This window comes from Plasmodium gonderi (genome assembly GCF_002157705.1).
Source record: "Plasmodium gonderi DNA, contig: Chr14, whole genome shotgun sequence".
Taxonomy (NCBI): Eukaryota; Apicomplexa; class Aconoidasida; order Haemosporida; family Plasmodiidae; genus Plasmodium; species Plasmodium gonderi.
This window is the reverse complement of record NW_021628939.1, coordinates 1653449-1941806: the sequence shown is the minus strand read 5'-3', so window position 1 is coordinate 1941806 and position 288358 is coordinate 1653449. Positions and strand designations below refer to the sequence as shown.

At 28.7% G+C, this 288358-nt stretch overlaps 52 protein-coding genes across 52 annotated transcripts; 26 read left to right on the top strand and 26 right to left on the bottom strand.

Moving 5' to 3' along the window:
• Positions 1–983: 983 nt before the first annotated feature.
• On the bottom strand, positions 984–3689 carry PGO_144170 (polyadenylate-binding protein; the record flags this gene model as incomplete). Its single annotated transcript, XM_028690407.1, has 1 exon — positions 984–3689. One exon carries the CDS (start codon positions 3687–3689, stop codon positions 984–986), a length of 2706 nt encoding a protein of 901 aa, XP_028546208.1.
• Positions 3690–9931: 6242 nt separating this feature from the next.
• On the bottom strand, positions 9932–13247 carry PGO_144160 (hypothetical protein, conserved; the record flags this gene model as incomplete). The annotated part of the gene is made up of 5 exons (XM_028690406.1): positions 9932–9995; positions 10195–10241; positions 10437–10544; positions 10766–10936; positions 11133–13247. 5 exons carry the CDS (start codon positions 13245–13247, stop codon positions 9932–9934), a joined length of 2505 nt encoding a protein of 834 aa, XP_028546207.1.
• Positions 13248–17291: 4044 nt separating this feature from the next.
• On the top strand, positions 17292–18610 carry PGO_144150 (hypothetical protein, conserved; the record flags this gene model as incomplete). The annotated part of the gene is made up of 4 exons (XM_028690405.1): positions 17292–17411; positions 17686–17851; positions 18112–18294; positions 18504–18610. The coding sequence occupies 4 exons, from the start codon at positions 17292–17294 to the stop codon at positions 18608–18610; spliced, it is 576 nt and encodes a 191-aa protein (XP_028546206.1).
• A 1277-nt stretch (positions 18611–19887) lies between these two features.
• On the bottom strand, positions 19888–21216 carry PGO_144140 (GTP cyclohydrolase I; the record flags this gene model as incomplete). Its single annotated transcript, XM_028690404.1, has 1 exon — positions 19888–21216. The coding sequence occupies one exon, from the start codon at positions 21214–21216 to the stop codon at positions 19888–19890; it is 1329 nt and encodes a 442-aa protein (XP_028546205.1).
• Positions 21217–22697: 1481 nt separating this feature from the next.
• On the top strand, positions 22698–23390 carry PGO_144130 (50S ribosomal protein L24; the record flags this gene model as incomplete). Its single annotated transcript, XM_028690403.1, has 1 exon — positions 22698–23390. The coding sequence occupies one exon, from the start codon at positions 22698–22700 to the stop codon at positions 23388–23390; it is 693 nt and encodes a 230-aa protein (XP_028546204.1).
• A 998-nt stretch (positions 23391–24388) lies between these two features.
• On the bottom strand, positions 24389–25381 carry PGO_144120 (mitochondrial carrier protein; the record flags this gene model as incomplete). Its single annotated transcript, XM_028690402.1, has 1 exon — positions 24389–25381. One exon carries the CDS (start codon positions 25379–25381, stop codon positions 24389–24391), a length of 993 nt encoding a protein of 330 aa, XP_028546203.1.
• Positions 25382–27766: 2385 nt separating this feature from the next.
• Positions 27767–28818, bottom strand: PGO_144110 (hypothetical protein, conserved; the record flags this gene model as incomplete). Its single annotated transcript, XM_028690401.1, has 2 exons — positions 27767–27886; positions 28117–28818. 2 exons carry the CDS (start codon positions 28816–28818, stop codon positions 27767–27769), a joined length of 822 nt encoding a protein of 273 aa, XP_028546202.1.
• Positions 28819–30874: 2056 nt separating this feature from the next.
• On the top strand, positions 30875–36001 carry PGO_144100 (hypothetical protein, conserved; the record flags this gene model as incomplete). The annotated part of the gene is made up of 2 exons (XM_028690400.1): positions 30875–31374; positions 31699–36001. The coding sequence occupies 2 exons, from the start codon at positions 30875–30877 to the stop codon at positions 35999–36001; spliced, it is 4803 nt and encodes a 1600-aa protein (XP_028546201.1).
• A 2449-nt stretch (positions 36002–38450) lies between these two features.
• Positions 38451–53086, top strand: PGO_144090 (hypothetical protein, conserved; the record flags this gene model as incomplete). The annotated part of the gene is made up of 4 exons (XM_028690399.1): positions 38451–52085; positions 52350–52464; positions 52680–52759; positions 53042–53086. The coding sequence occupies 4 exons, from the start codon at positions 38451–38453 to the stop codon at positions 53084–53086; spliced, it is 13875 nt and encodes a 4624-aa protein (XP_028546200.1).
• A 162-nt stretch (positions 53087–53248) lies between these two features.
• PGO_144080 (phospholipid-transporting ATPase) lies at positions 53249–59160 on the bottom strand (the record flags this gene model as incomplete). The annotated part of the gene is made up of 6 exons (XM_028690398.1): positions 53249–53462; positions 53649–53773; positions 53958–54140; positions 54318–54671; positions 54854–55156; positions 55351–59160. 6 exons carry the CDS (start codon positions 59158–59160, stop codon positions 53249–53251), a joined length of 4989 nt encoding a protein of 1662 aa, XP_028546199.1.
• Positions 59161–61455: 2295 nt separating this feature from the next.
• Positions 61456–65295, top strand: PGO_144070 (DNA gyrase subunit A; the record flags this gene model as incomplete). Its single annotated transcript, XM_028690397.1, has 1 exon — positions 61456–65295. One exon carries the CDS (start codon positions 61456–61458, stop codon positions 65293–65295), a length of 3840 nt encoding a protein of 1279 aa, XP_028546198.1.
• A 1404-nt stretch (positions 65296–66699) lies between these two features.
• PGO_144060 (nucleus export protein BRR6) lies at positions 66700–68136 on the bottom strand (the record flags this gene model as incomplete). The annotated part of the gene is made up of 1 exon (XM_028690396.1): positions 66700–68136. The coding sequence occupies one exon, from the start codon at positions 68134–68136 to the stop codon at positions 66700–66702; it is 1437 nt and encodes a 478-aa protein (XP_028546197.1).
• Positions 68137–72192: 4056 nt separating this feature from the next.
• Positions 72193–74395, top strand: PGO_144050 (CAMP-dependent protein kinase regulatory subunit; the record flags this gene model as incomplete). The annotated part of the gene is made up of 3 exons (XM_028690395.1): positions 72193–72218; positions 72928–73235; positions 73398–74395. The coding sequence occupies 3 exons, from the start codon at positions 72193–72195 to the stop codon at positions 74393–74395; spliced, it is 1332 nt and encodes a 443-aa protein (XP_028546196.1).
• A 2270-nt stretch (positions 74396–76665) lies between these two features.
• Positions 76666–77867, top strand: PGO_144040 (hypothetical protein, conserved; the record flags this gene model as incomplete). The annotated part of the gene is made up of 4 exons (XM_028690394.1): positions 76666–76788; positions 76952–76994; positions 77334–77521; positions 77826–77867. 4 exons carry the CDS (start codon positions 76666–76668, stop codon positions 77865–77867), a joined length of 396 nt encoding a protein of 131 aa, XP_028546195.1.
• Positions 77868–78372: 505 nt separating this feature from the next.
• Positions 78373–79761, bottom strand: PGO_144030 (hypothetical protein, conserved; the record flags this gene model as incomplete). The annotated part of the gene is made up of 1 exon (XM_028690393.1): positions 78373–79761. One exon carries the CDS (start codon positions 79759–79761, stop codon positions 78373–78375), a length of 1389 nt encoding a protein of 462 aa, XP_028546194.1.
• A 1349-nt stretch (positions 79762–81110) lies between these two features.
• PGO_144020 (hypothetical protein, conserved) lies at positions 81111–83182 on the top strand (the record flags this gene model as incomplete). The annotated part of the gene is made up of 6 exons (XM_028690392.1): positions 81111–81236; positions 81431–81496; positions 81774–81858; positions 82148–82350; positions 82628–82741; positions 83042–83182. 6 exons carry the CDS (start codon positions 81111–81113, stop codon positions 83180–83182), a joined length of 735 nt encoding a protein of 244 aa, XP_028546193.1.
• A 1688-nt stretch (positions 83183–84870) lies between these two features.
• PGO_144010 (glideosome-associated protein 45) lies at positions 84871–85434 on the bottom strand (the record flags this gene model as incomplete). Its single annotated transcript, XM_028690391.1, has 1 exon — positions 84871–85434. One exon carries the CDS (start codon positions 85432–85434, stop codon positions 84871–84873), a length of 564 nt encoding a protein of 187 aa, XP_028546192.1.
• An 8260-nt stretch (positions 85435–93694) lies between these two features.
• Positions 93695–102979, bottom strand: PGO_144000 (transcription factor with AP2 domain(s); the record flags this gene model as incomplete). Its single annotated transcript, XM_028690390.1, has 1 exon — positions 93695–102979. One exon carries the CDS (start codon positions 102977–102979, stop codon positions 93695–93697), a length of 9285 nt encoding a protein of 3094 aa, XP_028546191.1.
• Positions 102980–116014: 13035 nt separating this feature from the next.
• PGO_143990 (hypothetical protein, conserved) lies at positions 116015–119164 on the top strand (the record flags this gene model as incomplete). The annotated part of the gene is made up of 7 exons (XM_028690389.1): positions 116015–116159; positions 117123–117221; positions 117554–117639; positions 117806–117882; positions 118024–118075; positions 118204–118270; positions 118911–119164. The coding sequence occupies 7 exons, from the start codon at positions 116015–116017 to the stop codon at positions 119162–119164; spliced, it is 780 nt and encodes a 259-aa protein (XP_028546190.1).
• Positions 119165–120293: 1129 nt separating this feature from the next.
• PGO_143980 (transcription factor with AP2 domain(s)) lies at positions 120294–129347 on the bottom strand (the record flags this gene model as incomplete). Its single annotated transcript, XM_028690388.1, has 1 exon — positions 120294–129347. One exon carries the CDS (start codon positions 129345–129347, stop codon positions 120294–120296), a length of 9054 nt encoding a protein of 3017 aa, XP_028546189.1.
• A 7978-nt stretch (positions 129348–137325) lies between these two features.
• Positions 137326–139815, top strand: PGO_143970 (endoplasmin; the record flags this gene model as incomplete). The annotated part of the gene is made up of 1 exon (XM_028690387.1): positions 137326–139815. The coding sequence occupies one exon, from the start codon at positions 137326–137328 to the stop codon at positions 139813–139815; it is 2490 nt and encodes an 829-aa protein (XP_028546188.1).
• Positions 139816–143284: 3469 nt separating this feature from the next.
• Positions 143285–144811, top strand: PGO_143960 (hypothetical protein, conserved; the record flags this gene model as incomplete). Its single annotated transcript, XM_028690386.1, has 1 exon — positions 143285–144811. One exon carries the CDS (start codon positions 143285–143287, stop codon positions 144809–144811), a length of 1527 nt encoding a protein of 508 aa, XP_028546187.1.
• A 939-nt stretch (positions 144812–145750) lies between these two features.
• PGO_143950 (hypothetical protein, conserved) lies at positions 145751–147268 on the top strand (the record flags this gene model as incomplete). The annotated part of the gene is made up of 1 exon (XM_028690385.1): positions 145751–147268. The coding sequence occupies one exon, from the start codon at positions 145751–145753 to the stop codon at positions 147266–147268; it is 1518 nt and encodes a 505-aa protein (XP_028546186.1).
• Positions 147269–149830: 2562 nt separating this feature from the next.
• PGO_143940 (hypothetical protein, conserved) lies at positions 149831–152362 on the top strand (the record flags this gene model as incomplete). Its single annotated transcript, XM_028690384.1, has 1 exon — positions 149831–152362. One exon carries the CDS (start codon positions 149831–149833, stop codon positions 152360–152362), a length of 2532 nt encoding a protein of 843 aa, XP_028546185.1.
• An 821-nt stretch (positions 152363–153183) lies between these two features.
• Positions 153184–155415, bottom strand: PGO_143930 (hypothetical protein, conserved; the record flags this gene model as incomplete). Its single annotated transcript, XM_028690383.1, has 1 exon — positions 153184–155415. The coding sequence occupies one exon, from the start codon at positions 155413–155415 to the stop codon at positions 153184–153186; it is 2232 nt and encodes a 743-aa protein (XP_028546184.1).
• A 1474-nt stretch (positions 155416–156889) lies between these two features.
• Positions 156890–159385, bottom strand: PGO_143920 (FbpA domain protein; the record flags this gene model as incomplete). Its single annotated transcript, XM_028690382.1, has 1 exon — positions 156890–159385. The coding sequence occupies one exon, from the start codon at positions 159383–159385 to the stop codon at positions 156890–156892; it is 2496 nt and encodes an 831-aa protein (XP_028546183.1).
• A 989-nt stretch (positions 159386–160374) lies between these two features.
• PGO_143910 (hypothetical protein, conserved) lies at positions 160375–161754 on the bottom strand (the record flags this gene model as incomplete). The annotated part of the gene is made up of 1 exon (XM_028690381.1): positions 160375–161754. One exon carries the CDS (start codon positions 161752–161754, stop codon positions 160375–160377), a length of 1380 nt encoding a protein of 459 aa, XP_028546182.1.
• An 853-nt stretch (positions 161755–162607) lies between these two features.
• Positions 162608–165181, bottom strand: PGO_143900 (hypothetical protein, conserved; the record flags this gene model as incomplete). Its single annotated transcript, XM_028690380.1, has 1 exon — positions 162608–165181. One exon carries the CDS (start codon positions 165179–165181, stop codon positions 162608–162610), a length of 2574 nt encoding a protein of 857 aa, XP_028546181.1.
• A 1811-nt stretch (positions 165182–166992) lies between these two features.
• PGO_143890 (inner membrane complex protein 1h) lies at positions 166993–168603 on the bottom strand (the record flags this gene model as incomplete). The annotated part of the gene is made up of 1 exon (XM_028690379.1): positions 166993–168603. One exon carries the CDS (start codon positions 168601–168603, stop codon positions 166993–166995), a length of 1611 nt encoding a protein of 536 aa, XP_028546180.1.
• A 3354-nt stretch (positions 168604–171957) lies between these two features.
• PGO_143880 (hypothetical protein, conserved) lies at positions 171958–176823 on the top strand (the record flags this gene model as incomplete). Its single annotated transcript, XM_028690378.1, has 9 exons — positions 171958–172179; positions 172818–172911; positions 173114–173193; positions 173474–174152; positions 174704–174779; positions 175045–175178; positions 175363–175436; positions 175763–175833; positions 176103–176823. The coding sequence occupies 9 exons, from the start codon at positions 171958–171960 to the stop codon at positions 176821–176823; spliced, it is 2151 nt and encodes a 716-aa protein (XP_028546179.1).
• Positions 176824–177167: 344 nt separating this feature from the next.
• On the bottom strand, positions 177168–178146 carry PGO_143870 (hypothetical protein, conserved; the record flags this gene model as incomplete). Its single annotated transcript, XM_028690377.1, has 4 exons — positions 177168–177249; positions 177467–177567; positions 177784–177899; positions 178119–178146. 4 exons carry the CDS (start codon positions 178144–178146, stop codon positions 177168–177170), a joined length of 327 nt encoding a protein of 108 aa, XP_028546178.1.
• Positions 178147–179050: 904 nt separating this feature from the next.
• On the bottom strand, positions 179051–181568 carry PGO_143860 (hypothetical protein, conserved; the record flags this gene model as incomplete). The annotated part of the gene is made up of 9 exons (XM_028690376.1): positions 179051–179128; positions 179341–179412; positions 179695–179762; positions 180023–180120; positions 180307–180488; positions 180676–180713; positions 180831–180870; positions 181024–181109; positions 181466–181568. 9 exons carry the CDS (start codon positions 181566–181568, stop codon positions 179051–179053), a joined length of 765 nt encoding a protein of 254 aa, XP_028546177.1.
• Positions 181569–185841: 4273 nt separating this feature from the next.
• Positions 185842–191985, top strand: PGO_143850 (histone-lysine N-methyltransferase, H3 lysine-4 specific; the record flags this gene model as incomplete). Its single annotated transcript, XM_028690375.1, has 1 exon — positions 185842–191985. One exon carries the CDS (start codon positions 185842–185844, stop codon positions 191983–191985), a length of 6144 nt encoding a protein of 2047 aa, XP_028546176.1.
• Positions 191986–199183: 7198 nt separating this feature from the next.
• Positions 199184–200005, top strand: PGO_143840 (heterochromatin protein 1; the record flags this gene model as incomplete). The annotated part of the gene is made up of 1 exon (XM_028690374.1): positions 199184–200005. The coding sequence occupies one exon, from the start codon at positions 199184–199186 to the stop codon at positions 200003–200005; it is 822 nt and encodes a 273-aa protein (XP_028546175.1).
• A 3074-nt stretch (positions 200006–203079) lies between these two features.
• PGO_143830 (unspecified product) lies at positions 203080–204369 on the top strand (the record flags this gene model as incomplete). Its single annotated transcript, XM_028690373.1, has 1 exon — positions 203080–204369. One exon carries the CDS (start codon positions 203080–203082, stop codon positions 204367–204369), a length of 1290 nt encoding a protein of 429 aa, XP_028546174.1.
• A 1926-nt stretch (positions 204370–206295) lies between these two features.
• Positions 206296–208300, top strand: PGO_143820 (hypothetical protein, conserved; the record flags this gene model as incomplete). Its single annotated transcript, XM_028690372.1, has 4 exons — positions 206296–206361; positions 206618–206733; positions 207299–207394; positions 208024–208300. The coding sequence occupies 4 exons, from the start codon at positions 206296–206298 to the stop codon at positions 208298–208300; spliced, it is 555 nt and encodes a 184-aa protein (XP_028546173.1).
• Positions 208301–210400: 2100 nt separating this feature from the next.
• PGO_143810 (hypothetical protein, conserved) lies at positions 210401–212343 on the bottom strand (the record flags this gene model as incomplete). The annotated part of the gene is made up of 4 exons (XM_028690371.1): positions 210401–210586; positions 210936–211185; positions 211480–211831; positions 212106–212343. 4 exons carry the CDS (start codon positions 212341–212343, stop codon positions 210401–210403), a joined length of 1026 nt encoding a protein of 341 aa, XP_028546172.1.
• Positions 212344–213398: 1055 nt separating this feature from the next.
• Positions 213399–214391, top strand: PGO_143800 (ribosome biogenesis protein TSR3; the record flags this gene model as incomplete). Its single annotated transcript, XM_028690370.1, has 1 exon — positions 213399–214391. One exon carries the CDS (start codon positions 213399–213401, stop codon positions 214389–214391), a length of 993 nt encoding a protein of 330 aa, XP_028546171.1.
• A 334-nt stretch (positions 214392–214725) lies between these two features.
• PGO_143790 (debranching enzyme-associated ribonuclease) lies at positions 214726–216297 on the bottom strand (the record flags this gene model as incomplete). Its single annotated transcript, XM_028690369.1, has 1 exon — positions 214726–216297. The coding sequence occupies one exon, from the start codon at positions 216295–216297 to the stop codon at positions 214726–214728; it is 1572 nt and encodes a 523-aa protein (XP_028546170.1).
• Positions 216298–217039: 742 nt separating this feature from the next.
• On the bottom strand, positions 217040–226262 carry PGO_143780 (hypothetical protein, conserved; the record flags this gene model as incomplete). The annotated part of the gene is made up of 5 exons (XM_028690368.1): positions 217040–217084; positions 217233–217336; positions 217498–217849; positions 218030–225563; positions 225994–226262. The coding sequence occupies 5 exons, from the start codon at positions 226260–226262 to the stop codon at positions 217040–217042; spliced, it is 8304 nt and encodes a 2767-aa protein (XP_028546169.1).
• Positions 226263–227421: 1159 nt separating this feature from the next.
• On the top strand, positions 227422–234333 carry PGO_143770 (hypothetical protein, conserved; the record flags this gene model as incomplete). Its single annotated transcript, XM_028690367.1, has 2 exons — positions 227422–229237; positions 229358–234333. 2 exons carry the CDS (start codon positions 227422–227424, stop codon positions 234331–234333), a joined length of 6792 nt encoding a protein of 2263 aa, XP_028546168.1.
• Positions 234334–235055: 722 nt separating this feature from the next.
• On the bottom strand, positions 235056–236963 carry PGO_143760 (pre-mRNA splicing factor PRP17; the record flags this gene model as incomplete). Its single annotated transcript, XM_028690366.1, has 1 exon — positions 235056–236963. One exon carries the CDS (start codon positions 236961–236963, stop codon positions 235056–235058), a length of 1908 nt encoding a protein of 635 aa, XP_028546167.1.
• A 2712-nt stretch (positions 236964–239675) lies between these two features.
• PGO_143750 (hypothetical protein, conserved) lies at positions 239676–241268 on the top strand (the record flags this gene model as incomplete). The annotated part of the gene is made up of 1 exon (XM_028690365.1): positions 239676–241268. One exon carries the CDS (start codon positions 239676–239678, stop codon positions 241266–241268), a length of 1593 nt encoding a protein of 530 aa, XP_028546166.1.
• A 1619-nt stretch (positions 241269–242887) lies between these two features.
• Positions 242888–243571, bottom strand: PGO_143740 (D-ribulose-5-phosphate 3-epimerase; the record flags this gene model as incomplete). Its single annotated transcript, XM_028690364.1, has 1 exon — positions 242888–243571. One exon carries the CDS (start codon positions 243569–243571, stop codon positions 242888–242890), a length of 684 nt encoding a protein of 227 aa, XP_028546165.1.
• Positions 243572–244909: 1338 nt separating this feature from the next.
• PGO_143730 (conserved Plasmodium protein, unknown function) lies at positions 244910–245071 on the bottom strand (the record flags this gene model as incomplete). Its single annotated transcript, XM_028690363.1, has 1 exon — positions 244910–245071. The coding sequence occupies one exon, from the start codon at positions 245069–245071 to the stop codon at positions 244910–244912; it is 162 nt and encodes a 53-aa protein (XP_028546164.1).
• A 2090-nt stretch (positions 245072–247161) lies between these two features.
• On the top strand, positions 247162–247737 carry PGO_143720 (raf kinase inhibitor; the record flags this gene model as incomplete). The annotated part of the gene is made up of 1 exon (XM_028690362.1): positions 247162–247737. The coding sequence occupies one exon, from the start codon at positions 247162–247164 to the stop codon at positions 247735–247737; it is 576 nt and encodes a 191-aa protein (XP_028546163.1).
• A 1925-nt stretch (positions 247738–249662) lies between these two features.
• Positions 249663–255900, top strand: PGO_143710 (aminophospholipid-transporting P-ATPase; the record flags this gene model as incomplete). The annotated part of the gene is made up of 4 exons (XM_028690361.1): positions 249663–249712; positions 250896–255291; positions 255488–255559; positions 255808–255900. 4 exons carry the CDS (start codon positions 249663–249665, stop codon positions 255898–255900), a joined length of 4611 nt encoding a protein of 1536 aa, XP_028546162.1.
• A 1327-nt stretch (positions 255901–257227) lies between these two features.
• Positions 257228–262990, bottom strand: PGO_143700 (clathrin heavy chain; the record flags this gene model as incomplete). Its single annotated transcript, XM_028690360.1, has 1 exon — positions 257228–262990. The coding sequence occupies one exon, from the start codon at positions 262988–262990 to the stop codon at positions 257228–257230; it is 5763 nt and encodes a 1920-aa protein (XP_028546161.1).
• A 2662-nt stretch (positions 262991–265652) lies between these two features.
• PGO_143690 (formin 2) lies at positions 265653–273806 on the bottom strand (the record flags this gene model as incomplete). Its single annotated transcript, XM_028690359.1, has 1 exon — positions 265653–273806. One exon carries the CDS (start codon positions 273804–273806, stop codon positions 265653–265655), a length of 8154 nt encoding a protein of 2717 aa, XP_028546160.1.
• Positions 273807–278817: 5011 nt separating this feature from the next.
• PGO_143680 (hypothetical protein, conserved) lies at positions 278818–281145 on the top strand (the record flags this gene model as incomplete). Its single annotated transcript, XM_028690358.1, has 1 exon — positions 278818–281145. The coding sequence occupies one exon, from the start codon at positions 278818–278820 to the stop codon at positions 281143–281145; it is 2328 nt and encodes a 775-aa protein (XP_028546159.1).
• A 1455-nt stretch (positions 281146–282600) lies between these two features.
• Positions 282601–284972, top strand: PGO_143670 (hypothetical protein, conserved; the record flags this gene model as incomplete). The annotated part of the gene is made up of 8 exons (XM_028690357.1): positions 282601–282775; positions 283014–283239; positions 283390–283432; positions 283544–283600; positions 283817–283865; positions 284149–284208; positions 284336–284404; positions 284599–284972. 8 exons carry the CDS (start codon positions 282601–282603, stop codon positions 284970–284972), a joined length of 1053 nt encoding a protein of 350 aa, XP_028546158.1.
• Positions 284973–286058: 1086 nt separating this feature from the next.
• Positions 286059–287636, top strand: PGO_143660 (hypothetical protein, conserved; the record flags this gene model as incomplete). Its single annotated transcript, XM_028690356.1, has 1 exon — positions 286059–287636. One exon carries the CDS (start codon positions 286059–286061, stop codon positions 287634–287636), a length of 1578 nt encoding a protein of 525 aa, XP_028546157.1.
• Positions 287637–288358: the final 722 nt, after the last annotated feature.

Sequence of the window (288358 nt, the reverse complement as noted above, 5' to 3'; positions counted from 1 at the left end):
CTTTTCTCATTGCAACATTGAAATTTAAGAAAAAATGAGGAGGAAAATTATTCCATCTAGTTGTCAATGGTGTATGGATGGAATGTAAAAAATAACCTTATGTGTATAACCTACGGAATAATACTTTTTTTAACAAATGCATATATATAGCATGCTTCATCACAACCTCTTCCCTTCCATCCTCTTATCACTATATTAATATCACTTTTATCGATTTGTGCATAAATGTGTCATTTTTAAAATTAGTTCTTTCATGCGAAGTAGTATAAAACAGAAAAAAAAGACATTTTATAATGTAATTATATGAATAATATTTCCTTTTCTTTCCGTATGTGCTATAGAGACCTTTCTCCTTTTACTTCCGCATTTCAGTCTTCACAAAAGATAATTAATTTGGCTCATTTAGAATGTTTTTAAATTTTTTTTTTTTTTTCTCATTTTAGTATAATGAAAACAAGTTCATAAAATTTCTCTCAATGTTTTGCTACTTTTGCCTTTTTGTGTACAAAAAAAAAAAAAAAAAAAAAAAAAAAAAAAAAAAAAAAAATTCTTTTACAATGTTTTCACATGAATTCTCTCAATTATTAATACAAAAATACATGTGGAGGGTGTGTGTGTGTGTGGTACGAATAAGCATAAAATATGTGCACACATTATGCGTAAAGCTTATTTCTTGAATATTTCAGCAAGGGTAATAATGTTATGTATAATTAGGTGATATATATAAAACATACATGTAACGTGCTTACATTTTTTTTTTTTTTAGTTGAAAATGTTTCTGCGCAGTTGAGAAGTTTGAATTAATTGTTGAGCTTTACACATATGTCGCGGAACCACCGCATAAACCACATGTGGCTCAAAAAAAAAAAAAAAAGGGACAATCGGGAAATACATACATGGGTAAGCACATACATGCATATATATATATATATACTTACCTACATTTATGTACGATTCATGATATACATGCACTTGTGTATACTCTACTTGGCCTTCTGCAACACCACAAGGGCCTCGTCGATTTTCTTCTTTAACTGTTCTTCATTTTCCAACAATATAAGGAGCTCCGAATTGTCCATCTCTAGCATCATTCCAGTAATTTTTCCAGCTAAGGTTGGATGGTAATTCGCAACAAGGGGAAATAAATTTTCACCCAAAACTTGTTTTTGCATGGAGGGAGGAGCAGAGGCTAATGCAGCAGCTGTTAGGGTCGAATTGTTGTTAAAATTTACGTTCATATTATTAATTGGATTTACTTTGTTTGCATTTTTATTTGGAATTTCCATGCGATTTCTAGCTTGAGAAGTAAATTTAAAATTTCCATTTGCTGGTACCTGTTGCTGTATTTGTTGTGCTGACTTCGTCTGTTGTTGCTGCTGTTGTTGTTGCTGTTGTTGTTGCTGTTGCTGCTGAGGTGGAGATGGACCCTGGAGATTCATCTGATTGGTTTGACCTGTATTCTGTTTACCCACCATGTTCATTGGCATCTGCTTCTGATTTGGTATATTACCCATATTACCTCCTCCCATATTTCTATTACCTCTACTGTTCATATTTCTCATGTTATTATTTAATAATTGATTATTTCCTGCCTGTTGCTGTAATACCTGATTGTTATTATGTTGTCCTGGAGCATTCAAATTCGGTTGTTGTGGATTTGTCTGACCTAATGCATTTGGATATTGATGAGCTGGGTGCAACTGTGGATTTGGTTTATTCTGATTCATATTATTATTCATCATATTACTACCTCCTTGTGCATATAATCTCATTTGATTCATTTGACCTCTCATATTTGCGTTAAAATTTAGCTGTTGTTGTGCTGCTTGTTGATGAACAACTTGCTGTTGTGCTGCTTGCTGATGTCTCCATGATATCAGGTTGTTTTGATTGAATGGAGTTATAACCGGTCTTCCATAATTTAATGTATTTTGATTAAATTGCAATTGTGGGGATTGAGGTGATGGATATTGCATTGGTGAATTTAATGCTGTATTCATATGGTGTCTGATTGGATGCATACGGAATCTTTGTTGTAATCTAGATAATCGTTGTTCTCTTTTTTCAGCTAAACCAACGTAAAGTGGTTTTCCATTAATTATTTTTAAATGCATTTCTGTAACAGCTTTATTTGCTTCTTCTTGTAACGCAAAACATACAAAACCGAATCCTTTACTTTGTTCTTTATCATCTCTCATTACTTTTGCAGATGTAATAGTACCATAGGGATCAAATAATTCTTTCAAAGTTTGATCATCAATAGCATCATCCAAATTTTTAATATATAAATTTACTCCTTGGTGTTTATTCTTATTTTCCATATTTAAATTATCAAATTTAGCTTTTAAAATAGCATGTCTTCTTGCTCTTGATTGATGAGGACCTACATATAAAATGTTTGGACTATCAGCATTTTCTAATGCACCAGTTTCCTTTTTGTTATTCCCACTAGTGTTTTTATTTGTAGTTCCAGCAGCATTAGTTCCATTGTTACTTTCTGTTCCATCCTCTTTTACATTAGCAGCACCACCCTCACTTGTCAATGACCCGGATGAAACTCCTGCACCTGTTGTTCCATTGTTTTTTTCATTACATTCTTTATCATTATTTTCGTTTCCTTTCCCTGATTCAGCTGTTTTCCCATTACTTGTCGTTCCCTTTTCATTTGCATCTCTAATTTCCCCAGATTCAGTGTTCTTATTATCATCACCTTTCTGATCATTTGATCCTTTGTTATTTTCATTTACGTTGGAATTCGAATCAACATTTCCATTTCCTGAACCATTAACTTCTCGCGGGGCAGCAGAGTTATTTCCTGTATTGCTACTATTGCTTGTTGATCCATTTCCACCACCACTAGTGCTATTTTCCATTTCTTCCTTTTTTGCATCATAGGTTGGATCGATTTGCCCATCATCTGTTATTTTTTTTCCGTTCAAATTTTCCATTGCATTCTTTGCACTCTCAGAATCTGCATAATTAATAAAACAAAATTTTCTATTTTTATTGTCTGTCTTGACAATCATGGAGGTTATTTCCCCAAAAGGACTGAAAAGCAATTTCAAATGTGCTTCTGTAACTGTTTCTGGAAAATTTTTCACATACAAATTTGTGAACTTTGTATCGTTCGTAGCTCTTTCTGATTTTTTAATAAAATGGCCAACATACACATTTTTTGAACCTAACTGTATTCCATTCACTTTTTCGATAGCTTCTTTTGCACTTTCTTCATCTTCATAATGAACAAAACCATAGCTCTTACTTTTTCCGAATTCATCTGTTGCAACTTTACATGAAAGAATATTTCCAAACATGCTAAATGTGTCAAATAGTGCTTTGTTATCTATTGATTTGTCTAAATTTTTAACAAAAATATTCCCTGCACCACTTTTTCTTAATGATGGATCTCTATGACTCCACATAAGTCGTGCTGGTTGTCCTTTAATATTTGTATAGTTTAATGTATCCAATGCTCTTTCTGCATCTGCCAAATTGTGGTAATTCACATATGCATATCCAAGTGATTTTCTTGTTACACTGTCACGACATACTCTTATCGATGATACATGTCCAACTGTGTTAAATATTTCATATAAAACTGCCTCAGTTACATCTTCATTTAAATCTCCCACATACAGGGATGCCGTAGAAAAACTAGGGTGCATTATGTTCGTCCCCGTGGCAAGCATTTTTTTTTTTTTTTTTTTTTTTTTTTCTATTAACTTATAATTATCAACTAGGAATGGTATCTGAATAGATTCTTTTTTTCGATAAAGATGTATATTTCGTGTAAAGTATTTTCTTTCCCTTACAAGTGAGATTTTTCTTTTTTTTTTTTTTCTTTTTTTGTGTGTGCTGAAAAAGCAGTGGGAAATAAATAAAATTTATCGAACTTTTCGTTCTTCTAATTATTTTTATTGCTTTCCTTGAATTTGTTTTCTTTTCTCTATGAACAAAATACTTATCTGTCTTTGATTCTTGTCTCTTCCGTTATGTAATGCCTTTTAATATTTACTACTTCGCTCTAATGTCCTCTTGAAAAAAAAAAAAAAAAAAAAAAAAAAAACACAATCCTAGAGGGAAGATGCAACAATGGGGATAACAATAATATGCTTAGGATTATTCTTGTGTAAGAGACAATTCACTTGGTTTCGTTTCATGCATTTAGATGCACGTGTACACGTATATACAAAAATATTTACGTATGTTTATATGTGCCTTTATACATGTTTCAAGTGAATGTGCCACGTTGATGCACCTCGATTGTGTATTTTTTTAAAAAATGCACTGCGTATGAAACAGCTTTGCACAAAAAAATGTAAAACAAAATAAAATGCGGCAAAATGAGGTATAATAAAATGGCACGTATGAAATATATGTAGCAATAAAATCTAGCAATAAATGTGTGTTCTCGTGAACACCTAGGGTGTATTTGAGACTTAACGGGAATGATATGCACAGCGAACAACAACGCCCACTTAAATTAATGAATTGGAATATATGTAAAAATGCAAATATAGCTTATTAATTAGAATTTAAAAAAAAAAAAAAAAAAAAAAAAAAAAAAACTGAGAACAGAGAACAGAGAACAGAAAATAGAATATTGATGAATGAATAATAAAATAGTGCAAGTAATAAAAGGTGGTGTACAACTCAGATTCAAAAGAGGAGTCTTCGTTCTTGTGAAAACGGAGAATAAATAAATAAATAAATACATATATATATATATATATATATGCGACTGTGTGAAACGCGCTGGAGAATTGAATAAGGGGCGTTTAGGGTTCAAAACAGAATATGTACTACTTGCGCGGGCAAAGGTAAATGAAAATACATTTCTCAATTTTCCTACAGAAGTGTATTTTATACATACATTGGGAGGGTACACATGAGATAGGGGAATATAATTTCTTGATTAAAAATCACAAAATGTGTCTCAGTTGTGTGTGTGAATATGTTTGTGCCTAAGCCGTACACGGTCAATATGAAGAAAAATGGGGATAAGAAATATATCATGTAATTAAAAAAAAGGGAACACAAAGGATAACACTTGTGTTATAAAAGCATGATGATGCATAAATTTATTACAAGTATATATTCTGGATATACACAATATTTTACAGTACAACCAAATGAACTACTTTTCATTATTTCGCTTATATTCCCACGTTAAATAGATAATTTTTCCTGTTTCAGCAACTGTGCATTTTCAAACATATGAGGAAATTTGTGTTTTCATAAACTGTGTTTGTCTTCTAAGATGAGTATTCAAAGTAAAAAAATAAAATATATCTATGGGATCGCAAAAAAAAAAAAAAAAAATGCATGAAACTAAATTGGTTTTCTTTTTGGAGATCTCTATGCGGTATCTACGTGTAATATGGTGGTGTACACATATGTATATATTTGCATATATTTGCATATATTTGCATATATTTTCATGTATTTTCATGTATTTTCATGTATTTTCATGTATTTTCATGTATTTTCATGTATTTTCATATATTTTCATGTATTTTCATGTATTTATATATATGTATATATATATGCAGATCGTACATATGTATACACGTTTTATAAATGTGGTATGGTTATAACTAGTGAAAAGTTGCTTTTCTTTAAAATATGCACGCGTCAAAAAAGGTATCAGCACAAATGCCCTTTTGCAATCATGTGTATATACTATGCATATACATATATATATTCATGCACATATATATGTTTACGTAACTAGGTATTAATATATTTAAGTTCTTTCACTGTCATCAGTGTTATGGTTCACTTTTTCGATTCATGCATGTGCCATTAACTTTGTACTGACGTTGGTTTGGTTTTGGTAAATATATTTCATATAAACAAGGGGGCTTTAAAAACGCATAAAAAAGTAATAGAATATTTTAAAAACTATTTGACCAGTGTTATTTATTATATATAATAATTTGATTCTTTTTGTTCGATTCCGCGTACGCGTGGTCACGTGTTCTTATATATATATATATATATATATATATATATATGTATATTCTTATTTGTGCATTTATAAGAATTAGCCCTCTTTTATGTATTCTTAAGCTTATTTTTCTTAGGCATTCCTTTTTCCAGCGTAGCCTTGCGCATTCTCATAACAAGTACGTAAGGATGTAATTTCGTGTGGATGTGATTGCGTACGAGTGTAACTCCGTGTGCATGTATTGGAATATGAATAATGTGACTCCTATGAATGTAATTGCGTATTCACGAAAATATCATATATACATAACGTAGGGCAGGGAGGTATATATACTTTTTTCTCTTCAAAACAGCTTCAAACTTAAATGAATTTTTTTTTTTTTTTATTGTTTTTTTTTTTTTTTTTTTTTTTTTTTTTTTTTTAATTATTTTTATTATTTTCTTGTGTTTTGTTTATTCGTTTATGCTATTTTTTTTTTTTTTTATGTTATGGCTTTTATTTTAAGTTTTTTTTTTGCTTTTTATAAGTTTCAAATTTTTATAAATTTTGTTTTTTTTGTTTTTTATAAAAAAAAAAAAAAAAAATTATTTTATTATAAATTGTTTTTTATATTTTTTAGAAAAAATTTCAACTTTTTTTTTTTTTTTTTTTTTTTTTTTTTAAAAAAAAATGGATATAATTAACGGATATAAAAAAAGTACACGAGTTCTTTATTACATTCATATGAGGTATGCGTATATACATATATATATATATATGCAAATATATATATATTACATTCATAGAGGCACCTACCCCGTACTAGCAATTCAAATATCTATTCGAAGGGTAATGTAAAAATACGTGTGATGCATATTTAACATGCAGGGTTCATCAGTGAATGAGATGATGAAATGATGCATAGGGAGAAGACCCCCATAAATTCATAGCGTAGCTGTAAAGAAAGAAACAATTTCCAATTGCACTTGAGAATGTTTATCAGATGTGCATAACGTTATATGTGTAAGTGCGGTGAACACATTCATTCATGTATGTAAAAAAAAAAGAAAAAAAAGAGAAGAACAAAAGCTATGTTATCTATATATATCATCTTTTAACTAATTTTATATATATTCGCTAACCTTGCCAAAACTCTTCGACATTTTTATTTGAACATAATATATACATACAAAGGTACATGTATATATATGTATTATATGTTATATGTATACGGTATGAGATGCCTTGGCTCATCCATTCACAAAACGCTTAGTTCACTCATATACATATATATAAGAATAAATTAAAAAAAACATTTTCCCGATCTTACCGATTTTACCGACTTTACCGATTTTTCCGATTTTGCCGATTTTGCCGATTTCGCCAATTTTACCGATTTTACCGATTTTACCGATTTTGCCGATTTTGCCGATTTTACCGATTTTACCGATTTTGCCGATTTTACCGATTTTACTGATTTTGCCGATTTTACCGATTTTGCCGATTTTACCGATTTTGCCGAATTCATCATCGACCTTACTGATTTCACCCCACTCATTGAACTTTCAAAAAAATGCTATATATATATATTCTTATGGTATATTATGCGACACTTAAGCATATTGTATATAAAAATATATTCATGTATTTAAATTTTTTATCCCTACGTCCCAGTGACAAATACAAAAAAAATTAAAGTGCTACATTTTATTTCCTTTCGCATACTCGTTTTTCTATCTCTACCTAAGCCCCCTCTCTCCACCCTTTTTTGTTTTATTGTTTTCTCCCATTTTTACCACATTGGACTATGAATTTATACATGAATATATATATATATATATATATATATATATATATATATATATATATATATATACATATGCACCTTTTATTGTATGCCAGATAAAACACCCCTTGGTGGCTGAACTTTGAGAATTTTTTTTTCGAATTAGCTAAAAAGAGTTAGTTATTTATAATCTTAGATAAAAATATAATCATGACATAGAACCTTAAATGTTTACATTTAATAAAATATTTCATCATGGATTTATAATATATACAACATACATGTGTACATATATATATATATATATATATATATATGTATATATTGCTTTATTCCTCCATTTCTGAACAAGCCGTTTAAGTATAATTTGCTATTAGCAAAATTTGTTTCGCATAACCTTCCTCTACCCAAATTTATAAAAAAAAGAGCTTAATAACTTTTTTTTTTTTTTTTTTTTTTTTTATTCATATGCGAATATTTCTACAAGTTATAATTTAACACGCACATTCATACAGACTCGAATGCATCATATGATAAATATGTTTTAAGTTGTTCCATTTGTGGTTCCTTTGACCTGCACCCATATGCTATATTTTATGTGTTTATGGGGAGAATCATCTATATATGACAACAATACAAGTGAATGTAAGATCCACTTGTCCTCTTCATATTCTGTATAACCAACAGGGGATGAAGAATCCACGTGTGTAAGGCTGCTAATAAGAAATGGTATCAAAATAGGATCGACAAGCTTTGGGTTCTTATTCTATTGTCAATGTGACAAACGTTTTACACTTTTGCCTCATAATGCCATTTCATTTTTTTTTTTTTTTTTTTTTTTTTTTTACTGCTGTACATATTCATTAGAAACGTCAAAAAAGTATAAGATTAAAATAAAATGAAATAATAATAAGGAAACTCAGAATCCCCAAGTGTAAAGCAAAAGTAGCAGAATACAGCAATGGTTCTGTGTGTTTTTATGCTTGTATACGTGTTTGTGGAGGTGATATATTACCCACAGTGTTTTATGTCTTTTCCATCTCATATGATCAAATAAGAAATGTTTAACTGTACGTTTGATCGGACTATAGCAAGTATTCTCCAATTTGAAATAGCATTTTTTCTGATTAAATGAGTATATAACAATATCAAAGGAATGGGCTGCACATAAGATATGTAAATATCTTTGAGTGTGCTCGTTACTATGTCTCCATTACTACATAATTTCTGGTTAATAAAAAAAAAAAAAAGAAACAAATTGTGTATAACGGGTACCACTTTTGATGTTATAAGTCCAATATATATGGTGCATGTTAAAAGGGAGGCGCAGATGCGTATGCAGTATAAATGCAATACACATTTTATAACTCCTTCACTAGTAGGTTGTTATTTTGAACGGATAAAATAGTATATATGTATAACCCAACTATTTTGAAATACTATTATTCGTTTAAAGATATAATTGTAAGAAAAAAAAAAAAAAAAAAATTGCACTTCTTTATAATTATGTTAATATAAAAAAAAAAAAAAAAAAAAAAAAAAAAAAAAAAAAAAAAAAAAAAAAAAAAAAAAAAAAAAAGAAAAAAAAAAAAAAAAAAATAAAAAAAAAAAAAAAAAAAAAAATGCACTTCTTTATAATTATGTTAAAATAAAAAAAAAAAAAAAAAAAAAAAAAAAAAAGAGGGAGAAAAAAGTAAAAAACAAACATATAGGGGTATTTAAACCAAAAAACATACAAAATAACAAATGACACAAAATATGGATGCATAAATAAAATTTTACTTGCATCCCATGTTCTAACTTAAGAACTTTTCTGTTCTTCAATAAACAATGGAAAAAAAAAAAAAAAAAAAAAAAAACGAGGCGTGACCATGAACAGGGTCAAGCAGAGGGAAGGGAAAATTTTTTTTTTTTTTTTTTTTCTTTTTTCTACTCTTCTTATTGTTGATTGAACAAAACAAAGCCATATGAGATCACACAAAAATATGTAAAATGGTATACACACACAATTGTGAAAAATCTAATATGAATATAAAAACAGCATCATCTACGTATATACACCATTGAATGACATAAAAAACTCCACTTTGCTTTGAAATATTTATGTACGCTCTTATTCCTCCAGGGAAGACTCAAATATATGCACAAAAAAAAAAAAAAAAAAAAAAAAAAAAAAAAAATCATTGAAGCTTCAAAAGTAAAAATTATGTAAAATGTCAATAAAAGCTTTCGTGGCTGTTGTGAATGTTTCTTGAGTAAGCATTTGGGATTTGTTGTACCCTGAAAAAAATGAAATAAAAAAAAAATGAGATGGGATAGGATGGGATGAAATAAAGTCAAATAAAACAAAAAAAAGCACTGCACGAGTCAACATAACCCACTGTGTGATAGTGGACGAGAAGATGTAGTGCGAACTTATCTTCAAATACATCCATGGAATGTAAGAATTAAATTCACAAAATGAAATAATTAGAATTACCTAATAGTCGAACGCTCACTTTCTCGCATGTATATATATCTGTTGATCTGCAGCAGTGGGAAAAAAAAAAAAAAAAAAAAAAAAAGAGGGGAACATATATTTTTGTATAACTTTTTATATCAACTGTGTGTGTTGTACCCATTTTCCAACCAAAAAGGACTGATTTGTCTCTGCTTTAAATATCATCAAAAAGAACTATCTACAATTAACTCTATTTTTTTTTTTTTTTTTTTTTCTCTTACGTCATCCTTAAACACAAGGGAATTCTTCAGAGTATACGAATGCTTCTTGTTCATTTCGTTTAACTTCTCTACCATCCCCATAAGATTATTGGTGAAATTGTTCAGGTCCTTTGTGGAGCAAGAAAAAAAAAAAAAAAAAAAAAAAAAATATTGATATAATATAATAAAATAAAACAGTAGGTAAATGAACAACAGGGTATACTCGAAATTATATATATGTTCAATTACATATCATTCACACACACAAAGTTAATCCCATATGAGAACAATATAGTCCTCCTGTACAAAAAAAACTATCACTCCTTATCTATTGCATTTCATGATCTAACCTCTATCGTTTTAAAGTAATCTAATTTGCTGTACTCATGATAATAATCATAAAATTGGTTAAGATTTTTTTCAAACGATGACAAGCTTTCTTCCAGTTTTGTTTTCTTTGTGTTCAATATGGATTTCTGCTTTTGGAGTAATTCGTTCAGTTTACCCTCGTCGTATTCTTCCTAAATGGGGACAATAATAGGGGAAAAAAAAAAAAAAAAAAAAAAAAAAAAAAAATTGAAATGAAATGAAATGAAGTATAATTAATTGATTTATAATGACGCAATAAGTAATTACATCCTGTGTTATATCTTGAATAACGTTCAACAGGGGTGAATCCACCCCACCCCTGCCCTTCCTCCTTCCGTGTCTACATACCGATATCGAGTTGAGGAATACATCATGCATATTATTCTTCAGTTCCTCCAAGTCAGCCGCAAATACATTCAACTGGATGCTCAGAGAAAAGTAAATGGCAAGGATGACGAAAAAGAGTTTTTCCTCTGAGTGCACATTTATGTAATTATTGAGAATGTCATAATGATGCAAATTTTTTTCATTAAATGCATTGATATTTTGTGTAGAATAGGATAAATTTTTATTCTTAAGAAAATTGTGAAAATAGAAATAGTTTAAAATAGGAATGTTAGCACTAGTGGATTCAGTTATATCGTTGATGCTACTTGCAGAATTGATTTCATTTTCTTTATCTTCTGATAACATATTTTTATAATATGTATGTTCATGATCTAATGATTCAACATTTACATTTGTACACGTGTTCAAGTCATCGACAATGTACTTAGCAAAGGTCGAGATATCCATTTGACAAATTTGGAAATTGGTCTGATTATTTTGTAGAAAATTTCGGAAATTGTCTACACTTAACTGAATTTCTTCTAGCGATTTTTTAAAAATAGTCAAATGGTATACAAATGAATTATATGAATTAACTGATTCTTGATTAATTCCTACATTCAAAAACTTTCTTTGAAATTCTACATGGTTCGTGTGTTCTGCCGTGAGACTATTTTCTACTTGTGTTAAGATCTCCTTTAAATTTTGTTCAATATTTAAAAGAAAATTTAAATTATTTTCAAAATGAGTTGGTTTGTGTAAATTCGTAATTTTGTTATAAGTACTGATGATAATATTATGCAGAGTGCGAAGAACATTTTTTCGATGAGATAAATCTATCAATTTGTATTGATCCTTTAGACTTAACAAATTTTTAAAAAAAATATTATAAACGGATATAGCTTCATTGTTATACATATTGTACACTAACTCTGCCTTTTCATTGAATAATAGTTTTAAATTACATGAAATGTTATTTGCTTTTATATAAATATTGGATATATCTATTTCCTTTAATTTTATAACTTCTGACGTTCCTTTTATATCACATAAATTTTCATAGCTGGGTATTACATCAAAATATATATTTCTATTTTCATATTCAAAATATTCGATAGCTGTGTGAATTTTTTCTTTTAATGATGTGATATTTATATTAAAATTATATTTCTTACATAGTTCTATACATTTGTACACATTATCTTGGCTGTATTTCAGTCGACATATAATTTCACCTATCTTATCCACATCATATTTTTCAATTTTTATATTATCATCATTAGCTACGTCTGAATTTAAAGTAGCATATTTCAAAGCGGTGTGATAGTTACTAATGCTTATAAATATTATTTTATTTACAAGGATAAAGTTATAAAATGTACTATGACTATTTCTTATGTGTTGCAAATTTGTTTTTATCTCAGTCGATGCAGAAACTTTGGAAGGATTTTTAAAAATTTTATTTAATTCTTTTCCTTCTAGACAATTGAGTGCATTTTTAAAATGAGTATATATATTGAAGGAAAGTTTGGCTAACAAATTTCTCTTGTACTTTTTCACTATTGCTGTGTTGTAAAACATATTTTCATGATATGCCAACGAGATACATAAGAATATATAACAACTTACACAATTTATATCAGTCAATTCACAAATTTTTTCTTCATTCATATTTACAAATAAATAATTAAATATATCTACTACTTCATTTGATATTCTATTTAACATTTTTATATCATCCGAATTTTTCTTCGATTTTAATATACTCGTTGTTACAAGACCGATATTAAATATTATTAAAATGTGCTCATTTTCAAATTCATACTCTATTCTTTTATATTTCTCAAATACGTCATTTGTCCATAATAATTTCTTCTTTTCACTCAATAATTTCTTTTTCCGGAAGGTTTCAAAATAAAATAAATATTCCTTATACAAATTTAACAACGTTACACCCATATCCTTCCCCTGTTCCATAATTATTCTATCTCGAAGATTCATAAAGTTTGATATTTCTTCATCAAACTGATAATTCTGATTCTTAGTCACTTCTTTGAGATTCTTATAAATTATCTTCCCTATGGGCACATCCCCATGCAGCATCTTCAGGTGTGCGAAATCGCAAACGACCTGCATTCTGTCTATTTCTCGTGTGCCTTCAAAAGTGTCTTTCTCAGGAATGTGCAAGATGGGAGATGCTTAACCCAATAGAAGCGTGAAGTATGAGATGCTTTGCTCAATGATTGTGACAATTCAGCGTGGGAAATTTCCCTACGATTGTAGTGCTCTCCACGAATTTGAATACAACGCGAAAGTACACACTGCGATTAACTTACCGTACTTGAAAAAAAAAAAAAAAAAAAAAAAAAAAATGAAAATTCAACTGCGATTACAGTGTATAAAAAAGGGGAACACAGTAAATTACACCTTGGTCCTCAACAGTTAGTTACAAAGATGCTGAACTGTGTTTGGCTTTTCTCTTCCTGTAGAATTTGGCTTATGCAGTAGGACAGGGAACAAAAGAAAACGCGAAAACGTGAAAACATGAAAAAGCAAAAATGCCAAAACCCGAAAACGTGAAAAAAAAAAAAAATAAAAAAAACGTAAAAAATAATTTGCACGGAAAATTTTGCTCAAAACAAAGTGGAAACAACTTGCGTCCTCCTTAATTCTCACTGATGTTGGTATATTTTGTGTGCATTCCCTTCTGGGACTTTGCAAAAAATTCTTCCTTTTTACATGCTTGTTCGTTTGTTCGTTCGTTCGTTCGTTCTATGGTCCGTTTATTCACCTGTTTGTTCATTCGCTTGCTTGTTCACTCACTTGCGAATTTGTTCCTTATTTAACGCGTAAAAAATTGTAATCATCTTAAAGAGGAAAAACAAAAATGCACTTATATTTTCTAAAAAGAAGAAAAAAAAAAAAAAAAAACCAAGCAGTGGTACTCTGCAATTTTTTTTTTTTTTTTTTTTTTTTTTTTTTCTGTCCTTGTGACAATAAAGGAGCCACAGGAAAATGTATATTCAGGTGAATGCATATATATGTTGTTGTGTACACATGAACAGAACATTTTAAAATTACATCCACTCATATTACTCATGGATGTGTGTTCATATTAATGCTTTCATATTCAAACAATGTGTCAGACCTCGACAACTTGATGCAAAAACAGACTTTGATAGATCGAAAAAATGAAAAAAAAAAAAAAAAAAAAAAAAAAAAAAAAGAGCGCTTAACAGAGATTTTTTTTTTTTTTTTTTTTAAACTACAATTGGAGACTACACAGAAAATATTTGATAATTTGTTTATTTTACTATGCTTTGATATGTTTTATTGCGTTATCACTTTGAATATTTCGTGCACCCTATTTTTAGTAAGAACCACTTTTTTACTTACCTTTTCTCGTAAGATTTTTCCAAATTGAAAAATGGATGACATAAAAGGATGAAGTGGGATGTAATCTTAAAGGATGAAAAAATAGAGAGTTACAAAAATGAGATGAACAGAACTGGGATCCTTTTATAGATTTGTCCAGCTGACCATTGGGGAGACACACAGGCAAATAGTTATCCTAAGGAGACATGCAGATTGATAGACACACAGATAAACTTAATGTAAGAGCCTATTTTTTTTTTTTTTTTACCCCTCATGACGCATTAAGGACAAGTCACCCTCGAAAAACCAGTATAACAAAATATGCAATTCCCAACCAGTCTCATGATTAATCGGAATAGCTTTACATTCAATGGATGAAATATCTTACTTTTTATGAATTATTGACAATTTATATATTTTACATATGAATAATAAGAGTGCCAACCGATGGGTGTATTCCCTTTAGTTGACAAAGTTATTTTCCCTAATTTATATGAATATCTTTTGGAGGGAAAATAAACAAGACAAAACAAAGCAGGGCAAAGCAAAGCAAAGAACAAAAAGTAAAATAAACTTTCCTCAACAAAACATAAAAGCAAGCGCTATGTTTTTTCTCCCCATCGAAAGGGTCCCAAACAATTCTACAGTTAAATACCCCCAAAACGCAACCATGTACAATTTTCCATTTTTCTTCTTGTACATTAATTTGATTCGTTGATATGACTCAGTTCACAATTTCCCTGGGTTACAACAAGTATTATTGAAACATATGCACACACTGAACAAACAATGCAATATTGAAAGTAGAGGGGCAGAGAGGAGAGCTATAAATAAAGGAAAAACGAAAGTATTTATTCCTATGCATTTCATATGACATATTGTATATTTTTTGAAATTTACTACTCATATGAATATGTTTCTATACAGAATGATATAAATTAACACACATGTCTTTTTCTTCATCTTATCACTTTTAACTCATAAAATGAAGGAGAAAGCAGGGGGAGGAGAGATGGAGGAGAGAAGGAGGAGAGTACAACTTTTGCATTTTTAAGGCATTTCAGGTAATTTATAAATCACACCCAATGTTAACCTGACTCACGCGAATGTCAAAATAAATGATTTTCTTTTTTTTTTTTTTTTTTTTTAAACCTTAGAATTATATTAACGAATTTATCCATGTCCTGAATCAAAACAAGTTGCATGTGCAAAGATATGACACAAAGGAATATTTTCTTTGAACTGTTTTATTTCGAACTAAAATATTTTTTAAAAAAATTAAACAAGAAATGAAATGCTAAGAGGGAAATTATAGCTGTCAAATATTTTACACATAAATTGAACCATTTGAATATTTCTCCCCCCACCCCCCAAAGTGTAATACGAGAGATTATTTCACAAATTTTCGGCTTTTTTTTTTTTTTTTTTTTTTTAAAATAGTGAAACTTTTTAACATTTTCCAAACCAATAATGGGAATGGTAAAAAGGCGTTATAAATGCAATAGCAGAATGGTATTGTGATGACACTAAATAATAGCACATTTTTGAATGTAAATGAAAAAATATTGCAACTATTTCTGCACAATTGCACAATTGTAATATACAGAGAAATGTTCTGCGCCGAAAAAAAAAAAAAAAAATGAAACATTTGCAAATATGAATTCTGTTTTTCCATATATACTACGTACACACATCAGCATGCATACCTTTTTTAGGCGCACACGAGACTGATCTAATTGTGTTGCAAAATTGCAACCATATAAGATTTTATGAACAGTTCAGATTTTTCCTTCCTTTTTACAAAATTAACTATGCATGTTTATCATTGACTCTTGCACTGTTCTGTGTCACTTTCTTTTGCTATGGTTTACGTTTGAAAAGGCTTATTTGAGGGGAAAGGGTTCCAGAAGTTCCTCAATATTTGTATAACGTGTATGCGTAATGTCATTGAATATATGTGCGTTTATTGGTATGCATCTCCTTGACACACCTACTGGCGTGTAACTTGTGTATGTGCATGTATATATGCATGTATTATGCATGTATGTATTTTTTTTTTTTTTTTTTTTTTTTCCACAATGTCAAACGAGAGACTATCAAACATTCAATTTCTGAACTTAAAAAAAAAATATATTCAAATTTTCATAAAAAGTCTAAAAAGTGCTAAAAAACACCATTGTGCACTTTGTAAAGGGCTGGTGAAAATGGGGAGAATATTTACTTAAAAAAAAAAAAAAAAATACTCAGTTTATTTCCAATTTTTTTTTTTTTTTTTTTTTTCCGAAAATAATTCTGATTTAAAATCTTTAAAGTTTTTAAATTTTGGAGGGTTTGGAATATTGTTAAAATTTATAAGAGTATCAACAATTTCAAAGATTTTAACAAATTCAACAAATTAGCGATTTTAACAATTTCCATAGTTTCCACAGCTTCCACAGCTTTAGCAAATTTATAGTGTTAACAATTTCCCTTATTTCAAAATTTTCAACACTTTCAATGTTTCAAAAAAGTTTGTACTTTTCAACCTCACGCCACCCGCATCACATAAAAAAAACTAATTTAACTTGTAACCTTAACATGAACACATCGCGAGCATAGACACATTGGGGCCCCATGCATGCATAAATATTCATGCACGACTATTCATGTGCATACACGGGTGTTCAGGTGCATACATATTGTGACATACACGTATCCTTGTACACTTGCATTATGAACATGGTTTTATTTTCCTCGTATCTCTGTTTTTTACCGAAATTCACAAGCCTTTAAAACTTATTCAAACACCCCTAGTTAAGAAGTATAATGGATATTTTCAACTGCCAATATTGCTCAGTGTCTCCTTTCGAGTATATTTTAGATTTTATATATGGCGAAAACCTACCAAAAAAAGAGGAGAAAAAAAGTTCCAATGTGACATACGACGTAACCGCAAAAAAAATAAAATAAAATAAAACAAATAAATAGTAAAGCAAAATAATAAAACACATAATAGATAAACTTGACGAACAAGTTGGTGCACATTCCAACTCCCATTTTGATAGACATATTTACAGAAAAAAAAGAAAAAGAAAATGGAGAATATCACAGTTGTGCCATAATGGGAAAAACCATAATTTACGCATATGTCACTCTCAAAATGTGTGCAAATATATTTACATAAAAACATACGAATCTTTTGTTTGAATTTTTCAATTAGGATAGTACCAGTAATGACGTATCTCAAGTTATATCCAAAGTAGGAGATCAAATAGAAAAAAGATCAACCAATGAAATTTTACTATTATGTAGGGCTTGGGAAAATTACGTGCATCCTCGAGCCAAGGAATACTGGAAGGATTCACAGCAACTTCAAAACATTTTATGTATGAAACAGGAAAGATTCCCTTTGATGGTGCACACGAGGGAAAATGCGCACATCAGAAAATAGGCCAAATAGACAGTGCACATAATATACAATGCGAAGAAAAGATAATGGGCATAATATGCAATACAGAAGAGTGGAGGGGCATAATATGCAATGCAGAGGAGTGGATGAGCATCCCCACATTATTACACTAACCATATGCATATTTAGCAATCCCAACACTGACATAATCATCCCCGTTTTCCACTCTTTTTTCAGGCAAAATTGCAAATGGAATCACAAAAAATGACGATCCTATTTTAGGAGATGATTATGCATGTGTCTTTTGGTACGGAGATAAAAACAAAAATGATAACTGTCCTATCATATCAGTGAAAAAAGGAAATGACAATGTGGAAACAATTACTTATGTTAATAGAGTCCTCATTTTTCTTTATGCAGGTTAAGCTAACTTTTTATACAGCAATTAGGAAGTGTCGTGCTTATTGTGTCCATATCTATATGCCCATATATATACACACGCACATGCGTATATACATATATATATATATATATATATATATATATATATATATATGTGCGCAAAATTATACGCAACTGTAGCCTTGTCATATAAAGTATATTGCATGTATCGAAAACTCTTTTTGTAGATGAAGCCAGCTTTCAGGAGTTGCAAAAAAAGCCGAAGAAGGCCTTTACCATGGCATGTGGAAATATCAACTGTATCAATTTGACGCACATTTCTTTGGATGATTAGTCTTCAGACGAGTGTGAAACGACATATCATAGGTACAGCATTAACAAGGTCTCACGAAATATTTCAGTGGCAACCCTCGTGATGATTGTAATGGGAAATGGACACATCGTTAAAACAAAAAAAAAAAAAAAAAAAAAAAAAAAAAAAAAAAAAAAAAAAAAAAAAAAAAAAAAAAAAAAAAAAAAAAAAAAAAAAAAAAAAAAACGGTGTAGCACCAGAGAGGTATTACACAGTATAAAAATAGAACTACGGGAAAAATGTCATGAATGCACAATTTCTTACCCACAGAAAATTTTACATTCATAACCCTCTTACTCATCAATACATAGCCTTAAAAAGCCAAGACAAGGTTCACATACTAACGAATTATCACATAAAAAAAATCGTGCAATCAAATTATCACATATGCACCATTAACGTCGGCCAGATGGTCATTTTCCGGGTCAGGGATCTCTCCATGTTGGTCTTAAAAAATGGCATTTTGTATTTTAAATACACTCCTTTTGTTTTTTAATTCATCACTTTTTAATAAATTTAAAGAAGAGCTTTTAAAGGGCGCAATCAAAATTTTGCCTATATATATATGTATACATATATATGCAATGTTTTTTTTTTATGTAATTCGCAGTTTGATATGTATACATATTATACATATATGTTCACGCCTTGCTGTGGATCATGTATTCACACATTCGCATTCCATTCGTCCACAAGAACGTACATGTTTTTGTTACCACATTGTACATATATTTTTGTATACAATATTTTTAATGAACAATTTTTTAAATCCCTTTTTTTTTTTTTTTTTTTTTTAAATCCATGTTATTTTAAATGTGTATATATGTGTGTACAAGCGCGTATGTTGTTATTTCCCCTTTTTTCTGTTATCAAAAAAGAAAAAAATATATACATATAATTCTTAATAAAACAAGAGGTTCTTTTGCTGATTATAAAATGAAAAAATTTTAAATAACCAAAACAGTGCAGTCCTTTTTTCCAAGCGGTGGATATTTGAAGAAGGGGTGGCGAGTGTATAGAAAAGTTTGTGTAATATAGTATCTGTGTTTGTCGGTACATGCGAGTTCTTATAGGAAAATGTTCCCACATACTGTCAACGAGAAGGGCACAGAAAAAGACAAGCACAGAGAAGCTAACGAAAAGAAGCAAACACATTCACACAAACAGAGAGACAGACAGAGAAACAAACAATCGAAGAAACAGACAAGCACGTAAGGGCAAAACCAGCCTTGATCAAAAATACGCATCACACAAAATGATCAACTTTGCATGAACGCCATTTCATCTTGAACTAGCTGGTGGTCACCACGACATGGAGCTTTCAGCCCATTGGGAACGCAGTTATGTTTATCCACACACTTAACATACTTATTATTTTTTAATTCGTAATACACATTTGTGATAGTAGTTGCATCGTGTTCTTTCACCCCACGCATGTTAATGCACAAATGTTTGGCCACAATATTTACATTAATATTTTTGGGTTTCAAATATTTTTTTAAAGCATCGCAAATACTATTTGTTAAATCTTCCTGTAATTGTAATCTCCGTGAAAATACATCAATTATTCTTGAGAATTTTGATAACCCCATAATATATTTATTTGGCATATATTCAATGTTACATATACCTTCAAATGGCAATAAATGATGTTTACATAAAGAGTATATATGAATTCCTGTAATCTTAATTGAGGAATTGTTCTTATATTTTCTTTTATATAATGATTTTTTAATTATTTTCTCAATATTCATATTGTATCCATTTGTTAGGTATAAAAATGTTTCAGCAAATCTTCTACTTGTCCTCTTTAATATATCATTTGGTGGAATCTTTAATAACTGCAAAATATTGTAAATATTTTTACTTATATCCAAAATCTGTTCTTCTTTCTTTGTGCGTTCACGGGCCTTACTGTCTCTGCAACCAGTTCGACTTTGCTGCCTATCCCTCGTCACATGGTAGTTCTCATCACTGTCACTTCCATCACTGTCACTTCTACCACTGCCATCCCTACCACTTCTTTCATTTTCTCTTTTAATTATTTTCCTTTTTCGGATACTTATGGATCCATTTTGCATTTCCACGTCAGCAATAGAGAGCAAATTGTTATTATGGGAGTATTTCTCCTTGAGATTCGCATGGAGGTCACCTTGAATTTTGTTTAAACCCTCATCTTCAGAAACATCATTTGTTGTAATTGAACTGTCCCGATCGTCTATCATTCTTTTGCTCCTTTTAGAAATATGAACACCATCAGAACTCAACTTTTTATCTTGATCAACAATGTTAAACTGTTCCTGGCTTGTACAAGGAATATAATCATCCTTATTTCCGTTTAGGTTATTATAACTACGTTTATTTTCTTTAAAAATATTTTGAACCCTGAACCCTAAGTCCAAATCTCTATTTATTATATTTGTGCTCTGCTTGTATTCAAAGGCCTCTTTCTTGTTATCATTTCCATTAGCATCTATCAACTGAAAATTTTGAACCTCCTTACTTTTTCTACAACTTCTCTGTCCGAACTTATCAAGTTTATCTAGACCACTTTTCTTATTCTCAGTTAGGTCCCTTCGTTTGAGCATGATATCCAAAGGGGCTATATATGTATATATATATATATATATATATGTGTGTTTTCTTTTTGTCAACGGGTGAAGAACTGGTTATGAGACGTTAGATGAATGTCATTATAATGCACACTTACAAAATGATATAATCTAACTTCTACACTTATGAGAATAAGCTACGATAGTAAAAGATCTATATCGTATGACATAAAGGAAAGAAAAAAAAAAAAAAAAAAAAAAAAATGTAAATCTTCCAAGATTGCCTTTCTAAATAGATAAGTAGTAAAATATTTAAGCAAGGTGGATATTATCTGACAAATCTACATGCTATTAAATAGTAAATCAAAAAATAAACCATGTCACATGTTATTAAATGAAATGCATGTGAAGTTATAGAAGAGAAATTGTCTTAGATGTATTGAATCTATAACTCTAGATCTTTTTTTTTTTTTTTTTTTTTTTTTTTTTTATTTATGCCACACATAGGACCACTTTTTATTTTTTATTCCTCTTTATTTTCTCCATTCATCTTGGGTAACTATTTTTTTTTCCCCTTTTTTCTTTGACAAACATTTCTGCGAGGTTTGAAAGAATGGCTAGTCGCACCTCTTCCCAAAAGTAAAAAAAAAAAAAAAAAAAAAAAAAAAAAAAAAAAAAAAAAAAAAAAAAAAAAAAAAAAAAAAAAAAAAAAAAAAAAAAAAAGGAAAAAGGAAAAAGGAAAAAATATAGAAAAGGTACATACTAAAATATGAGGGGGGTAAATGAAAAAAAAACTGCATATCGGATTAAGCATACGATCTTAATACAAAACAGTGCAATGATATCAAAAGCGAAAACAACTGTATGTATATATTTATAACTAACGCACGACAAATCGCACCACACACTAGGAAAAGCTATTTTGGCCATTCAGAGAGACAAAAAATATGAAAAAAAATAAAAATAAAATAATTGAATGAATGAATGAATGAATAAACGTAACCAAGCTGAAGCGAACGTAACTCGGAAAAAAAGGCCTTGTAACACCCACTGGTTGACAACAGAAATACGAGGCATATACAACAGACGGAGGTGTTCATTTTATGGCTCATGTTGAGAAGTATAGCTCAGATTTGTGGGAGTGTGGTGGTGTAGGAATTTGCAAAAAAAAAAAAAAAAAAAGAGTTTCAAGTTAAAGGGGATTTTTAAAGTATTTATCGAAAAACGAAGTATATCTAAAGCACAACATAAACACATGCAAGAGAACTGAATAACAAATCACACGGTGATACATCCACCCAACGTTAGGCGTTAAAAGTAGAGAAAAAGGAGTAACTAATCTTACAGAGATGCTCGGTTAGATATTCAGTGACATAATCAGTTAGATATCCAGTTACATGATCAGTTAGATATCCAGTTACCTAATCAGTTAGATATCCAGTTACATAATCAGTTACATGTTCTGATAGATATCCAGTTTACTAGCCACTTCGGCAATAAGCAACGATCGAACCAACATGTCGCGATATGTAAAATATTTCGTTCAAGCGAAACGTCTTGACAAACGAAAAAGAAAGTATGGGCAACTAGACTTCTTAGAATTAAGCAAAGAGCTTAGCATTCCTTTTCCATTGAGAGAAAGGAACCAACCCAAACACTTAGACTTGTCTAAGTACTTAAATATTAAAGTAGGAGATTTAGTTAAAGTGTTATATGGGCCGTATAAAGACAGAGAAGGTATTGTGTTAAACATAAATCCAAAAAGAAACACACTAATTGTTGATGGATGTAACATGAAAAAATCAGCATGGAATGTTACAAATAAAAAAACAAGTTCAATTATAACGCAAGAAATGCCTATTCATATAACTAATGTCGCAATTTTAGATCCAATAAGTAAAAAACCAACTGTTGTAAAAAGAAGATATATGATGAATGGAGAATGTGTACGCATATCAAAAATATCTGGATGTGCTATGCCTGAACCTGTTAATAAAAATGCCTTGAAAGAACAAAATAATTATGAACTCTTCATTCACAAAAAAAAAACTGGACCTCCCATTAAGGACATTTATGCAGAGAGAGATTCCAAGAACTTTAATTTGTTAAAAAAAATAGCATACGAAATTAAAAAAAAAAAGTTTTATGAAATGAAAAATTTTTTTAACTCTTCTCATCAGGGTGAAAACAGCACTTCTCTGGAAGAGTAATTTCCCTGCACGCGAACATTACTGGCTTTTCCACCACCCATGTGCATTATATATACCCTCTGGATATACTTTCCTATGTACGTGCTGAAAAAAATGCATCTATCTATCAGTCTGTCTATTAGTCTATCTATCAGTCTATCTATCAGTCTATCTATTAGTCTATCTATTAGTCTATCTATCAGTCTGTCTATTAGTCTATCTATTAGTCTATCTATCAGTCTGTCTATTAGTCTATCTATTAGTCTATCTATCAGTCTGTCTATTAGTCTATCTATTAGTCTATCTATCAGTCTGTCTATTAGTCTATCTATTAGTCTATCTATCAGTCTGTCTATCAGTCTATCTATTAGTCTATCAATCTGTTCATCAATATGTTCATCAATATGTTCATCAATCTGTCCCCCAATTTATCCACCAATCTATCTAAATGCATATGGTAACAATTTCCCACATATGTCCGGCTGACCACCTCTCAAAAATTCTTTATGCTCCATTTCAATAACATAGAAACATGTTTTTGTGCAAAAAAATAAGAATTGTAAAGATACCCACACCTGTTACCCATACATGAGGATGGGGGTGGGTACGTTAAATATGGACGCCCCCAAAGTAGGTCATCTACCTGCACATATATTTGATATGTATATATATATATATATATATATATATATATATATATATGTATATATATATATGTGTGTACGTATTAATATAATCGATTTCATAAAAACTTACTAGCAATCATCAGTATTAATTACTTTTATTTGTCACTCTTTTAAAAGTTTTTATACCAAAAGTTTCAATGAACTATCGCAAATCCGAACGTGTGTTGCTTTATTGCATGGTTGGAGGTGACTAAAGGACACATCAATAAATAGAGGATAAAAGAAAAAGATGTAACTCCACATAAAATCTACAAATGCACGTACACACATGGGCATAATGATGGATAGATGATACTCCCTCCATATCTACACCCAAATGAGAAAAAACTTTTGTTAGTAATACTTATTCAAAATTTTAATCCCTGTAACCATAAATAAGGTTTGCCAGATGCATAAAATGCAACGAGGAATTACTCCTTTGTACAAATACAATATCCCTCCCTCCTTGTAAAGGTTAACAAATGATTGGGAAAATGTAAGCTTGATGTTATTATTTGCATTATTCTGCATGTACACACGAATCACATCGAATGGATTATTCCATACCGATAAGGCTCCTCCAAGGACACCACAAAGGAGCTCTTCCGTTGCATTTAAATCGTAGGAAGTATCTCTCCCTTGGTTCAATAAATGTACATCCTTTGATGCGATGGTGATGTTATCAATTTGTTCATTTTTATTTATGATTTGGTTTTGAACGATAGTTCGAGCATTTATTTTCTCGTCTGATTTAAATCCATTTTCTCTTCCTATTTTTTCATCACTTTTCCATCCTATGTGGCAATTCTCTTCCACTTTCCTCCTCTTACTTTCTATAAAAAAATTTCGAACCCACTCAGTTAAACCCTGTCTACTGGCCCAGTTGGTTCCCTGACGCAAACACATAGCACTGTTCCCTTTGTATAGAGTTGTAAATCCTGTATTTTTAAAAATATCAAAAATTTTTTCCTTATAATTAATTTTTTTATCAATACTAGCGGTTATAAAAAAGGTGCATGGAGTCATGACAAACGATTGACAAATTCCTCCAGTAGCCCCACCAATAAAACCACTTGTTGTTTTATTTACATTTAAATCATTGCAAAATCTGATCATCTGTTCTTTTGATATGAGCAAAACACCACCCTTCGACGCGCTTTCTACTAGTTTTGCATAAAAACCAGCGTAGAATTGTCCAAATCCTTTGTTATAAATATTTCCAAAAGCTTTTATTGTGTTTTCATTCCTATAAACACACATCCTCGTTTTCCATACCTCGAGAGGCATACCTAATGTCGCTGTTTCCAGACAATGTAAAATGGATCCGTTTATTATATCTTTACTCATTTTATCGTTACTCCCGTATGTTTCTATCAGAGAATATATGCACATATATATATATATGTGCATATGTATATGTAAATATTTTTTTTTTTTTTTTTTTTACTCCTTTCCCTTCCGTTTGTTGTCACCTACCACTTCAGATTCTCTTTTTCGTTGGTTCAGATAGATACATGGAATGAAGATAGAATACGTGTGGGAAATCAATCTGAGAATCACGATCTAGCCAAACCAGAAAACCAAATTGAACCCGATAAAATTTTCTTGTAGCACTAATATCGGTGATTCCATAAATAAACATCCCCACTAATCGTAACGTTAAACTGAAAAGGATAGTAAATCATATCAATCTCATTTTATCATGAACAAATTAAAAAAAATATATACAATATATAAGAAAAACATGTCTTGTAATACAATCTCTATTTGTTTATAATGTACATAATACACTTTAGTGTTGAACTGAGAAATTTTGCTCAAAAAAAAAAAAAAAAAAAAAAAAAAAAGGTATAATAGTCCTAATTTATAAAATATTTCCAAAATTCTTTCTTTTTTTCATCTTGTAAATGTGAAATCTTTCTCTTTATAATTGTTTTTTTTTTTTATTAGACCAGAAAATTCCCTATTTTTTTTTTTTTTTGAACACTCGAAATTTCCTACCTTTCTGATATGGTAACCAGTTCATTGGGATAGAAAGGTCTGGCTAATACATAAGCATGCATATATAATGTACATTGTTTATGGATACATATGCATGCGACAAACTGTTTATCATTGCCTAAGTATTCAAAATCACCCTTTTCAAACTCATGCAATAGTCCTGTGTATAACCCACCTGTGTGTAACCCACCTATGTTGAATGTTTCCGATTCGGCTTAATTAATGAGTTATGGCCTTGTCCATCGATATGATAAAAAATTTGCAGTTTCTTCCAAAAGTGTTTAAGCGACTGCGAAACCTGGTTACGTGTATATATATATATATATATATATATATATATACATTTGTGAATACATTTGTATACCTATATATATGTAAATCTATTTCATGAGCCAGTAAAAATGTGTTTGTAGGAAAGAAATTCTAATTTATTTTTTCTTCATATGAAGTTAATAAAAAAAAAAAAAAGTTTTAAAATTTTTATCTCTTTTTTTTATTTTTTTAAGGTCTATAACGCGTTTATCACTCTAAAGCAAATCCAAAAATGTTTCCACCTATCCTTTTGAAATATAACAAATCTTAGCACAAATAAAGAATGTTCATCTAAGGATCTAGTGATTTGCAAATATTGTTGCAAGATTGGTGTATAAGTTTTAAGCCTTTGGTCTGATATGGATTACCTTACGCTTGTTGACATCTTTATGTATACTGTTATTACATGTGTGTGCATGCTTTATGTGAATGTATTCTTTCCTACAACCTACAAATAATGGAGCAAAAAAAAAAAAAAAAAAAAAAAAAAAAAATGATTAAGGTCCCTTTAAATAATCGGATTCAAACATGCGTTTTTTTTTTTTTTTTTTTTTTTTTTTTTTTATTACAATGTGAAAAAATTTTAATAGTCATAACATAACTTTATTTAATTTCTCTTCTTTTTTGTATGGCAAAAATATAAGAGGAAGAAAAAAATGAAAAATAATGAGTCTTACATTTTTGCATATTTATCAGTTTTCAGTTCAACTAAACTCAAAGTCGGATTTATCCATAAATCAGGACCAAAAAATATCATCTATTTACAGAAAAATTCAATTGTAAAAATTCTGTGAAAATTGAAAAACCAATGGATACCTGAACAGTTTTTCCTACTTTTGTGAAGAAAAAAAAAAAAAAAGAAAGAACACTTCAAATGGCTAGCTCGTTCACTTGTTTTCATATTTATTTAAAGGGGTATATATATATTGACATTAATATTAACACAACATGGTCCGTTAAGCACAATAGCGGAAATATGTTCCATATAAAAATGAGTTTCATAAAGTGGCATAAAGCGAAAGGTCTAGTTAAAAGGAGTGCAAATATGTACAAAAAAACCATGAAAGAAAAAAAAAAAAAAAAAGAAAGAGAAATTGCACGATAGAAAAATGAAGCGGTTGGAAAAATGACGCGGTAGCAAAAGTAACGAGAACATATGCTGCGGAAATAATTCATAATAGGCTAATCAATGAGAGGAGACTGCATATATTTTACTGGACGTGAGAGGCACAAGGAAACAAAACGTAAAAAATTATTACTAAAATGTGAAAAACTTGCGATGAAGCAAAAAAAATTGAACGAGGTGTCTTCGGAAAAAAAAAAAAAAAAAAAAAAATAGTATAACAAGAACGATGAATATGCCACTCCTACTGAACGGACTGGATATATATATGCAATCACATCTTTTCATCTTCCCACTCAATCTGCAATGTTGTTTTTAAGTAAAATTCCCAATAGAAATGGAACCATTCCAGCAATGGATCCATTGAAAACCATGCAAAGGGCACAATGAATAGGCTTCTGATTAGTGAATTGTGACTGTAAAGGGATGGTTTTGTAGGAAACAAAAGAAATGACATATTGCACAATAATGGATATTTTTTTGTATATTTATTCATGCGTATAAATATTATACATATTGCATGGTCATACGTGTGCAGTTACTCTGCAGGTGCATGCATATACACAGAACATATATTAAAGGGACAATGATATACCATCTGTAATGGTATACATATGTGTGAGAGGAGAAAAATGGTGGGGTTTACCTTAAATATGCCTAAGATAAATAAAGTAATCAATGTTGACACAAAAACAACGATAAAGGAGGTATTGTAATCCGTATAATGAAAAAAAAATGTGTAAGCCACGTAGGAAATTAAGGGAATTAAACCAAAGATACAAAAACTTAAGAACATGAGAATTCCTTTTTTAAGTGATTCGTTTTTATCCTCGTGGGTAATGAGTAGTCCTAACTCTTCTGACATCATATGCTCTAAAAAAAAATTTTTATTTCGAAATGTAATTTCAACGAGATTTCTTGCATCCTCACTATCAAATTTATATTTGTTCATATAAATATCTACCATTTCCTGTTTTTCTTCTGATGGACAATTTTCAATTTCCCATTCTTCTCTTTTTTTTTCTGCTAACATAAAATCTCTTTGTGCAGTTGTACTCGTATATTCACTAAATCCCATTGAAATTGCATTTGCAAATAAATTACCAATACCTATGATTATAACTTGTGCAGGTGTTATTTTCGCACCTACACATCCTGACACAATTGCAAAAATTGTGATTATTCCATCCAAACTTCCAAAAATTATTGTTTTCAGGTTGTCCCTATCAAGACTATGTTGTTCTCCATGTTTGTCTAAACTATGATATGAATCATGTGCTTCTTTTGATTTTTCTACATCTTCTTCATAAAAGGCCTTTCGGGCTTCTAAAGTTTTCTTGCTCACCATCCTTTCCCGCTCGAGAAATCGTCAATAATGCCTGAGCTGGAACGGGTAAAAAATGGGTATACATATGTGTACATAAATATATATATATATATATATATATAGGTGCATGTGCAGGAGTACATGTGTATGCCACCTTAACAAGCACCACCAACTTCTCACAACATTCTTTACACACGAACTTCTGTGCACACGTTGGTAGGTGAGAAAATGATTTTCCCCATTCGTGAATATCACATTCTTTATATTTTATGATGACAAGGGAAAAAATAAAATAAATAACTTACTGTAAGGGACGTGATGAAGGGGTGTGATAAAGGTGTGTAAGAAGTGTATGCAAGTTGAACGTATAGTAAAGCATCAAGAAATTGTTACGCTCATATATTGTTTACTTGTAACGCGCGTTCTTACATTTTAGTTCTTTTCCTTTTATGATTTTATAAAATCTCTAAATGGTTAAGTTAACCTTATGTGTTCCCTTTTTTTTTTTTTTTTTTTTTTTTTTTTTGGCAATCCAATAAAATCCCTAAAATATGTATGATGCGATGAATTTATTCAAAATGAATGTGGATATACTAAGGTACTTAATTAACGGACAATCAAGGCCAATTCTTAAAGGAGACCTTTACCTGTTTTCCTGGATTTTCGGGTTTAACACACTCGAGCACAAGTGCAAGCTAATATATATATATACTTATAATGTATGTATAAACTTAACACATGATTGACAAATTTCGTCCATTACTTATTGAATTACCCCTTTTGTGCCTTTTTTTTTCGAGGCCTCACATAGGAGCTCATGAGATCTTTTTTTTTTTCCCCCCCCCCCCTTCCACTTCATGGGCAGCGCAACCTTAAGTAGGTTAAGGTGCTTAGAAATAAAATCGCATGCACAAAAATTGCAAACATGAACCATACACCCATGTGTAAGGCTTTTATATTTCAATCTGGTTAACTGTGAAAAAAAAAAAAAAAAAAAAAAGGCAGAAAATATAACATTTCTTCTGTTTTAATTTTTAGTCCATTCTAAATACTTGAGGAATGTACAAAGCATCCATATGTTGAGGTGAACATATACCTAGTGACGACTTTTTTTTTTTTTTTTTTTTTTTTTCCTCTTCCACTTTTCTCTAGAAATATGAGCTATCCGATTTGTACCATTTGGGGAATGCGTTTTTTTTTCCGAACTCCTCTGCTTCTTCTATCTGCTGCAATTGGTGTTCACTAATTTCTCTGAGTGCCTAAGGGAACTGATTAACAGGTCGCATATGGTTGCATAACCTTTAGCTTTATTATTATTATTATATTACCTTTTTTTATTGTATTACTTCGGTTTGCTGTATTACATCGGCTTGATGTATTACATCGGTTTGTTGTATTACATCGGTTTGCTGTATTACTTCGGTTTACTGTATTACTTCGGTTTACTGTATTACTTCGGTTTACTATATTACTCTGTTCTATTTTATTATTTTATTATTATTATTTTTTTTTTTTTTTTCTTTTACAATGTGTTATATAATGAACAAAGTTAAAAGGCTGAATTTACAACAAAGATATGACAAAGATACACACAGAGAATAAACATAAGCCCATCATCATATAGACACACGACACAAATGCATATCTTAGTTGAATAACTCATTTTGAAAAGCCCTTATCGGGTAAAATGTGGGGATATTATTGTTCAATTTTTTAGCACATTCATTCCCCAATTGTACAAAACGAGTTTAAAAAAAAAAAAAAAAAAAAATCCACCTAATATATGTAAACACCTCTCTTCAGTTTATTCATTTATGTTTAAACATTTTCAAGAAATATTTAGACATCAATTTCCTTGAGGAAGGAAAATTCTTAACACGTGACAAATGATAAGCTGGAAATAATGACATTCTATAGTAAGACATATGGAGGCAAGAAAAGTATGTGTGATGAGTGTTGCGTCAATTTGTAATCCTAACCACAACCTTCTCCCCTTAAAAAAAAAAAAAAAAAAAAAACACTTTCAAAGAGAAACAAAATAATCATCCATTTGAAATTCAAACATAGAAAAAAATTAATGAAAAGAGAAAAACGAGATAATTCATTTGAGAGATCCGAAAAGGTAAATGAATCAAGTAGCAGTGATCATGTGACACAGAAACATATTCCAAATGTAGAACCGGAAAATGATAGAGAAAAAAAGGAAGAAACAAAATTAATGAAAAACGAGAAAAATAATTTTATCATATTTTCTTCCCTTTTGAGATATAAAAAATATTTAACAAAAAAGGGAAATACGTATTTCGATTTCAATCAGACAAATTTAAAGTTAAATGAAAAAGAAATTCTATTTCAGAGTAGTAATTATTTCCATGTCTTTGATTTAAGATCTCTGTTCTATCCACATGTATACGTAAATGTTAATTCGCATATGAATATTAACATATCAGACTATTTAGATTATGTGAAGAAAAGTTCCTCTGTGTGTGTAACCGTGGACTCAAAGCAAAATTTGAAATGTGCCTCTAGACAGGAGTTCATTTTGGAGGCCATTCAGAACGTAGAACATATTGAAGTGTAAGCATACATACCATCATTCGTGTAGGTCTTGTGATGTTCATAGATTTTTATACACCGAACCGTGTACCATTTGTTAAATTTTGTATGCACAATTGTTTAGGCAAGTTGGAGGGTAATATCGAAATGCAATGTGTTCAATTCAGTTCGATTCGATTCGATTCTGTTCATCGGAGTTTTTTTTTTTTTTTTTTTTTTTTTTTCTGCGTTTGATGGACTTATTAAAATGTTTCATAACTAAAGTTCATTTACATCATTTTTCTCACTTCATTCACCAATCTTTGATTCTTTTTTTCTTTATTCACCATCCACCCCATATTGCAGCTTCAAAAAAGTGTGCTTTGTAAAAAAACTCATTTTAACGCTAAATCCCAAGGTTGTCAAGAGAATCGAAAAGTATGTTGACAATATACCAGAAATAAATTCGAATGATTACATTTTTGTTCAGACCAATAGAAAGAATGACATTCTTTTTGGCTATGTAAAAAATAGCAAATTTAATTTAATTTTCGAAGTTTTGAATTTTAAAAATTTTTTTAAAAAATGCTACGATGATAATGTAAGCCTAATTACACATGAAGTAAATTACAAAAGTTCGAAGGAACAAAGCTTTTTTAAAAAACCTATTGGAGGTGAAACATACCTGAAGGAACAGGTAATTCATGTGAAAAGGGAAGTTTATAAAAGGATCAATATTTGTTCTGTTTATTATTCGGATTATTACTTTTTTAAAAATTCCTTTGTTGAATTTGTTTGGAGCGACTCAGATATATTTCAAAATGAGATTCTTAATGAAAGGTTAAATGGGTATCCTAACAATACTACAACTACTCCCCCAGGGAAGGGAAAAGAAGAAGAAGAAGAAGAAGAAAAAACAAAAAAAAAACAAAAAAAAATCCTTGTCTTCACTCTCTGCCTAAAATATATCAAGAATAACCTGATCATAATGATTTTATACAATTATAATAACTCCTCGAATGAAGAAAAAAAATGCATAAATATGGATGAAGATATTCCGAATTTGAGAGAAATGGACATGTATAACAAACATTTTAACCTGAACGAGACAGATAAAAATTTATTCAAAAGAAACACTTTTTTTATATATAATTTATATGACCAATTAAAGTGTAAATTGTTGTGTCTTATCAATTTTAAAAAATTCCCAACTACTGCTTATATAACAAGTATCTATTTGACAAAATTGAAGAGATGCAAATTAGTCGATCCTAAAAGCTATTCCTTTACCATATACTGCTTATCGAATGAAGGAACTGTCTATATTTTTATGTGCAATCTTATTTTGAGGGATATTTTTTGCGAAGAAACATTTGAGTTACATGTATCAAAGTATTATCATTTTCAGTTAAATAGGAAAGGTAGTTATCACAACATAAAGGTTATTAAGTTCAGTTCTGATTATATGTTCTCCTTGAGATCGGAATGCACCGTGAGCGGCGAGTTAGACAGCCATTTGAGGGGTCACTTGAGCGACCAGCTAAGGGTTGAATCACGTCACACTGTAAACCAATGTACCCATGAAGACGTGGAAAAGAAAAACCAAATTGCACACATCGATGACAGAAACATCACAAACAAGAAAGGATATGACAACACAAGAAAGGGAAGTTGCGGAATGTATGACAAATGGAACACTGGGAACACTGTAAAGGAAGAAATTTCTCCATTCATTGAATGTGATAGACATGGCAAACCATCATTCATGAACAGAATTTTATATGATTCCACTATGGATGACGAGAGGAACAATCATAGTACGTCCCAAATGGCAAAGTACAAATACATATTTCTGTTAATAACATCAAAGTATGACTTTTTTATAATAATATTAAGGAGGAAGAAAAATGATTTGAAAATCGAATTAGTGAATTACTCTTGCACGAATAGTAACAAACCCGGAAACATCATCAGCAGTGTGCAGGTGAATAAGCACAATTTTGAGAAAGGCAGCGAAGAGAAACCCAAAGGGAAAATCCATGGTGAACACAAAAATCAGAACAAAAATAAGAGCAAAAGTCAGAGCAAAAATCAGAGCAAAAATCAGCATAGAATCAATCCCGATGTTCGATACGGCAATCGAAACTTCACATTGCTTGAACTGCTCTGCTACTACCAAAACGGAGGTGTAAAAAAATATAATTTTGTGTGCACAACTAAAAATCAACACTTTGAATTTTTTTTAGTTGAAAAGGAAAAATCAAAAGGAGAAATCCTATGCAAAAAACAATTTTTTATTCCTCTTCTCTTTCCATTTAACGAAGAAGTATTAAAAAAAAAAAAAAAAAATGCAAACGACATATTATTGTATAACACCGAAATGAGCTATTTTAACAGTATAGTTTATATATTTTACCAAGAAAAACAATATGAAAATATTGGCCTCTGCATAAATAACGAGTGCATAATTATCAACTATGTCAAATCGATCAGCAAGCTCTTCCGAAAAATGTGTTCACATTTGGCTAGCTGGAAGAGAGGAAACACCAGCACACATACACATCACAACATGACGTATGTTGTAGGGGAAACACGTGACATGAGCAACCCAGGAAGAGGCACATCCGAAAGGAGTGACGTAGGAGAGGACATGAACGAATCAAACAAACAGAACAAATCCAAAAGTGAGTTAAAAAATACAAGGGTTGCTAACCTCCAAAAAGTGGATATAAAAGTGATTGAACATCCCACAACAAGTGGTGTTTCAGAGGATGTTTCACCGGACGAGTTGTCTAACAACAGATTAGGGCGAAACTTAAACGGAAATTTATTTACCCAAAGGGATCATAAAACTCATTTTTGGGAATATAAATATATCCTTTTCGGATTTTACGATTTATTTTTAATAAATGAAAAAAGAAATAACCCAGATGAAAATGAAAAGGATAAAAAAAGAAATCTAAAGAATGTAATGAATTCATATGATGCACACAGTCATTTTAAATTCATAAATATAATAAAAGACTACGTCACATATGATACGTTCTTTAAGTATATGCTTAATTTATCACCAAAGGAAAACAAAAAAAAAATTAAAATGAATTTTTATTATTTTCTGCAAATTTTAAATTATTTTAAAAAATGTTACGTCAATGAGTATAACTCTTTTTTCCATTTAATATTTAATGAATTTTGTCAAGAAAATACACCCTCATCCTTTTCCAGCTCTATGAATAGAATCGCTTTTCAATTTTATGAGTGCATAGATATAAGAAACTATTTCTTTCTTTTATTTTCCTTTTTCATTCACATGTACAATTACTGTTTGAAGCAATATGGCCTTAGTAATGACTATTTCAGCTCACACATAACATACTTTTTAATTAACAAAAAAAACAGACGAAATAGAAAAAGGTTTAGGTATATTTATAAGATCAGTGAACACGACGAAGGACTTGCCATGTCAAGGCAAGAAAATGATTTCAAAACATCACAGGAGGAGTGCAAGGGAAAAAATCCACCTGAGGACACTGACACGTCAATGAATAACACAAAACATTTGACATCTTTGAATAATAATAATTGGGAAGGGGAAGAATCGAAAACTTTTATTCCTAAGGAAAATAACGAAAATAACCATATGGGTGACCATACGAATAAGCGGGGACCCCACCTCGAAAATGAAAGCAAAGACCTGCGAATGAAAATTCTGACTTTTCAGAAATGCTTATACTATATAAATAAAATAAAAATATATCATAAGTTAATATTTAACGATGGTGCGAAAAGTGGAAAAAGTGGAAACTCGATCTTCCCCGATGTGTATGCAAACTTGTATCTCTGTCAAACCTTGTACATTATGCTAAACACGTTGAGGATTAATAACACCAATGTGTTTGTGAATTTAAATTACAATTTGAGGAAAAACAATTTGGACTATTTTTATCTGATAATACTACTCAATTTTTATGGTCTCTTCTATATAATGATTACGTCTTACGAGAGAGTGGCAGCTGACATTACCCTTCGCAAGGACCCCTTGGAAAAAAGTCATCATTTACTTGACAGCGAAGAAGCTAGGAATTTCCCACCCAATGCCTTCATACCTGACGACGTGTGCACAGAAAAAGAGGTCTATAATGATGGAGATGAAGGAGTGCATAAAATTTTCGAGGATATTTTCAAAAAAGACAATGCAAGGGAGACGCAAAGCATAGATATAGATGCAGACACATTTGAAAGATACCATGTTTTAATATACGAATTTGTGAAAAGAAAAATGGATCATTTAAAAGATGATCATTATATCTTTGAGCGAATATTTTTTAAAATAAATTGTGTTCTTTGTGGAAAAGTATGTCTATCGAATTTGTATAATCATTATTATATATGTGAAAATAAACATGTGTTTAACAAGTGCATGACAAGTTTTTGTTGCATATACAAGAATAGTCTACTTATACCCAGCGTTTTCATATCTCATGATTTAAATAAGCAAATATTTGAAGAGAAAATCAGTACTTTACAATTTAATTTGAGAATAAAATTGGATTATACATACTTTTGTTCCTTTTGTTATTTTTTTATAACTACACAAAATAAGTTTTTTAACAAGTATTTTCTTTTTAATCAATGTCCTTTTTGCAATCATGATTTAGTCACTATGTGAAATTTCCAAATTTGCTTAATGCGAACACATTTTTGGAGGGGAAAGAAAGAAGGTGGGGGGAAGAGGACGTTACACAAATTGTGATGTGTTTAAATTTTGGTTTGTAATGGTTAGAACACATGGGATGTCCAGATTTATTTTGCATTTAGTTTTTCATTTAGTTTTTCATTAGTGTTTCATTTAGTTTTTCATTAGTGTTTCATTTAGTTTTTCATTTTTATTCATATTCTGTTTTAACTTATTTTGGTTTGTACTTTTTATTCTTTATTTTTATTTATTTTAGTTTTCTACTTATTTATTTATTTTTTTTTTTTTTTTTCTGTTACACATGCCTTGCAGATGATCACGTATCCTCCCATTTTGACGATCATCCCCTCTTGCGTTTTCCTTCACCCTCTCCTCCACCATTCGATATCGCAATAAAACACATTAGAAAAGGTACATGTTTTAATACACCTCTATCTTATTCCCTATTATGTGAAAGAATGCATTTATTTTCTTTTCATATTTTGTTACAATGCATATTTTTATCACCTTAATTTTACAAACCTAATAAGCAACCTCAACCTTTTGAGAGGTCCTTGATTTAGTTTTTTTTTTTTTTTTTTTCTTATATATGGCAAACCACCTAACGTGGTAAATAGCGTTCAAAAAATTGGAAAATTTTGTGAAGATTTATATACTAGCAACGAATACTGCATATATTGCAGAAAAGTGCTTCATCCATTCTGCATTAACACATTCTACAAATTTTACGTGTAGGCTTCGAAAAAATGTCAATCCTTGAACTGCACATGGGGAATAATAATACATTCAGAATACTATCGGGGATAGACTTTTTTTTTTTTTTTTTTTTTTTTCCTGAAAAATATCAACAAAAGAAGAAAGTTCCAAATACTATGATTAGTATAGAATTATATAATGATTTTGTTGACAAGCCATCTCCACCCCCCCTCACCATTGCGTAATATATTTTGGATTATAAAAAATTATCCCGTGTGTGTTGCATACCTTTTCGTTTATGCTCTTTGTAGAGCTCCCAAGGCGTAATAGTATCTTCTTTTGTAACTTTGAATAACACTTAGTTATGTTTTTTTTATTTCATTTTATATTATTATTTTTTATTTTATTGTATTGTATTTTATTTATTTATTTTTTTTTTTTTTTTTTGACAAACATTGTGCTACCTTTTTAACGGTCAAAAATAGCCAAATTCGCTTGTTCGGTTTGCGCGAGTTCTTTTAAAAAAAAAAAAAAAAAAAAAAAAAATCATGATTAGCTAGCAGAAGTCGACTGTTTTAATATTCATTGTTTTTGCTTTATTTTTTGCTATACACAATTTTGCAGAACGCACAATAGGGAAAATGAAAATCCTATAAACTCTACCTTCATTTGTATTTACCCACTTTTCCTCACAAATGAGAATACAAGAAAGGAAAAAGGGAAAATATCATATGTTGTGGGGGTCTCCTACTTGCATTTTTCGCCACCTTGGCATAATCTTATTGGAACTGGGAAACAACAACAAAGAGAATGAGCACCTTGAACATTTTGCAAAATTATGATTTGTATTTCCATTACTTTAATTGAGGGATATTACATATGAACCTAGGTACATATAGTACTTTATATTTTTTTTTTTTCTGAACCAGTTGAGTATAGAAGACTTGGACAAATTTCCTTCCCACTGGAAGACAATAATCAAAATTTTATGCACTTGAGTACATAATAAACATTTTTGTGGTCATATAACCCAACTTTATCAAGTCTACAGAAGAATACCCACCTTTTTATTTACATCTCACTGTGTGCATGAAGAAATAAAAATTCAAAAAAGGGTACATCAATTGGAACTAAAAGAGCACCAAAGAGGTTAGACCGGTATAATAAAAAGAAGAAAAAGCAAAAAATACCAAAAAACGCTAGAAAATAAGAAAAACATAAAAAGATATAAAAAAAAAAAAAAAAAAAAAAAAAAACTCCTCACGGCTATACAGTGCGCGAGAGAACACATAGTTTCTGCCTCTGCCAGATCCAAACCCCATTTTTAACTCTATCCAAAGAATCAGAAATATTGTTGAAAATCCTCGATGAAAGATCTGAAATGAGCTGCTGAAAAAATACGAAAAGGGAATAATTCTGGTGCATTCATTTTCAGTGAAAATAAAAACCAAAAGTATGCAGCAATGTCAAAAGTAGAGTTAAGATTAATGTCATGTATAAAAAGTAATTTCCTGAGAAAAAGAATATACAGAGTAGATGTACTTGAGGAGTATGCTTACTTAAGAAGAAAACATACGTATCGGTAAAACCGAACCTACCTACCCCCTGTACGCATACTTTTTCGAATAGGCGTGTACAAATTTGCCCATCAGCAACAAGGGAAAACTACATGGGCAGAAAGAAACCTAAAACATATTAGAAATTTTGTTAAGAGTTTAAAAACAAAATGGAAAAACCCAAGTGTGTTATTTGTGGGTCTACAAATTTTAGGATAGAAGAAGCCCAAGTAGTATGCAATGAATGTAACTATGTTAATGAAATTCAACAGGAACAATTTGAAGATGATTATGGGGAACAGGCATCAGATGATCATTTATATAAGGAATATCTTGAGAAGGATTTCTATGACATTTTAAAGAAATTATATAGAAATAATAAATTAATTGCTAAGATTAAAAATTATGTTTTTAAAGAAAATGATGAATTTTTTATGAAATATCAAAAAATTTTACTAAATTTTTTACAAATATTTGTCTCAGAACATCACTTGCCACCTTTTATATACGACGAAATGAAGAAAATATGGTTTTATTTATTAAAAGTAAATATTATGAACTCAAATGTTTATGTACCATTAGGGGATGCAAAGGATTCAATAAAACACGTTTTTGAAATTATAAGAGCACCCAAAATTAGATATATAGTGAAATGCATTATACAAAATGAAAAAATCATTGGGGAAATAAAAACGGTAATAAAAAAAATGGGACTTAGCACACTTTCCTACTTTTTTGTTATTCAAAAAAAGTTTATTAACGAAACTAGCAAGTTTATAGAATTTTTACCAAGAAAAAGCACAGTTCATAGAAGATTCGATATTAAACACTTAAATTTGTACAAAAAAACGGCCTTATTGAATAGCGAAAAAATGAATCAGAAAGATTTCTTAAAAATTAACGAAATAATACATACCATTCAAAGGTCAAAATTAAACGAACAAATGAAAGAAATCAATCAGGAAGAGCATCAGATGCTTCCCAAATCCAGTAGTAATACCTATCAAGAAGTAAACCCCATGTCTAGTAACAATTCATATGAAAATTCTACAAAGATCCATTATGTAAATCCAGCAGTAGACGAAGGAAAACATAATCATAGGAAGACAGAGTTTCGCGGGTCTATTTCACAAGAAATCATTGACCCATTACTCATGCCTGACATTTATGGCAACAGTTATGAAGATTTTGATATTTATGAAAAGGTTGATCAGGAGAGAAACCGTGACAATGGGGAAGAATTCTTCAACGTGGGCAATTTCGGTGACTATGGAGACTTAGACAACCTTGGCAACTTTGATGATTCTCCCCAATTAGATCAATTCCAAGAATCTGATAAACCCGACCAACCAGGTCAATCGAATCAACTTAACAAGGTCCCAAATCATCCAGGAGATAAAAAAGGAGAAGGAGCCACATTCACACAAGGCGCAAGGAGTTCAGGTTTAATGGACAAGAAGGGAAAAAAAAAAAAAGAAGGCAATGATTTTACAGAAGATTATAATTTTTCTCATGCCGAGAGAGTGTATCACTTCTATTCATCCTTTATAATTAATCAGTTACTAAAAAGTAAAAAATTACTTAAACCAGTTGATGCTAACATATCCAGCAATTATATGAACAGATCTACTAACCAAACGAAAATTATCGATTTGATATATCAACATGATTTCTTATATTATTTTCATGAAGAATTAAGAAAAAATTGTGATATTGAATTTCTGTCATATTATGATATATTACAAGTGTTTAAAGGCAATTATGATTATTTAATATGTCAGTCATTGGGTTTGCAAACCGGTCCATATATTCCAACCATTCAAAAAATAACATCATGTCATAAATCTTTCTCCTCCTCTTCCTCCTCCGACTCTGAGAATAAGAATAAAAATTTTCTGAACATCCCCCATAAGGAACCGCAAAATTTGAATGAAAAGCTAGAGACAGATTATGACCCAAACAACAAGGATCAATTGATTCAAATAGGAAACATTTCCAATGAAAACCGTTTTAATTTTACAAACATTTCTCAAATGAAAAACAAATTAGATGATGAATACGAAAGAGAAAATGGTTATTATTTTGAGGAGTTCAAAATGGATCGTCAACCCACTGATGGGATACTACTCGATTCTCCACCAGAAAATGTAAAAGTAAAAAATGGTTCTTCCAAAGATGTGGAGGAAAAGTCACCTTTGGATGAATCCCTTCAGGATGTATGTAGCCTAAGAGGAGAAACATCAGAATTTTTTGGCTCCAATATAGACGAAAGTATTCAAGGAAGTAGGAGGGAAAAAAAAGGGAATCAAGTGGGATACGCTAAAATGGGAGAAGTAGAAAGAAAAGGGACATATGGAGAAGGATTCGAAGAAGGAGAACAAAATTCGCTGATCGAAGTGTTAAACAATAGTGAGTTCGATAAAAGGAGAGGGGAGGGAGGAGGAGGAGCCGAAACACAGAATCGTGAGCATTCCACTGTAGATGTGGAAAAAATCTTGAAGACATACCAAAATTATGTTGAATTGAGGAAAGGAAGAAGTAAAACTGTTTTGTACAATGATAGTGATCTACTTATCAATTCCATATCTGATGACGAGAAATGCATTCCAAACAAACAGGAGGATAAAAAGGAGGGTAAACATCAAATGGGAGGATTCACAAAAGAGGAAAAAAGCGCTGCGTTATCAGATGAGATAATCTGGAGCGACAACAAAATGAATAGCGATTTGTTGGGTCATGATATCACAAATGCATGTTCGTCGTTAGCTAGCGATTTAGCACTTCCACACAACTATGTAACATCATCACTTAACAAGGATAAGGAAAATAATTTGTCCCTTTACGAAGGATTCCCCACAGAAGGGAATAAACAAGTAGACGGATTGGGAGAGAAGCTTAAAGATCATTTTAACACTAGGAGCCTCTCGAATTTGAGAAGAAAGGAAAATGAAACAAACACAGGGGTAGAAGAAGAAGAAGAAGAAGAAGGAAGAGGAAGAGAAAGAGGAAGAGAAAGAGGAAGAGGCGTGACTAGCCTGGATGAAATATACAAAAAATTGGAATATTTAAATAGGATGAAAAAGAAGAAAAATATAGAAATTCAAAAATATTATTATGATAATGGATTAATGAAAATAGAAAAAAATTGTGCCAAAATTGAAATGTTCGTAAAAAATTCTATATTGAAGCACATAAATGAGGGAAAATGTGATTCCCCAAATCGTAAAGTGTTGTACATCCCAGACAGGTATCTAATCGATTCATACATTTTTAATGATTTATATAAGAATGCACTATATATAAGTAATTTAAATAGATTTCGAACGATAAGCATAAAGTATATTTATAACGAATATGTTAACTTTTTCGTAAAGGAATATAAAGATTATTTGATAGATGATGAAACATATAAGTTTTGTTACAATTTTTCATTCGATTTGTTACTTTATGTTATATATTATTGTATGAAGAGGTTACATATTCATTGTTTGCCACACAATATGACGCAATATACAAATTCAGACAACTTTAATTTGTATAGAATTTTCAACAACGTTTCAGAATTGTTGCAAAAAATTTACAGACATGATAGTTCTTCGCTTTCATTTCCATTAAAGAATCCCATATTTTCAGAAATAAAAAAATTTTTTTTTTTAAGAAATTTAAAAAATGGTGTCCCTTTTTTATGTATACACAATTATGAGCATACAAGTAAACATTTTATACAAGAAGATACTACTGAAGAGAATCAGCAATATTTGGAAAAAAAAAATATGTATAGCATTACTTATTTTAAAAATTATAAGCATCTAAATATTGCGAACAAACTGTTAACCAACTTTACCAACTCCAAATGGGTAAAAGACTTGCAACTCTTTAATTCTAATTTAATATCCGATTTGTATTCACAAATCAACGATTTGATATACAAATTTCAGCTTCCAAATATGGTTCAAATATATTCTATGAAATTGTTACATATTGTCATATTCAAATATAGGTTTTACAAATTTCTCTTCAATGTATATTCCAATCAATATGACGACATGCACGTAGAATTGAATAAATTTTACAAATTTAAACAAATTATAAGAGATTTTAAAATATTCTACAAGAAAAGAAATAAATCCTCATTTTCACAAAATGAAATTAATAAATACATTCTATATTTAATGAAAAAAGAGTATTATATTAAAAAAAAATACTTACAAAAAAAAAAATATATAATCCCTCAAAATGGACAAATTAACTACAAAGTGTATAACAAAATCAATTATTTTTATCGACAAAAATTTATTTGCACCTTTTTTATTACCATGAAAGTGTCACTCACTGTAGAAAAAAAAAAATTCTATCATATCGCTGCTGCATGTGTTTTAATTGCATGCAAATTCTATTACCCTATGTTTTCTTCTGATTTTTTCACATTTCAAAATATGTTCATAAAAGACAAGTTTGAAAATTTCCACCACGCAAATAATTATAAGTGCCACATGCAAAATGATATGCATCTCTACAATAAATTTGACTTCCAAAGGAAATGCAAGCAGAAACAAGCGAACAAATCCTCCCAGGGAAATCTTAATGAGGAGTGGAATAAAAACAGCAAAAGGGGCTACAAAATGAACAATAATAAAGGATCCAATAACCAACGTGAAGATAGAGAAATGATGAACAAGATTATACAGAAGGAAATAAAAAGGACATTGAAAAGGATTAACAGAAAACAAAGGGAAATCAAAATGAATAAAAAAAATGATACAAAGGAGGATAACCCAAAATGTCGACTGAAAACTATTGGAAAAAAGAGAAAATCATTTGCATTGTTGAGAGAAGAGGATTCTACATTGTCTGAATCAAAAATGAAAAGAGCAAAGTGTAGCAGTGACAAGAGTAAACAAATTGTTGTTGAAGAACATCTCTTTGGGAATGGTACCGTCCAATGGGAAGAAGTACGAGAAGTTCATAACTTAACCATAAAAAAACATCTAAATGGGACAAATGCAGAAATTGGGATAGACCTCTGCAAAGTGAATGAAACAGTGCTGACAAATGACAACTCCTTATTGAACGAAAGGGAAAAGATATATAGCCATTATAATGAAATTTTTAGCGACACATCAGATGATGTAGTGTCTGTTCAATGCAACACTGAAGATAAAAAATATAGAAATGAAAATGAACTCGAAATTTTCTTGATGAAAGATTATTCTACTAATGACAAAGAAGAGTATTTTCATAATTTGATTATTTTTGATGAATCCACGTTGGATCCAAGAATTTCCAAAAAAAAAAGGACAAAATGGAAGGATCCTAATGCTACTATTACCTCCACTTCCACCTTCACCTCTGGTAGTACCCCACAAGTGATGATTAAAAAGATACATTTCAAATCGTCCAAGCAGAAACACAATTATTATTTCGTTCCCATACCCAACATTTTGAAGTTCTTTTTTAATTATAGAAAGTACTCCGATTTGGATCCCCATTTCGGTGTCAGGTTTGGATCAGATGATTACAGGAGTGAAGAGGAGAAGCATCTTGTAGAAAAGGAAGATGAAGTAAAATTAATTTCACACGTGGATTCACAAAATAACTCTTCACACATAGCTAAAAATGGAAGCATGAAAAGTGTGAAAAATAAAATTATTAACAAGGAAGAAAATGTGTGTAATAAACACAAGCATGTTAATTCGAAGAAACGAATGCCACCATGTCTGCAAGTTTTCAAGACACAAGAAAATTTTTCATGTAGAAAAAAAAATATCTGTGTAGAAAAACAAATAGATAACCTTAAATGGATATTTGTGAATCAAAACCCATATTGTTGCACTGATTTATTACATCCTCCCAGTAAGGGAATTTCACCACTTGACAAAAAGACAAAACCACAAAAAAATGTTCTTGCCAATAATTATTTCCTAAGTAACGTCCCACAAAATTTAAATCATTTCAATTTTGATTTTAACTCATTAGCTTTTTATAACACACTTCATACAGTAATGAGCAACAGAAGTTTTTCCTCGTTCTCTCATCATCCAGGTGAAAAAAATGACACAAACTGCCCACACTTAGATAAAGTTATAGAATCATCCATTCTTTATAAGGTGGGAAAAATAAAAAGAGGAAAAAACATATGTCTGCATACACATATGCATAATAAAAACACGTCCTGGAATGCCAAATCGATTGAGGAATACAACCCCAATGATACCATATGTGAAATGGAAAAAACTCGTGGTAATGTAAATGGCCTGGATGACATAGGAAGCGACGTAATAATAATAACCAACAATGAGAGAGAAAGAAATGAAGGTCAAAATGCTGGTCAAAATGAAGGGGAAAATGAACAATCAATAAAACAGGTCGATCAAATGGAGAAGGAAAAGATCGAATTTGTAAATTTTAATGATGAGATAATTGAAGAATTTACAAGAACGAACAGTAACTGGGAAAAAGAAAAGATGCTATGTAGAATATTAAAAAATCGTTTGTACTATGATAATGAAAATATTATGAATAATAAAAATAATGAATCAATAAAAATTAGACACAGACATTTACTATTTTCTAAGAGATATGAAACTATTTTTTTTCGTTATATTATTTATGAATATTACATTATGTTGCAGAATTTTTATACCTTCCAATCCTTAGCAGATATGTTAGGTGTTTTTATTACCTCTACATGGAATATTTACCATATTTTATTTTTGTATTATCAACTAAAATATGTGATTAATGAATTTTTAAAATGTTTTACACAGCTTATAAACATGTTCGATTATTTTATGGTTGTTGTGAAAGATAAAGAGTCCATAAATGCAAATCAGTTTAATTGTTTTTTTAGAAATAAATATAAAAGAAAAAATATATATGTATCATACTATATTAAAATGTTATATTTCATTTTTGAACTTATTGCTGCTTTATATGGAGTAAAATCGAAATTTCCAAATCAGTTACAACTTTACCCAGGCACATTTACTATAAATAATAACACAGTTATATATCATAGAAGAAAATATGAAAAAGCAAGGGTAATTAAAAAAAATGAAAGCATGATTCATTTAAATAACTTATTCAATTGGGGAAATTATGAATATTTGAAATACATGCTACAAAATTTGTTTAATATTAAAAATGTTAAAAGAATACTGAACAATAAGATGAGAAAAATACAAAATGAACTAAACAACATTATAAGGGAAACTTACATGCATGAAGATTACATTCATGCCTATCTTTTCCCATTCACTAAAAAAACTCTCTTTCATATAATAGTATTGAATGCAAAATTTTTTATAATCAATTTTAAAGGGACTTTAAAATTATCTAGGAAAAATTATGCCACATGTCTGAGCCAATATTACAAAAAATTCGACAGGTTCAGTATGTCTACATTGAATTCTGTAGTGACTGTTTTGTCAGTAGAACGTTCTTGGGATAGAAAAATGCACGGAGGGAAAAATTCCATAAAGGAAAATTCCTTCATTAATAAGGACTCGTATAATAATGGGAACTTCCATACCTGTGTTAACAACACCTCCATGGATGTTCATTTATCAAATGGTTGCGAAAGAAAATGTAGGAGGGATATCTTCCAAACTGTTTGCACATACCTTTCTCCAATCTTAGATCTGTACAAAAAAAAAAAATCAGTACCGTACCTATTAAGCGACAAGAATGTATTCTCTCCTATGAGAATAAAAAAAAGGAAATTTTGTTTCTTATATCATGATAAATCTGATTTGATAAACGATTGCTTAAATTTTGTTATGAAGGGAAATCATAATGTATTAAATAATACTGAATTATGTAATATTTTAAAATATAAGAAGGTTATGAATGTACAAGGACAGGCAATAAATAGATTTGCATACTCCCAACACGAAAATGGATCCCATCTTTTTCAAAATATCTATTACAATGTGGAACCAGATATAGGATTATATCACACTGTTAAACTTTTTAAATATTTTAGAAAAATGAAGAAATTTATAAAAAACGCAAATGATTTATTCCTTATATATTACGTAACTTATTGTATCAATTTAATGAAAAAAAATATTTTTTCAAAGAATAGATTATACTTCAACAATCCATTAATACAACGCCTATTTTATTCATTTACATCGAACACATTAAAAAGGTATAACAAAATGTATAAGAATTCTATATATGATCAAAATAAAATTATAAATTATATGGGATTATTTAAGTATATCCTATGTGAAAAGAACAAATTCTTGGGAAATGAGAGAGGCGTATTTCTGTCTATTAACAGATCCATTAGTGAGAGAGCTACCAATTCTAACGCAAAAAAAAAAAAAAAAAAAAAAAAAAAAAAAAAAAAAAAAATGTTCATAGAAAATTCGATTCCATTTGATGAAACTAAATTGAATACCATCTTCAGTGATGGTTGTGGGAAATCGAAATCATTATATCCCATTCAGGTGAATATGAAATTAGAACCCTGTCTTAACATTAAATGGGAACGCTTAGCGGACCTTTCAAAACTTTATACAAAATATGTCAAGAGTTATCCATACCCCATTTTTACCATGAATGAAATTCTTTTGAATAAAATCATATTTTTCAATTTGGGGAATGAAACTGTTGTTACTGACACTTGGCAAAGAATTGGAGAAGATTTAATGTTGAAGACGAGGAGTAAGGAACAGAACCCCAAAATTTTCCAAAACCAAGAAAGAAGAAAAAAACACATAGGCATGGCATCCAAAACTGTGATGAAAAAAAAACACCTGCAACAAATCGTGTACTCAGTAATGTTGGACAAATTTATCAATAACAACAAGCAACTCATTTTGATCAAAAACGCAAAAAAGTTTCACGCCAAGGTAGAAAAAAAAATCGAGAGTAAAATTAGTCTCATCCGTAACAGCAATCATAATAATGGCAGTAGTAATAATAATAGTGGCACTACTACTACTGCTGCTAATAATAATAATAATAATAGTGGCCCTTTTTTTCCACTGGAATCCCTATCAACATCATCAATATCGTGCATAGATAAGAATAAAATTAAAAAGTTCGCAAAGGAAAAGATAACAAAAGTTGCTCCTGTTGAACTACTCCCAAAGATAGTCAAATATATAGCACCAATTAAATATTACAAAAGATATACTGTACTAACATCAATGATGCCCCAAATGAATTGTAAAATAAATAATTTACCATATAATATTTTATGCAACGATGATCCTATAAAATCTTTAATTTCATACGACATTTCACCTCCCATTGACAACAAGTATGTAGCGGAGGCAGTACATTTTATCAACTTGATAAATTCAAAACTATTCATAAATTTGAAATCTCTATTTTCTACTATCCCTTTAAATGGTTACTTGATTAGCTACCTAGAGAAACGATTTGCAACCATGTATTCAAATGAGAGACACACGAAAGAGGAACTTTCTTACATCATTTATGATATACTTCTTAAAATGAATACTTCCTCTGGTAATGACTCCTCGGGGGATGACAACAGCACATATGATGTGCTTGCCATCCCAGAAGTAAGTGACAAGGCAAAGGATTATTCAAACGGGACGATTCCAAATGAAGGGAACTGGACAGATGATGAATTTTTTTACCTTTCAACAGATGTGGATTCTTATAAAAGCGATTCAGTATATACTTTACGTTTGAAAAAAAAACCCAATTATCGTAATCTTAAAAAAAACTTGAAAAAAAGTATAAATGAGTTAAATATAGCTATGGAAAAAAAAGAATCATGTGAGTTTAACAGATGTACATCTTTTTTAAGAAGCAGTCAAAATAGTGTCAGTAATAAAATAATTTTACATGAATGTTACAAAATTTTTAAGAATATATTCCTTAAACTAAGCAATTGTTTAAACTATTTCGATAAGGAGGATTTATGTGGAACTTCATTTGATAGACGTTTCTTTGAATGGCAAAACAATCTCAGCATGTATGATCCCTTTTTACTTATTCATAATAGATCCTACGATTTCGATGCAGCAGTCCTGGGATATCATGAAAAGATAACTGACACATATGTTTTACTCTGTAATAAAAGTGAAAGAAACCAAAAAATGCATAATCAGATTAACAAGTTGGTACATAATATAACAGGAAAGAGAGGAGTAGAGACCATCACAAAACACACCAATCAGAATATAGATTGTGGTACATATAACAATAATATGTTTCTAACCAAGGATATTATTAAAAAAGGGAAATTAAAAATCATCAATCGAGAAGATCAAGAAAGGGCAAGTGGAAGAAGAATAAATAAAACCGGAGAAGACCAACAACCATCAACATTACCCCCACGTGTTTCCACTCTAAAATGTCATAATTTCCAAGGAGAAGCACACATTTGCATATACAATGACAGCACGTATTTCAACTGTAATGATTCTTCCTTATCAGCTGAGATGATGAAGAATGACAAATATGAAGAGTCGTTGTTGAATTATAACCTGAACCGAAATGTACATTTTCAATTTCATTCGAATACAAATTGTTTTACATTGAGATTAAAAAATGATTATATAAAAAGAAAAAATAAAGTTATAAATTTACGAATAAAGAGAAAACAAATATATAAAATAAATTATATCCAAAATGTTGTCCGGACAAGGAGATATACATATTTTATATTTTCTGTTCTAGTGTACCCAATGAGTCATGTACCTAGGATTATGTATCTTTTTTCCATAAGATACTTCCCTTCATTATTTATTAAAACAGTAAATTATTTGAGTTATCTCAAGGTAGATAATCAGTTGTTACAATTTTTTGTTAGCTACGATGTCAATACACTTAACGAAATTTTCAAAAATTTTAAAAAACAAAAAAATTCAGAAAACATATTCCACATGTTAAGATTTAAAGGGTATTATATAAATCCTTTTTCCTTACTCGGTAGTATTTACTACTCAAATGATATACATATTTTATGCACAAATTTTAAACTCTCTTGCACAAATTATTTTAACACTCTTCACACTGTACTATCGGTAGAAAACATCAAAAGGGAACCAAAAAATTTTTACCAGGAACAGAACAAATTGACAGAAGGGGGAGGAAATCAAAGCCTATTTGTAATTTCTAAAAAAGACATAGATCAGTCACCACACGAGAGTGAGGAGAGAAACAGAGAACAAGGAAAAAAAGGAAACACAAATAGTGAAATGGCAGACAAAAGTGCATGTAAAAAAAAAAAGAAAAAAAAGTTAAATGATTCGCATAATTCGACACAAGATAATTACATGAACACGGCAATAAAATTCACAGATGACACACAGAATTATATTTCAGATGATAAAATAAATAAATTTTTCCAAAAGGAAAAAAATACACATCTTAGTTCTAGCACGAAACGTACACGTGAAATTCAAAATATCTTATATCTTGAAAATGAAATAAAAAATGAAAGTAGTAAGAAAAACAAAAAAATCCCAGAAACATTTTTAACAGATGACTACAAAGAATACTTATCTAAGGAAAATATCAACGACGATGATGTTAAAGGAAACGAAAGTTTCATCCAACGTTCTAGAAATTTTAATTCATTATCCCTCATGCCTAATGTCCTTGCATTATATCCAGAAGAAAGGGACTCAAAGAAAAGAGCAAGTTCCTCACAGTATCGTGGAGGAAGTACATTGAGACGTAATGCACCAGTTCCGTCAAAGGGTTCATTGAGTTTTCCGACTCTCCATTCTATTAACGACCCAATGACAGCTATCGAAAAAGAGGAAGACCATTTCAAATTAAAATATTACATATTTGGACAAAACGAAACGAATATAATTTCCCCCAATATAAATAATAAGCGGTATTCTCAGCGTGGGTTAGCAAGATCATTAGTATATTCAAATGAAAAGGGCGCAAGAAAAAAAACCGAGGTGGATGGTACAGACACACAAAGTATTCCCTTGTCAAATGACAGAGACACGATTAAAGATTTCATGAGCGAACAGCAGGTTCAGCATGATAGTTACTCCCTGGAAAGCCAGTGTGACGTGTATGGAAATTATCACATATCCTCGAATGATCATTTGTTTAGTACAAACAACCAAAACCACAGTCTTTTCAGCACAAGTCACAACCCAAGTATCAACCAAATGAATGTCCTCACCAGTTTGGGAACCTCCAATGACATAAATAAGATGAACAGGAACCATATTACTAACACAGGTATAAGGCATGGGGAAGGTCATAAACGAAGTAAAGCATGTAACCGAATATACAACAAGTGCTTATGGAAAAAGATGGATATAGGTGGTAGTGTGAAATTTTGTTCAAATCCGTCAGAAACGATTAACTTGTATAATATGATTATGAACTCTTTGGCCAACCAAATTTTGCTGAAAAATGATTCGATAACTTATGGAAAGTACATGAAAAAAAGCGCACTGGAATTTAATTACATCGTGTATAAAGAATTTACTATTCACACGAATTATTACTTGGAACCATACAACACAAGTGTGCTTAATGAATTCGTGTCCATTTTTTACACCAATCAGTTTAGAGATAAGTATTTAAAATGTGAAGCATGTGAAGATGGTGGGAACCATGCAGGTTCAAATGCAGAAGTGAGTACAAATGCAAAAGATGCATTAAGGATTGACCATGGTGATTATGACAGTGACATAAATTTGGCTATACTTAAAAATAACAATGAAAATAAGCCAAAAGAATTTAATGAATTTTTTTGTGTAAATAACGAACTTCTTCCAATCAGCGGAGAGAACACGGGCATGTACAGAGCGAGGGGAGAAATTGATAGTCAAACATGGAGCCAAAGTGGTAGCGGAAATATGAACCAAATTAATTACCACTATGACTCAGAGAACGCAAGGCAAGTGCCAAATAATGGCAGACACAATGATGAATACTCAGCTTTACAAACCGAATGTGAACAAGTGAATGATCTGTCAATTGTGACGGGAAAAAATGATGTAGAAGAAAATATAAGAGACACCATGTATCCATTTTTTGACGATGAAAATATTTTGGAAACCTTTCAAAAGGAAGAAAACCTCATAGATATGGTGGAAGAGAAGCAGGATAATTTGATTAACCAAGAAAAAAGTGACAGTTCGGATTTTTATTCAGAATATAATGGCAGTGATGAAGAAAATGAGACAAATTATTGCAACCAAGATACATATACAGTGTGCTCATTTTATCTACATAAGCCAGTGTATATTTTTGATGAACAATATGAGATAAAAGATATGAAACGAAAAATGCATAATGGTACGGAAAAGGATAAAAAATATATCTCTACGAAGAGCATACGCAAGGGGAAGAGAGAGATGCATGATATGGATGAATTATTTATTACATTTAACAAAAACGTAATTAAAAAGTACTTGTCCAAAAATAACAAAAAACTTAAAAAGGTTTACAAAAAATTGATAAAAAAAATGGAATATGATAAAAATGCTAAAAAAATATCCTACGCACTATATGACAAGACAAATAATTTTCTTATGCATGATTACAAGTGTTCAAAATATAAAAATGCTTGGGGAAATTTTACAAAAAATTATGTAAAAAAAAAAAAAAATTTAAACAATATTTTTAACGGAGATCATTTACTCATTAACACAGTGTCAAATGATATTTATTCTTATGATCAAGAGGTCAGAAAAATCGTGCAAGTCTATAAAAGAAAGAAAATGTTCATAAAAAGTGTAAAGCAGAAGCATATTTCGACTAAATATAAAAATTCATTTCCATGGATTGGCGATAACATGTTCGTCTGTCCAAACGACGTTAACATGTACATTATGGTATGCACATTATGCTCCTTCATCCAGTTTTTTATCCTGAGTTTTTCACTGTGAGCTCACTTCTCCACCACGACCACAGAAACTTATTCATAATCCAATACCACACACATATCATTTGTATGTTCCACCACTTGTATGTTCCACCACTTGTATGTTCCACCACTTGTATGTTCCACCATTTGTATGTTCCATCATTTATATGTTCCACCATTTGTATATCCTCGCAACTTTGCACATCTTCTACACACCCCTTATTCCCTATAGGCTGGATACAGTTCCATTTTGTTACACCAAAATACGTCCTACTTAAAAAATTTTAATTACCATTCAGCAAGTTCGTCCATCCCTTTATATTATAAAACAATGTCACGGAATTTAGGTTTGGAAAAAAAAAAAAAAAAAAAATATTCAAAAAACTTCATCATTGTGTTTTTAGCCGTTATATAATGTAAAGCATTTAAAAAAAAATTAAATGAAATAAAAATAAAAATGAAAACATAACTGACTTGATTCTAGTTGTACATATATATATATATATATATATATACAACTCTGTTTCTTCATTATGTACACGTCTCTTCTCCTCGTCTTTAGATCATTTAAGTACAATGATGTGTTTGCTCATAAAGGCCTTCAGTTCCTATATGGAATGCCCATCGAACGATTTAATTATAGTAGGAATATATACGCACACACATACCCTTTCCATCATTTATCCTTTTTTTTTCTGCATATATATATTTTTTTTTTAAAAAATGTACACAAAAACTGGTCTTTATAAATGTATGCTATACCCACTTTCTCTATCTCCTTCAACTTGTACAGTTACATGTTTATATATATATATATATATATATGCACGATGATACCGCCTCCTTGTAATCGTTTTACACTAAAATTATTTCGACACTGCTTCATCAATTTCCTCACCCTCATAATACTTCCCCATTTTACAGACTTGCAAAGAAGTGGAATATATATTCTTTCGATTTTGTCTATAGAACACAATTTTCCTTGAATCGTCGTACTTCCCTTTTTTTCTTTTCATTTTTTTTTTTTTTTTTTTTTACACTTTTTTAAATTTTTTTAAAAAAACGTTTAAAACATTTAAGTCTTCAAAATTATTACAACTTTATCACTTCTCCACGAACAATACACTTGGGTCATGCCAACTTGAAAAACTGGGATGGTGTTATGATATTTTTTACCTTCTTAATTATGAAAAATGGTAACCAGGCGAAGAGAACAATCAAAATGACTTTGTACCAAAACATAACAGACATAATTTGCATAATGTCAAAATAATTCCTCAGAATGAACATGGAAAAGATATACACAATAAAGGAGCAAATGTTGGCTGATATCATGAGCGGGTGCCTGCATCAGGAAGGGGAAAAAAAAAAAAAAAAAAAAAAATACTTATGAGGAAATGTCCATGTACACAAATATTTACTAAATCCATGGGTATACTTTTACAGTATCACCATAAGATGAAACATACAACATATGTAAGTGTTGAAGAAAAATAGGGATGGAGAATGATCTATCCCCTTGAGAACTAACCATGACTCCACTTCCAAATGAATATTCATTATTTCCAACATGATCAGTGAGGAAAAGGATATATTTATTAAATTATTATAATTATCATTAAACAATTTCAATGCACCTAACATAACAACCGTTCCCTATAAGTGATGGGGGGGGAAAAAAAAAAAAAAAAAAAAAAAAAAAAAAATGATATGATGCTTCATGTTTCAATGGAATAATATATGCTCACAGAAAGGTGCATCGGTAGGTTCCCACTACACCTCATGAGCGTATGCATATTCACTCAATCACATGTCACCATTCCTCCTATCAGTCGTGTACCTGAAATATTGATATCCATACGATAATAAAGAATGATTTTAAATCTAACTTCCGCTTGTGTTTTTTATTTTTATATATCTCCGGGTATAGGTATATTAAATTTTTTTTTATTTTCACATCCAGGAGTAAAGACAAAAATGGTGCAGTTGTGTAGTATGTCGTATAACCAATTTGAAGCCAGCCCTGATAGAGGAAAGGTAAAAGTAAAATGAGGAACAATAAATTAAAATGCAAGAATACACATGGGCCAGCGAATAGTACTCGAGTGTCATATGAGTGTTACACGCTTGATGAGCGAATATGCACATGCTAAGGTGGATATATTTAATATTACACAAAGTGTGGCATGCACTTTTTTACCTGAAAAATCGAGACAGGTATACCGAAAAAGATATAACTATAAATAAACTGCAAATACGTAAGGACGAACCCCCTGTGAATTAAAAAAGAACACAAGGAGGAAGTTTGCAGAAAGGTATTATTCCCATAATACAAAATTAACTTCTTTATGTTTTTAAACTTTGAAACAATTATGTCACTGTCATGTACAACTTGTTTTCCTTCTTTTCCCAAAACACCAATGCCGATATCTGCTGACTGTATCATGGCTACATCATTACCACCATCCCCTATACACAAAATTTTTTTTCTCTTGATGGTTTTTATTAATACAGCTATTTCTTTTTTTTCAATGGGGCTGCACCTGCAACAGACCTAAAAATGGGGCGAATGAAAAAAAATGGAGTAAGGAGAAACATTTCCAGGGAGTCACATGGGTGATCAAATTAAGTTCAAGTGTTTGTATTTTATCACATATTTGTGTATGCACAATTGTCACCACAATGGGAGCACTCATTTTTATTTTTCCATTTTTTCATCTGCTTGCAAAATCTTACCACTGCCCTTGCATTGGCTGCAAAATCAACGAACGCATTGGGTATATATTTGATACAATTTTGAATGATAATGTTGTCAAAAAAGAGGACATACGAATCTATGTTGTTTAAAATGGAATTAAATTCTCTTATTAGATTTGAAGTGCTCTTAATATTTTCATGCCTGAATATGTATATGTTGTTCTTCTTCTTTTTTATATTAGCATTCTTGCAAATGCAAATTGCCGTTTCGATTTTGTCTCCGGTCAGAACCCAAACTTTTATGCCACTATTGTATAACATCTCAATTGTCTTTCCAACTCCCTGTGAATGTGAAGTGAAAAAAAAAAAAAAAAAAAAGGCGGGGGTGGGCACATGAGGGAAGGTATACGTGATTCTTGTTTTTGTATGAACAAGCTTATTTTACGCTAGACGAGCATTTCCACTTCACAATATGAAGTAACACGCAAGGAATATGTATGCGACATTTACAAAACACTATCAGTATAGTCATATACCTCCTGCAATTTGTCCTCAACCCCTGTTATAGCTAAAACTTTAATGTTCTTCTCGACATAGTCAAGAATATTTTCCATCTGTCCCTTGACATCCTTATTCTTGTTATAGTGATTGGAAAAGTTGTGAAAGAATTGTTCCTCTATATTTAAAAATCCATGAACCAAAACTCGCAATCCCAGATTGGAGAGATGATCACTTTCTTCATAAATAAATGTTTTATATTTTTCATGGCATTTTTTTATTAAAATATTATCTGCACCTTTTATAAAGAAGTATATATTTCGATTCTTTACATTTCGAACGAATATACTCATTCGTTTAGTCTCAGATGAAAATGGGATATGCAACAAAATATCATACTCTAGTACGAGATTTTTATATTTTATTTCTATTTTGCTTGCTGTTTTCTTTTTCAAAATGAAACCACAATTGGTTGCATATTTTAGAAAGGCTAATTCATCAGGTGAAGAACATTGATAACTTACATCTGAATGAGAAAATGTTTCAGAATCTTCAGAACTGTTTGATTCAAGGTTTTTTTTATCATATGAAAAACTCATACTAGTACTATCTATATGTTTCTCCTTCTTATTGGTTTTCTTTTCATTTTTACTTTTTCGATTAACATTTAATATGTAATAAAAGTTTTTCTGAAAATCTTTTTCTTTGTGCTCTTTTTTTTTCTTTGCTTTATCCTTTTCTTTAGTGCTGTTATTGTTACTTTCTTTAGCTAAGGTTCTAATATTGTTACAAATAAGAAAAGACAAAAAGGTTTGGAATACTCGATGTTTTTTCAAATATTCCACATCCTCTACATTATCATTGTAATAATCTAACACATCAGACTTATACTTCAAAAACTCATCAACCATTTTTTCAACCTTTTTCTTTTTTTCTAAATGTGCAGAATTTTTTTTAAGTATATCATTTCTTCTATGCCATAGGATACCAGAAGCACCAGCACCAGCAGCACCACCTTCTCCTACTCCTATTCCAGTTGCTACATTTGGGTTTAGAGTTAAGCTATTTTGTTTAAAATTTTTTATATTCATATTTCTATAGCCATTTTGTGAAAATGCAGATTTTGTGGCTGTAGATTGTTCATTAAAATTTCCATAATCAAAATTTTCATAATCGAAATTTTCTTCATCAATATTCTCTTCATCATTTAGCATGTTCATGCGATCTACTGGATTGGCTACTTTACTCAAATGTCTCAAATTGGATAGGTCATTTTTATTTCTACTGTTTTCCATGTCGTGATTAAACGAAATAGGTCGACCATTTTTGTTATAAGTACTTTGTTTATTTCTTCTATCATTTTTTGTGTTATAATTCGAGGCCAAATATAAAGATGAAGCATCGACATCTTCATTTAAATCATCTAAATCATATGATAGCATATGCTTATTGAAATTTCCTTTGGCTTTATTTTCTATATTACCTTGTAACATATTTTTTTCATTTTCAGCATGAATTACATCCAAACCAATATGTATAACTTTTAGAACCATTACATTTTCTGTTAATGTACCTGTTTTATCTGTAAAAATATAATCTATGTCTCCAAAATTTTCTATAATTGAGCTATTTTTTATAATTGTCGTTTCTATTTCTTTGTCCTTTTGAATAACTAATGTGTAATAAATTTTTGCAATATTTAAATTCACACTTAATGATATCGGAATTACAGAAGAAAATAGTAAAACAAAACGGATGAAATTGAGATACCATAAATTATTCAATTTAACTGAACACATATACATGGAAAATAATGTCAATATGATAAATAAAAACAATGTGATTAAATTCAATTTCTTATCTATCATTCCTCTTTTTATTTTACTAATCTGAGTACTCATATTTACTCTTGTGTCACTTCCTGTATATATCACAAGACAGATAACATCTGAACTTGTAATTACAGAATTGAATAAAATGAAGTTATCATAACTTAGCTTTTTTCGATAGCTTACATTGTAAAAATTGAAATTGTCTTCATTATTAAATACATTACACATTCTCGTTTCATTTACATAATTTCCACTTTTATTTATTCTATCTTTTGGACCGTTATACTTTTCAACAATTCCGCTGTTTCTTTCTGCATCACTATTTCCTACTCCTCCTCGTACTACTACTGTTGTCCCTCCTTTTTCCACATCGATAAACTTCACCATTTCTTTATTCATTTGTTCCCCTCTTTTTTTGTTATTGCATGCGTACGACATGTTTTTTTCTCCCCAATTGAGATATCCCTTTTTATGTAATTTTTTTCCTCCTTCGTTTTCCATATTGTTCAGTTCGCGATCGTTTCGATGTTCATCTTGATCTTTTTCATCATTATCGTCTTCTTCTTCTTCTTCATCATCATCATCATCATCATCATCATCTTCTTCTTCATCATCATCTTCATCATCATCATCATCTTCATCATCATCATCTTCTTCTTCATCATCATCTGCCTCAGTTGCGTATGCCTTGGGCAAGGTAGAGCGCCCATCTGATTCCAAGTCCATTTTCCCATCCCTTATCATATCAAATGAATAATTCATTAATTGATTGTCGTTCAATCCAAGATTATTAGTATTTTCATCCTTCTGAAAATCTCCATATGGATTATACTTGAATATAACAAATGATCCTTCAATTTTGTAAATGTCATTTTTTGGTTGCTCTAAGATGAATAGAATATCAATAGTAAAGAAATCTTTCAATTTTTTTAAATTTTGGAATATACTGATTGGATATTTAATTTTCCAATCGGTTTCTCCATCAATTTTGTCCGTCTTTACATATGTATAATTTGCAGTTTCGTTGGATGCACTTGTATCTTTGTTTCCTTCACTTTTTTTACTTAGTGCTAATTTTTTTTTTTTTTTTTTCTTCTTCTTTTTTTTCTTCTTTTTCATTTTTTTTTTATTCATTTCCAAATCATTCAATTCTCCTGAATTATTGTTCATATCATTTTTATGATCACTTTTTTCTGATTTATCCTTTAAGAGACATTTTCCATCCTTCACAGCATTTAGAGATTTTTCATTTTCACTAAAGAGTAGATTATTGCTTGTTTCACTCAAATTGTTGTTTGATTCGTTATATCGATCTTCAATCAATTCATTGTCAATGTTTTTATCAAAATGGTAATAACTTTGATTTATTTTGCTGTACACATTGGAATTTTTATTCAATTTCATGTTTCCAAAAAATCTCTTCTCCTCAACCTTAAATGTATATTCTTCATTTTTACTTAAATTACGTAACAAAATACAATCAGCAGGGGCTCTTTGTTTGGATTTAATCAAAATTATATCCCCTACTTTTATATCTTTTGAATATATTCTTTCAAAATTCCCATTCTCCAAAAGGCTGTAATAAATTTCATTGTTATTTTCTAAATCTTTTATAAACCTCTTAAAATCATCTACTACTTCATTTATTAAACTTATAAAAATGATGAAAATCAAAGGGGCTACAAAAGTAAATACATATCCAGTGTTGAATATGGGAATAACTTGTAGAAGAGAAACACACAAATAAAATAAATTTAAAAAGTCCGCGAATTGATAAAATAAAAATAATGGGATAAATGTTATGACTGTGTATTTCGTACTTCTTATCTTATTATCACAAAAAAAATTCGGACTTGTTCTTCCATGTATATTAACATACCGTTCTCGTTTTTTATTCTTCTTATTATAAAAATGACTGAACAATTTGTAAAATGTGTACGAAAAAAAATATTTTATTTTCCCTACTTTTTTACTCAGCACAAATCGAAGCCGCTTTAATTCTTCGTCATCCACCATTTTTGGCTCTTAATATTGAAGCGGTTCTTCTGATTTGTTCTGGTAATTTTTTTGGTAATTTTTTTGGTAATTCTTTTGGTAATTCTTTTGATAATTTTTCTGCTAATTTTTTTACTGATTTGTTCTGCTGTCGCTTTTTTTTTTTTTTTTTTTTCTTTTCTGAAAAGATGCACAAATGTATATATACACTAGTACACAGTTGTGTAAGGGGTTGCATATCCTTGTATGGTAGTTCGTAACTACGAGCCCTTCTAAATAATGTAAAAATTAATATGTGATTTGATAAAGGAGAAATGTGGGTCTCGTTCTGGGATACCAATTGTGGCGAATAAGCTTTTGCTCTGTTTGTGCTTTTTGATTCTGTTTCTTCTATTCCTATTTAATATGTTATTAATTTGTTTGATTCTTTTTTGTTTATTTTTTCTCCTTGTTCTTATTCACATCCAATTTTCACCTCTCAGCTATACTATGATGAAACGTTCTAAAATATGACATGATAAAAGAACTAGACATACTATGCAAATCATGTTAAATATCTATATTTCTCAAAAGCTGTGCGTGCGTTTGTGTGTGTGTGGCAAAAGGCCTATTTTCTTACAGTGCTCATGATTTGTCAGCAGAATTAAATCCCATCGCTTGCTATTACATGTGTGTATGTCGTCCACGTGTAAACTCCCTATATATTCTCCCGTTGACAAGAACTGGTCAGATAATTTTATGTTCTCCTTTTTTCCCCTGCATAGGGGTGAATATATTTTTGGAAATGCTTACGTGGGTACTGCTAAATGGGTTCCTTAAAAATGGAATATGATTTACAAGAGCAGAGAGGTTAAGAACTAATTGTTAAAATTTTACACTTGAAAAAAAGATAAAAAATAGAGTTTATATTTCCATGCATGCGCTACTCTTTTTTTTTTTCCACATTAGTATTATATCTAGTTCGGACTTCCTCAACTGGATCAGTTAAGAAAACACTCTTCTGCCCAGAGTAATGTTATCATATACACAATTATGACAACCAAAAAAAAAAAAAAAAAAAAAAAAAGAAGCAAAAGGAAAGCAGGAGGAATATGGGAATATATATATAAAATTGTTCGTTTTAAAACACATTCGAAGCGAAGAAAAAATGTTTATACACTCCAGGATTTCTTTGCTTGTTTATATCAAAGAAGTATAAATCGGTGATAGGTCATGGTTAAAATGGTAATGACCTTTCACTCGTTCATTAATTTTAAGCATATATATTTGTAACTTTATAAAAAAATTGATATCAAAAAAAAAAAAAAAAAAAAAAAAAATGCCAAGAACTCTTTTAATTTTACAATCTTCGTAAAGTGTTAGTACGCTCGAGCGTATGTTTCAATTGAATGGGTTTTTTTCTCATTTTTTTTTACCTTATTTTTTTCTAATTTTTATTATATACATTATATGTAATGTATATTTTTTTTTTTTTTTTTTTTTTTTTTTCGAATCCCCAATGAAGAGCAAGAAGTTTCTCCCTCTAAAAACATCCGCGTTTTCACATTTTTGCCTGCGTGCAGAATGTACGTATGTGTAATTGTTCGTATTAATTGTATGCTTATCCATGTTGCATGTATAATGTATGTATTGCATTTTTATTCATGTAGTGTGTATACATATGGCATCCATCATGAGAGCAAAATTTTAAAGATCTCCAAAGGTTCTTATCTGAACTTCGATGGTAAACACAGAATATGCAGGCGTAGGATTTACTCGGCCATTTTGTCACTTTGCCATTTTGCCACTTCACATTTTGTCATTTCTCCAATTTCGACTTTTATTTATTTATTTTTTTTTTTTTTTCCCATTTCAAATGGGAGAAAAAGAAGAGAAAAAAGAGAAGAACAAAGTTTCATTATACCTTTTTTTAGGGAAAACTTTACAAACGCAAAATAAAAAAAAAATAAAAAAATTTTAAAGTTAAAGAAATGATCACATTTATCGAGAAAACTCAACTCTAGCTCCTCCCCCTTTTCATTTTGCGTACTTTTGTCTGATTTAGCCTCTGCACAAAAGGGTACATTTTTGTATATTAATTCTTTTTGTGGTTATCCTCAGCATATGTAAGGGTAGCACATATACTTATATGTTACCCATGTCAGCGTTTACTCCTCATATTCGAAAATATTTCATGGGGAATTCTTTAAATATGTACAGATCGTTTTGATAACTTAAAGCACCATAATAAGCAAATACAAACATATTTTATGCGCGGGTAAGGGAAGATAATATTTTCTCCGATCTTCCCCTCTCCTACTCGTGCCTATCACTATTATGTTGTTCATATATCCTCTATTCCTTATTCTCATTGTCGAATTATTTTTACCACACTCCAACTTGAGTTTTTTTTTTCTTGTGAGAAGTGAAAAAAAAAAGAATTCATTTTTTAACAGAATAATCCCAAAGAATAGTCCAAACCTTTTTATCAACAGTACATATGCAAGAGTAAAGAAAAATGATTTAAAAGGAAGAATTTGGACGGGGAATGAACAAAATAGTAATAATCAATGTGATGACAAGGAATATCGCCAAACTTTTTTGAGGACAAGCAAGAAGGGAAAATGTACCAGTATAAGTGGGAGCATTTTCATTTTACGTGAGAAAAAAGACAGCACCAATGAGCTTCCCAACTCAAATAAAAATTCGAACGAAAGTTCGAAGCAGAATGTTCATCTTAATGGAGAATTGTTAAGAGCACAAGAAGGAACCGTGTCAAACTTCCCACCAAACATTTTTAAAAGTAATGGACCCACTGATGAATTGAAAGAACAGGAGAATCCAAATGATCACGCGAAAAGAAAGTCAAGTCGTGGGATTGGAGATGAAAAGATGGAAAGTAATAAAGATCTTGTGGAAGAAAGCGTGAAAAGAATAAAGGGAGAATATTATGATGTGGAAATATGTGAACTACTGTCCAAAAGTTTCTTGTCTTATGCAAATTTTTTAATTTTAAATAGATGCTTGTGTGATTACAGAGATGGGTTAAAAACAGTACAGAGAAGAATAATTTGGAGTATGTATGAAATAAATAAAGGTATTGATAAAAGAAGTTATAAAAAATGTGCAAGGATTGTTGGAGAAGTTATAGGGAAATATCATCCACACGGAGATAAAAGTGTATATGATGCTTTAGTACGATTAGCTCAAAAACATCATAATAATAATTTATTAATAAACGGTTATGGAAACTTTGGATCAGTAGAATACAATGCAGCAGCCATGAGATACACAGAAGCAAGAATTTCAAATTTCTGTTATGATGTATTACTAGATGAAATAAATGATGAAAATATTGAATATGTAAGAAATTTTGATGGTAATGAAATAGAACCAAAAGTATTATGTAGCAAAATTCCACTTCTACTAATTAATGGATGTTCTGGTATTGCAGTAAGCATATTAAGTAATATCCCATGCCATAATTTAATAGATGTAATTAACTGCACCATTAGCTTCTTAGTTAATTCAAACATTACAGAAGATCAATTATCTGATATTATTAAAGGTCCCGATTTTTCTACTGGTGGAATTATTGTTAGTAAACAAAGTGAACTAAAAAATATTTACCATACAGGAAAAGGAAATATAGAAATAAGGAGCAATGTTTTTTTTGAATATATGAAGAATAATAAACTTTATACAAACCACATAAATGATTTTGCCTCATTACATTCATCAGATGTGGATAATAAGGGAAGTAAAAAATTAATAATAAAAAATTTACCTCCAAATGTTAAACCAAATGAATTAATTGAAAGTATCATAAATGTACTAAATGAGAGGAAAAATGAACATGATAATATACTCGTCAAAATACTTGATGAAAGTGAAAAGGAAGACATGAGAATTGTGCTTGAACTAAGAAAACATAGTCAGCTGGAACAAATTCAAAATTTCTTATCATTCATTTTTAGATACACACAAATGCAAATTACTTATCATTGTAATTTTGTGTGTATTGGACATAAGAACAGTTATACCCAATTTTCTTTAAAATCTTTTATTCAATTATGGTGTGAAAATCGAATAAAATTTATTAAAAAAAATCTACAAATAAAAAATCAAAACTTGCTAAAGGATCAGAACATAATAGAATTATACATTCTTATACAAAAAAAAATTGTAGAAATAATTTCCTTTTTTCAAAAAAATAAAAATATTGAAGAAATCAAAAACTTCCTCAAAAACAATTTTCAACTTAATGATTATCAAATTCAGCATATCCTCTCGATGAAAATACAAAAATTGATAAATATTAAAAATGTCGATTTTGAAACACAAAAAAATAAAATTATTGCACAAATCAGAAAAAATGAAGAACTTATTGCCAACCTAAGCAGAATTAAGGCTCTTATCATACAAGAATTAATTTATATAAAAAACAAATATGGCATAAATCATTTAACAAAACAGGTTTCTCCGCAGTCTGTTAAGTATAAGTATACCTATATAAATCACACATCTCTTACGAAAAACCAAGATTTTAGGAGGAGCAAAATTGATTCTTCATCTGTTCATCTATGGGATGTCCCAATTTCATTTCAAGAAAACAGCGAAGATATCGCATATCGATCTATTCTAAATGGAGAGAACTTATCAAAAATTAATGATTCTCACAATCCACATGAGGAGGAAAAGGAAAATAAAACTTATTTTTATACTTTACCAAATGAACAGAACCAAGGTCAAGGGGATCACGACGAGAGTGCTTCCCCCTCATATGCAGGTCACATGAAGGAGAAAAAAAATGAAAAAAAGAAGACAGAAGAAAAAGTGCACTATAGGAATACATACATAGATTCAATGCACACAAACGTCGAAGGTGTATACAACAATGATCATGTACTGATTTTAATTACCTATGGGGGGTATGTAAAGAAGATAAAGATTATCGAAAAGTTGAAAAATCACCTGAATAACACCATTAAGTTGTCTAATGTGAAATATATTTTAAAAGAAAATGAGGAAAAACTCAATGAGGGAATGCGACAAAAAATTGGAGAACAAATCAGTACATACCCAAATGATGAAACTAGTCTTATCAACATCACAGAAAATGGAGAAAATCTAGGTGAAGAAAAAATCAACAGTAGTTACAGAAGCAATAGCTATAAAATAAAAAAAAGTATTTTATGTCGAAATAGAGATAAACTACTTCTGACGGATAATCATAATAAGGCTTATATTCTTAACGTGTGTAACCTGCATCCCTCCTCCTATGATTCCAAGGGAACACCAATTAATCAAATCATTAACAGCGCAAAGAACATTACTGGGATAACGAAATTTGAAGAAGATAAAAAATACCTTATTGTTTGTAGCGAAGATGGGAAGATGAAAGTGATAAACAATGATTTATTTTTGAAGAAGAAAAAAAAAGGTATCAAACTTTTTAAAAATAAGAAAAATATACATTTCAGCTATTGCAATTTTAGTGACAATTGTATCGTGGGTACTAGGAGCGGATATATAATACAATTCCCATTGTCCAATTTTAAAATATCCAAAAAAAATTCATTGGGAAATAAATGTATAAATTTAGGGAAAAACGACAAAGTTGTGGACCTTTTGACATATAAGAGCGATGAAAATTTTTTGAAAAATTTCAAAATCATCTTTCTTTCAAAAGCAGGATATGGAAAAATGATTAATTTGGATGAGTTGAAGATACAGAAGAAAAAAGGAAAGGGTTATAAAATTATGAAATTTAAAAAGGAGAAAAATAAGATCCTCACGAATAATGACTTACCTTTATCTTCTTCTCATGATGGAATAAAAAAACGCGAAGAAATAGAAGGAACGGAAGGAATGAAAGGAATCACAGATGACAACATCGAAATGGTGCAACCATTAGGAAATGACATGAGCACAAAGAAAAAACAATGTGGGAAAAAAAATTCCGCACAAAACACAGATACGGATGAGTTTCTCGGATTTAAATTATATGATATGACAAAAAAGAAAGACAGCGATTTACTCATCATGATTACCGACCATGCTGTTCTTATTCGAAAAAATATCTCCTTATTAAAGAAAAAAAATAGGAAGCATTCATTGCAGATTTACGCCAAGTTGAGTAAGCTAAACAGACTCGTTTACTTTGATATTATGTAAGTTTGCTTCCCTGCGGCCCACACATGCGTAAGGATATACACATATATGTATATATATACATACTTATGTATGTTCGTTTGGACCCTCACTCCCTCGTGCTATCAACCGGCCGCATGAAGACATTTACACATTCGATGCCCACTTTAACATGAAGATAAATATACGCAACATTTTTCGCACCTCACTCTCTACGAAACCTTAAAGGCAAATAAACCTAACACATATTTAGGCAACAATTTTTGGACAATCTGGAATTTTTTTTTTTTTTTTTTGTGTGTGTGTGTAAAACTTATTTTTACATCATGTTATTCTGTTTGCACATTTATCGACACTTTACTAATTTTGGTTACAATACTCTATTTGTATTATAAGCCTAGTTTAGTGCTATTTTTAACTTTTTTTTTTTATAGTCCTACATATTTTTCATTCGGTATAACGAATTACATTTACAAAATGATTATCTATACGAGTTATATTTACAAAATTTTTACATATTCTTTTTTTTTTTTTTTTTTTTTTGTAAAATCCTTTTCTTCAAAAACATATTATTGATTAGAGTAAATTGTGGTAGTTTTGCCTTTTTTCGTATGTTGTGCTTATTGGAGTAATGAGTTTTTTCTTATGAAGAGTGCTATTACATTATTCAAATAGTTCATGGTGTTCAAAAATAAAAAAAATGTACATAAGGACGGGAAAGAAAAAAAATAAAATCTACGTGTGCAGCAGGTATATCATTTTGGTAAACCAAAAAAAAAATTAAAGCTTTATAAAAAAAAAAAAAAAGGCAGTAAAAGCAATAAATGAAGTAAAGGGCATTTTTTTAATTTATAAAAATTTAACAAAAAAAAAAAAAGAAGAAAATTTTTATTTTCATTTTTCCATTTTTTTTTTATTTTAATATGCATATGTGCAAACACATAAAAAAATATGTACACATAACACACAGAATGGTACAAACCAGGGTATAAAAACACATGCTTGCATAGTAACAGATGGAGATTTTTATTATGTACAATTCTTGTACATACAAACGCTTAGAGACGGATGATTGTTGCTATGAAAAAAAAAAAAAAAAAAAAACATATTTGACACCTTTTGTGCGTGTTTGACAAAGACATAAAAAGGCATATTCTAAAGGTGAAAATGAAATATGAAGCAAAGGGATATCCCTCGGAATACATACAAAGTGTGTACAAATAAGCATAAGAAGACAATATTGAGAGTATTTTCAAAAATACCAATCATTATATGTATAGGTAAAGTTTGTTTTGGGGGGTTGGACTGCATATACCCCATAAGTGTCCATGCACAAAAATAGATGGACAAATAGAAAAACATGCAGACAGAAGGTATATGCACAAATGCAACAAACTTTATGAACTAAATATGTAATCGAACCTAGATCTACTTGAAACCTGGAGTTAGATATTTTAAGAATCCCAATTTTTGGGATCCACGCTTCGTGTCATCCTTAGATGTACTATAAGCATCCGAGTAATCTTTATTTCTCGAGGTTGATTGAGTAGAAGCATTGTTCTCATTGTTGTTCATATAATGATTGAAGTAGTTGTAATTTGAAGGGGGAATGGGTCTACTAAAACTACCGTTTTGATAAAACTTATTTTGTGTGAAAGGGATATTCATCATTGGGGGATCTGCGTTATTACTTGAACTATTATAATTCACAGCTTGTGGTATGAATGGATAATAATTATAATAGGGGAAAAGTGGTATATTATTATTTGGAAGATGGTGATTATTCATATATGGATTGTATATATTATACTCGTTTGCACTTGATCTGGTTCCACCACCTCCAATAGATAAGGCATAATTACTACCAATAAAAATAAGAAGAAATATAAATGCAATTACACAAATGCTTTTCCATTCAAATTGAACAATAAATGCATTAATAATTTGTCCTAACATTTGAGCTGATAAAAAAGAAACGTCTTGATATAATTTATGATCTGTTTTCATGCATTTTAACCACTCTTCACACTTTTCATTTAATATAGGTAAATTGACTTTACCACATTTATGTGCATAATATTGTTTCTTACAAGAGTCTGATTCTTCCTTTACATTTTGTACTTGAATTGCTACCTTTTTATTTATATCTTCTCGAACGGATACGAATATAAAATATATCAAAGTTACTATTAATGATGTTATTATAATATTAAATATAACTCTTAGCCATCTTTGAATAATATCTGGGGAATACACAAAAAAATTACGAATTTTTTCACTACGACTTTCTCTGTTATTTATGGCATTATAATCTCTATATTTATTTTCATATAAAATCATATGATGGTTATTGTCATGCATAAAGGAATTATTTTCAAAATCTTTTATGTACGACAATTCAGATACATTTGTATTTTGATCTCCATAATAATTGTTCCATAGTAACTTTCTTTTTAATTTTCTCCCGCTCTTTAAATTCCCAAGAACTAGGTGCGTACTTCCATAGGGGTCTTTTCTCATAACCCCCTTCTTCCTTTTTATCAAATTCAAGCCTATATCATTATTACTGCGAATCGTGCTACGAACATTAGTGCCTATGTTACCATAAGTGTTACTGCCAACATTGCTACCAACCTTGCTGTTCATTTTATTTGTGCCTTTTTCCTTCTTTATTAACGAATGCATATTTTTGTCTCTGCGTTTTTCTGTCGCGTTGTTTGGTGAACTTCCAATCAAGAAATTTTGATAACTATTTATATCATTCGAATTGTTTTCCAGATTAATGGTGTCATTTTCTTCACTGCACGAATAATGCTTAGAGTCCTCAATTGGGATTATCGGCAGTTTGCTCTCACATATTTTCATTTTGCACCTTCCGTTTTGTATTGCTTTATTTGGACTGTTCTATTAGATTTGATTGGCTTGTGTTGTTCGATTTGGGTTGTTCGATTTGGGTTGTTCAGTTTTGATTGTTCGATTTGGATTGCTCAGTTTAGTTTATTCAGTTTTGTTCCGTTCCTTTTTCTTGTCCCTTTTTTCTACTTCTTTTCTTTTTTGTTTACTCAAAATTTAGCTTTCTTTTTCCCCTTATACGTCTCGTTTTTTATCATTCCGTTTTTTTTATATATGTGCTACACAGATTTTGCTGCTGACGATGGGAAAATATTCCTGTTTTCTTTTTTGTGTTGCGTATTGTGTATATATAAGTGTTATACCGTTCATATTATTTACCCAGGCATGTGTTATGTTATTCGGTATTTACCACTTGCTAATTGCTACTTTGTGATCGAGTCTCTTTCCTGGTTTGTCATTTTTTTGTGTTTGACTTGGATCAGAAAAAAAAAAAAAATTAGAACATTGATACATTCTTTCGCCCCTTCATAGGCGCATACATGAACGTACCAAACTAAAATGCGACTAAAGCAATTGATACTACATTCCAAACAAAAATACAATTCGCTTTATTACATGTAACCATATTTCAGCATGTTACAGCAGCTTTTTTTTATTCATAAAAAACTGCGATTAAAAAGAAAATTGGCTATGCGTGTTCTACGTGACTTTTGCATATATATATGTAATAACTTTGGGCAACTTTTAAGTATAACTTTTTTTTAATTTTTTTTTAAATGTTCCCCTGTTTCAGGTAAAATTGTGGTAGCTACTTAAAAAAAAAAAAAAAATATATATTCTCCACTCAATATGTTTACACTAATTTTTACATACATAAAACCAAATTCGTTTATTACATTCCTTTTTTTATGTAACAAGGGGATATGTTATTACGTGTATTAAAAGTTACTTATTTAATTTCCAATGTTGTATTCCTTATTATTTTTTTTATTTTATTTATTTTTTGAGGAGTTTATAGGGGTGCCCAACTTTTGTTCATCATAACACTGTGATTTGTTTTTAAATACTTTCTTTTCCTTCATTCATTACGAGATTGAGTCTTCTATGTTACCACCTTATGCAGTGTACTATTTATACATATATATATGTATATTTTTTTTCCCCTTCTTTTTATTCGACATCGACGGTAAGACTTAAAAGAAATGTAAATAAATAAATAAAAAATCATGCATTTTTTTCTTCCTCATTTCTATGTTTAACTGAAAATAGTGAGAGATGTTCATAATCAACTATTTTACGGCAAGATTTCAAAAACAGAAAGAAAAAAAAAATATATTATTTCAAATGGTTAAAGCGGAAAAGGGCGCACAAACAAAAACCTTTTATTAAAAGAGTTATCGGATGAGGTTGAAAGGAATGATCTTTGTTATGGGAAATTCATCTTGTGCATTTAAATAAAATAAAAAAAAAAAAAAAAAAGCATTTTATTTGTATGCGCAAGAAATTGCATAACACATATATATATATTATGTCAATTTTGTGCTTCAAATGCTAATTTCTCTCACCAGTAGATTACTTCTACATGGATGATTTATGCACTTAAAAGGCAAGGAATAAACAGCTATGCGTTTATTAAAAGACCCTATTTTTGTGTGTTTAAATTATATCACTTGATAAGACTTAAAGTAAAACAGGTCGTTTGTTAATTTAAACTGAGTGTTGTTGTGATTATGCAGTTAATGAACCGTTTTCAAATTAAACAAGTGTGTAGCATAAGTACAGAATGGGGGGAATGTTCGAATTGGTAAAATTTAATGTCTATATTTTTGTTTATGGCGAACATAAATTAATATACATTAAGATTGTTTATCCATGCATCTTAGAATGTACACAAATAGCTATGATATTTTCCTTGCTGACAATGCAGTTTTGTTCTTTTGAAGAAAAAAATAAGAAATAGATAAAAGGGGAATTAAAAGGTATAAGTTTTTCAAAGGCGACATGATGAATATTTTTGCTTTTTAAGCTAGAATGTATATATCACCCCCATTTTGAATTTTTTTATTTTTTTTCGCTAATTTTTGTGTGTTGTTACTTTGAAAACGTAATAACGTAGTAATGTAATAAGTGTTGCTCATTTTGTAATTCCATAAATGGAATCGTCCCCTCCAAAGGTTGTGCCTTGCTTTTTTTGCTTTATTGGGATGGGGAAGCAATTATTTTTAAATGTAAACAGTTTACAATTAAAAAAAAAATAATAATAAAAAGTATAACTCGTAGATGTTTCACTTTTTTTTTCCCCCTTTTTAATTAGCCTGTTACATTCTAAAAGGAAAATTTATATGTTACTACTTTTGAAAGATTAATTTGGCGTATCATAAGAGTCCCTTTATTTTCTTTATATCTCGTCTTGCTTTTTAAGACAAACTAATCATGTTAGTTGACCTTTTGAATTAATGTAAATCAACTGTTTGCAGTGAAATGTTGCACGATATAGTGTTGTTTGTAAAAATGCAGCATGATGCCAATCGTGGGAAGGTAATAATAATACAAACTTACACGTCATACATTTGGTTAAAAAAGTTAGTGGTGGAGGAGAAATCTTAAATAAAAGCAAAGCTTAACAAATATTTTTGAAATGATAATTCTGCTTTCCCTTTTTTCCATTTTTTTTTTTTTTTTTTTTTTTTGCTTAATCACGTTTACACACGGATGACATTTTTAAAATCGTTGTAGTATTACATAATAGCAAAAAAAAAAAAAAAAAAAAAAAGAAACAGAATAAGTCAACTGCATAAAAAAATTTGGGCAGAATTTAAGGGCATCAACCCACGTAGTGAAGTATTTATATTTTGCATACTTATTGTACAAATAAATAAAATATGAGGAAATTGCTACAGTGTAGAGAAAAGGAAAAATTTACAAAGGTTTCTTCTCAAAATACAAGAATTAGAAATAATTATTTCTATACAAAGGCATAATAATTTTAATCTCCTTTCCTCAAAATTTCATCAAACTAAACAAACTGAAAGACATTTTTTTTTATCCATTCATAAGGTGCTTTGTACACACAAATAAGGAGGGAATTTCCATCTTTTGTGTAACTTTTCCACATTTTGTGTCATATTACATATGACTACGATTTATGGACACTACTTTTCTAAGTTGCATATTCCACATGTACATAAGCGTTGTATGTACATATGCTTGTATTTACATATTTACCCTTTTTTTTTTTTTTTTTTTTTTTGCGCATGTTTGGCTTCCTGGAATCGCTAAAATTACCATGTACAGACTTGAGATTTTTTACCTATGTGTTGACGTGTGTATATAAATGTATATATACACGTAAGCTTATTTGCATATAACGCACCTACGTAGTCTTAAACGAACTTGTGTGGCATTGTGATAAGAGAATAAAAGCTTCACTTGGTGGTAATCGTTGTATCACGAAAATGAACAAAGGAAAGATATATTACCTACGTAGGAGCATGTGTACGTGTAAATGTAAATATACATACATGAACATGTATGTATACATGTATATTATATTATATTATATTATATTATATATATATATATATATATATTCATATGTGGAAACATTTACCATTGTCATTTTTTTTTTTTTCTTTTTTGATTTCTCAAAATAGAAAACAAAAGTATATACTTCATTTATCAATACCTTTTTTTTTTTTTTTTGTCCGATAGCACGAAATAAAGTGTAAATTTTTTTCTGAAACCCCCCAAAATAGCAAAATGGGCAATATGTGCACGTGGTAAGTTTCAAAAAAATTAAAGCACAAAGAGGAGAAGCAAAAAGGGGGGGAGGTGAGGGTGGCAAACAAAAAGTAACAACTCAAAATAAGAGGAAATGTAAACCCCCACCAAAATGTCGAAAGTTTCTCAACAATTAGACACTTTGACTTGAAAAATTTGCATTTTTAAAATGTAAAAAAAGGTGTGTGCGGATGTTTGAAAAATGAGAAAAATAAAGAGATGTGCAAATGAAACAGTAAAATGTTAAAGAAATGCACAAAATACGTGTACAAAGAAAATTGCAAAGAAATGTGTGGCGAAAACTGCAAAGAAATGTGTGGCGAAAACTGCAAAGAAATGTGTGGCGAAAACTGCACAGAAATGTGTGGCGAAAACTGCACAGAAATGTGTGGCGAAAACCGCACAGAAATGTGTGGCGAAAACCGCACAGAAATGTGTGGCGAAAACTGCACAGAAATGTGTGGCGAAAACCGCACAGAAATGTGTGGCAAAAATTGCAAAGAATGCTTGGCGAGATGCACAACGAAATGCATAAGAAAATGTGTAGCAAACGAGAGCAAAGAGGGAGAAGCGGAATGGCAACACATTAGCTGCATGGTCATGAGAGAATAACATATAACTGCTTATCCACAGAGAATTTAAAGTAGTGTAAATTCTCAAACAGTGCAATTTTTCAAACAGCGCAATTTCATTTTTTGCATCAATGTGAAATACATTTTTAACAAAAAAATATTTTAGCGCAGCGTACACATTTACGCATGTTTGCACACGTTACAAATTTATTGTATATGCATATGATCCACATTACATCCCACCTTCGAAATTAAAAAAAAAAAAATAATAATAAGAATAATAATAAGAATAATAATAGCAATAATAATAGCAATAATAATAAGAATAATAATAAGAATAATAATAACAATAATAATAACAATAATAATAACAATAATAACAATAATAATAATAACAATAACAGTAAAGTTATACACCGACTTTTGTACTTTAATTCTTCATTTTTAAAAGGAGACAAGGGAAGAAGGAGATTTCAGATGAACAGAATTCATCAAACATGAATGACAAAGATATACAGGAGCAATTTGAAAAATATGAAGAAAAAATAAGACGAAATAGTAAAAAAAACATTCTTAGCGATAAATCTATGGGAAGTGTTGATGAAGGGGAAAGTAATATATCCAATTCATCCTCTACAAATAAACGAGAAGATGGAAATTCACAAAATAAGTCAACGGATAATGACATCCAGAACGAAAATGAATGTTCAAAGATGAACCCCCATATCAACCTTTCCTCAAATAAGAAAAACATAATAAGTAAGTACTCTCTGTTTTTCACCTTTCCATGAATTGATCTTCATTGTGATGTTATGAGGAAGAACATCTCTTCCCCTTATGGAACCAATATGTTTTGATAATCCATTTTAAATAAGAGTTTTCTGAAATATTTTCCCTTTAACTTCCCCTTCCTGAACACAGATGATGAATTCTCCAGTGATGGTGACGAAACGGAATGCCTAAGCGAAGTAGATAAGAAAGAAATTGAAATTAAAGAACTGGATCTAGATAGATTAAGTGTCAGACAGAGCAAACGATTGTCAGTAAGTGCTGAGGCATACGGAGAATGGAACAAAAAAAAATTGAATTTTGTTCCAAAGGTTTATAAGAAAGAAGAGAGTGAGAAAGCGAAATTAAGAGAAGCGCTAAATGAATCCTTCTTATTTAACCATTTGAACAAAACAGAAATGGAAACAATTGTAGATGCATTTTTTGATGAACATGTTGAACCAAATGTAAATATAATCAACGAAGGAGATGATGGTAATTTGTTATATGTAATTGATCAAGGAGAGGTAGAAATTTACAAAACTAAAGGAAAGGAAAAAGAAATATTAACACTTTTAAAACCTACTGATGTATTTGGAGAATTAGCTCTATTATATAATTCAAAAAGAGCTGCAACTGCAAAAGCATTAACAAAATGCCATTTATGGGCATTAGACAGAGAATCATTTACATATATAATCAAGGATAACGTAGCGAAAAAAAGAAAAATGTACGAAGATGTGTTAAAGCAGATTACTATATTGAAAGACATGGATCCATATGAGCGATCTAAGGTTGCTGATTGTTTAAAAACAAAAACCTTCTTAGATGAAGAAATAATTATAAATGAAGGTGAACAAGGTGATACATTTTACATACTCATTGATGGAAATGCTTTGGCCTTAAAAAATAATACTGTCATTAAGACATATAATAAGGGCGATTATTTTGGAGAATTAGCTCTTTTGAAAAATCAACCCAGAGCTGCTACTGTAAAGGCAAAAAACACTTGCCAAGTCGTTTATCTAGACAGAAAAAGCTTTAAGAGACTTCTAGGTCCAATAGAAGAAATCTTGCATAGAAATGTGGAAAATTATAAGGCCGTACTCAAACAGCTGGGATTGGACACGGCTTGCATTGAAGGCAATTGAATTCTCCGTGGGGGTAGGGCCCGTGTACGTTGAAGCATTGTAGATGCGAATGCCGTAAGAAAAATTTTGTCTATTTTTTTGTAGTACTAGCGATGGAAGTACTAGCGGTGGCAGCAGTAGTGATGGCAGCTGTAGTTATAGTAGTGGTAGTAGCAGTGGGAGACGTAGTGCTTGTTCTAGGAACGCTGTTAGTAAAGGAATAAAACAAAGAAAAATTGAATAAGCGCTGCAAGGATGCAAATGTTGCTAAGAATTATGTCTATACTTATACCCATGCAGCATCCACACATCAACCATGAGCACTGTCTCACAGATGCGTTAATCCGCATGCCTTAACCAAACGAGGTCCCTGACTTGGTCAAGTTCAATTTGTTTAACAAGGCACATGGTAATGTATGTACCATATTTATACTTTTGTGCACCAAAATATTATATCAGCAAAGGGAGTAAATATAAACCATGCATTGATCTGCATTACAGTAACTGAACGCGCTTGCCAAGCTGTAGAAAAATAAAATAAAATAAAATAAAAGATTAATAATTTTTTTTTTTTTTTTTTTTTTTTTTTTTGCCTCTCCACCCCAAATACGTTCCCTTTTTTTATGTTAAAACGTTTATTCATTTTAAGGTTTTGTAACTTTTGCGTGGTCATGTATGAACTTGCACGTATGCATATATATTCATTTATCTAAATGTGTATGCATATGTGTAAAAGAATGACAGAACAATGTCAGAACAACTTCTCTCCACTTGTACCATTAAAAAGCTATGCCATTCCATCAGTAGACGTATAATTGATAAAAATGCTGAAACTCGTGAGTGTTCAAAATGGAATGAACAAGAAGACAATACTTCTTTTTTTTTTTGGAGTCGAATAATTAGAAAAAATTACACATTTAATAATATCTTTCACACATCAATATTGCTCATTTTTAGGTTTTCCAGTTTTTTTTTTTTTTTTTTTCATTTCACACGTTAACAAATGTCATACAATAGTGTGCTATTTTTATTTTATTTTAGTTTTATTTTTTGGGGAATCCAGCCATTTTCATATGTTGAAAACATTTTTTCCTATTCCACACATTTTCAACATCCCTCCTTTAATTATTTTCCAAATTAATAAATTCCATTTGCCCAACCTTTCTATGGGAGCGTGCAATCATGCATTAATGCAACTTTCGTGCAACCCAAACAAATGTTTTGTCATGTAAAAATTTTTGTAAGATGGAACATATATTGAATGTGAAAATAACATAAAATGGATTAATAATTGAGAAAAAAAAAAAAAAAATGTTCAAATGATGGAACAAATGAAATGTTCATATAATATCTATCAGGAAAGGAGAAAAAGTAACAATATAATAATAAAATACTACCCAGAAAGTTTCAACATGTTCATTTCCATAATTCATAACCACTTTGATATTTTCTAGTGAACAGTAAAATTTTGCTTATCCATCATTTTGATTGCATGTTTGGACATTTAAAATATAAACAAAAAAACAAACAGGGAAAGAAAAGGACAAAAAAAAAAAAAAAAAAAAAAAAAAAAAAAAAAAAAAAAAAAAAAAAAAAAAAAAAAAAAAAAGAAGTATGAAAGAATGAACGAATGAACGAATGAACGAATGAACGAATGAACGAATGAACGAATGAACGAATGAACGAATGAACGAATGAACGAATGAACGAATGAACGAATGAACGAATGAACGAATGAACGAATGAACGAATGAACGAATGAACGAATGAACGAATGAACGAATGAACGAATGAACGAATGAACAAATGAACGAATGAACGAATAAACGAACGAAAGAGTGAATGAAAAAGTCCAAAAACATTACGATGACAAGTGTCCTCTTCCATACGTCACAAAAGATGAGTTCTATTCGCTAACATGCTCCCGAAGAGTATGCACATGCATCCAAAAGGAATCTTAACGTAGAATATATCATTCCTACCACAACGGTTAAAAACACTTCAGCAAATCACCCTTCGCTCTGCATACATTTTCGGGTGTTACGCTTATTTATTTTGCGAAATTTTTATAAAGATAAAATATTATTTTTCAGACGTTCATCCCAGAAGTGTGTTGCAAAAAAAAAAAAAAAAAAAAAATCATTGCTTTGTCCAGAAATTTTTAACCTGTGGATAACTTTTTTTTCTTTTCTTTTTTAAAAGTAATAAATACGTTATTTACTTATAGAGGCGAGAACGTACTCAATTATATGAACTAAAATAAACAGAGGAAAAACAAATAAAAAGGTAAAATGATAAATTTGGTCACAAGCATACTATATTCCACATATGGAAGAAATTCAAGAAATTTTTATTTCAAAACATTTTTATTTTTTGCGAATTATTTGAATTTCGTTTGTCTTATATTAAAGAAGGTAAATTGCAAAAAACATATTACCTTTGCATATCTGTGTATATACGTGTTCAGGTGTTTTTTGATCATTTTTATGAAGTGTTATTATATAGTTATCCATATAGTATATCCCAACACACCAATACCAAAACATGATTTACTTTTTTCCAATTTTCTCCCTGCAGATATCTTGTCTATTCAACAGAGAAAACTATAGAGAACTATGCAGTAAACGAGAAAAATGAAAATACCCCTTTTTTGATTTTTATTTTTACTTTCTTCTTTTTTTTTTTTTTTGCTTCGTTGTTTATACATACATACGGAAAAGAAAGTTATACGTACTGTACCTGCGTATACTGCGATCATATGACGCGAAAAAAAAAAAAAAATAATAAAATAAAAATATAAAATAAAATACGCACATGGTAAAATATCCAATTAGGAAAATAAGAAAATACACAAAATATCTTGGATGCAAAAATTACTTTCCACACCCTAACAGTTTGAAATAATTCTCTTTCACCTCTTCTCATTACAAACGCTAAAAACACCTTTAATTCTGTGTAGGCCTGTGTAATATTAAATCAGAAAATTATAATGGACTCCAGAAAGAAAGTAAAAATTTGAACCTTTTGAATTTTGCCCGTTTTACCAACTTGGAAATTCTAAATAATTCCCTACTTGAAAAAGAAACTGAAATAAACGATCAACTATCTACCCAACTTGAGGATTCTGAGGAGGACGAATATAACTTTGTAAGTATCCTATAATCCATAGTCCCCTTTATCTAAAAATATGCACTGTGAGCAGAAGAGACGGGGTGCTGGTGGATATGTGCTTATAATAACATGCATGCCTTTACAAATGAGCCAAGGAAAAGGGGAGGTTATTTTGTTCCCATATGAACCACCACTCACACACATATATATAAGCACGCATACATAAGAACACATACATAAGGACGCATATATACAATATATATAATAATACAAATTCTGTTTTCACACTCATATCTCTGTTTTCATTTTTCTTGCTGAACCCTTAATCTGACACCATCAGGACTTCATTGACATCGTTCAACAAAACGGTTTCGAAGAATAGAAGCCTTTATCCCCACCCCCTACACACGCACATGTACAATATTTGAATATTTTTATGTACATTGTGTTCAGATTTTCTCTGCACACATTAGTGTATTTAAAACTTTGAAGAAAAATATGTTTTCTTTTCATTTTGTCCATTTTTTTTTTTTTTTTTTCGTGTATATATTATTCCATTTCAATTAACCTTATAATTCTTTGCACTTCTTCAACTTTTTCCCTGTGCCATGAGTAATATCTGCAAAATTGAAAAAATTTTAAAAAAGAGGATACAAGTGTAAAAATGAAAAGGCGTAGCACGCTCAGACATGAAAAGCATGGTGATTTATTTGTTCTTTATTCAAATGAGGGGATAGATAAATTGCCACAATTATATATATATGTGCATGTACATATATGCAGGGAAAAGGCTCGACACATGCTCGTCCGTGTTAAGGGAAATATACATGTATATGGACAATGTGATCACATGAGGAAGTGACTCCCCACACACACAAAGTCAATTATCAATTTGAATCCATATCGTTCTTAATTTTGTACCTGTTGATGTCATTTTGATTACTTTCCTGTAAGATAGATAACATAGTCTTAACTAACGCAACATTATTTTCAAAATGATTAAGAAAATGAGTTTTTCTGTTTTGTGAATAATGAAATAAATTCTGCTGCAATATATTTATATATTTTATAATTTCATTTGTTTTTCCTTTTTTCATAAAAGTTTCTTTATTTTTTAATTGTATTAAGACATTATTAATTTTGTCTTTAACCTTGAATAGCAAAGTGCAGCTTATGTTCTTGTCTTCAAAAATGTATATACCATTTAGAATTGCCTTATAAAGTAAAAATATGTAAAATGGAGGGAATTCACCTAAACGTCTTTCTTCACTAGCAAAACTGGCTTTATTCATTGTACAGAAACAATTCTTTAAACATTTTGCAAAATCATCACATAATGCAAAATTACATTGACTCTCTAAGTAAGTCATAAATACATAATTGCTAAGTGAATAGAAAAGTAGTATTTCATCATATTTTTTTCCTTCGTATAAATTAGTATGAACTGGAGATTTGAAAAATCCTGATTCGTCTGCATGTGATTCTATATCTGTTTTTGTAGTTTCGCTTGCTACACCAACATCAGCCGCGTCACCTAGTTCATTCCTTTTGAAATTATTTTCGCTTTCCTCTCCTTCCAAGACACCATGAGTCTTCTCCCATTCTCTCATGGTTCTAGCCGAATTATTTAACTTTTCAAAAAATGAACCTTCAATTTGAAAACCCTCAAAGTCAAAATGTGATATGAGATGATACAATATCAATTTTTGCACATACATAATATTGTGATTTTTTATATTACACTTATTAATGTTAAACACAAGATTAATTAAGAGGGAGTGTGATATATGCTGCAAGTTATTCTTAATAATTGAACATAGTTCATTATAAAATAAATCATCCTTAATATTTGCCTTTATATAAGAAATCATAATTCGTGTGATATTATCAGCATTTATGTTATTTAACCTACATTTCAGTACTTTTATAAATTGCATTAAAATATTTTTTCCAAAATGCAAACGACTTACAATATTTGCTATTTTTAATATTTCTTTTGTATGAAATTTATCTATATTTTTTAATATATCATTCTTTATACAATTCCATTTTATTTTATTGAAGTTTTTAGACTTATATGTGTCATTCACACATTTTACAATTAATCCTGTTGGCGTGTTTATAATACCGCCGATTGATGATCTTCTATTTCTTCCTTCATTTGGCAACAAAACGGAAAAAAAAAAACAGTTACATGCCTTTTCATTATTCCTATGATTAAAGAAAGCGTAAAAATTTCTTACACCCTTAATCTTTCCCTTATAGTTAAAGATCATTGAATGACCAATCACCTTTTTGAAATTTTGAACCAGTGAAGAAAAATGGTGTTATACGTAGTTCGTTCAAATACTGATTCAAATCAGCTGTGAAATTGATTCATACGTTCGATCAGAAAGATGCTAAAAGGAGAAGGGGGTCAGAGATTATCCTATGGAGAAAAAATTGGCGGCATAAATATGAAGAAGAAAAAACACAAATGGCAAAAGTATCTTCTTAACCCTTGCAAAATAATCGCACTAATGAATGATTAGAGCTAGCCCCAAAGAGCATACACGTATACATACATATATATATATATATATATATATATATATATATATATATTCTTATGATTTTTTTATTTGCATTTCTCAATTTTTATCTTGAACAATTCGATAAACGGCAGGCATCAAAATTATGCAAAATTTGTGAACCTGAACACAGAGGAAATAAAAATTGTAGAATAATTTTAGCACATTTTCCATGCGACACACAATCTCTGTTTTAAATGTATAAGGACACCATATCTATATTTCACATTTTTTAACATTTCGTCGAATATAGAAAAATCCGAACATATGCTCCCACGGCCAGCATTGTTGTGCTTATGCTTTGTGTTCCCATCTAGCCAAAATTATTAGCTCCTCATTTACGCATGTCTATCGAGATTTCTGAAAAAAATAAAAAAATATAATAAAATAAAAAAAAAAGTATGCACAAATAAAAAATAATAAAAATATTTAAAATAATTAAAAAAAATATAAATATTTAAAATAATAAAAAATAGTAAAAAATAATAAAAAAATAGGAAAAGCCCTTGCACAAACATACAACTTTTTGATGACATTTCATCCAGTCCGATTAACTTTTATGACACATGAAAAATTCAAACGAATCAAATATAAAGAAAGGTAAAAAAAAAAAAAAAAAAAAAATCATTTTAAGTTACCCCTAAACGTGAAAATTTTAAAAAAGAGCTGCAAGTTGGTTTGTGTATATACAATAGTTCGGGAAATAAAATAAGTGCCATGTTGCAATTTTTCTACATAACGATTTATTTTTTTTACCTTTGTGCGAAATTTCATATTTGTTAAAAAAATGAAATACAAAAAAATAAAGTAAAAAAAATGAAAATATGTTCGTAAAAAAGTACTGTGAAAAAAACTTCTAATTCCCCATGTGCTTATCCTTTCTCCCAAAATATAAAAAATTTCACAAGTGTTCTCCATTACTTGATAAATGTCTATATGTATGCACGCTTGAATACAAAAAATAATAATAGTAAAATAATAATAAAGAACATAAATCTAAATAAGAAAAAAAATATATACACATTTCACTTATACTTGGGAGGTTATATTTTAAAATGGAACAAGGTGTAGAAAAATTGTTGAACCAGATAAACGATCTGGAATCAAAGAACCGCTTAATTCACATGCAAATAGAAGAGATGAAAACTACTGAAAAGGAGTTGCAGAAAAGCGAAAAGGAGGTAATATCTTCATACGCACACATATTTCGCTTTTAAAATAAGGCAAATTGCCTTTTCCAAATATTTCTTTTTTTATTTGCCATCTCTTCGCCATAAGCGATAATATCTATTTCCCCCACGCGTCCTCTACGTTATTTAAACTATTTTATTCTATTCACTATTGTTATTTTTGTTTTCGAAATCATTACGACTAGCTAATATCAGACATAGAAAGCATCTGCAAGCAGCTGAAAAACATGGAAAAGGAAGAAATCGAATTGGTGAGACTCTAATCGGTAAAAGGGTTTTCTCAAAATTCCCCATTTTGATCATATAGATACGTGTGTACCACACATCTTTGTTCAGTTTTACACATCTCCGTGGCTATTCATTATTAAGTGTCTCACCTTTGTGTCCACATCTGCAATATCACTCGGAACCACCCAAACCTGAATCACCACATCCAAGCCATCACATCGGAACCATCACACCCGAACCATCATATCTGCACCATCATATGCACACATTACACAACACCCATATTTTACAACGAACTAGCATAATGACATATCCCGTGTTAATTTAATATGTAAAAATGTGGAAGGAACACTACATAACGAATTTGTGAAGGTTGAAATAGCAGGTTATTTTCTGAGATGCATTTTGTATCATGAGATATGTATACCTAGCAAATGTGTGTACATTTGTGAACAAGGTTTTTTTTTTTTTTTTTTTTTGTTCTTGTTGGTTTTTCTTGTGTGATTACACACTTATTCCATTGCATACATTCGTTTGAGATACAGCTTAGCTACTATTCTATCTTGAAGTAAAATGACAAATAGTAGCAAAAATCGAAAACACACGTAAGAGCTTATGGGAGTAACCACAAATAGCAAATATACCATTGTATTTTCCACCTAACATATATGCAGCTCAGAAAATCAATCAAGTTGAACATCATGAAGAAAATGATAAAAATATGAATACCAATTTAAGTAAATGTTGCGATAAGATAAAAAACTGCCTAAACAAAATAAATCATTCCACTGATGACTTAACTATGCTAAAGGATATAAAAAAGAAAAATTATCTTTTAAACAACATTTTGATAGAAGATTTATATGAAATATGTGAGGTAAAATGGAAAAAAAAAAAAGAAAAAAAATGAAGCAAACAGTTAGAGAGACTTTATATAATATCGCCAAATTTCATATCAATTATTCGGGTTATATAAAAAGATGGTGAATTATCACAAAGGTCGAACTAATATGTTCAACAGTTTTACCTATCATTAAAAAAAAAAATAACGTTTTTTTTCTGTTTTTCTTGCAATAATTTTATGATGATTCTATACCTGTGCTCATATATACCACAAAAACACCAATTGGTGCAACCGACTTCGTGCTATGTAGGACACCAAAGAACAATACCAAGAAAACTCCTTCAAAAATCAGTGCCACAAAATTGCTATAGTTGATTATAAGACACATTCCTACTTTTGTAACCCCACCCACTTAATACACATGGTTAAAAGAAACAAAATAATACCCTAACATTTTATTTGATAAAAAAAATTAGTTAATTTTTTTTTTTTTTTTTGTCCCTTTTTTATAGACATATTTGCTCACGGAAAAAATTAGAGAAAGCAATAACGACCCACATTTTAACGTAATTTGAAAATATTAAAAGTGGAAGGAAGTCATTGTGTAGCGTTAAGCGTTATGACTATTCAAAATTTCATATCAGGAAAACTTTTAAAAACAATTTGATGTTCCTATATACAGATATACGTCATTTCCATTCCTACACAATGGTTCTGATTTCAGTTTGCGAACATTGCTAGCTTTTACGGATTGAACGAAGAAGACAAGAAAGAGCAAATAGAAAACTTTGGATTGTCTGAATTAAATAAAATAATGATAAACCATTATAAGTCGAAAAAAATTAACGTTAATAGTGTTGTATAACATCATAAAATTTGTGATACATTAAGAGAAATTATATGTCTCCTGTTGATTATGGATTAAAAACAACTTTTTTATTAATTTAATTTTTTTTTTTTTTTGTTCAACCTTATAATGTGTATAGTTACATTAAAATATATGGTACTTGTTAGTATACCTATATTTGCGGAATTCAAGGAATACATGTATTTTGTGATTTACAAGGCCTACCAGGGGCCATTAATTAAAATTTGTAAAAATTCTTTGTTCATATTCAAATGTTTTATACATGTTAATTGTTAACATAAGGCAAGTTCACCTTTCGCCGTTTTTTTTTTTTTTCTTTTTTATGTTTTCTTTTGTCTTATCTTTTTTATTTGGGCTTGAAGACGTTTTGTTAACGTTTAAAGCACCAAATGTACATATAATGTATGCTTTGTACATGGGTATAAAGATATATAAGTATATTGTACTTGTGTATATCCATGCATTTGTATATACATGTGGGGTATTCTACTATTGTACGAATGCATATACAAACTGTAGATGGAAAAACAAAACATATCGTTGTGTTTATCACCCAAATTTTTTGTTTGAAACAAAAAAAAAAAAAAAATAAAATGAAATAAAATAAAACAAGAAAAATAAACACCTTGGTGTACTGAAGATTACAATAAATTTTCATTGATAAGCCACTGACAAAAAACCAATGTGGCTAAATAATTGCTTCATGTGTATGTTGTGTGAAAAGTGGAATGATGGAGTATACATGAATGTATAGAAATACACAAAATTGCAATGAAATAAAATAATAATTGTGAAAATTTAAATTATTTTCATTCACATAAATAAGTTAAACATGGGGGGAAAGCGGGAATAAGGTTGAATGTAAAGATGACATAGTGACAATTTGGTTAAGTTCTAAAAATGGGAAATAGGAAAAAAAAAAAAAAAAAAAAAATAAAAAAAAAAAAAAAAAAAGGGAAAAAAAAAAAAAAAAAAAAAAAAAAAAAAAAAAAAGTAAAATATAGGCAATATTAATAACATGAAGAAGTTTGTCAATTTCTATTTTTGTTTTGATCACTATTTTAATTATACTACAATAATAACATTAATATTGTGATGTAAAAAACATTATCAAAATTTAATTTTTTTTTTTTTTTTTCGCCCAATTTGCAGCGAACTAAATCTTTATTAGATGAAAGAGTAAAGATGTAAGCTTTGCTATATCAACAGCGGAACAAGGCAAAAATAATGTATTACAAAAAATATACGTATTACTTCACATTGAATTAAGAAATATGCATGGATGTAGAGAAACAATTAAAGATGAATATGTGTATGCGCATATGCATACATCCTACGAATAAATCTACCAAATATGCCTGCATGTATATATCCATGCACACATAGAGATATATATAAAGTTACATAAAATGTCAGAGGAAAATAATTTTAATAACTTTATTGGAAACTTTAAAAAAAGAAAAAAAAAAAAAAAATGATCATGTTGGTCGTCACATAAGCATCTTTCACAAAATCACATGCTCTGTGCCCAAAAGGGGATTCTTCACATGTGCATCAAAATGTATATCAATCAATTAGGTGTTAGAGGGTACGGATGTTACAAAAAACACACACAAAAAAGGTATGTACATATAAATTCCTAAATAGATATTCATCTAATATATGTTCTTGTGGAAATTCACCTTTCAACTTAATAATGGGGTATCAGAGAGGTCGATTTTTCTACATATTTTGCAGGCATTTTCGTCGTGACGTTCTCCTAGGTCACATCCACATCTTTTTGAAAATACTTTCGCTGTTTCGTCTAGTTTATTCATATCACATGGTGTAACCGATTTATATGTGTTATATATACTTTCTTCATGGGCTGGTTCAGTCAATTTGGTAACTTGTTGTACTATGCCAGTAGCATCTGTTGATAGGGTTAATTGTGAACCTGTTTCCAATTTATCGCTTGTGTTATCATATTTGTGTGATTCTGAATAGATATCCGAATTTGATCTGTCTAAATCATCTAAGTTTTTTTCATCAAAAGATTTATTTTCTTGAATAGGGTAATCTATATCTTCATCATTTAACTCGTCTTGTTCTGGAGGTTCCTCTTGTTGATCTTTAAGTTCTTCTACATCTTCTGGAACCTGCTCTGATTCTTCAGGAATTTCATTCTGCAATTTTTCACGTTCAGCTAATTCATCTATGTCTCTACGTTTAGGTTCCTTTGCTCTATTCTTTCTACAATAATTACCCATTGTGTAAAATTATTTTCGACTTGATTCAGTGGATGAATGCGCGTTATATAATTATTATCGTTATTGGTGGCAGTTAACAATAGTGCCAAAAAATGATGGAAATGCACGATGCGCTCGATATGGGTGAAATGTATGTGGGGGTTGCTTGTCGCAGGCTTTTCAATTGAGTTTTCTATATGCCTAATTTCTATATTTATGTATCTATCTGTGCATATATAAACCCATAAAGGCACGTTTGTGTGTGTGTAAATCTTTGCTGGTTTCTATTTACAAATATTAACAGTCTTAATTTGTCCGATTATTTATTTTGCGTAATCGATTAACATGCGTTCATGTATCAATATTAGCCGATTCTGTGTTGGATTAATTCGTAATCTTTTTGATCTTTCTTAAGGAAAGAGGAGAGGATTGAAGAGAAAAAGCAAAAAAAAAAAAAAAAAAAAAAAAAAAAAAAAGAAAAGAAAATAACAAATGATTTAATAAGTACTCTGTATTAAACAATTAGCAATTTTTTTTTTTTTTTTACTTTTTTTCTCTCTTTTTTTTTTTTTTTTTTCTTCTTTCTCTTAATGTGTGTTTTATTCTTTTGCTTAATAAGATTTAACGGATTACATTTTGTTACAAAAAAAAATAATATACGTTAAACATAAATAAATTAGTCAGTATATGTGTGAGCATTAAACACAATTGAGTCAATGTGCTAACGATAAGAAAAAAAACAAAAAAATAACAAAAAAAAACAAAAAAAAGTGAATAGAGAAAATGACGGAAAAATGTGCAAATGGTAAGGTGAGAAATTAATTAAAATAAAAGAAGGGGAAAAAAGGAAAGTCAAGGGAAACAATGGAATTTCTAAAAAAAATAAAATATGGTAAATCAAGTCAAATTAAGTAAAATTAAGCAAAATAAAACAAAATTAAGCAAAATAAAACAAAATTAAGCAAAATAAAACAAAAGTTTACAAGTGTGGCAGCACTTTTGTTAACAGGTAAGGAAAAAAAAAAAAAAAAATCAAATATCCACACCAAAAAGTATTATTATGATTTATCAGTCAAAGGCGTTTCACACACTTTTGCGTTTTTTTTTTTTTTTTTTTTTATGCACTATTTTGCAGAAAATTTCAGTGCAACATTTGATTTTATTAAAAAGTAAAAAAAAAAAAAAAAGAAAAAGGAATAAATTAAAATATAATACAAAATAAAGAAAATTTAACTGGTGAAAATGAAGTAAAACAAATAACGGTCAAAAAAAATTCTATAGCTCTTAAATTGTGACATAAAAAAAAGAAAAATAATAGGGAAATTAAGAGGACAAATGAGTGGGGAAATGAAAATTACAAGGGAAACGTTCATAAGGTTTTAACATTGCCGTGTGGTTTTATTCATGTATATATATACACACACAAGTATAATGTGTAGGGAAAATGTAATTCATCTCTACATGTGTAGTTTTTTGAATTTTTTTTTTTTTTAGCATAACAGCTAACTATAGCTAAAAAAAAAAAAAAAAATTTGTGCACACACAAGTTTTTCATACTTTTTGTAAGTTTTACCTGAGTTGTTAATATAAAAATGTAAATAGCCTTTATATATTTAAAATAAAAGGTAAATAAAAAAAATAAGAAAAAATCGCAACGTGTATTGGCTATTAACAGTGATGTGAGGCTATGAATGTTATATGTTAAAATGATCAAAAACGACTTATACAACATCTGCTATTGATTTAAAAAATTCAACCACGATGTTATAGCTATTTATATGTAGCAGTGTCGTTCCTCTGTTATAATAATTCAACAAATGTTCATGGAAAGGGTAAACTTATAAGCAAGCAAAACAACATGAAACGATTGCATGAGCTGCCGAATGATCGAACAAACGAACGAACAAGCAAATGAACAAATGAATGAACGAACATATAAACCCAAAACATATAAATAATTGTGTATGTACTTCTATGTACATTTATACTTGTGGAAACGTGAATTTAATTAAAAAAGTGTTTCCCGTACCCATACGACTACTGGAAGAATTTTGTGCGAATCAAGTTAAGAATCTGTTTTTCCTGGGTCCAGTACTAGTATGTATTGACAAGCACTATATTTTTATCATTTCTTTCTAGGAGCAAATATATACAAACTTGCTCGTATCAAAATTTCTGTAACTTTTTCAGTTAAACTATTATCCACTTTTCCCATGCGAAAAATATAATTTTTCGTTTTTACGTACAAGATATGCAAAGAAAAAAAAATAGAGACGCTCCATTTATTGCATAAAAAAATGTGCATACATTCATTTCGTTCTATTTTTGTCCATATGTACATGTGCATATAATTAATTAGCTTATCATCACTTCAGAGACTAGGTTTTACATAAAATTGAACATTCCTTTGCTTCACAATTTCGTGAGCGCATAAAACCGCAATGTAAATGAATAAATGTAAAGTGAATATGGGATACTTTTCTGATTTTAAAATTAGATCAAAGAACATTTACTGCAAGGCGAATTACAAAGAATTATAAAATATGTTACCAATTAAGAAAATTTTACTTTTTCAAAGTCATAGATGTAAACATTGTTTAAGAAGCCTATTAAAAATATCATAACACTTGTGCAATATCCTATACAAGTATAAAATGTCCCATGACTATACATGATACATGGGAATAATGTAATGCTTCATCATAAGTGAGAAAAAAAAAAAAAAAAAGGACTTCTAAACAATACACTACGTGTAATGTCTATCTGTATTATCACATAAAAAAAAAAGAAAAAGTTTCATGAGAAACGGAATTATCCTGCATAGTTTTTTTTTTTTTTTTTTCAAAGAAAAATTGATATTACATTATACGCTTATATTTTGTTATTCTATCTATTTGAGTCTGTATTAAAATTGCTTTATGTGTGAAGTGCTAATATATTATACTGTAATGTACTATGAAATGTAGCATGTTGTTCATGTCATTTGAAACCATATAGATAAAATAAGAAAAAGTACATAGCAACATAAATGGGGGAAATGCCCTTAGTAAAAATATTTCTTCATTTAAAAAAACAAAACAAAAAAAACGTCGCATATTGAAGCTTTAAAAATTTTTTTATAACACAAAATGTAATATTTAAGGAATGAAGAACGTTGATGGGTTTTAACTGAATTTTACAATAGATCTATATCCATTTCCAATATATAAACCCTTTGTTTTTTTTAAAAAAGGATAAAACATAAAAGATAAAGCGTAAAAAATAGTGTAAAAGATAAAATGTAAGATATAAAATGTACGAGATAAAATGTAAGAGATAAAATGTAAAGTTAAAATGTACATTTAAGTCGAATCCTATACAAATAGCAATAATAGCAATATTTAATCTCTTCCTATAAACGAATGATTTAACAGTTGTACATAGCTTTCTTTTTGGTACATATTCTTAATGTGTTAGGTGTACTTAAGGAAAGCTTCTTTTTTTTAAGAAGGATAGCTTATCACACAAGATAATTTTCTAAAATTGAATTAATTTATTCAAATTGAAATTTTCTAGAATTCCTTTATGTATATCACTCGATGAACTGAGAAACTTTTTAAAATTTAAAGTATGCCTATTATTGATGTGGAAAATAATTGAAGGAAAAAAAATATGCTCTTCAGATAAGGCTTTTTTGGGAATTAATGGCTGCTTCACTTTTAAGATCATTATATATGTATATTTTTTGCACGTTCGTATGTGTGTATTTTAGTTCACCATTATGAAGTGTGAGAACTGGGGGTGCTTGCTTTGTTCATGGCCTCTGATTGAAGGCAGTTCATTTAAATTGTGTATTATGAATCACCCAAACATGTATGTAATAGTGATAAAGGTAAAATTGTGGTTACGGTACTTACAATGCTTTTCCATATGACGTAATTTTAGTGCTAAATATATGAAAATTTAATAGGTACATTTATTTTATTTTTTTAAGGAGTGCATATACGAGTTAGAGTAGTAAAGGTGGAAAACATTATAATTAAATATAGATAAGAATTTAAAAATCTAGGTTACTTTACATATATGAGGATATCTAAATGAAGCAAAAAAAAAAAATGATTATTTAATTCCTGCTGTTTCGAAAATTTCAATATGTGATAATCTATTAATAAGTGGAGAAACATTTATAGGTAAAATACACAAACATATATATATATACGTGTATATATATAGTAAATATGCCTTACAAGGCACACTTGGTACATTTCTTGCTTATCTATTTAAAAAAAAATAAATTCGATTATATACTATGTATTTTATATCATTTTTGAAAATGTTTTGCATAAACATATTTGAAATTACAAATATAGTTGATATAAAGTGGTTATTTTTACACATTGGTTCTAGAAAAATAAAAGAGCTTTTCAAAATGTATCTCTATATATATTTACAATAAAGATAATAATTTCCATTATTCTTTGTACAAAAAATATTTTCAATGAAATATATCAAGATGAGCAATTTTTTATGTATAAAATGGTTTATTTTTTTTTAATATATTAATTAAAACTTGTTTTTAAGAATTACTTTTGCTCATTTTATTGCATTAGCTGTTTTTAACATTTTATTTGTGATTTAACAGTTCAGGGGTGCATTAGCAAAACGTTGCAGCACATTGGGACCGTCAAAATTTCACAGGGAGGTGTGGGTACAGGAATATTTCAACATAGCGTCATGAATCGATGTGTTCTAAATATATTTCATGATAAGTGCATAAAAAAGCTATTTAACAAAAGCAGGAAAATAAGTTTCATTCTGAACATATGTATACATGTGCGTTCATATGTTTTTTATACATATTCCAAATTTTCAAATTTTCATCATGGTTTTGATGATGTGTTAATTATGAGAATTGTTCATGTTGGAAAAATATAGAACAATAATGATTTCTTTAATTTAAAAAATGACATTCACTTTTTAAGGAAAATTGGGATATAAATAAAATATACATTTTATCTAATTTATTCAACATATTTTCTCAAATAAAAAAAAAAAAAAATCAACCACACACATATACATTTATGTGGGACTTTTTTACATTATGTGGAAATGTAAATAAGCTTTTGATTGTAGCTAATAACATGTATTCGATTGAAGGATGCATATAAAATGTGGAATAAGGAAATATACGTATGTGTGTAAAAACAAAATAAATCATGTTCAATAAAAAAATATTTAAATCTTAATTATGGGGGAGAGGTCATAAGGGGGTAGGTCGAATAAACATAACATTGTTATACACCTGCTAATGATGTGGGTGAAATGTAAATATAAAAAAAATATATATAAATGAAATAACAGATATGGTGGGATAAAAATGAGAAAATATACTAAAGAAAAAATTGAGGGATTAAATAAATAATAGCGGGAAATGTGTAAAATCAATGAAAGGTAATTAAATGTAGTGAATGTGAGTAAATGTTATAACTTATAATTAAAGATAATAATTCTTCATATAAAATTAATTGTAATTCGAGAAAATAACAGAAGAGTGTGAAAAATCCAACATAAGAATGGATAAATAACTATTTTCAATAATTGGTTATAAAAGGTATAACCCAGAAATTGAGTAAAGTAATTGTTCTCAAATGTTAAAGGGATTAAGGTGAAAATTAATGATAAAAACTTTATTTAACAGTTATGCGGAAAAGTCGTGAGAAAGGATTAAGTATAAAAACTTGTTGAGAAAATAATTGAGCATAATAAATGTATTTAATAATTGTGGGCGCTAATTGGCAGTAATTATTGAGGATAAATATCGAAGCCGTGAATAAAGTTACAAAATGAGAGCACTGTATAAAGGTCAACAATTAATGAGAACAACTGAAGACAACAACTAAAAACAGCAATTAATGAGAACAACTGAAGACAACAACTAAAAACAGCAATTAATGAGAACAACCAAAGAAAACAACTAAAAACAACAACTAAAAACAGAAACTAAAAACAACATCAAAAACAACAACTAAAAACTACTAAAGTCAAAAACCAAAGTCAATAACGAAATTCTCCAATGCAAGTAATAGTTCAATATACCAATTTAGTACATCATATGAAAGTATTCAATTAGCGTACATATTGATGATAATAATTTCATGTTACAAATGAGGGAAATATATAAGTGAGAGATGGGAATTAATTGTTGAATATTTTTTTTTTTTTTTTTTTTTGTGGGGGCACAAGCTATTAAGGTAAAATTTGAACTCAATAATCGAGCTCAATAATTAATGATTATTATTGAATAAAAAACATTGAAAAAGAAAATGGAGACAAAATGATTGAGCATAAATTTTGGAAATTTAACAAAGCACACAAGAAGGGAATAAAATTGAGGACACAAATTGAGTACATAGTTGAGAGGAAAAGTAACAATGCCAACTAATGTAACATTTTAACGTAATCGTTGCAGAAAAAGATTCTGCATGTTTGAACATGAAAAATATGTAAAAATAAGAGTGCTTTAACTTAAAACATTGAAGTGATAATTGAGGGATACTAATCATTTGACTCGTCCATAAGGTGTAATGAACTGACATAATAAGGAGGCCACTAATTTTGGTTAATATAATGGGGAGTGCTTGTACGGGTAATAGTTGCACATATATATGCGATACATCATCGTATGATGTCACAATATATTTTTCAGAATTGCAAAATAAACGAAAGCATAAATTCTTCCCCGCATGATCAAAATTGACCACTTCACAACATTACATAAGAATACAGAGGCACTTGGAAAAAATTTTTTATACATTTATTTAAAATTGAATGCTTAGGAGACACAAAAATTTAATTATAACATGAATTATAAAAAAGAATAATAAAAAAAAATAAAATAAAATAATGTGTGTGTTATCCATGCACATATTTAAGGATTATGGAACATTCAGAAAATATAGGAAATGTGTATATTGAAATGTGCATAAAGTACGATAAACACATTATCATAACAATATAGAAAGTTATAAGAAGAAAAAATTCACGCATTCTGGAAGTATTGACAAATTTAAGAAACATCAACAAAATGGAGAAGTGTCAACAAAATGGCGAAGTGCCAACAAAATGTAGAAGAGTCAAAAGAATTGAGAAGAGTCAACAGAATGGAGAAATTTCAACAGAATGGAGAAATTTCAACAGAATGGAGAAATTTCAACAGAATGGAGAAATTTCAACAATGGGAAAATTTAACAAATTAAGGGGAATATAAAAGTATGCAAAAAATATACATACTAATATTTGAAAGCAAACAAAAGTATTGCACTTAGATACAAGATTTTTATTTCTGTTCATGGTACACTACTTTGCACAAAATTATTTCCTTTTAGATCTCCTTTTGTTCCTCTTAATCTCCCTTTTTTTTTACCTTTTTTCTTTTTTTTTTTTACACATATGGCATTTCACCTTACGGTACATAAAACTTTGCACATTTTGGCAAATGAAAAACTGTGCTGTCTTCACATTTTAAGAAAAATAATATTTCTTCCTATTTTGAAATAAGGACGCCATTTCGAGGGAGAAAGTAGAGAATCGTTGTTGTACAAAGATAAATATATGAATCGCGGTTGTCATATCAAGATGTGTGCATATTTGAAAAGGGAAGAAGTGTAACATATTATATATGTTGTACGCACACATGTATATTAGTTATTTACATTTTATGCTAGTTATTTCTCAAGGTTGCATATCATCACTGTTTTTATTTTTCACTTTATGGATAATAGTGGTAGTACTAATGTGAACTATGATTGTTAATATTACGAATACGAGCATTTTCTATTATCAAATGTGTTGAATAATTTTGAAGGAGTTTTCTTATTTTTTTTTCTCATAGTGAAACACGTGTTGATTAATGTTTTTTTTGCTAGCACTCCAATTAATATTACTCTAATTGATATTCATATTGATGTTCTGATTAGCATGCTGACCTACATATTCATTTATTTGATGAATAAAAAAGTTCATATCAGTAAATATTTACGGAAAGATATTTTCCTTATTTTTGTGTGATGATCAAGGGTTGTTTATTTTTAATTCCTGTTACATGTTCACATTATTTTTGGTATATATATTTTTTTTTTATTGCTAAAATATTCACATAAGAATATTTATCACCCAGACACATATTACTAAGGGGACTATTATTATCCCACTTTACTTTTTTCATTTCATGGTCTGTATTTTAACATTGAATTTTTGTCCTTTAATTATTGTATTCTTTTTTATTATCACAGTCTTGATTGTTCTACATAGAACCTATGTTCTCATCTTTAGTAAAAACATGAACATTGTTATTTTTTATATTTCTTTTTTCCTTTTTCTTTATATTATTCATTTCATTATTCTTTCGATTATTCTTTCCATCATTCATTTCATTATTTTTTGCATTATTTATTTTATTAATTTTACGAATGCGCACATTTCCTTTCATAGTATTCCTCTTATTGACACGTTTATTAGTATTATCACGGCTTTTATTTGCATTGGAAGAATTAAACAATTTGCTCATAATGTATGCCCCTGTGTTTCTGTTTTCATCACAGTGTTTATTAATTTTCTTTCCATTATTATTCTTTTCACATTTCTCTTCCCTAACATGATTCATCATATCTTCTCGCACGTCAGCAGCAGCAACACCATCACAACCATCATCCTTTTCCACATTTTGTCCCCTTTCCTTTTTTGGATTGGGCAACCAGTTATTAACATAACACAAATTTAGAAAGTCCCTCTGATGCTTTAATAATTGTGCTTGTTCTTTTGGAGTGCTTTTTTTTAGTTTCATGATAACTGCCATTCTTAATGCACCGTCAGTTCCAAATCTTTTGACATTGAAATTTTTACTTAACCGTCTTCCATTTTCCCACCATCTGCATCTCCAAGAACAATGTCCTCGAGTTGTGTCCTTCCAAACACTATGAATGGGGTGATTACGATCAAGTGTGTTTTTACCACTTAATGTCTTTGATGGTAATATATATGCATTCTTAACAATTTCATCTGCTATTTTTCTTATTTCTCCGTCAATATTTAGTAGCACTGATTTTTGCATTTCATATCTTCTACTTAATAAATCTCCTTTATTGCTACACATATAGCTACTACATTTTTCTTCTTTCTTTTCTTTCCTACAGTATCCTGGATTTTTGGTTTTTGAATATTTTTTTTTTTCATTTTTACATTTTACTATGTTCTTCTTCTTCTTCTTCTTCTTCTTCTTCTTCTTACTATTATTATTATTACTACTACCATTATTAATGCTGCTTATAGTGCTTACACTGTTAATACTGCAAACGTCATTTTTGACACTGTCTTCCTTAATGTTCCTGGTACTATTTGCTGTTAAATGTTCATTCTTGATAATACTAACATTATTCGGTATATCTCTAATATTACTATTATAATCCAAATTGAATTCTCTAATCTTAGGGTTATTCATTTCATGCTTAATATAATTATTATTTCTGCTATATTCTCCATTTAATATACCATCATGCGAAATGAACTTATCATATGTTGTGTACATTCTGCTATGCGTTATGCCCTCATATGTTCCATTTTGTTCATACGTTTTATTCTCTTTGTCATAAATGGAAGTATCTATACCAAGTGTCTCATTGTTTGCGTAGATGTCGCTAAAATTCAGTGCGTGGTTATACAATGCACTATTCATGTTATTACAAATTGTTCTATTGGAGTTTGTTTGCATGTTCATTCCATTGGAGTTTGTTTGCATGTTCATTCCATTGAAGTTAGTGTGCATGTTCATTCCATTGGAGTTTGTGTGCATGTTCATTCCATTGAAGTTAGTGTGCATGTTCATTCCATTGGAGTTTGTTTGCATGTTCATTCCATTGGAGTTTGTGTGCATGTTCATTCCATTGGAGTTAGTGTGCATGTTCATTCCATTGGAGTTTGTGTGCATGTTCATTCCATTGGAGTTTGTGTGCATGTTCATTCCATTGGAGTTTGTGTGCATGTTCATTCCATTGGAGTTTGTTTGCATGTTCATTCCATTGGAGTTTGTGTGCATGTTCATTCCATTGAAGTTAGTGTGCATGTTCATTCCATTGGAGTTTGTGTGCATGTTCATTCCATTGGAGTTAGTGTGCATGTTTATCCCATCAGTTGCAATATTAGCATTAACAACATGACTGTCAGTATTGTTGTCGTTCATATGGTATGGGAAACTTTTCAGGTGATGTGCATGGTAAATATTATTTGTGTAGTTAAAATAGTTCTCGTAGTTTAGGGACATAGTTTTACTGTAGTAACTTGCGTCGTTATGCCGATCATCACTGTTGCAATTTTCGGTGCAATTGTCAATGCCGTTGTCGGTGCAGTTACCCGTGGTATTATTGGCGTAGCTGCCGGTGCCTTTATTTGAATAGTCGATGATGCCATTATTGGCGCTATTATCGGAGCAATTGCTGAACATGATACTATTTTCCCCACTGATTTTACTATCCACATCTCCATCGTCATTTTTACACGTTTCTGAATTGAAATAAGTTAAATTTTGTACATAGTCCCTGTAATTTACATCCTCTAAAAAATTAATTTTCTCTTCTGTACTGTTCAAGTAATTTAAATCCTTAAAATTGTTATTTAAAAAATTTAACTCATTCACGCAATTGCATTTCGTGGGACAAATCATGTAATTTATCTTTTCCAAATCATTATGAGTTTCATTTAAGTAGTCAACAATAGTACCATCACCATTTGTACATTCAGTTGTGTTCATATCATCATTCATGTTACCTTTGTTGTTTTTCTCATTTCCATTAATGTGTATATTAATTATTCCGTTATCATTATCGCTTATTTTCTGGCCACAGTTTATGCGATATTTTTCACTGCAACATTTTACACTTATTTTACTCATATCATTTTGGATGTTCTGATAGGATCTATTTTTATTTTCAGCTCTATTGTTTACATCTACATCGAGCATATTTGTTGCATAATTATTAATGCCATGCATTTCTTTAAGTGATCCATTTAACATATTGGAATCAGTATTATATTTCATGTCGATTTCTTTCTTTCTTACTGATACATGTGTTTCGTCAATTTGTTGTACACTCAACCCAGTCATGCCTATCGTACTTCCTCCTGTTCTTCCCTCGACACCTGTACTTTTGTTCTCTAAAACACTTTTCCGATCACAAGAACCAGTAACTGTCAGACTTTCGTTGTTATCCCTACATTGTTCATTGAATTTAATGCAACTCGAATTGCTCTTATTGTTGCATTGCCCAAAGTTATATTTATCAACGCCAGTTATATTTTTATTTTCATATTTTTCATATCCATTTGGGGATATATCATTATGACAGGAATATGTGTTATATTTTACACTGGTATTTGAAAAGTTGTATGTAAGATCACAAACTTGTTTAGTGTTTACATCGAGAGTACTATTACTTTTTGTGCTTGTGTGAATATCACTGGAGTAGATAGTATCTTCATCTTGGAATTTATTATTATTATTATGAATACTTTTTAGATTTGTAAAATCATTTTCTTCTTTTATTTCTTTCTTATAGGTAATATTATTGGTAGGTATATCGGCATGTGCTTCATTCTTGTCGAATATTTTGGAAAAATTTCCATTCATTTCATCTTGCACATTTGTAAGGTATCCATTATAAAAATAACATTTTTTGTTCATTTCGAATTGAATATTTTGTAAGTCATTAGTTTGACTTAACGCGGGAGACTCGTTGATAATGTTCCAATTATTACAGTCATTTTTGTGAAATTTGTAATTTTGACAGTTTTGACAATTCTGAAGAAATTGGAGGTTAGGATGGTCATAACAATTAAAACAGCTGAAATTATCGCGAAAGTTGAAATTATCGCAATAGTTGAAATTGCTGGAATAGTTGAAATTGTCGGAATAGTTGAAATTGTCGGAATAATTGAAATTGCCGGAATAGTTGAAATTGCTGGAATAGCTGAAATTATCGGAACTGTTGAAATTATCGGAACCGTGGAAATTATCGGAACCATGGAAATTATCGGAACAGTTGTGGTAGTTCTGATGGGACAAATTACCGAAATCATTAACGTGACAATTGCTAATGTTATTACCTTGCCCAATAATATCAATATTGCTGGGATGAACTTTAGCACTGTGGCCATAATTATCGTAGGAATTAAAAAAATTCATTTCTTTGAATATGCTTATATTCTCATTGCTCCGTATATCTGCTCTATGAGAATGAGGAATATCGGAACCCCTCCCAGCTTCTAAAGTGAAGCGTAATTTGTATGCATTATTATCGGAAAAATAGGGAGAAACTGTACTAGTTAAATCAATGCATGCATCATATTCCCTTTCACTTTTTACATCACAATTATACGTACTAACATATTCCTTCGAACTTGTGCACATATCATCTGAAAATATATTATTTAAAAATTCGCGTGTGCCATTATAACTTACACATGTATCATTGCACTTACTACTTATGGAGCCACAGCAGCTGACTGTATTACCACTCCCATCGCACAGCTTGCTGCAACATATGCTACTGCTGCTGATACTATTTCCTGTGTTAGTACTTAAGCTCCCGCTCCATTGATTATCACAACTCTGTGCACCCTCTTCGAAACATGAACTTTTACAATCTTTTGATGAATTCATCTCATCTACACTTATCCTCTTTGCATGCGCACTTAAGTCCCTCTTTTCCACCCCTGAACTTTGTGATCGAGTGCAATTTGAATTTTTTAAAGTAGCGCCCTCCTGATCATTACGCTCACTGTCATTTTGGTCTTCATTTTTGGCCCCATTTTCATCTTCATTTTTGGCTCCATTTTGGCCTTCATTTTTAGCTCCATTTTGGCCTTCATTTTTAGCTCCATTTTGACCTTCATTTTTAGCTCCATTTTGGCCTTCATTTTGTTCTTTGTTTTCCCCTTCATTTTTGGAGGTGTCAAGGGGTTGTTTTTCCATATCATCTTCTTCTTCGATATATACTTTAACGATCTGGACTGATTTCCCCGACTTAACATTATTCTTTTCGATTTCATTTTCATCTGCATGATCATTGCCACTACTTAACACTACATCTTTTCCATCATCCTGGAGAGGGAGATGAGTATCACTCCTGTGAATGTTAATAAAAGAAGTTGAATTACTGTTAGAGGAAAATTGGAAATTTTGTCCGCATGCAGAGGTTTGATCACACTGACTAAATGGGTAATTGTTGTAAAAACGTATTTCAGCTTCTTTTGGAACTTTTATTTGTTCATCACTTTTAATGATATTCATTTTATCATTATTATCTCCATTGGTGAAATAAAAATTATTCGTATCTATATCATTCGTTTTATTTGAGAAGTGAATGCAAGCATATTTGTTATTGTTAAAATAATTAGAAGTGGAAAACTTATTTTCACAATCACTAGTGCTCATGTGTTCACAATTGTAGTTATTTCGCCCTTTCATTATTTCTACATTGGCATCATATCCATCGAAACTAAGATCTTTATATGCAAGCGGCTGGAATCGGGGAAAATGGTCATATACGTTATGCATGCAGGAATCAACGCGATCGTTTTGGTTGTCGTGACCGACAGGGTCATAATGGGAACAACTGTAACTGTTGCAGTAGGTGGAACTGTTGTAATAGATGGAATTATTGCATGTACTGCAATTATTGGAATTACTGCATTTGTTGTAATTGCTACACTTGTTGTAATTGCTACACTTGTTGGAATTGCTACACTTGTTGGAATTGCTACACTTGTTGGAATTGCTACACTTGTTGGAATTGCTACACTTGTTGGAATTACTGCACTCGTTGGAATTATTGCATTTGTTGGAATTGCTACACTTGTTGGAATTGCTACACTTGTTGGAATTACTGCATTCGTTGGAATTATTGCACTCGTTGGAATTATTGCACTCATTGGAATTGCTGCACTTGTTGGAATTGCTACACTTGTTGGAATTACTGCACTCGTTGGAATTATTGCACTCATTGGAATTGCTGCACTTGTTGGAATTGCTACACTTGTTGGAATTACTGCACTCGTTGGAATTATTGCACTCATTGGAATTGCTGCACTCATTGGAATTGCTGCACTCATTGGAATTGCTGCACTTACTGCAATTATTGCAACTATTGAAACTATTTCTAACATCGTAGTTGAGAGAACGGAAATCTTTATTTTCACTGTAATGAAAATAGTTGTCTGTACAATTTGGATCTAAGGGCCCAGAAATTTTCACCCTCATTTGGTGTTTGTTGGGATATCCTGAGCAGTTTTGGCTCGGAATATTTAGGTACCCATTTGGACAAACACTTTTAGAAAAGGGGGAGAAATATTCACTAAAATTGTTATGCCTATAGAAAAAGGATGAATTACTCCAGCTGTTTTTCATCATATTATCATTTCCATTCTCCCCTTCGCTCACTGTCCCATCATTACCTAGTATGACGTCATTCAGTGGTAGAATAAATTCATTTTCGCAATTATTCAGTTCGCGTGCACCGTTAGCTAGCATGTGCACATTTGTACATGCACCTAGATTTAGAATATTTGTTCTTGCACCTAGATTTAGAATATTTGTTCTTGCACCTAGATTTAAAATATTTGTTCTTGCACCTAGATTTAAAATATTTGTTCTTGCACCTAGATTTAGCGTATTTGTATTTGCACCTGCTATATGCACATTTGAAATTCCGTTTGCACCTAGAAATTGCGCATTCAAAACTTCCCTTGAACCTAGGAATTGCGCATTTAAAAATTCCCTCGCACCTAGGAATTTCACATTTTCATTTTCTCTCGCACCTAGAAATCTCACATTTTCATTTTCTCCCGTACGTAGTAATTGCACATTTTCATTTTCTCCCGTACGTAGGAATTGCACATTTTCATTTTCCCTCGCGCCTAGCATATGCATGTAAGAACAAAATAAATTCTTATTGTCGCAGAAATAATTCTGTTTTAAATAAACTTTCCCCTTATCATTTTCAGTGTTAGATGGACTGTTAAGTGTACCCGTTAAATTGTTATTATTTTTCCTCTGAGTCATTATATTGATCATTTCAGGGATTCTTACTTTGCTTGCTATTGCACGCTCAGCTGAACTTTTGATCATGATCATATTTTGATCAAGATCTCCTCTTCTTTCTTGAGCATTTATCAAGGGTTCATACATTTCTTTTTTTTTCTCCCATTTCATTTTGCAATTTAACATTTTGTTGTCATCCAAAATTGAGTGAATTTTCAATTTACTATTTGCATGGGTTGTTATGGTTGTGTTTCCAGGTATAAAAATAAAATTTTTTCTATTATTATTAGTTGATAAAGAGTACATGTTTTCAGAATGCACGATTTCATAATGCTTGTTTTCAGAATGAATTGTTTTTACCTCGTCTTCCCTTTCTTCGCCTTTCGACAGATTCTCTTCTTCATGAATTAATGTTTTCTCTTTGTCTTCATCAAGTAAACCATTGCACTTCTCATCTTTAACAATGCAACATAAGGCATCCAGTTCTGTTTGGGGAGTTCCCACAGAATTATTTCCCTTCCATTTCGAAATTTTCGAATCATTATTGTTTGGATTGATATCTCTGAAATTTTCACCTTTTACGAATTTTCTTTTCCAATTTTTTTTTTCTAAAATTTGTTTTGTGAAAAATTCTTCGTCCGAAAATTCACCCCCATTAGTAACTTTGATCCTTTTCAACAGAGCTAATTTTTTATAATATCGATTTACATCCTGTTTAAATTCATTATTCAATAAAGTCAAACTATCTTTTATTTTATTATTTCTGTCAAAATTGTTGCATGAATTAATTTGCTTTTTTACACATTCTGTGTTACACACTTCACTCTGTAACAGTTCATCAATAGTTAAATGATCATTCTCCCTTTCCTGCAGAATTTCATTTTTACCACTTTTGCAAAAAGCGTCATTTTTATATTCTTTTGTGAAGGATATTTTTTCCTTTTCATAATTTCTAACAGTATCTGCTTCTCTGTCATCTTGTTCTCGATCACATTCCGATTCTATGTTTTTTCCATATTCTAAGCAGCATGTCGAGTTGGAAGATTTTAATGTATCATCCTTCTCCATGCAATGCTTATTTATTTTATTTCCTTTTTTATCATGAGTTTTATATTCACTATTGTATTTGTAATTATGTTCTCTCTCTAATCCATTATGATTTGAATTATCTTTTTCGTATTCCTTTTCATTTCCGTGGGAGCAATTAAATTCCTGTTGTTCGATATTTTCCCATGAACAAATTTCACCATCAAATTTATTGAAACATTTCATTTTCCACTTTTCTTCCATATTGCTAATATTATTTACGCACTTTTCCTTTTCTATGCAAAAGCTTGATTTCAATTTGTCTACAGTTCCATTTTCCAACGTAGTTTTAATGCAATGGTCATTATAATGATCATTATTACTTTTTCCTATTTTGTTTTTTCTTTTATTCTTCTTTGCATTTTTACATTTCTCCTTTTTTTCTTTACCATTTTTTTGTAAACAATTAATATATATTTCTTCATCATTTTCTATATCCGTTTTTCCATGAAATTTTGTAATACCTTCTTTCTTATCATTGGGCATATCATTCATATATTTAAAATCACTTCTCCAATTTGATTCATCACTCTTGTTCCTATCCTTTCCAGTGATAACTTCTATCTTAGTATTATTATCATCACCCGCAGCACCCATGCATGTGTTGACACTGCCACTTATGAAATTTTTCCTAATATCATCTACATCGTTCATTTCATGCTCATGTCTACTTTCGTTCCCACTTCCACTTACGCTCTCATTCCCACTTCCATTCTCATTCTCATTTCCATTCTCACTTCCACTTTCATTCTCACTTCCACTTTCATTCTCACTCCCACTTTCACTCTCACTCCCACTTTCACTCTCACTCCCACTTTCACTCCCACTTTCATTGTCACTATTTTCACTGCTGAACGATGAAGTGCTACAAGTACAACTGCGTGTGTGGCTCTTGCAAGAATCAATTGAACTGAGAAAAGGGAGAGTAATCATTTGCCTGTTGAACCTAGTTTCCGATTTGCTTCTACTCTTATGAAGTCTCATATTATGAACACTTCTTCTGGTTTTACTTGTTAAATTGAAGTGTTTAGAATAATCCTTTTTAAAAATTGTACCTGTTCTACCGAATTTTCTCCTTTTTTCTAATGTGTGTAATTTGTTGACTTTTTTTTCATTCCTTATTAAACTAAAGTTCATTTGTTTTCCTTTAACAAAGTTAATTATTTCCGTCTTATCGTTCAAAGCACTTCTTAAACTGTGACAACTTATCAACCTTTTTTCATCAGAAAATTGCACTTTATCAAACGTGTTTAAATTAGTACTATTCTTACCTTTTTCTCCTGAATTGTGTAACTTATTCAACATATCACTATTTTTGTATCCTGAATTTGCGATAGATAATTTTTCCTGTTTTAAATCATTACTCAAGCTGTCATCACGCGAATTAATTTCTTCTCTGGAACACACAAACATTGTAATGCGTCACCAAGTGGTTCTTTTTCCTGTTTATTTATTATTTTTTTTTTTTTAATTTTTTGTTATTATTTCTATTTTTTTTTTATTTTTTTTTTTAATTTTCTGTTATTGTTTCTATTTATTTTTAATTTTTTTTTTTTTTTTTTTAATTTACTGTGATTATTTATATTTATTTTTTCTTTTATTTGTCTGTTTGTTAATTTTTTTATTTTATTTTTCTCTCCCCCTCTGGGATTTATATGAAAATGCGTGGTACATCAAGAAACAGCTTTTCGTTCTTCTCCTAAGCGATCTGTTATTTACAGTATGTAGAAACGCTAGTTCTAGAGATTTTCGAATCTGTCCATATGCCGATTTGTCGATCTGTATATCTGTCGACTTGTCGATCTGTTTATCTGTCGATTTTTTTTTTTTCTTTTTTTTTTTTTTTTTGCATGTATATATATATATATTGTCACCAATGTTCCCTTTGTAAATGCATCTGCTTTAAAAAAATTTTTTTTTTCTGTTATATTAGTATGTTATCCTGATTTGTATTTTTCTAGTTTGATGGGTTTGTTAGTTTTTTATTATTAACTTTTTTTTGTGTGTTCTAATTTCCCTGCACCCTTGGGAAATAATATGTACTTCTGGATTTTGCTTAGAGTAATATTTTATTTTATTTATTTTTTTTTCTGCATTAAATTATATTGCAATTTAGTAGTATTTCAATAATTTATCTTTTTCATGTGCTCAAGTGTGTTAAAATTTCTTCTTCTGTGCATATGCGAGGTCAACAGTTGCATGCAATTTTATCATACAAGTGATAAGCAAGTGTGCACACACATATAGGTATGTATGTGCATGCATTTATGTGTATTTATGTATGCATGCATGCATGTGTATATATGTGTACGTATGTGTATGTAGGTATGCATGCATATGTATTTATGTATGCATGTATATGTATGTATGTGTATTAAGGTATGCATGTATGTGTATGTATGTATGTGTATTAAGGTATGCACGTATGTTTATGTATGTGTATTTATGTATGCATGTATATGTATGTATGTGTATTAAGGTATGCATGTATATGCATGTATGCGTATTAAGGTATGCATGTATATGTATGAATGTGTATTTAGGTATGCATGTATGTGTATGTATGTATATATATATGCATGCTGATGTATCTGCTTCTACGTATGTTTACAATTCTCTTTTTTCCTCAGAAAATCAGTGTACAATTCAAGAATGAGTATTTCCTATTGCACAATCGAGGACTTATGCTTCTATACATTCACAATTATAAGTTCTCCCTAAGCAGTGTTTTTTTTCCTTTTTTTTTTTTTTTATTAAGAACAAAAAATTTTTCCTTATTGTATACACATAGTTTTCTCTTTTAAAATTACTCACGTTGGATGTGTTAATATTGCTATTTATTTATTTCTACTTATTGTGTGTAATAATTGCGCTAACACAAGTACCAATTTAAGTTATTAAAAAATATATGTTTTTAGAAGATTGTGTAATGAACAATCTAGGATACTAACAAATTGACATTTCTAATAAATGCGTAATGCGCAGTTTATGACATTAACAAGTTAACATTTTAGCAATTAAAGAGATTAACAATTTGTGTATATCTGTAAGATTACAGAATTAACGCATAGGTTGTTCAATTTTATAACAATATTTCCATGTGTTAACAATAGATATTACAATTATGAAGTATCTAGAATTATTTATTTTTCTCATTTTAAATGCTAATATGCGCATGTATTATATATACAAAAAATAAAAATGCATATGTACTGAGCATTTTATACATATATGTATATATAATATGTGTACAAACATAAATAGGTGTATGGGATGAATAATGATTACATGCACCTAGGAATGTGAGAGAGAAATTAAAAAAAATTGCTGTGTGCATTAGATAATTCCATAGATTAATAGCCAATGTGGTGAGATAATTCTGAGCACTTTGAGCTTTTGCATTTTTCTTTTCAAATAATATTCAAATATGTGTAATTATAGGTAATTACGGGAAAATGCATGTAAACATAAATATATATATAAATATATGTATAAATATAAATATATATATAAATATATAATATATGTATATTAGTGCACATATGTACACCTTCGATGCATGTTGGAACCGACACATTTTCTGACACCTATTTATCTTTTAGAAGCTGCTCAACCCCTAAGCCTGTAGCTATAATCTACGAAAAACTCTTCATGAAAAAAAATTATCTCTTTTAACTATTAATAGCTATCGAGATAATGCATGTATGAACCATTTGTTCATAGAAAGTATTCAAGGGGTATGGGAAAAGTGCAATACCGATATATAATTAGCCGCATGTAAATTACTGCGTGTGCAAAGAGGTAAGTCAAGGGTCCTAGGAAAAAAGTGAAATATAAAAATTCATATGTAATAAAAGATATTTAAATTTCTACATATAAAATGTTCAAAACATTTTTTGTTAAAAAAATAAAATAAAAAAATTAAATAAAATAGGTTATCTACACAGCCTCCATATGCACAAGTAGTATACACATAAATATTTGACATTGTATGTATAAATTTGTGTATTTGTGTACACATACGTGCAGAGAATGGCGAGTATGTGCATATTTAAATATATAGAAACCATACATACAATTTGCAGTATTAATAGGATTAGTGAGCTAGATAGAATCATCGAAATAAATAAAATGAGCCCATTGCATTCATCATGTGCAAGAGCAAATACAATTGCTTAAAAATATGCTACCGTAGGTACACATTTTAAATAATTAAATGATGTATAAAACATACATATAATAATATTTTTAGCTCGAAACTAAAGATATAGGGGACATTAGCTTCTCGAAGTGTTCACATTCTAAGAATGCTTAAAGAAATTATAAAATATATGTATACATAATAGTGTATATAAAACATGTGCATGTAAGTACATATAAACACATATGCATGCTTGTACATATTTACATGCATATACATGCTTATATATATATTCATATATTTACATGCATATATATACTTCTATATATTTACATGCATATACATACTTTTATATACTTACATGCATATACATACTTTTATATATTTACATGCATATACATACTTTTATATACTTACATTTATATATATACTTCTATATATTTACATGCATATACATACTTTTATATACTTACATGCATATATATAATTCTATACATTTACATTTATATATATACTTCTATATATTTACATGCATATATATACTTCTATATATTTACATGCATATATATACTTCTATGTATTTACATGCATATACATACTTCTATGTATTTACATGCATATACATACTTCTATATACTTACATTTATATATATACTTCTATATATTTACATGCATATACATACTTTTATATACTTACATGCATATATATAATTCTATACATTTACATTTATATATATACTTTTATATAATTACATTTATGTATATACTTCTATATATTTACATGCATATATATACTTCTATATATTTACATGTATATACATATAATATACATACTTGTTTATATAATGAACATAAAAGTAGAGACTAATAGAATAATAAGGCATTCTACAAACACAATAATTGATTTCTATAAGATAAATAAAAAAAAAAAATTTTTTTTTTTTTTAATATTGAAAAAAATATTAATAGCTTCACATTTATGATCACATTTCTATATATATACATGAAATGTAGTCGCTTCAACATCGGTAAATGAGCATATGATCAACATCGACATCATTAAAAGTTACTATGTAGATTCATGAAAAATATTTTTTCTTCATAAGGAATTAAAATCAATGTTTTCCACCCCTCCTCATCACCCTCTATAATGGTATGCATAAGTATGTATGTCAGAATATATATAAGTAAATAAATAAAAAAAATAATAAATATATAAATGTATACATTTATATATACATATATTTATGTATACATGGATATGCATGTATGAGTGCCATATTCACATATATGTCGATATATGTATAAATAAGTATATACTTTATATATTCATACATGTACATAATTTCTATCCTTAGGAATATGTATGCATATAAGTAGGAATACGTATACTAACATAATGTCATATGAACATTTTTTGACATATGTATATAAATTTATTTTCAAACTTACATTTGCTTAAGCATTACCTATATCATTGTCCCTATAACACGAACATAAATTTTAATTAGCATTTGCATCATCACCATCTACAACATTACAACATCTGTCGCACCAGATCTATTATAAGCACTCAAATATTATATATATATATTTTTTTTTTTTGGTATTCTCATCTCATTTCATCTCTTTTTTTTTTTTTTTTTTTTTTTTTAAATGTTCTCACTTGCATATATGCATAATGGAAAGAAAAATAATACATGAATATTGTTAGGGAAGAAATATTTTACATAATAATAGAACAATAATCATTTATAAAAAAAATTGTTATATATCATTCGTTTATAATATTATGTGTATGCATTAGCGAACAGTTAAGAATAAATATTTTTTGTTTATTATTTGCATACAACTACAGATTGATAGGAGAAAGAGAATACTAATTGTAAGTTAGAAAAGGTACATAATAGTATATAACAAAAATATGGAAAAAAAAAAAAATATATATATATGAAATAGAAAATGAATGAATAAAACGATAAAATTAAAACAATAGCAATAAGAACAATAATACAATTTACAATGATAATAATTATAAAAGAAGGTGCACAATGTTGTAAATAAACGAAACCTTCAAATAAAGAGAAAAAAAAAAAAAAAAAAAAAAAGGAAGTACATAAAAATATTTATATATAAAGGATTATGCTAGTAAAGGAGACTGTAAAAAATGAAATATATTCATAAAAACGTTGATATGAATATGAATACCTTCATAACGACCATTGCATAAGGAGCAAGTGCATTCATAAGATTGATTATAATAAAACAAAAAGGGTTCTTTAAAAGCATGTAAAAATACAGAATACATATTTTGAAACAACAAAAAAGGATAGATATATTCTTAAAAGCACATATAAATATACTTAAACTGTACAAAATAGATAATTATATAAGGGGACTTTTTAATGCCCTTGCATTGAATCCCTAATAGTATGCAAATAAATACAAGTAGTTAAACACTGTATCACATGTATTCCAAGGGCATACTGTAAAAATGTAATTGATTGATACTTGAAATTTTACATAATGTTTATAAATTTAAATTTAAACATGTATATATTAAAAAAAAAAAAAAAAAAAATGTTATTGTGCACCTTCAGTGGGAATGCAATTTTACATAGCTGCACTATACAACAAATGAAATAACAACACAAAATACAATTAAATCTATTTTATTATATTTTTTAAACAAAAATAAAATAATTATTCATATATAACATTGAATTTAAGGTTTTTAATTATTATAAATGTATACTACCGCGTATATATATAATGTAGAATATATAAAAAATTTTATTTTCTCAAATAACACATAAATAGAATAAGGATATAGAGGTGCATTTGTTCTATAACGATGCGTTATGATACGGATCGGGTGCATTATATATATTAACCTTGTGCAAAATACAACGTTAAAAACATATATATTTGTTTATGTTGCGTAATTCTTAAATTCCACAGTAATAAAATAGAAACTGCATTATTTTTTTATTATCCAACCAATATATTAAGGCTAGAATAAGAAAATAATAGATATTATAGAATAGAATAATTTTAACTAGGTCGAGAATGGTGAACTAAGCAACACAAAAAAAAAGCAGAATAATATATGACAAATTATGACTGTACAAAATTAAACATAAAAAATACGAAAATTTTTGGAAATAATGAATAAAACATGACATAATAAAAAAAAAAATGAAACAAATAAAACATAATTTACACAAATCATTGATAAATTTAATGTTTTGTGTTTTTATTTCTTTTTTTTTTTTTTTATTTTCCCCTGTAGAGGGCAACATAATATAAATAAAGTGATAAAATAAAAACTGATATGGAATGTCTCATAAAGTGTCCAAAGATACACTATTTTAAAACAAGTACTAAAAAATACATTTTTTTGTAAAAATTACTAAAAAAATACATGTTTGAAAAAAGGGACTAATAATACAATAACTTGAAAATCAAATTCCTGCATTTACCACATTTTAGCGTAATATGTATATATATGCATAAGCATTTCATTTGTATTCTTTCTATTTAAAATTATATTAAATACAAAAAATAAAATTTGAATATATTAGAAGAGTGGATACTTAAAATAAACAATTTAACATTTTTTTTCATCTTTTTGCTTTGGCATATTTTTTATGTTTTTCCCTAACTTTCCTTTTTTCCCACTTTTTTTTTTTTTTTTTTTTTTTTTTTGAACCAAACTTTGAAGGTATGTTGGTATTTCTTTAAACTTTTGATGCTAAATAAATTAAAACTGTATATAAGTATACATGCATGTGCATGTGTCCAAATAAAGAACAATTTTGTTCGATCTTTTACGGAGTATACACTTAGAATACTGACATTATTTGAACAAAATTTATAAACTACAATGAAAAAAAAAAAAAAAATATATTTTATTTTAGAAAAAAAACTAAATAAAAAGATTTTTATTTTTTTTTTATTTTTGATCTATTTGACCAAAGATCAGAAGGAGTATATTTACATTCTATTGTGTATCAGGCCCGTATATGCATATATATTTGAACATGTTCAAGTATACAACGAAAGAATACTATATATTCATCATTTAACGATAATGCAGACATTATTCATATATATTTATTATGTAAAATAAAGAGAACGTTAAATCATATTGATTAAAAAAGCTCTAATTATGATTTTTTTTTTTTTTTTTTTTTTTTTTTCAATTTTTTGAACATTTTGTAGAGAACCAATTTGGCATACATTGACCTTTTAAGCCAAAATGAATTATTACATAAATGTATGAACTTCTAGAATGGAAGCACATACATGTTTATATATATATATATTCATTTGCAAAATGAAGAACAATGTTTCTCCATCAATAGAGGAAAACATTGGTTTGATGCAAATATACTACTAAAATATTTAACAACTACATAAAAAAATAAATAAATAAAATAACCAAGCGTGCATATTTTTTCCCTTTTTTTTTGTGGAAGTAAAACAATTAAATAAAGACGCGTTAGAAATGTATAAGCCTTTTAAAGATACGTAAACTATTCAATGTATATATATATACAAGGTATGTATATATATAATACATGCATGTAAAGAAAAACCATTTTCTTATATCCTTTTACATTTTTATTACACATAGAATATTTAAATATATCTAACATATATATTAATTATAAAAATAACAAATCTGTTTTAATGAAGAAGATGATTAAAAAAAATTTTTTTTTTTTTTTTTTTTTATCAGTTGGGAATATTCGATGCTTGTCTTCATTTTTTTTTTTTTTTTTTTTTTATGTTTTTCATCTAGGTAATTATTTATTTTATTAATTTAGAAGATAATTTGTCCTTAATTTGATAGAAAAAATTTAATCGAAAAAAAAAATATATTTGTTCAATTGTATGTATATATGTGTATATACAGATAGATTCAACGTAATGTGATATAGCGGATACACAAAAATTGCAATGTAAAAGAAGGCCATCATAAAATATAGTGATCCTTTTATTTGGGAATTTTTTTTTTTTTTAACATTTTTATATTTCAATTTATGTGTAAAATTATTATTCTTATTTTAAAAAAAAGAAATTTTGCACTTTTTCTATTTTTATTTTGTCGATTGAAAAAAAAGAGCGACACACATGCACACTATAAATTAATTCGGTTGTTTATATTTATTTTGCAATATATAAAGCACAAAATAACATTATTTAAATTTTATTTTTTCACTTTTTCGCTATTGTATTTACTCATGATCCTTGATATTTTTTCACTTTTATCGCATTTTTTTTTTTTTTTTGGGGGGACGTTTTTAATGCTCCCTCTCACAATGTAACACGCAGTAGAACGGAACTATTTTTTTGTCTTAGAAAAATGTGGAGATAAAAAGACTCTTGTTTTCTCACTTATTTGTATAAATGTAAATCCATAATTATATACATGTGGATATTCACGTATATATTTACATAATTAAAGGCTTACAGGAGCATACGCATTAAAATAGGTGCATAATGCATTATTATATGACTGCATTGTTGAATATAAAAAACTCACTTAAAAATAATGCATTAATCAATGCGCAATACAATGTACAAAATAATTCATGCACGACATGCACATATGTAGTAATACATACATAGTGACATATGCATAGAAATATATTAATAGTGATATGTGCATAGATATATAATCATAGTGACATATGCATAGATATATATTCTGAGTGACATATGCATAGATATATATTCTGAGTGACATATTCATAGAAATATATTCATAGTGACATATGCATAGAAATATATTCATAGTGACATATGCATAGAAATATATTCATAGTCATGCTTGCGTAGTGATACATAGATAATGATACATAGATAGTGATACATGCACAGGGATACATGCATAGAAATACATGCAGAGAGATACATGCAGAGAGATACATGCAGAGAGATACATGCAGAGAGATACATGCAGAGAGATACATGCATAATGAGATATATGCATTGTGATACAGAATTTTTCGCGAAAAATTGTTGGTATAAATAAATTTTTTCTCGAATATATTTCCTATTAAATCTATTTTTTCCCTCACAATTTTTTACAGAAATGCTTTTTTGCTCCAATAATATTTAAAATAAATGTATATTCAAATATATAAAATTTTCACATAATTATTCAAGTCAAAAAAAATTTCAAAAATGAACAATGTTCAAATAGGCACATTCTTATCGTGAAAAAAAAAAAAAAAATGCTCATAAAAGCTGAGTTTTTAAATATGTATATGTAAGTCACCTTAAACCCAAGCTAATTCAAAAACATACTATATTAAACATAACTCTGACCATTTGCTGATCTATTTGTATAAATATTTACATAAAAAGATCACAGCACAAAAGCATACAGCTTAATATGCGTACTGTAATAGCGAGACATTCGGAATACGCATGCTGATGCATGGGCACGTGGTTGCGTAGCCATACACATTTATATATACATACAAATCAAAATTATGCATACATATATACATTGTACGTATAGATAAGAATATACATTATATGTACGGGAAAAAATTATACATACAAATACATACTATACATACAAATACATACTATACGTACAAATATATACTATACGTACAAATATATACTATACGTACAAATATATACTATACGTACACAGATATGTTATACGTACAAAGATATGTTATACGTACAAAGATATGTTATACCTACAATTATATACTATAGCTACAAATATATAGTATACCTAAAAATATATATCATATGTACAAATGTATATCATACCTACAAATATATATCATACCTACAAATATATATCATACCTGCAAATATATATTATGCCTACGAATATATATCATGCCTACGAATATATATCATGCCTACGAATATATATGTATATATATACATAAGTACACATACACATACAAATACACTCACATATATGCATCCATGTATTATATATAGCACATACAAAATATATGCGTGTTTATATAAGTGTTATTTTATAAGCACATGAAGGCGTATGCATATATATATACGTGCATTTTTATGAACTCATAATACTACACAGGCACGTTGTTACATATTAAATCTACGGCATACGCATGTTGTTGCTAATGCAAGCTGTTAAATAAGTACACGGTAATATATTAATAGCGTTACATGTTCTTGCTTGTAATTTTAAGCAATAGCATGCACAGACATATAAGCATAACTATGCATACATAAAAGTGAACTAATAAAATATATATTTTTATGCATGCGAAAAAATATTCCCAATACTAAATACAGTATTTCCAAAAAAATACACGTAGCATGCAATTTTTATCACCAATTTAAATACATAAAATATGATTCATTATGTATTTTGAATTTATTAAGTAAATAAATAAGAGTGTATAACAACTACTTTTAGTTGTATGCTCCCTAAAATAAATAATGCAGATAATATTTAAATAATTTTTATAATTTTTTATTTCATATTCTATGATATTCTTTTATATAATCTATGAGAAGAATAATTTGATATTCATTTCTTCCCTTTCCTTTGTTCTCTTTTGGTGCGTGCAGTTTTGATATGTTTCGTTGTTTGGCTAATAGCTATACCCAAGTATATTTTAATAACTATCTATCCGTATTTTAGTAGCTACTCAAGTGTATTTTAATTACTACATTTGAATATTTTAATAATTATCTTTCCGTATTTTAGTGGCTACCCAGGGATAATTTAGTAGCTACCCGAGCACATTTTAATAACTATCCTTTCATATTTTAGTGGCTACACATGCGTAATTTAGTAGCTACCCGAGCACATTTTAATAACTATCCTTTCATATTTTAGTGGCTACACATGCGTAATTTAGTAGCTACCCGAGCACATTTTAATAACTATCCTTTCATATTTTAGTGGCTACACATGCGTAATTTAGTAGCTACCCGAGCACATTTTAATAACTATCCTTTCATATTTTAGTGGCTACCCATGTGTATGTTAATAACTATCTTTGCTTTTTCCATCGTAGCCTTTATATCTTTCAACACAACCTTTGGTTTTTTGACCATAACCTTTGTTTTATTCATTACAACCTTTGTTTTTTTCACCAGAACCATTTCTTTGTTTTTCTCTTTTTTTTTTTTTTTTGTCATTGTTTTGTCACTTTTGCTACTTATATTAGCATTGTGTTTTTTTTTTTTTTTTTTTTTTTTTTCCCGTTTGCCTCCTTTTTTTGCTACAAACAATGCACCACCGTGACTCATTTTTAAGAGAAATAGTGTTTACATATGATCATGTATTATAATTTAAAAAAAGTGAAAAAAATATTACATTATAAAATTAACCCTTTCTTATTTTGGGGGGATGCGGGTAGTACCATTGGTTGAGGAAAATACGGAAATGTGTTAAGATGTCATTGTTTAACATTTGTTGGTTATACATAAGAAAATGGTAAATAAGTGGTGGAACTGAAAATTAACCATATATATATGCATCAATTGATCTAATTTCACTGCATATACATATGTGCATGCACATTAATATATATGCACATTCAATCAAGTGTAATGTTGTGACATGCAATTTGTATTATTTTACCCATAGTCACAGTTGTTTTAATATGTATAATATACATTTCATGGTCCCTACGTCAATACATTAGTACGATAGTGGAACTAGGTCGCAGTACATGCACATTCTCATGTGTGTAATTTCATATATACATACGTGTAATACTTGCGTGTAACATACATGTGTATAAAAAATGCATAAAGCACTTATGTAATTTCTATGTATAAATGGAGTGTACATATACTTGGGACATTTGCTTATATGAATAACATAAAAGAATAAAAAGCATATGTACATATAACGTTATTGCATTCACGCAAAAAAGAAAGTTGGGATGTGTACATTCATTAGATACATGAAATGCCCCCCAAATAAGTATTGTGTCACCAAGAACCATTATCTTTTATATGTTAGAGGGAAGATAAATAGAATAAATGTTTTTTTAAAAAAATATTCTAGGCTGCATGATACATGTAAATACATAAATTTAACCCAGTTCAAATTTCCATGTGTGCATGTATAAATAAAATTTATACCACACTTTTATACACATGCATTTTCAAATTATTTTAAAAAAATTATTCTTCTTTCATAAAAAAAAAATTTTAATTAAGGTGCACATTGTAAGTATGATGCTTCAGGGGCATGGCGGTACCGTTGCATAAGTGTTTTTTATAAATAGGATCATAAAAAAGGTAGATAACGACCACATAAAAATGTATGCCCATATATAAATGCGAGAATTCATTAATAAGTATTAATAGGTATACGTTTCGGGGATTATGTTTGTCCTGGTTTGTTCTTAGGCATACATCATAGTCTCATGTCAATGACATATATGTTCAAAGTGATATATTTATTTGACGTATTTCATAGCCTTATGTTCGCGCGAGTGCACTAGCAGAATTACATTCTTACAAGTGCACTTGTAAGTTTCTATTCGTGAGAGTGCACTTACGGGAATACAACAAGGAAAATAAAACTTGGGAATACAGCATGGGCATACGGCGTCGACACGGAACGTGTGAATGGAATATTGAAACGTAACATAGGAACATAGCATAGGAATACATTAGCAGACATATATATATGTATGATATTGCATAAATATAGAAAAGCGAAAAATTATAACACAAAAAAATAAAAATATATATACCAGAAAAAATGAAAAATTACATAAAACAATAAAAGGCCTTTGTATATATGAAAAAAATATATACTTTAGTTCAAAAAAAGAAAATTTACATATATATATACATATATATATACGGGCATACATACACTATTAACATACATATGTAACAAGAGCATACTATGAAAGATAAATACACAAAATAAATAACGGAAAAAATAATCCTTAAGTCAAGAGATTCGAAATAGAGGTAAAAACAAAAAAATGTAAATGCGATAAAAATGCGTTGGCAAAAAAAAAAAAATGAAAAAGAAAATATCATTTTTTGCACAACTTAAAAATATGTACATATGTATACACATATATATGTATAAAAATGTTGCATATATATTTATTAAAAATGTGAACTTTTAAAACAATACATATAATATATAATTTTTATGCAAAGCTAATCATTTACAATATAACTAGAAATTTAGAGAACTGTTCAATTCTGCTATTTTACTTATACAAGTTTACTCCATTTTGCTCTACTGTACTTTATGCTGTATATATTTTCCTTTATTTCATAGTATTTTATTTTTTTAATGAAACATGCAAGGGGAAAATAATATAGGAAAATTAAATATTGTTGGTTTAATATCAGGGGGAAAGGACAGCATACAAAATTTGGTGTACTGTTCTGAACATGGTCATGATATTATTGTATTAGCTCACCTTATACCGTATGAGAATCAAAGTAAAAAAAAACTCGAATCAGTGTTTTGATATATGTATTTTACTGTTGTCATTACATGAACATATGCATATCTGCATATATATGGCTTGCACCCATAAGTGTTGAACTTAATTGTGTTTTCATTATATGGAATATGGGAATATCCCTTCTTTTATATACACTCACGTATAAAAGTGTATACCCATAAATAGTAGCACTCATGCATAGCAATGCTACTGTTCATATGACTACCTCAATCAGCACAATACCTATGTGCTTGCAGACGGGGAGTACACACTGCAGTAAAAACCTAATGCAGCACATCATATATATATACAGCTTTCATTCATTTTTTGTGGTGCTTAACTATGCATTTTTTTTTTTTGCTTCTAAGTCTGGTTGCAGTTCTCTTTTATTTTAAAATAATGCATTCATACATTATACTTTTATTTTCTTTGAAATTTTTTGAATATGCTTAGCTTTTTTTTTTTTTTTTTTTTTTTTCTTTTAACAATAGCACAGATTAACATGCACGATATTCGTTTTTAAATTAAACGTATTTTTCCTGTTATATTTATGTATTCCTCGCTTATAATGTTGCTTGTTTTTATTTTTCATTCCGTACACTTTCTCTTATTTTTCTTGTGCATTTTTGCGGCATTTTTTTTTTTTTTTTTTTTTTTTTTTTTTTTTTTAAATTTCGTGCCCTGGCATTGGGGTTGCAAAAAAAAAAAAAAAAGAAAAATAGGTTAAAACTGTTTCACCTTTTTCGTTTTCATTTTGCACTTATTATTCCTTTCATTTTTACTTTTCTTCTTACGTCATTAAAAAAAAAAAAAAAAAAAATCGACCTTTTCCTAGAACAAAATTCGTTCATATGTTCACACACACTTGTGCATTCCCACTAACACACACATATATATACATGTAATGTAATCACATTTTTTGTAACTTCTTTTTGCATTTGTCTAACATAATTCGTAGATGAGACTGATAGTTTTATGTATCAAAGTGTTGGGTTTGAACTTATTCCTGAAATTGCCAAGTGTATGGAAAAGCCTTTAATTCAGCATCAAATTAAAAGTATATATTAATACATTAAAAGGGGGGGGAAAGGAGGGGAAAAAATAAAATAAAAAAATAATTCTATATAAAACTGCAGTCATAACAATAATACTTATTCATATATATTCTTTTTGCATTCATTTTGGTTTATTTCTCGTAATAATAAAAATCCATTCTTTTCCTTTCAATGTTATGAAATAAAACTAAAATTCAAAAGAGACAATAAAATAGAGAATATTTCCTAATTTTGATATTACACAATTTCTAAAATTATGGCATTAAATGATTTCAAAATATAATAAATTATAAACACACGACTGTTAATATATGCTCTGTATCTATTCTATTAGGAAAGGCAGTAAATCTGGACTTGGATTATGTATATAATTCTAATGACGAGGTTGAAGACTTGCATGAATTGCTACTAGAAGTTAAGGTAGGAGAGGGTGTATAAGTATTTTTACATATATGTATACATAAGTGCAACGAGCATGTGTAGGAATTAGAGTAAATATGTGATCTCCGAGTATACCGGGATACAAAAGCAAATATACATGTTTTCTAGGTTCATGCATATGCTTATTTCTTCTTCTTTTTTGTAGACTAAATACCCTCAAGTAGATGCAGTATCCTGTGGAGCTATTCAATCGAATTACCAAAAAAGGCGCCTTGAGCATGTGTAATAAAATCGTACACATTTATCTAAACTTGTTGGGACTCTACATCTCTATCTTTTTCATTTTGCATCAATTTGTTTTCTCCCTCACCCCTCTCCCTTTATTTTAATCTTTCTTTTTTCTGTCCATTTATTATCCCGAAGATGTCAAAGACTAAATTTTCAAATTGTAGCTTACTTGTGGGAAAGGAATCAGGTATAATAAAATTTTACAAAGTACTAAAAAGGAGAATACTACTATAGAAGTATATGTAGGTAATATTATGTTTAAAATGATTTTGTCGCATTCCATTTTCCTTTATTATTTTTTTTTTTTTTTCATAGGTGGAAGTGTTACAAAATATGATTAGTGGTGGACTGGAGGCCATAATTGTTAAAATAGCGGCTTACGGTAATGTCTATTGAAAAAATATAAAAATAAATAAGGAAAAGAAAAGCAAAAATAGAGCAAACTAAACCAAAATAAACTAAAATAAAACAATGTAAACTAAAATAAAACAATGTAAACCAGAATAAAACAATAAAAAACAAATTAAAACAATGTAAACCAAACTAAAACAATGTAAACCAAACTAAAACAATGAAAAACAAACTAAAACAATGAAAAACAAAATAAAACAAAATTAATATACAAGTGCATTAAGCATTGGAAGTGTGTTTTATTTTTTACATAATTATTGCACTTGTATTCCTTAAAAAAATTAAAAAAAACTGGGAAATAAAAGGAGTGCGTAAAAAAAAAAAAAAAAAAAAATAATAATAAAAAATAACCATACACAGACCTTTTAAAAAAGGCCATCTCCTTCGCCTTGATTTTAGTTTATGCACGCATTCATTGTTTCACTGCGTTCCTTTAAATTACTTCATTCGTGCACTCATTGAAGTGTGCTACCCTTTTTGGTTTATACACTTATATCACTTTGTTACATTATATGCTCATATGCCAGTATCCTTATTTCATTATTTTTTTTTTTTTTTTTTTTTTTTTGTGGCCTCAACCCCCCCCCCCCACTCCTGCCTAACGAACAAAGGCTTAACTAAGGAACACATAGGAAAAACTATAAAAGAAATATACAACTATCTCGAAATGATGAGTGAGAAATATGGTTTGAGTATATGTGGTGAAGGGGGAGAATATGAAACATGTACCTTGGATTGCTCACTATACAAGCACAAAATTGTAATAGAGGAATATGATATAATTCAGCACACAAATGATATGGTATGCCCCGTTTTTTTATTTAAGCCTTTGAAGTGGAGACTTGAAAAGAAAAAAGATCCCTGACACTTATTCCCCTACGTATATTTTTGTGTATTGCACTTGTTATCCAAATCGAAATTCGTAATTGAATGGCTCTTTTGCCTTTAGCTTTAAATAGGAATGCTTTCTGCTTCTCCAACATACATTTAGCGGGAATTTACATATCGTTTGAAAATAAATATGAGAACGGTTTACACTTTTACACAACTTTTTTTTTTTTTTTTACGTTTTGCACACAAGAAGTTTGCGTTTCATTATTTTTTCCACATGTTTTGTTTTACTTTAAATATTTTGTTGAATTTAAATTGACCTTAAAACAATGTTTTTCCATTATCCTACATGGGAAAAATTTATTTGCTAGTTATTTAACAAACGGGAATAAGTACATATCCGGAGGGGAAATGGAAAGCATAGAATGAATAGAAAGTATATAGCAAAAATAGGATGATTAAGAAAAGTGAAACTTTAAAAAAATTGAATAGCTTGAAAAAACATAAAAAACAAATAACGTACACACACGGTTGCATGTAATGCACAAGCACGCGGTTAAATTTACTTATTAAAGAAATTCTCAACAAAAGTAGAAACCCAACGCAAAAAAATAAAAAGACTGCAAATATGTTAAAGAATGGTTTACACTTACAAATTCGGCATGCGCGCAAAGACACGCTACATGTGTCGTAAATGCCTACGTTACAAAACATTTGTTTACAGGTACATGTCCAAACGTGCAAACATATTTATATGTACACATATTGAAACAAAAATGTGTAATTGAATAGTAACCTGCGTTACAGTGGCACTACACAAAAATATTACATGTGGCCCCTTGATTGTATCTACGGGAACTTTAATTATACATGCATAAATGTGCACATCTATGGTGACACATTTCTATATGCATACCATAAGCTAATTCTAAGCATATCATTTGGAAGATTGCTCTCCTAATTACCCATTAAGCGCGGAAAGTGTAAACGCCAAATTAAGTTAAATTTGGCATTTTATCTTGAAAAAAAGGAGAAAAACAGTATGAAAAATTAAATAAAGATGGAAAGAAAGAATAAAAGAATGAATGAAAGAAATACAGCGGGTGCAAAACACAACGAAATCAAAAGGTGAAAGGAATTCTTTTCAACGCTGTAGGAGTCAATTAAAGTGGCATGTTTTGTAAGCTATATATGTACATCTCTTGTGCATCCGGAGTCAGCATATGGAGTAATTTTCTTTTTTCCAACAGGTTACTAAATAGCTGGATATATGGCTTCATAGTATGTGCTGAATTTGCCTCTGAGATTTTATTTATGTGTTTGTTAATAACATTTTTTATATCTGGAAAATTTTTTAAAAAATTGCTAGAACAGTTTTTCAGGCATTTATTCTTAATATCAATCAGTATATATTTTGTTGTAATCTTTGATATCATAAGTTTCTTCTTTTCCTCCTCTATTTGGTTCAACGAATTGTATTGGTTTGTCTCTTGGTTCCCTTCTCCGTTCTTGTCATATTCTCCCTCTGTTTGACTAATCGCTGAACACGACCTTTCCAAAACCATATTTCCAATTTGATCATTTAACAAATAGCTTTCCTGCACAATTGCACTTTCCACATTTGAATTGTTTCTATTTTTGTATTTATGGCCATCATCAAATCGGCCTGCATACCGATCAGCATTTTCCAAATTAATACTGTGTTCATGTTCGAATGCCTCATTGACAGCAATTTCACTGTTAGACGAACTTTTTCCCTTTAGCATGATACATCCATTACGAAGCATGTCACCATGGTAAATACTGTTATGATGACCATTACTAATGTTGTTGCGATAATCCTTGCTAATATTCTCATGATAAGAGTTACTAACGTTATTATTGGTACTGCTATAATTACTGTTACTGACGTTGTTCTTGTTGTTGTTATTATTACTGTTACTAATGTTATTGCTATTAATGTTTTGCTGCTTGCTATCATTCTTCTTATTTTTATTATTACTAATCCCATTACTGTTCTTATTGCTGTTCTTGCTGCTTTTCCTATTGCTATACTTGCTATTATTTCTGATGGGTAAAGAATACTTCCTTTCAATGGCCATATGATTCGCTACGGCTCCCTGGCCATGCGTAAGGCCCTTATTATTGTTGTTCCCAAGGTTGCTAATAAACGTTTCAATATTGTGATACGGATTTACAGGCTCCTTCATTTTGTGGTTATTAAGCAAGGTGTGGCACATGTCTATTTCTCTACTTTGACTGTTGCTATCGATACTATTTTTTCCATCGTCCAAGCTGTTATTAAGAAATATGGAATTATCACTACATAGATATTTGTCACTCTCGATATTCAAATTATTTATTGTGAATTCACAATTTCCAATAAAATATGATTCCTCCTTCGTTTCAACGTCATTGAAATTCCGATTGCACTTCGTGTTCATGGAACCCCTACAACTTTGTGAATTCAAAAGTTCTTGAAAATTATTCCTATCTGAAATTTCGGCATAACTTTGCACAGTGGGGCCCGATGCACCCGACAAATTCATATCAATGGATAAGTCATTACTACTGCTACTATTATTATTGTTGCTGCTAGTGCTGTTGTCATAAGTGTTACTGTTATTATTCTTCTTGTCATTACTATCCACATTATAATCATTCGGTGTATGTTCACTATTCCTTACGCACACAGTGAATTTATTACTTGCATATTTAATCGGGACCATGGCACTGCTATTTCTTACAGAATTGTCGATATTAAAAGTAGGGTTACTGTTATTTTTGTTAGTGTCATTGATGATGTGGTTATTTCCGTTACTGTCACATGTTAAGTACACGTTGTGGATGTTCTCATAGTGGGCTGATTCATTATTTAAAAATTCTTCATTGATTGAAAATGAAACTTCTTGACAAGGAATACCTTTTTTATAGTGTTCATTCGAGTAAGAATTTTCATTTTCCTTATAAGCAACGTGTTCGCTCTTTTCTAGTTGTGCATTTAACTTGTTGTTTATTATACTTTTGTATAAATTTCTATTAATTAAATTAAAATAGGTATTACTGTTTTTTATTCTATCATTACTTAGTTGATTATTTATCAATTTGTTATACAGTTCATTATTTATTAGTTTATTATGCAATTCTGTGTTTATCAGCTTATTTCTTGTATCATGTGCTTCATCCATCTTTTCATTCTTTATTTTTTCTTTATTGTTCATAAAGTTACTATTCATATTCTGTTCACGTTTTGCATTCATATTGAGGTGTTCATATGTTTCCATTTCTTTTTGATGATTTTGTATACTATTACTTCCATTTCTATTTCCGTTTATCACTGATTCATTTCTTTTTTTATTCATCAAATTAGTAAAATGCATTTTTCTCTTATTATAGTTGGCCTCACTTGATTCATTTTTATCTGGACATTCTAAAATGAATTCATTTCCCATTAACATTTCTTCCAAATACCTATGCCTTTCAACGCTGTGCGCATCAGATCCACATTGATAGCTCAACAAGGGGTTAATGATATCTCTGACATGGTCTTCCACATCTACTTCATTTGGGGTTAATAACCCACTGTTCAAATTGGCACTGTTTGGATCATCAATCTTTTGTGGGATATCCCCTTGTACAATAAACTTTTGTGAATATCTGTTCAAGATATCAATTCCTTCTTTTCCTTGTTTTCTACATGCGTTTTCAACATTGTTCCATGGAGAAACAAACTTTGTGAATGATTGTTTCTTTCTCCTCTTCTGCTTTTTTTTGGTTGATTGGTTTTTATCACTGGGCATATTTTCCAATGCTGGAAATGGAGAATTTACAATGTTTCCAAGCGAGATATTCCCGTCATTTGCACAGTTCATCTCGTTCAATTTCGTAAACAAAGTCTCACTTGCGTCATGACTAATTCCTCTTTCCAGGGATGTGCACCTCACGTTTTGATTTCGACAAGTGATAGCTAACAACCTTGCATTTTGAAAACCGTATTTTTTGACTGAAAAATATTTATGAAGAGTTTTACAATTTGCCCTCCAATGAGATACCCACAAATTCTGTTTTCTGTCATAACTTACCCCAGTGATTTTTGGTAAATATTTCAGCTTCTCATAAAATTCCACCTTTTCCTTTTTGAACTCTCTTTGTTTAACTTTTTTTTGCATATTTATAGCCTTAGCATCATCCATAACGGTGTTAAGAGATTTATTTAAAATAATTTCCTCATTCTTATCAACAATATCAGGGAGTTTCTTTCTGATGCCATTGCTTCTTTTTTTTTGCATTCTTCTATTCGTACAATTATTCTTAGAAGAATCATTACACATATTTATTGCTTTATCATCATTTGCATTTTTATAACTACTATTAATTATGATATTATAATGAGATAATATATTTTGTATATTTCTTCCCTTTCCTCTGTCATATGTATGTTCATTGACATTACAAGTATGGTTCACTATATTATTTTTTACAGCTACGTTAGTCAAAACGGATGATGGCGCATTCATTTGTAAATTATTTTTGCACTTATTGGATTTTCCTTCACTGTTAAATGGTTTTATTATGGTATTATTTATAAAATTATCAACTGGGAAATCTCTATTATTCGTGTGACAAGTGCTTATAACAGTTCTGTTTGTACATTTAGCAACTTCACAATTTATCACTGCATTACATATTTTAAAAGTGCTCATTCTCTGTACGTTTTCTTGGCAACCAAATGGATATGTACTTCCACGCTCCCCTATCACTTTGTTATTTAAAATGGAACTTTCGTACTTATTATCATCCTCCATGTGTTCTTCATCATTTGTTTTCTTTGAATAGTTGTATAGAATATAATCGTTAGCCTGTTTTTCAACTACATTGATCTTGTCCGTTTGGGGACTTATTCTAATGAAATAGGGGGGGTTCAAGTTGCTACCCCCGTTCACACAGTTCATATTGCTAGCCGTACTCACGCTGCTGATATTGTTCATATTGCTAGCCGTACTGACGCTGCTGATATTGTTCATATTGCTAGCCGTACTGACGCTGCTGATACCGTTTATGGTGTCAAAATTGCTTGCATTCCTGAAATAGTTCCCTTTGCTTATATTTCTCCACGGGCTCACGTTGTAACTCTTCGAAAAATCCTCGTGATTATTTTCATAATTGTCGTGGGTTGAGCAACTGGATGATGCCGTGCTGAATTCTCCTTTACAGGAACTTACTTTTCCTTCAAAGTTCCCCTCGATTGTGTGCAGAAAAATATTATGATCATCATTGTTCTTGTTAATATCCCTCCCATTTCCAAGAACATGGCTGCAAACATAATTCCTTGGATTATTAATTCCGTTGAATGTGCTTGATATACATTCCTCACTTAATTTGCAGCAAGTGTCAACAGCAACCTTCCTACTGCAATTAAAGCATACAGAGCGATTATTACAAATAGTATAGTTATAATTGCTGTTAAGATTTGCATTACCACTGCTGTCAAGATTTACATCACCACTGCTGTCAAGATTTACATCACCACTACTGTTGAAATTTGCATCACCATTGCTGTTAACATTTGCATCACCATTGTTGTTAAAATTTGCATCACCATTGTTGTTAAAATTTGCATCACCATTGCTGTTAACATTTGCATCACCATTGTTGTTAAAATTTGCATCACCATTGTTGTTAGGGCTTATTCTCCTATTAACACCCTGCTCAAGCAAAATACCTGGAGTATCACTTAAGTTGACTTCACCAGCAGTAACAGAATTATTATAGGTTGATGATATGTCATTGTGTGTAATAAATACGTTATTATATATCCTTTGATTATCATAAATGGTAATATTATCTATGCTCTGTCCATTGTTCTTATCAGCATTGCTACGATCACAAGGTGCACCCAAATTATTTTCTTTTTTCTTCATTTTCCCCTCATTTGTGTTGTCAATAATTATGCCAGCGTTGTTATTATCCTTTTTATTATTATGAGCATTATTACTTCTACTATTACTGCTTCTATTACCGCTACTATTACCGCTACTATTATTGCTTCTATTACTTCCATTAGAGTCGCTGTCATGACGAAATATAACCTTTCTTAGTGAAGCATCCCCTTCATGAATTAACAATTCATCAGTAACTAAATATTCACTTCCATTATCATCCTTTAATTTATTCTCTTTATTATCAAATTCTTTATTTCTTTCTATATGTTCCACCATGGCTATGTTTAATGCGCCATTTAACGTATCGCAATCATTTGACAATACTTTGCTCCCATCTTTCCTAATGAATTCTTCTGCTTTATCAGAAATGTGATTCATAAAATCCAACTCCCCAGGTAAGCCCTTTCGTTCCTCTATTTCCTGCTGATTCCGGGGATAACAACGGTCACCCAAAGTACTGTTACTGCTGTTAACTATAATGCTAGTTTTTCTACTATCGATGAAGTGACTATTATTAATGACATTCATACGATCATTTATTTCTCTTCTATTTCCATTCTTCACGTGCATGAAGCAATGATCATGAATTTTTTTTTCTTGTAAGTTTTTAAAATGGTCAACAAAATTGTCGTGATTTGTTTTTTCCTCACCTACGATACAAAAATAATTGTTGCCAATAATTTTCTGATGAATTTTTTTTCTATTATTGTGACTCCCTTCAAGTGATACTGTTCTGCACAATGGGTATGTAGAATTTTTTTTTTTTTTTTCTTTATTTTCCATTTCACTTACTGCACTCAAATTTGATGACTCATTTTTCATAACTATGCTAATGTTGCCCATTGTTTTGTTAATCCGGTTATTTGATTTATCTACCTTTAAAAATTTTTTCTTTTCGAAAATTCCTTCTTTTTTTTTTTCCACTTCATTGATTAAGGGTCGTTCAGGCAATTTTTCTGGGAAATAAAATGTGCAAAATCCCACTTCGTCGTGCATTTCATGTGGTTTATAAAACGAGCCACATATTTCATATGTTTTACATTTTTTACAATTATTATTACTAACTGTATCAAACGTGAAACTTCCCTTAGTTTCCCATACCATCCTCAACTTAGGTATATTCTTCAAAATAGTCAATTCTTCATTTTTCACTATTTGTTCATTATTTCCGATCCTACATTTCCACAGATTATTGTTCATTTGGATATTCGAATATGTTGTAGCATCTTCTGCGCTTGCACCATGACTGCATATTAACTCTGAGTTGTCGCTACTTACATCTTTTTCCATAACCTTTTGATGACAAATCTCCTTTTTAATGTTTCCTGCTTCTTCCTTCATGGGATATTTAGTAAACATGTTCATATTGGACAGATTCGTACTTGTTAATTTTCTCAATGTCTGCATCTCTTCATTCGAATTCACTTCATGTGTCTTGCATATTTTCTCATGAACTTCTTCTTTGTAACAACTTGATCCATTATTTTCACATGAATTGCTCATTATAATATAATTATTATTCATACTAATAACTTCATTCCATTGGTTAATATTAACGTTATTTTTACCTTTACTAGCTCCATAGTGACTTACATAATTCGATTGAATAATGTTTTTTTTTTTTTTTTTGCACTCCTTAATTGTATTATTTTCCCCCCTACCATTGTTATTATTCACATGTTCTTCTCTATACACATTTCCTAAATTGAATTTGTGATTTATTTGTTCATTACACTTATTCACATGATCAATGTGAATATTATTTAAGGGGTGAGGAATTCTTCTTCTATATTCATCTACTTGTGTAATTCTGCTTGTATTATTGGCTGAATTACATGATTTCTTTGCTTTCTCATTATTACCCACTTGGTTAACAGACACGGGTTCTATATAACTGCACAACATATGATTTTCCTTTTTATCGTTTATATTAGAAATTAAATTCGGCATACCCTGATTGTTATCAGGGTTAAAGTTACGATGATTCCGATTTATGCTTTGTTTCACAATTTCATTTTCATTTTGTTCTTCATTATTAATTGTATTTCTATTTGTAAGCACACAAACACCATTTTGCATATCCAATTTAGTGGAACTTGTTATTTTCCTACTATCATCTACATTATCACAATTCAATTTATACAGATTAGATAATTTCTCTGAATTGGATACTTCAGACGATTTCAAGAAAGGAGTATCCCTATTTTTAATCTCATTATTTCCTTTTTTTTTTGCAATTTGTTTTTTTGAATCTATATACATATTCTCAGAATTGATAAAGCAATGGGAAGATGTATGCACCAAGTTGTTATTAATACAATTACGGTGGAATGGTATGACCATACAGCTGCTATTGTTAATATCTGATGCATGTTCTTCATTCGATAGGTTCAATTTATTGATTAAAAACTTTTCACAATTCTCAGTATTTAAGTAATTTTTTACGTTCTCGAAACATTCTAAAAATGATAGTTTATTCCTGTAGTTCAAGTTTCTTTCATCAAACTCTTTACTCATACTTCTTCTAATGTTAGAAACTACAGAAAATTCTTCATTTGTTGATAAGTTTTCATTAATTCCTTTATTTATTATCCTGCAGATGTTACTACTGTGTAATTCTCCCCTGTCATTCTCAGAACTGATATGTTTTCTCCTTTCCACATTGTTATTCATGAGATAATCCGCCCGACAATTATCAATATAGTAAGGAATATTTTTCTTATACTCCTCAGGGTAAATTATCCCTTTGTTAACGTTAGATATACACTGATTTAGGATATTTGAATTAAGATTTTTATTTATTTGTTTATTGAAACATTGGATAAAATGATTATTAGTTATGCTATTATAAGTTATACTATTATTAGTTATGCTATTATTAGTTATGCTATTATTAGTTATGCTATTATTAGTTATGCTATTATTAGTTATGCTATTATTAGTTATGCTATTATTAGTTATGCTATTAGTAGTTATGCTATTATTAGTTATGCTATTATTAGTTATGCTATTATTAGTTATATTGTTATTAATTATGTTGTTATTAATTATGTTATTGTTAATTATGTTGTTATTTATTATGTTATTATAAATAATATTATTCTGTAATAAACTATTCATTTCGTTATATCCACACTTTGCAGTACAATTGTCTATCTCATTATGACAATTTAAAATTGTACAAAATTTCTTCTCTAAAATTTGCCCTTTCTCACTAGGTAACACATCCATATTATGAATAATATTTTCATTAATTTTGTAATCAGCTGTTTCTACTAGGTAGTTATTATTCGATCTATTTTCATGTGTGTCAGGTCCACGGATTTGCTTAATTCTTCCATTTTTATACGTTGTTTCAATATTAGATTTGCTTTTGCAAAAATGTGAAAAATTAAATTCATCTGAAGCAACACTTTCTTTATTACAGTATGTATTTCTCATTTCAATCATTTTATTTTCCGTTCTATTGCTACCATTAAAATTTATGCCCAATGTATGATTCGATGTATTTTCCAATATTTTATTTATATTTTCATTAGGAAGATGCGTACTATAAATCTCTTCATTGCTATAATTCTTTTTAACGTTATAAAAAGAAAAATGATTATTACCCTCCTTCTCCCTCGTGCAGTAATTGTGATTGTCCTCTGCAGAAATGTTCTGGTGTTTACTTCCATTCATTGGTTCCTTGTCGGTTGAATTTTTTATAAAATTAGATATTCCACTACTGCTTACTATATTATCATTAAAATTTGTATAGTTATTATATGTTGCGATATTCATAATTCTAGCATTTTTTTTTTTATTACACTGACCAATATACATATCCTTATACATTGTACATTTTGTAAAATCTATATCAGTTTCAAATTTCTTCATATTACTGTTTTCATAGTTCACACTTTTTGGTAAATGTACATCTAGCCGTTTGTTCTGGATTCCCTGCCTTTTGTTATTCAATTGGTTATAATAAAACTCTCTAGTTGCATTATTCATATGATTCACATTCTGTGTGTTCAACTCATTTTGTGCGTTCAATTCATTTTGAACGCTTTTGTTATGTAATATATTACAAGTATTGTTATACATTTCAGCGTTTTTATCATTGCAGTTCATCTTATTATTCTTTATATTAGGTTCACTAAATATGTTATTCTCAAATGCTACATATTTCGATATATTTGCACTTTGATTCTGAGTGTTAACCAAATTTTCGTTTTCAATTGATACATGACAATCGATGTTTATATTTCCGAAACTGTACTTTGTGTTCATATTGTCTACTATTGAACATTCCAAAGAACAACATTAATACGTGTTGCTTCTTCTGATGCTGGTGGTAATAGTAGTGATGGGCATATAGCTAGCCCGATTCTATATTTGTGTATGTGTAATCACCTACCTGTATAGGCACGCATGTGAGTGTTTATGCTTCTTCTATTCTCAAATCTTGATTTCTGTTAAATGAAACTTTTAACTTTAAAAATAAAATAACAGAAGGGCAAAAAAAGGGGCATATTTGTAGCAAAAAAAAAAAAAAAATAAAATAAAAAATAAGCAGCGCTTCTTTGAACGCTCCATCTCCGTTTCACTGAATAAGACGTGAAATCGTTCATAATGTTAATTCACTTTTATTTTATATATATTTATTTATTTATTTACTACTGACTGATTGTCAATGTATCATTACGTGCTAACATCAGTCGTAAAATATGTGTGAAAAGTGTTGTGTTCATTTATAATGCAAAAAGAAGTATTTAAAAATGGGGGTTAAGCACATGTATTAATCAAAGTGGGATGTAATGAAAGGAGGTTAAAAACAAAGTGCGATAAAACGATTCAAAGTGAGGTAAAATGAATCAAAGTGGTGCCACGTAAGGTAAGACAAATCTAAGTATAATGAATCAAAACGTGGCAAAGTGAGATAAAAATAATCAAACTTAGGTATAATGAAGCAAACTGAGGTATAATGAAGCAAAACGAATCAAGGTAAGACAAAATGAAGCAAACACAATCAAAGTGAAACAAAATCAAGCAAGTCGAATCACAATAACGCAAAATATGAGTCACTTTTTTTTGAACCAATTAATGTACCTAAAAAAAAAAGTGCTATGACGGAGACACAATAACTGTTTGTTCTCCTTCCAATTTTCGTTAAACTTGCAGCAAAATCCATTATTACTATTCTGCGCATAAAAATAACTAAGGGGGGGAGGAGTAAATTTTTCAAATAATAAAGTTTGAAAAAAAAAAAAAATTAAATGAAAAAAATAAAGAAATCAAATAAAATAAAAGAAAATCAAATAGAATCAAATTAAATAAAGGAATAACAAAGCAAAGGAAGCAAGTAGGACCACGTTCTAAATCTAATATGCGTGTTTACAATTAGGGACATCAGAATGTGTAGCGCGAGGAGGCGTAGTTAGTAAAACTGTATTGCTGATGGAGTTAGTCTAACAGGAAAAGAAGTCGTCTTATATAATTATTTAATGCCTCTGCAACTAAACACACTTATAATTTCAATTAAGTTGTCAATAATGACTACATTTACAAAAAAAAAAAAAAAAAAAAAAAAAAAAAAAACATTAAATAGATGAATGAATAAGTAAATTACAATAAAGTAAAAGGAGATGGGGGTGAAATAAATTAAATAACACTCTCCTATGAGCCTACACGAAATAACTAACATAAATAAGCGGCAAAGAAATTCTCGTGCGCAAATAAGTGTAGATTAACTCCCATAATGTGTGCACACAAATAAGTATGCAAAAGGAATATATGCTACATATAAAAGAATTAGCAGTATATATAACTTTTTAAAACATAACCTTATAACAGTGTTATAACAGTACTATGAAATACGGGATCCCTTTTTCCCCATGCTTTATCATAATCCCAAAAAATAAATATAAAAAATGATAAAGATGAGCATATATATATGTTCGAGTTATTATATACCATGCAAATATCCAAACGTGATAATGCACACAGTTGGGAGAGACGAATTGTGTCTACACTGATTTTATAATGATACATTTATAAATACACCAAACTGTGGGTAGGGAACATAGGGACAAATGACACAAAACGCCATAAAATAAAGCAAGGCATATGCTTCTCGTAACATTTTTTCCAGTGTTAAAACCTCTGCTACATTCCCTCATTTCATAATCCTTTAGAAAACATGAAACACATCAGTTAATAGGGGATTGTTTCCAATGGATCAACAAAGAAAACTTTTTAAAAATAAAGAGTTATGCATTTTTCATTAAGCAAAAAGTTTCCATGTTGTTATGGGATTTTTTCGGATAATGGGAGAATAAATAAAGGGAAGGGGGAAAAAAAAAAAAAAAACAGGATGAGAATTACAAGAAAATATTAAAAAAAACGCGTAAAGGAATAAAAAATATAAAAAAAATGTTACGTCGAATTTAAGAAAGCAAAAAGAAAACTTATTAATAACATTTCACAAATACGCTTACGTGTCACATATGTATTGATATATATATATGATAAACACATGTATATGTATAAGGACACAAATAACACAAGTTTATGAGGGAACTTAAGTGCCAATAGATAGTGCGCGAAACATCCTGCGATATTCATATCGCACGCAGTGGGTATATATTAGTATATTCGTAGTCACACATATTTATATACCTATGCAAATGCATTTATACATGTGTATGTTTGCATATTTGTAATAACATTATAAAATAAACTGCAATTATACAAGGATGCTTTTTTTACATGTGATTATCAATTCAAAAAAGAATTATACTGGTATATAATACCTAATAATATGGGAGAAAACTATAAAACGTTATATTTTTAAAAGAAAATCCTAACATGATTTAAATAATACTCTTAATTGAAAATTATTTTTTTTTCTATTCAAATGAAACTACATGATTTTTTCCTTATAGTACATTTCTTTTAATAGAATTATATATATATATATATATATTTTTCGTACTTGCTATAAATTGATGTATGCGCATATATATACATTTATGTGTAAATATACAGTAATACGATAAGTTGTCATACAGGCATATATGCATAAATGCAACTTCGACTAAAAAAAAATAAAATAAAATAAAAATGAATTGTAAAAACGTAACAAAAAGACGCAAAACCAAAATGCAAAGTAAAAAAAAGGAGTAGCAAAAGTATATAATAGTATACATGTTTGTAAAAAATGATAAACTTTTTTTTTTTTTTTTTTTCCTCAAAATATTGTTGTGAGAAATAAAAGAGACTAATGCGCCGAAAAATCGAAGATCAAAGTATAGATAGAAATGCGTTAAAACAATATAAATGTTTTTTTTTTTTTTTTTTTTTTCTTGTCTACTATTTTATGCTAAGCCATTTGTTTGGCCAATTCAGTTAATTTGACGCCGTTTTCTCTTTCTTTTGACGCAAGTTTAATGAATTTCTTTTCTTTTATTTATTCTGTTTGACTTTTTCTTATTTTATATTTTTTATAAGTTCAATTTTTTACATTTAAAAATTCCGAAACACGAGAAAAGCAATGAGCCCAATTTTATGGGCAATTTGGAGAAATTAAAAATTTGGGAGTGATGTAGTCAAAATAGGAAATGTGCTGCATAATTTTGTTCAGATTGGCACAGCGGTTGGATTTGTGCATGAAACGTTAGCAGGCTTATCCCATAAGTTTGATTAATCGTACAGTGCTAACAAATGAGAACGGAAAGGTTCTTCAGTGTTTATATATATATATATATAGAGAGAGAGAGAGATGGATGGATGGTATATAGATAAGTAGATAGAGAGTGAGCCTTTCCAACATACGCATACAAGCATGTCCATATAAGCATAGGACCATTAATTCGAGTTACATATGAACCTAAATATACACTCAAATGTAATGCATGTAATTGCCTCTTTCTAAACTTATCAACATACGCGAAAAAAGAACAATAACTGAGAAAATTAATTTATACAAAAAAAAAATAACTTCAGCAAATTTTCGTAAAATATTGAAAAGCTTCAAAAACAATAATACACTTAAATTTTGCAGTAAAAAAAAAAAAAAAAAAAAAAAAAAAATTAATAAAATAGCTTTTACATTTTATCAGACTTATATATCGATCCCAGTGAAACATAAGGTAACTTATTTTCCTTCTGAAAGAACAAAAATCAACAAGTTGTGGCATTTTTTTTTTTTTCTTTTCAAAGTTTGAAATAATTTTGCATTTTTTTTTAATATGCTTTAAATAATCATTCACACCCTATTTGATGGTTTTAGAAAAGGTATCTTACATAAAAATGTCTAAGCATGCATGTATAGATATGTCATATCATACAGAGTCAAACCTGCATGCTTTTTTTATAGCTATATTTAGGAAATCTGAAGATAAAAAAAAATTTAAAGAGTGAGAACAAAACATAGGCACACGTAATGACGTGATAAATTGTTCCCCATACTTTAGGAAGCAATATACCATAAATATCCTACATATGTATATATGTGTACATGTTCGTACATGTTTATAGAATTGCCTATTTTCGATGGAGGGTATTTTTTTAGCTTAACAAATGGGTACGCAGGAACAATTGGAAAAATTGAACATACAAAAAAGAAAAAAAAAAAAAAAAATGCGATATAATAGGGAAAACATTTTTATTTTCCCTGTAGTACTTATTTAAGAACCGAACTAAGTTTAGAGTAGAATTATATATCTATGCATGCTTGTGTGTGTAACTTTAAAAATAATTAACACTTTTCACAATTGTTAAATTACACGTTGATGGATTATTCACTTGTTCAATTAGCTTTGGGATTGTCTAATTTCCCCCCCCCCCCTTTTCTATCCTTTTCCTTTTTTAAGAAAATTTGTCATTGTCAATTTGCAAATTCTTATGTATATATATAATTTGCTAATAAACAAATAATTATATGACACGCTAGAACTTAACTTTTTTAAAAAATGATTACGAGTGTATTGATAGTGTATCAGTTAGGGTGTCCCTTAATTATCCCCGTTGATTCTTTGTCAATGCTTTTTGAAAGGGTAGTAAAAATGTTGAATGAAAAAGTCCATGTAAAATAATAAAACACAGTAAAAAATACTATTTACAAAATAAAGGTATGCTCTTCCCCACAAAGAAAAAAAAAAAAAAAAAAAAAAAAATGTAGCCCATTTGTTACTTTATATGAACTTCTACACTACTTCTAGACCAATTTTAGCCATTTTCACCTATTATGGCAAAAAATAGATATTGAAAAATACTACTAAGTATAAAAATATACAGGAACATGTATAAATAGATTAACTTCGCATGCTTGGGTTATTTTTCGATATGCCCATTTTCGTACACACTGTAGTCGACGTCATAATGGTGATGTAGTGGTATAAGATAACAAAAAATTACTTATCATATAATTCTCCTTTATGTAGATGTTCTATCATAATATTCGGTTTATATTTTATTTAACATTGCTTCTTCTATTCAGTTGATATGTATTTTTTATATATTTGTTCATTTTTACTTCTTTCTTTTTTAATAACACATATGTTGGTTATTCTATGAAAAACCTTATAGGCATGTAAACTGAATTTGTTCAGATTAGTCACCTAAGCAATGTGGCTAATCTTTAAATTAGGCCGATGGCACTTTTGTGTATAAAATACATGTGCTAATTTTTCCGCCCTAATAAATGTGCCAATTTTTCCGCCCTAATAAATGTGCCAATTTTTCCGCCCTAATTAATGTGCTAATTTTTCAGCCCTAATTAATGTGCTAATTTTTCAGCCCTAATTAATGTGCTAATTTTTCAGCCCTAATTAATGTGCTAATTTTTCAGCCCTAATTAATGTGCTAATTTTTCATCCCTAATTAATGTGTTCATTCAAATTATCCCCTAAAATATATCTACACATGTTTCGTATTTGGTATATATTTTTGAATGACAGGGTCATATATTGGTTATAATGTATAGAATGACTTAAAAGGAAAATGTAAAATTTACGGCTAAAGATTTCTACATTTTTATAATATGTCCCCCTCGCCCCTTTGGAACCACTAAATTGTGCTCAATTATATATTCTCAGTAGTATTTACTCATGTCATAATGCTAATTTTGCACCTTGTACATGTGTACACATTTTTTATCCCTTTTTTCCAAATTTTTTTTTCCAATTAGCTAACGTTTATTAAAAGGTGCTTTTACTCAAAAGTGGACGCATTAACTGCATAATTTTGAAAATATCAAATGTTCACCTCATCGCAACCATATAATACCCACAATTATTTTATATACATACTTTTTTTTTTTTTTTTTTTTTTTTTTTTTTTCATTCAAAAGGGGAAAAAAAAAAAAAAAAAAAAAAAAAAAAATAAAAAATTAAAAAAAAAATTTACCTAAAAATAAATCATTAAATTAAAAAAAAAAAAAAAAAAAAAAAAAAAATAAAAAAAAAAAAAAAAAAAAAATTTTTTTTTTTTTTTTTTTTTTTTTTTTTTTGCATTCAAAAGGGGAAAAAAAAAAAGAAAAGAAAAGAAAAGCATATAGAATTGAAAAAAAAGTTTACCTTCAAATGTATCATTGAATTATAAGTAAAAAAGAAACATATATATGAATGAAAAAACAAACAGAAACACAAAAATTAAAATAATAATACAAATACTAGTACAAACGTAAATGCAAAAAGCTATACAAATCACATCAGATTTATAGCAAAAATTCTTCTCTCTTGAACAAAGTCTATCGTAAATTTATCATTGATCAGGAAAAAACAAATAAGAAAAAAAAAAAAAAAAAAAGCTTATAAAAAATTTCATATACAAATAAACACATAACTGTTTTTTTTTTTTTATTTTTTGTTTGTTTTCCTACACGACGTGTTATGAAAGGTGCATATGTCACAAGTGTAGGCTTTATACACCTATAATTAATTCAAAAAAGCAAGTGAAATCACACACAACGTTAAGAATAAACAAGAGGAGGGATGCGTAGCTTATTATTTTTTGTGAATATATATATATATATATATATATATATATCTATTCCATCTTATCAATATAGCACCTCTTTGTTTTAATGTTTTTTATTTTCATTTTCTTTTTTATTTTACTTTGTAAGGAATGAATATTCATGAATACAATTTTGTGCATTTTTTTTTTTTTTTTTTCTCACTTAATTTATTAACATAACCTTTTTCTATTTATTGCACATATGTACTAACTTTTTCTGTATGCTTAAGTTCTTTTTTTCCATTAATTGTATATTTTCACATTTGTTTCCTTTTTTCTCTTTTCTTTTTCCTTTTTTTTTTTTTTTTTTTTTTTTTCACATTTTTCATTTTTTTTTTCCCCTTTTTTTACTTTTTTTTTCCCCGCTTTTTCACATTTTTTTTTTTTTTTTTTTTTTTTTTTTTTTTTTTTTTTTTTTTTTTTTTTTTTTTTTTTTTTTTTTTTGCACATTTTACATTTTTTTTTCCCCCTTTGTTGACTTTGTTGTTCCCCGGCTTGCTCACATTTTTATTCCTTTTTTTTTTTTTTTCCTGTTTTATTTGCATTGTTACATATTGATCATTCTATTTATTTATGCTGTATTTAAAGCCTACTTTGAAGAAGAGTGAATTAATGAACATATTTACTATAGCAAAGTTTGTTTGAAATTTTGCATCATTACAAGTATGCAGTATGCACAAATATATATATATGCACATATATACATGTTGTAAGCTTATGAGATTGGATAGCAGAATTCTATAGGTTCCTGTTATGCATATTCATAGACAACTTCACGCGTATTCAAATATTTCACGTTATGCCATATGTCCATTACAAGGGCCCAGACAGAACCGTGTACTATAGTGAGAATTTGGATGTGTTGTATGCATATATAAATAACGACTAATGAAAATACTTTGTGTTAAATATTGAATTCGAAAGGGATATTCATAATATCCCAAGTATATTTATATGAGCATATATATGTAAGTATATATGTGTGTAATCGTATATTTGTGCGTGCGTGCAAGTAGATTCCGTTCCATTTTTGCACCAAATCTACCCATGCCCCTACAACAGATAGCAGTTATCCATTAAAAATTAACATTAAGAAGCCAAGGAGTAAAGTTTTATATCATATCTGATTTGACAAAGTAGGGAAGGAAAAAAATAAGAAAGAAGTATTTACAGAAAAAGACGTAGAAGTAAACGAAGGGAGATCTCAAAAAAAAAAAAAAATAAAATAAAATAAAGTTCTGAGATAAAAATGAAATTAAACCAAGTTTTCCCTTACGCAGTGCTTATCTTCATTTTTTTCATAAATTTGATACAAGAAAACAGAAATGTATTATGCGAGAGCAATGAAGGTGGCAAAGTTGAAGAAAACGACAATTTAAAGAATGACGAATTGAAGAATGACGAATTGAAGAATGTCGAATTGAAGAAAGATAAAGACAGTATTCCTGAAATATCAGAAAGTGAGAAACCTACGTCAGGTATTGAGCAGCATCAGTATCAAACGGAAGTAACAAGGTTAATGGATATAATTGTCAATTCGTTGTATACACAGAAAGAGGTGTTCTTGAGGGAATTAATTTCCAATGCAGCAGATGCTTTAGAAAAAATTCGATTTATGTCTTTATCTGATGAAAATGTATTGGGAGATGAGAAAAAACTTGAAATAAGGATATCAGCCAATAAGGAAAAGAATATTTTGTCCATTACAGATACAGGTATAGGTATGACTAAGGAGGACTTAATTAATAACCTAGGAACCATTGCCAAGTCAGGTACATCTAACTTTTTGGAAGCTATATCTAAAAGCGGTGGTGATATGAGTTTGATTGGTCAGTTTGGTGTTGGATTCTATTCAGCTTTTCTAGTTGCAGACAAAGTTATTGTGTACACAAAAAATAATAATGATGATCAATATATATGGGAATCGACAGCTGATGCGAAATTTTCAATTTATAAAGATCCCAGAGGATCAACCTTAAAAAGAGGAACAAGAATTTCGTTACATCTGAAGGATGACGCAACAAATCTGATGAATGATAAGAAGTTGGTGGATTTAATTTCCAAGTATAGTCAATTTATTCAATACCCAATTTATTTATTACATGAAAATGTGTATACAGAAGAAGTACTTGCAGATATTGCTAAAGAAATGGTAAATGATCCCAATTATGACAGTGTGAAAGTGGAAGAATCTGATGACCCAAATAAAAAGACAAGGACAGTAGAAAAAAAGGTAAAGAAATGGAAATTAATGAATGAACAGAAACCAATTTGGTTAAGATCTCCAAAAGAATTATCAAATGATGATTATAAAAAATTCTTTAGTGTACTATCAGGATATAATGATGAACCTCTATATCATATTCACTTTTTTGCTGAAGGAGAAATTGAATTTAAGTGTTTAATTTATATTCCTTCAAGAGCCCCTTCAATAAATGATCAATTATTTACAAAACAAAATTCAATAAAATTGTATGTGAGAAGAGTGTTAGTAGCAGATGAATTTGTTGATTTTCTTCCAAGATACATGAGCTTCATAAAAGGAGTTGTGGATAGTGATGATTTACCACTCAACGTGTCAAGAGAACAGCTACAACAAAATAAAATTCTAAAAGCAGTTTCAAAAAGAATAGTGAGAAAAATTTTGGACACGTTTCGTAATTTATACACAGAAGGAAAGAAAAATAAAGAGAATCTAAGAGCTGAATTAGCAAAAGAGACAGATGAAGAGAAAAAAAAAGAAATACAAAAAAAAATTAATGAACCAAGTACGTACAAATTAATTTATAAAGAATACAGAAAATATTTAAAAAGTGGATGTTATGAAGATGATATTAATAGATCCAAAATTGTTAAATTACTTTTATTTAAAACAATGCTATATCCAAAAAGTATTTCTTTAGATACATATGTAGAAAATATGAAACCTGATCAAAAATTTATTTACTACGCATCAGGGGAATCATATGAATATTTATCCAAAATTCCACAGTTGCAAATTTTTAAGAAAAAAAATATCGATGTTGTGTTTTTAACAGAATCAGTTGATGAATCTTGTATTCAAAGAGTACAAGAATATGAAGGTAAAAAATTTAAATCAGTTCAAAAAGGAGAAATTACATTTGATTTAACAGAAGAAGAAAAGAAAAAAGAAGAAAAAGTAAAAAAAATGTACAAAGCATTAATTGATGTCATATCGGATACTTTAAGAAACCAAATTTTTAAGGTTGAAATATCGAGACGATTAGTTGATGCACCGTGTGCTGTTGTATCAACCGAATGGGGATTATCAGGACAAATGGAAAAATTAATGAAAATAAATGTAAACAATTCAGACCAAATCAGAGCAATGAGTGGACAAAAAATTTTAGAAATTAATCCAGATCACCCAATTATGATCGATTTATTAAAAAGATCTGTAACAAACCCGAAAGATACTCAATTAACAGAAAGTATTAAAATTATTTATCAGTCAGCCAAATTAGCATCTGGTTTTGATTTGGAAGATACTGCAGATTTAGCACAAATTGTTTACGACCATATTAATCAAAAATTGGGAGTAGATAACAACCTCAAAATTGACGATTTGGATCCTGCTATTTTTGAGACAAAAAAAATGGAAAATGAGGATTCTTCAGATAGTCAGAAGTTTGATGAAGAGATAAACATTGACGATGAGATACAGAAGCAAGATACCACCCCTGCTACAGAATCTACTCCTAAGAACGACGAATTATGAGCTCCTCACGGGTGAACTGTAAGAAAATCAGGTATAGATATACAAATGTGTATGTACCTATGTAGAAGCATAAATACCGGGCATCGTTACTAAAAGGGAAGAAAGGTCAAATGAAGTGTGCGGATACTTCTGGGGTGAAAATCAGAAAGCACATTTTTTCTGAAGAGAAACAAATGGAAACGAACCCAGGTTATCAGTTGTTAGAGAATGGTAACTGTTTATAGAAAATAGTAACACGCGTCGTAAAGAAAAAAAAAAGGAAAAAAATGTCACATTAGAAATCCCAATCTCTCATGTGTATGCGGTTATGCACATGATCATACACGTATATGGAAGGAAATGAATATATCTAGGTCAATGCTCATAAATAAATAGCTTAGAGAAAGAAATAATGTTTCTTCTTCCTCTTTTTTTTTTTTTTTTTTTTCATTAATCCATTTTATATTCGTATTACCCTATAATTTTATGTAAATGCATGGCACTTTTTTTTTTTTTTTTTTTTTTTTTTTTTTATTTTAAACAAAAGCATCGTTTTTACATATGTTCATAAAAGTTCATTTTCTCAACTTCCCATTTTAAGGCAATAAAAATGCACAATTGTATGCATAAAAGTTCATTACGTAATTGCCAATAGCCAATGGTATAAAATGCCTAATGCTACAAATGTAAATAACACATAAAAATTACATGCATGCGAGCCATGTATAACAGACATTTATAACTTAATTTTTTTTTTTTTTTTTTATACTCAAATATGTTGAAGTGCAATTCCTTTTATATCAGATTTAGTATTATGCAAAAATGAAATTCAAAATTTTATTCAACCACAATGCTACTCAAAACGTAGAGATTAAAACACTAGGAACTTCCTTATCACGTCCTTCTCATATGACCTACTTTTAAAAATGGAATAGGTGTGATATATGAAGGAAGGGAGGAGGGGAGGTCAGTCATGTTTCTTCATAAATAGCACACTACTTATATGTTCCCTTCTGTGGATATAGTTTTTTTACGCTCTCATATAATATATACTCCCCAACTTTAATGTAACAAATTTATCAAATGTTTGAATCTTTTATTTATCACAAATGAATTTCGTTGTGAACAATTTTATTTATACGGCCCTTTTTGCATGTCTTCAAACTTATCATGAGTAGGAAGAGGAAAATATTTTTTACATGAGTTAAAATTAGTGCAGTTGCATGGTATTTCAAAATAAAATAAAATAATTGGGAAACTTTTTGGGTAACCAATAAATGATATTGTGTTCACTCGAAGGGGGAGAAGATTGTTTTTCCACCTCTATATGAGTACAATCGATGTACACATATATGTTTGAAAATATGTATACGTGCTCATATTTTTAAACGTGGTAAAAAAAAATGCCCATGTTACATATGTAATAAAAATAGATACGTGTACTTATTTTTAATGATAAGCAAAGCAACATGCTGATAAAAAATGAAGCATTATTTATAAAAACGTAAATTTACTATCAAATATGGTCACAGGAAAATAGTTTTAAAATAGTTAAAGAAAACCAATTTTAAGTTTACATTCTTAATTTTCTTGGTCACCTTTGCTATATCGCAATCTGATCCGCATTTAAACTATGCAAACGCATGCATCCACATAAGGAGCATAAAAAAGTATATAAACGAATTTCCTTTGCCTATAACTCCTCAATTTTTTTTTTTTTTATTTTACATGATGAAAAAAGAAAACAGCGATGCTTTAACTTAAGTTTCTTTTAGGTATCTAAAAGGTTAAAAAGCAGAGCGAAATGAGCGTCAAAAGCGAGTAGTTTTCAATCTGATAAAATAAGAACAAATGGAAAATCAGCAAAAAATTGTAACTTTGGATTTATATATATACTCTTTTGAATCTTTATGTGTATACATATATATAATCGCATGTTTTTTCCCAAAAAAACTCAGTGCACCTTTGGTTGGGATGTTGCATTAAGAGATAAAATAATTTTGTAAAATATGCATGACAAGACGCAGAATTTTCACGAGGGTTATATACTATATCATGTTCTTCTTCTCATTCATATGGACCTGTAGCATTTTTGCATATGTAGACATTTCTCTAAAGATGTGGATGAACGTTTGTACGTCCTTCTATGATGTAATTTTCATTTTCCCTTATGGGTGGGGTAGCTACACAGTTGCATCTACAGGAAATTGTAATTGTTCTCATACATATGACAAGCGATTTAAAAAAATAAATCATGTTTATGTATATATATATATATATATATATATATATATATATGCATATGTACGTGTATAAGTATATGTTATATGTGTTAATTACTCAAAAAAATTATTCCCATTCGATGAAGTGTACATCAATACACACTAATCGACAAGTAGATGACTTTTACAAAAAAAAAAAAAGAAAAGCTAAGCTACACCGTACACAAATTGTACATGACCAATTTTTTGCGGTATTTTAACAAGCAATTAGCAAATGAATAAAATGTCTGTGTGTGCAAAGGAGTTCAGAATATTTTTATTCAATTTTAGGTTGTTTGTTGTGGGTCAAATAGAGTATGCTTATTTATCTTCTTAGACTTTCTTTTTAAAAATAATCACAAAAACAAAAAAAAAAAAATAAATAAAATGAATATAATAAAAAAATGTAAATGAAGGTACATACAAAAAAAAAAAAAAAAGAAAAAAGAAAAAAAAAGCATATTGCAGAAAAGTGACTGGTTATGCCCAGGCAAGGGGGAAAAAAAAAAAAAAAATGTGCAGGATTTCTTTCGCATTATATTCCTTAAATATATACAAACTATATTTCCTGAACCTTTTCAGTCCATTAATAATGAGAGAACTGTCAAATGGCTAAGAAATACATGCAGCATGCGGTTTGTCATATGGTAAATATGCACTGTGTGTGTGCTGAGGTATCTCGTGAAAGGAATATCCCTGCACGTTCACAAGTCACAATGAGCATGCACATTCAACCCATCGCAGATAATAAGTCCACGTGCCAGCTGATGTGCGAAAAAAAAAAAAAAAAAAAAAAAAAAAAAAGGAAAAAGGAGCTAACAGAAAGAATAGGGTTATATTCCTACGCTTAGTTATTAACGTTACGCACATCTTATCACAAGTTGAGGTCTCCTTCTGAAAGGTTATTAAGCATTTCAATGCACATGTACTGCTTTGTAGTGTGGAAAAAAAATTATCTCCAAAAAAAAGAGCCACCTTGGGGTGACTCTACAATAGGGGAGAAATAACATTTCTGTTGTTAAATGAGTATATAAATAGAGGACATAACTGTGCAGAATTTATCGAAACGGAGGAAAAATATACTAATCTTCTCTATTGAGAAAAACCAAGCAATCATAATCATAATAATAACAGTCATCATAACAATAACAGTTATCATCACCACCACAGAACCCTCCAAATACACACCCATTAAGGCACTCGAAAGCACTTCTCCCCATCTTAAGGCAATGGATAGAGGGATGCTAAACAATGGATCATCTCGGAAAAGAAAAAACAACTACATAAATGAGTACGCAGAGTATGAAATGCCTAAGACTAAGTTGTTCCATTTGATTACACGTATTGGAATATCTATAATAAGCATACTTGTTATTTCCCTTTTTGTGAAAAATAATAGTAATAACAGTGCAATGAATTTAACCACTATTTCAATTGACCAAACGACAAATGAGTTACTTAATTCGTTGGGATTTCCAGAGAATAGCAAAGACTTAATATACAGCAGATTAGAAAGTTGGGGGTTCCATATATCGGATATTGGGGATGCAGAAGTAAATAAGAACTACAAAGAAGAAAATTTGGGGAATTATAAATATTCTAAAAATACATATAAAAATATTTTATTTTCCCATTTTGAAAAAAAGGGAAAAAGCGAATTGGAAAAAAATGCCCTTTTATATACATTTTTAGAAATATTACAAAAAAAAGAAATAAGCACATTTTACGATTTTTTAAATAGCTTTATGATATTACAAGATTTAAATTGTTTACCTGTAAATTATAAAGGAATTTACATGAACGGAAAATTATTCTTGTCTAATAACACAGAAAAGGTAAAAAAAACGGATTTGAATAATGTCAGCACATTAATTAATGAACAACCATACTTATATATAACATTTCATGGAGGAAGAAAAAAAAACTCCATTCATAATGTTTGTAAGTTTTCAAGGGATGGGTATTACCTAGGATCTGTATTATTACCTTTTGAAGAAGAAGGAAAATTCTTTAATATAATAAGTTTAAGGGGACTACTACTTGATGAAAATAATTTATATGTTACTGATTCTTTTAAAGAGAATTCGAAAATATTTAAATTTTCAGAAAGTATAAATGAATTATCAAATAGGAGAGAATATATATCTACTTTTATCAAACAAGATCCACAAAATAATCCATTAATGATACATCCATATGGTATCAAAAAATTTAATGAATATTTTTATATAAGTTCACAAAATACAGGAACTGTATTACGCTTTCATGCTGATAGCGGAAAATTAGGGACACCAATTGATTTGTATAAAAACATAACAAAAGGGTTAGTTATAAAATTCAATAAAAATGAAGAAATACGTGGTTTTGATTTTGATCTCATGGGAAAATGTTATGTTTCAAATAAACAAACAGGTGTTCAAATATATGATCAAGATTTTAATTTAACAAAAATTCTTCCTGTTTTTTCCCCAATATCAATCTTATATGACAATTCAAATAATCATATATTTGTTGGAAGTTCCAAAACACATGATATAAAACAGTATGACATTAACAATTTTGAACTTATTAAAGTTATTAAACATCCACTCCTCAGACATGTCGCTGGAATTATCATTCACCAAGACTCCATTTTTGCCGTTTCTCAGAGAAAAAACAAGTTGCTTGAGTTTTCTATACCCACAACGTTGCTTACAAAGATCCTTGTGGATCACTTTAGCGACATAGGCGAACGCGTGATGTTATCACCTACATGATCCCACGTTATTCCGCCTTCCCCCCAATAGTTTTTTTTTTTTTTTTTTTTTTCCGTGGTGGAATCTAAATACTTATTGCATTTATGTGAATATGTGTGCATATGAATATGCACGCACGCGAATATATATGCATGTGTATATGTATGTACATATATATACATCAACACTTTTATGCTCTCTTACATGTGGCCACTCATACAGATTTCTCCTCGTTTTTTCAAGTGAAACGCCATTTTATAGCTACCCTTCTACGATTTAATGCCTTGCGCAAGTCATTAATTTCCTCCTAATTATCACAAATAAATTGTTCTTTTTTTTCTTTTACTTTTATTTAAATAAATTATGCTATTTAATAATATACATGTATATATAAAAGTTGTTGAGAATGATATAAAAACGCATACTCAATTTTTGTGCTATAAAAAAAAAAAAAAAAAAAGTTCATAAAGTTTTACGACGGAAAACCAAATGCCATCACTATCTTCCACACACGAATAAACTAAAAATTTGGTTGTGTAACACAAAACATTTTCAAATTTGTGAAATATCAAGTTGAAAAGGGGAATTCAAAAATCTATTCCCTAGTATAGGTATACATAAAATTGTTCTTCTGAGTTCACATATGAGATAATTTCATACATATGCTATCACTTTCTTGTTCGTCGAATAGTGTGGATACTAATTTTTTTTTTTTTTTTTTCTTTATTTTGCAACTTGTTTAAAAATGCATATCGTGCTCAAAGCAATTAGAAGCAGTTTCTGCGGAAAAAAAATAAAAATACATCTTCAATACATCTTCTATAGTTAACATTATTATTATCCATAAAAAAAATTTTTCTCATTCAAAGCATATTTTCTCATTTGATGTACCTCCTGCCTCTTTTCAACTTGGTACATTTTTTCCTAATGTTAACAACGGATGCCCCAATATGACACAACATGAAGTGGATAACCACCTTTCCGCTTTACCCTATGAGCTTGATCTCAGCAAATAGCATACTCCGTCAGATGTGCTACATAAGAAATGTAAACGTCGTTCCAAAAGGAACAATGGGAGATGAACTAAAATTTAAGAGATCGAGTCTGGCACATTTTTGTTACACCAATAATGACATAAACAAATTTTATGGAATTACTGAAAAAGGAATTAGTGATAAACATCCACCTCCATATTTATTAAATTTTGAAAAATGTAATGATATTATATCATTTACAGACAAAATAGATAATGATTGTTTAAACCAAATAAAGAATTTAGCTAGATTGGAAATTATAAAAGGACATATAGCTATACTACCAGATGTACATTTAGGGAAAGGAATTATAATTGGATCTGTATTTTTAACAAAAGATTTTGTTATACCTAATGGGGTTGGTGTTGATATAGGATGCGGTATTTTGTGTGTTAAAATTAATAATTTAAAAAAAAAAAATCTGAATAGTAATATTATAAATAATATATATAACAAAATAAGACGAAATGTCCCTTTAAGTTTTGATTCTCATGAGAGGGAAATATTTGACTCAAAAAATGTGCTAGACAAATTAGTAACAAAATATGCAAGCAAAAATATGATTCATATAATGAAATCAAAACATTTGATGCAAATCGGAACATTAGGAGGTGGAAATCATTTTATCGAAGTAGCCTATGACGCATCAGACAGTAGTACTCAACAAGAGTGTAATAATAATTTGTTACGATCGTATGAACAGGATGATATATCAACCAGATGTGAAATCGAAATGAACAATTTTTCAGAATCTGAAATTTACATTTTAATACACTCTGGTAGTAGAAACATTGGTAAAACAACAGCTGAATTTTATGATGCAATAGCCAGCGAAGAAAGCAAAATGAAAAAAAATGATTTGGCATATCTAGATTTAAGAAAAGAACAAGGACAGAATTATTTAAAGGATATGAAATTATGTCTCGAATATGCAAAATATAACAGAATATATATGATGAAAATAATAGAAAAAATAATTAAAGAGGAAGTTAAATGTACATTAGATTGGGAAAATGCTGTAAACATACATCATAATTTCTGCAATAAAGAATTAGTTAGCTATGTCCATAATAAGGAAATCAAAAAGGAATATATGTATGTAACCAGAAAAGGGGCAACGTCATCTAAAAAAGATCAATTAGGTATCATACCTGGAAATATGAAAGTGGGTTCTTATATAGTAAAAGGAAAGGGTAATATGCTATCATATAATTCGTGTTCGCATGGTTGTGGTAGAGTATTAAGTAGAACTAAAGCAAAGCAAATAATTAATCAAAATGATTTCGTGAATATTATGAAAGGTGTACGATGTGATACAAACAACAAAATCCGAGACGAGGCACCACAGGCGTATAAAAATTTAAACCAGGTTTTAAGAAATCAAGATTCTCTTATACATGTCGTTCGGAAGCTTCTCCCCTTGATTAATGTTAAGGGGTTCTAACTGTTCCAATTTGTACAAACAAATTTTTTTATATGTTAAGAGTGTATGTGTGGACATATTCTTATGGGTTCGCAGCACTGCGTCTAATTATAAACATATGTCGTATATGAACAAACAGATGCAAAGAACCCTTATGAACATGAAAATGCAACGTTGTGACACTTGTTTATAATGGCCCATGCTCCTTGAATGCTGTTCTTTTATTTTTTGTTCATATGTATGTAGATACATATTTGCAGACCGACATGAATTGCATTACTGGCTCTTTGTACGTATATATATATATGTGCAGGTAGAGATACAGCTACCCTATGCGGAGCTTTTTTATCCTAATACATTTAGCCAACTGGTTTTGTCCCTTTGTTGTTGTAATTATTATTCCCTATATATATATATTTTTTTTTATTAATATGATCTCAATATATTTTTAGCAATCCATCAGAGGTAAAAAACGTACTCATTTGTAGTTTTCGTTTTAGTGCATATCCTACCAATTGCATAATAATTTACACATATATATATACAGCAATATCTGCATTTTCATAAAAAATGATGTTTTGTGTGTTTTCATCTCTTTTTTAAATAATAACCGTTCGACCTTTCTACATTTTGTGTTTTTTTTTTTTTTTTTTTTTGTTCATTTGTTTGTTTATTTATTTGCCTATTTGTTTGCTCATTTTTTTGTTCAATTTTTAAGAGGATCACGCACAACTCTTCTCATTTCTGCTTTTTTTTTTTTTTTTTAAGTGACAGAAGATGATGAAAAATGGGTATATCAAATCCGTTAAATCGAATTGCTACAAATGCAAAAAAACTAAATAATAAAATAAAATAGTTTGTTATTTTTTCGCGTTTAACTTTTGAATTTCATATACTTTTTTTTTTTTTTTTTGACAGGACCATTTTAAATATGTTTTTTTTAGTATTATGTAATTCAACGAAATGGCAAAAAATGCACTTATATATAGATATACATACTTTTATTAAAATTTAAAAAAATATGTAAAAAAAATTTGATTCTGCATGGAAAGGCATAAAATAAATAGGAAGGAACTTTAATATAGCATATATGTTAAATATATGGTATATATATAAATATAAAAAACCCGACCTGATTTTTACGTAAAGATGCTAAAGCGAGAGAAGAAATATGCTTAGGAGTTTTACTAAGGAGATGAAAACCGAAGAAATAAAGAAGGCAGGAAGAATTGAAAAGCATTAAAATAGATAATAGCAAAAAAGTAATAAAAATATAGTGAACAAAATAAACGAAAGCATGCAAACGAACAAACAAATCAATGAAGAAATAAAGTAAAAAGGATGAAAACCATACCACCAGTTGAAAAATAAAGCATTACGCATATAAGAACTTATACATTTTTGCTGAACATTTTTACAAGAAATATATATAACACAATATGTTCATAAATAGAACAAGAAAAATCCCTCAGTTTTAATTTGTACAAAAGTTTATATAAAATATAAGTTTATATGTATATAAAAAATACAATTCGTAGAATTAAATATGTTTATACAGCCATAAAGAAAAAGTGCGAAACAGGCACGTGTTTATAATTACGAGAAAAATGAACATTTAAACAATACCATATGAACCATGAATTTAGATGCAAGTCTAGCTGTAGGGTTGTTGTGATTCGTCCCGTTTTAGTCAAAAAAGAATATTTCCTGAATGACGCCTCCCCCCCCACCCTTTTTTTTTTTTTTTTTTTTGTGTTTGATAAAATAAAAACTCTTTCAATAAGTTTGTCACATTCCTCATTTTTACCAATTTATCAGTATGTTACATATTTATGCATGTTCATAAATATATGAACATAAAACATTAGCATCAGCATATTGTATGATTGCGATTTTTTTTTTTTTTTTTTTTTTTTTTTTTTTTTACTTATCAGTTTATCATTCTACAATAGATTATGGATGATATTAAATAAAATTAAAAAAAAAAAGCAGGAAGATGAAACTTTGAATATTTCTCTCAATATTACATGAGAAGCAACTTTTTTTTTTTTTTTTTTTTTTTTGTTTTTATAACCGCGTCTTATCTTGTCCCAAGAAAGTAAAAACCAAAGAAAATATATATATATGTATATATATGTTAAAGTAGGAGCAAGAGGTACTTATAGGGACAGCTAATAATAGATAGTAGAAGTATTAATAAAAGTTCAATTCAGCACAAAAAATAAACATTCCATATAAGAAGAAAAATACTGCACAAGTATAATACGAGACTTAAGGACCCCTAATTTGTACATTGAAGAATTGCAATAATAAAACCAAGGCATTAGGAGAATGAACAAAAGGGATAATGGTTCCTCTTAGAAGGACGACGAAGATGAACATATTTTTTTTTATTATTCACTACAAAAAAAATTCTCATATAAATACATATCCGTAAGCATATGCATTCCTTCCATGCACTTATGGTTGCCCCAAGTTCTTAAGAAAAAAATTAAAAAAAAAAAAGAAGAAAAATGAATTACAAGTCAGTAACTTGCTTTAAACAGAACAAAGAAGTAAAAAATAAAAATTCCTTTTGAAAAAATGTCGGACGATGCAATAGATTTCATTTTTTCCATCATATTAGATGTAGAAATATACCTTTGCGCATTTGTTTTACTAACATACATTACAACAAAGAAAGTTAATAAAATAATTCAATCTGATTTTTATAAAAATGATATATTATTAAATAGACTATCCAAAAATTTTTACATATTGGATGTGAAGGCTTATTTTAGCCCATTGAAGTATATGTTCAAGAGTATAATATATCACATATATTATCTCTTTTCAATCATATTTTTAATTTATATATTCAGATTATATGCAAGTTACAAAAAATGGATTAAATATTATTTTTTTTCGTTTTTTAATATTTCTATGGACTCGTCCCTACTATCAGATGATGATGAACCTGATGTACACTATAATAGTCGAAACTCTGGTGTATTTAGCATCCCACACATCTTTGCTTTTATTTTGGGGCTTTTTTTCTCATTCTTTTTTTATAAATATATCAGAAAATTATTTATAAGGAAGAAAAAATATATATCTGCACATAAATCTAGTTTGTTGCATTATTGCATGGAGTTAGCCAAAATAAATTTCAGGGAATATGTAAAAATAAATCCACAAAAAAAGGGATCCAGGTTTAAGTTCGACTTGGGTACATATATTAATCCGTACTGGATATTAAACAATGAAACTACAAATACAAACGAGCACCCTGCACATGGCAGTGTGAGTAAGAGTGGTGGAAGCGGAAACAGAAATAATTCTCCAAATGTAGTTGCACCGAAGCCAAAGAAAAACATTTTATTTCGTATATTTAACATTGTTTATGTTAAAAATCATGTATTACATGATGAAAAGTTGTTATATGACGATAACCTGAGGAACAAATTACAATATGATCAAAAAATGGGAAGCTGGTGGGGAAAATTCCTTTTTATTATTATCAAGATATTGATACATATTATTATTCTTATTATAAATCTAGTTTTTCCAAAAAAAAAAGACCCAGTAAAAAGTTCCCCACACAAAACACCTCAGTCTGTCAACCCAGGGCCTGGCCAAAACACCCCCACCCAGACTACTTCACCTGAAGGTATGAAGCAGGATGGCACAAATGTTAAGCCAGGTGTTGAAGATTCCCACGAAGAGAACAAAGAGATGAAGCAACCATTAAGCAAAGAAATTGATACAGAGATGAAACAACCATTAAGGAAAGACACTGATACAGAGATGAAACAACCATTAAGCAAAGAAACTGATACAGAGATGAAACAACCATTAAGCAAAGAAATTGATACAGAGATGAAACAACCATTAAGGAAAGACACTGATACAGAGATGAAACAACCATTAAGCAAAGAAACTGATACAGAGATGAAACAACCATTAAGCAAAGAAACTGATACAGAGATGAAACAACCATTAAGCAAAACCACAGTGCAGAAACAAAGCAATAATAATGAAATTCCCACAAACGAAGGAAAAACTATGAACCAAAATTTCCACGTAAAAAATAACATGTTGAATATGAACCAAATGAAAGAAGGGAAACGGGATAACGCAGATCCCCCCCCTTTTAACGACATAAAATTATGTTCAATAGATTTAACTGTATATGACATATACATATGCAATTCTCATGTCCAATTTAAAAGTATTATCGAAGTGCTAATGCTACACGTACCGATTTATTTATTATTTAAAAATAAATTTTATGCGAAAACATGCTTCACAATAGCGATGTATGTTCTGAATTATTTTCTCTGGTATCTTATAACATTCTTAGCGACAATAAAACCATCAATATATGTTTACTATTACCTATTGAATGATCATATTAATCAGATACTAAGAGAGAGTATAAGTGAAAATGAGAAAAATATAATATTACACTTTTTCTACGGTTTCTTTTTTGCTTCCTTAATATATTTAAAATTTTATTTCAATATGGAATTTAAATTAATAAAAATAGACCATATGAATCATTTTCATAAAATGATTAATTTATGTATAGCAGAGGCCAACACATTAAAATCGAAAAAAATAATTAAAAATTTCGAAATTTTAAAAATTTTCCCTCTAACTATTGACTATAAAAATAAAGGAATTTTTATAGAGAAAAGCTTGTTGAGAACTGTTCAAGAATTAGAATTTGTATTAAAACAAAGGAAAATAAAAAAGGCAAAAATATGCTTTCAAAATGTTAAGCAAATAGCTAAATACTGCGATGAAGATACTGCCATGGAACTATTCAAAAGAATTAAACAAGTATTAATAAATGAATTACCACATCGAGTTGCACTTAACTTATCACTCATGATATCTGACGAAATGTACAATAAATTAAAAAACGGTGCTGTTGACTCATCATCCTCGGAACCATTAAAGAAACATCCACCCGATTGTTTATGTGAATTGTTAAAGAAAACAGTAATTCATGATTTTATCAAAGTTGCAATGGGTGTTGACAAGCCAAATGCTGAACCTCACACGGGTCAAGCTAATGCAGACGGCACATACGAGGAAAAAAGCAACCCTCAGGAGGATGCAAAAATGTGAAGCAAACACAAGGAAGCAAGGAATGTGTGAAAGTTCACAAAAAAATGGTGGCAATGAAATGGACATTGAAATATGCTGATGAAAAAGGAATTTTATTCAAGAGAAGCGTAAAAATGGAAAAAAAAAAAACGAGCAGAAACAAGCAGAAATGAGCAGAAGCGAACAAAAATAAATATATATATAATTTTTGCACATATATCTTTAAACTTGTGGTGAATAAATGTATGTCCCCCCCCCAATTTTTTTCATCTGAGTAATTATATGTGTGAAAATGACTTGGAGAGATATGATTGTCTTTGTATGTAAATTTGCATATATATGTGCAACACATACACGCCCATTTATTTATACTTCCTGTGGACCTCGCATGAGGACCAACTAGAACAGAATCTGACGTCGTTTTGTTTACACATCAAAAGTTGTTTGTAAATATTTCTATTTACTTAAGTTTTTTTTATTTTAATATTAGAAATTTATTTTTTATTTGTAAAACATTCATTTGAATTTACGCCTTATGTTAATAACTTTTTTTTTTTTTTTTTTTTTTTTTACCCATTTAAGAACTTGTTTTCCAACACAATTTTGAATAAATCTGACAATTTTGAGTACACGTATCTTAACCAAATATTTATCGTATAAGCAAATGAACTTCCATGAGCAGTTATTCCTCCGTAATGATTTCCTATATGTCGTAGAATTCCTTCAAGTCTTAACCCCTTCCACATTTGTGGATGTGCTTTTAACCATTACATTTTTCTGTATTTTCGATTATATATTACCCATCCGAATGCTCATGAAAGGCATACCTATGTTAAAAAGCATCAGAAGGGATGTCTATTCCACAATGTTTTGTCTGTCTTTTTGTTCAAAAACTTGAAAGGATTTTTTTCAGGAACGTAGCGATATTTATAATTTTCATACATCTCAGAATGCGTATAATAGACTGGTAAGAGTTCATCCTTATCATCCGTTATGGCTGTTTGTTTTTTTAACCAGTTGTCAAAAATATGAACCCCTTCATCCCAGTCATATTTATACTCATGTTTCTGATTAACTTTTTTATTTTTATACTTCTTATTAATTGTATAGAATTTTTTAAAATCTTGTTCAAAATCATAGTTATCATCAAATATGCCAACACCTATGTATATATTTCCTGCTGGTCCTAAAATTACATAATCTTTATTATTTTCAATATTTCTTAAATTTTCTTTCGTTTTTAACAAGCATTTACATAAGTTTAATGATGATGTTACATAATCGGCTGATTCTTTATAAAATGGATTTGTGTGAATATAATTATATTCGCTAAATGCAAAAAAGAATATTTTAACAGGTAAGTAAGAACCGGGTCTCATAACTAATTTCAATGAGCAGTATCCATCTATGGAATTATTCATTCCGTCTGGATAAAACCATAATTGAATAGAATCAAATCCACCTAAATTGAAAATATCTGATTTTATTGGTTGCCCTAGCCTTTTTGTATATTGTTTGCATAATAATGGAATGAAATTAATTGGCCAAATAAAATTCATACCCACAGATATATTGGCCGGATATGTTTCAGCAGAACCTATAAATTGGACATCAAAGTAATTATTTTGCACTTTTTCTAAACTTCCAAATCCTGTGTTGTTATTGGTCCTTTGATAATAATTATTTGAATAATAATTTTCTTCTAATTTTTCTTGATCAGTTGAATCAAGGAGATCTTTCACAGTGTCGTCATAGTATTTCCAATTTCCTCTTTTAATATCTTTTTCTACTTTTGAATTCCATCTCTTTTTTTGTTTAATCCCACTGTCCTGTTTTTTCTGTTTTTCTCTTTTCCGACCAGTTCGTAAATATATATTTGAAGGATTTATATATCTTGGCGATTCAGAATCGAATTCACTTTTCTCATCCAACTCTTTTAAATTTTCTCCATGATTTAAATATATGTATCCTGGATAATCTCTATCATGTAATATTTCACCCAAATGGGAATCAATATAATAATGCTTTCCCACTTTTTTGTATCTTTCTATTCTTTCTTCCTTCGACAACTTTTCCTCTCTTCCTTCTCTTCCTCTACTGTTGTCTGATCGTTTCTTATCCTTTTGTTTGATAATGGACATTACGTCTCGTTCAAAATCATTTAAGTCGTTGTTTTCTTCTATACCTTGAAGGGATGAATCTGTCTGTACCTGTGGCATAGAACCATAAGTTTCGTTCACTGCCCCATTCGATGCCCCGTTTAGCACTTCCCCATCCGCACAACCCTCGCTTTTTTTCTCTCCTTCTCCATACGAGGCACCACTTTCGGCATAGTGCAGGACATTTTTTTTCCCATTAGACTTGACAAAGTCCTCATACTCCGAATTATCAAAGGGTGTAGAAATTTTTGGAGAGATCCTTATTTTCCTGTTATCATCAAAACCTTGGAAATCCTTCCCATCAATCATAAGAAGTGGCAGTCCTTCATATACAGAAATGTCTTTAGGATCAACAACATCAGCATTTTCTTCCGTTTCGTTGGTCCCATCTTTCAATTTTTCGATTTTTTCCGCATTATTAAAATCATTTAACTTTTTGTATAAATCGGGGCTGATTTCTTTTAAATTTTCTACTTGCTCTAACTCAAGACAATCATCTGCAATAGTCCCAATATCTCCCTTTTTTTTCACTTCTTCAGGAAACAAGTTCTTAAATTGCTTAGGGTTAAAAAACAGACTTTCAGCAAATATTTTGTTTCCATTCCTTTTATATTTTTTTCCCAAAGAATTTTTCCTTCCCTTTAAAAAAAAATTGCGTCCCACAATTTCATCTTCCAGAAGATTTCTATTACCTTTCAGATTACATGAAAAAAAATTTTTTACGAAACCATATGAATAAGTGTATGAACACACATTTTTAACATGATTCACTTTATCTCTGCCTCTACAACTGCGTGGGTTATAACTAGGATAAATGCTACCCTTACTTTTGCCGTTCTTGAAAAAACATAAATTATTTTTTAAGAACATATAAATCAGGATAATGGTGTTCAACAGTCCGCGAGTAGCATGCATTATTTCTGGATGCATATATGTGTAATCATTTGATGGATATATAGTTTGCCTCTCGTCATCTTGAATGAAGTTACAAACAATGCCTATGTTACGGACAGGCAAATGCTGCAGTGACGTAAAAATAACGAAAAAAATTCACAAGGCACGAAGTGATAATGTCCTTTTTCTTTTTATTTATTTCAATGATATATTTTCTTTTTGCATTCCCTTTTGTGCTTGTTTTATAGGCATATTTTACAGCACTACTTTTATAGCACTAATTTTATAGCACTACTTTTATAGCACTACTTTTATAGCACTAATTTTATAGCACTAATTTTATAGCACTAATTTTATAGCACTAATTTTATAGCACTAATTTTATAGCACTAATTTTATAGCACTAATTTTATAGCACTAATTTAATAGCACTAATTTAATAGCACTTATTTTATAGCACTAATTTAATAGCACCTATTTTATAGCACTAATTTAATAGCACCTATTTTTCTCATCCTCTTTTTCGTTTTATTTTTTCATTCAAATCCTAGATTAGGAAAGAGCATAAACACGAAACCAACATGTGTGAGCATCGCGTGAGTTCTTATAATCCACGTTTACATAAATTCTACTCAACTCGGTTTTTTCTTTTTCACACCTCATATTGGCACCACGAAACGAAGTTTGAAAGTTGAAAATTCATGTTAGGAAACATTTTTTTTTTTCCTCAAAAATGGAGGTGGAGACATTTAACAGATCAGTATTAAACTTTTTCAGCTGCGGCAAACAAAAAAATAAAATAAACAAATAAATAAGTAAAAACAAATACGTAAAAAAAAAATATGTAAAAACAAATAAATATAAACAAATAAATATAAACAAATAAATAAAAACAAATACGTAATAACAAATACGTAATAACAAATACGTAAAAACAAATAAATAAAAACAAATAAATAAAAAAAAAAATAAATAAACCTAAACGAAAAAATGTATAATACATCAAAATAAAGCATAACGAAGAGGAATAAACTAAAATACAGAATAATGAAGCGTAATAAAGTGCAATAAATTAAATTACAGCAAAATAAAACAAAATAGGACTTGATGAGGTATATCGTGTGCCGCATGAACGGGAAAATGTAACGCGGAACGATGGACAGGACTGGGCTTATTTTTTTTTCTTCGATAATTCAATCTCCTTGTTTCGTTCGTTGAGGTCCTTAATGATGCTGTATACTTTGCTTGGTCTGAAAGATTGAATAGGGGAGGAGTGAAAAAAAAAAAAAAAAAAAAGGGGTAGGGGGTTTACGTGTATGTTTGTATGTGTGTGTGCATATATATAAGTGTATGAATGAGTGTGTATCTCGTCACAATTAACCTTGTATATATAATCATACACGAATTGAAGGCACAGTATTATGTAGGAGGAATCTAATGCCCTACATGTGGAACGTATATATATGGATATGCATATGCATAGGCATGGATACACTCATAGGCATACATGTCCACACAGATGCGCAGACGAAACTGCAATAGCGGAAACGAACCTGCCATATACGAGCCTGTACTTCAGGAGCTCAACGGCCCCCTCATTTAAGGTATTGTCCTTTAGGACATATTTGCCAAAGGTGAAACAAACTATAGTCTTTTCTATTTTTCGTGCCTTGGAAAAGTAGGCAGCCATGTTTGCAGCATATTTGATATCATCGTCTATTTTAATATCTTCCAAATTTAAATCTGGTGTAATTATTTTACCATTAATTTTTTTATTTCGAAGTATGACATGTCCTCCTGGATGCTCATGTACATGAAACCACAAATCATTAAATTTCAAAATTTGAGTAGAGATTTTTTCGTTCTGCTTACTGTTTCTTCCTATTATTAAAAATGGGGATGATAAGTCAGTTTCATTAACTTTAATTAGAAGAGAACCTTTATAAATGTTTTGTGAACTTTTAATTGTATTTGGTTTAACATTTAAAATTTGTTTCCTAAATATTTCTTCTTTTTCTTTTTTTTCTTCCATTTTTTTTACATACTTTTTTCTATTATCTTCCAGAGAATTATATTTTAATTCTTTTTCAATTAATTTCAATGCTTCAAATGTTTTCTTGTCAACCCAGTCATTCATTTTCGATATTGTATGATTAAAGACACTTAGTTTGTTTATATTATCATGTAACAAATACGCCTTTTCACATACTTCCAGATCGTTTTTATATTGTTTAATCATTTCTTCATATTGTAACATTTTCTTTTTAATGAATTCTTTGCAATATTTTAAAATCGTGTAAAATTTATTTACAGAAAGATTTCTTCCATAATAGTAGTACACCAGTTCAATGGTCGTTTCGAAGTGTGTTTCTTTTTCCCGATCTATTTTATTTGCATTCTCTGAGTAGTTATAACCTAACTTGTTATTTCCTCCTTTTTCCCTTTTATAATCATTTCGACTATCTATTGGATTCTTCCCAAGTGAATCTGTTTCTTTTGTTGGTACATCTTCAACACTGATTATTTCCTTTTCATCATGATTCGTTTTGTCTGAAACATGCTCACGATCATTTTGAGCGAAACTACCAATTGCAACTGGGTCGACTGGTGTATTCATGCCCATCTTGTCGTTATCCGTCAATTTCTGGATTGATAAATGAGATAGGAAATTATTTTTGTCCCTATTGTTCTTCTTGAAAAATTTTAAAACTGAATATATATTTAACTTGTAATCAAAATGTGGATAAAACGAAATAGTTTCATCTTTTTCTTTTAAATTTAAAAAACGAACCCATTTAATATAAGTCTTATTGAAAAAGTCAAGCAATAAACCAGAATCTATTTCTGCAAATTTTGCATTACTTGAAATGTTCAGATGATTCAAAATTTTTAATAAAACATTATAACTCAATCCTTCGTATATATCTAACAATGAGGAGATGAAATTCTGCTCCTTCCTTGCTTTAAATAAATTTACAAAAGAAGAAAAGAATTCATATTCATTTGGAATAATTTTGCATTCATGATTTGCTGGGAAGTTGTAAATATGTCCTTCTTTATAAGAATTATCTATTACTTTTTCGGTTATATAATTATGTGGAGAAATTAATATTTCATTATTTTCCTTATTGATAACAAAAGAAATACAAGAATTATTGTGTAGATCAAAAAGGAGTGTCACTTTTCTACTACTGTTGGTTTGACTAGAATCTCCTCTATGGCCTAAAATGTCTTCAATGTCGATATCTTCATCCATTTTTCTTTTTAAAATAAAATCAATACATAATATTTTTACAAATTTTTTTTTCACGTATATATCTGAAATGAGTGAATATTTCAAAACTGGATTTAATTTTTGTGCATAATTATCATCAATAAATCTGTTAAATAACTTTTTTATTTTTAATCCTAAAGAGATAACTGGATTGTCATTATCATAACATATGTATAAATAATATTCCTTTTCTCCCCTTTTATTTAAATGTAATACTATGGTTTTATTGTCTGTCTCTGTTATATGCTCAACAACACAATCTTGCAATAATGCATTTAATTCTATTGATAACAAATGTAAAGTGGTATAATCCATGCGTTGCTGACACAATCCTTCATCCTCATTTCGCATATTTTTTATCTTATTATTAAAACAATTTTTAGATGTTTTTATTTCATTTGCCTTCTTTTCTAATAGTTTAACATATACTTCATCTGCCTCGTCATACTTCGTGTACTTAAATATCATGTTATTTTTCTTATAATTTATCCCTTGTTCATTATTTTTTAATTCACTCCTCATTACCCTTTTCTTATTAAAAAAAAATACTCTCTTCTTAATTATATATTTCGCCTTGTTATTATCCTTTATGAAGTGAAAGTTCGGCCTACTTTGCTCCAACACACACCTGCTTAGAACCGCTATCCTTTCATTCATTACACGTGATACAAGTATGGTGGACCAAATGAACAGTTTGAGGATTCGTGGCAGAATCATTAAACTCGGGTCTTCTATTTGGAGCTTATCGATTTCGCAGGTTCGTCAGATTCGGAAGATTTAACCTTTTTTCCTATTTTGCCTACCTTACGAATTTTACCCGTTTTTTACCTTTTTTCCTGGGAACCGCATAGAATAGCCAAATTTACAAAATGTAAATCTTGTAGCCCTGAGAACTAGCATTTCTACGGCTAAAAAGGTCAAGCGAACAAGGTGTAAAAAGGCACATAAAAAAAAAAAAAAAAAAAGTTCTCATTGAGTGGCTAATATTTTAATGTAATTTTGTTTAAAGTCGTAAAAGCAGTTTTGTAGAAATGGTACAGTTTCATAAGCCCGATTCATGGTTCATAGTTCATATTTTATGGTTCATAGTTCATGGTTCATATTTTATGGTTCATAGTTCATGGTTCATATTTTATGGTTCATAGTTCATGGTTCATAGTTTATGGTTCGTAGTTCATGGTTCATAGTTTATGGTTCGTAGTTCATGGTTCATAGTTTATGGTTCATAGACCAGTTTTCATGATATCATTCGACATTTTAAAGGAGCAGGAGGAACTAAGGCACATATGTGGAGGTGTGCACGAAGAAGAAAACCGAATTAAAAACTTGCTTAGTCGACTAACGACGACAAAAAAGAAAAAAAGGGGCGAAAATAAAGTATGTACATATATATACTACAAATTAGTAGCTCTAATAAAAAAAAAAAAAAAAAAAAAAAAAAAAAAACGATGAAGCAGTTCTCATATGTAAAATTACAAAGGATAGAATATCTGGTAAATTTCGCATAGTTGCTATTCTTACAGATGGTACAGTATAATGCCCAATAGAAGCGCACATTTTTTTTTTTTTTTTTTTTTTCCTTCTCTCAACGTGCCTCATGATAATTTCATTTATAAATGGGAAAAAAAAAAAAAAAAAAAAAAAAAAATCCAAAGATGTGCAAACATGAAGAGGAAGAACGGGAGATATGTTGTGCTGCAAGGTTGTTACAACAGAATTTTATACTTTTGCTCAATTGGCACACTATTCACGACACACTTTCCATCGTAAGAGAGTGAAGCAAATATCCATGCATCTGTTTTGCTCCAGACACCTTGATAAACGGACTCTTCATGATCTGTATAAGTTTTTATTAATTTATAATTTGTTTCCTTGTCTTGTAAATTTAAATTCGTTGGATATTCAATTTTGTGTAATTTAACAGTATTATCCGTGCTTGTGCTTAGCAATAGTTCATCATGAAAATTATTAAAATGGATAGAAGTAATCCAATGAGAATGAATATTGATTGTAAGAAATGCATTTTCCAAAAATCGTAAATCCCAAAATTTTATGTAACCATCATTTGATGATGTTATAATGACATTCGGAATGTTTGAATTGAAATCAATGCATGATAGATTGGCTTTATGATTTGTATGGGCTGAAAATATTTCCGTATTACTTTTAATATCATATCCATATACATTTGTGTCACTTATTACGGCTATCACATTTTCATGATGTGGATCAAATATACCATAATTTAATTCTCTTTCCATGTATTTGGATAGAACAAAATTCATATCATTCTCACCCCTCTCAAATATTCCGTAACTGTACTTGTCTATTATGCCAATTCTGCGAAATTCCCTTTCGTAATCATCCACTGCAATATGTTTAATGTCAATATAGGACTGGTTCGTGCTAAGGTCGTATAACCTTTTCAGTTTTTTTTTTTTTTTTTTTTCCCTATTTACTAGCCTTTTTTTCGGCAAATTTTCATTCACCTTTTCGTTCAAACGTTCATCCTCGTTGAAGCATTCCTTTCGCTCTAATTCTAAGTCATTTATTTCTTCATCATTTTTCGTTTCCACTCCTACGTCCTCATTTTGTCTTTCCTGCTGGGTTAAATTTTGATTCCATTGTTTATTCATTTCCATCTGTTCCCTCACATCTGTTTCACTTTCCCCATCCGCTTTGAGCTCATCTTCGAAATTATTTATCTTACCCAAATATAGAGAACATCTACTTTTCAGTTGACTTGAATTATAATGGTTATTACTTTCAATATCTGATGAATACAACGCAGAGGTGCATAAAAGAATTTCCTTTTCCTCATGATTCCTGTTTTCATGCATATCTAAACAAACCATATGTTGAAATTCCTCCTTATGATCAAATATGTCTATATTTCTAATAGAACAGCATTGATCGTTGTACTCAATTAAATGCATTTCATTATCACTAAAGGGGTTACTTGAACTTATCATAAAATAATGCAAATTATATTCCTGTTTGGGTAGACGATTGTTTACACTGCTCAGGCACTTGCATTTAAAAGGTAAATAATAGCTATTTTTTATAATTTTACCTGAATACATCATTTATGACGTGTTTTTTTTTTTTTTTTTTTTTTCTGTGGAAATTTGATGGTATGTTTACTTTTGTGTGTACCCCGCTTGCTGCTCATTTGATTGACCACTTTCGCCCCTACACACAGTGAGGATGAATATACATATATGTGCCTATATATATATATATATATATATATATATATATATATGCATTTGTGCCTTCTTACCTATTTTCATCTGTGTAAGGAAGAAGTAACCATGATCGAAAAACCGATCGTAAATGAGATGGAGTAAAAATGAGAAATAGGAAAAAAACAAATGCGTCACATTAGAATAACAGTCGATTCATCGTTCTACTAGGTAAGCACAAAAAAAAAAAAAAAAAAAATTAAAATATATATATAATGGTTCCTATTCAATCATAGGTAAACATGTTTATGCATATGCCCCTTTGTGTTTTATCGTGTATGATCTTGTAAGTACACTCACCGCGTTATGCATTTACAGTTAGAAATATGGAGAACAAAATAGTATTAAGAAAATTATACTTTGTAAATTTTTCACTCCTACAAAAATTTATATTCTGCCCTTTCTCTCCTCTGGATTATTTGATAAGTCTCCCCGTTCCGTAAATTTATATGAGTATTTTTGCATTACGCCGTTTGATGAGATATACAAAAAAAAAAAAAAAAAAAAAAAAAATAAAAATTAAAAAAAAAAGAAAAAAAAAAAAAAAAAAAAAAAAAAAAAAAAAAAAAAAAAAAAAAAAAATGGTGAAATTTGTAAAATACCTTTTTAAAAAAAAAAAAAAAAAAAAAAAAAAAAAGAGAATATCTGTGAAAAAAACAAAATATATCGTGTGAGCGAACAACAAGTGAAATACTCATGAGGGCTTGTAAAAATCGTTCCATTTTTTCTTCAATGTTGTGAGATCACTAACAAGTTGATAATTCTTGGACAACATATTGTGAACTTTTTTTTTTCTTCCTTTTATCTTTTTTAAACTTTCATTTTTGTCTTTATCATTGTGTTCCTGTTGTTCACTTATATATTCTTTTATAAATTCAGTTTCCACCTGTTCAGCTGATTTTATGAAATTTTCATTTTCGTAATTTATTTTTGGTGGTTTGTTTGATGTCATTAATTCTAGCAAGCTTTTAGTAGTTTTTTCCCACGTTTTGTTAGCACATTTTTCATTTTCATCCTCAATACAATTATTCTGTTGTTTATTCAAGATAGTATGAAGACGTTCTTTTAGTTCCTCATTTATTAGAGGAATTTTATCTTTCATACAAGTATTACCACATTCCACATCACTTAAGAACATTTTTTCATATATTTTCTGGGCATCCCCTTCCTTTTTCTTTATATCATGAATATTATCTGACACTTGGCTGATCACGCTATCACTGTCAGTTAAGCGGTTCTCCACGACATTAAACATTATGTTGTTATAATCCCCCTCGTTGCACGTACCATCATTGTACGATGTTCTATTTTTGGAGGTTCCCTCAGGGTTCTCTTCACTAACCATTGAATCATCATATATAATATCATTTTGATTAAAAATGGAGAAAAAGCTTTCTTCACCTTCTTCGTCTTCCTTTTCTTCTCCTTCTTCGTCTCCCTTTTCTTCTCCTCCTTCGTCTCCCTTTTCTTCTCCTCCTTCGTCTCCCTTTTCTTCTCCTCCTTCTTCCTGCCCTTTGCGTCTACCGGCAGGCGATGATAAATCATGATGATCATTCAATTTTAATCCGCTTTTATTTTGCCTTTCGAAGATTTCAATTTTGTCTTTTAAAAGGGAAACAAAATTGTCTAACTCCTTTTTTGTGTTGGATGTTTTGAGAAGAACAGCCGTTCCCGCTTGTTCCTCATTCCCTTGTTCTACTTCGTCAGTGATACATTTAATCACATGTTTATAATTGCTGGCTATTAGTACACACTCCTTAGGGGTAAAGCTGTCTATATAAAGCGTTAAGTATTTGTTAATAAGATCAAACATTTTTACGTGAAAAATCTTTAAATTTGCATAAGCAGATAAAATTAGTGATAAGCCTTGTTTTGTAAACATATTCATATTTTGGAAAATTTGAATTGATAAAATGTAAAATAACATTTGTGATTTTATTTTTAATTTGGAGTAACTATAACAAATTAAACTTAAACTTTGTGGAGATAAACAAATTTTTTCTTTTATAATGTAGGAAGACAACAGAACAAAAAAATTTGTATCTCGGATTTTTAATTTAGCAAATGAATATGCAATGGTAGATAATGCTTGTTCATTCAACTCATTTTTTTTTTTTTCCATCCTTTTGGTTACCATTTTGGTATATGTATCCAGAAATAATTTGTCGTTCAGGTTAAAAGCAGAGCATGAATAAATCAACTGAGAGAAATGTTGACTATCCAGAGATACATAATTATGTTCATTTGAAAAATGAGAAAGAATAAAATGAAATAAATCCTTTTTGTAAAATTTAATCTTAGCAAATGAATGTGCAATGGTGCAGAGTAAAAAGGAGTTATTTTCTTTTATGGAATTCTTTTCAAAAATATGACAACTTAAAACTTCATATAACAAATGATACACTTTTTCACTTTTGAATTTTTTTTTACAAAATGCATTTGTTATCAATGTAGTTTCGAGAAAATTAAATTCTTTGTGAAGATTTCTTACACCTTTAATAAATGTAGTCCATATAACTTTCTTATTTTCATTTTTATAATTTAGCTTTGAAAACGAATTAATAATATTGGTCAATGATTTTGCATCAAATTCGTCAATTCTATCAATTATTTCATCAACCAGGTCGTCAATAATTATTCTGTCTTTTATGTTTAATTTGTAAAATGCATTAACAACACTGGAGATATGAGTATGTTCGAAATAGGGAATTTTGTGAGGAATTTCTTCACATATTCTATTAAACAAATTCTTATCAATAAAATTAAAATGGGAATAAGCATTTAGAATTAAGGAAATGTCTTGAGGCACTCCTTTATGTAATTTACTAGGTATATGTTTCGCAAATGTATCTAACAATTTTTCATTTCTATGATTAAATTTTCTCATTGTGTTTAAAATTAAAGATATTTCTTTTGTGCCTAGGCTATTAACAATAACAATAGCTCTTTGAGCATACCTATCTAACAATTCTTCATCATTTATATTAAAATAATATAATCGATTACATAGCATAGCCAACTTTTTGCCCTTACACGATTCAGGTACATATAATTCTCCTTTTATTAAATTATCAAAATGCATTTTTTCTTCATATTTATCTGGATTTTTTATTTTCTTTTCTATATCAAGTGGCTTTTTTCTTGATTGCTCCTTTAGGCCTCTTCTTTTGTTTTTCATGCATCTCACGTTCATTTCGAAGATCCTATTCTTCTCTCGCTTGGGAAACACTTCCACAATAAGGGCTTTCCTCAGACACTTCAGCACCATTTCCCTTCTGCTATGTATTCTGTCAAATGTTGGTTTCCCCTTCTGTGTATAACTTTCGCGTTAGGATACAATTATCTGCCACTCCCCGTGTGCTATACGATCCTCATAATACCCCAAATGATGAAGAAAACATTTCTTTTCACAATATATATAATTTTTCATCTGAAATTTTTCTTGTTCGAAAGAGGAAAAAACATCGTTTCATTTTTTTTTCCTATTGAATGAGTCTATCATAGTTGTAAAACATGGGTAATGAATGAGCCTGTTGGAATTCTACATTGGCTACGGATATGAAATTTGTGAAAAACGTGCTTTAAATGTCATTATTATAGAATTAAGCTTTTTACACAAAAAAAAAAAAAAAAAAAAAAAAAAAAAAAAAAAAAAAAAACGATAAAGCAACGTGATTAATTTTTATTATTATTTTTTTTTTTTTTTTTTTTACACCATCTATCCTCCCCCCTCTCTTTTCTTCAATATGTTTTTATTTCAGTTCTCATATCACACTTTGAATTAAAAATCACTTGAAAGGTGACACAATGAAAATATTTAGGAAAAAAAAAAAAAAAAACTCATTGTGAATGTGAAATGCTATCCGTTTAATATACACAATTAATAAAAGGAAAATCAAATTTACGACATTTTCTCTTCATTTCTATCTATATACGTGCAATTTTTTCCCATAAAATGTGTTATGTATATCTAAGTTTATACCTACTTTCCCTCGAGTTCCAAGCAATTATGCCTTTTACATGATGATTATTTCCAAAATGATTTCTGAGTTTCTATAACTCATTTAACTATATAAGAAGGTTCCAAAAAGGACGGATTTGTACATGTACATTTTATCGGGTTAATACCCTATTAGGAGAATTCTTTTTATACATCACGTTTGAACGTGTCTCTTAGTTTAACATGAGTAAATGTATAAGGGGTCTGATTCATCAAAAAAAAAAAAAAAAAATGCACATATGTATATATGCAAGTTTACGTGTATATCCATGTATATATCTATGACGACTGAAGGTTATGATTAGAATATATATATTCTTCCCACACGATTTCCTATAGAAGAAAAACAATACACATTCTGGTATAAGGATTATGTATAGTTCTTTATTCTTTAAAAAAAAAAAAAAGGTACAAACATTTGCTAGCTGTAAGCATCGAGGGTTGTAATGGTTTGTAATTATCCCCCAATATAATGGGTGGTAATGTATGTCATTTCATTTGCCCCATTCCCGTTTTTCTCGACATAGCGGTTGTTATACATCATTTTATGTAGTTTCATATGTGTTTGATGTTTTTGCGGGTTATTTTACAAAATTATAGAGAAGAAAAAAGAAAAAAAAAAAAAAAAAAATTGGACAAAAGAACAATAGAATAAAAGAACAAAATAACAAAAGAGCTAATAATATGATCCTCATTCGTCGGTGCATATATATATATATGCAATTTAGACATGCTTGGTTTTTTTTTTTTTTTTTTTCTTTTTCTTGTGGATATCCGCGCGCATAGGAAAATATGCATAAATGGGGCAAAAAAACATGTGACACAAAAAACAATTTTCATATAATTCATTATAGCCAATTCGTGCATATTTCTGTAGTAGGATTCCCTGATTCTGTTAAAGAGAAGTTTCATTTATTTTTTCTTTTTTTTGTGTTTTTTTCCCAAAAAGGCAATCCATCCACAGCCACACAAGTTACAAATTCTTAGGCGACGTTTACTAGTTCATATATACAACACTACACCGACACGGTGACAATGTGCATAAAAATTTCAGAACATTATGCTCATCAATTAAGAAATTAGTTATTCTCCTGAATATTTTTAACATCCGGAGTTCCAGGTACAGCTGGGGAAGGCAAGAAAGGTACTCGGTCATGATGAGCTAAAGGAGGAAAAAGAGACTGAGATGTTCCTTTTTTCTTAAAACCATCAAATTCATAAACACCTGTCTTGGTCAGAATATCTGGTTGAATATCTTTTTTTGTACACGTAACTCTTCCTATTTCTGGTGGACACGTAAAAACAAGTGGTGGTATTGCAGTGTTACTATTTGGGGGAATTTGCTGACTGCTTAAAGTCCCATCAGGGTATTGCCACTTCATACCATCAGGTAAATTATGTATATATGGTAAATGTTCAATTTGGCTATATAAATTTTCATGTTTTCTAAATTCTGGATCAGAACTAAAAGGAGAATTAGAATTCATTGGAATATTCCTCGTCGGATTGACGGCATTCGTGCCAGAAGATGCATTACTATTTATTGCTTTCAAAACAGTTGGGCGCGCGCTTGATTTTGTGAAAATTTGTTCTGAACTGTTCATAGTGTTTTTTTCAGGACAGGAAAAACAGTTTATTTGTGAAAGTATGGATCGTTGCGCCTGTACCTGGTTAACCTGATTAGGTTGGCTAAACTGGTTAGATTTATCGAACTGACTAAACTGGTTGGATTGGCTAAACTGGTTTAGTTGGTTTTCAGGACAGTTCAAATATTGCGTCGGTTTCAAAGGAGGAAAGGATTCAGAAATTGGGAAAGGAATATGTGTACCTAATTGTGGCATTTCCCCATTAGGCTTAAAAGGAACTTCTACAATTTTTTCAACATATCTAGGGACATAATAAGGCACTTCGACTGTTTTTATTTTGGGCACTTGTTTAATCACTGTTTGAGGCACTTCAATAATTTTTTCTTGCACTACTGGTTTTATTGTTTCTACTATTCTTTCTACATATTGTGTTACAACTTTTGGAATAATTTTAGGTGGATATAGACATGGGACTTCTACTGGTACTTCTACATATTTTACCCCTTGAGGCACTTCAATTATTTTTTCTTCAATAACTGGTTTTAAAACTTCTTTTGGTACTTCTTTAATCACTTCTGAAACACTGGGTACTAATTTGTTTACTATTAATTGTTTTTTAACATTTTCAAAAGTATGTTCATATTTTACATGGGGTATTTCAATTTCCCTTTGCTTCCTCTCCCTTTTTGATACGTATATCTCTCTTTCTTCTATTATAGGTTTTGCAACGAACTTTTCAGGGATGTTTTTTTTGAATTCTTCCGGTAGTGGTAGTGGACCTAATGCTGTCATGACTCGACGAGGATAAGCATCTGCATGTATCGTATGTTCATCTATTCCTTTAATCTGCTTAACGCTATACTGTTCATTTATATGATGAGGTGTTAATAAATGATTTGTTTTATCTACTTCAGCCACATTCATTTTACCACCATGGATATTTCTATATTGAGCGTTCTCTGACATGTAATAAATATTTTTTGTTTCCTCATGTATATGTTTATCCATTTTTTCTAACATGCTATTTGTTAAATTGTCAAAGTTTATTTCTCCATTGATTTCTTCCCCATCTTTATTGGTTCCCACCACGTTTTTATGTGACATCTTAAATTGTGCGATGAGTAGGAATAAGAAAATTCACAATGAGTAGGGATACTTCAATCAAAATTAGCAACTCGAAATTTGTTCTACGTAGAGAACAGAAGAGGATTCAATAAAATATAAAAAAGTGTACAAGAAGAAGGAAAATAAAACAAAAAAAAAGAAAAAACAAAGAAAAACAAAGAAAAAAAAAAAAAAAAAGTGAACAAATCTTTCAAGATAATGAATCTATGTTTAAGACACACATATATGTGCGCACAAACATTATATTTTGCAATTGTTTAAGCACGCTATGGTAGCATTTTTTTAATGCCTTTATAACGATAAGTATAAGGCCTTGTATGAAAATAGGACAGTGTCGTTCCTTTCACCACTAAAGATACGATTTATGGTTTTAAAAAAAAAAAAAATTATACATTTTATTTTATTTTTTCTATTATATACATATAATCTAGACAGGATAATGGGAGAAATGGAACAATTGGAAAAACTATGTAATGTAAATGAAAAAAAAATAAGGAGATACAAACCGTTATAGCGATGAAAGCAGAACATTAAAACGACGAAAGGATATCACTATAAAAAGCGAAAGTCCCTATTAGGAAAGAAATCCATTGAAATCTTGACAAAAAAAAAAAAAAAAAGCAAACAAAGTATAAATAACTTGGAACAAGATGAGTAAAAAACCAAAAAAAAAAATATATATATATATTTATACATTTATATGTATATATATAAATGCTCATATATAACTTTTTAACTCTTAAACCTAAAAACATTAGGAAATATGGTACCCCCTTTAAGCGCATAAAAATTGTCTACTCATAATCGATCCTCTAAAGGTGACGTTGATGTGCGGTTAATTGCATGTTGAATTTTTTTTTTTTTTTTCAGAACTAATGTACAAATGAAATTTAAAAAAAATAAAAGGTTTCAACCAATTTCATATGTCACAATGAACGTGCAATAAAAGTGGTAAAAAAAAAAAAAAATTAAAAGCATAACCCTTTTTGGACTTTGCACATATTGTTTCTGTTCCGGTCTTTTTTTTTTTTTTTTTTTTTTTTTTTTTCTCACAGTCTTAGAGCCCTTAGCAACTTTTTTTGTTTCTGTTATGTTTTTTCAACAACATTTATAATTTTGTGGAACTTGTATACTTTTAATTTTATTTAATTTTGTTCAGTTTTATTTAGCTTTTTTTTTTTTTTTTTTTTTTATATCCCTCTTTAGAACTTGACGTATCAATTAGTTATGTATGCATGTATGTAAAAAAGGAAAACATAAGTTAATGCTATTTTAACCTTTCTAACATTATCGTTTTTTTTCCAACGCGGACTCAAGTTGAGTAGAAAAAAATGAACACAAATTTAGTCCTTATTTTAAAAGATTTTTTAGTTCTTTTGGATAACGCAAAAGGTGCTTGTTTACATATGCACACGTTAGAATGTGTATGTGTGTGTCAAGAATTACGTGGGAAAAACAAAGAGATGGAGGGCCTCCTAGCATTAGGATCCTGCAAATGACACTAGGATTATTTTAGTGCATGGAATTCTACGCATTAAGTTGTTGAACAGGGTCTCCCATAGTTGTCATAGTGAGGTTAATTTTGTCTAAACGGCCAAGTGTAACAAAATAGCAGGAAGAAATCACATCGGAAAAAAAACGCTGAATGGTGAAATATTGAGAAAAGAATTAAGCTAATATGAAACACGTAATTTCATGATTAAAACGTTTTTTTCTTTTAGATACACATTCCCTCAAATGATTTATCAATCATTGTACTATGTCATTAGTCGTTTTTCATTTGTCACAACTGTGTCACAAATAAATACTATTTTTTACTGAAAAAACATCAAATTCTGAAAACGTTATAAGGAAAATTTATGATTTTTTTTTTTGGTTCCTCCATCCCTTCCTCCCGTCATTTTTTTGTTTTTGTATTATTGTAAAACTTTAATATATTTTTTACTAATTTGTTACTATGTTCTATTTATATGTAAAAGATAGACATCATTTCTGCTTTCTTTTATACATGTTTATAGATTTCATTTGATTACTTAATCATATGGACAAGAAAATCCTTCTTGTAACATATTGATAGCATTTTAAAATTCTATGAAAAAGGAAAAACAAATAAAAATAGAAAAAAGGACAGAAAAAATTGAAAAAGAAGAAACAAGCTTCGCCTTAAGTGCAATTAGGTGCGCCGCTACCCTAGTCTTACAATTTTTAAAAAAGCAGAAAAAAACAGATGAACAAAATTATGCACCGCCCTGTGCACCGGTTAAAGAAATAAAAAAGCACAAATATTTAGAAAAAGTTCAAAAAAAAAAAAAAAAAAAAAAAAAAAAAAAAAAAAAAAAAAAAAAAAAAAAAAAAAAAAAAAAAAAAAAAAAAAAAAAAAACACTTATATGGATATATATATATATATATATATGTGTATTCACAGACATGGAATGCACACAAATTATAGGATACCAAAAAAAAATAAAATAAAATAGAACTTACCCCTGGGGAATTATACTTTATACGAGGTTAATTTCATATGCACAAAAAAAAATAAAGGATACAAGAATAAAAAAAAATGAGTGATACTAGTTGTAACATGTTTTAAATGTTCCCCAACACCAAATAACTTGTGTGAACATGCCTTTATAAGTCTTTTTACATTTACATAAGAGAATGAATAATTATATATATATACATATACATACATATAGGCTTTAAAATTTAACATTCTTACAAATGGGAATTTTATAGACAGTGTATGCAACACTGTTAATGAGTTCTTCCTTTAGGCATTTTTTCTCTTCCACTGACAATTTTTTAATTTATTATTTCGCTATTCTTCTATTTTGTTATTCCTCTATTTTTCTATTTTGCTATTCTGTCATTTTTCCATTTTGCTACTTTATTTTTTTTAAATATTTGAATAAATATTATTTTTTTTAACACATTTGCTAAATGGACCATGTAAATTAAAGCACATGTTTATGTATGTCTTCACATGATAAGCATAAAATTAAAAATAATTTTTATCCAGCGCGTTGAAGATTTTTTATTAATTAAAATTGTTTCTTGAGCCACCACAGATGCTTAGCAGGTGCTGGATATTCTACTATTAACAAATGTGTGCTTTTTTTTTTTTTTAGCACCGCTCTAAGACTCCCCTTTCATATATGCATAAATGAGTAATTATTCATCCACCCTTGTTGAGTCTAAATTAATTTCAATTTTTTTTTTTTAAATAAAATACATTATTTTGAAATTTAAAGTATAACAATACTGTAATCGAAAACAGGAACAAACAGGACATCAAGAGATCACTCATCTCAAAACATTATGCATAGAACAAAATGGCTTGCATTAATGAAGGAGAGCCAATGACTCCTAGAGTGAAATTTAGGACAGTGCAAAAAATTAAAAATCAAAAATATATTTCTGAACAGGCTTATTTAATTCCAGAAAATGATGGAACGGCTGTGTATTTGAGTTATGAATTAAATAGAACATTAGAGAATATATTTAATAAATATTCGATCAATGGTTACATGGGAATTAACGAATTTGTTAGGATGGTAATAGGATGAAATATATTTATAATAAAGAATCGTTTATATGTTCTACATTTATGTTGGGAACCCTAGACTTTCATCAAAATTGATTCCTTATGTTTGTCAATTTTAAACAACATTTTTTTTTTTTTTTTTACATATATATATTTTTATATTGCTCTCACCCAGTGTATTACAGACTTTGTGCCAACAATTTGTTCACGTGCCATTTGCAGTGTGCATCAAGAATCACCTTGTCTGCAATACGTTTAATTTTTTTTTTTTTTCCATTGTCCTCTGATTATTATATTATTTCACTTTATTTTGTTATTTTATCTTACATTACCTTACTTAACCTTACTTTATCTTATTACTTTATCTTACACTACCTTACTTAACCTTACTTTATCTTATTACTTTATCTTACACTACCTTACTTAACCTTACTTTATCTTATTACTTTATCTTACACTACCTTACTTAACCTTACTTTATCTTACACTACCTTACTTAACCTTACTTTATCTTACACTACCTTACTTAACCTTACTTTATCTTACACTACCTTACTTAACCTTACTTTATCTTACTTTATCTTACACTACCTTACTTAACCTTACTTTTTCTTACTTTATTTTATTATTATTTTTTTTTTTTTACAGTGCTATGATTACAATTTGCTACCGAAAAATAAGAACAAAGATATACTTTACTACATTTTCAAATCATCCAATTTATCTGATGTAGGATACATAGGTACCTATTAAAGTAACGTAAAAGAATGCCTTACAGATATTTATAACATAGCTTACGCTGCTCCAATCCCTAACACATGAACTTTGTTTTTACCTTCTGTAGATCCTCTTGTATGTCTGTGAGCATGCGCGTGCTTCAAAATGCATGCCAATTTTCTTACATATCCTTCTACTAACCATCTTCTCCTTCATCTGTATCATAGAATATAGATACTTTTTCCAATTACTTCAAAAGCTGAGTGCATATTTATTTCGAAAATTAATTATGACAGAACAGGAAAAGGTATGCCTAATTTTATGAGTTGCATATATATATATATATATATATATATATATATATATGTATATGGTTAGAGTGGAACATGTATTACATTCCCACGCATGCATAACATGTGGGATAAGTAGAAATGCAAATTTGATGACAGCTAGGTGTTTAGCTACCCCTTGCGTGCTAAGAATACAAGAATAAAAAAAAAATAAAAAAAACATATTCATGAATGTAAGTTAATTTATTTCCCTCCCCTTCCATTTTGGCACACCAAACTCACCCACATCCTTCACAGCTCAATGTTTTAATTAAACATCTAACTTCTTTAAATAATTCCAAGATAAACACAAGCAAGGAAAAATTTAACGTTGGTATACAAGTGTCGGTGAAGAAAGAAAATAGAGGTTGTAATGCTGTTTGTGATATGATTGATCAGTGTTGTGTTACTTCTGTAGAGGTTAAAGATGTGGGAACAGGAATCGACACAAGAGATATAGAATGGGATAAGAAGATTGGAGAAGGAGAAAAAGAAAGCAATGGTATGATATATGAGAACATTTCAACGAATAGTTATCACACTCTAAAGTTTACAAGCCCTGATGAACAAGAAATGAAAGAAAGAATAAATGAAATAGAAAAATTATATTTTCATAAAGAAGACATTAACATAAAATTAAAAGAAGAAATAAATCATGCTTTGAATATTATTGAAGAAAAAAATAAAGTTATTGAAAATATGAACAAAAAAAATGCACAACAGTTAAAAATAGAAAGAAACAAAATTATTCAGTTAAAAAATGAAATCCAGAAATTACAAAAAGAAAAGCAAGTTGTAGTGGACTTAGAAGAAATGGATATTAAACCTCATCCGAATTACAAAAATAGAGAGATGGATGATAAGGTCGAATTAAGAAATACAGACATGGAATATATAAAATGCAAAAATTCAGCTAGTGATTATTTAAAGTTAAAAAGTAAGTCTTCATCAAAATGTGCACATTTTAGAACAAATTATGGAATATATTATTTTAATTGGAAGAGTCGCATAACAATTCATGATGGGAAGGAGGAGAAAGGAGGGATGACAATTTATAATCTTCATGTGTATGCATGTTTATACATATAAATGCTATTATGAATTTTTCTTATGCATATACTCGGATGTATTATTCTGAATATATACATGGATATACGCACATTTGTGAGGTTATACTATTTAGGGGGATGTATTCACATAGTCCTTCATTGCTTGATCTATGCAAAAAAAAAAAAAAAAAAATGAGAACAAAATATTTCCCATCCACCTAGGATGTAATAAAAATAGGAATATACATAATGAATCTACCGCAATGTTGTAAAACTGTCTTGTCTTGTTTTTCATTTTTTAACCCCTCTGTTCCTCGGCCAGAGTTTTGTTTCTCCCATATTTTTGTTCTTTTTCATTTTATTTTTACACATCTCATGGTTGTTAACCTTCCTATCTACTTTCCTTTTTTTTTTTTTTTTTTTTTCTGCAAAAATGCAGGACTTCTAGTTCTACCTGGAGAAGAAGAGGCGGCACTTATAAAAGTTTTTTCCACATACAGCACTTACTGCGGCGAGTAACTATGAAAAATAAGCAAGAATTGAATGTTAACAGATCAGATGTGTATATACATATCTCTTTCTCGTGTTTATATCACTGTGTTACAAACGTTGATCAATTAGTTTTTAATAAATTATCTATTATGATGTTGTATATTTAATTACATAAGCCTCACTTAATTTTAAGAAAAAAAAAAAAAAAAAAAAAAAAAAAAAAAATATTTCATCCAACCTTATCTCCCTCATATATAAACATCCACCCATCTCCCTTTACTGTTACAGAACGGCAGAATATGTAATGAGCAAAAAGCTTTGTGCTAATTTTTTGGCAACTTATTATTTGCTTCGAAAAAATGGGGAATGCACAAAACAGGAGGATTTAGATGTAAGAACTGCTGAAATTTTATTCACTAAAGGTATTCTAAAACGTTGCACAATTGCATGCATATCCAATGTGTCCACTTAATTTCAGTATCGTAATGATATCTAATTGAATTCGTGTGACCATTATTACACCACTTTGAATTACAAGAATTTAACAACAAAAAAATGGCAAATAAATCGTTTACAATCCCCCTTTTCACATTCCTTCTTTTACAGTATTATGTCAGAGGGCACACATAGAAAAGACTGATTTATTTGAAGGCGCACTCAGTTACTTTTACTTTAAGCTTGTATGAATGAAAAAAAAGAAAAAAAGAATGAATAAATGTGTATGTATAAACATGCTTGTATTCGTGTCTCTGTGTTCATATGTTTATATGCAGCTATATCGGCATGTATAATAAACAAAAAGTCGTTGTCGAAGCCTCTAATTAATCTGAGAAAGCGGGTTACAAATAGACGCATCTGTACTTGTTTATGTTACCGAAGGAAAGCTACTGATACTGATAATTATATATGTTTTCCTCGATGTGTTTATCGTCATATTCACGATAATAGAATACTATTTAACAAAATTAAACTGGGCTAAATGAAATAAACATTTTTCCTTTTGTAGTTTCTTTGTAATTTAGGAAAACATCTGTACCCTGATCTCGACGAAAGAGAAGGATTCTTAGAAATCGTTTTGTAATATCAACATTATATATATATATATATATATATATATATATATATATATATATATTTTATTTTATATTTTGTTTAGAATCTCATATATGTACATGTATTTGCATATAAATATGTTCACATATATGTACAAGTTTAATATGACCTTGCATTTATTTAATTTCGATTTTTGGTGTAACTACCATTATGATTTTTCTTATTACACAGTTGTATTATTCTCCTAATTTTTTTTTCTTTCTCCTTTCTCCCCATCTTCTTACATTTGATAGAAATTACATATTAGTTTTGAAAAGAAATGAGGATTTCAAAAATTGGAAGAAAAAAAGTATGAAAATAAAAAAGAAGAATAAAATAAGAATAGCATGCTCTAATGACTTGAGCATGCTTAGAGGAGACATTGTAGGTAGCTATACTAGTAGTGAAAAGGGTATGATATGTGATGAATTAAAAAAGAACAAATATAAAATAAAACAGAGTAATAGCACTAATGCGAATAAATCAATGTCTGAAAATGTAAAAACTAGAAATTTTCATACAGATCTATCATTTGAATATATCGAATCCAATGAAACAAAAAAAAAAAAAGATAAAATTCGAGAAGGCAAAGTAAAAAATAAAAATGAAAAGATAAGTGACAGCATTACTAAGGACAATACTAATCTTTTAAAAAATAATATCAAATATAATAATTTATGCATTTATGATGAAACAAGTAATGAAGAATGCAATTCTTTAGATTCAGTTCATTCAGATGATCATAATTTTTTCCCATCACTCCCCAAAAAAAAAAACATCATTATGAAACCTTTAAAAATGAAACAAAATATTTTAACCTTACCGAAAAAAAATTACACACATTTTGCAAATACCCATACCAAGCGAAATAATAGTGTGAAGAACATGTTTCCTCTTTATGACATTGAAGGAGAATTATGGCACTCCAAATCGGAGAGGCATAAAACGTTTCTCCCACAATTTGGTAAGGATTAAACTATCGCGTGTTATTTCATATTCTAATTCTGCAGCAATGAGTACGGATAAGTATAGATGTATGTCTGCGTTTGTGTGAATGTGCATATAAGGATGAGCATATATATTATTAATTCATAGTGTGTTTTTCCAATTCTGCATATATCCATCGAATAAAGCATTAGCAAAAAGGAAATTTTCCATAAAAAAAAAAAATTTTTTTTGTAAAAATTTTTAAAAGAACAAATTGGAAATTAAAAAAAAAAAAAGATAAATTACATAGTAAAAACAAACAAACAAACAAAAAAAAAAAAAAAAAAAAAAAAAAAAATGTCTTATGAAAGGGTCGAGTCGTAAGAATATCATCAAATCTCGAACTTGTTAGAATGTCTTTTGTGGAGATTCTTTTGCTGAAACCAGGTCATCCCAGATGTCATCAAGACCATCCTTAAAAAAAAAAAAAAAAAAAAAATACAAGGAATGATAATCAGAGAACAATGACGAGCGATGTGTAACCGACATGTGGTAATATTACGAATCTAAAAATAAGGGATGAAAATAAATTGATAGAAAATCGGTGCATCACTAAAGAACAGCAATTGTTGTATTAGGTGTCCTTTATTCTCCATGTTAATATATTTTTTGTAGGGGTAAAAAGACTTACATTATCATAGGTAGTATTGATACAACATTAATTTCTCCATTCTTCGCTGTTAAGTAAGTGGAAATCAATACAAGGGTAACGACAAAAATGATCTCCACCATCTGCAGGGGAAGAAAAGGGGAATTCCCCAAGGGTACCATAATACGAATATGTATGCAAAGATATATGTGTCTATATATGTGTTTATGCAAGTATATAGGTATGCATATATGAACACATACAAGTGAGCGCACGTATACATTTTTCAATGGTTGCAAGAACAAAGGGAATTTTTTAATGCGAAGCTTTCCTTCATATGAATGTTTCACGTATCATACCTTGAAAATTACACCAAGGAGAATTGCTAATAAGCATAAAACTAGAATTCCTTCGAGGTCACCCGAATAAGTTTCATTTATATTGAATTTATAAATCCTTGATGGGTCCTTCGGTTCTATATGAAAGGGGGAATTAAAATGGACAATAAATCGATACACAATAGCTGAGAAAAACCAGATATATCAATCTGAAAAATTATGTACATATATTATACATGGGAATTACAATTAGCATGGACTAAAAAACATACTGTTGCGTTTCTTTAGCAACGAACTACTTAAAAAGTTCGTTCCCTAAAACAAAACATCAATAATTGTAATGTTTTATATCTTACCAGATGGGATAACTACATTCAGCGGCATTTTTTCTCATATCTCTTTTAAGCGTTGAGTATGCCTTTTGGAATTTATATTCAAGGAGTGTGTCAGAAATAAGTTTATATGGTTGGAATTTCTTGAAAAAGTAAGCAAATGCATATACGAGAAAAAAGGTGGAATTTTTGTTTCATTACCACAATAATTAAATTTTCTAAAGTAAACAAATCTGCTTAGCAAATCTTAATAACTTTTACACATTATGTGGATGTATATATATATATATGCATAAAGGTGATACAATTCTGAACAAAGAAGGAAAAAATGTCTTCCCCCCCCTCAAAAAAAAAAAAAAAAAAATACGCAAAATTAGCATATTTGTTACATATAAATTATTGTAGCGCGTAACAAAACAAAAATGCAAAAAAAAAAAAAAAAAAAAAGGCATGCATGAGAGCATACACGGTATACTTATGTATACGTGCATATATATTTATGAGCAGTGCTCAGAATGGACTGACAAAAACCCATTTTAACATTTCTTCAGAAATAACATTAAGATAAAAAAAAAAAAAAAAAAAAAACATTTTTGTCCATAATTACAGTTTTTTTAAAAATGACAGTAAAATGTCCCTTCACTTGTCCGTATAGGATCAACGCAAACGGCAACAATATCTTTACACAAAAAACTGCAAACAAGTATTTTTTTAAAATCTGCCATTCCGTAATTGTCTTCCCCAACAACTTACTGTCAGAATTAATATCTTTTCAGATTGTGTTGCAAAATTAAGGGGGTCTTTTTCTACCACTAAGCAATTAATCTCAATTTTTTTATTTTTGTATTCTATCAGGAACAAGAAAATGAAAATAAAATAAGATAAAATTTTGTGTGAATATGTAAAGATATATAACTAATTAAAATATATGCACTTGTTTAATTTGCTTTTGATGCCTATTTTTTAAAGTGTACCAAAACATTCTTCTTCTGTTTTAAGAAGGCTCTTTCGTTTTTAAGTTTTTTCGTATTTTCCTAAAAAGAGGTCATGTTACAAATAATGTGTACAGTTAAACAATGGTATTAATCATATGCAGAAATTCTTGGGATATATTCACTGCGTATGCAACATTATGATTTAACAAATGTGTATGTAATATGAATTTCCCTATTTCCACGTTCTATACCATGGATACTTTTTATAATTTTTTTTTATTCCATATATATTAATTTATTGTTCATTTTACGTCTTCAATTGCGGATGAATCAATAGATATTTCTTCAAGCAATTCTTTAATAATATTAATTCTGGAGGTGCACTTGTAAAAATATAGGCGTACATATATGTGTGGATACTATGAATATGCACATTCTTGAAAGCTACATTGATTTATAAGAAAACGTTCATTCTAAATTTTGCAAAGGATTCGTATGGAGGAACAGGATATGTATTGTGTAAAAAACAGGGAGTGTGAAAAAGAGTAGCTTTTTATTGATTTTTTTTTTTTTTTTCTTTTGTTTTTGCTAAACATACATACTACTGAGTATTAACTATTAGTCACTAATTAATGGTAATTTAAGATAATGTTTGCAAAAGTTACCTGTTCTATAATTTTTGATGTTGTTACTAGTTCTTTAACTGCCTCTCTCTTGTTTTTGCTTTTAATTTCTGTATTATTTTATTTTAAACAAGTAAAACAAGGAAATGAGGTATTAACATTTGGTGTCCTCAGAACCAAAGGGGGAGAAAAATGTAGGAGCAAAAAAAAAAAATTATGATCTCCGTATATTTTTGTTGAACATTTTAACCATTTGACATGTATTCATATACATTTATGTCTACATGCCTGTGAGGAATAAATATTGCATATTTTTAGTGTTACAAATAACAAGGGGATTAGAAAAGGGGAAAGGGTTATAAATAACTACCTGCCAATTTTTTAAAATAGGCAACTTTTAATAGTAAATGTTTTGTATTCTTAAGACCTTCCTTCAAATGCTTGTATTTCTCATAGTAAAATAATTCCCTTCATATAGTGTGTGAATATGAATAAAAATACCCATTTATCGAAAAAATAATTTAACAAATATAAAAGACAAAAGATGGACAGATATATTTTTTACTATTTTGTAATTTTTCAAAAGTGAAAAATCGAAGCCCTTGAATTTTTTCCTTTTTTTTTTTTTTATTTTTCTTTCCAACTTTTACTTACTGATTGCTTAAGTGTTGCGGTAAAACTAGTATAACTGGTGGTATAAATTTCCTTTCTTTTGTTCTTGACTCTTTTTCATCATTAATTAGTAATAAATTTAAAACATTTTCATCATTTGCATTTATAATTTCAGATTCAGTTTTAAATCCATATTGTTTTGAAGTGTTTTCTGCTAGGAGCTTCTAGAACCGATGTGTAAAACATTAGAATTATCAATGCTATTAATTAACTTTTTTTTTTTTTTTTTAAAAAAAATATGAATTTAAAATTAATTGGACATATAGTATTTTCTTGTTAGGAACCAGTGTTTCATTTTATTGCACATTTTTTTTTGTTTTTTTTTTGATACACTTTTATATTTATTATTACATTCTTATTTTCAGAAATAATTCGTAGGATCTCCTCCGCTATTAATAAAATGATAAAGCAAAAAAGATATTTAGAAAAATGCTTATATTACACCACGAATTAAGTAAAAAGCATAAACCTTTTTTTTTTTCCAAACTATGTATTTCAATCCTTACCTGTATTAGCAATGTAATGTTGTTCATTTTGCTTAGCACCCTGTCAAATTAAGTGATTAAATAAGTGTGTAAAAATTTTTGTTATTTTTTTGTTACATTTATTGACGTTCAAAAAGATGTTCACACGATTTTGGTTATTCGATGGATAGCTTAACGAATTAAATACGTAGCTGATATTCCACAAAATTCTCACCCCCAAATGGATGTAGTCCTCACTAAGTGTATCATCAATTGTCATTCGAGGTTTATTAACAGCAATAATAACATTCTGGGGAGAACCTGAATTTTGATAGAATAATGTAGCATCATATGTACGGATATACATAAACATAGCAATACATAAAAGGGAGCAGGTTAAAAGAAAGTGAATTTATATTTATTTTTTTGCCTGTGACAATTTCTAGCTTATTTGTATCAGTTTTTTCCGTTGTTCCATTTTTTCATTTTCGTAAATTTTGTCAAGGCTGTTATAAGCTCCGCGTTAAATTCCGTAATTTTCTAGAAGGCAGACACGCCCCGCGTTTCGCAGTCTCTCGATGTAGAGTAGTACGTGCTAAAATAAAATCGTAAGATTTGAAGAATACAAATATTTAAAGGCTTTTAGGGAATAAACAGTATTAATTATGGATACTTACTTAAATCATTCGGGTTGACTCTCTTAACACCTTGATTATTATTTCTACAGAACAATGTCTCAAAAAAGGACAAAAAAAGGAACACTATAAAGATTTTGTTCATTTTTTTTTTTTTTATTTTAAATAATAGTAATATTCTCAAAAATAAAAAAAAATTTGAAAAAAAAAAAAAATGTTCAATTATATATAGTAAATATCAGAAGATCCTACAAAGGGGTGCATGCCAAAAGGGTTAATGTAATCATAACACTAATAATTAATTTCCAATCATGCGTTTCTCTTCGAGCATGAATAAAAGTATTTTTATTTTCTTACATTAGGCGCTACTGAGAAGCACGTTTTGTGTGTTTGGGAAGTGTATTTTAAATGTGTACTAAATATTGTAGATATTTTTACTATTGTAGAGTATTTATATAATTATATTATTTTTTTTTTCTTCCCCTTATATTTGCTCTGTGTATATACATTTAAAGGAACAAATAGATAAATCTGGAAAAGCTAATTAATTATAAAGTTTCCTATATGTCTTCAAACTTGATACAAGTGCTTACCATTACATTTGGCCAACATTATTTAACTTGTGTGCTGGTTTCTTTGTATTTATTTATAAAGAATATTACATCAAAAAAAAAAAAAAAAAAAAATCCGAAGCAACATAAAAAGTATTATCACCATTTCTTTTAGCAAAAGGTCCTTATTTTTATAGTTGTATATCTCATTCTTTTCACATATAAAGATAATAAATAATCTACAATAATACACATTCAAATTAGTAAATTTTGAAGCGAGTGGTTTACCTAACATTTAGTGGAAAAAATTTTCTTAAATGTTCTTTTTTTACCGTTTGTCCTTATGTAAAATAGAATTTCTCACAAATGCCTTATGTCATTTTCCAGGGGCGTATGTCAGCATACGTTAGACAAAAATGCTTATAATATTTTTAATTTTTTAAAATGCAATTCCTTAAAAGACGTTATTATATTTTATTTCATTCTTTTATTTAATTATTTTATTTTATTATTTTATTTTATTATTTTATTTTATTGTATTAATTTATTTCATTATTTTATTTTATTTACCTTTTTGATGAACGTTTATGCTTACATTTTTAGGAACTTGTAACTGTTATATGCCTTATTTTGAGAGTAACTTTTAAAGATGACCGATTAACCTCATTCAGTTAAATTTATGTCTTTTATGGAAAACACAAAAAACTGTGTAAATGTGTGCATAGAAACAAGTACAGGCATGTTCATTTTATATATGTACTTTCGTTCGATTGGAAGTTATTCATATCCTATCTAATCTTAATTAAGCCTTTTAATTAAGAAAAAAAAAAATGATAGAATAAAAATGTAGTTTTGATAGACCCTTGAAATTAGTTCTTTTTTGTTCTTTTTCACTATTATGAAGCCAAGAGCACGTGTAGCCAATGGGATACTAGTATGAATCGTGGCAAGCCCCAAATGTGCTTGTAGGCATATGAAATAGGTCACTTGGTGAATGAGGCATAGGTGTATATACTTATAAATACGTAAATATAATTAAATAAATATAAATATATATATATATATATATATGTATATATGCACTTACGTAGAAACGAAGTAGGAAAGAGAGGCTAAAAAGTGTGCTTAAATTTTAAAAAAGCATGCATGCCGGAAATAAAAAAAAAGTATTCTACACAAGAATTACACATTAATTAATACATCTCTAAAGAATTACTTGTTACAAAAAAATGGAAAATGTGTGATTTCTTTTATTTTTTTTTAATATGTTATATGGTCATAAATTATGATGGGGAAGTGACCGTCATGTTATCACTATTTTTTTTTTTTTTTTTTTTTTTCATTTTCGTAGACTTGTTGCGAATTGTTCCTCTTTTTTTTTTTTCTTTCATAAATATCAATCCTTGAAGTGTGTAATAAAAATACTTTTCCTCATTTCGTCTTAAGTGTAAAAAATGTTAAGTTTTCCTTTTTTTATTACATAAAAATGTCTGCGCTATTTCGAGAATCTCACATTTTTCTATATTTTGCTATCCTCTAAATGAAAACCCCTTTTTTTAAATTACTACAAATTGTAAAATAAAGAATTTATAGCATGCAAAAGGAAATTTAGTACAACATGTGTTCCTTTTAAGAGGAAACTGTAAAGACGGAAAAAAAGAAAAAAAAGAAAGAAAAAAAAAGTAACAGAAAAAACATTAAACGCTTTAAAAAAAAAGAAATGTATGAGGTAAACACTACATCCCATTTGGGAAACCCTTTTATTTTTTCACAAGAAAAAAAAAAAAAAAAAAAAAAATACACAGTTGTTAATAATTACTAATTTTTTTGTTTCCCTCTATTTATACTTATTTATTTTGTAAGATTTTATTTTAAATGTTGAGGTGTTATTTAGGAGTTGCAACTTTTGTAAGGAACTATCATAAAAAAACAGAAAAGAGAATAAAAAATAAAATAAGTAATATTGTAGCATTTTGTATAACATAAAACTTATATAACCATATAATTTTGTGTTTTCCACTATGATGCATAAAAATACAGTATTATATGGGTATTGTTTGTGAATATGCGCAATCGCATGTTCTTGCATTTGTATGTATATTTTTGCATATGTTTGTGCAATATATACATGCTTACAATTTTATCAAAATTTTTAACTAAAAAAAGGCAAAAAAAAAAAAAAAAATGGGAACACATTTACAAAAAATAACCTCACTGTATTTCTTTAATCATTATTAAAAAAAAAAAAAAAAAAAAAAAAAAAATAATGAAAATGCGTTTTTTTGAAAAAATAACTCATTTCACTGAAGAACGTATATGCATATTTATGTGTGTATTCACATAAAAACAAACAAACAAAATGCATATCTTTTAATGCATGAGAAAAATGGACATATTGTATTTTTAATTAAATTATTTATAAATTTATTTTTACTTTGTTGTTAATTGTGCATTCTTAGGGTGTACCCCTTTTTTCCATCTATAGTGTAAAATAAAAGGCCCCATGAAAAAACCTCATTAACGTTTACACAACTGAATGCAGGCGTGCATACACACCTACACATATAAACAGTATGCAAATAAATCAACACACATACACATAATGACAACATGGGATTAATGAAATATACTGCTAATGCATACTGTTTGATACAGTCCATGCAACCCCTATGAACCCCAATTTCACCATCCACCTTCCCCAATATTTAAATATGCATAAAAATACTCATCATGCATCAAAGAAGATTCACCATATTTATTGTAATTCTTTATATTTCTTTCCTTAAATTATGGATGAATTAAAATCATACTTAAGAAGGAAAAAAGGAGGGAAAAAAAAAAAAAAAAACTCCTGCTTCCATTCTTGTATCTTATCACAAAATTATGAATATGAATACATATTTTTTATTTTATATTTATTATTATTTTTTCCCTTTCACCCATATGTAAAAATCTATTAATTAATGTAAACTTATTGTGTATCTGCAAAAATGCGTATGTATAAAATAGTAATATATGTATCTATTTTACTAATTCAGCAAAACCTACCCACCACCAGCACCCCCCAAACACACACTTTCTTACTTTTAATTATTTTGTTTACATATTTCTACATGTCTGATAATATGCATGTTTATATAACAAACAACATAGTTACAAAAGGATGACAATTTGCTTTGCATTTTATCTTTTTTATATTTGCTTAAGTATACCTTTTTAAGAGAGCATATATCATTCACATTTCTGTGTTTCGTAACTTTTTTTTTTTTTTTTTTCGCCTTGATAATACATACAGTGATTCCTATTAACCCATTACCTATTTTTACTTGAATAAAAAGAATTGTATGCTCTATCAAACGTTTAAGCAAACGAGTCTGAATAAAAATTAACATTTTGTAATAAGTAGGTTCGAAAGATATGTCAAAACATGTCTATTATGAAAAATCTTGAATGAAAAATTGGACCCATTTCATGTTTGAAACGGGTTTATGTGAATAAATATATCTACGTTTATTTTTATTAGTTTATAGGGGCATATTCAGAAGTTTTATCCTAATTTTCTCACGTTCATTATGCATCCCCACATTGCTATTCGCATGCATCGATTGGTCATAGACATATATATGCATTACAAAACACAGTTTCTCGTTTATGAGGACATTTTAAGATAGATTTGAAATGCTACCAGAATTGGAAGAAGTTATCTTGGTTAATTACGCATAGATGCGTATATATATATATAGAATGTATGTACATACATGCTTTACTAGTTTAGTTATTTCGCTATTCTTTTTTCTTTTTTTTTTTTTTTTTTTTTTTTCATTTTTAATAACCGACTGTCTACATGCAACTCCGGTAAACCTCAACATGAGTTTCTCACCAATAAAATACGAGTCCAAAATTCTAAGCAACTTAGCCAGCATGCTGAAGCTTAGCGAAAAGACAGACAAAGAAATATGGAACGAAATAAAGGAAGAAAAGGTAGAAATTAAATTCGAAATTGATGAAGACATAAAAAAAGTGATCGATATTAGCAAAATTAATTGCACTTGTGATGAATCCAAAAAAAAAATGGAATTATATAAGGGGAAGAAATTTGAATATTATTACAATGTAGAAACTTATGGAGTGGATTTTTTTATAGATATCTGTAATGCGTTAGCTAGGTCAAATTATAAACAATTTTTATCAGAAGAAGGAAAAAGAGAAATTATGAACGGATTAAGAATTAGAAGAAATTCCAATTTATATAAATATGTGTCCTTTTTTTTAAGTAAAGAAAGGTTAAATAGGGACAGATTAAATGACGGAAAATCACCAGAACATATTTTTCATTGTTTTAAGTGCCTAAAGAGTGTATTGCATATATATATAGATGACCAAAATAGTTGTAAAAAAAAATTGTATTTAAACGATAATAAATATATTACAGAACAAATGGAAGAAGAAATAGAAAATGATTTACTCAATGAAAAAAAAAAAAATAGTAATACAAACCCCCTGAATTCTAGGGACGGAATAATATCTGTCAGCAAATACAAAACAGAATTAACTTCGTTAACTAGAAAATCAAATGAAAAAATTATTAAAACCATTTTTGAACATACAAAGGATATAGATAATGGTAAAAAGAGCAATGAATTTAACATGAAGATAGATAATATTCCTGTGAATATGGATTCAAACCAAAATCGTGGAAGGAAAACAAATAAAAGTAATACCTTTGAAAATATCAATCATTATAATGAATCCAACGGATTTTTCGATAAACATGATTTAACATATTTTAGTGATACTGCTAACAGTTTGTCAAATGATCAAGAGCAAATGAATAGAAACAAAAATGTACAAAGTAAGAGTAAAATTACAAATCCAAAATATAAATCCATAATAAACAGTTCATTAGAAATGAACAAAGGTGCAAATATTATTTTTCTTAGCAAAGACAGGGAAAGGAAATGGCATAATTCTCCAATCAGTAAAAAAGGAACACATAGTGTCAATTCTGTAGCAAGCCAAATATCTGGTACAACCAGAAAAAATGACACAAGTGATTTAGAACATTCTATCGATGCGAACGTTAGCCACGTGGTACACCCAAAGAAAGATAATAAAATAGAGGGAAATGATCCCTACTTGGATCCCGGAGAAATGGACAAAGCCAAATTTGAAGTTATCAAAGAGAATCAGTGTGCATCTAAAAGGGTTCAAGAAAGAGAGAATCAAGAGGAAGAGAATAAAATTTCTATTGTAGCAAATACTGCACAAACTCTGGAAGACTCAAAAAATGGCATGATGTTAAATAAAGAGTGTGATGTGAATTCCATATCTGAAATGAAGTTCGCGCATTGCTCAACAGAAGAAAAGAAGAATATGAAGAGTAATGTAATCGTGGTAGACAAATCTCATATGAAAGATGAAGCTATAATGGAAGGTGTTAAAAATATTCATAAAAATGATATGTATGAAAAATGTTTAGAGGACAAGAATGGATATAATGTGAAAGATGATTATGATTTTAACGTAAGTGATGATGCATCTTATTCTACAGATGATTCGAATTATAAAAGATGTATAACAAGGAGAACCAAAAAGCTGCAAGAACAAGGGAAGATAGTAATTGATCTGAACATTCTTAATGGAAATTTGATAAATGCATCAGATAAAAAGAAAAAAGAAGAAAAAATTGAAGAAAAATTTAAAGAGAAATGCCAAGAAAAACATAAGGAAATGATAAGAATGAATGAAATCAGAAAAATGTTAGAAGAAAAAAAAATGATTTTTTGTAAAATAGAAGATGTTGCAAAAAGGAGAAATAAAAGATATATAAAAACACAAGTATTATCAGAGGACTCTAAAATACAGAGAGCTTATTTTAGCCATAAAATGAAAAAATTCTATAACTCAAAATCTGGATACTTTGGTTGTGGTTGGTCTAATAATAAAACTCAGTGGATACCTTTTATACATGCCCCATTTTTTGATAATCATCATAATACTATATATAAAAACAGAAACAAAAAATTATACGAAGAAATTTATGACACTTTGTTACATGGGAGAATTCATCCATCTATCAAAGTTGTAGAGTTAAAGGATCATAAACATCCAGTGCGATTATGCACTCCCTATTATGAAGATTGCTATTCAGTTGTATACACTGGAAAAAAAATACTTGCAACTGATGATAGGGTTGTTTTTGGTGAATACACTGGTTATGTTGCAAATAATAGAGAATTATCACAGGAAAGGCATCAGTACACGTTTGCCTTATCCTTCAACAAGAAGGTTTTTAATGGAAAAAAGAATGTTCTTTTTATTAACGAAATTGAGTCAGATGAGGGGGATGTGGTGGAAAAGTGCAAACTCTATGGGAGGGAAAAAAGAGAGGATCGAAACAGAGAAGAGAAAAAAAATGACCAAAATGGGAAAGAGGAAAAAAAAGAACAAAATGGGAAAGTGAAAAAAAAAGACAAAAATGGGGAAGAGGAAAAAAATGATCAAAATGGGAAAGAAAAAAAAAAAGAACAAAATGGGAAAGTGAAAAAAAATGACCAAAATGGGAAAGAAAAAAAAAAAGAACAAAATGGGAAAGTGAAAAAAAATGACCAAAATGGGAAAGAGGAAAAAAATGATCAAAATGGGAAAGTGAAAAAAAAAGACAAAAATGGGGAAGAGGAAAAAAATGACCAAAAAATGGAAGCAATTTATGAAGATTCCTCCAAGCACACTAACCATTCGAATAAAATTTGTGAAGATGAAATATGTTTGAACAATGAGTCGTATTATTTTGGGAAATCTTTTAGGAGTCCTGACACAAATGGGAGGGGAAGTAACCAATCCAATTTTCAAAAGGTGCGAAATGAAAAGTGCACAGCATCAAGTAATAATAAGGGGAATAAGAAATCAAAGGATCCAAATAACATGATTATTCTTCCGGATAATTACACATATGCTGTTGATTCGTCATACATGTTCAATGAGATGTCCTTAGTTAATCATTACAAAACATGTTCTATGTTTAATAATTATGATTTCAGAATAAATGCAGAATGGCAATTAGTTTATCTTGATGGGTGGCCCCATATAATTCTGACATCAATTCCAGGAGTGGAAATAAATACAGGTGAGGAAATTTTTGCAGATTTTGGTTTCGAATGGTTCGAAAGAGTTAATGATATATGTCTGAATGGATTTATTAAGAATAATTATGCACACAGATTAAGAAAATTGAATCTTTGTGAAGAAAAAGATTTCAATGGAATAGATGACATAGTTGAGAAATACAATTTAATAAAAAATTATACCACGTGTAATATATGTATGTATAGTATAAACACAGATAGTAGCAATAATTTTACTGCTTGTTCAGGTTGTAATCACATTTATCATTTAAAATGTGTTCAGAAAATAAATGCAGAAGTCAATGAAAATTACGATTGGTTTTGTTCAAGTTGCATTCAGTTCTGCATCAATGTTGTGAACCAGGAAGAATTTCTCTCCTACATAGAAAAGGAAAATCAAAAGAAGCTGATAGACCTTTTTAGTGATATGTGTACTGAAAATTCAAACAAGTTAGTCAAATTACTTCAATGCAAAGGTAGTAATGATAATTCATGGAATGCAACCCAATGGGCAGGGGAAGATACCACTGGAGAATCCACAAATGGCAATTGTGGAAAAAATTATGATAAAATTAGGAAATTACTATATTGTAAGGAAAATATTAATGATTTGATAAAAAATAAAGATATAATTAACTCCTATTTAGAAAATACTTGGAGAGAGATCAATTTAATAGATAATTCAGGAGAATCTGAAGATTTGTTTTCAAAAAATGACCAAATGAAATATTTACTGCAAAATAGTTTTGAGCTTCATTTACTTGTTGAATATAAAAAAAAAATTGATGATTTGTTATTAAGCAGAGAAAAAATTGACACTTTTCTGAATGATAAAAAGGCTATGAACACCATGAAATTGAGGAAACAAACCATAAACTATTTGTTAGAAAATCGAAAATACATAGAAAAACTTGTGGACTCAATAGAACAGGGCATCCCCATTGTCCTTCCGCACACAAAAAAGGACAAAAACAGTTGTTCTGTGGAAAAAAGTGAACAACATATAGCACATGAGAAAACTCCAAATGATTGTCAGGATCAATCTTTGAATCTGCTTAAGGAAGAGAAACAGAATCAGATGATGGAACTTCTGCATGAGGATAAAATGGTCTTACAAACAGTATGCAACCAAAGTCCATGTATGGCAGAAAAACCAGACTTAAGTACTACTGATGAACGGAATTCCAATTTTTCCATTTCGTATGAAAGCATTTTATATAAAAAATCGAATGCTGTAGTGAAGAATTTAAAAGACATAAGAAAAATAGTTGGAATTAATGAAACAATTAATAACTGTTCCTCAGTTAACGATAATTGCAACCATGGAGGGAACAAAAATCTCTGCTTTAATAACATGATGAAGATTAGCAAAAAGATCATAGGATTTCCTCTGATTAAGGACTTCGAAAGGGGATTGAGTACTAACCAACCTTGTCTCCCATTAAATGATCATTTAAAAATGTTATCCGTTTGTACAATTTGTTACAGTAAGCATAATGATTTAGCTAAAGCAATTATATGTAGAGTTACGAAAATGCACTTTGAGTCTAACTACAATGATGGGTTAAGCGATGAAGATATGTTTAAGACATCAACTGAATGCATACAATCAGTAATACGAGAACTGGCCAATACTATAAAGGAATATCGAAGGAGGGAATTAAGTGAGGTTTATGTGCAAGAGCTGGAAAGGAGTGGAAGTAGCTGCAGTAGCAGTGTTAGTAGTGGTATGTGCAGCAGTGCTAGGGTTTTACTAACTGAAGAAAAAAGCGACATGAACGAATATGTAAATTCTACCAACAATTCTGTTAGTCGAAGTACAACAGTCTTGGTAAATTCTAACAAAAAAAAAGGACAAGAGAAAGCATTTTACGATATTGTTAGTGATCTTTCATGTAACAACAAATGCGAAAGAAATAGAAACTACATAATTCAAAATAACACCCCATCTATTTCATGGGATAACAAAATGAATTATACAGATGATTATACATGCATGAAGGTAGATATAAATTCTGCATTAGGTGGTAAACATCCTCGAGAGGAAGAAGGTGATAATAACAACAGTATGAACAAAAAAGCTAAGCATAATTCAAAATCACATAATAAAATGTGCAGTACAACAAATGGGAATATACTAAAAAAGAAAATGGAGGAATCGGAAAATATGAATAATGAAGAAATACATGGATTTGTAAGGAAAAAGTATTCTAATCATATGGAAATGGGTAATAAAAACAATCATACAACGCAGGAACGAACAGAGGATCATTCATTCAATGACTTACACAACAATTTATGTAGGATATCAAATATAGATCTAAACTTGAACCATAGTAAAGATGAAAGCAAGAAAAAAAATAAAAATCACATACATTTTGAGAATGAAAGTTTGGATGGCACAAAGGAGGAGATTATAAATAAAACAGAGGACTACATCACTTTGGAACAATATTCCCAATCTCATAAATTCATACCGCTTATCGGAATTGAGCTTGGAAAAACAAAAATTCAAAGGGAATTTACTAATGGCACATTTGTAGGTACTGTTACAGAACAAATAAAAGATGAACATGATAATAAATTTTTCGTAGTTACATACGAAGATGGGGATGCGGAATGGATGAATCCATTTTTCCTATTTCAAGAATTGCTAAAACAATCGACAAACAATGTTGACTATCCTTTAGCTAGTACCTTTAAGGATGTATTCAATCCAGAATATAAAAAGGATTTAAAATTAGGTAATTATACCCTTGAATTAAAAATTGAAAGGCGAAAGAAAAAAAGTAATTGTGAAAGTGCCAGTAACAATAACAGTGTCACTAAAAAACAGAAATCTTCACAGGAGGAAAGTTCTACAAGGAAAAAGAAGCAGCGATTTTGACACGCTGCTTGATGTTTGAGCTTATGACATATTCGTCGTTATAGCGCAACTCGTAGATATTTTCTTCTTTTAAGAGGGCTTACAAAAGCATTTAAATGTAAAATCGATGAAATGGATTAAAAAGAACTAAGAAGACTGAAATTTTATTTTTAAAAAAAGTGTATACTTTCCACTATGCATTTGGTAAAAATTTTAAAATATGCAAAAATGATTTTCCCGCATCCTTTTGCAGGAAGTTGATATTTTAATAATTATTTTTTTACGCACAGATAGTGCAATTTTTCATAATTCCCTTTTTTTGTTTTTTCCTATTTGTTTTGTTTCGTTTTTGTTTGAACTTTTATTTTTAACCTTTTTTTTTTTAGCTTTTTTTTTTAATCCTTTTTTTTAACCCATTTTTTAACCTTTTTTTCGTGAATTCCTAGCATTTAGAGCTTCCACAAAAAAGAAAAAAAAAAAAAAAAAAGGGAATTCAGAAATTCATATATTTTAAAATAACAATTTTATTTGAACAAATAAAAAAAGGGGAGGAGGAAGAGGAGGAAATGTTCTACATATTAATACACATATTTACACTTTGAATACACATATTTACACTTTGAATACACATATTTACACTTTGAATACACACATTTACACATTGAATACACATAATTACACCTTAAATACACGTGATAATACAGAAAGGGGTGCAATAAAAAGTTTCAAAAAAGGAAACATATTTTAGAAAAAAATATAAACTTGTCTTCATCATTTTTAATAAAAAAAAAATTTTTCTAAAATATTTCGAACTTATCCCATATTTTTCTTTTTTCTTCTTTAAACTTACACAAAAATATAAAAAAAGAATAATAAACCGAATTGATCTTAATAATGGAAGCAAAAAGTTGGTAATTCAATGTGCCTATAAGGAAAGTATGTTGAACATTTATTATACAAGTTACTATTGTTGTAAATTTTGAGAAGGCAAAAAATTTATGGTTACTCTTCTTTTTTCTTTTTTTATTTTTAAATGTTTTTTTTTTTTTTGGGGGGGGGGGAAAGAAGGTTTATTTTACTATATGTTTTTAACTTTTTTATTATTCAAGCATTTCTTATATATATGCTATTAAACGCTGCTAATGTATATATATTACACGTATATACATTTTTAACAATTCAGCTACTGAATCGATGAACCTTTTTTACAGGAATAACGCATTTTTTTTTTTTTTTTAATTCTTCATCGCCGGAGAGGGGGGGTGCATATCGCATATAACCCTTTAAATCACCTTCTAACGGGTTAAATACACACCCAATTTTTCTCAATATAATTAAAAAAAAAAAAAATCCCCCAATTTGAAGAACACACATTTTCAATGAATATATATTATGTTTAAATCTGTTTTTGCAAAAATGCAATATTTCAAAGTTACCTTTTATGGACTTTTTTTTTATTTTTTATTAGAAATTAGTTACACTAAAATTTTTTACTAGTTTTCGTGCAAAAACATTAAAACTGAAAATATCTAAAATATTATTGCTTGACAAAACCTTAAATGAAATAAAATATTGCGTAAAAATGTACATATAAACTGTTTCATAATTATGGGGAAGAGATATTTTATCTTATTTCTCATATATTAGCTTAACTTCATGTCTTTTTCATCTTTTTTGTACAAAATGAAAAAAATAGAGAGCAGTGAAACATTGAACATTTGGAACATTTGATGAAATTTGTAAAATGTTGTTAACTTTAATTAATTTTTTCATATATAGATTAGATAAACTAATTAGTTCTGCATTTTCAGCTTAGCATATTTAATTTATTTTGTATTTAATGATTAAGGAAATTAATTAATTCTGCATTTTCAGTTTGGCATATTTAATTTAATTTTGTTTTATCATTGTCACTAAACTATTTAATTTTATATCTCTTAAAATATTAACTTATAATTAAATTTATTTTCCCCAAATTCGCCTTTGGTATTGCGAAAATCTCCACTTTTTCGTTTTTTTCGTGCGCTTTCAAATCACATTTACCATTTTTACCTTTTTCCTCCATCTAAGAGTGAATTCACATATTTTGCTCAATTTTCCATCATTTCCATCCTTCTACAGTTTTGGCATTTTGCAAATTACACAAACTTTGCACCCCCAAAACTAATGAGTATGGAATTATTTGAAATATCATTTTCCACCTCACATGAAAAGAAAAAAAAGTAAAAAAAAAAGAATGTGTATAAGTAACAATTTCATTCTTGTTCCATATTTACATTTTTTTTTTTTTTTGGGGGGGGGGGACTTTTACGTATTATAATATTTTTTAATTTTCAATTGATAGTTACGAATTTTTTGTACTATTAATTGGTATATATTTTTTGTTCATTGTTTTTAATTTCACAATAATCAATGGTACTACTGCTAACTACACCTAGAAATTGTAACAACTGTGAAAATTATGGAGATTATCCATACTGATGGGGTCGGTGAACATGGTTATTTTCAGGAATATTGTAAATACCAAAGATTTTAGTAAAATTGAGTGTTTTATTATTATTCTAGTTATATATCCATGTCGGTGCTGTCAGCGAAACTTCACTTACTAATAATATAGTTAAGGTAGCACATTTTATGTGCCTTTATATTATCCACCTTAAAAAATTAACCCAAATTTTCGACTCCACTTTACTTACTATATATGTTGCTTTTTTTTTTTTTTCTTTTTTATATATATATCCCCCCGTCAAGAATTAGTATGCATTATAGTTCACTTTTTTAAGAATAATAAATATAAATAAACGCGATTTTTCTTATCGTCATGTAAAAGGTTTAGTCGTCAAGATTAACCTAAACATTTTGTGCATTTCCTAAAGAAAATGATACACGGGACATGTGTGAAGCTGTTCAGTTTGATCCGCTTGGTGTAAATATAAAAAAATAAATAAAATAAAATAAATAAATAATGAATGAACAAAAACAAAAGGCAAAAAAAAGAACATTACTATTACGTTTTTTCCTGACCTAAACATATTAATAAAAATGCTGAGTGATCTGTTGTTTAAGGGGTGAAAACGTTTTTTTATCAAAAGCCTGTGACATACATATATTAAACATATATAAACCATATATACATGTATTTATTACGTATTTTAAGTGTATATATATATATATATATATATATATATATATATATATATATATATATATATACATTATTTTTATTTTCCAAATATGAATAACGCATTTATCTTGTGGTTCTGGAAAATATGTAAATTTCTTAGGTGAAATAAAATGGTTTTCATTTTCAATTTTATAAAAAAACTTTATTCATTTTTTCTTTTCTTTATCATTTCTTTTATGCCTTTTACATGTTTTCAGATGTATTTTACTATTATATATGTTAACCAAAATGCAATTAGATATGGCGAATTACATTTTTAATATTTGGGTACATCCCTTCCTCCCTGCCTTAAATTAAACTGGGAAATATTGTTTTAACTACTTCCAGTTGGACTAGTAACATGCATATTTGCTTATGTGTAATTATGTGCTATGGGTATTAGTTGCATAAAATCGAATTAATGGTGTATGCCATTAAAAACATGAAGAAACCAACTACCTTAATCGCATTAATCGTATTTACCTCATTTATCGCATTAGTAACGTGATTTAGTGTCACATTTTCAAGTTCACGACACCTGACATTCCAAGGGTAAAATTAAAATAATTATTATTAAGTTTCCGGAAAGGAACAAACATGATATATTTTTTTATTTATATTTTCTTATCAGTGTAAAAACTAGTTCTTGAGTCGTAGGGGGAGGAAAAATATAAAGGATTACAACATGAAAAAAAAAAAAAAATTACCCGACTGAACTAAAAAACAAAAAAGTGTTCCATATAGTTCTAATTTTAATTAGATCATTTTATAATGGTCTAGGCGAAAAAGGAAAAAGAAAAAGAAATAATAAAAAGAAAAAAGAAAAAGAAAAAAGAAAAGGCAAAATTCTTCTTCCCGCATTTCTTTTTATATATTTTATTCTATTTCTATTCTTAAGGAAACAGTGCCTTTCGTATATGTTTTGTGAATTATTTCAATGAATACTGTCACGAAATTACAAATCATTGTAATTCTATAGTGGGGAATTTTATAGGAATACAAAAATATGTGATTGTATAAACGTATGCAACTAAAATATACCTGCTGTAGGGGGCACGTTATATGTTTATAAGAAACATAAATATATAATCAAAATATTACATACGGACATGGTTCATTCCATACATGTAGCAATTGCAAGTTTCGTATCATTTCATTAATTGCTTCCATTATTTTTTATGTTCATAACATGATGTATTGGGGTTCTTCTGTTTATTAACCGGTTATATTTCAATCTCCTAGTGCACATTTAACTTTTTTTTTACAGAAAAAAACAAAATAATAGAGCTGCCCAAGGTGCCTCAAATAGGCATAGTAACAACAAAAAAATACAAAAGAAAGAAAAATAATTAGGATTAGTTAACAATTAAACAAAATATAATAAAATGAAGGTAAAAACAAAGGAAAAAGATAAAACAAAGTAAAACAAAATGAAATAATAACAAATTAAAACAAAAAGAAAAGAAAAAAAAGTGTTATATATGATCGAACTATGCAAAAAAATACGAATAGATTTTTTTTTTTTGTTTGACCCATTTTTTTAAATTTTAAATACTAGTGGAATGCCGCAGGATATATACGGCATTCTCTATGTTTATTTGCATTATTTAATTTTTTTTTTTACAAATTATAAAATTCATAATTTACACTCTTAGTTTCCACTATCAATCATGCTATTATATAGATAAAAACAAAATTAAAAAACTGACTAGTAGGTATATACCTATGTATATATATCTATGCAGTGTTTTATCTATTCACAAAGTGTTAAAATTTTATTTATATGAATATTTATAAAGATAGTTGTGCAAATTTTATTCATATTTATACATCTTTATTTATATTATAATACACCATATACTTTTGTCATAACATAAATATTCATATGACCAATTGGAAAAAAGTGAAAAGTAAAGAAGTATTACAACACATGTAATTGCACTTTCTGCTTTGTTCCACTGTGTCACCACTTAACCGTATAGTAATATATATATATACATATTACATGGAACTATTTAACCTTTTTCTATGACACACTTTAGTAACCCATATAAATACCCCAAGTTAGTAACCATTTATATAACCATTTAGTAAACCTTATAAGATAATTGCATAACTAGATATACATATCGGTTATGTACCTCATTCGCTACAATGGTTTGACATTTTTATTATATTCATATAATTGTGCTATGATATTTGGGGAAAAAAAGTTGTAATATTTAAAATTTTTACCGGACTTGATCATTATTACAGCAGAAAAAAAATTTAGGCATCAATATTTTTATGAACTTTATTGAAATACCAAAGATACCCAGAGAGTAAAAAGGAAAAAGTGTTGTATCGCATTTATACATATACATGTGTATATATACATATGTTTACATGTATATACATACGTATACATACATATACATATGCATACATATATACGTATACATATATATATACATGTACATATACATATTTATACTTATGATTATGTATATATACATTTTCTCTTTTCTAGTGAGATAACCGTTTTTAATTGCCGTACTTACGTTTTAATAAGTAAATTCTTATTTTTGCTTAAAAGAAACCATTATGTGCCAATAGATTAATTTCATATATTTTACACAAATATTATTATTTATTTATTATTATTTTTTTAATGTACACTAAAAAAACAATTTCACTAGAACAAAGTGGGGGAAATAAGGAGAAACCAAGTTTCGAAAATTAATTCGAGTACACCTTAATGATACACATTTGAATATATTACATACATAAGTGTATATAATATTATGTTCATATGCAGAATATTTACTACATGTAACATATACAATGGAACATATTGTAAGAACATAAACTTTTACACTTTGCTCTTACACATGTATATATCAATTAATATTATGCATTTTCGCAACCATTTCATATAAGTGTTTTCCATATGAATATACACCTTTTTACATATGTACAAAGAAACACGGTTGCACAGGGTTTTCCAACACAGAAATGTTCTTATTTGCATAAACATACACAACGTGTATTTAAAGAGTGTATAACATTTCCGAAGCACCCCATAATACATGTGTACACCTGAGGTGAATGAAAAGGGTCGTGTTGCTTACAATTTTTATGCATAACCAGTTTATGACATGCTTTTCGATACTTCAGCTTGACACATGTGACGATGCACACTATGTGGTACTATTTATGCTGCGGATAAGTAAATTGTATATACATATGTAAATGTATAAATATATATATTTGTTTATTCATAAGCAATATTCATGAAAAAACATATGTTGACAGAAAATAAATTATACCTATATTAATCCACGCTGCATATATATAAACGATTAAATACATATATGCATACATATACACGTAATATGTATGAAAAGATTGTATGAACAGTTTTTTCGTGGTAAAACATTTCCTTTTTTATTTTATTTTATTTTTTTTTTTTACTTAAAAGTAATAACAAAAAGGGCACATTTATATATAAAAAAAATTAAACACATTACGTTTTTAGCAAAAAAAAAAAAAAACAAATGAAATAAATAGAATTCCAAAAAATGTGTTAATTCAATTTAATTTTTTTAATATTAAAAAGCCTATACAGTAAATTTTTTTTTTTTTTTTTTTTTTTTTTTTTTTTTTTTTTTTTTTTTTTTTTTTCATTCTCGTACTATAAAAATAAGCATCTTCACAAACCGTTATTTAATATTTTACTGAAATAAAAAAAAATATATAAATATATTTTTAAATATGTAAAAACATTTAAACAAGTAATAATATTTTAAAGTATACCAAAGAAAAAGCAAATTATTTTTTTAATAAAATTTCATATTTTATTTTATTATTATTATTATTTTATTTTATTTTTGTATAAGTCATACATTTACATATCATTTATATCCTTTTGCTTTGCTCAAAGAAGGGGGAAAATAAAGAGGCATACGTTGCATATCTATTTGTATGTATAATACATATACATAAGTACCAAACATACGCATATCTAAAGTATAAACACAAAGGATCAGTTAAAGTAACACCAACTTAACCAGAAAAATGACAGGGTCGGATGAAGAATTTGAAATTGGCGACATACTCGAAATAAAGAAGAAAAAAAATGGGTTCATATACTTAGTAAAATGGAAGGGCTACTCAGATGATGAAAATACATGGGAACCAGAAAGTAATTTAATACATTTAACCACGTTCAAAAAAAAAATGGAACATTTAAAGTCGACTTATTTAAGTAAAACCGACACAACTACGAACGATGGAAAGATTTTAAAAAACCATCTATCATCAACATCATCTTTGCAAGAAGAAGGCAATGGTATCATCAAAACCAAAGGTAGAAATCCCTTAATTTCCAAAAAAAAGATCAATAAAAAGGGCATAGTTAACAAATTGGAAGGGAAAAAAATGTTAACACAGCATTCTGATAATTCACTTAAGAGGAGTGATGAAGAAGATAGCGAATCAGTAAAACAAGAAGCCATAACAAACGCGCACGATAGCACGTTACTAAATGTAGAAGATGTATATAGCGTTCGAATTAAAAACAGAAAGATGGAATTCTTGGCTAGCTTGAAGAATGCTTCACCACAGTGGGTTGAAGAGTCCAATATAAGAAGGACAGGACATCTAAATATAAAAGTAAATGATTTTAAAAAATATATTCGAAGAAAAAAAACTTCCAAAGGAAATAGAATTGTTATTAAAAATCTACACAATGTTGGAGACGAGTTATACATCTCTGTTATACACAATATTAATAATAAAGAAATTCACAGTTTATACCCCTCGAAAGTTATTGAATACATATATCCTCAAGAGCTTTTAAATTTTCTTTTGTCAAGACTTCGTTATCGAACAGCTTAAAAATATGTAATCATATATGTGTCATGTCTTTCTAAAACACAGACAAATAGTTGTATACGAATGAGTACGTATACATGTGTTTGTGCAAAGCAAGACATATTGAGGTGTAATGTGTATAATGCCAGATAACAACATATTATCGCACGCGCAAAAGCACAAGTACCCTATATATATGTATTACATATTCATTTACTCTTTTTTTTCCAAATTTACATTAATTATTATAAATGGCTAAATCTGTTATTAAAAAAAAAAATAATAATAAAAAATAATAAAAAAAAAATAATAAAATAAATCAAAACAGGTTATACATATTTTCAATCAATAAAATATATGAAAATTCGCACGAATGCATGAGAAAGACAAAAGATAAAAATAATATTTTATTTAATATTATTTTTTTCCCCCAGTAGCGATATAACAGGAATGCATGATGGTAGAACCTATTACCAAATGAATATCTTTATGTATGCATGCATACGTACACATGATAACATTTTTTTTGTGTTCATTTAAATAATTAAGGAATCTTCCCATTTTTTTTTTTTTTTTTTTTTTTTTTTTATATGCGTATTGTATATATTTATCTTTTTACATGTGAATGAGATTATACGAGCAAGTAGTGCACGTGTACATTATACATTTTGTACATATATATATTTATGTACACATATACACTCATCCCTGCGATACAGTGCGAAATATAGTAATACACGTACCAAGGTATATATTTTTTACTGTGCTTATAACACGCACACTTGTATATATATATGTGCATATATATGTATAAGAATACCCAATTTAGTAAAAAATTGAAACAGCTACTGTATGTAGGAGACAGGAAACATATTTTGTTTTTTTCGAATTTATGTATTTAAAAGGACATTTAGGAAACTTACATTTTTTATAAAAGCCCAATGCAATAATGTTAAAATGCATTGTCATTTTTCAATTTAATCGTTACACATATGTATAAACATGTACGCCCCTGTTTACACAATGAATGTTAAATACACAAATAATCAGTGTAAAACACCAATACATAAACGATTGTTTTTAACATATTTTTTTTTATAAATATTTCGAGCAGTTCAACATATATATGTACATGTGGATGTGTGTATATTTACATTAATATACACATTTACAATGTGACATGTATAATTTGCTTATACATGTATATGCGTTATTCTGTGTAATTTTTTTTTTTTTTTTCAATTAAATAACATTCGTACAAAAGATTAACTTTTTTCATTTCAAATATTGTTGATATTTTTTATAAACAAAAATATTTTTAAAAAAAAGATCCTTTTATGAACACATTCAATTGATCTGATCATAATATAAAATTGTTAACAATGAGTAGAATTTTTCAAATTTTTGAGGATAAAAAAAAGGGGAGAAGCTAAAATTGCTATTACTCATATGTTAAAGAACTGCCAGAATTCATCTGCTTATAAGTGTGGAATAAAAATGTACTCTGTATGTGTAAAAATTTAAGCTATATACTTATTTTGTTATAAAAATAAAATATATATGTGTATATATTATATAAAATACAATCAAAGAACAAAAAATGTGTTAAGCGAAAATATATATATATATATATATAGTTCCTCATGAAGGAGTGTGTATATATCTTAAATATCAGACAGTAAGTAAATAAAAATAAATAAATATGAAATATATAAATGTAACAAAATATATGTAAATGTTTAAATTTCCAAAAAAAAAAAATTGTACATGCGCACGTACATTTTTGCTATATATACGTATTAGAACGAAAACCACTCCACCCCCTTGGGTTCTTACACTTTCGAGTATATCTCTCTAGCAAAGAAAAAAAAAAAGAAAAAGAAATATCGATTTCCTTTTAGATGCCCACACAACATGATTTTATAATTGTGTAAATTTATTTAATGTACATTTCACATAATGCTATAATGTATTCATAAATTATGTAAATAAATGGAAAATGTATAATTAAAAAAAAAAAAAAAAAAAAAAAAAAAAAATTGATCCCGCACTTTTCAACGTTGATGGCATTGTAAATATAAAAAGTCCAACAGAATATACGTAAAATGGGTGAAAATGATATACAATTTAAAAAAAAATAAGGATTAATTTTTTTAATTTATTTTATTAAATTATTTTTTTAAATTGTTTATATGACATTGTTTTTCGAAAAATATATTTTATATAAATATATATAATTCGATGTGTAAATACTTTCCTTATTTTTCCATTTTTTCAGGGGGTTAAAATAAAAAAAAAAAAAAAGTATGAATTGTTCTAACCCCAATAAAATTTTTTTAAAAACTGCATGTACATGGGTTTAATACAAAGTGGCCATGTGTGTATAATGAAAGCAGCTGTTTTAAAAATTTTGCAAAATGGTACAACCTTTTAAAAAATAAATATTGAATATGGTACAATTATGTAGAAAAGATAAACAAAAAAGACTTTTTTTTTTTTTTTTTCTCATCCTCCCCCTTTTCTATTGTATCAATATAATAGTGTAGTACTGTGTACATTGGAGGAAATATACACAATTCTACAAGCCTTTGTGTGAATATATAATATAGATAGATTTCTTCTCACGCAAATTATGTACATATGCTAACTTAAAAATTGTATCTATAAGCAACATGCAAAAATATAGATTAAAAAAAAATTGTTGCTTTCTTTCTTCAATAGCATGAATATGTATATTGTGACTTCCATTTACCCATTGATTTTATTTATTTTACTTTTAATTTTGAAGAATCTTACATTTTTGATTTAGTTATAAAAAAGTACACCGTCTTTAATTAATTTTGGAGTACTTACCTTTACAATTATATTTTCCAACGGACGCAAATATTTATCATTATATAATAGAAATATTTGTGTGTAAAATGTATAAAAAAAAGAAAAGAATAGAAAAAAGAAAAAAGAAAAGGAATGTGAAAAAGGTGTAGAAAAATACAATTGTGCTTAAATTTCATTTTTTACGCTTAGAATATCATTTTAATATTTTTTTTTATATTATTATTTTATTATTTTTATTTTTTTCACATTTATAAATAACAAAAATGAGCGCTTCAATTTGCAGCAACTATATAAATAATGTTTACTTAGAATTTAACTTGTTCAATAACTTTTTAAAAGATTTAAATCAAAAAATATTAAGTAGTAATAACGATAAATACACACCTATATATGACAGTTGTATTGAAAATGCATATAACGTACAAAACAAATACAATGCATGGAACCATGGTGAGGAAGTTATTGACGAAGAGTTTATGGAACATTTTTCACAAAACATTATTATAAATATTAAAGCATTCTTAAGGAACAATTTTTGCTGCATAGATGAAAATTTGGAGAATTTAAAAAATCGAAATAAAAAATTAATAGAGAAATTAAAAGTGGACTTAGAAAATGCCGAAAATCAAGAAAATTACATATATGAGTTGGAAAAGAGTTTAAAATTAGAAAAAGAAAAAAATAAGAATGCATACATCTTACAGGAAAAAATAAATAATCTCTTAAATCAAAATGAAAAACTGAAGAATAGAAATGATCAACTGGAGATGTCCTCATGGAAACAACGAGAAGAAAATAGCAAAATAAAGGTTGAACTAAAAAAAATTTTGTCTCTTAAGGAAAAAAAAAATGAATATGATAATAGTATGAGTTCATATAACAAATTAAACAAAAGCATGAGTACATTATTTAAAAAAATTAATAACAATATACAAAGGAGTAAGTGTGAAAAATTGATGTTAGAAAAAAGTAGAAATTACAGTGATAATTTCTTGTATACTATCCAAAGTATAATGCATAACCAGGCAGAACCCCTTGATGAAAAAAATCATCATACGGGAGAAAGCAGAGATAAAACGGAGAATTGTTCAGAACAAAATTATATACCCAAAAAAGATATCAAAATAAGTAAATCATTTCATAATAAACATAATTCTTATAATATGGATTACTCAAATCAAAAATATCAAAATTACCATGTACATAAGTTAACTAGTGAATCATGCAACAATATGATTAATTCTAGCCATATTTTTTTTAGTGGAGGAGACAAAAGAGGAATAAGTAAAAATGATTTGAGCTCCTATAAAATGTACAATAACAAGAATTTTAAACATATTGGTGAAGATGAAACCATATATAAAAATGTAGAATTTGAAAAAAAAGAAATTATCAAAGGGAAATGCCGAAACATGGATAATTTCGATATAAATAATTGCATGCACAAAAGAGATTTCATTCATGATGATTATTTCACTGTCAGAGAGAGTACTCTGTCTTGTTGCAATAACACTGTACTCATAGATATGCGAAAGGCTATAAGTAATAAATGAAAGAAATGGAAAATGTGAATGAATATAATAACAACTGTGTTATTATTAATATTGAGGGGCTGTACGGAAATGAAAATAATAATAACAATAAAATAACAACAATAAAATAAGAACAAAATAATAAGAACAAAATAATAACAATAAAATAACAACAATAAAATAAGAACAAAATAATAAGAACAAAATAATAATAATAAAATAACAACAAAATAATAATACAATAATAATAACAATAAAATAACAACAAAATAATAATACAATAATAATACAATAATAAAATAAAAATAAAATAATAATGAAATAATAATAAAATAATAATATAATTGTAATAAAATAAAAACAAAACGAAAACGAAATATAATATAATGTAATATAACATAACATAATAATAAAAAATTAATAAAGTACTAAATGCACACTTTTAAAATATGATAAGCATGCATTTCAATGTTGTTACACGAAAATATTCAAAAGAAAAGAAACATAAGGATGAAAAAGAAATACTAAACAAATTAAATTTTTAACGCCTATACAGGTGTTAATCAACTTCAACACTACAATGAAGCAACACTTCCACATATCCACGTCATTTTGTTTTATTTTTTTTTCTTCTTTCTTTTCCTTATAGGAAATAACCGGACCATTTTAATTAATTCTATACTAAGAAAACAAACACGTAAAATTAGGAAAAGAGAAAGGGGGAAGATAATAACGTTGTTTAAATCACAAAAGGTAAATAATTTTATATTATATTCTGTTTTTATCTTGAATTTTATTTTTTTGCTTCATATTTATGTCAGACTTAAACTTTACCTAAAATAATTCTGTTTTGTTCTTATTCTACATTATATGTGTAAAAATTTTAAATTATCAAAATTGGAAAGGAAAAAAAATAAAATCATATATTCAAAATGATTCAATTTTAGTGATTGTATTTAACAAGCGCATGCTATCCAAAAATTAATATTCTTAATCTTACAAAATTGTGTAAGCATCTTCATGTATTTTTTCCATATTATTGTATAATTTATTCTTTTGTAGTAAAACTTGTTCACATATTCTTTTGTTTAGTTTTTTTTTTTTCTTTTTTCAAATTAACATTTATTATTTATTTTATGATTTTATTTTTTTATTTTTTCATTATTTTATTATTTTTTTTTTCTGTATGTGTATGAATCATTAAAACTATATACTTGATTACATGAATATGAACATTTAAAGTGTTTCTCATCATTTTGATACTTTTGTAAAACGCTTCAAACATTTTAATTCTGTACTTGCATATATAACCCTGGCATATTCATTCATGATTTTTATATATTTTAATTATTATTATATATTCATTTGGAGATCTTTTTAAAAATGTAAACATTTTATTCTTTTATTATTTTTTTAAAATGTAATACAACATTTATATTCTATATTTGAGCATTATACTTTTTACACACCCAGAATGTATATTTTCTGTATATTTTTATTCTATTGCTATTCTTGCTCTCACATAGTATTTTATCAGTATCCTATTACTAATTTTTATTTTATTTTTTTTTTTTTGGAGTTGGGGAGGAAGGTTTAATTTATACTTCACCAAGTTCCTTATTTATTATTTAAATTAAGCACATATTCATAATCCACATGAAGAAACAAATATACGTGCAAAAAAATTCGAAGAAATATCTCACTTTTATGTCTCTCTTTTCGATATCATTATGTACGTTACCAACGTGTAAATGCATGGTTTTTCTTTTTTTTTTTTTTTTTTTTTTTAGCTCCTAAAATTATTTAAATTCTTTTTTTTTAATTCTGCAGAAATGTAATTTTAAGGATAAGTCTCAGAAAGGAGATGATCAATTGTATATCATACCCAGCATGATAATAGTACGTTTGCACATTTATTAGCTCTTCATGCATGTGTGCCAAACGGTTATGCATGTACACTTGAGTACTAGATATATATCATGTTTGTGCATGTTTGCATGTGAATTCACTTGTGTATTCATTTTTGAGCATGTAGAAGTCCATATGCGTAGATACAGCTATGCGTAACGTTACAATCATAAAATAAAAAAAACCCCGGTTATCGCGACGTGGGTGTTTATGTACATATATATATGGAAGACGAATAATATGTATAAGTGTATGTATAAACACAAATATGCTCAAGGATATTTTTCATATTTCACCTTTAATTTATTCATATATATGTATATGCATTTATGTTTATGTGTATATATACATATGCATGCAGGAGGACTACAGGAGCACCATTAGCAATTTTTGTGAGTGCATAAAAGGAGACATAAAAATTATTATTGAGAGGAATGATAACATAAATGTCGAACTTCTTTCGAATTATTTCAAATGGTAATTAGTAATTATTGAATATATCTGAGCTTTTTTACTTGCTATATTATTTTACACATTTTGGCATCTTGCGTTCTTTGTTTTTGATCATATGTTAATAATTATTGTTTTATTGCTATAGCTACGCATAATTCTATTGCTGATATTATTACTGATACTATTACTCTTTCTATTATTATTCTTATTACTGCTACTATTATTATTTCTGTTACTATTATTGTTACTACTACTATTACTGTTACTGATATTATTATTGTTACTATTATTATTCTTATTACTGCTATTATTCTTATTACTGCTACTATTATTATTTCTGTTACTATTACTGTTACTGAAATTATTACTGTTATTATTATTATTATTATTACTGTTACTATTACTGTTATTATTACTGTTATTATTACTGTTACTATTATTGTTCCTATTATTGTTCCTATTATTGTTCCTATTATTATTATTGATACAATAATTATTATTACTGCTACTATTATTATTTTTATTATCACTATTAACGATTTGTTTTTATTATTTTATTTTATTTTTTTTTTTCTGTTTTTTCTTATAGCATGGTAAAGGAAATATATGATGAAAAGTATAATGTAAAAAAAAAAAAAATTGATAAAATTACTAGAAAATATCTTCGTCAAATTGACTCGTACAGGTAAATCCAAGAATTCGTTGTACCTGACATTCGTGCAGGAAAGCATATATTTTAGAATATTATTATATTTGATAAACAGTTTGAGAATGCGTATGTAGAAGCAGACATGTATATTTATTTTGTGTTGTGCGCTTTTTACATGTCTTAGATCCACTATTCCTACTTTTACGTTTAGTTACCTACTTAAACTTTTAGCACACTTGTTTCGTTTCTTTGCCAAATAATTGGTCAGTTGTCAAGTTATGAAATTTCTTTGTCTGGCGTTGATGCCAAACTTCAATAATTTGTTATTCTTTCAGAGGAAAAACTTATATTATTTATAATTATATATACATTTTTTTTATTTATTTATTACATCCATGCGTGTATATTTGCATATATATTTGTATGTATATTTGCATGTATGTTTGCATATATATTTGCATGTATATTTGCATATATATTTGCATGTATATTTGCATATATATTTGCATGTATATTTACTTATTTATTTTCTTCATCATCCGTTTGTTTTCCAAATTGCCTATTTGGCCTTATAGCCCCTTTTTCCTTTCGCTCTTTCACTTATTCCCCTTTTATTTATTAACTTAACGACTTGTACACATATACTTACACGAATCTGCACGTAGATCATGGGATAGAGGCTTTTTTGAGGACGAAAGAAATGTAGAGAAGAGGAATAATGATGATTACAAGATGCATTTAAATAAATATGATTCTTTTGATCTGCGTAAAGTTATAAAAAATAATTATGAACCACAGTACAATAGTGACAACGAAGAACCCTTTTCTTTTTCCTTTTACGGAAATAGAAATATGAAAATTATTGACAGATTAAAGGATTTAAAAAATAACATTTCCTTTTTTAAATTTTATGATTTAATTGATTTTCCGGGTAAAACGTGAAAACTTTATTTATTTTATAATTATTATTATTATGAATATTATTATGAGTATTATTATTATGACTATTAGTAGTATTATTATTAGTAGTAGTATTGTTACTATTATTTTGCTATTATTATTGCTATTATTATTGCTATTATTATTGCTATTATTATTGCTATTATTATTACTACTATTATTGCTATTATTATTACTACTATTATTGCTATTATTATTGCTATTATTATTGCTATTATTATTATTATTTTTTTTTAATACTTCGTTTCATTTTGCGTTTGCCTGAATTTCATAGGAAAGTTGATTTATCAAGTTAATGTTCACTTTTGACAATTGTTTAGGTAACTCACATTTTGACCTGTAACACCCCTTTTGTTTACAAACGCTTCTATTGATTTCTGTCACTTTTGTTGAATATTTACACTCCTATTGACTTCTAACATTCATATTACATATTAACACTTCTGATGACTTTTAACACTCTTGTGAAATATTAACGCTCCACTTGATCCTTTACATCTGGTCTCTATTTGTATATGCACAATAATTGCGGATTTTCCCTTCGTACAACTTAGCTCTACTATTGGTAAGCACATATATAAATATTCAAGGAATAAAAACTGCCATCCACATTTGAGCTAATTAATCAGACACTTTCATAACACACATGTAACAATGTACATGTATATATGCTTGTACATTGATGGAATACACACGCGCTACCGCAGCACTCAAAATCATGCACATGGGTTTTGTGGGTCATACTTAAACTAATCATAATTTATTGTTCCTAGATATTATCATTTCTAATATGACATATCATGAAGGAGTAACATAGCAAATGCGTAAGTATTTTAATCCCTCTGCATTTGAGACCCCCCCCCCCCTCCTCCATGTTATGAATTACTTGGCCACTTGATACGAAAGAACGCATAAAAATATTATACATTTTGTGAGTTCCGTTTTCTTCGTAAATATTTAATGCACTAATGCCATATCACGTGCATGATATATTGATTAAACCACTTCAAATCAAATGCATGCTTAAAGAAAGAAACCTGTGTGTCAAAATACTCTCATTTTGTGTGCACACAAAATTGCCTATCATTTTTATACACCCTTTAGTAATTTTTTTTTTTTTTTTTTTTTTTATTGCATTTATATTAAAAACATGATCAATTTGAAAAGAAAAATGATAAATCAATAATTTTATCATATTCTGGTAAAATATAATTAACAGATTGATACTTTAAACATGCATAAGGCACGTAATTTTTTTTTTTTTTTTTTTTTAGTATTTTTTTGTATTTCTTGCACTTTTCGAAATTTTTTTTTTTTCGCGATTTTCAACCTTTTAAAGCTTTTCGCATTTTAGCACCTTTCACGTTTTTAGAACTTTTCACATTTTTAGAACTTTTCACGTTTTTAGAACTTTTCACATTTTTAGAACTTTTCACGCTTTTAGAACTTTTCACATTTTTAGAACCTTTCACGCTTTTAGAACCTTTCACGCTTTTAGAACTTTTCTTAGTTTTAGTACTTTTCAGGCTCTTCACATTTTCCGCGTGTTTAGTAACATTTGCTTTCTCACAATTTTCAACTGTGACTTAATATTTAAAAAAACTGATCAAAAACAAAATGAATAAAAATTGCACGAAATGAGTTGGGGAAAATAAAGATAGATCAAATGAAACACGTCCATTCCATTCGTGACAAAATTAAGCTAGGTATGGTTAAACAGGGATAAATGCTAATACATTAAAAAAAAAGCAAAAAGATAAAAAACGAAAAAATGAAAAAGTGAAAAATTGAAAAAGAGAAAAATTAAAAAAGAGAAAAATTGAAAAAGTGAAATAATGAAAAAGTGAAATAATGAAAAAGTGAAATAATGAAAAAGTGAAATAATGAAAAAGTGAAATAATGAAAAAGTGAAATAATGAAAAAGTGAAATTATGAAAAAAATAGGATAAGCAATATTTTCGCAACATGTTTAAATATGATCACAAATTTTTAATAAAATAAATTATGCTTTCTCATAAATTTCGACTTTTTCTTAAAAGAAGAAAATGTAAAACGAATGGATAATTTCCCATTATGCCCCGTTTACATATTTGACCCCAGTAACTCATCATTGTTAAATTCGACATAATCGTTTTTTAGCTCCTCTTCTCCTTCTAAATCTTCTTCCATATCATTATTAACAAAATAAACTAGGGAGGCCATATACAATTGTATATTTATGAAAAAAGACAAAATATTTTCGTTTTTCAGAAATGTGGGAATGTGAAACTGCAGAAAGCGGGAAATAGGAAAAAAAGGAAAATTTTATAACTTAATATGAGCGGGAACATAAAGCAATGAAACACATTATCAGATGATCGAATTGATGAATTTTTGAGCAGTCGAGAATAGTTGATAGATCTACTATCACCATCCCACGCCCTTTTCTCCTTCATATAAAATCATATTCTTTGCATTCAAGTCATGTTCAATATAAATTTCTCTGCTTCATGTGTATTTATGCCTATGTGCATAGGCACACATACAGATATATCCACACAGATATATCCATAAAATTCTGCAAACACGTTGATTTAAATACTTATACACTTCACGCATGATGAACATGTAGTATTACCCGATAATTCTTGAGGAAAATATTACTGCAAATCACTCCAAGAGAGGTGTGTACTAATATTGGTAGCAGTGTTAAAAGTAAGGTGGTTATTTTCATTTTTTTCTTTTCGTCTTTTCTGTATGTTAAAAAATGTGCAGTCAGTAGCATATTTACGGCGACAGCAAAGAAGCCCATCTTTGACAAAAATAAACCAATCGAAGCGACTGGAAGCATCAGGGAACTTATGTTAACCACTTCTAAGAGACCTTTCCTGCAAGAATATAAGATCATGCAAATATGTTCAAAAATGATCAACAGTTTTACGTATCACATTTTACAGCAGCAGGTCCTAGTGCAATGTGATGAGTATTAGCGCGCTGTGTGAATATCACTGTTCCTTTTTCTTATTACGTGTATACAAAATGAATTTATTATTATTTATTTTTATTTAGCTAGGTGGCTATTCGATTAGCTATTCATTTATCTGCTCATTCATTTATCTACTCATTCATTTATCTACTCATTCATTTATCCATTAAACTATTTATATTCATGATGAGCGTACCATTTAAAGATTCGCACGAGGAAGTATCTACTACTGTTTAACTCTTGGGTCAATTTTTTCAGAACTTGCTCTTTTATTCTTTCTTCGATATTTGAGCTTTTTATATAGTCAATTGACAATTCACTTGTATACTCATCATTTCCAAAAATGTTAAATTTCTGTTTTCTTTTAAAGTTGTATAAACTTCTTTGAATTATTTTTTGTGTAATAAGAAAGAATATATCTTTATATTTCAATTTGCTCTTTATGTCGGTACACGTTTTAATGAATTCTTCATGAGACTTAACCAATTCATTATAATCGTCCTTGTCTGTTCTGCCCAATTTCTTAAGATATTCCTCTTCCTCATTATCTAGTTTGGAATAGTCAGAAAAAAAAAAAAAAAAAAAAAAAAGGCATACATCACATTACCTTCTTTACATATAAAACGTGTGTTTTATTTTGTTTTTTTCCCCTTTTTTTTAAGAAGGGAAAATTTTTCTGATGTTTTCGCTCTCATAGTGGAACGCGTAAACTACACATCGCATATTAGTGCAATTGTTCTAAAAAATTCTTAGAATAATTGAATTTTTGTGAGAAATAGCCCACTTTTGTACTTTTTTTTTTTCTCTCTTTTAAATGCTAACTTAAAGTATATTTGTCCCTTTCACTCGTAAAGTAATTTGAAAAAAAAGACAAAAGCTTATTTTTATATTTTCTTAACTTTGTGTTTTGTGGACATTTGGTATATAAATAATTCACAGATGAAACCGTTTTCACATATTTTTTCCTATGGTTCCCCTTTGTTAAAATTTTATAATTCATATGAAAACTACAGTATGTTTTTATAGTTAGTATTACGAATAGGACAAATTTTGCTAGCATCTTTTCAGTAAGCGAGAATGTGATTTTTTGACATAGACACTAAATGAAAACAAAAAAAGAAAAAAAAAAAAAAAAAAAAAGGAGAGAGAAAAGGATGAAGATGAGGAAAAGGGTGATTAAAGAGATTTTAAAAAAGGGGAAGCGTTACTAATTTTCAGTTCGATAGCTGAATCGGTGATTTTAATCTGTGGTTAAATTGTTTTCATCCTCTTTCGTTCCCGGGCCCTTTTCTTCTTTCTGGTTCTCTTTTTTTCTTTATCATTTTAACTCTACGTTTTTTTGATACAGTTCAAAAGAAAAATAGAGACACATTTTTCTTTTCTAGGCAATTAATGCATTTTTCTATTCCAGAAAAAAATGAAAAAAAAAAAAATAAAATTAGATAAAATAAGCATCATCTATGCGTTTTCCCCTTGCTTCGTTTATATAAATTACTGTTAGGTATATATAATAGTGAAGCTATTTGATTTACTTTTATATATGTAGCAGTTATTGTGTAAAACGGAAAATTCGATTTTTATGTTGTGGATTATTTTATTTTTTTACTATATACACCACTCTGCAACAATGGATTATTTTGATTGTGTACGGAGTTTCCATTAGGATGAAGCAAACTGAAATGAAAATGACGCGGAAGGAAATTATCAGAGCTGAATTATTTTTTTCTTTTTTTTTTTTTTTCTCTTTTTCCAATTTTGTTTTGTTATAAATTTTACCATAATCATACAAGTCGGTAAAAAATAGAGGAAAGGAAAATTGCGTAGTATACTAATGAAAATAGGACGTTTTTTTTTTTTTTTTTTTACATAAGCTACCATTATGATGACAATCGGAAGAAAGGTTTGTAACGGGAATTTAAATTAAAAAAGATAGGCAACATTTATATTAATATATATACATTCTTACGTACTATACTGTGATTATACTTATGTTCTTTTTTTCTTCTTTTCCGAGCAAAGAAATATCAAGAGAAATATATATAATATTCCAAAAATAAATGTCCTTACCATTTTTTTTTTTTTTTTTTTTTTTCTCTTTATGAAGCAGTAATGAGAATGAAAAACTCTCATATAGAGAGAAAAAAATATTCAGTTCATAATTTGGTAAAATTGATTAATGAGAGAAATAAACAAAATGTAAGGAAGGACAGTTCAATTGTAGAATCAGGATGTTTGACCAGTATACAAGTAGGAAAAGGTCTTAATATGGAACAAAATGTTACATTTTTACACGAGGGACAAAATATGCATGTGAAAAGGAATAACAAGAATAAGATTAACATAATAAGTAGGAAAAATATTCAAGAGGGTGATATAAATGGATCTCATAACGGGGAAAATGAGGATGTCTTAGTAAGTGAAAAGGAGTTCGATGGGGAAAACCTATTGAATGAAGACATATTGGAAGAACAGCATCAAATTTGTAACCACGATCAATCAGTAATATTGGATGTGGATGAAGAAAAAAGGAATGCAAATGAAATAAAACTATTCATGTTTGATTACAATGAATGTCATAACAAGAAATGCTCATGTAAGAAGTTATATCGATTTAAAAAAATAAAAAAGGCGCAAATTAATAAAAAATTTAAAGGAATAGTATTAACTCCATTCTGTGAGAAATACTTTTCTATAAATGATAAAAAGATTGTCGAAAATTTTGGCTTGTCAGTTATTGACTGTTCTTGGAAATCATTAGATTTATTAAAAAAAACGAAATTTACAAATCAGAGAAAATTACCCTATATTATTGCAGTTAATAGCATAAATTATGGAAAACCGTATAAGCTTTCATGTTTGGAATCTTTGGCCTTCTGTTTATATTTGTGTAATTATAACAAACAGTGTAATGATATATTGAATATTTACAAATGGAGTTCTAATTTTACAACTCTAAATAGAGATCTGCTTGATATGTACAAATTATGTAACAACCATGAGGAAGTAAAGAATGCTGAAAATGAATTTATTCAAAAGTTCCTCAATGAAAAAGAACAAGAGAAAAAAATTGATCAGTACAAGGTTATATATGAAGATGGTTACTTATGATGGTTTCTATCATATCTTAACATTTTAATACTTTTTTTTTTTTCTCATAACACTAGGTTTATATCTACACCTATAATGCTCTTTTTTATAGACGAGAATTTCAGCACCTTAACTGCTAGCCATTTTTACCCTGTTACATCAAAGTTTAAAAATAACATCTACAACATTATTTCTATCTATTCATTTTTGAATAAAATGGGGACAATACAGACAAATACTATTTTTTCTTTTTTTTTTTAAGCTAATTTTGTTGGTTAAAATATAGATAGTTTTTAATTTGTGTCACACCTATATTGAGTAAAAGAAAAAAAAAAAAAAAAAAAAAACACATATCTCAATTTATATAATTCGTCCAGTCGTATTTTTGATAGAGATTTTTAAATGACTCCACAGAATTTACATATTGTTGAAAATTTTGGAAATATTTATAAAATTTGTCCTTCTTGAAAATATCTGTAAAAATACATTTACACATATTTACGTAATCATAATTGTTTTCAATAACTTGTATATAAGTCTCAACAAGAGAAAAATTAACTGAGATATATGGAATATTTTTCGGTATAACATTATAAGGAGCATATTTATTGTTGGTAATAATTAACTGTTTATTTTCTCTATACAAAGAATTTACATCTTCCATATTTTTCTTAAAATAAATTTTGGCCTTCTCTAGTAACTCCATTGGTATTATGTAACAATTAATATATGTATGTTTTGTTTTTCTTAAGGAGATTAATTCTATACTTGCGTTAAAGCAATTATTAAATTCAACAAAAATACATGTCTCATTATTTTCTTCTAGCATAGCTATTAGTGATTTCATATGATTACGCATGTCTTGAATAGTTTCAAAATTCGTATTCGTTACACTTGTTGTGTGCTCAATGGGGGAAATAAATAATTGGTCTTTTAAAAATATATTTCTATAATTATAGTAACACATATATGACTTATCACTAATACTTATTATATTTAATTTGTTTATTTTATTAAATGAGTTTGAATCAATGCAATGTTTACAGTCTACTAGATTTTTGTTTAATGCATTCTTTAATAGCATCTTCTTTTTTTTTTCTGATATTATTATATCCAATTTTTTGCTCAATTCAATGTTCTTTTCTAGAATGTGTACCTTCATTTTATCTTCATATTCGAATTTAAAAGATTTTTCTTTGTCTTCTTTTCTATATTCCCATTTTTCTACATCACTCGAAGAGAAACATACCTCATGCGATTCGTCCGTTCCTTCTCCCCCAATGTTATTTCTCGCATTTGTGCATTTATTTTTCGTTCTTTTCAATTCCTCAACTTTGACATATTTCTCTTTCCTACATTTTTTCTCCCCTTTCCTTTCTTCTGTTTCGGCACTCCTCTTTTTTTTTCTCTTCTCCGCTTTTTTCTTCTCTGTTTTCATCTTCGAATTTTCATAACCCTTCTCTATTTTAACCCTCCCTTTTTTATCCCTTTCCCTCTGACATCTTTTATGTTTCTCATGCTTTCTTTTTTTCTTCCTTTTATCATATGAGGAATCCAGGGATTCAAGTGAAGAATGAGAAACGCATGAAGCCGCGGAATTGGACGAAATCGAAGAAGTGAACGAATTGGACGAAGCGGAAGAGATGCTCATCGATCTCTTCCTCATGGTTCTGCCAAAAATTTTACGTTTCCCTTTTAGAACAAAATTTTTGTATTTTTTGTTATAACTTTCTTTATCATTCAGTTCGTCACTTTTTAATTTTCTCATATCAGACATGTACCTTTCGTTCTTTTCCTTATCCCTACTTCCTTTGTGTTGTTTTGTATCATTCCTTTTCTCTTCATTTGGAGGATTTACATTATTTTTTTTCAAAAGATTTAAAAAGTTGTTTCTTGCATATTCGTAGAATTCGTCGACGTTGCTCATTGTGGAGATAAAATTTATGTGGGGTGGGAATATAAATGCACAGGGACGAAATAAGAAAAAAAAGGGGGAAAAATAAAAGAAAAAAAAAAAAACAAAAAAAACAAAACAAAACAAAACAATAATTCGCCAAAAAATGGAACAATCCAGGAAACAAAAAATTTAGTTTGTTTCTATCGCGTCAAAATTCTCATGGCGCACAAATGAAAAAATGAATGTACTTCATTTTATGGGGTTAAAGATAGCAGATATCAAATGGATGGCCATTATCATAAAACAAAAAAACAAAAAAAAGGGGGAAAGTTGAAACTGAAAAAATTAAAAAATTACAAAAAACAGAAAAAATAGAAAGAATATATAAAATAGAAAAAAAAAAAAATTTTAAATGACAAATTTTATATTCTTCGAAAAGTATTATGAAAGCATAATTGTGAAATGAAAAATAAAAACTTACAAAATAGAGAAAGTGTTTATGTTTTAACCTTTACAAGCGTATTTAAACAGCACTTGCAAAAATAAAGCCACTTAAACAAGCTTATAACTAGAATATAATTAGAATTTAGAGTAAATTTTGTTAAGAATCTTGAAACGTATAAGTCCCGAACATAAACGCTTCCAGTGGGTAGAAAAATTTTATGTAATTTTGCACAAATAAAAGAAAAAAAAAAAAAATCCTGAAGATTTTTAACTTTAATAATCCAGTTTTCAACTTTTTCACTTGGGTGGAAATTAAACTAAAAAATGGCTAATTAACACTGTCCGAGTCGCTAGAGTTTTTTATTAGAAAATGCTGCGGGGGAAAAAACAAGAAAATAGAAAATATTTTATTTTGTGCATTTTAATACATCTGCCACATATAGGAGTTTTATGCTTGTATTTTCTAAGTGGGTAAAACATAAACACGGAAATTATGTACAGTTTTCCTATTTTTCTTTTACATTTATATAAGGATCATCTGTTGACCTAATCCATTTATTTGACTCCCTTTTCGCCTTGGCTAAGATGGCTTCTCGTATTTTTTCTGGGAATTGCATAATGTCACCTGTAAAAATAAAAAAGACACAGCGATTGAGAATAATGAAATGCCTGCGTAATGTAGTGGTATACATATATATATGTATACATGTATACGATATGACATATAAAGAGGAATTCGAAAATCCCCAAAAGGTCCATGTAACACAAATGCATACGAAGAATTACCTGCTGGGGTAACATATTCCAGCTTTTTTGCAACAGTAGGTATTTCATATTCACCCATTGTTGCATTCATAATGGATAAACTATTCCTATTATAACTGCAGTTAATTTTTTTTATGTTGAAGTAGGACGGTTTGAAATATTTAAACATGTACAACGATGGGCTTAAAACTTTTATATTTTCATAAACTTCTGGTTCTTTATAAGTTATTTTTTTCTCCTTTCTTTGTTCCAACTCTCGTCTGCCATATTTGGAATAAGAAAAATTCGTTTCGTTTCCTTTCCCTTTTTTATCACCATTGCTAATAATTTCTACTGCACTGAATCCGTACAAGCAGAGGTTGTTCATTAGTACCTGTGTAGTGGTGAGAACATGATTTAAGAAAAATATTTTTGTCGTATTTTAAAGCGAGATATATAATTATGCGTGAATGCACATGTACAAAGAAAAAACATTTATGTGTTCATATGTACATGCTACAAAAGAAAAAAGTCAACGTACACACATGCATTTACACATTTTTGCAGAACGTACTAATATTTCGTCCAAGTCGCAACACACATCTATGGGTTCTACATTATCCCATAGACTATCATAAACCGGGGAAGGTTTAGCAATAAATATTATTTTCTTCTTTGAGGTTGTGTCACTCTGGCTATTTTCACTCTCCTGATTGTTGTTCTTAGAATTGTGCATGTTAGCTTTAATCCTGAACTTATTAAAAACGTTATTCATATTTGTCACTGAAAAGGATGAGGGACTTTCTTCTTTTTTTTCAATAAGGGCAAATTGCCCCCACATGTATAATGAGTGTTTTGTACTAGTAGGTTTTGTTATTATACAGACGAAATTATCAGAACATGTAATTTTGTTTACACAAATATTTGGAGAAATATTTGTTAATGGATAATGTGATATTTCATCAAGATTTCTTAATTTATTATTATTTAATCCTAGTACACATTTATAATTATTTCCCCATATGTACAATGAACTTTTGTCAACCTTTAAACATACATTATAGCTGTCATTACATAGAATGGTGTGACACCCAGATATTAAAAATAATGGTTCAAATATGTTTTCATGAAAATATTTTAAATTAATGAAAAAAAAATTCCCACTAATGTAGAGGTCATTTTTTCTAGAAATATAAGCACTATGATAAGATGCACAGCTAATATTTTTAATTTTAATATTTTTTTTTAAAAAATGCTTTATTATTCTAGGATATCTTATAATATTTTTTTCATATTTTTGACTGCATTGTCCAAATATGTTACTTCCCCAGGAATATACATTCCCATTTTCTGAAAGAGCCAATGTATGTTCAGATCCACAACTAATATTCACAATTTTATTTGTTTCACTTACAACTTTTGTAAATTCAACTATTTTTTCATTTTCCCCTCTGTTATTTCTTTTTTCTACTACTTTGTAATCTACAACATCGTGTAACGATCCTTCATGTGCATTTGAAAAAAGATTTTCATTAATTGTGAATTTACGTTTATGCTCAAAAATTAAATGTTGAATATTTTTCTTATAATTATTACATAAATTTTTTGTCCCGCATTTTTGCCCTTTTACGCTATTCTTTTCTAAACAAGTCGTATCGGTTACTTTACAATTTTTGAAATCCCCTGAATTTCTCTCCAAGCAGGAAATTCTCATTTCATCACCATCATCATGTTCATCTTTAAGTGTAAGTTTAACGCTTCTATATGTTCCTTCAACACTACCACGAGTATTTTCCATTTTTTTAGCATTCCATTTGGAGTAATACCTTTTTCCAATTTTCTCTAAACGTCGCGTGTTGGCTTTACCCCTCGTGATGGAACCCTTGTTAAGGCTGTTACTTTCCCATCCCAAGGTGAACAATTCGTAACACTTGTCATTTCGATCAATTTGTTCCTCATCCGATATGTCAATAGGATGTGTCGTCATGTCGTACCCCAATCTGTTCGTAATATGGTCAACTTTCTCAGGTGCTATATCTCCAAAATCAGTATCTGAATGTTTTGGGAAAATAGTGGAATGATAGATGAAATTTTTCTCGAACAAACTGTAATATCCTAGTTGGCCATAATCATTTGAACCCAGACTGTAAACAAATTTAGAGTAGTAATTTTTCCTCTCCCCATAGGTGTTATTATGCATATTGTTGCTGTTTGTATATCCATCTGGGCTGTTTGCAATTTGATCATTAATAACGCTCTGGTTGATTAAAAGGATGGTATGTGTCCTTCCAACAAATATTTGTATGGATTCAAAAACAGGAATATTGAATATGGTATTTTGTGCATTATTAGTACATTTCTGAAACATTTGTTTCATATGAATTATTTTCAATAAGTTGTTTATTTTGTATGCCCATGGGAGGGTATAATGATAGGATACATTTTTATATAACTTTAAATTAAACACAATATTAAATTGATGATTTTTTTTTTGGAATTTTTTGAAATAAAAAAAATACCATTGTTTTAGTAAAATGTGATATGTCAAAAGTTTTAAAGATTTCTTTTCCTTTAAGGTGTAATAATTGTAAAATGGAAAATTATTTTTTTGTAAAAAGTAGTATCTCCTTTTGTCATATTCACTACTATACATATTAAACGGAACCAATGAAAAAATATTTTTTAATTTATAAAAATTTTTCCACCATCTCTGAATAAGAATAATACTTTTTTTCATTTTGTTATACCTCATCCGTTCTACACATGTATGAACATAAGCTTGAGTAAAATATATAGCATTCATTAACATTGTAAATTGTTTTCTAACTACATATGCTTTGTAATTACATTGTATTTTAATAACTGCTTCAGGTATTTTGAATTGACTTTGAATGATATTTCTACTGTATATATTTTTTATCAAATAATGATAATTCACCTTAGTTACGACACTAGAGTAGGTGAAATATTTTCTCTTAATAGATAAGAAGCATATTTTCAAAAATAGTTTTTTTTGATAATTTGTAACACATATGTATCTTCTAAAGTAGGACTGTATTAAAATAGCACATCTGTTAGGGATAATTACATCTTTTAAATTTTTTATAATTTTAATCTGAACAAGATATGTTCTAATAGCTTTATTGATATTTTCTATAGCTCTCTTTTGAAACAATTCCATTTTTAATGCTTTATATTTTCTTTGTTGTATTATTTTTCTATACCAAGACTGTATATATACACTTGCTGCATGACGAATTAGCTTTTTTTCATTCTTCATGAAATTGTCCTTACACAATTCTAACGTTTCTTTCGTTTTATCAAAATCTTTGTTTTTAACTATGTAGCTATAAAATATGATAAATGACACTAGTAAATTTTTTTGTTTTTCTATTCTTTTCACTTTCTGAAGAAATAAAAATCTTCTCATATAATTCTGAATAACTATAATCTTGTCTCTAAAATTTATTTTTAATTTTTTATTCTTATATGACAAATAAGAGTTTTCAATTTTGTGAATATATGGAACTATCAATTTTACATACTGGGCTCTCAAATTTTCTAAAATGAAATATACATATTTACATAAAAAAATAAAATCACGAAAATAAAAAGAATTTTTAGATATGTTAAAATTTTTCAGAATTATCTCACATAAATCTTTTTTTTCCTGAACTGTTAGATAATTTAAGTAGTTAAAATTCTTCACATCATTCTTCATTCTCTCCATATTTACCACACCCATTCTGAAATCCTTCACCTCCTGGTTTAATCTTCCTTCTCTAATAACATTTCCCTCAGTCCTTACTTTTCTCCTATTAAACTCATCCTTTTTATCTACACCGTAAGAACCATTCCCCTTTGCACTTCCTTTATTACTCCCAACCCCCGTTTCGTTCTCCCGAATTGGATTACTTGTATATAAACTACTTCTCCCATTAGTAATTTCATTACCAATTTCGTTATCATTTTCGTTATCAATTTCATTATCAATTTCTCTATCAATTTCTCTATCAATTTCTTTAGCAATTTCCCTATCAATTTCTTTAGCAATTTCCCTATCATTTTCTCTATCATTTTCTGTGTCATTTTCTCTCTCATTTTCTCTATCAATTTCTCTACCATTTGCACCATTTCTCATTCTGGTAACTGCACTCACGCCATCGTTATAAGACTTGTCCATGTACGCGTGTTGAGTACGTTTGAAACTTTTGAAGCAACTATGTCCTTTTCTTTTCCTGTGCTTGAGCTCATAATAACTCACAAGTTTAATCAAGTCTCTATCTCTACTTACATGGATGCAAAATAATAAATACTTCTTAATAAAATCTAGGCATGTCAAATTATGATATAGATATTTTAATTGATAACTGAAAATTGCTTTTAGGTTCAACATGTCTATAACAGATTTTATATGTTCCTCGTTTATTTTTTTTTTTAACTCAGAAAAATTAATAATTTCTTCTTCTTTCGTAATAGCCGAATTAAAAGAAAAAATTCTCCTTGATTTTGACATGCTTTTCAGAACTGGCCTATTTAGAACTGATAAAGGAGGTGAAAAAAAGTCCTTCTTAAAAAGATTACTTCTAGAACTATCACTATTACCACTGCTCGTACGAAAAGTTCGTTCTCCTGCATAGTTGAGTAAACTATCGTCATTTCGCTTTGCATATTTCGCCATATATTTGGGATACAAAAAGTTGTCATTTTTTTTTATTTCTCTTTCATTTATAAGAAGAACGTAAAATTTTTCATACGTATTTTTTATAACATTTATAAAAAAACAAATTTCGTCATTCAAAAAATTGTCCTTAAAATATTTCAAAGGAAATCTGTTTTCAAAAAATAAATTTTTTAAAAATTTCATTTTACTCTTTTCAACAATTTGTATAATATCACTCATTGCACACAAATCATTAGCATTATCCAAAATCATGTTGTTACATCTGTAATTAATCTTTTCGTTGTTATAGTGCACTATGGAAAAATATTTTTTTTTTCTTGCATTTTTGGTTCTTCCTTCACAACTGTTCATATTGCCACTTTTCGTTATATTTTCTATAAGTCTTATTAACATTTTTTCTGCATAATCTTCACAGTCCAGCTTTTTTTCATTTTTTCCCATTTCATTCTTGTCATAATTCATAACATTGGAAACGTAACTATCTCTTCTACCATGAATATCACTGTCATTTCTGCTACAATTACTACTATTGCTTCTACTTTTATCACAAATCATCGTATAACTTTTTTCATTGCTGCACCTCAATATATATGTAACTGCAACATAAAATAGGAACATAATTTTGTAATATTCAGCCTTTACGAAGATACGTGGACTTACACGTGACTCATTGCAATTTTCTACCATGTTTAAATACATACTTGTATATTTTTGTAGTAAATATAAAATTGTATTTTTTCGACCGAACTTAAAAATGTAAGAACTTTTGAGACCCTCATTGTTGTTAATATAATCACTGAAACGCCTATATATCTCAACAGTATGGCACAGAGCAGAATCATAATTGTCATTTTCTGTACCTGATTCATTTAATGAATTTATTGTATGTATAAGATAACTATCCATATTAAACATGGACATTTTCAAATAATAGGAGTGTAATATCTCATTGTACATATTATTAATAAGTTCTGTTAAACTATTATCATTTCGCTCACCTTCTTTTTTGCTTTTTTCTGATATATTTTTACTTAACCCAGTATTACAATACAAGTACAAGGAGTGCGTAACGATTCCATGAAGGTAATAATTTCTTAAGTGTTCATTAATTTGTTTTATTATTCTAATTTTTAATCTGAAGAAAATAGTTGAACATAAATTTTTTAATTTTATCGTATTATTCAAAATGTTTAGTAAAAGACTTAAATCAACATCTAGTAAAAAGGAAATATATTCCTCCATTATATGTCCAGCAAATACAATGAAGTAATTTTGCTTTCTCTTTATTTCTCTATTCTTAGTTCTGTTTGTATGTAGTACTTGGTTTTCATTTCCGTTCGATACCACGTTTTTTCTCCCACTGCTCACTCCTTCACCCTCCTCATTGTTAATTTCTGTGTTATTCATATTAATTGAGTTTTTGTCCAAGTGATTATTCAAAACGTCATAAATTTCCACATTTTTCATACTTTTCATATTACTTTTCTTTTCATCTCTATACTCATTTTGAATAACTTGTCCGATGCAATTTATGCCATTTTCTTCTTCGTAATAAGAACTAAAATCACTGCTCACATATTTTTCATAGTCAAATTTTAAGAAATCTGGTGGGTTATGATTATTATAATTACTATCCGATGGATTTTTCTCCTTTCTATTCATTGAATTTATCATTACTAAATTTTTATAATCTTGCACATTAATCAGTTGCAAATGCAAAAAATTCAACGTTTCCTTCTCATTTTTTCGTAAACATATCCTTATGGTGATATATATATTAATAAAAATGATAGCGTAGCATATTTTAATTATTGAAATTATATCATTTTCTGTAAAACCTAGTTCTAAAAAATAGTCGAATGTTCTGTTTATGTCGGATGCCTTAATATTTATGTTTGTCGGAGCGTCCAAATAATTCTTATATATTTTTTTTATATCCAGCGGGTGCAATTTTAAGTGTTTGTAGTATTTATGGGAACTATCCAGTAATGTGCTCTCAAGAAGAAAAAAAAATATATAAGGAATGTTATAGATATTTTTTTTGTTTCCTTTACCCATTCTGCAATGTTTTTCTTTAGCGTTCCTTTGTTCCTCCGAACCAGCGGTGTTGCAATCCGTGTCGATATGTAACCCCGCATTTACTTCTTCCCCTCTATGCCCTTTCGTTTTTTTCTTCTTTTTTTTCTTTCTATGTTCATATCTGTAGGAATATTTTTCTTCTCCTTTACCAATTCTGCTGTCACTGCTTCTACATTCCGAATCGCTTAACGTACTATTTTTTTTTCTCATTTTTTTGGTACTCTTTTTTACCCCCCTTTTTTTATCAGATGCATTTGTCCCATTTAGGTGTTTCAAAAAATTACTAATTTTTGAGCATATATTTGTCAAATTACTTTTATCATTTAAAAAACATGGAATAACATTAAAATATAGAATTTTGTTGTTATTACATAGATATATTATAAAGTTATAACATTTGTAATTAAAAAATAAATTAAGTACATTCATAATGTTTTTGTAAGCATGATATAATTCTTTATTTCCCCCTTTCTTTACAATATGTTTGAATATGTATGTATTTATTACATTTTGATTACTGTTTTTTTCTCCATATATGAAAAGTAATTTATTTCCATAATTTGACATACTGAGTTCTGGATTTTTAGAACCAATTAAATTGTTATAACAACTAGATTGAATGGAACTATGAGACCCGTTACCTTTTTGGTATCTTCTGGAGTTTTTAATACAACTTTGATAAGAGTTAAAACTTGTGCTCCTTCTACCATCTCCAGAATAATTGCTAGTAGATCCCCTAGCAGAGCTCTCTAGGATGCCTCCAACTGTACCACTAATAGATTCGTTTTCAGAATTGTCGGTAGAAGAACGTCGAAGCTCAGTGTTAATGTTGAAAAGCTGATTAAAATTTATTTTAAAATTATGTAAAATATCTTTATGCGTTTTCACTATTTCATCGTTGCTTTTTGTGTATAATTCCTTTTTCATTTCTATCAAGCTCAATTTCTTCTTTTTTTTAAGTTTGTAGAAATCAAATATGTTCATTTTTTTCAAACATATATTTTTCTCCATGTGTCTGAACATATTTTTGGCAACTTCGTCATAATCTTCATCAGATGTGTTATTATCCGAATTTTTATGTACATCAAATTCAGAGTATACTTTTCCTAACTTTTTCTGCAAAGCGTAGTTAATGAATGAACTAAATATATAATTATTTTTGTTTTTCCCATTAAATAACAACTTGTAAAAAGTATGTGCATAATCACAAGGGTTTATAATAATCAGCATATTGTTAAATATGCTTAAATATATATTATCATTGTATCTTCTAATAATTAAATCGCATATATCTGAATCTTCTTTGTATATGTAATAAATGTCTTGTATATTGTCCATGTTGTGCCTTCCAAGAATTAAGAAAGGAAGAAAAAAAAAAAAATAAATAAAAATATAATTATTCTACTACATCGCGGATACATTATATAATTAGTAAACACATACATAAGTGAGTAGTACATCGTTGCATATATGTTGGAAAAAAAAAAAAAAAAAAAAAAAAAAAACATTTCTTGTCAAAGTATGACATTTTTGTCCCTAACAGTGGGGGGAGCAACAAGCTATGTTGATAAAGATATAGACACATATATATGCATAACTAAACTTCACAACGTTATATATGAAGAATTATGTATACAACACAAAATCGTATGTTCAAATATACGATATAACGTAGACATATTATATGAAACCCATTTTATTCTTAATCATACTTCATAATACTTCCATTCTGGATACTGAAACAGTCACTTTTTTTTTTTAAAAAATAATCATATTTATTCGGCAAAATTAATTCCTTATTTTTTATAACATAATCTCCTTTCTCCTTTTTCCTTTTCCCTTTAATTAAGTAATCTCCATTAAAATTTAAGTCTTTCAATGTACATACTTTATATTTCTCCCCAGACTTCAAATGAACATCCTTGTCCAACTTTATATGAAGAAAGTTTGCTACACTTGCATCGTTTCTATGAATATTAGGACCTTCACATTTCTCTCCATTTTCATAATTGAAAATGGCTACTTTGGGATTCATCAGCGGCATATTCTTTCGATATCAATGGGGAGTAAATATGTGGACCATTGCACTTGTCCACGTTTAATTCTGTGTGTTCTTATCCTGACATACAAAGTATGCTTGCCTGAGCATTTAGAATAGAAAGGGTGGGAATCATCTCCTTTTACAATTATATAGCATTTTATGGGCAGGACAAGATAAAAAGTGTTCATAAATATATAAGCATACAAATACAAATGTGTAGTTTTTTTTTTTTTTTTTTTTTGCATTAAACATTAAAAGCAAAAATGTGTACATATGTTGTATACATATTTATTTCACTCGATATTATTTTTAAGAAAAGTGACACAAAAGAAATAATTAAAAAAAAAAAAAAAATAATAAATATTACTCAAATGTACAGCACATTTAAAATAAAAAAAAAAATAATAAATATTACTCAAACGTACAACACATTTAAAATAAAAAAATATAAAAAAACGCAAAATGATAGCTGGAAAAAAAGGATAATAAATCAAGCAGATAGTCTCAATTATTTTCCACTTAGGCGAAACATATGATGTTCGTGTCATTCAAAGTGCTCAAAAAAAAAAAAAAAAAAAAAAATTATTTTCAAAGAGAATCAAGCTTACAAATGGTTAAAAAATAATAAATGCGAAAAGGTAAGAAAAAAAGCTGCTTAGAAAATGAGAAAAATTGTATCCTTATGCAAAAATAAACCAGTCAAAAGAGAGAAAAAAATATATATAATTTAGGGAAATAGAATCGAACAAAATAATGAACCATGATGAACGAATGCATCCAAGGAACAAAAGCATACATAGACAGTCACCTTCTTTTTTTTTCTTTTTATACTATCCATTTGTCTGCTTAAAAAACAAAAGTTAAAAAAAAAAAAAAAAGCATCGATGAAATTAGGTCAAAAAGAAATTTTAACAGGTTGAAGCGTGCACATTACATGAAAAAAGTATAAAAGCATAGCGAAAAAGGGGGAGAGAAAAAAAAAAAAAAAAGGCTGTTAAACCCTTCTAATGGAAAAACAAAGTGGGACATTAAAATTAGGTAAAGGACAAAACAAAATAATGGAAAGGGAGAATATACAGACACAAATTTAAGTATATAACTATCAAAGAGTCCAGAATACAACGAAGTAGGCAATCCCTTTAAAAAAAAAAAAAAAAAAATTATGGGAAAGGAAACACATAGAAACATGTCTGTGACAAAAAAAAAAAAAAAAAAGTTAGATGATGATCTGTTCGAAATAATTATTTATAACATAATATCTCTAAGCATTGTCAATACCGAATTAAATAAAAGTTCAGTGAAAAATAAAGTAATAGATTCAATTATTGTAAAAAATATCAATTACATTTTAAACAACATTTTCATTCTCTCTTTTGGGAACATCCAAAAATTGCTATTCATTATTGATTTCATATTGAATGATGAAGGAGTTTACTATAAATTTAGCAAACTGAGCACAAGAGAAAATGTAATCTATTGTAATAGTACCACAATTGGTGCTACTGATGCACGGAATGCCAGGGTCACGACCGGTACTAATACAGGAAGCACAACACGTGACATTGCAAATTATGTCACAAGTGGTAAAGTCCAAATAAATGGAATGCAAAAGGGTGTAAAGAAAAATGTGCACGAAAAGGAAAAGACAAAAAAAACAGTCGCAGCAAGTTTTACTGATACATACAGTTTGAACAATTATATTAACGACATTTTCATATACATAGAAGAAAAGAACACCTATTTGAGTATATTTCATTTTGATTACATATTTGAAGATATCGAAAATTACCAGCGATCCTTTTTGCAAAAATATGAAAATTACACTTTTAAGAAGTTCTTTAGGGATGTTATGGAATTATCGGAAGGTGTAAATGAGACCAACAATAAAACCCGAAACAGACAAGAAGGTAGAAGTGAATGCATGGGCAGAACAAAATGTAGAAACCTAGATCGAGGGACAAGGAAAACGAAAAATTTGCTATATATTAAAAAAACAAAATATGAGGACTTGTACAAGGAACTAATAAAATATCACAAAGATAATTTTAATTTATTAGAAAAGTCGAACTGTGAAGATGATGGGTTGTTATCTTATGTAGGAGGGGACTACATAAGTTCAGCGTCAACAAGCAATGAAACTACTAGAATGAGTGATACAGAGTGGGCTAATGGGGATAATATTTTATCTGATATTGTTAAGACGGAAAAGGATGTAAATGTTCAAAATAGTAATAACTATAAAAATAGAAAAGAAGCAAGAGTAAAGAACACGGAGGAATACACTGAATATGATGTTATAAGTAGAGAAAAAATTAAAAAATTGTATAAATATAAAAAGGAAAAATGCAAATTAATTAAAAATAATAATTTTGTGAACAAAAAATCTTATATACCTATTAATTTATTTCCTAATAATGACTTATACATATCTAATATAAAATTTCAAACTGTGTCATCAAGTACGCGTGTAAAAGTTCATTTATTATTTCTGTATACGAATATAATATTAGTTTTCAATTTACTTAATTCTTCCCTACACTTGTGGGTTTATAAATTTATATCATTTCTTTTAAATGTCCTAAACAATTTTAATTGTAAGTGTTATTTCTATTTGGATAATTCATTAGTGTTATCTCATTTTAATAAAGGAAAAATGTTCATATTAAATAAACAGACGTGGGATCACAAATTTGTAACAAAGGTGAATAATTCTAATCAAGCGCATACTCTAAGTGTAGCTAATAATCTATCCACAAAAAGGTATTCAATCTTACAAACTTTTGTAGAAAAGAAAAATGACAAAAAGGATAATAAAATGAACATAAATTTTCCATATACCAATTGCGGTTATATAGTAATTTACGACAACGGGAAAAAAACAAGTGCAAAGAAGCTCTATTTCCACCATTATGTTTCTATTCAAATTTTAAAATATTATTCCATTTTGTCTTTACTGGAAATTGAGAATTATTACAAAGGTTATACATTTATAAATTTTTTCATATAGAAGCATTGCCATTATGTTATCCAATATATATACATAGAAAAATAATTTATCTAACCCCATTATGCATTATTATTCCAACAATCACATATAGGTATCTTATCCTGCCTACTGGGAGATGTGTACAACAGAACAATCTCTACTATTTGCAAGATTGAAAGAAAAGAAAAACACTATGTTATTTTCCCTGCAAGTAAAAACAATGCTATTTTTAAAAACAGTGAATCGCTAAAAAACAACAACATAGATTTATATGCCCTCATTATTGAATTGACCACACTAAGATGTAATAATAATACTGAAGATGTAGTAATAAATTCTTTGCGATATTTATATTTCTTTGTTTTATTTAACTATATGAACATTCTATTTGCTTTTTCATCCATTGATAAATATTTTATAAAAGAAGAAGAAGCATTTCCTTTTACTGGATATTATGAGTGCAATGCTAAGAATGGGGGAGAATCAGAATGTTGCTATGAATTCATTAATACAAAGAAATGTCATGAGGATATAGAAGCAAAGCGAGATGAAGAATCTCTGAAATGTAGAGAAGTGAGGAAAATATCAGATGAAATTAATTCTTTCATAACCGAAAACCACATAAGGTTAGAACTTCAAGAATTTCGAAAAAGCGCACATGTGTTAGAAAGAGTTAAAAAGAATTATTATTTCAGTGGAAGTTTAATTACATTGCCATTTTATGTAAATATGAACACGTTTCAGATGTTCCATCAATATGAAATAATGGAAAAATCCAGTAGAAACAATGAAGCTACGAACGAATCCATAAATGACCAAAATGGTAAGGCAGAAAAAAATGAGAAGAACAACAAAAGTATGGAAATGTCCCAGAATTGTAAAGATTTAATACGAAAAAGAATATCAAATGTGTTAAGAAATAATATAGATTTAATATTTCACTTTAGTTCATATGTACCACTTTTTGTAAACAATTTTATTGATATATTAAAAAAAAGGAATTATTTTTTATATGAAAACAATAGTTACCGTTTTGCAATATGTGTAAAATATTTATACATGCTCTATGAAGAACTGAGTCAGGATATTATACAAGAGTTGTATGAAAAAATTATGTTAGTCATAAAAAATGAATTTTATACACAAATCAGTAAAATAATTATAATATACATTTTTTCCTTTTTTTTGAATAAAAAATATATTTTACATTTATGTATAAAGGACATAAAACAATTCTATCCAAATTTTTCTGACACCGAAGATTTAGCAATTGTTAAATATTATTTTGTTCTAAAAATTATACACTATAACCCTATAGCTATAAATTTGAGAGATATATATACAACTCTATATACATATCATAACTATGTAATCATTATGGACCCTAATGAAAACGTTAATTCAAAGGGGGAACACTCCTTCTACTATGATAATTTCTTCTTAAATTTTCCTCCAGAAAAAGATTCATCAAATAAACAACATCACAAGACAAGAACAACAAGTTCACTATTACAGAAAGGGAAAAAAAAAAAATGTCATGAAAAATATGCACTCGGTGCACAAAATGAACATTGCAAAAAGCAAATTATAATACATTTATCATCAAGGGAAAATTTCAATATATCGTGTCAAAAAAATAAATACCCCAATGAGAATGATCATTTTTACAATACGCTAGTTGGTGAGTTGTCGAATTATATGTCAGCAAAAATGTTAGATGGGACAAGCTTGCGCATGATTCATGGTTCATTCCCTGACAGATGTACGAAAGGGTTAATTTTGAATAAAGAAAGAGAAAGGGAAAATAGTACCAGTACTGATGATAGAAACGTGCAGTGTTCTGTAGAATTATTTTACCCCAAAGATGAAAAGGCAAGAAATTCCATGGGTAGAAAATTACTTGGCCAGTTCTTTGAAGAGTGCATAACAAGTGGCACAAGCAGCGACATCTTCAACGATAACTTAATAAAAACAAATGGTCACATGAATAGATCAGCAGAAACGGGTAACTCTGTTCATGCCAAAAAAATATACTTGTTAATATTTGCTTATTACCTGTTAAAGCACTATAACCAATTCAGTGAATTAAAAAAATGGCTAAAATGGGAACTACTGAATGTACTACTATCCAACATGAAGGAAGTGAATAAAATCCATTTTATGTTGCAGTACTTATATGAAAAAAAGGATATAGAATTATTCTGTTTTATCCAAAATGCCATATTGAACTGGTTAACAAAAATAAAACCAAAATATAAAATAATGAATTTTTTAGTATTTTTATTTTATCTTGTGAAGATAAAATACACTAATATTAAATCAGTTATGAGAATATTAAACACTGTTTTGAGAAAATATAAATTTAACATAAAAGTTTATATAACCATTTTTAAAATTATAAAAACAGTTTTGCAGTATCATGATATTTCGGATAGCTACCAATTTATTATATCCATTTTAAAATATATCAGAGAATGTAGTTATGAATATTTACATACGACGTGTACATACTACATGAACATAATTGAAAATAAAATTTCCTTCATGGAATGTGTTAAATTTGATCAGAAATATCAGGATTATCATGACATATTAAGTGGAGTGTATAGCCCGAAAGGTCGTGTTCCTGGAATTTTACATTACCTACAGTTGAATAAAATTTATCAGAAAAATAATAGCATAAATGTAAAATATATAAATTCGGAAAATGCATCAAATTTTATTAAATTAAAAATACACAAATTAGACAGAAAAAACGTTCTATCTTTAGATGATAATGGATCAACCATTTTTTATTCACAGTATGATGAAAAATGCCACTCAAAAAACTGTATTAAAAAAAAATGTTTTCACTCCAATGAATATTATAATAAGAACGATTTTAATTCTGATGAATTTTACAGCATATATAAAGAGGATTCATATAGCTTAAAAAATTATTGTACATACATTACCAACTCGGATCACTACCTTTATTTCCCATTCATTTTAAGATACACACGTAGCTCGAAGAAGGAGAAAAAGTATTTCAAAGATACAAACAAAATAGATAGCAGTGAGAATGGAATAATAGAACCCATTAAATTAAGAAATATATCTCCCAGTAAATACAAAAATGGATCACTTAATAAGGAAAGAGCGGCAAATGGAGATAAACTTTGGAACCCCAATGAAAAACTTTTTTGCTTGAATGTATGCTTCGTACACAAGGCAGATTTCGTGAACATCCACAACGTGTATATTCCATACACAAAATTAGGTAGAAGTTGTTCTCCTGATAGATCGGATCTTCTTTGTAAAAAAAAAAAATGTAACATGCGAGTTCCAAAGCATGAGCATGATATGCAAATCAATAGGAAAACAACACTACTTCGTAGGTTAACCAGAAAAAAAAAAATATTTTTGTTGAAAAAAAAATACTTTTATAAAAACATATATAGCTATATACTGTACAGTACAAGAGTTAAGAACATTAAAAGTAGATTGACTCGAAAGTTAAAAAGAGGCAGATACTACCGAAAGTCAAAGAGGTGCAACTTGAAAAAATCGAAGAGACACTTCTCGGGACAACATGTACAAATTAACTTAACACATAGCACAAATTTTGCTGACCTAAAAAGAGATATAATAAAAAAGGAAATATATAAAACAACTTGTAAATTGAAAAAAAAACTTCTATTAATGAGGGGAAAATATTCTGTAAAGGGGAAAAATAGAAAAACCAATTCAAGCAGATATAAATACAAAGAACAGAATATAAATTCATACAAGATATTAATCAAAATAAGAGTAAAATTACTAATCCAAAGTAATTTCTATGCATATGTAATATATCTAAATCGGGAAAAAAAAACTTTTAAAACATTCCTAGGGAAATATAATTTAAATTTTATTGACTTTTTTTTACCATTTAAAGCAAGTATTCAACATTGGAAAAATATTTTTGAAGATGTGTGGAATGGTAATATTGGAAAAATTTACAAGTCTGCAAAATATTTAATTATGACATCCGGAAATGTTCTTCAAATCATTAATAAAAAGTTACATCAATTTCTAATTAAAGAAAATATAAATATAAAAATTTGGAATATCCACAATTTCCCACAATATAATATGCACATAAGCAAGAATTATTACCCAAGTGGAAATCATTATTATGCTTATAGAAATAAAAAAAAAAAAATTAATAGCTACATTTATGATGAGTTCTACGTTGACAACTATTCTCTCAATGGGAGTGAATCTGATATGGTAACTAATGAAGAAATAAATCGAAACCAAAAATATTTTTATACAAACAACATCAGAGCGAAGAAAAATAAAATATATTACCTTTTATACAAACCGAAAAATCTAAGTAACCTTCCAAAAGAACCCTTAAGTAATTCCCTTAATGACAGCAGCGACAATGCAAGCTTAGGTAGCAATGGCGTAATCAGTGGAAAAATTAATTGTGCTGAAAATGAGGATCAATCAAAAATGAATAATAATGAGCATGTCTTATTTACAAAGCGACGGATAAAATATAAAATTCACTTGAAACCCTATCGGATAACTGGAGAAAAATTGAAATGCAAAAATAAAGTTACCCTAAGAGGTGATAATATCATGGAACCCAAAATAAGCCAAAAAAGGCACTCACAAAAAAACAATCATCCTAACTATAAAAAAAATAATTATTTATCGTGGGAAATGAAAAAGAAACAATGTAATCCTAGTCTTAATAATAGTAAAATAAACACCGATATTATTAAAAAATTTGTGGGTATTTTTCTACCACCAAGTCATCATTTGCTCATGGTTTTTCATATCCACGAAAAGTTCACAATGGTTCAAATACGCGCGGATAACTTAAGCGTACTTAATTACCTAAACCCGTTTTTCGATAAATGTAAGCTTGTGCACGAGGGAAGGCCTACATTTGTGTATGTACTTTGCAAACAAATATGTGATGATCTTTTCCGTTTTCACAAGCTTGTCATATATGCATACTCCCACCTTTACAACCATTTTAAAATGTGTAAACATTGTCATAACATTTACTTAATCTTTGAAAACGATGCAAAACTACAAATACTACATCGTTGAGCCCCCATCTTAACTTATTTGTATTTTATTTTGTTTATTTTTTTTTGTTTCTACCATTCTTTTTTTCAGGTTTTACGTGATCATAAGTGCAGTTCGTTTAGATTTGCCAGAATTTCAAAGCAATAACACTCAAATTTTTACAAATGGAACAATGGATTTCCCTCCCTTTTTGTTATGAAATTCATTTTTTCCTGTCTCGCCATGTTCCACTTTTATGAAAACGTCCATTTTGAGTGAATTATGAAGATATCCCCATTTCTACAACAGACAATTTTTTACTAGCTCCCATCCATTCCCACTTTCGTCTTTCTTTTTATTTTAGAACTTTATTCTTATTACAGATATTTGAAGCGTTTTAAAATTCTTTCAAAAAGGTACTCAAAAATGATCACCAAAAAAGTAGGGAGGGGAGTAAAATAAAAAAAAAAATTCATATAGGTATGCATAAATAAAAGCGTAAAAGGATTTAATTCTTATAATGGAAAAATACGTGCTAATGATGCTTACATAAACACAGAATCATAAATTAAAAATGTAGATTTTTAACAAAAAAAAAGAGTTATAATAATGCATTGCCTAAAAATGTTTAAGCTGCTTCAAATGCAATTAACAATTAAAAAAAATAAGTAAAGAAATAAATAAAACAATTGTTTTTTTTTTTTTCCTGTTTTGCGTGTTTTTTTTGTTTTCTTTAACATTTCTCTCGCTTCTCGTTTTTTCTTTCATTCCCATAATTTAAGGGTATTGTCCCAGCTAGCTGTTGCTAACATGGACGTCTTAAACGGGTGCCATGCACAATCTATACATACATTTGTGTGCGCTTTCATATTTTTAAAATTTGACGTTTTTTTCCAATTCCAAATAAATAAGCCTCCATTACTATCCCCGCTAATGACATACTTTCCATCATTACTACACGAAACATTAATTGCGTATCCAATGTTGTGATGTCCCTTAAAAGTTTTTTTCGAAAATAATCGAAATTTCCCTGTTGCTTCATAAACTGTTATAACATTGTTCATAGACTGACATAAAAAAAAGTTGCTACTTGGATGCACCGAAACGGCTGTTATTGAAAACATAGATGCATCTGATATATATTTAACAACAACGGGTAGGCCATACTCCCAAATAAAAATTTTCTTATCATCAGATGTACTTATTAATTTTTTATTATTATCACACAACGTAATTGTATTTATTGCTTGCAAATGTTCATTATATTCTAATTCAATATTTCCTGTTCGAAAGTCAATGTGGCAAATTTTGTTATTGGCACCCCCAACCAGAAAGGTGTTTGAGTCTTCATGATTTAAACATAAGCAATATGGTGTTTTTTTTTGATTATAAACTCCTTTTATTTTTCCATATTCCGTATCCCAATAAATTACATTATTGTCATAACTACAACTTAAAAAATTTGTTCCGTCATTATCAAATAGAACATCCTTGACACCTTTAAAATGACCCTTGTATGTTCTTACACAACTTTTTGATTTATATACTCCCCATAATTTTAATGTATGATCTAGCGAAGCTGATAAAATGTAATTTCCATATTTGGGAAAAAATCGAATTTTCTGAACACCCATTTTATGTCCTTTATATGTGTGAATTTCTTTCTTTGGTGGAAAATTTTCTTCTATTATAAAATCTCTATCTTTATATTCTCCTGGTATTTCAAACCATGACTTCTTATAATAATCATTTACTTCCTCGTTTATATGTAAGGTGGAAACTACTTTATCATTATATAGGGTATTTTTTTCCTTTAGAACATTTTTATTAATTGCTTCTTCAAGAATACATGATTCTAATTTCATGATTGAATTCTTTTTTCCTGACATTCTACGTTCATCTGTAGCAGGATTTACGATTTCATTGTTATTTTTGGATTTTGCATTTTCTTCATCGTTCCGAAATGTGTCTTCTTTTTCATACATTTGCATTTTTTTGCTATTTGTTACACCTCTATCTTCCCACGGACCCTTGTATTTTTCAGGAGAATTATCAATTTCCCTTTCATTTTTGGCTCTTTTCTTTTTACATCTCTTGTCATATAACTGCTCATTGTTTACCAGTTCGTGATCTCTATTCGATGATATTATATAATTTTTGTAATTCTTCTTATAGTAGTTTTTTAAGGCTGGGTTTTCTGCTACCCCAGTTAAGTTAAATTGATTATACTGATAATCGAACATATTTTTATTTACAAATGTTGATTCTATGCATCCAGTGAAATGATTTTTACATGCATTTTTTAAAAAGTTATAATTTTCATTTATGCTTGGTCCTTGTTGAGGCTTATTCAGTACATTAAGAAGGGTCGGATCATCAAGCATTATTTTCTTTTCTATATTTTTAAATTTTTCTTTGTAATTTTTTATTTCCATGTCGTATGTATCAACATAAGGGGCACAGTTTACTTGTCTCATAGGAATAGGACATAAAGTTTTACGCCTTTCTTCTTCATCCCCCTCGTTATAATTCACCCTTGTAACACATTCCGTGTCCGCGGTAAGTGTAGTTACTGTATTTTTACTACTGGATTTGTTATTTCCCCCCACTTTCCCTTCACACTTTTCTATTTCAGCTTCTTCATTATCGTCGTATTCCTTTAGCAAGTCCATATTTTAGGAGCATACAATAGTAAACACACGCGTGCATACATGTATATATATGTATAACATAAATACACGTAATAGATTTAGTTACAGTCTTATGTAGACTTGTACTCTGTTGCTGAACTAAAACGTATATAAAGGCTTATATTCCGATATGTTTCACGTTCCCATTTACCCCTTTTTTGCCGAAAAAATATGCTGTAGCAAATTAAACATTCATTTAATTCATTTGATGATCTAAAAATTTGCCTTTGTGTATCTTTTAAATTTGATAAATAATGATAAAAAAAAAATTTTTTAATTTAAAAACAATTTATGGGGTGAAATGACTTTTATTCGTGCATAATACCTTGTTCGCGGGCATGCGAAATGTATACGTATTTGTATACATATATTTGTGCATTTAAAGGTCCTTGATTCAAACGCATTTTAGCTTCTCCTTTTTTTTCTTTTTTCTATCCATTTAATATAAAACTTCAATCATTTCATGGGGTAGAAAATCATAAGAGAAATGTTATGGTTTATTCATAATATATATTTCTTTTTATTTGAAGCTTATTTATTTCACAAAAAAAAAAATACGAGTACGGCTATTAAAGAAAAAAAATGTGGTTTTTTACTGTAAAAAATGACAACAGCAATTAATATATTGTCAACTGAATATAAAAAAAATCCCGATAAAAAAAAAATGTTTAGCCGTAAGAGGAAAATTAAAAATACAAGTAATAAAATTGAAGCCTAAAAAACCTTTTATTTTATCCATGTTCCCATGTACATTCTTATTTGGGCTTAGAAATCACTTTACAAGTCGAATCAAATAATGCTTATGCTATTTTTTTATAGGTTTATATATAATAAATTTATTTTTAGCCCTTACGTAAAACACACAGAATATGCATACATATGTAAATATAGCACGGACTGTTAAAAAGGGCAGGAAATTAAAAAATTTTGATAATTTTTTTTTTGTCTCCTTTATTTCAGATTGAGGCTACTACATCATTTTGCTTGCGATGTTATATATGCAATTCTTTGTTCACTTATTACTCTATTCAAGGTGTCTCTTTTTCTTCTTAAACCTATACCCACCTGAATACATAATAAAAATAGTTGTCCTAATGAAGTATTTTATTATTAATAAGTCGTAGCATTTTATAAATATTATGACAGATTAATAAGAAAAAAATCACTTAAAAAAAAAAAAAAAAAAAAAAACTATTTAAAAGAATGAATATTGATAAGTTAATAAATTTAATATTCATATAAAAATAGGAAAGCTCTAAAATTGATAAAATTGATGAAATGCAGCTTTAAGTCGGTCTCAAAAATGATTATAATATAAAAACAAATTGAAAAGATTAATACACAACGTCTTTGGGATATTTCAAAACAGAGTGCACAATATATTAAGTGTAAGTAAAACGTTCTTAATATTCATGCATTTAATAAATTTTAAAAAATGGATGTTTACAGATTTATATTTTTTAAGTTTAATTTTTATGTCTTTCAGACATTGGATAAGATTAAACGTTTCTTATTATATTTTTTCTTATCCAAGAATAAAAGAAAAGTGGGAGCAATACATTTATGTGAGCTCTTTTTGTAATACTATAATGCCTTGTGTGCAGTACTGTAAGGGAAAAAAAAAAAAAAAAAAAAAATTGCTTGAAAATTTTAACGTGGCAAATTTGGGCTTTACATATATTCTACTCAGGTATAACGACATTTATGCTCACGACCAAGGATATATCTACATATGTATACATATATGTGAATATATATACATAAAAATACATATGTACATATTTTTCCAGCCCAGCTGTTGATGTACTATTATGTCCACTTTTAATATAAGTGGTATATATACTTATCGTGAAAAAAGGTAAATTATGTTATTTTCTCAATTAATGACCAACTGCTTACGAGTTTACAACAAAAATGGAAAATAGCTATTTATAAAGGTGTGATGAAAAAAAAAAAAAAAAAAAAAAAAAAAAAAAAAAATCACAAGAAATTATTTTGGCTTGTTGTTAGCTTTTACGAAATATAACCCTTTTTTGTCAGGTCATAGACACATGCATGAATATTTTTTTTTTTTTTTTTTTTTTAAAACGTGGTCACTGCAATAAAATATATATAAATCCCAAAATGTTCTAACATTTAGTTTAAAAAAAAAAAAAAAAGAAAAACTTAAAATGTATGCAAACGTAATAAACCTTACAAAGCACACTTTATAAGAAATTCTGGAAATTTCTATAACTTTATTTTTATGTAATGTGTTCTCATTTCTCCAAAGACATATTCAGCAAAGTAATAGGTGAAATTTAAAATAATATACTACTTCAAACAGATATCAAAATTAAAAACCCAATTACTGAAAAATCAATAGTATAAAAAAAAAAAAAAAAACACACACACACACATACATACATACGGATTAGAGAACAATCTACTGTATTCAAAATCTATTACATAAATATTGAACGAATTGCATACATCATTTTTGTAGAAATTTATCCGGATCCCTTCAATTACGTGTGTATATATGACAAGGATAGGCGGAAAATATATCTTTTTTTTTCCTTTTCATGTATTATATACATATATATATATATACATACATTTTTCCTTATTTCATAAAATTAACAAGATCATTGTGCTTTTAATTATCATTTTGTGAAACACCACTGTTATAAAAAAAAAAAAAAAAAAAAAAAAATGAACATAGTTAAACCCGCTGAAAAATGCGCAATTTCCAATAAAAACCTACAAGGAAATTGCAACAGCATGAGCGAAGAAAAATACTATGCTTTGGGTATTAATTTAAGCCAGAAGGGGGGTATGTACGACTCCTTAATGCATTTGAAACAAGAGAACGAAGATAAAATGTGTTCCGATGCAAATAGCGACATTTGTAGGACACTTTCCAATTATGCAGATTATTCCACGAAAAAGGTAAAATATGTTGTAAATAAAAGATTTGCAGGAATGGAAAATATGGAAGAAAATATGCAAGATATGGACTATTCGATGTTTAAATATTTTAGGACATTACCACCAAAGTACAGTGATGAAAATGATATAAGAAATAATATTATTTTTAACAATAATAATATATATATTTATGCAGAAAATAAAAATGGAACATTAAATGAGCAAGCTTGCATATCCATTTCTCCTGACAATAATATCATTTATTGTTCAACAAAAGGAAGGAGATACACCATAGGTGGACATGCAGGAATACAAAAAAATATAAATAATGAATATAACTTTTTTGAAGATAACAATTTAGTATCACCACTTGATAGTATTAAGACATGTGCTTTCGACGGAATTGGTAGTTCAGACATTTCCAGCACTTTCACCAAAATGAATTTAATAAAAACGAATGATGTTCTGGATGATTCGAACGCAAATAAGAATAATACAGGAAATATATTTAATGAAAACATGATACTGAATTCATGTGACTCTAGTAACTTAAACACAACCAAATGTTTATCAAAGAATCTATCCATGCAGAGATTATTTGAATATTACAAAAAATGTTCTCAAAATTTGGAACATGAACAGAGAGCATGCAAACCATGTGCACATGTATATAATGGAAATAAATGCTTGAATGGAGATGAATGTGCATTTTGCCATCATCCAGATCATGTGTTAATATCCGCGAAAAAGTGGAAGAAGTTGGTAAAAAATAATATGGAAAAGTTGAATATTCTTTTGCACATACTGCGCAATCCGGACGATGTAAATGCTAAGCTCATGAATGAAATGTTGAAGCAAAATGTGAAAAGTTTTAAAAAAGGAAGAAAAGTGAGTAACAGTAATAAGAACATGGAAAATATTAATATTGCAAACCAAGATATCTGCAACTATGGTAATAATGGAAGCCTTGCTAATAGCGGCATTAATATTAGCAGTCTTAACAGCTTTAGCGACCTCAACAACTTCAGCGACCTTAACAACTTCAGCGACCACAACAACTTTAGCAATCTTAACAACATGAGTGGTCTCAATAATCTTAATGAATTCAACAGTTATAGCCCTCCTAGCAACGTTAACACCATTTACAATGTCAGCACTGCAAATAGCGGAAAGAACAACAGTAGAAGGAATAAATATAACAAAAATAAAATACACTACTTTCCTCCAAAAAATACAGAACAAATTCCACGATTCCCACGTAGCAATTTCGAATTTAACGAAGACACAGATATATATAAGAGCAAATATCACATAAGAAATTATCATGCAAATATGGACACCAATTATACCTGTGTTCCTCATCATATTGACATGTAAGTTGTCAGCAAAGGAACTCCCTAGAAAAAATGAAATTATTGAGAAATAGGAGGAATGAATAAAGACATATCTACATATGTTTGCATTCATACATATGCAGACATATCCACCGACTGTAAAGAGAAAGCAAAGCATGCTTCCTTTAGGTCGCGTTAGATAAAAAAGGAACACACTTCATTGCAGAAACGATTAGCAAAAGTTTAAAAGCCAATTTTAATAGTCAGAAAATATGCAAAATGTAAACTTTACAAAGGGAAGTAAACAGGGAAAAGGTAGAGAAAAAGGAAAAGAAAAAGAAAAAGGAAGAAAAAAACAAAGAGAAAAGGGAAGAGAAAAAGGGAGCAAAAAAGAAAAAAAAATAACTTCTATTGTTACCAAAAATTGGATAATTTATAAACATGTTAATTACATAACAAATTGAGTACATCATGTGAAGAATATAATACAGATTAATTTTAATTGAAATTCTAATGAAAAAAAAAAAAAAAAAAAAAAAAAATACATAAAAATATATACAAATACGTATAATATACAGTTACAAACATATGTGCTTAGTTGATATTTTAACCGTTTCCTTAATTTGATGCATTCACACGAGTGTTGTGCTTCTCGAGCATTTCTCTGCCCATAAAATTTGCAGGTGCATACAAATATATACGGGCGCCTAGGCAAAAAAATATACCCAAGCGTGTTAAAATACATGACTTCAAAAAGTATCCCATTTCTATATATAGTTTTTTATTTCTTTAATAATAATTCTTTTTTACACAATTCATTAATGGAAAAAAAAAAAATATAATAATAATAAAAAATATGGTTATTGTAAATACTGCATTTTTTTCATTCCATAGGTTCATTTCGTTAATGTTTTTTTTATTTTAAGTTTTATTATTTTTTTATTTTGATCCCATTTTAAGCTTTGTTTCATCCTGTGCCACGAACAATCCCCATATTGGACTTTAATTTAAACCTCATTTTCACATTTTTTTTTTTTTATTTTTTTCTAATGCTTAGATGAGAATTATTATACTACTAGATGTTTATGATTTCATTAAACATTACCATTTCATGGTTGTGATTGTTAAGCATATATATTTTTTTTTATTTTACCGTATCACGTTACAGCTTAGCTTTGTTATTTTATGTTTTCCAACATATGTTGAATGTGAATGTATGAATTACCATTTACATTTGAATGTAAAAATGTATTTCCAAAAAAAGAAAAATTTGTATCTTTAACACATATTTACAAGACAGAGAAAGAAACATAAACATTAGGACAGTGTTTGTCTAGTGAATTTTTACAAGGGGAAAAATAAAATAAATAAATAAAAATAAAATAAAATAGAAAAAAAAAGGCGATGAAAAATTAGATAGACATACAGGCAAAAATATATGAGGATATATGCATGAATACATGTTAAAAAAAATAGCACACAAAACGCAACATAGAAAAAGACGTGTACGAATGGTTTGTAAAAATGGGTTGTAAAAAAAATTATTCTTAATAAAAAATAAAAAGATAAACAAATGGAGAACTAAAAAAACAAGTTCGTGATTCCATTAATTACACCGATGTAACGCTCTTCTCAAGGCACCTTTTTAGTGGTATCAAAATATTAATTTTGCAAATATTTGCGAACAGATTCCCGCATCATATCAATAACAAATTTGGGATCGTCTGCTTTAAAAATACTTGTTCCAGCAACTATAATGTTGGCACCATGAGATGCAGATATTTCCGTGGTTTCTATATTCAAACCACCATCTACCTGAATATTTAAATTTTTGTATTTTTTTCTAAGAAATGAAACTTTGCTCATCATATCATGCATAAATGACTGCCCTCCAAAACCGGGCTCTACAGTCATCACTAAAACCGTATTTATTAAATTAGATTCTAGTAATGGTACAATTTTTTCTACGTCTGTTTTTGGCTTAATAGAAACTCCGCACCATAAATTATTGTTTCTTATTTCTTTAGCTAAATTTATACATCTTTCTGTGTCTTCATTTAAGGCTTCAAAATGGAAAGTTATTTGATCTGACGTTTTTAGTAACCCTACGTATTTTTCCGGGTGTTCAACCATTAAATGTACATCAAAGAATATACCTTTTGTATATTTTTTTAAATCATTAATAACCGGTGGCCCAAACGACAAATTAGGGACAAAGTGCATGTCCATGACATCTAGATGTATCCATTCTGCCCCTAGTCTTTCCATTCGTTGTGTTTCTTCAGCTAGCTTGCTTATGTTGGACGCTAGTACCGACGGGGCAATTATCGCTTTTAGTGGACCCATCTTCGGATATTCCCTTCGTGTGCAGGCGTGTGCATACGTATATGAACAAGCGTATGAGCACGAGTATTCACACCCGTATGAGCTAGTGTATGTGTTTTCCCCAGTATATACGTGCGTGTATACCCTTTATGCATATACTTGATCGTGCATATAAGTCGATATTCTCACAGGTATATGTTTGCTGTACTCCGAATTCGTGTTCTTTAGGGGTCGCTTTTTTCGCAAGAAATCCTTGAATTTTTTAAGTCATTGAGCGGGGGCATATATTAAAGTAAAAAACAAATGAGTATATAAAAAAGGGAGATAATAGTATTTACACTGTTTGAAGCGTTTGAAGCGTTTGAAGTGTTTGAAACATTTGTATCATTCAAAGCATTTTATACTGACCCTTTTTACACATTATAAAATAGAATTTTTTTCTTTGCGAACGGAGAAAAAGTAGAACTAAAATATTAATATGCCTTCTACATTAAGTTCAGAAATACAAAGTTTTAAATATAAGTCTTAAATTGACAAAGTCGCTAGAGGTATGTACAACTAACAGCTACGTTTATGTATTATTGTTTCGTGTTTCAATGAATACAAACGTTCATGAATCAACGGTAATGAATTATATACCTGATAAAATCAAACAATTAATTCTATGAAGTGACAAAATTTACATTTTTTATAAAGTTAAATTTATTATCCGATAATTCCTCAAAGAGCTCTTGTTTTTTTTCAAAAATTAAAAAGCAGAAATGTTAAACTTGCAAATAATTTTGACATCCTTATATAAAGTGTCTTCAATAGGTAAAGTTTTTAAAACGATAGGTGAAAATTGTCCCTGGAAATTATATGTACAACGGTATACCTTAGCATGTAAAAAATATGCATATGTTTTACGTCCTCTTAATTATAGCGGAAAAAACAATGTCACTTACATGACAGTAAAGTTAAAGGGCGTTATTTGAATCTCCCATCTAATATCTTTTAGTGAAATTTTACAAATAATTTAAACTTATTTTTGATGTGTAATTAATTTAATTTTCATAAAACTGTTCACACATATATGCATGACCTTGCTCATTTATGAATTGAAACTCTTTCTTGCCAACACATGCATAAATGTTTTCATATACATCTTCCTAAAGATGCTGTTTTTATAATAAAAATACGCGCATTTATGTTTTTAATTTAAAAGTTTTGTTCAATTTATAAAAAGGGGAAAGAAAAAAAAAAAAAAAAAAAAAAAATTCAAAATAGTTATTTTCTTTGCAACACTGTTGTAATAACAACATTTATATATTGTAAACAAATTAAAAATGCTAATTATGTAGTACGACCAACACTTTATGGTCAAAAAACTCCTAGAAAAAATAATATGAAAAAAAAAAAAAAAATTACGAAGCATACAATAAAGATAAACAAAATCTGTGCTATATATAAGCGCACGTTTAAGCATTCTTCACGTTCCTCCTTGGATGGTTTACTAACTAACGCTTCTAAATCCTCATTCATTTTGGAATATTCTGAAACATATGGAATGTGCACATATATACTTTTTCTGTCTAATTAATCTATAATTCGTAACTCCCTGCTCCTGAACATATGTATATTACTCACCCGCTTGATGTGTGTATTTTTTTCTATATTTTCCTATATTTATAAATATGCATATATATGTATATATATTTTTTTTTTCTTCTTGTTCCAGATAAAATATATTTAAACGTTATGCATTTCGTATCTTCTTCTAAGGAATGACACATTTATATTCGATAAGTAATATAGGAGAAAGACATTTAAAAATGTGTAGTTGGTTTTTATGTATTAATTATTATCTGTGTATTCATTATGATGACAACATCCATATATATTCTATCTGTTCTTATAAAAAATTATAAGGTAGATGGAAAAAAAAAAAAAAAAAAATTACGTGGCAAGCAAATAGGAATGAAAAAGAAAATTACAGAATTCGTAAAATGTAGAACTGGTTTCAAAAATAATAACAAAAAATAAAATGCCTTGTCTATTTCCTTACTATTTAAAAATTATATTTGCGTATATATGAAGGTAAGTGCTTTAAGAAATGGATAGAGAAAAACTTTTTTAAAAGTCTCTGTAACTTGATATCGGAATATATTTTTAGTGTTCATGTACGCATGATCAATATTTTCCAAGTTAGCTTCTCCATGTGCGGAAGCTAAGCATTAATAAGAAAATTGCAATTCATCAAGGCGGAAAATAGCAGCTAACAGCTATGCTGCAAATGTTAATGTGTACATATATACATATATATTACAGTTTTAAGAACAATTACACGTTTTCGTAAAACATATTTGATTAATGGGTTTAAAAATTGGTTTTGTATGAGAAATTTTGTTCAAAAAAAAGAGGACTACACTTATGCATATGTATATATATGTACATATATATGTTCTTGTACTCAGGAAAACGAATGTCTTACAATAGGGGCGATATATATCACACCTACATACACATTTATGCGCACAAGTAGATGAAACAACAAAAATTTGTTTCACCTTTTAATTTAAAGAAAATATGTCATTAAGAATTAATTTGGCAAGGTTTGAAGAGAAAAATTATATATAAAAATTTATTGATTAAAAAAATGAGCAATATGTAGCGCATGCAAAATGTAGCTAAAAAAAAATAATAATAATAATAATAATAAAATAAAATAAAATAATCCCTGTCTACATACTAAACTTTTCATAAAATCAAAAACTAAATGAGTACCCATAGCACTGTTCTTCTGGATTGGTAAAAAAAAAAAAAAAAAAAAAAAAAAAAAAACACACATTAAATGTTATATGAAAGGAATCTACATATGTGATTAAAAAAAAAAATTATACTTTTTACAATTTTAACATTAAGATATGTAATAACCCATTTAGGAATGCATAAATTTGTCTTATATTCATTTTTGTGTACCTCTAGTACACCCTCATTTGTTTGAGCGTTATTAAATGTGTTTTTTTAAGAATCATAAAAAAGTAAAACCATATCATAAAAAAATGAATAAATATATGTTATGCACACACAACGAGTTTTTCTTCCGTTCATCAGACAGGTGATCTGTTTTTTTTTTTTTTTTTTTTTTTTTTTTTTTTTTTTTTTTAATGTGTTTAAAGTATAATATATATTATATGAAAAAACGCAGTAAGAATTAAGAAAAAATTATGTGTTTTGTTCTTGTTATTCCACTTTTTAAATATAGCACATATTTTACCAGCTGAATATAAATATGAGTGTGTAGCACGAACACTTTTAACATTTTCCATTTATAACACGGACTCATATTTTAAGGCCAGCTCAAAGTTTCCTCCTACATAGTGATACATTTAAGGATGCTGTAATTTTATAATATTTTGTGAATTTGTTTGTGATAATCGAAGTATAGTGGTAAATATATCAACACAAAAACGGAAAAGAAATATTCCAGTGGACATGTGGCGGTATATAAGTGTACATCACTTGCACACACAAAAGGTTTATATATGTGTACATATATATATACCTACATAAATACGTATATATAAAGGTATAAAAACACGCAAAAGAGAGGATATCTGTGCAAAGCTAACATGGGTGTTCCTCCAACTATAGAAGAACTAAAAAGGGAAAAAATTATACCTCATGTTTTCCCGAACGAAAATGTAAACTTAACTATAGACATGTTCATATCTTTTAAAGCGGGAAAAGAAGTTAATCATGGTAATATATTAGATTTGTCTGGGACAGGAAGTGTTCCCAGAAATATAAAATTTTCAGAAGCACCCCCAGATAATTATTGTTATATTTTATTTATGATTGACCCTGACTTTCCTTCACGAAGAAGACCCGATGGAAAGGATTATGTACATTGGGTTGTGTCTGGAATTAAATCAAAGGAATTAATAAAAGGAACAGATAAGGGTTGTGTTACCTTATTGCCATATATAGGTCCATCTATTAAAAAGGGAACAGGATTGCATCGAATTTCTTTTATCCTTTCATTAATAAAAGAAGAGAACAAGAGTAACATTTCTGGAGTACCCATTTATCGAGGTGAACATGATATTACTAGAGTCAAATTTAACAATTGTCAGTCTGCTTTTAATGTTATAGAGATGAATGATATGAAAGTTGTCGGCTTCAACTGGTGCCAGATAGAGGCATAGCTTTTCCTTTTCCTTTTCCTTCTCCTTCTCCTTCTCCTTTTTTTTTTTTTTTTTTTTTTTTTTTTTCAAAATAGTTGTATGCTTGTGAAGTTACCTTTTTTTTGTGTGTTTAATTATACATATACACATACCTGTATACACTGTCCCTGTATACATTCATAGTTTTTTCTTTTAATAACAACTAAAAATTCGAATTATGTAAATATTTTTTTGTATTCACATTGCATAATTCATAATTCTTAGGAATAATACACATAACGTACTACGTTAGCATGCCTAGAAAAGTATGTTTCAGGGCATGTTAAATTTGTAAACAAGCACCGTGTGCAGATCTGCTGTACTTCTATATATATATATATATACATACATGCATTACTGTAAAACAGGGAATTACACTTCACACCATTTTTCAATTTTATATGGAAGGAATACGTTAACATAAGAGAACCTAAACGGGAACGAAAATAAAAATGCAAAATAGTGTCTGCGCACGTGTTCACATTCGTTATATTGTGTTATTTAGTTAATCAGTGCAACAACTAAAAAAGGAAAACATATACCACCTTTCTGTTGTGCTAATAGGACTACTTATGATGTGCCTTTTCATTCTACTTTTCACGTGACCAGGTAGACACACTAAATCCTAATATCCCTCACAAGTGTGTTAATTTGTTGTATACTAATTTTCATAAGTGTCATAAAAAATAAGAAAAAAAATTTACACTATTATACAATACTAATTTTTTCACATAAACAATTTCTTATCTCAACATTTTATCTTCCTACCTTGGTTCATAAAAGTTCATTTTATTTTATTTTTTTGGGACATTAGCTGCTAATGTAATTTCTTTATCGTAACTAAAAATATATGAATTAAGGGATTTCTTTCCGTGTGTATATATATATGCCGTAATTTTTTTAAAGATTTTTTTTATTTTGCCTACTTAAGCTATGAAATGTTTATCCAACCTTTGCATAAAAAATCCTTCTAAATAATTTTTTACTTTACGTAAATAAAAATACATTGTTCTAATAAAAAATAGGGAATCGTTAATTTTAAAAAAAATAATTGTCTAACCTAAATCGCTTATTTAATGTGAAATTGGCTTAAATGGTTAACTCTTTTCATTTTTATTTTTTTTAATTTATTTTCTTTATTTTCATATTTTCTTTTATTTTTTTTATTTTTTCTTATTTTTTTTACTTTTTTTTATTTTTTCTTATTTTTTTTATTTTTTCTTATTTTTTTTATTTTTTCTTATTTTTTTTATTTTTTCTTATTTTTTTATTTTTTCTTATTTTTTTTTATTTTCACTTGCTCTTTTTTTTCCCTTTTAAATTTTCTTTACTTAGCAATGGTATACATAGCGAAACCGATTTTAGCTTCATATACATTAGTTAAAATATTTTTTGCTCTTACACATGTCAACACATGCGCGTAATATGCATACGTATGAACAAGGCATTATCTTTTTTTTATATTTTTTTTTTTTATTTTTGCACAATGTATATGTTCGTCTGTATAAACACTCTCAGGATGAGTACAAGGTTATGACCTTTTATGCCTACTGTAACAATATATAAACGAACAAGAGTAAACACATTTTTTTATAAAGCATTCTTTCTTTCCATTTTTTGAGGTTTTGTTAATTTTTATTATTTATTAAATTATCAGAATTAAGATTATTTTATATTAACTAAAAAGTAAATCAAACTTTTCACCTAATTTTTAGAAATCATATTTTTTTTTTTTTTTTTTTTGTTTTTTGTTTTGGTTTTTTCTTCCCATTTTAGTAGCCCTAATATATAAATTAAAAAAAAAAAAAAAAATCAAAAATGTATTACACATTCACTTTTGTATAAAATATATGCCAAATCTCGACTAACTCTAAATAAAGGAAAGAAGAAGAAACTAGCAAGTAATAATGTCCTTGCTTTATAAGAAAACTCTGAATTTAATTAAAGGAAATAACAAGTAAGGTGCATACAAGCAAATACACATAGATACATAACACGTGAGTACAATTATATATATATGTAATGTGTTACACACTCACATGAGGAAATATCCAACATATATATATATATATATATATTTGCATGTTTAATTAGCACATTTTTACCGTTACTTGTGAGAAGAAAATCTCTATAGTGTTATTTTTTACATATATCTCATGTAGAGATTCGTAATATTATGAGTGTCCCTTTCTTATAACTCATTGTGTATCCATCATTGGTGGACAAATTGAATAGCAGTAGCACCTATGTTAGTGCTGCAGTTAGATAAACGGATACATGCAAATTAATGTACATTAAGATATACATGTAAATACATACGCATGCAAGTACGCTTGTTTTTTCAAATTGATGCACACCTTAATCCAATCATTTTCGCAAAATATGGTATAAAAAAATGTAGAAAAAAATAGTATGCAAAAATAAAACAAAAAGAACAAGAGAAGAAAAAAGAAAATAAAAACAATAATGATAATAAAATAAATAGATCAAAATGAAATGAATAAACTCTTACACACCAATTAATGGGTGAGAGAAGTAGGGAAAACACAACACGCATCGTAAATTAGGATAAGAAAAATGAATAAATATGTGTACATGCTGATGATTATGAAGAAATTATAAAAATTGAATAACTTCCAAGCATATATGAAGATAAGCGAAACGTTGGAAGATGTGTCGTTGTATATATATATACATATGCATTCAAATACATTCACCTACATATACATACATTTACACACCTTTATGTACACTTCTGTGCTGAAAAACGTTTTACAGTAAATTATTCATTTGTAAATTTTGATCACTCGTGTGCCATATCTTCATTCTTTGGTAGTTCACATTTTGTGGAAAATTTTGTCCTCCATTAAAACATTTTCGTGTCAATATTCATGCATTTTCATGCAATTTTATGCATATATATTTGTGGATATATATAAAGCGGAAGAAAAAACATAGCCTTTCTTTGAATTCTTCTTGTATGCATATATTCCAATATAATTTACATTTTATTACACATATTGATATTAAGACACAAGGAGGTCATTCGTGCAAGAAAGCCTTGAGATACGTCAATTTTTGCAACAGTGCAGAATACAAAATCAATCTGTAAACACAACTATATTTCTTCCTCTTCGCAGTGAAGCCAAAGGAATTCGAATAAACATAAATAAGCCTAACAAGAGAGGGCACAATAACTCCGTGATCACTTCTAAATATAACATTTGGAATTTTATATTTTTAAATGTATATGAACAATTTCACAAGATATCAAATGTGTATTTTTTTATTATCGGTATTTTACAGTTAGTACCCGAGTTCACAGCAACGAATAGAGTGCCTACCATTTTATTTCCGTTGACCATTGTTTTAGTTGCTAATGCCATTAAAGATGCATACGAAGATTGGAATAGACACAAAACAGATAAAATTGAAAATAATCGAATGTGTTATGTTGTAGCCAATGAAGAAACTAACGAAGAAATACATAACACATCTATTTGTAGGACTATATTTAAAAAGATAAAAAAAATTTTGATGAGAAAAAAAAAAATATGTAGCACAGATAGTTTGTTCGATGAAGAAATATATGTTGATGAAATTACAGATGTAGATACATTTATGAGCAGTTTTGAAGGAAGTTTAGGACATATTGAAGGGACTATTAAAAAAAGATGGAAAGACGTAAATGCAGGAGATATAATTTTGTGTAGAAAATCTGAGTTCTTCTGTGCAGATATTTTGTTACTTTGTACAAGTGATAATAATGGAATTGCATTTGTAGAAACATCAAGTTTAGACGGGGAAACGAATTTAAAAGTTAAAGAAGCAAATGGGTTTGTATTTAATATTCTTACATCTGACAGGGATGAAGCAATTAGGAAGGTAAAAAATTTGAAAGGTTTTATAATAAGTGAAAAACCTAATAAAGATTTAACAACTATGTATGGCACTATATATTTTGAAAAGTTTGAAAAAATCGATTTGGAATTTAATAATAACTTAACAGAAAAATTAAAAGAAACAACGGAAATGATAGAAAATCGAAAAAAACGCATTTCAAGTGCTGATTTTAGTAGAAATAGTTGTAGTATTGGAAACACACCAGAGGAATGGATAGATGAATTAAATGGTCAAGAGGAAGATAAATATGTCAGAATACCTTTTGATGAAAAACATTTTGTATTGAGAGGTTGTAAATTAAAAAACACGGATTGGGTAATTGGGATTGTCATTTACATTGGCAAAGAAACAAAAATACAAATGAATTCAACAAAACCTATTATAAAAACTAGTAAATTGGAAATATTAACCAACAGATTGACTATTATCATTTGGTTTATTCAGATGATTATTTGCTTTATTTCAGCATATTACAATGCAGTAATTGTTAGTTTATCTAAAAAAAGTAAATTCAAATATTTGCCCTTTAATTTAGAAGAATCGAAAAAACCATTTATTGTGGGGATTATATCCTTTTTCTCCTGGGTTGTAATCACAGCTAATTTTATACCTATCAGTTTAATTGTTACAATGAGTTTTGTAAAAGTTGTTCAAGCATATTTCATATCGTGTGACAAAAATATGATTCATAAAGTTCAGGCAGATATACCAACATTTGTAGAAGACAAGGAAACTACTAGTCTGCAGTATAAAAATTCGCAAGATTTAGACCCTAAGGATCAAAGGGACAAACAAAATCTCTATCAAATGGATAGATCATTCAGTAATTTAACATTAGAAGAGAAGAAAGAAAAGGACGAAATAACAAATGGTAAAGATATTACGAGTGGTAATAATAACGCTAATACAGGTAACACAAATAGTAATAGCACAAACAGTGGTGGTAATGCCACTCAAAACGAGCGGAAAAAAACGCTAGCCAGAGTGATTTCATTTAAAGACCCGAAAGAAAAGAACTACATATATTTTAATGCTGTACCAAGAACCTCCAGCTTAATAGAAGAGCTAGGACAAATAGAATACATTTTCTCAGATAAAACTGGAACATTAACGTGTAACGTTATGGAATTTAGAAAATGTGCTATTAACGGAATCTCCTATGGAAATGGACTAACAGAAATTAAAAAACACATTTTAAAAAAAAAGAATATTGCAATTCCTGAGGAACCGATCATGAAATCAAAGCATAAAACACCAAATGTAAATATAGTAGATAACGATTTAGTAAACCATTTACATGATATAACACACTTTAACCATGAAGCATTAATAGGTTTTTTCCTACATTTGGCTATTAATCATTCAGTTATTTGTGATTATGGTAAAGAACCCACAACGACATATTCTTCAAGTAGCCCTGATGAAGAAGCATTAGTATATGCAGCTAAACATTTCGGAATCACATTTTTATATAGAAGAGATGGAAAATATGGAATTAGCATTTTTGGGACTATATACGAAATTGAAACGTTGGCAATTATTGAATTCACCAGTAAGAGAAAAATGAGTAGTATTATTTGTAGAATTCCAATTAAATCGACCTATACCAGTGATGATTCTGGGAATACTCAAATTAAATCCAATCCAGTTAAGGCAAACGAAGGGATTCCCATTAGTTCTAATCAGGAGGGAGGAACAAATCCAAATGTGTCAAAAAGTGGAAATATTGTAGAACAAGAAAATGATACAACAAAGGAATCATATTCATGTACCGCTAATGAAGATCAATCTTCACTTTGTAAAAACGATTGGAACATTTTGACTCAATTGAAAAAAGATCCTATGGATATTGACCTTGTCATTGGTAAGGGAAAAGATAAAAAAGGATATAAGGAAAATAAAGAAAAAGAAATAATTACATGTAAAAATTGCAAGGAGTCAAAAATTATGCTATTTTCCAAAGGAGCAGGAAGTGTAATTTTAAACAAATTAGCGCATAAAACAGAAATAGATGATATTACAATTGAACATATGGAAACATATGCAGACGAAGGTTTGAGAACTCTGTGCATAGCACAAAGAGAATTAACAGAAGAAGTGTTTGCAGAATGGTATAAACTGTACAAAGAAGCAACTGTAAGTATAGTAGACAGAGAAGAAAATTTAGAAAGTGTTGCAGAATATATTGAAAATAATTTAACATTACAAGGTGTTACAGGAATAGAGGATAAATTACAAGAAGGAGTTAGTTCAACGATAGAAGATTTAAGATTAGCAGGAATTCATATCTGGATGTTAACAGGTGATAAAATTGAAACAGCAATGAATATTGGCATTGCTGCAAATTTGATTGACAATTATTCAGAGCAATTCATCTATACTGCAGATTTAATATCTTGTGAAGAAGCATTAATGAATAAAATAGATGAGGATATTATAAATATTGAAAAAACACTCAATTTACCGCATTTCGATTTTAATGATAAATCTAATGATAGAAAGCAAGGTTTTTTAAAAAGTTGTTTCACTGTAAAAGAAGAATGCAACCTTTCATTAAGTCCAGATAATTACAAATTGTTAATTAGCTCATTTAATCATGTTTTAGTAGTAGATGGTGGGTTGCTTGACATTATGCTAAGCAAAAAATTTGAAAGAAAATTTTTTTATTTAGCTGATAAATGTTCTTCTGTTATCTGTGGCCGAGTTAGTCCATACCAGAAAGGAGCAATTGTCTCTTCTGCAAATCGATTATTAAAAAAAATTACGTTAGCCATAGGTGATGGAGCCAATGATCGTAATATGATTAACACAGCGAATATAGGAATTGGAATTAGAGGACAAGAAGGGGTGCAAGCATTTAATTCATCAGATTATGGTATCAGTCAATTTAGATTTCTAAAAAATTTATTACTAGTACACGGAAGATTATCTTACACAAGAATTAGCAAATTGGTGGTATATATGTTTTATAAAAATATTGTTTTAATTTTCCCTTTATTTATATTCGGATCACTTTCTTTATATTCGGGGCAAAAAATATATTATGAATTTTTACTACACCTACATAATATATTATTTACGGCAGTTCCAGTGGTAGCTCATGCCATATTAGATAAAGATGTGAGTTTAAATACAGCATTAGTGACACCAAGTTTATATAAATTAGGAATATATCATTATTATTTTAACATCAGCACTTTTGTTTCTTGGGTCATTAATAGCCTTTTTCATGGGTTAGTTGTTTTTTTAATACCGTTATATTTTTTGTCATACTATAATATTCCAAGCTCTGATGGAACACCCTATGATATGTGGACAGTTGGGAGTGTTACTTATTTCCTCACAGTTATAGTTGTCAATTTGAAAGTTTTGCTAGAAACATATTACTTAAATATACTCCCGCTTGCTGCAGTTTTTATGAGTATACTGGCATTTGTCATCCTAGTTATTTCATGCTCTTTCATGTGCTTTGGAAGTAATAACTTTTTAGGAACAGCCGTCATTTTAGCCAAGTCTTTACGATTTTGGTTAGTTGTTCTCTTAGGCATATTTACCGCCTTATCCAGAGATTACATTTTTAAGGTTTACAAAAGGAACTTCAATCCGGAGGTGTATCACTTTCTGCTTGACAAGGTATTAGCATTCCGAGAGAGAGAGAGAGGGGAGGGCTAAAAGGATAGAGAAATGAGAGAGTATAAGGGAAGAAAAAAAATGAAGGGAATTAACCTATTTCTCATCCCTTAACATATGCAGAGAAAAACGTAATATAAACCACCTGTGTTCATTACATTATGTTTTTTTTTTTTTTTTCTTTTTTTCCCCTTTGCAGGAGGATAAACCAGAAGGTGAAAATAAGGTCATCGACCCGATAAATTCGGACAGTTGTCAGGAGGAAGAAATTGTACGCATTTAACCGAAAGACATAAAAAAAAAAAAAAAAAATGTTCTTCACTCTTTATAGGAATGATTTGTCACAGTTATTTCATTTTATCCTTTTGTTCATTTTCCTCATGTATATATTGAGTAGTGTGCACCTTGCATCGTTTGGCTAATATAACAAATGTTACTTATTTATTAGTCCTTGGAGTTTATAATTTTACACAGTTTTACCTTTTTTTTTTTTTTTTTTTTTTTTTTTCCTATTTTTAGAAAATTGAAAAGTGCAAATCATTCGGATACGCGTTTAGTGAAGTAGACCCCGCATGCGTTAAGTTGATTAGAAAACAAGACAAGATGATTTAAACTATTTTCACTCCGTTTCTTTTGTGTTGTGAGCTTGTTAATTATTTCATTTTAATTGGGTCATTTTGTATTTACATATATACATTTATATATACATATCCATGCGGGTGTAGGTATGTATTATATATGCATGCGAACATCCACATATATATAATTTTTGATATGGGCACTATTACACCTGTGTATTATATGGCACCATGCCCATGTGCAATAATGCATGTGTCATATATCTTGTTTTTGTGTGTATGCATATGTCTGTGTCCTGACATATGTGTGTTCTTACGCAGGTACACTTATAAACCTTTAACCTAAACCAATAGCACGAATCCACCGAATTTTGTTTTATATTTATGAATATATATGAGACATTGATGAGTATATGCGTTTAATTTATATGGCATATGTATATTTTAATTACTGCTTATTTACATGTCAAAATTTGAATTTGTCGTTAAACTTTTTTGAATAAAATTTTAATCACGATTTTTTTTTTCTATTTTTTTTTTTTTTTTTTTTTCGCAAAAATAGTAAGAATAATCACATTACAACATTTTGAAATGACTGCACATATTTTGTACCCTTTTGAGATTTATCATAGCACGGGAATGTGTGTCTAAAATGATTTAAAATCGCATACTATTTAAAATTAGCTCATAACAAAAAATTGTTTTCTTCTAAGATGTTTAACAATGAAAAATGATGAGAAAATGGCATGAAAAAGGTGTAAAAGTGGTGTGAAAATGGTGTACAAACGCACTAAAGTTGTGCTCTTATTAACGTGGTCATATATATTTTTTATTGCTACTTCAGATATACAGGCATTGCGGGAATATAGAACCAACATGAACACGCAAACATATCCGAGTTGGCTTTTTTTTTTTTTTTTTTTTCTTTATGTAAAGAATTAGAAATTTAAAACGGTTCTTCATTTTCTCCAATTTATTTCTTCTTCTAATACATGCACACTTGAACATTTCGCAAAAATGCACACACTACATGAGTGTGTCAATGGGGGAGGGTGCGGTGGGGGAATATAAATGTGTTAGAGAAATGTAGTGCAATATATCTCCATTTATCATGATAGTTGATTTAAAATTGAAATATTATTGTCCCATACTCCGGGGTAAAAATGGGATAAACAAAGGAGAAATTCTTTCAACAGCCCTTGGAGGGAGGAGAAGCTTATAAAAATGTGTACCGAGTGTATTGACTTCTCTGTGTAAAATTTTATTGTTTCATCACACGTGTGGCACGGGAAGATGGTGAAAAATAAGCCGATTTACATGATATACTTTTTTAAAAAGTACGAAATAATATCATATGTTGTTCAAAATTGGGAATTATTGTTGAACATGTCATATTTGTCGAATTGTAAATTACTTGATGTGTGGTTATTTTGTGGAGGCATAATGGATAAATGGTTATTCAAAGAGTATGTGAACTGACCAGACATAGATGAATTAGCTGAAAAATCATTTGGAGCAGATTTATTCATTTTTTTTTCCTTTTGCATGTCTTCAATTTGTTTTTTCATTGTATCAATCTGATAAGTATAATCACTAATAACTTGAATAAAATATAACATGGCTTGGTCTTTAAATCCACTTGTCCAAACAATTTCTAATACATAATCAGGTTTCAGTATATCATAACAAACAATTAAGCATGCGCATAATGCCTCCTTATTTTTAATTTCTATGAAATAATTTATTAAGTCTTCTACATATGAATTGTCTTTGGATACTCTAACTATTTCAATTGCATCTTTATACTGTTCTTCTTTTTTTGATAAATTAATAGCTTCTTTATATTTTTTATTTTTTTTATATAACAATGCAGCAATTCTTCTCATTTCAGAAAGTTTATGATTTTCTAATTTATTAATTAAATTCGTTTGATTAAAATTATCATATTCATCAATTGAATTTCTCAAACTGATATAATCGTCATTTTGTAAATAAATTTCATTTAGTGTTTCATTAACAGCTGTTATATTTTGTCCTTGTATATCTTCTAAATATTTCTGTATAAGTGGCAAATTATTGGATTTCTTCAAAGTCTGTACTAATCTATTGTTATCAATTTTATTTTCTAATATTTTTAACAAATTATACAAATTTAATGGATGTTCTTCAATATAAAAATCAATAACTTTATGTATTATATCACTATTTGTAACTTTATGAATTACTTGCATAAATGTATCTGGTGAGTACGCCGTTGGTGAATGCTTAATAATTGTATCTACAGCTAAATTATACTCATCATAAGATATATATAAATAAACCGCTTCTTTTAATAAATATTCATTTTGACAAACATCAATTAATTTTCTTGTATTCATTTTATTTGAATAGTTTCTTATAAATTCCATTAATTTTTCAGGCTTATATTTTGCGTATAAAATTCCCAACTCTGTGTATATTCCAACATGTGCTCTTTCATTGTTTAATCCATTTTCTAACATACTCATTAACTCATTTATGTATTTTTTTTTTTCATAAATATTGATAATTTCATCTAAATGATCTGCATGCATAATTAAATGTAAACCAGCTGTATGCGCATGTTTCAGTTGTTTATATTTAACACAAATGAAATTTACTTCTTTCCATGTTTTAAGACTTTTTGCCTTTTTTGCTGCTTCTATAGCTAAAGAATATTCCTTCAGTTTCAAATAACAAAACGTTAATTTCTGGTTATTTGGTATATTACTATACAAAATTTTAGCAACTTCGTATTCTTGTTCTTTAAACAATCTGTCACCTATCAACTGTAAATTAGCTGAATTGGTACTTGTAATAAATTTTATCATTTCTGTTGTTTTTTTCAATTTTGCATAAGCATACAGTAATTCAGAATCTACTAGCACGTCTTTTAATGAATTATGATCTCTCAAAGTATTCAAGTATGTTATTAAATGTTCATAGAAATTATTTTCCTTGCATTTTTCTATTACTTCTTTGTATGCTTCAGGATTATTGGATTTCACAAAACTGTCTATAGCATCAATAACTTTGTTTATTTTTAATTGTGCCTTCCCCAATATAAACCATACATCATTATTGTTGCATTTTTGAGCATATTCAATGGCTCTATTTAAATCATCTTCATAAATTTTAACATCCAAAGACAAATCATTATCATCCTTCTTCTCATTATTCTCTGCATAATAATTGTTTACATTTTCATTTCCTATTTCATTACTATTACAGTATAAATTATCCAACTTTTCTTGATAGTTGTTATTAGTCTCTGCTCCAATAAACATTACATAATCATCACTCTCGTTATAGATAGAAGAGCCATTTTGTGAAAACTCATTTGTATATGCATTTTTCCTTATTTGGAGTATTTTATCTAATAATACAGAAATCGCTGATGTGTAGCAATTAAACTTTTTATAAATAACAAATGCTTCTTCTCTCAGCTTATAATCATATGCAACAGATGCAATTTGTGGCCCTGAAAAATTATCAAGTCGGTTAATATATTCCATTACTTTTTTAGAATCTGATTTTATTGCAGTAAGGATTAGAAGATTTTGCAAATTTTTATTATCACTAAAATCACTATTATGCAAAACAATTTTTTCTAAGAGCTCAATTAATTCGTTGCTTAATTTTTTTTCAATAAAAGCTTTAACTGTTATGGTAATTTCATCTGCATTGTTCGATTCTATTAAAGTAGAGCCGATAACTTGATCTATAACATTTTTTCTATATTTATTAGATTCATCTAAAACCATTTTCCACAATTCCATGGATTGTCTTGATATTAAATACTTTGCCTGTAATTTAAACAAGCCATTTTTGCTTGTAATGTTAATAAGCTCCTCGTCACATTCTCCGTTTGATTTTTCATATACAGTATAAGCTAAATGGGGATCCAAGTCTTCGCAATATTTTCCTATCAATTTTTTATTATAAAAATTGTTATTTTTTAAAAAGTTTTCTGGATCTTTATTCAAATCAATATATATTTTTGCTAAAGCATTGTGTAATTCGATATTCTCATAACCTTCATTGGACCTACTTTCCAACCAAGGTAACAACAATTTTAGTCTATTCCTCTTTTCAGCTATTTCGATTAAATTTCCAATATTAGAAATATTTTTTATATTATTTAACAAATTGAGAAGAAAATCTTCTGAAGCATCCAGATCTAGTAAAACACCAATAACTTTGTGTGCATTATTTGGATTTACCTTTATAACATAAACTTCGATATATTTTAATAAACTGTTTTTATATAAATACTCTGCCAATTCTTCTATATAATTATGTATATCACAAACATATATTAGTGGACGTGGATCGGACAGCTTGCAATCTTTTAAAAAATTTTTAATTTGTTCAGGATTATATTTTGCATTTTTATCTTTGCATATCCTATCTAATTCTTGAATGTTATTTATCTTAACACAAGCTTCAATATATTTAAACATAATAAAATGAACATCTTCAATTTTCAGATTGGACGAATTTTCCGTGGTACTGTACTGTGATCCGATTTCAGATGCCAGTAAAATTGACGAAGTATCATCATTCATCTTGTACATTAATTGATCCGATGATTTATTCGTTAAGTTTGGTAAATGGCTCAAAATAGAACTAACAAAATAGAAAATTCCTTCATAATTTTTGTTTTCCTCAAATTTATTAATAATTTTTTTGATGCCTATTTTGTTATAATATTGAACACATATTGAAATAACAACCTCCATATTTATTTTATTCCCTTTCATAAAATCGAATAATATATCTTGACATGCCGAATCACTTAAGGTCGAAAAATATTTTTTAATCCATTCAATAGAAATTCCTCCGTTGATGACAGAACTATCCATATTCTGATTCATATTTGTGTTTTTTTGAAGACAAGGAGATTTCGTAATAACTCTTTTTATATCATTTAAATTAGTGTAATTTTCTAATGCTCTTTGAAATAGTCCCTTTTCTTCACATAAATATGCTATTCTATTTTTGTCGTAGTGAGTAAATATATCCATTTGGAATAGTGTTTCTGCTACTTGCACATTGTTATATAAATTAAATTCAAATAATTTTGTTTGCAAATTTGTATGTTCTGGTTTATTATCTTTTAAATAATCTAACAATATGGATGTTGCTTCCTGTAATTTTTTTTTACTCAATAAATAATCAATGATGTTATTAATATCAAATGAAATGTTATTTTCACATAAAAATTTTATATACTGAACTCCAACTTCGCTGTTATTACCTTTTCCTTGTCTACCATCATTCGTATTATTATTACCATCATTAAAAAAATCCATTGCTTCATTCTTTGACGAGTTACTCATATCACTAATGCCTGAACTCATATCTTTCTCGTTACTACATGCGAATTCATAATTTACTATGTTAATAAATATACCCACAAAATCGAAATTAACATGCTTGAAATTGTTTAAGTAACTTAACACATTGTTAAACATGTTCAGAAGACAGTAGGAGGAAATTACTTTGTTGTGCGCACTACATCGTAGGTAAATATTAAGTGCTAGTCGTAAATCCAACACTTTAATTAAATCTCCCAATTCTTCTGAACATGTTAATTTATCATCTTTTATCCATTTTTCTAAATATTCCTTCTTTTTTTGCAAAACAACAGGTTTTACCAATTCGACAGATTCATACGTATTCAATTTATCATAATCTAACAGTACTGAAAAGTAAAGAAGTAGAGGCGATAACTGTCCTGATGCATTTTTAAATGATTTGAAACTGTTTAACACTTGTTGTGTTCGCAATGGTGGAATAACTCTAATATCTACATTTTTTTTATTCATCATTAAAATTGCTTCTGCAATCGACGTTGAATATTCTTCATAAATTTTTGTATTCTTCAATAGACATATAATTTTTGCTGCCTTTTTAAAATCCATTTCGTTGATACATTTCTTGTACGCACTTATGTAATCACATCCTGGATAACCATATTTTACACACAAATTTTTTATAATTTTCTCCTTTACATCTATATTTGATAGTTTTAAATAATTTATTAAATTCAGATAATTAATTGTAATAAAATAAATTTTACCTTTTTTATTTACTGCATAAATTCCTTCACCATTTTTGCTATCACAACATATGAAAATGTTATCTTCACTAATTTTCTCTTTAACAATTTGGGTTAATGTGCCTTCATCAAATATGTAAACATAACTACATTTCGTAACAATATATATTACCCCTTGTAATGTATTTAAACTGATGTATATAGGAAAATCATTCAAATGTTCATTGATTAAATTAATTTCTTTCACAATTTTGTATGGTGTGCCACTACCCTCTGTTTTATTTGCATTTATATCCATTAAATGTAACCTTGATATAGTTGAATTTTTCTTTCTTTCAATAAAACAAAAAAGTGGTTTTATATCCCAATTATCAAATATAAATGATCCAAAACATCCTATAAACCCTTCAATAGTTTGATGTAATTTTTTTTCACAAGAATAAAGTTGCATATATCCATCTATACTTTTCCCCTGATCTTGTGTAGATATTCCACATAATATACACCATTTCATATCCTTATCAGTTGCATAGTATAATATTTGTGAATTGTTATCTATGAACACTTGTGCCTTTTCAAAAACTTTTGTTAAAGTGTAATTTTCTTTATGTCTTTTACTATTGTGAACATCTATTGTCCAATGATATACATTCCTTTCACAGATTATTGCAATCGTGTCATTATTTATCCATTTCCAATAACTCATATACTCATTTAAATTCAAGGAGCATATTTTTTCCTTAGTTTCAATATTAAAAACTTGTAAAAATATAGTATTCACATTTTTTATTGTGCCCCTTAAAGCTAAAATAGGATCATGCGGATGAATAATAACACTTTCTGCTTTCATATATTTACGTGTGCTTACTTTACTATGCAAGTTGATAACTACTACTTGGGTATTCTCATTTACATTTTCTTTAACGCATATAAATTTATCTCCTTCGATTGATACATTACCTAGGCGAAAGGATTCATTTTGAATATCATACGTGGACAGACTATCTGCAAGTGCGACAGATAATGGGTTGCTCTGATTCATTATTTCACAAAATTTGTGTGTGTGTTTTTTTTTTTTTTTTTTTTTTTTTTTTGTATATAATGTGTAATGTATTAGGTATGTAAGCTTAAGCAAAAAAATATTTCAATGAGAAAAGGGTAATCTGCATGTATTTTTCACTGTAAAGAGCATTAGAGTTCGTCTTAACAATATCACAAAACTAGAAATGGGAATGGAGCTAATAAGTTATGCAAGAGTAAACAGGTTAAATAAGCGGCACGGGAAAAACACTAAAAGTAAGCGAATTCGGGTAACAACCCTAAAATTTATATCACTATCAAGATATGAAAAAAATGCAGAAAATACAGAGAACAAAGAATGTACAGAAAACATGTGTATTACATAAACATGTACATTTCAGCGTATACGTGGCTCATTTTTTTTCCTTTCTGAAATCCAAAAGTAAATTTCACAGGCATAAAAAAAAAATATGTATCCAAGCAAAAGTGCAAAAATTACACATAAGTGTACTTGCATTCTTCTTCATAATTCATTTTTAAACACTGCACACAACAAAACAGGGGAGAAAAAATAGAGCCGTGCAACCGTAAAAAAAAAAAAGGTTTTTAATATTTTAGTATAAACATTGCTGAATTATTTTTTTTGTTGATTTCATTACAACTTTAAAATCAGAATTTTATACATTGTGCAATGTGGCTGGCTTCTATCTTTTGCATATCGGAATGATTGTTAAAAAGAAAATTATCTCTTTATTAGTGTCCTTTTGCATTGACGATTCCTTACATTCATCGTTTATATTTTTTTTTTTTTTTTTTTTTTTGACATATGGGTAATAAGTAAGAGAAATAAGAGAATGAAAAAAGAAAAAAAAAAAAAAAATACAGCCTTGTGCAGGTTTTAACAGAATGCAAACGGAAGAGCAAAATTTATCCCTAAAAAAAAAAAGTGAAAACCTTAAAACACTTTTTAAAATATAATTCAAAGGAAAAAATACGTTCCCTTCAAATTGTGATCGTGGTGTACATTCAGCTGTTTATGTGTATACACATTCACATATACATTGTGCTCGAGTATGCTAAGTTTTACTACGCCATTATTATGCTTACGCCTCAGAGATAGCGGCTAATACATGATTTCCGATTTATTTCTGCTTTATTAGCTCCTCATTATCTGCTTCACATACTTATTCCCTTTTTTTTTTTTTTTTTTTTTTTGATTTCTCTGTTCGGTGCAAATTACCACATGTTTGCTTTGCCAACCCTGGCTTTATTCAACGAAACAAAAAAGATTTTTAATGTAAAAAAGGGGGGATCACGTTTTAATACTTGTTGTTGCTATTAGGAAATATAGTATGAATGAAAGGTATATATATATATAAATATATAGATATATATACGTATATATGATACGCATACACATTTCTCTTAAATGGATATTACTGGATTTATCATTGTACGTACATGCAATGTAAAAAAAAAAAAAAAAAAAAAAAAAAAAAAAACTACCAACAAGTAAAACCAAAGGGAACACATAATATTTTAAAATACACATTTAAGAACAATTAACAAAAGTAAAAAATTTTATTTTCAACATGGGCACTTGAAAGTTTTTAGTAAGAATAGATCTTTTATATACACCTTTTAAAAAAGTATCTCATTAAAAATAGTGTAAAAGGGGAAATAATAAAACTACATTAAGAAAAAATTTTCATATCTCGTTGGTTTTATACATAATCGGCTTTCCATTTTGTTCTGGATATGTGTGTACGTTAATTCTTTAGGTGTGTCTGTGCGTGTGCGTCTGTATGCACATATGTGTGAGAGAGAGAAATTTGAGCCCCGTTATATGCACGAGTAATAAGTTTTCCCCTTAGTGGACTAATTATGGAACTTGTGTAAAAACGAAGAGTTATCATATTTTTTAAACACGCCTTGAATTTTTATTCTAAATGGATAAAAAAAAATTATGGCAATAGAGATAGCAGTTGTGGTTTCATTGGGGGATAGAGAGGGGGAAGCACATAGTGTTCATAGTAAAAGCCACAATAACAGAAGAACATTTCATACTTTAAAGAAATTCTTCATTTTACTTGAAAAAAAAGAAAAAAAAAAGTTATAAAAATTGAAAATGAGCGGTAAGATCATACAAAATATACACATACAGAATAACACAAACGAGAAAAAGGAAGGTATTAATTTTAAAAGGAAAGAATTAATTTTATATGGATCGAAACCCTTTTAAAATACACAGTTTTAATTATACTAACATATTCTCCACAATTTTGAACGAGAGAAAGGATAAACAATGGGAATCCAAGATGATAGCTGCTGTAGAATGAAATGACGTGTACAAATTGGCAATGACAAAGAGCAGTAGGCAATTTTATACCATAAGAAAATTTATTAATAATTAAACATTTATCACTAGTAAAAAAAAAAAAAAAAAAAAAAAAAAAGAAAAAATAAATTAACTAAAAAAAAAAAAAAAAAAAAAAAAAAAAGGGAGAAATAGATTAACTAGAAAAAAAAAAAAAAAAAAAAAAAACAGTGGCGTCTTTTTCTCAAACACATTCATTATATAAACTCCTCGCAATAATAAGAGGAAAAACAAGTACCACATTCTTAATAATTTAACATTCTTATTTATTTACATCGCACCTAATTATTCAATATTAATTACTGGTTTATTCCGTCATTTTCTCTTCTGTTATTCTTGTATCTAGGTTATCCTTCTTTATGTCCACAATATTTATATTGGCTCTGATTTTTCCCTGGATTTTAAGCTCTTCCCCTATCTTCATTTCTGTAGTTAAAACATCAAGTGACCTCATATCAACGTTTAACTCTTTTCCTAGCGACATTTCATTAATTATACCTCCATTCATTTTGTCTTCTACTTTTATCTTTTCCCCAAAACATTGATTAAATGACACATTAGCACCCTCTGCATTTACATTATTTGGGATTGATTTTACTCCTTTTCCAATTCCTTTTTTTTCATCATTTCTATCACATTCTGTAGAAAGATCATGTGTGTCATTCTTGTCATTCTGGAGAATAATATGCTCATTTTCTATTTTGTTTATATCGGAAATTCCCCTTTTAATGAAATGTCTATTCTGTATATCCTGCATTAATTTATTCCTAAGTTGAAACATAGAACTCTTAGTGTTATCATTTTTCCTAACTGTACTTATGCAGCTTTTCAATCTGCTAATTTTAATGTTCTCATTTTTTTCATTTGATAAAATTTGTTTATTAGCTGATATCTCTTTATTCATCACACTGTCATTCTTAGAAATGAACGTACTTTTATTTTTTCTTTTACCAAAAATAGTGTAATATACATCTAATAAATTTTCATCATTTAACATTATAGAAAATTTTTTCGGATTTGCTAAAATATCCTTATAACATTTTGTAAAATTTTCAACAACAGATGATAATATAATAAAAATATTTTCTAAATTTCCACTTTTTGTCATATCTTCTCCTAAATAGGTACCTAATTCGTGTACACATTTCTTCGTTTCTTCATATCTCTTTTGAGAGTTTATATATTTTGTTTCACTATCTTGTAAAATATTTTTCATTTTTTCTTTAAAAATGTCTTCATAGGTACATTTTAATTGCGTTTTAACGTATGTAATTTCTTTATCCAATGATGCTAGTAAAATATCTACAGTTTCTGATGACATTTTCGACGCTATTAAAACTGAGCTTAAGTCACTTTCTAGGCAATTCATATTTAAATTTGGTAAGTATGTACAAAGACTAACAGTGATATAATGCAACGAAGTAATAGCATTGTCTAGTGAAGATTTAAATTCGGTCAATTTTAAAACAGAGGATAATGTAAACCCTAAGGCAACTAAATCTTCGTTGTCATTAACACCATAGTTAACATAATTACCCCACTTCAGAACTGCTTTTAATAAAGACCTTAATCTTACACTTGATCTTACTTCTTTTACAGCTTTGTTATACGTATCCAAATCTTTATTTATTTCATTTATCATCTTATCATATTTTAAGGAAAATAAGCAAATTTCAATTTTACACTGGCATTTATTTAAGTAGACAAAAGGAATTAATTTCCTTTCGACATCTCTAAAATTTTCTTCTTTCACATTTTCATGTTCTAACTTTTGTAAAATACCATCACTTTCTTCTTTTGTTGGTAAAATGTGTAACAATTTTTGTAAAAATTCTGCATTTATATTTTCAAGATCAAATATATTTATCTTATTAACAATTTCTTGAGTACTTATAGGAAACCGTAACAATATTCCAATATTCTGTGCCCGTGTTCTATCTAAAACGGTTATTAACTTTTCTTCATTACTTTTTTTCTTGGATTCTGTACTTTTTTTTATAATAGTTTTTTCTACTTTTACTCTTGCAAATAATTTATGAACAGCTTTAGTATCAATTATATTATACTTTGTTTCTTGACTTTTTATTTCATTAAAAACTGTTCCTTCAATTTTATGAGTTGGTAATAATTGCCAATGTAATTTAATTCCTAACGGTCTCTTTTCTTGTATTTTTCCACATTTCTTTAATCCAAGATTCATTGGACATTTTTTCATTCCCATTTTAGATTTTTCTCCCATCTTATTTTTATTTAACATAAATGGGGGAAGAGGTGGAGGTGGACCTGGAATTTTTTTTCCGACTTTTTTTGGAACAATTATTTTTGTGTTACATTCTTTTTTTGTATGTTCCTCCTTTTCCATTGTATCCGATTTTACTTTGGGAATCAAACTTTTCTGAAATACTGCTGGTAGTGGAGGAGGGGGTCTCTTTTCCTTCGTTTTTTTAAGGAGAGCATTAACGCCCGTCTTCTCCACTGTTCTAATTTCGCTAGCTGATTGTTTCATCATTTCATCTGAAATTTTATTTCCCATTTTGACATCTGCCTTTTGGTATACTGCATCATTCCTTTTTCCCTCCTGTGTCTCACTTTTTACAACTTTCTTCATTTCCACATTTTCTTCCATGATTCCTTTTGTATTCTCCCTTAACACAAGTTCCCCTTCCTTGACGATCTTTTCAACGTTTCTCTTTTGATGCACTACATTTTCATGTACTACCTTTTCACGCACCTGCACTATAGAATTTAGAGAGGGTTCTATGACGCAGGTAGAATACCTAGATGCAGCTGTCTTCTCACTCTCAGCACTCAAAGTTGAGTCAACACTGTTTTTTTTTGTGATCATATGGTCATACATTTTTTCCAAATTATTAATTAAACTATCCTTATGAACGACATTGTCTAGGGTTATGCCTTCATTTTTCTGAGCTTCCTCATTTAAATTTAAGCTACTCAATGAACGTACAAGTCGTTCTGAATCATCCATTGATTCAATGAACAATAAAGGAATACTGTCATATGTACCAGAATCATCTGTTTCTTTTATTTTTAATTTTATCAATTCACCACTAGGTAATTTTGCATAAAAAAAATGGTTCTCTTCAATTTTTTTTAATATATCATCGTTTTTACTAATATAATCTACCGGTTTAGATGGTTCCTCTTTTGCTACCATACTCTTTAAAAAACTTTCATTGTCCTCTATAATATTTTCTTTATAATAATCAACTTTTTCCTTTTCAATTTTTGTCAAATCTTTTTCTTCTATCCCTTTTTTAAAACCTACTTCTTCACCTCTCATTTCGTAGTAACTCTTGTTAATTTCTAATTTGGCAATTTTTATTCCATCAATGTTTGTTACCACTTCGGATTGGCCCTTGTTGTTTATTCTGTTCATCGCTTGTTCCTTGGGGTTGTGTTCATTCAGATATTTACTCAAGTGATTACTTCCATCCTTATTTGTGCCCTCATTTTTTACCTCATTTTTTGCCTTGTCCATCGAATTACTCGCATTATATGGGACCAAACAATCCAGCACAATGCTCTTCCCACTCTCGTTCAACTCAATTGTCTCTCTTAAAAATTGAGGAAAATTAATCTTCTTAGTTTTTTCCTTCGAATATTCTACATCTGTTTCCTCATTCGATACAATTTGCTCATTTTCCTTATTCAAATTTGCACTATCATCCATTTTTTCGTAATATTCTACATGTGTACAACTGACACTTGTGCTATCTAAATAATCGACATTTTTTGTTGACTCAATGAATGTTTTTATACTCGCATCACGAGGGGGAATTTGTTTAAATTCTTCTCTAAATTCAGGTAGTTCATTAAAATTTGATGAGTATCTAATGGAACTTTTATTTTTTAATATCTTAATTCCCCATATGGATACGATAAAATTTAAAGATTTACTTAAATCATTATTGCACAATTTTAAAGAGTAATAAATTTTTAAATTAGACAAATGGGTTATTTTTTTTAAATAATGCACTAAAGGCATATTCACTTTTAAAACGTGATTTTTAACAAAGTTGTACATACTTTCTGTTGGTCTCGTAATCACTTCATACTGTCTCTGTAAATAGTCTTTCAGAGAAATTAAATTTGAAAAAGATCTTTTGGACGATAATAAAGAGCATGCGTTTTGTTTTTTTACTAATGAATATTTGTCTTCCTTGTTTTTAAAACCAAAAAGGGACGTTAACAGTTGCGTTATGTTAGAAGCATTATATTTTATTTTAGGTTCCTTATCGTTGAAAATTGAGTGACTATTGTCATTTATCTTTGAATCGAAATTTATTTTTTTATTATTACTAATGTGTAAATTGTTCTTTTGATCTCTCTCTTCTGATAATTTGTACCCCATCTCTTCTCTCTCCTGTTTCCGTCTCGGTTTTGTTTCTCCCTTGTGATTGCGTATCTCGTCTGATTCTTCATTCTTCTCTTCGAAGTCCTCACACTCCTCTTCGAACTCCTCCTTACGATCATCTTCGAACTCCTCCTCACGATCATCTTCGCACTTCTCTTCACACTCCTCTGAGCACTCTCTTGCTTTTATCTCCCTCCTCATATTAGTCACCAATCTGTGTTTACCTTTTCGATTCCTCCATTCGTCTTTTCCTTCTTCGTTACCTTCACTATCTTGCGATTCTTTTTCTCTTTCCTTTCTCCTTCTTATCACTTTTCCTGTGCTTTTTTTCATTCCCTTAATGTGGAAACTCATCTCAGACTCTGAAATGGAATTTTCATATCCTCGATGATCATAACTAATAACATGCTTAGAATCATTAGATTCGAAAGATTTACTTTTTTCAAAAACTTTTAATGATTTCAAATCTTCGGTTTTGTTATGACTCTTTAAACTCTTTTTGTACGCTTTCATACAATCATTATTGCTAGCAGTATCTAAAATTATGGATAGTTTCATACCATCCGGAATGTAGCTTTCATAATTACTATTAATGTCCATATCATCTTTCCTTATATGAATAATTTCAGATGAGGATTTTTTTAAAAAACCAGTATGAAATGAATAAGAACTTGAAAATCCTTTATGAAATTTTTCTATATTTTTATGTCCAATTAGTATCAGAATATCCCCACATATAATGTGCTCTTTGGTATTCCCTTCAGCATCATGTGTGAAATCGATTGTTACATACTTTTTCTTATTTTTTTCATATGATGATACAATATTATAATTCAAGCTATTACATTTTAAAAAGTATTCATAACCAGATTTCGTGCATGTTCCTCCTTTATTTCCATCTTCCATTTTTGAGGAGTTTTTTTTTCTCTTTTTCCTTAAAAAGTCGTAAATTTTCTTTTCTTTTCTTTTCTTATCCTTCATATATTCTTCTTCATCTCCACCTTTTCTTCCTCCCCTTTTAGGTATATCACGAAAACGTTCCTTCATAATTGAGATATAATATTCACTCTCATTTACTGAATTGTTATTCTTCTTTTCACCAAATGATGTTTGTGATTTCGTTTTCTTAGTAGTACTTATTTTCCCTTTTGTAATTCCATTTTGTATATTACTCTTGAATGAAATTTCCTCATTTTTATACCTGTACATATGATCTGTTGATATTTTCTTTGGCGATTTTGATCTAAGCTGTCTGGACAAAATGTATTTATCACCATGTTGATTCCTGTTTTGTCTGTTGTAAATATTTTCACTGGGGATGCTGGGGGGATTATGATCCACATTTTTCTCTTCTCCCTCTTCTGGTTCGACATTGTGATTTAATACAAAATTTGGCGATTTTGATGGATTTCGATAATTTTCCTCAATTGGCGAATTTGATGTATTTTCCGCACTTGGCAAATTTGATGTATTTTCCGCACTTGGCGAATTTGATGTATTTGCCTCATTTGACGAATTTGATGAATTTAACGGATTTAATGAATTTTCCATATAAAACGTTTCAACTTTGCAGCTCCCACTGCCGGTATTTGAACTATTTCTTAAATTATAATTAGATGTTCTTCTCAACTTATTTTTTACTTCTATCTTTTTGTCTTGGGTCCTATCTATAAAAAAGATATCCTTTGCAGGTGCATTCTTAGACAAACTTAAATTCTCAAATGATTCACCTTCCCCATAAGGATCATTATTCATGTGTATTTTTCTACATAGGGGGTTATTTTCTGTACAAATTTTACTATTCGCTTTTTTAGCACTCCCTGTGTTATAAAGCTTGTTAATGAAATATTCAGTTTCATGTTTTCTATCCAAATACTGACTAGGATTGCATTCATTTAGGCTTCTTTGTTTCATTTTGAGTTCATAATGTTTTGATTTTCCATGAAGTGAAAAGTCACTCTGAAAAATTTCATCTTCACAGGTACTTTCCTCTCCAGATGCATTTTGCGCGTATTTTCTCCCATTCGATTCTTCAGGATCTGTGAATTTATTTAAACCTTCATCCGTGGATACTTCTTCCTCATGAGAATCATAATCTGACAAAACATCCAGGTGAAATTCCTGATTATCTTTGTAAATAATTTCATACACCTCTACCGAAAGGGAACACATGGCATAATCACTAAAAATAATGCTTTTTAATTTGAAAGGAATGTTTTCAACTTTTTTATTTTTATTTTTCATTAATTCATAAATATAAAAAAAATATCTTTTGTGCGAAGATTTCCAGTAATCAAATGGAATCCAAAAATGATGATCTTTTACTTTATTATTTTTATATGTTTCTCTATTTGTTAGATGAAATCCCCAAGAATTGGAAAATTTGGGTTTCTTTTTATTTAATGAATTTTTTATTTCATTATCAAATTCCCCACTTCTCCTGCTTAAATTTAATGTATGATATTGCATTTTATTAAACTCGTTTATGCCTTTATATCTGCTATATTCAGAATTGGGTAATGCCATATCACTTCTATTAAAAAGGATGTCATATGGTGCATAATCATTGATGTTGTAATTGTTAAAATTGTGGACATGTGTCGAATCCGATATTTCTCTTTTTTTTGTATGAACTTCTCCCTCATGAGCGTTATTTTTATGAATATTTTTGCGTTGAGAAATGTACTTCTCCTTTTCATAACTATGTCTATTTCTTCTACGTGTATTATTATTTGGATATATTTCGTTATTACCTTTTAGGATATAAGAATACTTTTTTTCCATCTCTTTGTTCGCTTGCATATAAGATGTGTCATCCGATTTTTCACAATTGGAATTATTTTCATATTTATTTCCAAAGTAATTTGAAGTGATATCTGCGTTGGTATTATCCTCTTCATTATCCTTATAACTGTTATTTATTTTTGACGATTTATAGAGAATTTCTTGAATTTGTGAAAAAGTTAATGTATTATCTATGACTAGCATGACACAAGAGAAAATTAACAAAATGAATGAACTAATTTTATGATAATTTATAATTGCGAAATTATCTTTTTTATTAAAATTAAGCCAAAAAAGGATTGAACTACAAATACTTAAAATGTATTTCAAATTTGGGAATTCCTTTTCGCCAAAACTGTAATCCATAATTTGTGAATCAAAGAAATTTTCATATTCTTGTTCTAGGGTTAAACTACTCCCATGTATATCCCATATTACATAAGATTGATAAAACATGGCATTAGGAGATTTTCCAAAAGTACTCAAATCATAATAACACTCATTTACTTTTATTAAATCTTTGTAATGAAAAAATTTGGGAATATTTTTTATGTCTACTTTTTTTAACAAATAATCTATATTTGCAAATACATTTTTGTTGTATAATTCTAATCCTTTGTAATAATAATTTATCGGGGGGTCATTCAAATATTCACTTGATATTCTTTCTAACACTTTTATATAATTTGACAAATGATACACATTGTTTATTTGTAATTCCACATTTTTTGGCAATCTCCATGGCTTTTTCATAACAAGTAATCTTTTCGATATTTGAAATAAATATGTGTTTGTGTATTTGTGCCTCATTTCATCAGGTACTAGAAGGTAATTAGTTAAATTTAATCCTGTTATTTGGTTGTACGTCATATCCCTTAGTCGATTTTTTTCTTGAGCTATGTTTTTATTGTGATTCTTGTTTAACTTTTTATTTTCCCTTCTTTTTTCAGACCCATAGGGAAACTTTTTTCCCTTCTCATTTTCAAAATTGTCGTATACGATTTTGTTCGTTTCGTTTATATTATCATCTGATATATCATTCAGGATGAAGTTTTGAAGGCACATCATGTTTTCATCATCCTCGTGAAAATTTTCATTGTTCCAAAGTCTTTCCTTTGTAATTCTCTTCTTTCTGTTCATAGAATCGATTCTTCTTGACTCGATTTCGCTAGAGCATGGATAATAATTTAAATTCTTCCCATATCTTCGCTCTTCATCCTTTTTTCCTTTTTCATTTTTTTTGTACCTCTGTTCTCTCTTTTTTGTTGTTCCTTTTTCGTTTCTTTCAAGTTGGTTTCTCATGCTAAAAGTTTTTCATATGCTTTTTTTTTTTTTTTTTTTTCTTGTGGAAAACTATCATCATAACAATTCATGTGATGGCGTATTGTTGAAAGCATTGAATTTTCAAATGGAAAACAGTTTGGTTGTTCGTCAATTCCGTTGTTCATTAGTCTTCTCCTCGTGTTCATTCTATGACATTACTAATTTTTAAATTTTGTTACTATGAAATGTATTTATTTTCATTTACTTTTTTTAATACACCCTCTCTTTTACACATTCTTTTTCATATACATTTCCTTTATTTTATTCTATTATTTTATTTTCCCCTTTTCCTTTGCTATGATTTTTGTGTGATACAAACTGTACCCCTTATATTAATCTTTGTCAACTCTCTCTCCTTTAAATTTTATTTATAATATTTCATCTGAACGTTTTTTTTCTTTTAATGTAAAAAAACATCTTTCTGGTTCTTCTTATTCAGTGGAGTTTCCTAATCGTGTAACACTGGGGGAAATCGGGCGTACTCATAAAAAATAGAACAGATATGTAATCTCGGGAAATTGTTGGCACATGCAGGCTTGGAAATGAATCCATATATACATGCATATATTTGGAGGAAAAACAAAACAACATTATTTTTAACCTAACACATTTACTATTTATTTAAATGTTATATATACATTGTGATTCAAGTAAAAGCTGATTTTTAATTTTAAGAAAGTATATTTTGTTTTTGGACATGCGTGTGAAATGGTTTACTGTCGGAAAATTTGGTAAGTTGGTGAGTGCCTTGAATAAAGAAACAAAAGGTGTTAAAAAAAAAAAAAAAAGACCACATAACAAAGGTACAAAATTAAATGAGGAGCATTAAAAAAACAAATGACAGAAACAAAGAAAAGAGTCGTAAAAACAATGCATAAATGCTTTTACACAAAATGTAATGTATCACAGAAATAAAATTACATATCAAAAAAAAAAAAAATGTAGGTGAATAAATGAATAAAACTCACAAAGCATGCTTATGAGAATAAAATTGCGATATAATTGTAACAGCTCTTTCCGTGTGTTTAAAAAAAAATAAAATAAATAAATAAAATAAAATAAAAGGTGTAATTCATAAGCAATAAGGAAATGAGCAAGCAAAAGGGACTAAGTAGATTAAACCGAATAAACAAAACAGATACGTAAATAACGTGTTAACTTTGGGATGGTACAAAATATCCCCTGAACAGAAAATAAAATGACAACTGTTAATTTGTGCATATTTTTTTAGCAAAACTTTTACAAAATCACAAATTAGAGATGTAATAACAAAGAGCAATGTTTTACAAGTGTATGAATGTATAAGCGTACATATGCATATATGAAAATGTGTGTCATATAATTGTCACATGCAAATTTTGAGTTTACTGTGACATGATAAACTGTTTCACATGGCATTAACATATATGTTTTTTACGAATAAAAACATAATACGTTTAATTTTTTATTTACTTTTATATTTACCTTTTTTTTTTTTTTTTTTTTTTTTTAAAAAGCAAATGACGTGATAAAAAGACGGAAAAAAGTATGGCTATGTAAGTTTATTTTTCCCCCTTTTGCACATACTTTATATTTATTCTTGTTATTGTTTCAAGGATGCTAAAACTGGCATAAATCAAGTTAAAAAATAAAAAAATAAGTAAATAAAAAGAAACAAAACAAAATAAAACATGAAGTAGAATTTTAATCACAAAATGATGAACACTGCATTTTTTTTTTTTTTTTTTTTTTTTTCATAACTGAAAAATGGTTAAAACTTTGAGAAAATTAATGCTACCAAGCACATCAACATTTAAAAAGGCATATTATCAACAAACCTTGAAAACAGCATGTAAATTACTTTTTTCCATATATATACATATACCCATCAATGAAAAGGCACAACAAGCTACAAATGAAAAAAAAAAAGAAGGAATAATTATACACAAATATTTACAAGTTAAAATGAGGGGAATTTTTATGTCTTTTTTTTATCACCTGCTTTTTTTTTTTCTTTTTTTTTTTTTTTATAATCATCGAGAAGTATAAATTTTACTAGAAATGAATGTGTGGGTGGAATTATGTGAGTTAACAACAATTCTGTTGAGCATTTTCAAAAAATGGTTATTTCATTATCTGCTATCTAATTGCTGCTATTTATTTGTTCCTATAATTTTTCTACGACTTATTTGCCAAGATTTATTTTTTTTTTAACGAACAAAAATGTAAATCAATGCAAGGTTGCCAGTAGTGAAAACGACCACCTCCTTTCCCACTTTATAGCCCAAACATGAACTAACACATTTTTAACGATATAAAACATACAATATATGAGATGTGGTGGAGGAGCAGGATTCATTTATTTTTAATTTAAAAAATATTAAAAAAGGAACAATGACAAAAAAAAATGGAGGGGGTAAAAAAAAAAAAAAAAAAAAAAAAAAAAGCTTCAACAATGCTCTCAAGTTATTATACATGTAAACATTTTAATGACCCTGTTTTATTTCGAATATTACTTGTGTCTAAGAGCAAGCAAAAGGATAATTTACATATATTGGGTGAACATACTTATCTTTTGGTCATACTAATGAAACGCAGACAGAATAACAGTTTTCCTCACTTTTTATTTACGTATACTTAAGTATACTTGCAAAGAACACACCTTCGCTTTTGTTTTATTTATACCTTTAAAAAAGAGAAGGGAGATTGTGTATTGTTCTGTTACGTTTTAACAAGGAGAAAATATATCAAAAATTAAAGGACTCTATAAAATATGGAAACATTTAAGTGGAGAAAGTTTTGCCAATTTTTGCTAATGTTTGTTAACGTTTGTTAACTTTTGTTAATGTTTGTAAATTTTTGTGAACTACTTTTTTATTTTTTTTGTTCTGTTCATAAGGAAAAAAAAAAAAAAAAAAAAAGAACCTTTAAAGTGGTTAATGCCATTTTTAATCACTCCATAAAATGGAATGTCCAAGAGAAATCACATATTTTGGCCAAAAGTAGTAGAAAAAAGGACATTCCCCGAAAATTGTGCATGGATGTATGTATAAAAATTTATAAATTTATTAAAGAAATTTATTATAAAACATTTTCCTTATGAATTAAAAACAATTCCTGAGTCACAACACTCTTGTGTTTAATTGACAAATAAGTATCCTTACAATGCATGTTGAACACATTTTAATAATTCTTTTGGTTTATCACCCACTGCTTTTAAAATTGCTTTTGATTTTATAACGTTACTCTCCTCTCTTAAGAAATAATGTTCGAAAGTGTAAATGGAAAAACTGTTGTGAGTGATAGAAAAAATACTTTTTTTTTATTTTGGAATATCATAACATATATGCTTGGCTTGGATTCGTTATGTTTTATGTTGTTTTATAAAATGTACCAAAAAAAGGTCTCTCTATTTTCACAATTTCTTTTATTTAGAGTTCTTTTATTATTTTTTTAGTGATGTTTTCCACAAATTCTTTTTTTATGACAATTTTTTTTTTTCTTCGAAACACCCACATAAGGAAGTAGGCACATTTAATGAAAAAGAAATAGCTTGACTTTTCACTTAAATGAATAATTGTGAAAGCATGTACAAATTGATACATGCATCAATCCATTCGCACGTTGTAGATTACAAGAATATATATACATATCAAAATGCATTTGGGTATAAACACCGATTTACACGTATATGCTCCGTTTGTAAGTATTTTACTCCAAATTATATCTATGCTCTATGGCTTATTTTTCCTTATGCCATGTGCTACAAAACTAAAATAAATGTACTAATAAAAAAAAAAAAAATCGATGATGAAATATATGAAATATGATTCATTTTTTGCTTCAACATTTGCATAAGAAAATAAAAAAATAGAGTCACCTTTTATAAGTCATGCAAAAGCATGAACTCATGTAATGCACAGGTTTAAACCTTATGCTTCTTAAATTTTTAAGAATTCTTGATTGTTACATTTGTTATACTGCATAAATGCTTTTAAGATAATTTTTTCCACTTTATGATGCCAGAATTTTTTTTTAAAGCGTATGCCATGTTTAAGGTAATTTCACAAACAAAATGCAAAAGCAGGCAATAAAAGTATGCACGAGTGTAAATCCATAAAAACATGAATCCATAAATATATAAATGCAATAAATATAAAAATATCATAAATATGTAAATACCATAAAATATGTAAGTACTATAAATATAAATGAGTTATTTTTACCCCCTATATATATAGCGATAAGGTTTACATATAATACATTAGCAACAAAGGTTAGTAACGACGGTGGGGTGCTATGGTATATGTACAAGCCAATTAAACCACAAAATATATTGTATGCAAATAACAGGAACTAAAATTAGAAAAAAAATTATTCAAGAAAGAAGAAACATAGATGTGTTAAGATAGATACAGACAGTGTGCTATACATTTTTTGAATGCGGATTATTAGAAGTATTTACGCCCTTTGCTTTTTCTACACTTATTCGAAAACTGGATGAAAAATTAGAAACTGTTTTTTTGACGCCCGTAGCGCTTCATTTTTGAATTTATGAAAAATAATAATAACAGTAATAATAACAATAGCAATAATAACAATAGCAATAATAACAATAGCAATAATAATAATAGTAATAATAACAATAGCAATAGTAACAATAACAGTAATATTAATAGTAATAGTAACAATAGTAAGAATAACAATAATATTAATAGTAACAGTAGTAAATTTTTTTTGTAAACTCGTACTAAAGTTCACAATACATAAGAACAGCAAATCTGTGTAAGTACTCGTAGTATAAGACAATTTCATGTGAATTTTGAAGTAACAAAATATAAGCATTTTTTATGGACAATCCGATTAAAGTTTCCAATTTTTCCAGGATCATTGAAAGTGTACTAAAGGAATATAAATAAAATATAGCAAAAAACTTTGAGTGTATAGGCGAAACGAAGAATAAGAATCTCATGCAATCTATAACCCTTGTATGGAATAGGAAGATATGAAAATGAAAAAAGAATTCAAGGAATACAATGAGAAATATTTTCGAAATATTCAATTTATTTACGATTTTTTGGAAAAAGTTGGAATGAAAAATAGTTTAGAGGTCCTGAAAAATGAAAGCAAAATAAATTACGTAAAGGAATATGACAAATATTTCTTAGAGAATTATACCAACTGCAACTCTGGTGATGAAGTGGATACATGTGATAACAACGCTGCAGAAAGTTTAAGCAATAACCGAAATGGCAACCTGAGTGATGCCCAAAGTGACAATTTAAGTGACGATTTAGAAATAGATCAAGATTTTTTTATTCATACAATTGACAAAATGAATAATTCAGTTTTATGCAAAGCCATAGATAGTTTCGAAAACACAGTAAAAAGTAGTAACAGCATTAACAAACAATTGAATGAAAATGAGAAAAAAGAAGATGTTTCTTATACACCAAAAGGCACCTTTTGCATAAACAGGGATATTTTTGCCGATTATAAAATAAGCCACACATCATTGCCTGGTGATAAAGATGTAATAACTAAAAATGAAAAACAAAGCGATGAATGTAATGAGGATATTATAAAAGATGACGACACAAATCAGGATTCAAAAGTAAACAGTTGTGAAAAAAGAGAAGAAATGTCAAAACCCCACAATGACAACGAAAATTGCAAAATTAAAGATGTATGCACTTTAAAAAAAATATCTGAAAATATGAAGGATATGTCAACAGTGACCAAAAGAAATTTCAAGTTTCCTCAATTAGGGAATGGTAATATACCAATAGGAATAAAAACCAAACTTGATTTAACACGATATGGAAAATCGAACTTTAAAGTCGTAGAAAATGCGCTAAAAAATAAGGAAAATATAGTCAAGGACAAAAGAAATATCAACATTTTCCCGTATAACTTTGAAGGAGAAAATGACACAGATTTATTTAATGAGAAAGGAAAATTATGTACCCTACATAGCGAAAAAAGTATATATCTTAACGGTGAAAGTTGTAAAAGTGGAATCACAAACGGTACTGTCGTCAAAGGTGGAAAGGACGAAGATAGCTGGGATAACTACTTCACATACGAAAGAGAAATATGTAAAGAATTAAAAGTTAAATATATGAGCAGCTCAACGAGAAAAAATGAAGAAAGTAACAGTGATGATAACTACATAGGATCAGCATCGAACATTCTAGTTCTTAAGTACATAGATATATACAACCTGGACACGTGCCAAAATATGAGATTTGAAAATATAATTTTTTTTAAAAATTTTTTCCCTATATTGGTGCTGGTAGGGCATGCAGATGGAAATGTGAAACTTCTTCTAATACTTTATGAAAAAAGTGATAATGAAAAAAACTCTGAAGAATGTATTCATATATGTAAAGAATTAGACCATTTATCTTTAAGTTCACCAATAATGTATATCGATATTAATTATAAAGACAATATATTCATTGTGTCAACCATGAATGGAGATATATATATATGCAAAATAAATATGAATAATCTTTCGATTTTAACAGAAAATGTTGAATTAAATCAGTCTATTGATGATATAAAAAATAATGTAAAAACAGATGAAAAATATATTAGTATAGTAAGAAACTTAACATACCATAATAAATATTCTATCAAGTGTGTATTTAATGAGGATTATTCCCTATTTTGCTCAATAGCAAATGACAAAAATTTAATTATTTATGAAAAGATTATATGTGAAAATGAATTATCTGTAATTTATGAAAAAAAAAAAGTTATAGGATTACCTGAAATACCAACAAGTGTGTTATGGGTTAAAGAAAATAATATCAAAGAAACGATAATTATTAGTATGCTGAACAGTAATAATATACTATGTATAAATAGCAAAACATATAATATAGAAAATAAAATATATTTATTCGATGAATTAGAAAAATATAACATCCTCAATTTAGAATATAATAAAATTAAAAATATATTAGTTATATGTACAGACACTTCCATAATATTTGTTTATTCATTTATTAAAAAGTCCATCATAAGAAAAATTTATGGGTGTGTTTTAAATTCTCTTTCTTTTCCAACCATAGAGGTTGATATCAATGGAAATAATATTTACATTACATCTGATGATAAGGCTAATGGTACTCATATTTTAATTTTTGACATAAAAAGCGGAAACATTATAGATGTTATAAATAACGGTTATAAAATTAGATGCTTTCAATTATTAAAAAGTTATATTTGCCCATTTTCCAGTGAAACGAATTCAAACAATATTGAAGAGAATAAAAAATCTTTGCTTATATTAGGATCCTTTGATAAGAAAATACACTTCTATTCTAACTGAAAATGGATTTACATTTTTTTTTTTTTTTTTTTTTTTCTTTACCCCAACTAATATGATATATTCTATGCATTGGTAAGATACCTCCGTTAGAACCGTTGCCTTCCTTCACAGTGGTACACTATACTTACCATGCACCAGCTTATTCCAGAAAAGTGAACATAGATAGGGAAGGGGAGGGAGGAGTCATTATTGTGTCCCTTTGGAAATTTACACTGTTGAATGAACGAATATAACTCGTTTAATTTTGAAAAGTGTCTTCTTTGATATATATATATAATCCTATGCACTATTGTATATAATACGTTTTATTCTATTTTTTGGGCATGTCCCACAGTTTAGTCGAACCATTTTTCTCCCGTCGAACACATTCCGAAAGTACATATAATTACTTTTTCATTTCAGATCCTTTTTTCTTTTTTTTTTGTTCTTGTGATCCTTTGTATAGTCTAACAATTTTTTTTTAATTTTTTAAAGTACAAATGTTATAGCAATGTTTTGAAAAAAAAATAAAAATAAAAAAAAAAAAATGAAACAATTATTATCATCACAATGAATTTATTCTTTAATTCGAGCTCTAATTATTAATTAAATGAATTATTCCAAATATTTTAATGTATTAACGAAAATGGAAAAAATCGTTAATCTAAAAATTGTTGCTTTTGTTACATTTTGTAGAGGACAAATATGAGCTATACATTTTGTCTATATTTGCGTATTTTTTTTTTTTTTATTTTCTTCATTGATGCTTGTTTTGTCTGACTGTACATACATATATTGCCATGGATTATAAAAAAAAAAAAAAAAAAATTATGAATTAGTAGTATAGCATTATCAATTTAGATGGCATAAAAAGTGTGCAAATAAGTTGGTTATAGGAGTAAATGAAATTCAAAATAATTCCTCATAACTTAAGAGCATGTACATGGTTGCGAAAACTGTTTCAAATGTAACAATGAAGTGTATGATAAACGAGAAACATATAAATGTGTTAATGTAGGAATGTCAAAATATACAAACGTAGAAGTATTTGAGCACACAAATGTATAAGCACACATGTATAGAATTTCAAGTAGAGAATTAACAATTTTGTTCGTCCTTTTTTAGTGTAAATTAAGGTCTTCTCGATACTGTCCTTTTTTTTTATCCCTTTTATACGTTCTATTTTTTATAACCTGTTGGCATATTTGTCATTCTTTAGCCCAATCTATACGGTTTATTTTTATTTTTTTTTTTTAATCTATAGATGTTTCAGGGTTATTAACGCTTTTTTCAAACCGTTTATTAGACATACTTATTCCAACCCTTATAGGCATTTTTCATTTATCATAACGTGCATTCTGTCTATTTGTGTTCCGCCCTTTTGTACTCCTTCAACTCATACTAACTTTATTACACTTAAAAGAGAGTCCCCCAGTGGAACAAACAAAAATACATTTATACATTTACAAGAATAAAATGCTATTTCACTCTTCGAAAGCATGGTGGCTAATTTTGTTATATTATTATTTTAAAATACAAATTAAGTGCCACCTAGATGGCCTGAAACCTCCAGAATGTGACGTGTCCATTGATACGGCAATTTGTATTAATAATGGAAAAAAAATATTGTTACCCGAAGCAAAACCATATGGTGATATTTATTTATTTTTTTTTTTTTTTTTTTTTTTTGCATTTTATCAATCATTTTCATCCCGTTTATTACTCAACTGTTCATGTCTCTCCTCATTTCAAAAAAAACACGTGTGTGTAAAAAAGTTGTGAAGTTATACACTTTGAAAAAGGGTACACATGGGTGTGTATAGCCATACGTAGACATATTTTTGTCCCTACTCCAATATGTAATAACACTATACCACTACATCCCATAGGCATTTCTACTCACATAAACTTCGACGGTTTGTTACCAGTAGATGCTACTGGTAACAGGAACCATGCTGTCGGAAATTTTTTTGCGTCCACTGGATTTGGGGGCATAGGAAATTCTTCTCTGTTTCGAAAAAATTATATTTACATTCCACACTCTGATGAGTATTTTAAAACGGTTGATTTTTCATACACCTTTTTTATCTACTTACTGATGGACGAAATTTCGATGTACGAAATTGAATAGACCAAATTTTTCGTCTCCAAAAAGGGACAATGTAACATGTGCTAATGTGTCATTATTTGAAATGGTATATTACATGAATTCATATTTACCTACATATATGAGCATATTAATATACATACCATTTAATTTTTAAGAAAAAATAACATGGAAGAAACGTTTTGCCCCGTAATCCATAAGGTATTTTCTTACAAGTGTGGTACATTTTTTTTTTTTTTTTTTTTTTTTTACATGGCATTATTTTCTATCAATTTAGAGAACCGTATTATTTGCCATTCATCTTTCATGTAGGGTATCATAAAAGACAAAATCCAGGAGTCTTCCCCAGCTATATTAATAAATGCAAAAGTACAGAAGATGAATTACAATTAAGAAATGAAAAAAAAATTTACGTTTACAATATATTTTTAGAGCATCTATTTGCCTCATTCGAGGATTCACAAGATATGTAAATGTTGTCCTTGTGCGTTCTCACATAAACATTATGTATTAAAAATTTGACGGACCGATTTCACTCCTCTAACGAATAAAAAAATCATTTGTTATTTTTTTTTTTTTTCGTAGAACGGAAGAATAAAAATTGTTTTGAGCACCTCCTCTAGCATTAATTCATGTAATTGCAATATGAAACAGTTAAATAATTTTATCTTAAACTGATTCTACTCATGTTGTTATAGTTGTAAAAATGATTATACATCTCTCTCTATTCCACTTGTATTCTTTTTCCTCTTTTCACAATTTAATATGTATAACCATTTGCTTATTTGAAAAAAGCCCATTCGTATATTTAAATATATTTTTTATGTGCAAACATAAAACGATGATGTTCGAGAGCTTATATACTGAGTTTAGCGTAGTCATATGAGTTTACAACTAAATTTGTTTTCCTTTGACAGCTGGTGAAGAGTTTTTGAGCAATTTCAAATTAAGGCACCATCAATGGTACCATATTGCAGGTATAGCCTCGGGCAAAATATATACAATGAAAAGATACAGCATATTTTTTAAAACTTAAATACTTATGCATATATACATATGTGTATACATTTTTTTATTTTTTTCTTCTTATACATGTTATACCAGTTGTCAGACATATTAATTACGTAAGACTCTTTGTAAACGGAATTTTGGACTCAAGTTTTTTAACCGAAGGTTGCGCATGCACTTTGTGTATACTTTGTGTACATGCATATACATGTATACACTAATGAAATGTTCCTACTTTTACTACTTACCCAAATTAGTACATATAATGAGATATTCTAATATACATATGGATTTTTTCTATCCACCCCATGGAAACAGTACCGTGCAATTCTATAACAATTTTTCTATTTCCATTTCAGGAATAACAAAAACGAATGATTTTCCCATATATATAGGAGGGGCACCTTATTCAGTAGATGTTTGTGATTTCCCCTTTTTACTTGATGAATTAAAAATTTATAATTTAAGCATTGGAGTTGATCATATCCAAAGTGAAGCATCATCAACTCTGAATGGAATAGAACCATCTTTTATATATTTCGGCTGTTTTCATTGTGATATTAATAATGCTATTTTGTCTTGTCCTAATAATTATCATTTATGCAATAAGGTAGAATTATATATTGGTGTTTATAATGTTATGAGGAAGTTTTCACTAAATATAAATAATGTCATATTGCCATTTTCACCAGAAAATCATATGGGCATAGGCTTATGTTGTGCCGATATGTAAAACGTAATTATGATACCACTGAATTGGTGTGAGTTTTAATTTACTGTATAGAAACAATTAAATATCCTTCGTTTTCTACCCAATTCTTTCATATATGGGTTCACACATTCAAGGGAAAGATATTTATGCTTACGCAATGAGAAACACACATATATGTGTGCACGTGTACATATATATATATATATATATATATATATATATATATATATATATATATATATATATATATATATATACATACATTGCTTTTGAGTCCTGTATTTTTCCCGCACAATTTTTGTTCTAATTGAAATTATAACATTTTTCTCTTCATTTACAACTGCGCTTTTCATTTTTTTTTTTTTTTTTTTCTATTATTTTATAATAATTGTTAACTTTTTCTTTGCGAGATGTATATGCGCACATGTATAAATTTTTTTTTTTTTTTTTCTTCCCATTCTCATAATAATTGTGCTAATGCTTTCCTATTTATCATTCCTTTTACACACTTATACGCTTATGCTTTCTCAATTTTCCATTTTGTCGACAATTAAAATTTATTCTCCATAAATATTGTTTATTTATTTGAAGCAAATTTGTTTAGAGCACTATATATATATATTTTGCCTGACGCGATAAAAGAAAAACAGAAAAAAAAAAAAAAAAAAAAAACATTAGTGCGGTAAAAAAGGAAACATTCTATCTTATGACCAACGATATGCAAGGCAAAATTGCTAATGAATATAAGTGCACAAATGTGTATACATGTTACAGAAGTAAATGTATGCTTTATTTACATCGCAAACTATGCGAATGTAGCTATTACACGATATTCTAACGTTGTCTTATGACTAAGAATATGCATATAATAAGTTAGGTAAGCACTTTGGAGATATTACAAATAATATAGTTAGGGGAGTTTGACAGGGGAAAATATATGAAATTGTAAAAATATTTCACCTATAATAAGTTAACAAGGTATGTGCGTAACACATATAATCATGTACTAATAAGATTTATTAGCTTTTCCCAAAATTCCACTCTTGTGTTTATGTATCCAACTTGTTCATTTTTATAATAAAAAAAAAAAAAAAAAAAAAAAATAGTATGAATAAAAACAAAAATATCAGCGCCGCAATTAATAAGAAAATTCAAGAGCGAGCTCAGGAGGGGCGAAAGAATGACAAAAAGGTACACAATGAAGTACACAAGTTGATAAATAAAGAAATAATACTGGATTATAACACTAATGAAAAGGTGAATGTTAAATTTATTTTAAGTAAATATTTAAATATAATAACTTATTTGACAAAGGAAAATATAAATTTAAAAAAAATCTTAGAAAAAATTAAGTTGGAAAATAATAAAAAGGAAAGTATAATTATTAAATATGAACATGAGTTGAGATCAAAAAATGACATTATCCAAAAACTAATCAATACATCTGGAACAGCTACTTCTGAAGTAGATTTAAGTGCATTACATGCTTCAGCTGAGCAAGTACAAGAAAGTAGCTCTATCATCCAACAAGACATAGAAGTATTGAAAGCAGACAATGCGTCTTCTCCAAGCTTGAAAAGAGCAAATCATTATTCCCACGATGGGGACATTTATCAAAAGAGGTTTCCCTCATTCAGTTGCACATTTGCAGATACACAGAATGAAGAGAAATGCGAAGGTTTCACAAAAAATAATTCACCACAGACGAGTGAAATCAACGTCCCTAATAATTGTGCGGGAAAAGGGAGAAGCAATGGGAAAACGAAAACTTTACTCCAGGAAAATGTTGGTAATATTCCTTATGACGAAATGAAAAAAAATAAACATGATGAGAAAAAATCCTTAACAAGCTCAAACAATTGTGGGAATGATTTAATATGGAATAAAAAAAAAAGCAAAAATGAAATTCCAATATTTATTTCAAAGGATATAAATTTATATTCACTCAAAAATTGTAAATCAAAAGATAATGATAAATGTATTGACGAACTGAATTGTCTCATACACAGTGCTCCTACTGCTGATAACATTAATGGTGTTAAAATTGTTCAGTATGAAGGGAAAATTGAAAAAATTGAAAAATATCATAAACAATGTGAAGAAGATTATAAAAATATATATATCCGAAGTGCTCATATTATTGATAAATCAAGCAGCTTAAATATTCAAAGAGAAATGAACATATCTCAAAATGTCATACTTGAAGAAACGAAAATTGTGAATTCTCCACCTTTCGTGTGTGAAAGTTTGCAAAAAATGAAAAGTCTGCCTATCTCAGAAAATATCGTTGATGATGAAGAAAATATGGATAAAAAATATATTAAAATGGACGTGTTATTAATGAGAGAAAACAATGGGGAAACGGACTATAAGAAGGGTAAGGAGGAAAAAATGAAGAAAGAGAATCTCAGTCATTTGCATGCAAGTGGTCCTGACAAGAACAAGCATGCAGGAAATATAATTGACAATGAAATTTTGCAAAGCGATAGTGAGAAAGTGGTAGGTCACGATACTTTCGTCCCTAAAATAAGTGCTGCCATAGTGGACAACTCACACGAAAATCGTAATATAATGAATTCCAATTCCTTCGAAAAGAAAAGTGCGGACAATGATCTGGAGGATGACAATTTTGAAGACTTGGAAAATATTATGTCTACTATATTGAAACTTAGAAAAAAGGGGTAAATAAAAGGTATACAAGGGAGTCAGGTAAATACTTTTTAAGGCTTCTTCACCAGCCATTCCTTCATATATGCGTGTGTATATATATACATGCGTACATACCTATAAATTTGTATACATAGATATATACATACCCAGATGTATACATATTTTTAGTTCCCCGAAAAACCTTTCCACCAATTGTTATAGGACGCCTCGTTTTATGTACCACAAAGGTGATGAACCGATGTTTAATAAATGGTGGCACTCACAAGTTTAAATATGAACATACACATACCATCATACACATTCCTAGTGATGAACATTTTAGTGTCGTTACATGAATAGAACTTCCCCTTTACAAACGGAAGAACAAGGGTAAATGCGACACCCACGAAGTGGCAACATTTTGTTGCAAGAGGTATTGTTGCACAAGTATATAAAAAGGAGATGTGAAACACATTTCATGCTTTGTTAATTTTATTTTCATATTTGTTCATGAAAATTACAATGGAAAAAGTGTCATTATTTCATTCTAAATGTGAAATGAGCACATATTTGCTCATGTATATATATATATATATATACATTTGAACTTTTTTATCCACATGGCGTAGTCACTTTTACTCAATTCCCTCTCTATGGGAATTTTTGTGCAAATGGACGATTATTTTTTGATTTGTGAAAAAAAAAAAAAAAAAAAAAAAAAAAAATAGTTTTAAATATTTTTTCAATCAAATGTTAGT